This window comes from Coturnix japonica, chromosome 8, assembly GCF_054131305.1.
Source record: "Coturnix japonica strain WE chromosome 8, WE-NBRP24, whole genome shotgun sequence".
Taxonomy (NCBI): Eukaryota; Metazoa; Chordata; class Aves; order Galliformes; family Phasianidae; genus Coturnix; species Coturnix japonica.
In genome coordinates this window covers 20,099,332-20,370,377 of record NC_140670.1, presented here as the reverse complement: position 1 = coordinate 20,370,377, position 271,046 = coordinate 20,099,332, and the positions used below count along the sequence as shown (strand labels likewise).

At 35.9% G+C, this 271,046-nt stretch overlaps 3 protein-coding genes across 22 annotated transcripts; 1 reads left to right on the top strand and 2 right to left on the bottom strand.

The window, feature by feature from the left end:
- Positions 1 to 78,260: 78,260 nt before the first annotated feature.
- Positions 78,261 to 162,766, bottom strand: DNTT (DNA nucleotidylexotransferase). Of its 5 annotated transcripts, none has more exons than XM_085555199.1 (12): positions 160,889 to 162,766; positions 153,125 to 153,204; positions 150,312 to 150,486; positions 144,243 to 144,371; positions 134,778 to 134,948; positions 133,460 to 133,531; positions 130,902 to 131,025; positions 129,474 to 129,606; positions 108,768 to 108,870; positions 100,897 to 101,160; positions 99,384 to 99,467; positions 78,261 to 79,540 (listed from the first exon to the last, which is right to left on the bottom strand). In XM_085555199.1, exons 2-12 carry the CDS (start codon positions 153,196 to 153,198, stop codon positions 79,454 to 79,456), a joined length of 1,416 nt encoding a protein of 471 aa, XP_085411325.1. In that variant the 5' UTR covers positions 153,199 to 153,204; positions 160,889 to 162,766; the 3' UTR covers positions 78,261 to 79,453. The 5 variants fall into 5 exon arrangements, with proteins under 5 accessions (XP_085411325.1, XP_032301429.2, XP_085411326.1 ...); XM_032445538.2 differs by lacking the exon at positions 160,889 to 162,766 and adding an exon at positions 154,299 to 154,846; XM_085555200.1 differs by lacking the exons at positions 133,460 to 133,531; positions 160,889 to 162,766 and adding an exon at positions 154,299 to 154,847.
- A 6,212-nt stretch (positions 162,767 to 168,978) lies between these two features.
- BLNK (B cell linker) lies at positions 168,979 to 256,943 on the top strand. Of its 14 annotated transcripts, XM_085555198.1 has the most exons (26): positions 169,490 to 169,652; positions 172,277 to 172,368; positions 176,917 to 176,979; positions 199,287 to 199,333; positions 231,524 to 231,589; positions 235,630 to 235,686; positions 237,604 to 237,653; positions 238,174 to 238,214; positions 238,832 to 238,988; positions 240,197 to 240,360; positions 240,797 to 240,878; positions 241,553 to 241,636; positions 242,970 to 242,995; positions 243,545 to 243,573; positions 243,865 to 243,960; positions 244,742 to 244,784; positions 245,742 to 245,769; positions 246,074 to 246,146; positions 246,506 to 246,536; positions 247,902 to 247,944; positions 248,695 to 248,773; positions 249,156 to 249,187; positions 250,742 to 250,821; positions 253,877 to 253,960; positions 254,905 to 255,060; positions 256,229 to 256,943. In XM_085555198.1, exons 1-26 carry the CDS (start codon positions 169,505 to 169,507, stop codon positions 256,346 to 256,348), a joined length of 1,971 nt encoding a protein of 656 aa, XP_085411324.1. In that variant the 5' UTR covers positions 169,490 to 169,504; the 3' UTR covers positions 256,349 to 256,943. The 14 variants fall into 14 exon arrangements, 11 of the variants coding, with proteins under 11 accessions (XP_015722668.2, XP_085411324.1, XP_085411319.1 ...); XM_015867182.3 differs by lacking the exon at positions 172,277 to 172,368 and having other exon boundaries at positions 168,979 to 169,652; XR_014948897.1 differs by lacking the exons at positions 169,490 to 169,652; positions 172,277 to 172,368 and adding an exon at positions 172,935 to 173,089 and having other exon boundaries at positions 242,942 to 242,995; positions 256,229 to 256,849.
- Positions 256,944 to 260,742: 3,799 nt separating this feature from the next.
- ZNF518A (zinc finger protein 518A) lies at positions 260,743 to 269,604 on the bottom strand. Of its 3 annotated transcripts, none has more exons than XM_015867187.2 (3): positions 269,146 to 269,604; positions 268,127 to 268,241; positions 260,743 to 266,390 (listed from the first exon to the last, which is right to left on the bottom strand). In XM_015867187.2, the coding sequence occupies exon 3, from the start codon at positions 266,268 to 266,270 to the stop codon at positions 261,654 to 261,656; it is 4,617 nt and encodes a 1,538-aa protein (XP_015722673.2). In that variant the 5' UTR covers positions 266,271 to 266,390; positions 268,127 to 268,241; positions 269,146 to 269,604; the 3' UTR covers positions 260,743 to 261,653. The 3 variants fall into 3 exon arrangements, with proteins under 3 accessions (XP_015722673.2, XP_015722672.2, XP_032301225.2); XM_015867186.3 differs by having other exon boundaries at positions 269,549 to 269,604; XM_032445334.2 differs by lacking the exon at positions 268,127 to 268,241 and having other exon boundaries at positions 269,549 to 269,604.
- Positions 269,605 to 271,046: the final 1,442 nt, after the last annotated feature.

Genomic DNA, 271,046 nt, shown 5'->3' with positions numbered 1-271,046 from the left:
AATTCTCTTGAATTTCACTCACATCCTCTCATTTCCATACTCATAAGAACCATAATGGGTGCATATTAGTTGCTGAACAAATGGTGGTTGGTAATAAGACTTTGCAGCATCTCTGTGGTTTCCCTTGATTGTTGACAATATTGTTTTTTGGAGTAGCATTTTAATCTTCTCACAAGTCAGATAGTTACATTATGGTCTTTGACCCAGTACCTTGAACCTTTTGTACCTTTTGAGGCCATGTAAAGGCCTCTTACTGTTTTCTCATTTTTGGTATCTTTATGAATAGTCTGTCTTCTTCCTGGTATAGCAAGAAGAATGGGTTCACGTAATGGGCTGCAATCATGTTTCTATTTTTCCTGTTATTAGAGATTTCTCAGTTGCAGTTTACGTCTGGTATGACATTACTGAAGCAAAAGACTTCTAGTCTTGTTGCAAAAAAATAATTCCTTGATGTTTATTGATTTTAATGTTATCAGTCAGCTCATTTATTTTATTGACTTTGGCTTTATTATTTTATTTTTTTTACCTTTTTCTTGTTTCTTGTTGTTCTTTCAAATTCATACTTCCGTTCCCACCAAAAGTTTAGATCTTAATACTTTGGTAAAAAAATTTCTACACTTAAATGCTCTAAACTGGCGATGATAATTTTCAAAACAGTGAATCTAATTTTATGCAAATCTCAGAAACAGGTCGGTATTAAAAACAACAACAACAAAACAAAAGAGTAATCATCATCTTAATAGACATCTTCAAAGCACAGCAGTTGCCTTTCTCCAAGTACACATGAAAACCCAAACCTTACACCTTTAGAATCAAAAAGCTAAATATATGCATCTTTTGACTCAACCTAATACGGTTACATTAAACATCACTTGGTTTCTTCATGCCACTTTGAGAATGTGAAATGAATGAATAAACAATTGAAAAGGCCAAGCAGTGCCAGGACAAAATATTCTGCTGTGTATAGAATTCAAATGTTAGTTAAATGATAAGAGAGAGCCATTCTTCCAAAGAAAATCCGAATCAGGATACTTAAAGATATGATCAATCTATTTGTTGACTTTAAAAAACAAACAATCAACACTAGATATCTGTCTAATACTGCAGACAAATCTTCACTGATTTCACTGGTTTTAGTGGGACTAAAGAATTTCAATATTTAAAATTGCAAACTTGACATTGCTCCCTTTATACAGTACAACTTAAAACTCAAACATTGTCCCATTTATAGCTGTGTCCAGGGCCAAGCTAAAGGAACAGCACAAGAATGAGTATTTTTATAGAAGCAGTTATAGGCTTCTCCAAATAGATTTAATATTGTAGACTAGAGATGTTGAATTTCTGCTAGCTGTATATATTGCCCATATGTGTGTTTGATGGATTTTACAAAGAAAAAAAAAAGATAGCATATCAAGTGAAACATTATTTTTGAATCTAAAACCATGTATTAGTCAGTACTTCATTTCCCTTGTTCACTATTACCATACATAGCAAATTAGTGGAAAACAGTACTTCTCACACTTCATGCAAGTTTAGATTTGCTCAGAGGAGATGACGATCTTTTGCAAAGAAAATCTGATAAATGAAACAACCAAATAATAATATCATGTGCTTCACGTAGTCTTACTTGCAAGTTTCTCTTTGTAAGGATACTTGGGGAGAAAGAGAATGAGAGAACTGTGGTTTCTCTTAATTTCCTGTTGCTGCAAGGTCCAATAGATAGTTCTGTGACTGGCAGAGATTGCTGCAGGGTGCTCATTCTTTATATTTCTTATGTTTTTATGTAATTGCCAAGAATGCCTAGGGCTCAGCATAGGCACTTCTTAACCTAGTGTATGAATGTAAGTAAATATATGGAATGCAGAGTCTGTGACTCTGCATTCTCCTGAGAGCCTTTCTGAAATGCATAATTTATAATTATTCTGTGTGTGTTTTTTTGCATTTTGCGGTATGGTAACCTAACTTAGTTCTGAAAATCTCTACCTGTTAGAGAATATAGGATATTATAAAGAGTATTATTTATACAATGTCTCGATGTACTATGTTGGCCTAAATCTACTGAGGTAAGTGGGAAATCCATAAGAGACTTTAATGAGAATGGAGTAAGAAGATAGTGCCTCATGTTGATGAGCCTGTTGAAAATAGCTTCTCCCAAAGCTTCTTATGCCCCTCCAGACAAGCAGAAAACCCAAATATGTTGTATTTCTTCCTGAGCAAACTACATAATTTTTCTTTCAATGCATTTCAAATTAGATATACAGATGTTTTTAATCCTCAAATTAAGGAAGAGATCTAAACTCAAGTACAAATGGGATCATGAGAATTTGCTGTGCAGTGTTCAGAGGAGTAACATCCAGCTGCAAACATTTGCAACCACAGACAAGAAGATAATTCGATATTCTATGAATCTACCTAAGTTAACATAGTAAACATAACTCGGAAATGGATTTTGTAGAAGCAAGTTCAGACTAGCTGTTTACACTATCTCTAGGCTATCTCCGTCTTCACCAGGAAGCTATTATTTATTCAAATGTGCTGTAGAATTTGCCATGGGAGAAAATGGAAGATGTGCCAATCCTGTAATATGGTCAACACTGTGTAGCTGGATCAGCAACACAGACTGCTTTGTCTGTGTTAAATTAAACAAAACAAGGCATCTCACCCAGAAGTCTTAATGGTGACACAGTGTTGAAACTAGGAGTCAACAGGAATTATGCATACATTTCCTTCTTTTTCATTAGCATTTCATTCTTATTCAGCTGTCAGTCTCCTGCAAGTTGTACTGACACATTTTCTGGTTCCAAAATTTCAGGCTAACTCAGTGCAATGAATCTGTTGCACATAAAACAGAAGAGAAAATCACACTGAGCAAAGCTCTAACACAGTAAACACTGATGTCCAATCACTTTCCATAGTAATCATTTGCTGTACACAGCAAATACACAGCAATAAGCTTGAATATAAGTATAATAACAAATGGATATTAAATATCTATTATCAGCTGAGATACTAAAATTTTGTTTCTGGTTAGTTTAATATAGGTCAGAGAAACAAGCTAGAAAAGATAATTAAACGTTGTGGCAGTTTATTAAAAGGAAAAGAATAAAATTCAGGCAGCTTGTGGTTTTGAAGTTGGGTATTTCATAATGAGTGTCTTTCTTCTGGGGGCATATGCCCATGAGTATCACCTTAGTATTGCACAGTAAGGCCTAAAGCCATAAATGAAAGGAAAAATCAGCATAGGAAGAGACTGCAGCTAATAAATATTTGATCAGATACACAAATTCAGAGAGTTTGATAATGCCCCAAGGAATTTATCATCATTTATTAACTCTTGCAATGTAAATGTATGCTATTATGTTCCTTTTGAAACAGCAAGCCAATAAAGAGCTATTAATCTTTTCAATAAGACATATATGTCTGAAATAATATAGTAAATACAGAGAAGTGCTCTGCACTATAGAAGCTCTGGAGTTGTTTATGCTTTTTTGAAAATCTACAGTTTTAATATGGCAACAAAAGCACTTTTCAAAGTGAAATTATTTTACAAAAATATCTGTCCTATTGTAGAAAATATCAGCTGTCTGAATCCCCAGCACTTCTGGACACTTATCTTGATTAGTAACATATTAAATACTACTTTAGCAGAACACACATAGCAATAGCACTCATTGAACTAAAGAACAGTTAGAAGAGGAGCATCACTCAGAATTAGATTGTATATTAGCAAACAAATTTTTATAATGATACCCACAACACTCTGGAATACTGAATCCTGTGGTAACAAAACCTTTCAAGTATATTTTTGATATTGTAGTATCATTCATAGTGTTCTAGTATATCTTACCTCTGTGTAAGGTAGTGGTCACACTGAAATCTATGAGCCTGCTAAGAGATAAAATATCTCTTTGGTCATAAGAGGACAACCAAGTGTTTGTGATGTGAAACATGGCATTTAAGAAAGATAGAGAAAAAAACTCTGGGTGTTAGGCAGCAAGGTGAATTTAAAGGAACTTTCTACAACTGTTTTATTTGAAGCAGATGGAAAAGATCTTATTACTTTTAGCAACTAAGAGCAACTGAGAGAATCTAGGGATGATTAATATTTAAAAGCTGATGTTTCTTATTTTTTTTTCAAGGTATTTAGTAGTCACACATGGTGATACTTGTTAACAGATTATATCACATTTTTTTCTTGGTGTTATTCCTTTATGGTAACTTTATAAAGATTTTTCTTTTTAGTCAATGTAAAATCATGATCTTAAATGTATTCCAGTCAGAATAAATTCATCTTAAAATGAGTAGCACATTAAAACCTTCCTTTAAACACAATAGAGTATGTCTGCAGGCAGAAAAATAACAAATATCCAGCTTCTATGAAACTAAAATTGATTTACAAGTCTGGACTTCTTGCAAATCAGACAACACTGGGAAATCCTAAAGGGTATTTTAAGAAAAACTTACATATGAATTTGTGTGTGTTACCAAGTTCCCATACATTTCACATTACAATTGTTGCTATTCAAATCTAGTTAACCATGTGGCACTTTTCAGAGAAATAAATAATTTTAAAAAATGGTTAACATTTTCTTAACAATATCTAAGCTATTGCAGCACTCAGGCAGAGTATTTTAGTTATTTCATAATCTATGAAATTACACAAAAATGGATTTTTTATCTACAGATTGCACCCTATCAAAACAATTAGGCGGGTGAGGCACTGGAACAGGCTACCTATAGAGGTTGGAGACATCCAAGGACAGGGTGGATGAGACGCTGAGTAACTTGATTGAGCTGCAGGTGTCTCTGTTCATTGCAGGAAAGTTGGTCTAGACAGCATTTAAGGGTACCTTCAAACTCAAATTATTATATAACTGTAAGTATTAGCACAGGGGGCACTAAGGCTATTTTGTTTCATTGTAAGGATGGCAAATATTTTCTGGATTAATGTTAACAAAAGCAAATTGCAATTATTTTGAAACATTTCTATTAATATTAAACTTGCACTAAAAAAATGTGAGCACCAGTGATGGAATAAAAAGCAAACTATCTAGTTCTACTGATCACCATGCACAAAAATTAGGAAAAATTAATGCAGATAAAACATTCTTACTTGAGCTATGCAAGCTTAATAGATTCTAATTCTCGTAGAGTCCTGCAGATTTTCACTTTGGACTGGTTGGGGCATAGGTGATAAATGATACATTTAGAACTAATTGTTTTCCATTTAAAATACAATGTCTTCACATTGTTTTCTGGTATTGAATGTTTTGCAGTCAGATTCCATGCAATCTTTTCTTGGCTTCATGAACATGCTGGAGTCCATGATTATTGACATGCAGATATTAAATAATCTTTCCTGATCAGAAAATAAACACTGATCAGAAACCTCAAGTATGAAGAAGAATGATTCAAATTTTGAAATGATATTGTAAAGAGGATCAATTTAAGCTGGTTAATAAGATTAGAGTTTTATCAGCTTCTTATTAATATTACACAAATAGAATACCTACGCTGATTTCATTTTTCCCAAAAGTATAAATTACATAAATACATTGTCGTATATTGAAGATTAATTCCTGAATTTTTCAAAAGCACAGGAAAGATACTGATAGAAACTTTTATAGGCACTTTTGTGAGTAAAGAACTCATGTCCTACTGAATTTCAATATCCCCAATGTACTCCTTTTAATCTCAGTGAAGATTCCTTTAAAACTAAACGTATATTACAGCATTTTTTACACAGATTAAAAAAAATAAGGTATTAGTTTGAATACCCATGCAAAATCTGGTCCTACAAGTTACTATTTAGCAGTACAAGAATCCACTGAACTTGTACGAAACAAATCATTCTCTGTACTTATGTGGAAAGTAATCAGTCAAGCCTTTTTCTCCCCCCACTAACTTAACATACATACAAACAAGTGATAGGAGGATGCCCAAGAAATTGATTGAACACTTTTTAAAGGTTAGTAGCAGTCTCAAGGCCTAAAAATATTCTTTAAAAGTCACTGTGCATGATATGCAATTAGATGGATGAGATTTTGCATAATTTGGCATATGTCAGAGATAAGATTCCCTGCAGAGGGAATCTATCAGAGCTGCTTTGACTGCAGAATATAATAGATGTGAACTTTTAGGGCTGTAAAGACAGTAGTACAGTTAAAACGTGCAGTTCCAGGTATTCAAAGAAAGCCCTAAATACTTAGGGACAAAAAAAAAGCTGCCCTTAGTAGCCAAACAAATTTAGTCATGAAAAATACAGACCCAAACTCACCTTGGTCCATTGAATCATGCAAGGTACCTAGAGCCATGGATCTAGCCACCTAGCTTTAAACAGGACATGCCAAGACAATCCAATACTTCCTTGTTATTGAGCTTTATTTCAATATTGTTTTTCACCATGATTTTCTGGGACTCAGAAAAGCAATAGACAATGAATAGAATGAGCAATCACCAATGTACAAAATTCTTTACTTAGACTATGCACTGGAATAAAATGTACAGACAATGTGGTTTTAAATTAATATACAGTACAAATATTAAGCTAATTCATTACCTTCATTCTCTTATACAGAGGACCAGTAGGTCTTCAGAATGACAAGAATTGCTTTACTGAGAATACTTTGTATGAATCTTGCAAATAAGGCCCTGTAGAATTTGATCACAGATATTTCCTGTTTTGTTTCCAAGGAACGTCTTTGTATTTGTAGCATCATTGCTTACTTAGTGAAAACCTAATAGTGAGGGTAGAGGGTAGAGACAGGCTAGGGATGACAATAGCCACTGGAGGTGATTACAACCCCTTAGCCATATTAAATTAATTTGGAGCAGACTCCTAGGGAGGGAAAGACAGGATGGCATTGATTGCAAATACAGTACTGACCACAGACTGCCTTCAGACCAGGTACTGCAGACAATGCAAGAACAAATGCAGCTGAAACTCTCAGCTTTACCGGAAAAATAATCTAATCTGTAAGATTTAATGCATAGGCTTGACAGGAAGACACTGACTTTTTCAGAAATATACAACACTAAAAAAATAGTTACGTGACTGCAGAAAATCAAGTTCAGTTTGAAATTAGCTTCAGTGTGCTATCTTGTATGATCTTAATTGCATAAGTAAACAAAACATAAAAAATAGGATTTTTTTACAGGTTACTTTCAGACTATGAGAGTTCATTTTACACTGTTTCTTATTCTCAGCATCTGAGCAGGTTGGTAATTATTTGAGCTACACTAATAAGTAAAATTCACTGTCTTTCTCACAGACAGTGGAAAGTATTGGTGTGAGAGGGATACACTGATCTACCCAATGTGGAACTCAATAATGATAGCGAAAAGCAAAGATTAAACTACAGGATCTGAGGAGCTTTGGAAAATGTACTTACATCTTTGCTGCTGCAGCTTTTCCAGTCATTATTGTCTAAAAAGCACATTAAAATGGAAGAAGTATCAAGACATAGAATGTACGTTTGGTTCGAGAGCAAGTGCCATCTGACATTCATGTTTACAATGAGTGTGAAACAGTTAAACAGACTGTGCAAAAAAACAAAACAAAAAACAACAACAACAAAAAAACATCCCAACCCTAAATGTTACAAGAACAAAAGTGATGCATTTCAAGAGAAGGCCTAAGAATGAGAGACTAGATATTTCATTTTTAACCATGTGCACATTTTTAAAAAGGTTAGTGCATGATTTTCAAATATCAGTGCACATCTGTGCATCAGTGCATTGTCTCATAAACCCTGGTCTCTTTCACTCATTGACCTATCAGTCCTGGAGATCTTCAAAAGTTTCTGAACTGATCTGAACTACCAGTAATTGAAATGTCGTTGAAGAAGATGTCTTGATGGAAGAGGATGGATGTTTCACATTCTGAAAATTTTTTACCTGTCAGTGAAAATTCAGAGACTTTACTGATAATAGTACAATTGACATGAATCAGGAAGTTCAAGCTTATGGGTCAAGTTTTTTTGACTAATCACAGAAACAGAGAATTGGTCAAGCAGCTGAGAGGACACTAAATAATCGGTACTGTGAAGTAAGGAGGCAAGAAGAATGCAATCCCAGTTTCAGGAGAGCTCTTAATATGTGAGTATATTAGCCCACGCTGAATTTTACATTATTTCAACTTGACTGCTTCTGATACCTAAACTAGTTCACTTACGGAACTCGATTTAAATGTCTACCCTCGTGACTAACCTAAAATGATGTGACAAAAAAATGCAAATACGTTTTCCAGACACTTACATGCCAGTCCTATGAGACTCCATAACAACTAAAAGGAATTGGAAATTCTCACTGTGGAAAAGGAATTTGACATAACTGGCATTCCTGAGACTTGATATGATGATTCATGACTTGAATGTTAATATAACTGGCTATTATGTATTCTGAAAAGTAGATAGTGTAAAAGAGGAATAGGTAGGGAAAAGCATTCCACATATTCAACATTCTACATCTCTCTTTTAGCATTAGTAGTAAATCAGAAGCATAGGTTTTAGGTACATCTAAATGGACATGATAATGCTTAGGTAGAAATCTATTGAATAGTATCAGATTGGAAAATGGCATTATTTCCTTTTAAAAAGCTTGTCAATAATGTATGCAAATTTAAAAAAAAAAGGAAACTATTTTTACTTAAGTTGGGGAGATATACATTGAAAGTTTTATGAACACAGTAATAAAGAAACATTTAACTTTTTTTTTTAAAAAAAGAGAAATGTATCCAGATCTACTATTTTTGGCCCTCAAAATCATGGAGGTTGATGGTTGCCTGGGAAACAGCCATCATAAACTTGCTTTAGAAACATGACAGGATGCAGCTTCTCCCCCATCATCTGACAGAGAAAATACATTGTGTTGGGCAGTGTTAATAAGAGGAAGGAAGTCTCCTTGTTCCATCTTTTAGGGCACTTGGTTTTTACTAGTGACAACTTTCCTAAGCTGCTGTAAATTATGCATGAAATGACTACAAGGGAAAAAAAAAAAAAATCAATGAAAAATGATTCAGTTGGAAATTCCATGAATTGAGACAGTGGAAGACTTCAGCTTTGATAAGCACACACTTCTTAAAGTAATTCTTTTTTTATGTGTTGACATGTACTAAAAAAGTAGTAAAAGAAAACTATCAGTAACAATAGATACCAACTAAAAGTTTACTGATAAGACATTAGAAAAAACATATGGCTGACAATTTAAAAGGGAAAAAAGATAAAATTTAAAATCTATTTCAGGAGAAAAAAGATTTCTTCATACAAACTGGAATTTTTAGAGATGACATATAACACTAATGGGCATTTGTTAAATATATTTGTACTATAATTTTGAAGAAGTTTGGCATTATGATTATGTCAACTAAGTAAAATTTAGAAGGAGGTGTTAGAAAACATTTAGTTAGAAATGGTACTTAATAATCAAGAAGCCCAAAATACACCTGACCAGAGGACTTACAAGAATGTATTAAAGATCTCTGTTACTATTGCTACAAGGAAATTTCAGATGCCTAGATGCATGCTAATGTTGCATTAAAAAAAAAAAAAAAAAAACAACAAAACTAAAAAGTTAAAAAATTAAAATAATTAGAAGGGATGGAAGCAATCTTTCAGACTAACCTGAATACCATGGAAAATACGGAAACACTAACATGGGTGTCAGTGTTAAAAAACTGCAAGTATAAAAAAATATATATTTATAAAATCACAGAATCACCAACACTGGAAAAGACCTACAAGATCATCCAGTCCAGCCACCCACTGTCACCAATAATTCTATTGTATATATACATTTTATCAGCCATTTCTACAAAAATGGCATTCACTAACTTACACATTCTTTGTTGTTTAATTATATGTCTTTGTTAGCTGAAATTTCTGGTTTAGTTGACAAAACCAAACAGATACAATAGCATTTGTATAGCATTTGAGTTAGTACTGTAAGGTAATCTGATAGGAAATTAATACAATATAATACCTGTAAGGCTTACACAAAATAGAACAAGAAATGTCTGACTGAAAGACTTTAAAACAAACCAAACTATTTTTGGTGGAGTCTATCTGCAGATCTAAATACAAATCCTGAAGCCATTCAGTACTTTCACTAATGAAGTGAATATAAAAATGCTCCTGATAAAATCTGCAGATGAGGAAAAGGCTACAGAAGATAACTAATAAAAAAAGCATTGCAATTGTACATATCAATGCACAAAAACTCTGTTCATGATAAACTCTGAAAAATAAAATGAGAACTATCCATTTTCAACTGATTCTGAAAAAAAAAAAATTGATATGCATGGCATTTCAAATACTCAGTGCTTTGATGTTGTATGGTTTTTTGGACCTAAAAATTTAGAATATAAAATGCAAAAACATGGATATGAAATTTGAGCTATATTTGAGAAAATAACCCATTATTATAATTTTTGAAAGGTTACCTAAAGACCAACAATTTATTTTTCATAAAATGCTCTAAAATTTCCTAGTAACGTATACCCAAGACATTGGAAATCTCAGAGTTCAAGATTCATTCTTACAGCATTTCTGTTCCACTACTTAAGGATCATTAAATACTGCCTGTATTAAATACAAAACTGAAGTTTCTAGTGTAATTTCCAGTGGGGGCAGAAGCATAATTTGTCCCCACTTTTATGTACATAATATACATATCAGCTTTCTCATCTAATACATCCCTCAAAAACTATGTACGTTGCAAATTTTGATAGTGTCCATAACTATCTATACTGAACTTGTCCTAGCTGCAGCATCCACGTATACTCATCTTCCTCTTTTAAGAACTGAAAACCAAGAAGTCTTGTGCTTAGGAGGGAGAAGAAACCTGTCTGCTACTTGTTACCTGTCAGCTTCCTAATATAATGAGCGAATATCTGAGTAAACTATGGAAAATATGTACTTGTGAACCTATCTCTGGAGATATACCTATTGGTCCAACGGTGTGATAAAAAGGAACACCTGACAAGGAAATACTTTCTTTTGAGATACTTCACCTGAGTTTATATCATTTGCAACATTCAAGCTTGAGTTACAGAATTGGTAGGCTGATAAGGAACTTCCTCATTTTTTTCCCCTTAAATATAAGTTTACCTGCTACAACATATAAAGATACACAAATAAAATGCAGTCATTTTTAAACAAGAGTAGTTCTGTAAATCCTATCATTGAGATAAACATAGATCTTGCATTTGCACCTCATGTGAAGGTACAGAGTTAAGAAAGAGTAACTATTTAAAAATAATAAGTAAAAACCATACCAAATCCCAAAGTAGAGAAAATTATCTGTACACAAGTACTGACGTGAAAATAAATTAAACAGACATTTTTCTCCCTTGCCTAGAAGAACTATGAAAAGTATATTGCTAAAGACTCTGACAAAATCTAGCATGTTATTTGTAACCTGACAGCCTTATTATCCTATTTCAATTGTATTTTCCCAGACATCTGCCAGGAGAATCCCTCATCAACCATGCCTCTTCAAATCCTTGCTTCATCTCCCTTTAATGTCCTTACTTCTACTGAAGGATCACAAAACTGCAGTGAAAGTGATGTTTCATGCTATTCATTTACCTTACAGTCCCTACAGTTAAAAGTTGACCAACAACTTCGGAACAGAAAAACAAACTAAAATGACTAAGATGGTGACTGATCAGCAATTGATTATTTGTGGATGGCTTACGTATTTTTGTTCATCACAAAATAATTTACATTTAGTTACATGGAACAGATATTGTTTGCATGCTATAGATATGGGTACAAAATATACACAATCTGTCTTTGGTGCATATTTTGTTCATCTATGGCACTGTGCCTTCAAATCCTATTTCCTTGTGACATACAGTGCCTTTAAGGTTTTACTGATTCAAAAAACAGCAACCACCAGTTCATGAAAAAATAGTGAAGAAACACTCACTCTTCACAGGCTCTTTTCATGAATTTTGAAAATGGACAATTGGACAAAATCCCTCCTTCTGGGAAGAAAAAGTCCTAGACTGTTGGCTTTGTTTTCTCTCCCCATTCTCTGAAAATAATGAAGTAGGGAAAAAAAATGAGGTAAGAAGTGGGTTAGGATAAACAAATCAATGTTGCCTCAAGAAACAAAGAAAACCAACACGAAAACTCCAAGATCCTTCAAAGCAGAAAACCAGAGGGCTTGTTGCCAAAAGCAAGAGAAATTGTTCAGTAGTGCAGATTTAACACCCTGACGTACAGCACCAGCAAGAAAGAAAAGTTACAGTCCTTACTAAGGGGTGAGTGAGTGATGACATTTTGCAACAGGTAGCTGTATTTTTGAAAGTTCAAAAGTTAAAGAGAGAAATCAAATGCACCTTTCAAATATATTTTGCAGTGTACAGGTCTTCATATTATTTAAGTATTATTTAAGTAGAGTCTACGGTCTTCCTTGTTCCCCCCCCCGCCCCCCCCCCAGTTCACTGGATCATTTCCTATGTTAAAAACTGTAACTTCCTACAGACAACTTTGATAAAGGATAGTTTTATCAGCCTACACAGAGTTCTGACTTATGTCCAATTCTTCCTTGAACTTCTCACAGATTCCTGCTTTCCATCCTTCTTTTATCCAGCCAGGTAAAAAACACTAGAGATAAAAGAACTTACACAGATTTTTGAAACAGAATTCTTAATACTTACTGTGTACTTGTAGACAGCAGTCCATAGCTGAGCACACCAATTCTCATGCCAGATGTGCAAGCTTAAAAATAATTTCAGGTGGTTTGCAAGTTAGCAATAGGAAGACATATTGAACTAATTATATATTCCATACTGAGCTAATAATTGCTAATACTAACCTTTGTCAAAAATGTATGAGGGCCACATCAAAGATAATGTCTTTTAGTTGATGGTCAGCCCATGACCCCAGAGGCAGATATTGGCAGTATGACAGTAGAAGCTGAATCTTCCCGCCAATATTTCATTAGATTTTGTTGCCATGTGATGCATGGCAGCCCAGGGGCATTCTAGCAGAATGACGGCTAAAATGAAAGTGTATATAAAGCAAAGGTGTGTCATTGAATTTCGCCATACAGAAAAAAATGGTACCATTAACATCCATTGACCACTGCTGAATGTTTATATAGATCAAACAGCAGATATGAGCACAGTGAGGCACTGGATCGTATGTTTTAGCAGTGGTGACAGCAACATGAAAGAAAAGCCACATTCTGAACAGCCATGCAGATATCTGATTGCAGCATGCAGGCTCTTGTTCATTGCTGAAGAATATGTATAGCTAATGGTGGTGACTATATTGAAAAATACTGTTTTGTAGCTGAGATTTATTTTTTTTTTCTGTGAAATACTGTTGTGCTCTTTTATCTGTTGTAGTTTCCATAGAAATAAATAGGAAGTATTTCTTTTCAGATGACTTATGTAAGTTACACAGGACAAATGACAACAAACTTGAAGTCCACACAATGAGAATGCAATCTATATTCCAATTATAACCTCTTTAATTTTTGGTCGATCGATTTGATACAAAGTTGATGAAACTCATAATACAAGATCTCAGTGTGATCTGATGGTAGCTCAAATTTGCAGATGGGTTACTGATTTTTTAGTTCAGTGTACAACCAGATCTGTCTCAGCCTTTGAGAATCCACACAGGAAGAGACCTTCATCTTAGGTCTGACTTCTGGGCATCATATCAGCAAAGGTAACCTTTTACACAGATCTCCCAGGCTTCAGTAGCAAAGTTCCTAAAAGATAACTGGACAATGGGGCTAAAGCCAGTTACACCATCATTACTACATTATCTTCACACTGCACTACAGCAGTAAAATTTAGAACAGAGTTAACTACTGAAAACATACACTGGTTGCTGCTCCTCAAGGGACAGTTATGACAGGTTAGAAATTACGTTCACCTTCTCAGCACTTCCTTATTGGATAATTTACTCATCACATTGGGATTTCAACTGGAGGTTCATAGCCTTACTCTATACTTGAGATATATATACATGAGATATACTTGAGATATATATACATACATGAGAATGCTTGTAGACATCCACTTTTCCAGATTCTGTTCTGAAGTCCAAGCATCCAAATGCCTACATCTAAATTGCAATCATAGGACCGTACATCCCTTGTACAGTTTGCAATTTGTTGGAGCGTGTTTACAGTAGATGGAACTTCTTTCCCTCATTTTATTTCTTCTTTCTCTGCTTTATTCTTTGCCTAACGAAAAGAAGAAAAAAACACCCTCATTTTAGGGGTGTAACACTAGCTGTAATTTTACTACCCAAATCCCCTCAAAGTTACCTAAATTAAAAGGTTAAATAGCCAAAAACCGATAATAATTCATAGGGTAATGAGTTCCTTAATACCCAAAAGCCCAGGTGCTTTATGTTCCCTTATAAATATACACTATATTTTCTGTGACATTCAGTTCTCAAGGTTCTATATACTTTCTTGTGCCATTATTGTTGTCTAAGACTGTGGTTAGTAATGCCATTTCACTGTTGATGGGGGCAACAAAAATTAACAACCATACATTCGCTATTTCAGATGTAAAGTAGTGAATATTTTCACCTGTGAAAGTCAATTTTGTTGTCTCATTGCAATTAGTTGAAAACTAGGTCAGCAGCCATTCTAGACAGTGATTTGAAAAGGGAGAGGGAAGGGGATGTCATACAGAAATAATTAAGCACTTACTATATTAAATTGATTAAATTATAATACTATTCTTTCAACTGCACCTGCTGACATATTTGAAAGCAAATTCTTTTGCTTCATGTTATATCTAATTTCAGGACTGCAACACAATAAACACATCACTTCTCTTTGGAGCTTCTCTAATTGCTATGTGATAAACATGCAGGCATACTGAATGCTAATTAGTGGACTTATATATAGCAAGTTGTAATTAATGTAGTTTTTTTTTCTGTGTTTTTTTTTTTAAAAAACTACTTTAATTGGTAGATAATTTATGCACCTGATTTTTTTTTTTTCAGGTGCTTCTGTATATACTCATTAAAAATGACCTCCAAAAAAGCAAGAAAACTGAAAAAGAAGACAGAATGACAGGTTAGCTGCTACCAAGTGTACTACTACCCTATGTCTGTGCTGAGAAGGGCTTTCTGTTGGAACTAATTATAAATGATGGAAATCATAGAAGTTTAAGAAACTTTTCATATTCAATGAAATAACTGCACTTGTTACAGAGTTGTCAATATTTTTTTCCTAAGTTCTTTTTTTACTAATTTGTTACAGAACTCACCATAGCCTGAAACCTGCTTTGTACTGTTAGATCCTGGAAAAAGAACAGTTTTTTGTTTTTGTTTTTGTTTTTTTCCCTGAACATTAAGAAACTGCATCTAATATTCTAATTTCATGGAGCAAGCTAAAGATCCCCCATTATTATTCAATGCAAGTGGGCTAAAATTTGATTTTTGAAATAAAATGGTGAGGCTACATAAAACTAGTCGTAGCACATGAGCAATAACTTCAAATCAGGACTTTAACAACCTTAAAGCTGCACATAGCATAGTAAACTGTGAGGTACTAACTACCTTGCTAAACTAATGCATACTTTTCACATGAGAAGTGCATAAAAACAAGTCTTCATTTTACGCAATAAATGAATTTATAATTTTTAAGATTTAAATATATGAATTGGAAGGGACCTGTAAAGGTCATTTAGTCCATCTCCCCTGCAATGAAAAGGAACACCTACAGCTCCAACAGACTGCTGTTATATACAGCTGACACAGTGGCTTCACAAAATATCCAAAAGGTACAATGTTGTCTCTCAGCAACAAATATATTAACAGGCACATTAAAAATTCCCTGCGCATCTGATGTCACGGACAACCACTTTTCTCACCAATGATACTACTTAACAGCTACATAACTGTACAAACAGAGCTATCAGCTGCACATTCTGTCCAATCAGAAGTGCATACAGGAATTCCAAGATCTTAAATGATCTTCTCCAACCACTGATCCATCCTCACTTTGCCATGTACTTACTTCAAAATACTCTTTCCACACTGAAAGACATCTAGAGGGGCAATAGTGTGCTTGGTAAAAGGCAAACACATCTACTATTAGTGTTTTGGGTTTTATCTAACTGTGGCTTAGTTACTCACTGCTAAAGCAAGAAACTCAGTTCTGCAGAGAATTGTGATGACAATCTTTTTAAGCTGTATGAAATATTTCAATACTCTATCTCATCAAAAAGCCTTTGGAACAATTTCAAAAACGTTAATTCCAGTAGAACAATTTCTTAAGGTATTCTGCTATATGAGCTGACACAAGAATGCTAAGATTTTAGTCTTCAAATGTGCGATGGTAACGTAAGAACAGATAATAAAAAGGCCACTCTAATATGTTTCACCTATTTTTTTCCAAAGCTTAGTAAAGCATTATTATTCAAATAGATGGTGAACTTTAGATTAAGGGCCATGTTTTCCAGTGTACTTGTAAGGCAGCTAATACAATGGCCTATAATCAGGGCCACGTTGTAAACTAAATATGAAGTAGAAATAGCAATTCAATACCACCATCTCTCGAGTGCTGTATATTGATTGCCTTGTACTTTTCACAGGATAATTTTAAAAGCAAAATAAAAAGTACATGTAGAATCAAATATGTAATAACATTATGTATAGTACAAGCGTGGCAAAATGTTCTCTGAAGGAAAATGCATACTAATATCTAAAGCTTGCTCTGTTCTGCTCCTTTTTTTCATTATAGCTGATGTTTCACTTTAACATATGCGTTTGAAACTCACTTTGTGTTTTAATGGAATGCTGTGGGCCAAATTGATCCCTTGTGTAATGTTGTGTGTGCATGTGAGACAATTATTACGATTTTTAATGGCATGAGTTTGGGGTGATTGAATTATTCATGCTGGGCATATCGAAGAGAAGGTCATACAGGTCACTGCAAGAATTTAAAATACTTCTACAGTTCAGATGTACTTTTTACAAATATACCTTTAAAGGTGTGCACTTACTAGTTTTGTTTTTATTGATAAGTACTAATAGTATTTATTTCACCATCAGTCTATAAGGTCAATTTTCATTAGCTGCTACTTGCAGTCTCACAACAACTACAGTAATCCTAAAATTAGAAAATCCCAAAAGAAAATTCTGTTATTGTTGTAGATTGTCACTCTCTTAGAAGATTAATGGAACAGACTTGTACTACATTTTCTGTATCCCGTGGCTATTCATTTAACGTATTCATTATGCTGGACATCACATTACATTTGAACATTTGCAAGAACCCGATTTTCTTTCTTTTTTTCCCCTCCAAACAATAAAGCTCTGAACTTTCTTCGTTATAAAAGTATTGTTAGGTTGTTCAGAGCTGTCTGTAAGAAATACTTTAAACAGTTTGTTATATTCCAGACATAATTTATAACTATAGCCTGGAGATGTGTTTTATCTGTTGTAGAGACTCTGTGTCCTTTCTCCTCTCAAATCGTGCCATAGGGGGTGCAGCTAAGAAAAGAATTTCATCACATCAATATTGCTCATAAGCAATTTCTACTCTCCTTAAAGCTATGGTTTTCATCTGTGAACCAGAGGAACCCAAATAGTTCTTCTAATTTACATCATGGACTAGACCACCCACAGGCAGCTACCAGTATTTGGTATGCAGAAACCTGCTATAGAAACCACACCAAAATTTTAGAAACTACAACCTGAGCAGAATAAATCTTACTTTGGGTGGAGATACATAGGAAACATCTTTCATTATACACAGTAGCACCATATGGCTTTGCCTTGACTGAAGGCTGGTTAACTATATGAGCCACAGTCAACAGACATTGCAAACAATGCCTAAACATAATAAGTCGTATAACATAGCAAGGCAAGCAGACTGTGAATGTAATGGGCCTTGATGCAAGCCACAGACTGAGAAGAGACTGAGGAATTATACCTGAAACTGATGAAAGTGTTTTACTATTTGTTTGGCAGCCTGTGCTAATGTCCATCTATAAGGATACTCGTTAGCAGAAGCTGGGGTTAGGGGAAACATTATCACAGGGACATCCAACATTGTGTAGAAGCAGAGTGCCTGAGATGGAGCTTGCAGGTGCTGAGACCCTGACCAAGTGCTTGAGACTGAGCCTGCTCAGTGGATGTGTCACCAGCTTTAACTGTGATGCTTTGCTGGTAATTAGGGTGAGTTTCAGTTGTGTTTATATGTATTTGTTTGATAAGCTTTATCTGACACACTCAATTCACTACTCAGCCTGCTTAAGTTGACTTCAGCAACATCACAGTGTTCAGACTTCCTTTTCACTCAGTGATATCATTCCATTCCTGTTCACAGTATTTGGGAATGGAACATATAATTCAGGTTTCAATCACTTCTAAGAAGCAATCATCATCACCCCTAGCAATGAACACCTTAAATCACATTAAGAAAGAACACTGGCCTATAGAGATTGAGTACAAGTGCTCCAAGAACAGCTGGAGAAATTTGATGTTTGGGGGCATTTTGTGGCATTCAGATACAACAGTTTGAAAAACTTAACATCAAACAGAAAAGGAATTCTGAAAAATCTTAGTGAAAGATATGAGGTTATGGTTTATACACTTAAGGAAATGGAAGGACAAATAATAACACATTACTGCTGAAGAGCAAGCATTTAGATTCTACTTTGAAAACTTGCCTTGTTTTCTGAGTATCCAGAGATAGATAACCAAATTCTCTACCATCAGGAGAAAAAGTCCCTGCTGGTCTTGCTTTTCAAGAAATTATCCTGTGTAAATTATTGAAGAGATGAGACACTGTTTCCACAATTTTCTGAAAATGCAAATACACGAGAGAAGAATATTTTAGAACCATAAACTCATAGATAGATAGATAGAAAATTAACTTATATACTCTACAAATGTCTGACACACGGGTCAAAAAATCAATTGTGATCTAATTTCTCCTCCCCCCCCCCACCCCTCCCCCCCCAGAAAAAATAACAACTAGATGGTGGTTATTGTTGTTTTTTGTTGTTGCCTAATATTACATTTTGACCGTCCATCTTAACTATGTTTTTTTCATTATTTATGTATGTTTGCAAACACTATACTAGGGCATACCAAAACAAGTTTTTTAATGAAATTACTCATTACTTCTTTACTTTTCCCTTTTAATATCCCCTGCATGTTCTTAATATTAATCATGAAAATCCTAAAGAGCAGCTCTTGTAAAAGATACAACTCAAGAATTCAGAAGCGCCCTTTTACATCTGGACACTGATTTAAGAGCCAACGCAGCTAAGAGCATGATAGTATGCTGCTGTAGCATATTAAAAAGTCAAATATGAATGAGTTCAAGGTTGAGGTGCCTTTCTTTAGATCAGGAAGGAATCAATTTTAAACTCCAGTTAAACACATATGCAATTAGAGAAAAAAAAATAAAAATAAATCATGAGTCATACCGATCCATTTAAGCCATAATTATACTAGTATTAACAAACGACATCTAACTCCTAACCATTCATATCAGAAATATGAAAATTTAAGGTTCACAAAATAAAGTGTACTTACTAGTGCTTGGAGAGCTGCTGTCTTTTACAGCAAAGGTTTGATGTAAGTGCAATAGTAACTCCCAAACTATTTAGTCCAAAGGAGAATCCTGTTCCTAGTAAGCAGTGCAATTTTCCACTTGTGATGATTTTAGCAGTTAAGACACTATTAGATAGGAAGATATCAAAGGTAAGACTGGTAATTACTGTCACTGCTTCTGTTGTGGGCTACATCTGACTCTGAATATTGCATTTAGGAGCCTGGAGGGATAGGCAACAGCAGACATAGCTGCTTTAAACCACTTTTGGATCACCCAAGAAATGCAAAGGTTACAATCAGACAATAAAAAGGAATTGATTATCCCTTTCCAAGGATCAAGGCTTACCAAACTCTCCAAAGGAGGTGATCTCCAAGCACTGATGTTTCCCTTGTGTTTGACAGCCCTTAAGTGAGCTTAGGAAGGAGTGGAACCTGGCTCCACCCCTTCATGTTGAGCAGATGAATTGCTTCCACCTGTGCTCCCAGGGCTACCTACACCCCTTCACAAGGTGCTCAATCACTGGTTTAGCAGTGATGTAACAGTTCCTATGCAAAGCCCAGCCCTTTTTTTTTTAGTTTCCTCCTGAGAGATCTGTGTTAGATGTAAAATATCAGTTTAAGACGCCAGGTGGATCTTCTTTAAGAGATTTTCCCCCTGTTGCTGAGATTATTCATTTGTGGGGCAATCACAGAATCACTAAATTATAGGGATTGGATGGGACCTCTGGAGTTTGTGTAGTCCAAACACCCTGCTAAAGCAACTTCCCTGTAGCAGATTGCACAAGTTGGTGTTCAGGCAGGTCCTGATAATCTACAGACGATCAAACCAAATCTCTGTGACCCCTCTGGGCAGTCTTCCAGTGCTCAGTCATTCTGATGGTAAAGAAGTTCTTCCTTGCATTAGTGTAAATCTTCCCTTGTTCCAGTTTCTTCCTGTTGCTTCTTGTACTACTGCAGCATACCTCTGAAAAGATTCTGGCCCCATCAACTTGACTCCTGCACTTTAGATTTTCATAAAGAGTGATGGGTTTCCTTCTCAGCCTTCTCTTTTCCATATTGAAGAGACTCTTTTCTCTTGTGTTGGAAGTGCTCTGGGCCCTTAGTCATCTTTGTTGCCTTCCACTGGGCTTTTCCTTGCTCTTTCCAGGGGATTCCTGTCTTTTTTGAAACAGAGAGCACAAGAATAGACACAGCATTTCAGAATACCCTAATCAAATCTCATACTGGGGTCCATTGTGTCCATGGGTGTTCACAGCAAAGACAGCACATCTCTTTAGTAGTGATTCTCCATGAAAGAATGAGCTATGTATACATAAATCTACAACTTAAAGAAAAAAAAATAAATTAAAAAAAATCAACAACATATCTTACTTGTCTGCAAACTGCCATCTGTGTGTACACATAATTGTGTGTATGTCTTTATGTATATGTATGCATAGACATATAAATGCACACCAAGTAATACAAAATATAAATAAAGTGAATAGGGGCTCTAAGTATTTCTTCAACTTGTTTATTCTGAACAGCTGCATCTTGCTTCAGTGGAATATGTTGGACTTTTGCCATTGACTTCAAAGGAATCAGATTCAGGCCAGTAAGACCAGCAGTTTTTAAAAACCAATAATATTTTAAAATCTTGGCTTTGAAAGTCATGATGTGAAGCTCAGAGTTTACTCTCCCCTATGCAGAAATAACCCGTAGGGGGGAGAATGGGATCTTTAGATAATTAACAATTCAGTAATTCTTAAGCATCTCAATAGTGCTTTTAATCTTCAAAGTGCTTTATAAACATTAACTAAGTAATCCTTTCAATCCTCTGAAGTAAATAATTTAGTATTTATTATCCTGGTTAAGAACTTCTATTAAATAAAAGGAAATGCTGAAAACAGTTTTTTTCATTTACAGCTTTTTCTTATGTAGGGAAAGGAAAAAAGTAAAAAAAGAAAAAAAAAAAAAGCCAAACTCAGGCTCTGAGTCTACAGTCCCTTGGTACTTTATATTTCAACAGCTGTTGCTTGAAACCAAAAATATAACCTGTATGACTTCACCCATTGCTAGAGATAGAAAACCCACTGTGAGAAGCAGCTGCCTCTGAACTCTTCTTCTTTCCCAAATAATTGTATTTTCTAAATGAATTTTCCTGGCACATGCTTCGAATAGATTGTTGCTATATAATCGCTTAGGTTAGATATGACCTTCAGGATCATTCTGATTTGTGGAAAGATTGTTGACTGAAAACTGTCATTGTAGATGAAATTTCATATAGAAAAGTGGAGAGTGATACAGCTGGGAGGGAAAAAAAGATCAGCTGGAAAGAGAATATTATCACTCAGGAGTAAGATCCCATGGCTGTGATGCACATGTCCACGAAAACATCACCTTGATGCTCAAAAGAATCAAAAAATAACTAAGAGCTATTAGGAAGAGTTCACTGGGGCTTTCTTTTCAGCCTGTTTCAGTTGATAATCTGTTTTTTCCAATGTATTTACAACTACATACATAAGAGAAATGGAAAATAAATGTCTTATTTGCAATTTCAGGGTTTGGTGTTATTTCTTAGTGCTTTCCATGATGTTTTTTTCAAGCAAACAGTGTTTCTCTAACAACTGACAACCTACTACTCAAGCCTCCTAGATTTGTCACTCCTTTAGAAAGACTGAGAGAAAGTAAGCTTATCTAACATCATCAGTAGATATGTTTGCATTGGGAATATGAGCATCACATTAATTTACACTCCTACAAAATGCTGAATGCAAAATACCAAAATACTAGCTAATAGATTTCTAATTAGTATTACTGGCCATGTTAGTACTTCTATTCTGTTAATGCAGAAAGGAAATACAAGAATAGGTATCACAAAATGAATTTGTATAATATTTCTAGAAAAGCTCCTCATACTATATTAATATGGTAAGTCCAAATGTTATCTGAACACACATATGCATGGTAGGAAAAATGCAAACAACCTTTTTCTATTATAATATTTCAGTCTGGCAAAATCATACCTTTCCACATTTCTGCTGAATTGCATACATATAAAATAAAACTAAAAAACAGTTGTAAAAAATCTTCTGATGTTGAATTTGTATTTTTAATAGATATTCTCACAAGGAGAAAAATTGGGTATAATTATTTACACTGTAGCAATGAGAGCTGAGGCTTAGTACTAGTACACTGAATGATAATGATTAGAAAGAAACTGTTCAACAATTGGGCAATTGATTCACTATGAAACTCAGATATAGAAGACACTTAAAGGGGATCTTCCATGAGCAGTGTCATAAAATATTCACGGGGTGCCTCTACATCCAGTTGTAACTAGGATACTGTTTCTTGGAGATGTCATTACAGAAATACAATATTCAAAATATGAGCATCTGGTAATCAAAAGCATGTCAGTGTAGTACTTACATATGAAACATGATTTATTCCCAAGGAAAGATATTAATTCTAAACAGAGGGCTTCCGGACTTTCTGGAAGACTAAAATATGAAAACAGTGTGGACAAAGTAGAGCTGTGTATATCAGGAGAAAAATCAGAGCTGAAAAATTGTTATAGTGAGCCTCTGAGAAATATAAGGAATTAATCTGGGATTAAGCAACAAGGTAGAAAAGAGAATAAGGATGGCACTAGGGAGGTTGTACAGACCTCCAGGGCAAGAAGAAACATGAGAATAAAATGTTGTTTAAAGATGAGGTGAGAGAAAGATATATATATATAAAAAACTCCACAGTGCCATAAAAATTGGTAATTCTAATCCTCTAATTAAAAAATAAAATAAAATTACCTCAGAGACACAGTAGAGGAGAAATACGGGAATAAAGATGTCATGAATGACTACATCTGTATTAATTAAGGACACAAAGAACAACCTGAATGCAAAGACTATTGTTAAACACTTGTTTAGCATTAGCTAGTGACAAAGATGGCACTAAAAGTTAAAAAAGAAAAAAAAAAAAAAAAAAAAAAAAAGGAAGAAAAAGAAAGAGAAATAAAAGAAAACACAAAGAGAATTTGGGATAATTTTGCAAAACAATTTTAGGAGACAAGGTGACAGGCTTTCTTCATCTCAGTACAATAATATATGGAATAAAACCTTCAGCGATAAGCCAGTTCCACATGAATTCATACAGGCCAGCTGGAGAAAAAGAAAAAAAAAAAAGAAAAAAAAAAAAGAAAAGAAATAAAAAGGAAAAAAGAAAAAAGAAAGAAAAGAAAGAAAAATGCTAAGGAATGGACACAAAAGACAAATTCTTTGTCTCTGTAAAATAGTGCAGCTCCATTAACTTCTTCATACAGTTCAAGGCAGTAAGGATCCATTAGATCATCTATTCTGACCCTGTATATCATAGGTCATTAAATTTCATTTTCGATTGTGCTCGGCTCAGTAGTTTATTGTTAACGTATTACGGAAAAACATCTAGTCTTGATTTGAAGGCAGAGAGATGGAGAATCAAGCAGTGCCCTTGGCTTTTTGCTCTGAAGGTTAAATACCTTTGCTGCTGTGAAATTGTGCCTTATTTCTCATTTGAATTTGTTTGGCTTCAGCTTCCAGCCAGGAGTTCTTATTACAAGACTTTTTTTTTTTTTTTCCTGCTAGCTCAACTAATCTTTTAGTATGTTTCTTATTGTTATTTTTATATAGATCATAAGCAAGTCACCTTTCCTTTTGAAACCATATAGAAGATTTCTGTAAAGCTTTTTCTCCTGCTTTAGTAACATATCCTTTTCTTTCCCTTCCAGTTATTATTCAAAATGAATACAATTGTACTTGGTCAATTGTACAGTGTTGTACAATTGTACTTAATGGTCAACATTAAGTTACCTTTTTATCCACATTCCTTCACCCTTAGTATATTCTATGCAATAATAATTTTGACAGCATTATATTGAAGTCTGACTTAAACTGTGAATCTACTGTGTCTTTTGAGGGATTAAAGTTCAGTTTTCAATGGTCTACATTTCCTACATACTTAATACAGAAAGACCTTCCTTCAGAGGCCAAACAACGTTCTAAATGAGTTACCTCCATTGAGACGAGATGCTGACTGAGCTTCTTACATGGAAACTCTCTAGTACTAATAGAAAATTGTAGGATCAAGGATACGAATGTAATTCAGCCCTTTACAAATTATCTGAAATTTTATCTTTCCTGATGACTTCTACAGTCAGTAGGGTGAAAACAAATTCTAGTTTCTCCTCCTGATCAGTCTGCTCTCCATCATTTCCTCTGATACAGAAATGCCTATAAATTCTTGAAAGCAGGATGTCTGTAGTATCTGATGGAGAATTTAACAAAATATATGAACACTTTTTTAACCTCCTCCATCTCTTCTATCAGACACAGTTTCCTTTTTACTTGTATTAGTAATTAAAGTTTCAGGTATGTTAGTGAAAACTACAATACAACCCTTTTTCTATGCACACTTATTTCTTACATTCAAACTCCTTTCAGGATCTAGCATTCACACTTCAGCCAAAGTGCTAATTTGCCTTCAGGAATGACTGTAAAGCATTACAGTTCATCAGCACACAATCTACAGCAAAAAATTGTGTTCCATAAACAAAACATATAGAGCACAATTTATTTCTACTGATGTCTTTCAATAATTCACTTTCAGTTCTGTTTTGCTTGATCACTCATGAATTATAGCTATAACTCATAGAAATAAGTGTTGTATCACGACTCCTCTTTTTCTAAAATATTGTGATAATGTAATTAATTTTATCATTTAGATTAGTTTCCTTATAAGAGGGACACAAAGTTGTTGATTATGTATCAACATTTTAAATACTTGTAGACCATGTTAAAGTAAAAATGAGGCATCTCCGCTCCTATCCATTTCTATCACCAAGTATGACTATGTAAATAAATATTAAACTGTGTTTTTACAATGTTGAACCCCAAAACAGAGTGCATCAAGAAATCTCTTACTGAACTGGAAAAGAGTTGCTACCTTAACCATTTTCCCCACACAAACTTCCCTTTAGAACTATACAGTATAGCATGATATATTTAGAAGGGATCTTCAAATATCATCTAGTCCAACTGTCTGACCTTTTCAGAGGTAACAAAAATTTAAAGCATATCAGGGAAGGCGTTGTCCAAATACCTTTTCAATGGTTTTCTTAAATTCTTAGTCACTGAAGTAAATGATGCTGGGAAATGAATAAAGGAAAAGTCAGACTATTTTTCAATTCCTTCCATTAAACCTCTTACACCTCATCTTAAGTAATCAGATGTTATTTACTTACAGACGTAATTATATGAGCCAAACACTATTAGCTTTCCGTCTCATAAACTAAATAACAAAGCATTTACACAACCTGCAAACAATCTTTGATGTTACCAAGGAAAACTAGAGTTTTATATTAAATTAATGACCACAATGAGATCAGATGGCTAAGCTCCAGATGTTGAACTTGTTTATTCTTTCAGATTTAGGGTCACTTTCTATTTTCTCACAATTCAATTTAAACAACCTGTGGATGATCAGAATTCCAGAGTGCCAATATAACAGGAAGGGTGATGAGAGTATATGTAAGCACTGGGCATTCTGGTAGATGTTACCTTTTGTCAGTGCAGGACCCCAGCTCCACAATTCAGACAACCCACATTTCACAAATGCTGCAAATCCATGTAGGTAAGAGGGAACTAATTTGTCTCAGAGTTTTAAAAATGTATTTAGTGATAATGACTGATCTCTGAACCTGAAAATCTCTGTCAAACCCTACATAGTTCATCTCAGCTGATGTGATAGTAAAAGGAATATATAATGTTGTGAAGATGACTTCTGTTAAATCAGATCGTAGAAATACAGTTTCCTAATAGTCTCTGCAAACTTCTCCAGTGATAGTGAAAGAAAGAAGTTGCAACCTTCTTAGAAAAATCCCCTTAACTTGATAAAGCAGGATATTTTTCTTTAAGTGTTAAGGCAAACATCATGAACAAGAATAAAAACTAAAGTTGCAGATTACTGTAAAATGAACTTACTTATTCTCAAATCTATAAATTGAAAATCTTAAAATTTTCTTAAAATGTATGGCAGATTAAATTGAGTGGCTTTGTACACTTGATACCTCACCAGTTTATACAAGCTTGCTCATTTTAATGAAATGAAACATTTCATTTTTCAATGCTTAACAAATGTTAGGTATTTAAATATTGTTTTTTCAAAGTCATTAATAACCCAGAACAGCAGTATACAGTACAAAAGGCCTCACTCTCAATTATTATTATTATTTTTTTGTCCTTGATCACACAGTAGAATTTTGAAGATTGTTTAAATATTGTTGATTTATTTTCATTGGAGAAAAGCATCATTTTAAAATCAGCAAAAACAAAACAAAACAAAAAAACCCCTGCATACAGCTAGCTAAAACTATAAGATGTAAAACGTGAAAATTGGTCAATTTTCCCAGTTTTTTTCCGCATAAATGTTTTTATTAATTTTGCCTAGAGCACTTAGTGAGTTATCTGAAGAATTCTGAAGGCAAATTACTGTAAATACTAACTCAGCAAAATAAAAAGGTGTTATTTTCATAGTGACAGTCTTCTTTATCTTGAAGACATGAATTGGTACAATGGGCTACTATCTTTCAACAAATAATGCAGCACTGGACAACATAGAAATTTTCACTTATCAAACAAAAGCCTGCTTATGCTGTGTGTGTTTGCAACAACAGTTCTTTTGTTATGCTTGCAAGAACAACTGGAGGAAGAGGATTTTTCAGACATGTTTCTGCTGGAGGACTGAGGTTTCCACAAACTACCTTTTTTGCATGTAGGGGACATTTGTGAGTGACCTTGGTGTAGAGATGATATTATACTTCAATGATACCTCATTAGTTATTCAAAGTTGCATGGGCTGTTTCATACCCTGTACACTGCAGACAGAGGAATTCACCCTTTACAATTTCCTCCCCCTTCAAATTGTAAAGTGACTGAATCTGTCTTATCATGTATAACATAAAATATACAACAATCAGAAGAAAGCCACAAGTTTCTTTTTAAATACTGAAAAACAGCTATTTTGTTCTTATGATTTGGGTCAGTTGTCACCTACATCTTTCCAGGTAATTAGCAATGAGATATAGCTTTGAAAAAAAGTAGGTACGAAGAATTTCAGAACATGCCTCTAAGGAATAGCAATAATTTAATAAGGGATAACTAGCATAGTGCAGCATAGGGAAAATTCTACCCATCTAACTTTGTGGATATTATAGTGGAACTTACAGGTTTTCACAGCAGATGAAATTACTTATTTATATTTTTAGAAAGCCTTTGATGAAGTTCCTAACAACAGACTTCTATTAATTATAGAGCTCTAGAGTTGGATGGTGCAAATCAGAATTTAATTAAAACATATTTAAACACCCAGCATTCTAGCTCACTGGACACAGTATTTGTTCCTGTAAGGTCAATATTTAAGACCCTTTTTAAGCAAACATACATTGGCAGAGGAAGGCTTTTCTTCCTCACTTTCATTTAGCAATATTATAAACAAGCTAACAAGATCATTGCCTGGGATTCCAATATAGGTACTTAATGGGGAAGCAAGGAACATTCTGGTAGCTCCTGTTTCTCTCTGCTGATTATCTTGGTCTTGGTGACTAGCAAGGTTACAAATAAATCTTAGTTGATTAAATCAGATTAGATAATGAATCCAGGCTTGGAAACCCTTCCTCTGAAAAATAGTTCTCAGTTACTCAACAGTAACTGAGTCTAAAGAGCAACAATAATCAATAAAATCAGGATTCAATAGGAATGGTTGTATAACTATTTGTCACTTTCAAAGTGGGGGGTTAATTTGACATAATGGTACAAAGTAATCAGTGTACAGCAAAATGCAACTGAATTTAGGTGAATAAGTAGTATATTCTGTCGAAGTAGAACACGTTCTGCTAATACATGGATTCATTTAAATTTAAAGGAAGGAAATGAACTCTCCCTTGTTAAAAAAAGGTATATTTTGCTTTCAAGGAACTGGCGCTTCTAGGAAGAAAATATACAACTTGTAGACTAGAATAATCTAATTACAGAACATTCAAAACTGCAGTTTCCCTTCTGAAGAAACAAAGATTATTCTTGGAAAAATCAAATTAATTGTATGGCAGCACTAAGAAACATCACAATGTTTTCAGTAAGTATAAAGAAACAGAAGAAAAAATGAGCGACATTTTACAGATTATCCCAAGTACAGTTTAAATAAACAAATTCTGATTACAAAGCATTTCATTTTGAATATGTTAACAGCATTTTGATTATTCTAAAAAATTAATTTTAAAAAGTTAGACTGCAAAAAAAACCCCAAACATATACAACTGAGATAAACAAGAAAAAGTATACTCTTCAAAAATCTAAATTAATTATGGAAAGCACTGACACAGCTACTACCTATGAGTTGCACAAATCACTGGTTTTCATTGCAGGCAGATAAACTAAACAACAGGATTCTTCTTGTTCTATATTCATTTTATCTTTAACTTGATTCTGGAGGGAAAAAAAAAAAAAATAATAAAAAAACAAAAAAGGCAGGGAGGGCAAATTAGGATATACGTACCATTATACAGAGGACAGAGCATCCTGTCTGAAAGCAGTAAGTACTTTCTTCAATTATTTGTAGTCACTGATGAATGACATCTACATCATCTGAGGAAATTGGTTGGATTCTACTGTTAAATTTACTAATCATTGATGACAGTGGCAATTTCAAGTTAGTCAGAAGGGAAAATTAATAGTATCCTGAAAACTTTCTTCTTATATCCCAAACTATTTCACCTTTCTGAAAACCCAGAATTATTGAGAAGCTCAGGAGAGGTAATGTCAGCAAAAGCAAATTTCCAAATATGTAAATCAATTGAATGTCTGGGCAGTTATCTCATAAAGCTGTCTGAACATCAGCATTCTGATACTTTCTAACTAAATTATCCCTTCCATATATTTAAGCAAATAAAATCCACTTCCATCATTTGGTCCAGTTTCAAATTATATTAAAAACACCAAATGACAAGATGCTACAGAAAGGGACAGTTCTGCCTGCACTTTTCTCATCCTTTGCAAAAAAAGAAAACACAACCAAAACACTTCAATCCAGTCTATTCAACTTAAGATTAAACAGAATTTCACTCTGCAACAAATTTAATACCAAAAATGTAAAATGAAAGTCCCTCAGATACTTGATTTCCATCTGATCTCAAATTTGTAAGAATGGAGGGAAAGAACTGTCCACTTGGGGGAGAGATTGTTGATAGGTAGGCATTAAATACCTCCTATGATTCCTCAGATAGGATTAATCTTTCCCAGAGTTAATATTTAGATACACAAAGTAATCTGGGAATTTAAATTTTTGCTGATATCTGCCACCACCTACTGAGCACCTTTCAACTCTCACTGAAGTCAATGAGGAATGAAGGAAATCATTTCCATACAAAGCAAAACTCCCAGTGAGCCAAAATCTGAGATCTGAGACATCAGAAACAGCAGGCACTTGTGGACTTGCAGACTCTAGCTGCTCTAATGCCATCACAAGTTTTGCCTGATTTAGGGATAAGCAGACTGAATTGGCTGGGATACCCTTTGACATACTGAGTATCTTTATCTCCTTGTAAACCTGATCCAAGTTGAAACTACACCTATTATTTATGCATCCATACAAATTATTCACTTTAAAAAAGAAAAAAATATATAATTTGAACCCTGAACCTTTCCTGTTTTAACAGACAGACAATACTAAGGACTTGTTTGTATGAATATCGGAGTGAACACGTGTACATAGAGAGGGAGAAATGTAACAGGAAATAATGGAAAAGAAAAGTGACATTTCTACTAACCTTGTTAGCAAACTAAACACATGCTGTTACTTGCATCAAAACATATCTACAATCTAATGAGATCTAGAACATTATTTTACAGCGCCCAAGACTGCTGGCAGCTTGCAAAATAAATTAAGAGACAAAACTCACCCCAAAGGGATTTACACTGTAATTTTAGATACAGCACAGGGTAACACAATGACAAAGTAGAAAATTAGGGACAGAAATGATAAGTATTAGATGGTGTTGTGGTGTGCATGTTTTAATGATTACTTCAGATCTTTAAATACAATTATGTTCCTTCTCCTGTAGCTCTTTTAATGCTGCCTCTCTTCTGTGGTGACACTGTGTGAAACAGAAGTTTTCTGTCATCAATACTCAAAGAGGTGCACCTTCAGCCCCATCATTTTTGATGGGATGCTTAGTTTCCAAAATTATTTCACCTTATTTTCCAAAAGTATTATATCCGTCATCTAGACATAATAGAAAATCACATAAATACTATACCTGCACTTAGGTGTCTAATGGAAAACTATTCTAGCAAAACAGCTAACAAAATATCTGCAATACTATATCTACTTAGTCTGAGGCAATAGAAACTTTTTCTTTCATGCATCTCCCTTCTTGAAAAGGACTGTAATGTTTTCCCTCCAGTCAGCCTTTCCTTGCACATAGTAATGTTTTTTGCATTTTAAACATTTTTACAACACATCAATTCCAATTTTTTTTTAACCTTTTTTCCAAGCATATATCTCTACACAATTCCTGTCATAATATTTATTTCATGCAACTACTCTTTTTTCAGAATTTCTACCTTTTCCGAATCAGCTAGCTCTTTTTTTTTTTTTTTTTTTTTTCTCCCTTCATGATGGTAAGGAGTCTTCTCCCTTAAGTTCCTAGAACTTTAAACCTCACTAACATCTCCCACTCCTCAAATGAATACAGTGTGTAGAAGAGTAAAAGTGGTTATGTGCTCCCATTTCGAGACAAAACATGTTACAGAAATTGTGTTCAGAAAGGTACCTTTCCTCACTACTCAAGAACTATTATTTTATACAAAGTTTGATGGAACAAATGCAGACCATATTCTTAACACAAACATTAGCACTACATTCCCAACATTTTTTTTTCTTACATTATTTTCTAACTCTCAAATTAGTACAGAATAGAAATGTCCTTCCTTAAGTCAGTGAAATCACTTCAGACATGGAAAACAATAAGAAAAACTAGAAAAAAAAGTTTAACATATGTGTGCCCTAGATAGAGCTTTCAAACTTTGCAAAATATACAATTCATACTAAATCAATACAAAAATGTCAATTTCTTGCAGAGATCTGTCTTTGTACACTATTAATGACTATACAAATATGAAAGAAAAATTATACTTCTGGTAACAACACATCATAAGTAACTTGTAATGATACTAAACTTTTCGCTGACAATTCTAGACACAGTAGGTATCTTTCCCACAGATTTGTCCAGGCACTAAAATGCATTAACAGCATACGATGGCCAGTAGTATGGCTGTTGCATGGAGCAACATTAGGATATGTAATAACAATATGCAACAATGGAATCTTTTTTTGGTTCAGCAAGTTGTTTCAGGATTACAGGGGAATATTAAACACATTTTTTCAGTGATCATTTATTGCCTGCATTTTCTATATGTTTGTTCACCATACAGAAAAGAAGGCCCCATGGACACCTCATATCTACCTTCCAGTACTTAAAGGGGCCTACAAGAAAGATTGTGAAAGACCTTATCATAGAGCGTAGTGACAGAACAAGGGCTTTGGGCTACCTGATTTAATGGGTGGCAACTCTGGCAAAGGGGTTGGAACTACTGGTCTGTAATGTATTTTCCAACCCAACTCATTCTATGGCTGTGTGATTCCACTGTATAAGTTTACTACATTTTCACCCCTCCCCCCCACCCACCCACAAAAAAAAAAAAAAAGAAGCAGAGGAAATAACAAAGATTTGACCAAACCAAAACCATTGAAAATAAGTTACAAACTTTCTATTACCATCTATGTATTCTACATTATGTTCCTCCATGGCTTTGGTAAGAAAGGAGATTAAAAACAACACATGAAAAAAATCCACCAGAATTTAGAATAAAAACAGAAATTTGCATTCATCCTTACCTGATGGGTATTGATGGGACTATACATATTAACAGCAGTGATTCCAAGAATTGTTCATTTGTTTAAAACCAAACCTAAAAAGAAAAATAAAACCAACAGAAATATGAACTACTCATTTATTCTTTAATCTTTAAATAGGATTCACGTATGAGAATTAACCTTTAAGCACATGAATATTTTCACATATCAGTGTGTAATTACTCTCCATTTAGTAATGATGCTGTCATTTCATCCTTCAATATGGTATTACCATTGCTAATAGCCAGCAAACGCTTTGTACTAAATTAGACAAGGTGTCAGCACCAAGGCTTGCCAGTCTTATTCTGAACTTCTCTTCTGTGCTGTGTATCTTTCTTTTACTTTACTTTTTAGAAAGGAAATAAACAGAAAAGTAATCAAAGCTAAAAAAAAAAAAAAAAAAAAAAAAAAGGAAAAATGGAGGGAATTACATACATAATCTTTTCTAGTAAATTCAGTTTTTTTGATCATCAGATGTAACATATTTCAGCCACGATTATCATACTTTCTTTTTCTTAAGAAAATTACCAACCTTTACTCAGCTTTGATTAGTTTGAAATCCAAAGCAAGCAAGACAGGACAGTGACAGGACATCAGTTCTGTATTCTGTTCTCAACACAGGTTTTCCTTTGAACACATTAATTCTGTAAATAGAAATTTGGGAACTGAAACACTCTCAATATACTTGGACCAAATTATCTGATAGGTCATCTGTTTTTGTAAACATATCAACATAGTAAAAGTGATGCTTCAGTGATCCTTGAGACAGAAAAAGCAAGGTGATGAAGTGAAATAACATAGATTCACCACCTCTGATTTGGAAGAAATAGATATTAGTCACATAACACTAAGAAAGTAACCATGATCCTGTACCATTTCAAAAATGTTTTCAAAGACCATATTTCAACATTAAAACAGGTACATAATACTGCCATACCAATGGGTCTCATCTATCAACCATCCAAGGAAGCCCTTGCTCGGTGCGTACCAGAGCTGTCTTCTGGCCTTTTTATGCAAGTTAAGTTCCTAAAGAAAGGGCACATGAAAAGTGGAAGATACGCTTCAAGCTTATCTAAACAAATAGATAAACAAAAATGGATGCATGCACTTGCAGCCATGTGCCACTGAAAACAGCAGCTTTAGTATAAACCAAGTCACCTGAACACAGCAAATTTTATATGAATTTAAAATTACGCACATGACTAACTGTTCTCAGCAGGAGAAATCCCTGTGTATTTTGGAATTTATCCAAAGTTACTAAGTAAGAAAGCGATGGTAGAATAAAAATGCCTTCAGACATTTTGTTTTATTTTGATAGAAAGCCTTTATTTTTATGGCAAAATGATTCCTCCAAAATCTAGCATGAAACAGAAAGCCTTCTTAAACACTGCAGTATGTGTAGCAGGTATATAATTCATGGTACAATCCAGGCAATCTGCATGCCTTTGAAATGAGAATAAAGACAGCAGGTACAAGACACAAAAATTGGTGCTTGGGGTACCATTTAAAACATATTGGGAACATCATTTAAAATGCCTGATTTCATTTATAAATGAAATTAGGGATGAATACTTGGCAGAAAATTAACTTGTTTGTATCTGTATATTGATGAAACATTAAATACTAAATATGAGCTGCATCTTACAGGATTAATTCATAAATCTTGGAGACAAGTGTAACTTACACATAACAGAACAGTGGTGATTTCACACTCCTGTAACTTCTATTAAACTAAATATCATTTCTTTTGTGTGTGGTGGGAAAATCTTGGGTCATGTGCTATATCTAGTCAATTTATTGTGGTTCTCTGCAGCTTTATGCTAGTATTTTTATGTTCTGAATTATTTAAGTATTTCAATATAATCTAATATTATTAAGCTTGTATTTTTTTCCTGTATTTTTCTTATGTGATATCAATCTCATATGTTGAAAAAAGTAAGGTCTGTATCATTCTGGTGACAGACTGAAAAGTGTTCAAAAATTATTAGGTGGAATCTACTTATGGCTACAAAGGATTCCAGTCCCACCAGATCTCCTCTGGAATAGCAGTTTGACTGAATTCAAAAGAACTCTGTCAGCAGAAGAAAACTGCAGTTTTGATTATACATAGGGACAACAACATAAATTAATAAATGCATCATCGATATTCATTCCAATTAAACAGAATATTTTTCCCATCATAAAACTGAATATAATTCCATAAGCATTACATACATTATATGTTTACATTATGCAGTTATAGGAATTATTTACCTATTGACACAGCAGCCAGTGGAGCAGCAACAAGGCTATATGCTATAAAGCTCAATCAAAAAAAAAAAATAAAAAATTAAAAGCCAGAGGTGGGTAAGCTGGGAATATATTCCACCTACTGCTCATATAACACTTCCTGTCATTTCAAGTTGCAAATAACGAAATGAATTTTCACAGGCAATTAGTTGCTAGAAATACCTGTGAAAGCAAGTCTACTCCCAGTGTCTCTAAGTAATTTAGACCAGCAGGTGTTGAGGAAGCAGAACATCTTCAATAACAGAGAAAAAAGTTTCATGGTACCATTTGTAAGACAAAAAGAAATTAATTTCAGAGGTATAAGGCCTATTGTTTCTATTTTGCATTTAGCCAAAAACTAACCAACTGAAAAAGCTATTCTCACATAATCCGTAACACTCTTTGAAACTCTGTAAATCATTCTCCTCCATTGGAAGAATATTTCACTACGCAGTGCAATGAGTGTTAATTACACCATAAGAATAACCTGATGAATGAATAAACAGAGCTCTTTTTCCAAGAGTAAAATAAAAGAATAACACAGAGCCTTACTGCAAGAACCACTAAACATCAGAATATGGTTCTGACTAGTGTTATTAAGTATAAAAATCCCAGAATATTTATTTGAAAATAGGAAACTGAAGGAAAATAGGAAAGAAATACAGATTTCCTCTGTTTTAAAGACAGAGAGAAGGCTTTCTAAGCCTTGGCTTAATCGTATTTTGTTCTGTTTTGCTTTTGCCTATCACTAGCAAGTTTGTTTTAAATTTGAATAGAATAGGCAAACTTAACTGTTTCTGAAAAAATACTCAAGAATTTTAACATGTTCTAAAAGTCCTAATGGTGTGATATTACTCCTTAATTAGTAACAATTTTTGGCACCTTTATCAAGAAAAGTTTATCTGAGTATGTGACCTCAATATAGATAGTCAGGTTCTGGTCCAAGCAATACTGAAAGACCGATGAATATGTACTGTATTTCAATAGAGTATTTTAGTTACTAAGCTGAGATTAAGAACAGAATGCAGTAGAAAATCAGTTATGATTGTATACAGTGATTGATAGTAAAGCTCCACTGCAATTATCTGAAGAGATAGATCAATAGTCCAATACACTAAGTGAGTAAGTTAACGTCATTAACCACCATAAATTTTTTTTTTAAATATTGGCAATTATACGTCAGGATCTGAACATTCATCATGAAGAATTAAAATCGATCTGTAACATTACTGAAGTGGTTTAGTTTCTTTCCTTCAAGAAACACAGTACAAGATGATTACAATATGCTACATTTGAATATGAACAGTAATATCCATCTTACTTCATTTCTTTGTCATAGGAATCCTGTCCTGTTAATTTATTTTCTGAGGACTACAATTCATGCATTTGGTTTTGCTGTAATTTAGAAAATCAGCTAACTGTAAATATAGTCAAATTATTTCAGTTAATACTCAAAGTATTTATTCCATCGAATCATCTGGCACTTGATCAAACAAATTAGTAAAGGGATATTAAATGCAGATTAAAATAACCACAGAAGAGCAGACTTTGTTTGCTTAGCATTTGTCTGGTTGAGTCAAGAATGTCTCGAATGATTTCTCAACCTTGTTTTTGTCCACCTGGTGAGCCTGTTAACTCCCTAGCTGGCTGGAGCGATCCTTCAGGAGCAGGTGACTTTGATAAATTCAAGATAAATGTATCAGTGTCCCTCCCTCAACCACAAAGCCAGCTGACACATTGTAGAAGGCAACTGATTTAGTCAGGCAAGAACTGCCCTTGGAAAATCCACATCAGATATTTAGCATCCCTTTCCTGACCTTCAGATGCCTTGACATATCTTGCAGGGTGACCTGTTCCAGAATTTTCCTGTGATCTGAAGGCAGTACGTAATTCTTCACCTTCAGCTCTTTCACTTTGAAGGGTAGTGTGACACTTGTTTTTTCTCTAGTTCTGGGGAAACCTTCCTTGATTGCCACAGTCTTCCAAAGCTGATAATGAGTGGACTGCTGCCTCTGCAAACAGTCGGGGTTTGTTTGTTTGTTTAATTCCAATCGGAATGGTCCTATAAACTTGTATATATGTCTTTTTAAAATACTTTGTGCCTTCTGTACTACAAAATCTTTATCATGAGAGTAAGAGTAACCTTTACTGACTAAAAAGGATTTGAATATTTCCACTATGAAAGCATTCAGTAGTAATCCTAGACTGGCATACTATATGTTTGTGGATAACATGCATATATTGCCAAATTTCTAGTAGTTAGCACAATTGTCTACTGCTTAAGTATTCAAAGGTTCATTTTCAGGTGCTGGGGTTGGGTAAACAAATGTACAACTTTGCATGTACTAAACGATAAGAAGTTTCTAAAACTCCTTATCAGTCAATGTTGTATTACAGAATCTTGCCAGACTACATTCTATTACAGAAAATCAATTCAAAATATATGCAAAACTTTACTACTTCACACTCTATTGAACTTCAGATTTTCAGCTACAAAAATAAAGAAATCTATTGCAAATCAAAACAGCAAAGCGAAAGCTACAAAGTAAGTGTAAAAATACAGGTTTCCAATATGAGCATATATAAAAAAAAATTATACTAAGTATACAAACAGACATAAAAACAGTAGGCATTTATATTTTCCTACTGTCTCTTTGATCTTTCATATTTTATTGATGGTTTGTAGGTATCCAGCTTTATATATGAAAAAAATCATACCACACTGCATAATATAAATGCATCTTATATTACAGTTATTGTTATCACAAGTATTTATTTTATACAGATAGCCAAGTGGACTTTCAGAAAAAAAAGAGTGATCTGAAGTGAACAAGAAAGGTTTATAATCTACACCAAAAACCTGCAAAATTCTTGATCTAGACTCTGAACAAGTGCTACAAAAAGGTGTGTAGTCAAGATGAAAATTGCCTTCTTTCAGTCAACTCACTCAAAAGAAGGCAAACATAACAAATGCTTATGAGTCTGTGCCTAATTTAGCATGGAATTACACTTAGATTCTGAAGAGGAAATCTGAGCATAAAGAGATGCAAAGAGTTACAGAGTTTTCCTTTATTCCCTTTGCCTCCTTCTAGGGATTCATTAACACAGAGATCCAATGTCTCTAAGATTAATATTGTCAGAATTCTTTAAGGATTTTTAACCTGACAGGCAAACTCTCCCTAGTTATTACCTACAACACTGTTAAATTTCCTTAAAAAAAAAAAAAAAAAAGTATAGAAAAAGGTAAGGAAAAAAAAGAAAAAAGAAGTTATAAATCCCCAGGAATAATTCTGAAATAATTACATGGCACACATGCTTTTCCCTAATGAAAAAGAAAATATGCCTCATGTTGTAAATGGAAACCTCTTGCACTGATAGGAAAAAGGCAACCTAGTAGGTCATTTCCAGCTCTTCTTTACACAAGGATATAAAGAATCTGCTTTTACACAGTAATGAAAGCATCTTTGACCATATGAATTAAATTGAAATGCAAAATAACCTCTGTACTAGAGCAATAGCATTTCCAGTAATTGCAACTTCCATGCTTTATGAATGTAGGTTGTAGAAGGAAAAACAGAACAGGTGCAACACCTATAAAATGATCGGAGAACCAAAGTTTTCCAAATCTCTTTTAAAAAAATATAAAAAAATCAAATACCTTTTGTTTCTTTTTAAATCATGCACAAAAGACTGTGCCCTTTGTAAAACATGAAGTTCTAGTCAAGGAAATCCACTGAGGAGCACAAAGACCAGGAAACAGAACTGTTTCATTGGAAGAGTTTCATCGAAATTCTGATAAAATACTGTTTTTAACAGGAATACCTACAAATTTATTTCACTTAACTTAGTTTAAAGGGAGACAAGGGGGAGTGTTTCTGTGTCAGCACAGTATCAGTTTTGTCACTTTGTAGATTGGACATTCCTTTTTTATTATTATTTTTGAGCTTGTTCTTTATTTAAAAAAAAAAAAAAAGTCAAGAGCAAAGAACATTACTTAAAATTTAACAAAGCATAATGCTTTTATCCACATATGAATTTTCATAGGAAATTTGAACTGCTTTCATGCTATGCTCCACAAAGAAAAGTCTGAAGTAATAGAATTTGTATTTCCTTTATCCTCCAGCTAATGCCTTCCTCAGTAGTAACTTTGTATACAACATTGGGAAAACTTTTTAATCTCACTCAGTTCTGTCTGGGAGAGTAATAGTTCCTCAGATGAATGCAATGGATTGGAAATTAATTGGTTTTCTGAGACATTCTGGTAATATAGCGGTATCAGTACAGCATACCAGAAATCATTTGATAATTCTTCAAGAATTGGAGTCCCACAATTTTTTTTAAATAAAGCCATGTCATTTCTCCAGCAAAATTTAACTGGAACACTCTCCTTCCATTGGCTTTCTGGGAAGAATGAATTGGACCCCTGGTGAATTTTACTGCTTTCTTCATGCTACCACATCCTTAAGACAACATCACTATATTAAAGAAGAAAATAAAAAAATAAAAAAATAAAAAATTAATAGTATTTTCGTTTGCAAATTACTAAGATGGTACTTGAAGATCTGCAAAAGCAACATCTTAATTCACAAGAAAAAGCAGGAAGCAATTTAAGCAGGTTTATACTCTATGAAGTACCACCTAAGGACTCATTAGTGTGATTTATATGATTCATTGACCTATTTAAGTATGAACATTATGAAATCCATGCCTTTCTATTTGTTTTTAAATGTAAATAGTTTAAGGGTTCCTCATATCTAGAGTCATATATTCTAGAAATATTGAATTTTATTTTTACACTGCAGTAACTGAGAAAGCTCAGAGCTGGATAGTGAAGTTTAGCATACTTTCACTTCCTGATACTTATTTCAACTGAGCAACAAATCTTATGAATTCAGTGTATAGGTGCAGGTACTTGAGTATAATTTATAGCTGTTCATCCATAGCCTAGGATTTAAATAGCTGGAATACTCTACATCTTAACTTAAATATCATAAGATATCTGTATCTTTAGTAAGTGTCAAGCCATGATATTTTATCTGTCTTCCTCCTGTGGACAGACTTAGCAACTCTGAATAACATTTATGAATTTTAAAATCTTTTGGTGTTTAAGTAACTTAGAGTTAAATCAAGCAGACTACTCAGTGAGATTGCTCTCAAATGAACCCGAGCACAGAAAAAAACAGTTTGGTCACTGACTGCTGTGGTTTAATGAATGTATACTCTTTATCTACCCTAAAACCCTATTCTTTTCTGCCAGGACTGTTGATACAGATGAGCAAACTCAACCCTTCATTATCCACAGATAAGCATATTGATAACCTTTCAGATGTATATGAGTCATACCATATTTGTTAAATATTGAAACAGGAATTGATAAATTTTTAAAACAGGAGCAATAGGCTCAGCATGCACAGGTCTAAAAGGATAACACTCAAAATTAAAGTCTGTAATCTTTTGATGCTATCACAAGTTGCATTGTAAAAATATAAATATGTTATCATAAAGGTAAGAATGAAGCATCATTTTCTTTTGTTGTGACCTGCATCACTTAGCCTACAGTTTTGCACTAGTTGTATCAACCTTGTAACTTTCTGAATTTTCTGTAACTTGTTAAAATCAACCAAACAGAATAAAACCTCATAAAACCACCAAAACCACACACCCACATAAAAAAATACACCTTCCAGAATGAAATGCATAAAGAAGTGAAAAGCACATACACTGTATTGCTTTTCCAACTCCGATAAAGTATGCATTCGGTACCGAATCTAAATTATCCTAGTATCAGAATCCAGCCACCAGGTCTTTTTCATATCTTTATCAGATAGATCTTGATAGATGAAATAAGAGCACAGACCATTGTTATCAGAGTCCAGGTAATAAGAGTGGTCGATCTTTCTTAGATGAAATAAATATAAGTTGACTGAGTAGATATAAGCCTTAAATATCAGTCACCAGACTAGCAGCTCTCACCTCTCATATCTGGATTGAATGTTAGATAAAGGAATGACTGTGTACTAAGAAGAAAAACTGCAGAAATTATAGTCAAACAACCTTTCCTAGTAAGAATAACCTGCTTATTTCCTTTTTTTCTCCCCCTACTCCATTTTGGGAGGTGGGGGGGCGGGGGGGGAGTAATTGTTGTTGAATTTAGATGGACAGTGTTACAACCAATCCAGCAGTGAAGATAAGAAAAATTATATGAGAACAATAAAAATGCCTGAGGGATAGAAGGTGTTGCATGAAGATATAGCTGAGTATCAGCATCCATGTAGGGGTATGCAAATATTGCCAAAACTTTTGGCCTTTGAGGAACAGTACTGGGCCAAGATGGGAGTACTCTGAGGGATATCAGAGCTGAGCTTATGCTCTGTAAGAAATTAAAAATCCCAGAGCAGCCCAAGGTCAGAAACTGACCACCAGTGTGCAAATTGCAGCTAGACAAGACTAATATAGGCACTGTAGGAATAAGACAGTACTTTTTCTGCTCAGTAGAGTCCTACAGTGCAGTGATGACTGAAAGGACACAAATGCATAAAAAATTAGAAGCATTTAAAAATCTATTTATTTTGCCAGTTGCACAATTCTGAAATGATAGCAGATTTAAATAGGGACTTTTGATGCAAATATGATTAGTCAAAATCTTATGCAATACAGGAAAATTCTTAATTGAGAAATTCTGCTTATGGTAAACAAAACAGAATGGGAGTCAACAAAATGCAAAGAGAAAAAATAAAGGTGTTTTTAAAAAAAAACCATCAACCATAATGTTTCATAAGTTACTGCTGCTGTATTTCAGCTTGAGGAAACAAAATTGTTGGTATAACATACTTAATATAGATTACCTTGTGAATCTAACAGGAAACACTGAAGAATATGTACAGTAGAAGTCATTAGTGACAGCACTGAAGACTGCAAAACAGTATTCAATCGTTGTGAATTTGTCAGAAATCTTGTTTGACAGGCTATAAAATGAAGGGAAAAAAACGTGAGAGAACGGACAAAGAAGTGAAATTTAAGAAGCAAAGGGGATTTGGGGACTGAGGCAGTAATAGGATTTTCAGGAAGCTGCTCACCCCTGGGAGAGAGCGAAGGTGATGACATTGACAGACTGTGATGAAGGGTTGTCTTATATGCCTGACAACAGTGGGGAAAATGGGTGTGGAAAATCTGAAGCAATGTAAGTTTTAAAAATAAAGCTTTAGTAAATAAGGCCTGAAGACAGCAAGTTGCTATGAAGTTAAATAGAAATGGAAGTGCCATGTAAATGAAAGGCTCCTAAGGAATCAAATCTATGGCTGCGATTATCCAGGTCTCAGTATCACTAGCAAGCAGCCTGTCTGTTTTTGAAGGGCTGCAATAGACAAGACAGTGGGGAAATTCTCTTCCATTGTAGAACAGATTTAAATATGGTGTGGGCTGCTTTGTCTTATAGGTAAGCTCCTGTCATGTGATCACAGAAATCCTCTTTTCTGAATCTCTTTCAGACAAAAATGTGACATTGCAAAAATCAAAACAGATGTAGGAAGCTTCCATTGCAAATATGGGTTTTAGTGGTTAAAATAAGATCAGAGAAATTAATGAACATTATACAATTTACTTCAAGTTACGGAGGAGTATTTTTCCGTATCTTTCATGCTAGTTATATTCTGCAGTTGAAAATGGTGCATTATTTATGGTATGCATAAATCCCAATTCTCCAAGGTTTGGGAAGAGCTGCTTTTTATTAAAAAGATGTGCCAGCATGTTCTGTTTCTTGATATCACACCAAGAGCAAATACTGAAGTCATGAGTGCTGCTACCCATTTTGATTAGTATCAAGAGTATATTTTAAAATTTACACATTTTTGCTTTTTTTTTTGTTTTTTTTTTAAGATCATGATTTTAATAGACTTTTGGATGTTTAAACTGTGAAGGAGGGCAAGATGATTAGTTTTTGTTTGTAAAACTTTTAAAGCTAGGAATATAAATAATACAGTGTGTTATTTTCAACTGTTGGAGAAACAGAACAGCAGCAGTTAAAGCAGAACATAAGTTTCTATTCATTACCAGGTTTTTAGGAGAAACTATGCTGCTGCGATGAGAATATTACATACAAATTCAAACTGTACATTTAACATAGCCAGTAGTTAAATTTAAAATAATACGAGGTATTTAATGTTCTTACTGTAGGAAATATATGGTTCATGGTTTTAACCATTAGGTGGAATGCATTTCCAATAAGGAATGATCTTGTAGTACGGTAAATTACTGTTTTCAGTTGGTGCCCACAAGATGTAATTTTGACCCTTCTGAAACATACATACTTGTTTCCTCTCTGCGTATGTTCCTCTTTCTACTTGCTTATCAGTTATAAACAAGGTGATTCTCATTTCATTTTCTTAAACACTGCCATTTTCAAGGAAGCCATAAAATAAGAATTCTCAATGAACTTGTAATATGTAATATTAAATATCTTATTGGTTTGCTTCTTGAATTCTCCTTCCTTCTAGTCCCTCACCCTTCATACCCCAACTGTCTTGTCCTTCAAACTCCTCTTGTTTCATCAGCTACATGTATTTCCCAATAATGTGACCAAAATAAGCTTCTTGTTAACATCTGTCTTGAATATAAGTGCTGTGAACTCTGAAATATTTCATTTGTTGTAAAACGTGAAAATTTTAAATGACAGTCAGATTATCAAAACTTAACTGAATAAACAAGTAACCTTTTAAAATAATGGACAACATCTGAAATCATGCTAATACTTAAATGCTCTTTACGGTATAGGCTGGTATGATTACTTTCATTACATAGGTTAAGAAACTGAGGCATGGTACTTCAACAGATTGATCAAGATATGTGGCAGCAAAGCAGGAGGAAGGTCTCAAGCTAGTCCTATCTCTAACAAACTAGGCAACATCAAGAAAATATGAATTCTGACTGGGCTAATACTTTATTATTTAGAACACATTAGTAAGACTTTTCCTATGTAGAAACTATTTGCATATATATATATATATATATATATATAAAACTATATTGTCAATTATATTACTGTTCATTAATACATATAACTTTAAGTTAAAACTTAAAGAATGCAAAGTCATTTTCTCTGTTAAGTAAATTCAGTAGTTAAGTAAAGTCAGTAGTGGAGATTTTGGGTCCCAAGATCCACTTCTGTTGCATAGTTTTTGAGTACTTTAAATCCATTGTATTTGCTGTTTTAGAAGAATCTTCTGTAAGCGCTCCAGAACAAAAAGCCAGGAACAAAAACCCAGGGGTTGCCCTTGTGAGAAGTTACAAATTCTTTCATCCTTTTACTATAAGATTAAGGGATTTGTTCCCTAACATTGTCACTGAGTTGGAAAATCAAAGTTATGAGCAAGCACTGGCCTTTTTTTCTTTTTCTTTTTTGTCAATTGGAAAGAATACATTTTGTTCTTTTAGAACGGCAACCTGAGACCTCTGCTTATGGAAGGCAGGATGGTACTTGGGTTTAGTGTAATCATCAGACATGGAGAATATTAATTAATTCTAAAAGGATGAGTTGTCTCAGCAAAGCTTGTCTCAGATAACTGAACTATCACAAATTAAATCCCCCACTGCAGTTTTCTGTGAGACAAATATTCTAGTTTTCCCTCTCAGAAATACTTTTGACATCCAGATGAGAAAGTTATCCAAGCAATGAAGAGCAATCAACCTCACCGTGTGTGTGTTTTCAGCTCTAATCCAGCGGGGTGAGAATTTATACAGAAAGCTAAGAAGCTTCAAATAGCTGACATGATGTTGATCAGACGTTCCCTACAACATTCCTCCTTAACCTACAACTAGAGAAAATCATGCTTGTTCAATGACTGAGCAGTGAGTACTTAAACTTGAATCAGTTTCTAGGTATGTGACAACCTTGAAGGCTAAAAGCTGGTGGACTATTGAGATTAGAGCTACAAGGCTCCTGGGAATCTCATTCATTACAAGTGATAACCAGCTTTTGTTTCTCTCTGTGATCCATAGCAAGGTTTTTAATAAAACATGAAAATAGTTCCAGACAGACAAAGGATTTAGTGATCTTTAACTCACTGTTCAATTTGCTTTTCAGGAAGCCTCCATGTTCAGAATTACAGAGCAAATAAAACAATACTTTTGTAGGTGAAGGGACTGAAAACAATTGAATGATGCTTTGAAGGTTAGTCTTTTTAAAAAAAAAAAAGTTTTTTTAAAAAATAAATCTCTGTAACAATTCTAAGAATTGTTTATTCCAAGTAATTCGCCAAGAGAAGTTTGATTATGCCAGATTTATCAATTTCTTGCTACACAGTTCTAGAACTTTTTACACTAAAATCTGTTTGATAATATAGAATATGCTATAGTAAACAATAGCAAAAAGTAAATCACTGGTAGCTGCATAAATATGATACATCATTGTAAATATTTAAATGCACATTGAAATAAACTTTCTAGTTTTGTTCAATAAACAGTGCAATCTAGAAAGTATTATTGCTCCAAATGTGTGACTTTCTCAGTTCATTAGTTAACAGGAATATAATGAATTTTATTTTAAAAGAGGATTCATTTAAGTATACTGCAAGATATTGATTGGATGTTTCTAAAGCATTTGTATGTAAAGGTATCTCTGCCCCCCGACCTCCTCTCCCCTGACATGCCACAGGGAATTAAATAAGCATGCAATTATGTTGGTATACGTTTTGTCTTGGTTGCTAATAATTCTTGTAAATCAACATATTTCACATCTCCACCTTTCTACCAGCTTTCTCTCAGACCAACTTGTTGGTATTGCACTCAAGCACAAACTACAAATGCATGGAATCATGAGTTTGCTTTCTAGTGAAACCAGCTGGAATGTACTGATATTCTTTAAACTTGCACCAAAATTGCTGTACATATGCTTTCTGATATAAATAAATCCTAAATCTGAAGTGTTCAGAGAATCTGAATGTAGTAGAAGCTAGAACAGCTAAGAAGAAGAAATAAGGTGAAATTACTAAATCTGATACTGCTGTTTCATAAAAATAATAATAATAATAATAATAATAAAGCAGAAAAAAGGTCCACATAAACAATTGCCAGAACATTGATTTGCTTTAAAAATGTATTTATTATCTCTGAATTTCTATTTAACTCCAAACTTGGGATGAGCCATTCAGTGATGAGTAAAGTATCATCAGGCTTATAGAAGATCAACGAACAGTATATTCTACCCTTAATGATTTCATCCACTAATGGACTGGGTGCATTTCTCCTTTTTATAGTGCTCTCCTTTTGCTTTATTCTTCCAAACAAAACATGCCTGAGCCATTAATACTGGTTATTTATTTATATATTATTTTCTTTTCTTTAAGAACAGTGCTAACTTCTTTGAATCGGTACTCTCAGTTATTCAGTGATGATTCCTTTGAGTATGTTTAAATGAGAGATGACAATACTGTGGAGCTACCTCCCAGTCTTCCACTCCATGTTCAAATTCCATTACAATGAATTCTGGTAGACCAAGACCCTTGAACGTAACATTTTTACAACAGTTTATTTACTATCTAGCGTATTAGACCACGGCAAAACCACAGCTTAATGAAATGTATATCCTGTTACAGTGAATGATCACTTGGCAACACTGATTATTTTAAAACTTTATCTAAGCGCTGTAAACTAAGCTTTCACCATCTGTTCTACCTGCCAATTATAAATGCATAAAGAACATAAGTCACAAGTGTATCATAAAAGTGGATAATACAATTGATTAAATTGTATTGCTGCATGTATATGTGCTTGATAATTCAGTGCCTCTTTTTTATAAGCTTATAAATCACTCTAAACATATCATACATGGACATTTTCTTGGCAAACAGACAATAGATATTTTTTTACATTTGAAAGAAGGCAATGAATCGATGATGATGAATAAAAGAATACTAGAGAGGTACAAATACTGTCAAACATCAAGTAGGAGTGCTCCAGTTCTTGAACATGTTGGACCAACCTGCTCTCTTGCAGTACTTTAGAACATAAGTAGCTACTTGGAGACTATCTTACAGTAAATTACCTTACAGTAAATAGAGAGCTAGGGGAAGCATTTGTTTGCTTAAATTTCATTCAACTTCCTGTTTATAACCTTTTGTATGACATCTGTGCATTGTTATGAGTTGACATATTGAAGTTTTGTTTTGTTATGTGATCTAGCTGCTTTTTCAGCTTTCAAAGATAGTAGGAATAGAATTTATTTTAATATGTGCTAAAAGCAAGTCTAACTTGGGCTGTGGTTAGAAAGAAGCACACATACACACAGCACACCTGTATAGTAAAGAAAAAGAGTTAATAAGTGGTAAGAAAAAATAGTTGTAGCATGTTACCTCACAAGGCAAGTAACTGAGTTTACAGTTTTCAAATACTAGTAAAACCTGAAGAACAGCATAACCTTTAAACTGATTAACTTCCTTGAAACTAAGAGGTTTTAAGGAACGCACAGAAAATTCACTTTTCAGACTGATACCCCAACCCAAAGTCTGTCTTCATGAGAATTTGTTTAGGCAGGATGAAATAAAAATTTGAAAAGATCCTGTAAAACTCTAGGAAAGCTGTAAATTCTGCATCCCATGGCTGAAGGTGGCTCTGATACTAACTGCACTTTCATTTTCAAAGTCTCTGTAGAATCTTTTCTATAGTAATACACATAAATAAGCACATATTGCCACAAAAGCTGTGGTCTAAGTGTGTACATACTACAAAGGCATGCATTTGTAGGAATGGATGACAGAAAATACTCATAATCCTATCTGCTTTGAAAAATGCTTGAAATTTAAGAAAATTTCATATTTTTAAATAATAAATCTAGTTCATTGTATTTGTGCCCTAGTTCCTGTAGTTCTCAATATTTAGCTTAATTCCTCCCAAACAGCTCTTATGGATTGTAATTTTTGACCCTTGATTTAAGAAGATAGGAAGACAGATATTTATGTCATTAATGTATATTTAATCCATATCATTATTTCTGAAGTTTGGCCTCAATCTTTTTCCAAGGACTACAGTACACATCCCATCTTGTTGTCATGTCTTTTGTTCTTTTTGTAATGTCTCCTTTCCTCATTCTGACAGGTAATTTAGAAAGCCTGCTACATACTTTCCTTGCATCTAATTCCACTGAATCTGAAGGGATTGAATGATGGAATGCAGTGGAACAAAACTTTCTGTAGCATGCTTGAGTATTTTCATAAATATTTAAGAATATTTGTATTGACAGTGCAAGGATTTACTAAGGACTGGCAATGCAGACTACATACAGTAATAATGGGATTTTGCCAGAAAATAATATGGTTATTTCCTCGAGATTTTGTTAAATATCAATAATACTTTTTTTTTTTTTTCTTACATAAAATGAAATTTATGCTTACCATGTATTTGCTTCAAAGTAAAATAAATCTATAATTGAGCGGTAAAAAAAAACAAACAGGAAACATGGAGAAGCTTAAAAACCCCACTAAATCCCTTGGTGGATACATAACATGCTCAACCATAGTGCCAGTATTTTTGTTAGCTGTGAACTTATACTGAGCAGTACGTCATTGCAGATAACAGACCAAACAGTCAGGTTTCAAACTCAGTGTATATATAAAATATCAAAATGCATCAATTTGGCACCAATTCTCAATTTTAAATATATGGATGCATGAAAAGACTCATTTACTTTACTATGCAAAGCCAGGGCATATGCCAGAGGGTGGTAGGTCCAAGAACAGACTGTAAATGTTAGGATTAGAGCCTTAGGACTACAACCAAAGTCAATTGAATCTGTGGGACTTCTTAGTTTAACTTCCAGCAGACCATTAACTGGTCCTTGAATTATTTATTCTGAGATCTGAACAGAAACATCTAAAACCATCCAACATATTGTTTGTGAATATAATTTCTTGCACCCAACCAGTCTCTACCATTGGTGTGCTGGCACATTTCCTTAACAAAAGAACACAATGTCTGAATCCAGACAAATGGGCTTTTGAGCTGGTTGTTGCATTAGGTGTTCATTAAATTCAAGCTGGTGAACTGTTTACTTTTGTTGCAAAAATATCCATATTTCACCAGAGATCAGCAAGTGAGCAGTTTTCCAGCAAAAATAAAAAAATAAAAATAAAAATAAACCTTTCCAGAGGCAAATACCTCTAACTCATTCTAGGTTGTATGTGCATGTAAAACCTATTTTATCTGCTTTTTATACACTTTTTCAGAGCCTCAATTTTCTTTTCGTGCGCTCTTTTCTTTTCTTCTACCATGTTTTGCTATGCTTTATAAAAACTTATATATTGGATTTTCCTTCCTTTATATTATTGTTTTAGTTACTTTTAAACTGTAGAAGAGTTTTAGTCTTAAACTAGAATCAGAGTTTAAAAACATGTTTTCCTCTTAAGTTTGAAACTGGGTAAAGAAAAAAAACAAAAACATCTTTATTATACTCAAAAAAGCCTAGAGAGAGACCCAGAAAAGAAATCTCCAAAGGTTGAAATTTTTTAAAAAGAACCTAATTCTTTCTCTTAAGTGGTAATTTAACATGGCAAATCTTTTGAGTTTTTCTGTAACCATAGATCTCCCTTTTACTTTCAAGTAAGGAAGAACTACAGAGATACTGACTTAGCTTGACAACATTTATAGTAGACGTTATTTAAGCTGTAGTATAAGTGATTTTGAGACATAAAGGCAGTTGCAGAAATACTCTAAGAGGCTCATTGTTCAGTGCTGAGAAATTGTTCACTAGATAACAGTAATTCATATGGCTATCTGCAGAGATGTTTTGGCCAGCTGCCCACATTCACTTCATCACACATTTAATTAGAATTGTAGACTGATGGACTGAAGAGTCACTACTGGGATTGCCCAGGCTGACTTTTTTTCAAACAAGGACCAGAGAACTTTGTTGAATAAATCCCCATTCCAAGAACAAAAGTCTTTTCAGCCAGATATCCATTTCTATCGTAAAATCTATGGTGATGAGTTGCAGTGCATATTACTTTTGGCTGTTAGTGCATGCCAAGGCCTGTTGGGGCTTTGTGTTTTCCACTGTGGAGAAATGCCTGCCTGAGTCCTCTGGGCTTCCCTGCCACTCCTGTGTGGTAGGATGGGAGCAGCCTGCAATGGAGGTACTTCTCACTTTACTTTTATTTCACAGAATCACCAGGTTGGAAAGGACCTACCAGATCATCTAGTCCAACTGTCCTCCCATTACCATTTCACAGCCTCAGAAGTGAGGATTCAAAATATCTGCCTTCCTGAGGCATAGCTGGTGTCATCAAAGCATAAGGAAATGTGGGTGGAAATGCCACCGCCATGACTGAATCCCTGTATGGGCCTAGACTGGCCTGGCTCTTCCTGTGGAACCTGCTGCTCCTTCAGCCCTTCCAGACAAACTGCCCATGCATAGAAGCCAAGTGGTTCCCCATGATGCCAAGACAGGTTTGAAGGTATCCTGTGATGAGTTTCACCCTAAACAAGGTCCCCTTTTCAGGAATGCTGTGGTCTGTATGCAGCCGTATGTAGCAATAAGGCACTGGAGTTGAGTTTCACATTTCTAAGTCATTTCTAAGTAGTCAGCAAATTTCAAAGTATGTCCCTCATTTGAGAAATACAAGTACACTTATTATATCATTTTGCCAGTTAAATTTAAATGGGTATGTAAATCACACAAGCTTTGAAATATTTGACTGTTAGTACTCATACTCACCATAAGTACTGAAAAGACATTCTGAATAACTGTTAATAACTGGTAAACTCTCAATGGTAACCAGCCTAGATATTTGGACATCTAAAGATGTACACTTTGAGTGATTTAATAAGCACACTGAAAGCTCCCTTTCTGGTTTTCTGAGCATATAAGAGATTTTGCTCTCTGTGTACCAATTCTTCAATTGGAGTCATACATACTGATAATTAATTTTGACGGATACTTAATTTTAGACAGAAGGAATATGCAAAAACACAGTGAATGATCTTTAAAAATAGAAGAAGAAATGGAGTTGGCTAGGAAATTGAAAGTACAGTATTTCTTTCTTTCCCAGCTAAGAAATGAGTAGTAGAATAGTTTACTTCACCTGCTTCTCAACATGCATTTAAAACTATGTTTTGTTTGAACTTGAATGACCTTGGCTGCAAGACCTGCATTGATACTTGAGATTTCTTAACAATACTTCGCAGTTATGTCAACACAATTCATCTGTAGCTTCAAGTTCCATAAGGGTCATCCTGACCACTTTCTGAGTTTGATAATATACAAATAACCTTCTTAAAGTAATACTAATTAACTTTGTACAGTTTCTGCTGTAAATTATTTTCTGAGCCTCTTAGGATTGCTCTGAGCCAATTGCATACACGGCAAAAGGTTAATTGTTTGTGAAAGACAAAGTAAAGGGCACCTCTGTGACTCTCAGTAGAAATTAAGAGAATAATGAAGTATTTCTATGGGAATTCACCTGTTTTATGTGAGAAGTACCAACTGCAGAACTTCTCTGATATTGAAACATTCATGGAAAAGAGCAATTTTTAACAAAAAAATAGAATGCTTATTATATTAAAAAAATATCATGGATTACTGCTTTGTTTAGAAACTTACCTAGCACCGGATGTGATAATTTAGGCTGTTCCGTTTTGCAAAGAAAAATACTATGGATATATATAAATTGATATAAAAACCCCCATGTATTTCCTTTTCTGATCAATGCATGCTGGGTTATTAAAATTATCCTGGAGCGTGCAGGAAAAAAATACCTACGTATGTGGCAACCGTTATCAGACAAATAAGAATTACACAATTATTGTTACATTAAATATTTATGGAGCATATGTAATTTTCAGAAAAGAGATTAATTTCAGAAAAGAGATTAATTGCCAGTTGCACCCAATAAAAAGGAATAGCATGTGATGCTTCATAACAATGTAGAGTTTTTAGAACTTATTTTCAGCTCACTTCTGGTGAAGAATTTATGTAGATATCCTCACTTGTTTTAAAAATTTTTATGTACTTTTTTTCCTGACTTAATTTTTTTAAAACAAAAAAACTCAGCTACAGAGGTGTTTGTTGTATAATTCTGAAATCAGATAGAAAATATTAAAGAAAAAAAAAACAAGTGCTAGTTGAGAGGAGGTGGAGGTGGTGGTGTGGGGGGAATAAAAGAAAAAAATGTGACCTTGTCAGGAAATTATTTCTTTATTCTTTACCCAAACAGTCTTTCTTCTGTTCAAGGAATGGTTGTTTTCTTCTCTCTTGTGCTATTATTTGGGTTCATACTATCTACTCTGCTAGTACTTGTGGAATTAACTGCGTAAGGATAGCTGAGACATCTCAGCATTGATGTCTATGTAACCTTTGTGCTGTTCCAAATTCTCAGTTATCAGTTTGTGACCATGTCTTCCATGTAATATCAGCATCAGTACATTAAATATTCCTCTCTTTTCATTAAAATACCAAATTTTATTCTTGTATCTGTTTACTTCATTATTAACAAAGATTAAGAATAAGAAAGCAAACAACCTTGTAATGAAAAACTCCTCTTTCTCTCTTGGCAACTACCATTCCCAGCTGCTGCAAATTTTCTCTAAATCAGCAGACTTGGTGCTTCCTCAGCATATGCCAGCAAATCCCCCTCTCACCATCAGAGGTTTCCAGCAAAATAAGTGCCTATAGAATCAGCAACACCACTGTACAGAACTTCTGAAACAACTTAATATGTGAGTAAAATTTGAGTAAACATTAACGCTGGTGTATATTTAAAAATAATGAAGCATAGGAAATATTATCCATTCTTAAGAGTGTATTTTTTCACATGGAACTTTAAAACCAGTCTACCTTAGTTGGAAGGAAAAATTAATCATTCATAAGCTAGAGGCAGCAGAGAGAAACTGCAAAACCAATGACTTCTTCTAAAAATTTGATAAGGAGACATGCAGCATCAATCTGAATTGACATAGGCATGGGCTTCTGAACAAAGTTCCATTCGAAAAACTAATTGGACAGACAATAAGCGTACAGAAGTTAGACTTATACAGATGTTTGCTTGAGTAAGGTTATCACAATAGAACAATAAATATTAATAAATGAAAAAGGCTTACCAGTGTTGAAGCCTCACAGTAAAAGTCCACAAAGGAGCAATCTCCAGAGAGAAAAGTTTCCTTAGTGGCAGTCAGTCCTTATATGAGAGGTGCAGCTGGGCTCCACCACTTCCAGCAGCACAGCTGAACTGCCTTCACCTGTACTCCCAAGGCTGACTCATTGTTTGCCTCAGGTGATTAATCATAGATTCAGGCAGTGATCAACAGTTCCCATACACTAATTTAAGCAGATTCAGGAGAATCATATAGTGGGAACCTTCTATGGTCAAAAATGTGCTGCATGATTTTGCTGATGTAAACCACACAAATACTGTTTCTTCTTTTTCTCCATGGAGTGAACATTTGATTACTAGAGATTATGAAATTTGTATCTGGCCATATGGGAAAGTGCAATTTTCTGAGGGATGGGAAAATCACAATAGAATATTTAGAAATCTTACAGAAAAAGTTTAGAAATTTTTTCTTACTGAAATTATATCTACCAACTCACTAGAATTGGGGGATGGAATCCTTGGCAATTGCAATCTTTGGAGTTGTGCTGCAGAGAGTCAGAGGTCTACCTTTTGTCACTTAATTTTTACTTTTCACTACTTAATCCCAATGTTTGATTCAGAAAGAGTTGTGTTTTTTGTGGGTTTTTTTTTGTTTTTGTTTGTTTGTTTGTTTGTTTGTTTCCTGAAAATACCCCAAAACTTTTAGGCAAATGTAAAATATAGTTGCACTAATTTTCATGGAAGCTTATATCTGAAGCCTGGTTAAAAATAATCTATTTCAAAGTTAGATGCCTGATTAGAAATAGGTTAGCTTAGGATATGGTTGAAGATACTGTGCTTCTTAAGTTAGGTTAAGTTCTTGGTGAACAGTTCATATTACAAACTTGTATGTAATTCTACTGTTGGCTGAAACAGATGGGAGCATGGACTAATGTATCCTTAATTAGACAGATTTTATTCTTTGAAATCTGCAGATATTAAATCCACATTACTCAAAACTTCTAAGGATTAAGCCTTCTCTCTAAAAATGGTAAATGTAATAACAGAATTCACTTGCATTTGGACAGATGTCTGTGTTTACTTACTGTTAGTATTTTTAGTATTCCTTCTGTAATACCAAAGATAGCAAAGTGTTGCTGACTTTATTAGTTTCAAAACAGTGCAATTTGCTGCTGAACATACTGAGAAAATCACAGCTTTGATCATGAAAGATGGAAAGACAAATGCTGCAATTTTCAGTAACACATTTAGAGTTTGTATGTGGCAGAAATTTTAACGAGTTACATTCTGACATTTTGTTAGTGCTCTGTATATTAATATAAACATATAAATTCTAAGTAAGAGTTGTTATGTGTATTTACATATAAGAAAATTGGTTCTCACTTCACATTTCATATATTTTTTTTTTCTTTTTTACTACACTGTATTAAGTTATATGCAGAATATGAATCTCACCTTACTTCTTTATAAGCCTGTTCTTGTTTTGCAGAAGTTAAAACAGTGAGGTTGACAACCTGAGTAATCAAAGTCTCATATCATCTTTGTCCCTAGAAAAAGACAGACCTCTGTTTAGGACCAGATCTAAAAATAGTGACTGCTTGGATACATCTACTTCTTTTATGAGATTTTATTCCTAATGGTAGAAATCAGTTGTTATTTCATTTTAAGCTATGCTCAGAATAAAGCTGAATATTTGAATTTTAGTTCTGACTTGTGTATAACTGAACAATAAGATTAAGTTTTAATATGCAGGCTTGAATTCTTGCATGTCCCCAACTTTTATCATCCCTAATTCACAAACTACATGCATTTATCTGACCTACACTTCTTTCCTTGTCTTCCTCCTTGGAGAGAGATTTATGCCTACATACAGCTTAATTACATCTGCTAAATCCATTCTTTGCAGCCTCTGAAACAATCTCAAAATAGAGGTCTTGTTTTTTCAACAAATAGTACATTGACGGAGGAAAAAGTCAACTATGATTTGTAAACAAATTTGATCTTTCAAAATATTATTCTTACTGTCTTTTATCATTTTCCATGTCAAAACAATCACACAGAAGAAATGCTCTTCAGTTCACCCAAACTACAATCAGAAGCTACTGATGTGTGGCATCATTTAAAAACTTCTCAGAAACAAAAGCAATTGGGAGATTTTGCTTTCAGGTTCAAGATATTTGAAGCAAAGTTCTTTGTGCACTTTGACTGAATCACTTTATGCTGGAGACAAAATTTTCCCTGCATAAAAGTAGAAACTGCTTATCTCAGTGGTGAAGGAAGTCTGTGCCTCAAATACAAATGAATAAATAAACTGACTTCTGAAGAATGTTTCCTGGTGCTGTGAAGCTGAGTAAGTGGAAGCTGAGCTTCTGGAAGATTGTGAAAGGTGGTAATATTAAAACCCTGTTTTCCCCTTTCATTTTTAGTGCAGATGGTGCAAACATTTAATCTAAGTAGAATGTATTGTTGGAATAGTCTAGACAGGGTATGATCAAGAGGCTGCAAATGGGAACAATTTGATTTTCAAAACTTTTTATCTGATTACAGGGATAATGACTTGAAAATCAACCTGGCAATTTTGCGTGATTAGAAAAGTGATATTCATGTTGATTTCTCATCATGTTTCCAAATGGAAACAGATTTCTGCTACATATTACATATAATTCATCTCACAGATGACACAGTTCATATCAGCTGCAATCTCTCAAGTCTCAGTTGCTCCATGCTTGCAGCTATTCTGCTGTTCTGCCAGGCAAAGAAATTTCAAAACCGTACACTAGCTCCTTTTCCACACTAAGTTTATATGGAGAGTTTAAGAGATTGAAACCAGATAAAGATATTTTATATTTAAAATATTCAGATTAAATCAACTTTGATGTTTATGCAAAAACATACTTAGAGAGCTGGTTTATATTGACATAAATACCTGTATTTATTTTACCCAATTGAATAACCACTTAATTCAGAATCCTTTATTTCCACGTTGTGCAGTTGCATTTCTCTCATAAACATGTTTCTGGCCCTATGCACTATTTTATTGAAAAGAAATAGAGACAATGCTGCTCATCTTGTTTGCCGTTTTTGTTTGTTTGTTTGTTTCATTTTTATTTTTTTTCTTTTTCTTTTCCCCTGGATGACTTTCTTACAGACTACAGTTGTGACATCTATTAACTCATAAAGTTTAATGTGCTATATGCAGGAGGGAGAATCTGGTATTAGTGTAGTTCCATGAAAATGTCAGCTCGATATCCATACACACACACAAAAATTGCTAAAATGAAATAAGAGTACAAAACTTAGTACATAATGATGATAGAATATAAATCCATGCCTTAACTCCATAATGGTTGACTGTTCTGCTCCTATCATTTCAAAAACAATGTAGTCAGAAAGACAGGCAGAATGATCAGAATGGTGGAACAGTTTCTGCAGCAATAAGCTCACAGAATTTGGTAAAGGGGGATGTTTGAAATCCAGAACTGGTACATTCTCTGTCAAGGGCTCCAAATCCTTTATTCTTGGATTGTTCTCCATAGTATAAAGCTAACATATTTCTCATGGATTAATTAGTATTAAAATTTCCTCTGGAAATTTTCTGTTATTATTTCTATTACTATTACTCTTGTTATTTGATTTCATTTTCAGGAGCGTACAACCCTCAGGTGTTTGAGAAAGGTTATCATTCATGCTTCCTGTTTATTAAGTAAGAATGCATCCTAATTGCACTTTAAGTCTGTGTTTGTATGTATTTTGCCTTGTTGTATTACTTTGCTCTGTGGAAATGAAAGAAAAAACTCGTACAGAGAAGAGGGCCCAGAGCTGCTGGAGGTGGTGGCTTAAAAAGTGGTAATATTTTTGTGGAACTAAGTTGAAGCAGTATATAAAAAAATATAAAACTAGGAGACAGTTACAATTCTTGTACTACATTTGAGGGGTTTGGTTTTGGTTTTTTTTTGTGGGTTTCTTGTTTGTTTGTTTGTTTCCTTTTTTTTTTTTTTTCTGTTTTCTGGTTCAAAAAAGACTGTGGATTCACACTGGTCGTTGGGTTCTAAAGCTTAGGACAAGACCTACAAAATGAAATAACAGAGACAGTGTTTAGTTACAAATATTGTTCACAGAATAATCTAAGGACAAAAAGGAATCTACTGTTCACTCTATGTCAGACTTGGATCAAAGACAGAAAAAGCAGAATGTGAAAAATGAAGTGGAGTGAAAAATGAAGAAATCATTACTCAAAGTAGTTTCTTACTTTAACTGTGCTCATGGTGAAGAAGATTTTCAATTGCTAGAGTTTGTATCAAATTACTTTGTAAGTTCTCTACCACTGCAAACTGGAGCAAATAACCTGCAAGCCCAGTATCATATTTCTGTCATGGTGTATACTAGCTACTTCATTTTCATGATGCAACTGAAGTAGAATATTTCTTCTGTCATATCTTCATTGATCATTATACAAAGTCACATACAAACCACTTTCTTAGCTGTATTTCTTCTTTCTGTGGCTACTTGTTTTTGCTTAAAACTTGCATGAGAAGTAAGGCTTTTAAATCCAGTTGGGAAGGACTGTTGAGCTATTAAGTTTATTGGCTTTATTACTCTGTATTTTGGTCCACCTATAAAAAGGTCTGTGAATGATGACTAAGAAAATAAAAATAAAAAAAACCCAAACTTTTAGTACAGGAGTCTGCCTCTCTATTAGAGGGGGTACAATTTTGGGGATATAATTTGAAAATGGATGAAAATCATTATTAGATTTAAATTCACAAGATTATTTCAAATGAAATAAATAAACAACAAAACTTCTGTGTCCTTTTTTTTCCTCAACTTTTTTATGTCTAGAAAATAATTACATAGCTTTAGCCTGCCTGTGTTGAGCTGAGAATGTGATGAAAAGTCCATGTATTCTTTTTCTGTCTTTGAAAAATGATAATTTTACAGTTGTTAGAATCCATCTTCTTTCAGAGATACAATGACATGTTTTCCTCTTATCTCTCCTTAAAACATTAAATCTTTTATATGAATTGGTTGACAGTTTTTGAAGGATAACCTTTTCAACATCATAAAATAAATGAAAGTGGTGAAGGATTTAGATTCAAAATGCTTTTCCAGTGCACTAATAATTTGATGAGCACCGCTATCATTTTTCTAAAATGGCATCAGATTAAATCTTATTCATCCAGCAAATTCTTTGAAGAGACTCGCCTTTAAAAGTTGATGACACAAACCAGCTTGAAGATGTTATTGTGGTATTTGAAATGCCTTGTCTGTAGAGTCAATTATTTCTGATGCATCATAAATGTTTTCTGTTTTTCCTTACAAATTTTGTTACTGTAGTATTATTAATATGTAAACTAAACCTACAAGTACATGATATAGTTCTGTCCCAAAGTAAGATTTCATCTCTCATAACTTAGCACGTTTTTCTCCTGACATTCATGTAAGCAGCGCACAACCATGATGTGAAAGGAAATTGCTTCCAACGCCTCTAAAATTGCTTGCTTGGCTTGAATTAATCATAATCGAATTTCTGTCTGAGACGTTTAAAAACCTTACAGAATCTCATAGTTTGAGCCCAGCTTTGCTAATTTGATTCTACATTCCAAAGTGGCAACAAATTCCAGGGCCTTGCAGGACTGCGGTTGCTGATAATGTTTCCATGTGGGTGGCATGAACTTCACTGTTCATTAATGTGACATAGCTTTATAATGAATGTCCTTATGCAATAGTTAGAGATGCAGGTTCATAGTTTTCATATTTAACTGTGTTGCCTACTTGTCAAAAGGTCCAGATACAGTCTTGGAAATAGCAAGCAATATGCATGTGCTTACATTGAGAAGAAAGCCAAATTACTAGCTTATAAATGTCATTATCTTTTAGCCATGTTAATTAAAAAAAATAAAAATAAAAATAAAAAAAATTGATTTACCAGAAAAGAGAAAAAAACAGAAAGGACAGAAAGAGCCATATGGTATCACCAAATGACACAGAACTGAAATCAATTTCAGAGATCTGATACACTGAAACTCTTCTGAGTTTCTATGTACCAAATTCTGTGCAATTATCTTATATATTTCTAAATTTAAAAAAATTAATTGTACAGTTATTTAACTTAATGTTTAAGATGTTCCTGAAGATATATTTTTTTTAAAAGTTGACTTCTGTAATGAAAAATGTTTCTTTTTGTTCCTTATGTTCCTTAATGAAAAAACTTGGTCACTGAGCTGCAAACAGTGTACGTTCCTTTTTGCCATAAAAATAAAATGTGGTTAGAAATAATAATCTCTCTCATTAGAACTCAGGGAAAAAGTTCACCTGAAATAGGCTGCACTTATTTTAACAGACCACTAAGTGTTCTGTCTAGTAATAAAGTATATAGAATCATCCATAAAGAAACAGCCCAAATATACTGAGAAATGAAGTACCTGGTCTAAATTTCAATTTTCTGTTCTCTGCACTGATTATAAGAGCAGGGGAAAACCTGTAGTATTGTTTCTGTGGAAGAGATTCTACTTGCTGTAATATCTAATGCGCAATAAAGCTGACAGAAACATGCAGCACTATTCCTTGACTTCGCCTGTTTTTTTGTCACCTGTGGTATACTCTACCACTGATTAACATGATGTTGTATAAGCATCCTAATTTAGCTAGGAAAGTCAGGTGTGCAGTTGTAGCTTGAAAAACTTATCATTTTTTATTGTGATACTTACTTAGCTCTTAACTGTATGTAATACATGTAGTTCTCAGCTTCTTAGGTAATTAAACTTTGACATACATCTGAGGGACTAAAAACAAATATATTTTTCGAGATTTTTTTTGTAACTACCTTGAGCATGTGTCCATACACACATACACACACACATTTTTTAAATCACAGAGAAAAAGCCGTGCTGTTTAAAGGCAGACTTATACTTCAGTATTTGTTTTCCCATTATAATTGGTGAAAAGTGTCTCTGATTTTGACAGTGATAGAAGAGTAGTGGTTCCTGAAGTTGCTTTAACGGTTTTATAGCCCTATTTTTCTCTGTTATGCTTGGATTCTTTTACATGAAGCAACCAGATTTTCATCTACTGTGTTAGGCTGTATCATGCTCTTCACCACACATCATTGCAATGAGATATTGTTCTGTAAAGCAATATCCAGTCTCTTCTTTCTATGTACTCCACTGGGATTCCTCAGTTTTGATGAGCTCATTATTTTGCTGTTATCTTTTTTTTTCAGTATGTTACTAAGCTTGCAGTCCCTAAGTAAATATAAAAAAAAAAAAAAAAAAAAAAAAAAAGGAGCTGCTTAAATGTAATTTGTTCTAGACAATTTCTAATTTCTCTTTGAATTTTGTTCCTGTTGACCCTGCAAAGATAGAGTTGACACCATACAGCTTGACTGTAGTACTGTAGTTTTCCAGGAAGCCTGCCTTGACTTCAATAGCCTGCCTTGACCCTGCTATCTGCAGAGAGTGAATTGAGAAAACTGTAAATCTCCACTTGGCTTATCATACCGACTTCTTGGGCTTGAGAAAGTGGTTTTAAGTGCTTGGTAGTGATATCTGGAGAAGAAGTGACCTTTGAGTACTGGAAAGTAAAAAGCCCCAAAAGCACTCACCACATTGGTTTTCTTTTCCTCATTTCTTTATTCCACAGAAGGTGCAGATATGCAGCATAATAGTGTAAATTCCAGGATAAAAGTCCTGTGTTTTAAAACTCCACTAAAAGATCTGGCTGAAGGCCAGGGTGGCTTCCAGATGTGTACTTTTGCTCTTGCTATGAAGCATTACAAATTAAGAGGCATACCTAATTACAAATGGACATCTAGAGTGCTCCAGAACACAAGGAAAAGTCGGAGTAGTTAGATTTTTTTTTTAATTATTATTTATTTATTTTTGCCATACTTCTAAAAAAATCTTTGTGACTTACTCACATTCTACTAAACTTTTTAATGCAGATATTTAGGGAAGCCATGCTCAGGTTGATAGCACATTTTTAAACAACAATGCTGTGTTATTCCAGTAGCATTTGAAAATTGCCTTTATTGCTTGCTATGATGCATTAACTGGTTGGACCACGACAAATGGTATTGCTTCCTGCTGCTGTGAGTGAGTGCTTTGAAGATTCTTATGCCCTTTTAAAGCTGACAGACCTGATATTTTCTTTTCTTTCTTTTTTTTTTTTTTTTCCCCCTTGTATTTTGAGAGGATAGATGGATTTTACAATATTTCACATGTAGCTGCAAATGCTTTCAGCCTAGCTGTGTCTCAGCCATTTCAGAAATCTGCACATTCTTCAGAATCTCTAAAATTCCAAAGGGCTACTACCAGTTTAGAACTGTATGTAGCTATAACAAGATCAGTTGTCCATCTCACATCCCACATTCCTCAGTGGTGTAATTAGTCTAATTAGGTAGCAATAGCGATCCTGTGAGCAAGTACAGAAAGGGACTCACACATAATTTAGGATCTTCATAATCCCTTTTCAATTTGCATTTCTTCTTTTCCCCTCTTACCTGATACTGGTTCTTTTGCTCACTAAGCCTTTTTTATTTCTTCTGTCCATTCAGTTATGCCAAGTACAGTCAGAAAAAATCAAATCAAACTGGTCTGTATTTGCTTGATATAACAGATAGTTATAGAAGTCTGCTGTTTTCACATATGCACAAATCAGGGTTGATATTTGTTCCTATGTCTTGCCCTGGCAATTGTTACATATGCTGAAGATGAGGTTGCCTGTCCAGCTGTGCAAAATACTTGTGCAAGGTGCTTGGCCGCCCCTCTTAGCCTCTACATTTTTCACCTATGCTTCCCATTCAACACCGTCAGAATTACAGAAGGAAGAGACTAAATTTCCAATACCGCTAGGTCCAGATGTTGTATGTTTTACTTAAAATCTTTTAAGTTTTCTCAGTAGAGAAGTAATCAACTTGTTCACCTGCAACTGAACTTACCCCACCTTAGCAAATGGAGCATGTATGTCTTCATGTGGATCAGTGTGCATACAAAGAGACTGAACTGAAGTAGATTTTACCACAGATGTTAGTGAGGCCCTCTCTTTCTCTGATATGCATGGTGTTTTAGAAAAGGTTTGTCCTGTGTAGACTGTATTGATGTATTTTATGAATGCTTTGAAATTTTGTGGAAGATCTCAAGAGGGAACCCATGGAAGTTTTATCAAGCTTCAGAAACTCTCCCAAGATTTTGTATTAAAGATCCAGCAAGAAGCAAAAACTAAGAATTAAAGATTCTGTAGCATTTGAGCAGAACAGATTTCAGAAGAGATTCTGACAGTAGTTGTCAATACCTTTGACCATGTTTGGTGATTCTGCATCTCAGCCCCTTTCACTTTTAATTGTAAATAAAGATACAGCTTTTCAATTCCCTGCCTGTTGCTGTGAATGATTAATGTGTAGGAAATGAAAAGGAGGTATGGATTAATGCCACAGCTAAAGAATGCTTCACAGTCTGCATTAGGTTTTCTATCACCTCATGGCGCTTTTATATAATTAAAACAATCCTATGATTTTCAGAGACAACAAACTCTATCTTGTTAAATATATTCTACTACTCAGCTGGAATCTCTGCAAGTTCTCTCGAGCTGAAGCAAACAAATTTAGGTATATCTGTGCATATCTTTAAATTGCCTTCTTACCACTATGCACTTTGCTTAATATCATTTATTTTTCCTACTATGCTGATTAGCATTCATTTGGAATTTGCAAGAGAGAAATTATGTAATTAAATGGGAGTGGATTTAAACAACAACAAAATCTTTGTCCTAGAAGGTTTTTTGTTCTTCAGATTTCTCCTGAAGTATATTGAAAAAGTAGGTAAGTGTGAAGAACAGAAATTCCTGCTGTAATTTTGGGAGAATTTTATATGCAACTACTGAACTTAGGAAATCAAACCTATCATTTTCCCTACCATTGCCAAGAAGTCTAGATGACTCAGTGAAATTAAATGCAGTTCCACAGAACACAAATATAAGGGCTAAATAGCAGATAAATGATTAATAGAATAAAATGAAAATGAACATGTCTTGATGTATGCCTAATGAAAGGGGTTTTTTAAAATGATCTACATTTTAGTCTGCAGGAAATAAACCATTACTACCAGAAAAACCCATAGACTTTAATACTCTCTTCTAGTTTACATTCTGAGGGCAATTAGAAATAGTAGATTACTAAGTTTGAATAAAGCTACAAATTGATTAGGCAGAAACAATTATATCTAATAGTAAGTTGATTTTGACATGTTCTCTATCAATTCTATTAAAGCAATGTTTCTGTTAATTGGCTGAAATTCAATTTCAGTAAGAGAATGGAAGAAAAGTTAAGCTACCAGAAGGAATTCCCCAGTCATTATTTTCTTGTGATGTTTTATGTTACCAAGTCATTTACTTTGATTTATATAACATTTTGGGCTAGGACCCAGATACTTAAAAATAGGTGCCAGATCATAACTATCGCAAAGCATTTGGGACATAGTTGTTATTTGCAGGTCTACTACTGTATTCAAGATAGTTGCAGCATGATATTATCAGAAGCTAAAAGGCTGAAATAAAACTGTATTTCCAAAACCATAATGAAAATATAGTAAATAAAACAAATGTTTTCAGTAATTCAGACTGCTTATTTCTCATCTGGTATAAGTAAATATATTCTGAAGCTCTTCTTTCATGTAATCTAAAATAATGGACTGTTTATCTTCTGCTCCTTAGCATAAAATCTTGTATTATTTCTGATAGCTTGAGATATAGCTCCATCTAACAGTCTTGCTGTCTGGAAGGTAGAGAATATAATAGCTTCCACTTGTGATTTTCCACTTTGCATTGCTGCAAAGCCTGAGATGATTGGTTTCCAGTTCAGAGCCAAAACCTGCAGAGAAAGCCTGAATCTCTTTGAGGTTACCTCAGATCACAGGTGTCTTAAACCTTCTACTCTGAGAAAAAGAAATGGCACATGTAGGGCCAAAATCCACATTTACAGAAGTAGTGAATGAATTTATATCTAAATGCCAAACTCAGTGTACACATAGGTAACATTTTTTTTATTTTTTTCCCCACTACCTTTGTCAGTAACTTTATATATTGGAAAGCTTTGGCTTTTATCATTCTTCCTAATTAGGAGTTTTCACTGAGCTGAAATAAATATCACATGTGTAGTTACTGCAAGAGCAAGTTTGCTGCCTGCAGGTTCCATGGGGGCAGTGGGCTGCTTTTAAGGAATTCACACAGGTAAGTAAAGAAAGCAAACGTACACATGCAATATCAATTGATATGATACAAAAATTACATATAAATGGGAAAACCATGGAGGTGAAAGGGTAGAGGAATGAGGTAGCATACATCCAATAATAAAGAGATTTTAAATGGTCTGCATTCATCTGGTCTGTTATAAAATTTGTTCCTCTCAGTGCAGAGAATTCTGAAGTTCTAGAAGTGTGCCTGAGATTCCAAAGAATCTGAATAATTCCCCTGTACCATGCCAAACTTCCATGGAAATTTTTTTAACAGTAAGAATTCCTTTCTTTCACTTAGATATGTTAAGATAGTACTTAAAGGCTGACAGCAGTTCTTTAATGAATTTTACTGCTTTGTGTAAAAGCCATATAAAAGTAAGTGAGCTTTCCTCTACCAATTACTGGCTTATTTAATCATTTTGTTATTACGTGCTTAGTGAATGTAAAGAACATTCCCCCTTTCACATGGTAAGTGAGCTAGCCATATTTCACCTTAACACTACATTCTCAGAAATATCTTCTGGAAAAGATAGAGTTGGCACCACACAAAAATTAATGGAAAAGTATTCAGTTCCTACTGAACACCCTTATTTCATTTTTCTCTTTTCTGAGAAGAACCTATTCATCATCATAGATAAAGAATGACGTTTTGTCCAAACACTTTGTATAACCAGGAACAAATTTCTCTTTTCCTTTATCGAGTGTGTCATAGAAGATTTGTCCCTTATTGTAAAACGTTTTTAATACTATTTTTTCTTCCTCAGAATGCTGTTGCATGGTTTGCTGATGCCAGCAATATCTATGTGTAGACAGGTTTTCTTCAAACATATTGCCTGAATGTATTCCTAAGATTTCCTTCCTACTTTGACTTTGAATTCACTTGGTAAATTCTTATTAGCTTTTTATATTCTTTAATTTCAACATTCTCAATGAGTAGCAGATGTGCCTTGTATTCATTTTTCACTTCGTTTTTATTTGTATTCTATGTGTTACCCCACATTTTTAAGGATACTCTTTAGATGTGAAATATGCTATCATTTTATCTATGTATTTTTGCACTGCACAAGTACAATAATATAATTATTTTTCTGTGCCTTAAAAAATAGCTTATCTGAGGCTTATTTCATACTTCATGGTTTATTAGATGATGCACAATCCTTTTGCATAATCATTTTATTTCCTAGTTCAATTTGACTATCTTCAGATACTGATGGTTAAGTCAAAATAACTGAGACAAAATATATTTGTACAATCGTCCTTTTTCTGTATTACATGTAATTTTATCATTATTTATATGCTTGACTGTAGCCTGATCTGGTATCTACTCAGTAAATAGCAGCATTCCACAAATAATAAGCTTTCAGTCACTGATTGCTTGGATAATCACTTTGAATGACTATGATGCCTTACTGGTCACTCATCTATTATTTATTTGCTCCATGAAGAAAAGTTTTTGACCAGAAGGACAATGAAGAATGAACAACAAAAAACTATGCATTCATTTATTGCCCCCTTCAAATGTACTGCACAAAGAACAAATGCTAAATGAAGTTTTCACACTGGCTAACTTCAGACATTTAATTGCAATGCTTGTATTAGGAACTGCTCTTAGTAGTTTAAAATAGAATGGGAAGGCACAAGGGTTCATAATCATATTCTGGGCTTTTTATTGGAGCTATTAAACATTTATACTAAGACCAGAAAATGAAAAAATACAGAGCTTGTTCAATGACCTTGAAGAGATATGTTCAGTAAACTACCAAAACCTTTCATTGTTAGTGAGTTTAACAAGCTAGATCAAAGCTCTTTGTCTGCAGTGTATAAAGCACTCAAGAAATTTCAGGCTGCTTACAAGCTTAGAAAATAAATCTCATTTCCTCTGCGCTGAAATTTGGTAGCCTTTAAGCAAGATTTTTATCAATCTCAACAATCCTTTAAAAGATTCAGAGCAGAAGACAATTCACTAAATAATTACCTGAAACTAAGGTACAAAATGGAATTACTTTTATTGTATTTTGTAACACTCACATTGAAAAAAAAAAATGGCACAGAATTTTCGGTAAGCATAAAGCATTTTAAATTTATAGGTGTTTTATTAACGTAGCTGTAATCAATCCAGTAGTACACTCTCTTCCACTATTGCTCAGGTGAGAGACTGTTATTATTGCTATGTTTTGAGTCAAGACATCTGGACCAGGATGAAAGGAGATGTCACTTTGGCTTACAGAGTGAGATTGGAGGGAATGGTCATATTAAGTACAGAGGAGCTGTGGGAAGATGGGTGGTTTGCAGTGAAGCTGTAGAAAATTACAGCACTAAAGAGACTTGTAGCAGCTTTTCTCTGGGCTGTGGGAAGCTAGTAACAGGCATCATACATCTTGAAGCACAGAGCAGGAATTCTCTTGGTCCTAGCTCCATACCTGGGCTGTTTCAGAGCAAGAAAGCTCAGCTGGCTTCCTACACTCTCTGAGCACAGCTGTCTTGTTGAGCATGGTAAACAGGATAGGGAGAAGAATCTGAGGTAAAGGTAGGATCCCTGCTGCATTTCACTTCTGATCTGCTCTCACATCCCTAGTGAAGTGTTACTTTTCTGTTCAAGTTCCTGGTTTATAACAAGGAGTATAATTAATGCATTAACTCCTGAAATTCTCACTCAGCACTCATATTGGCGGAAAACTTGCTTAATCGGTGAGAATTAAGGCAAAGGCTGAATCTGATCTGTTTAATGAGTATGAGAGAACACAGAACAATAATGCCCAGTTTATTCTTACAGATACTGTTGCAGATTTTGGGGTGACAGTTTGTGAAACAGGCTTTCCCATGCTCATGTATCAGAGAGGCAAATGAGCAGGGAAGGGCCTCTGAGAATTATCTGTGTTGAGTATCTGTTTCTCACTGCGCTCCACGTCTGGGGGTATGACACCTTCAGGTCTTGAGATGGTAATAGTTCGGCATCCTAAGGGCATGGAAGGATGCCTATAAAGAATATACAGCTTTTCCATTTGGGTTAGATCCCTGCTGGATTTCAGTAAATCATTCTGTTTGTTCTTACTCCTTCATGTCTACCACTAAGTATTTTAATAAGCAAGAATTTTGAGGCATGAAACTCTCCATATTTCAAGTCTGCTTCCTTCTGGGCTTATTTTGAGATGTATAAACCCACATACAAGCTTTTCCAACTTTCTTTTTCATCAGTTTCATAAGGAATAGCTAATATACTTTGAAAGGATTAAACCCTTTAAAGGGTTTTCCCAAACTACAGTTAGAAAGGTGTATTTCTCCATTCTTAACAGCCCTTTTTCATATTTATGTTATTATTATTATTGCCTAGCAGTCAATGCATAACTTTTTCATGGCATTCCACTTTCCAAACTATATGAAGGGTTTCAATTAAAATCTCTGCCAAAGGCAATAGCCTGTTATTTCGCACCTCCATCACGCATGTTATACAGTGTGTATTATTTTAAAAGGAGGAGGGAGAAAAAGTTCAAACAAATCTCCTTTCTCCTGTAGCAAACAATTGTGTTACATACCCATAGCAATCACTGCTTTGGCCACATTTCAGTTCCCTGCTGTATTTTCTTTATTGAACTTTTTCATTAAGATATTTCTAATAAAGAAATTTCTGGTAATTCTGCAAATTGTGTCAAGAAATAATGTGAAAGTACTTTTTTTATATTATAGCTTACTAAGTATCCTCTTTAAATTATTCACCGCATGACTGTTAAAATTTTCTTTCAGATGCAGTTGATTGTGTTAAGTAATGACCTTAAAAAGTTCTCATCCTAGTACATTTTAGTCAGTGCTTCTAATTCTCTAGAAAAAAAATCTAAGCTAAAAATGGCTAGCTAAAAATACACCTAGTTATATTATAAATAACACGAAAGATAACGTTGGCCTTTTTCAAAGCTGTTAACCTGTGAATCCATAAGCTGCATGTGGTATTACTGTTTAGGAACTCCAGAGTCCTTGCCAGAGTCCTTCAGGAAAATGAAGGAGCTAAAGAGCTGATATTCACAATGCTCAAAACTTGGATAAACCTGGACAGAGTACATTACTTCTAACAGATCTCACCTCTTTATTGCTCTTCTCTAACAATGATAAACAATAAATTGTTCGCGTTTTTCCTGTTTATATTATCTACTGATAAAGTGTAATCTACAAGGGGTGCTCCAAAAGTAATGCCTCTAATTGTATTCTGTTGCCAGACTGGTTATTACACATGAAATTCTCCTGCTTAGGGGAAAAGTGTTTGTAGGTCATGGAGTGATATAAAGAAAGACAAAATGTTTTAATACTTTATCCAATGCTTACATATGCAGTTCATTTATTTTTTTAACATTTGTTCCCTCTTCCCTTTGACTTCCTTCTCTGAAAACTCTGACCATTCTTCTCCTTTCATCCTATGCATTGTTTTTCCAAATTCTTATGTACTAAACAGGATAGAAAGGATGATCTCTATCCTTTTTGTATTGTGCAGTCACAAAGCTGTCTGAGGTGGAGATTCTCCGTGAGAAGAGCACTGCTGATAATTTCACATTGTATAGCTCATACTCCTCAGTAGTACATGGACTAATTAGATCTTGTTACTCCTTCTTATCCTATTACTAGACAATAATGTGTATGAAGGGATACTGTACATGCTCCAAGTGGGAAAGTATAACTGCTCTCCACGTGGTCAAAATGATATTTCCTTTAAGTTAAAACATTATTAGTTTGGAAGCATAGAATTACATGATCTCAGTTCAAATCAAAGATGTGAATTACATCACGCAGTTTAAAATTCTTGTTTCTGACTACAGATTGAGCTTAAGTTAGAAATGGAGTTTGCATCTCAGGAACATGTGATCTTCCAGTTCCTGACTGGAACTGATTTTTGAACCAATAATGGGAAAATGATTTCTAATGATAAATCTCTCAAATTGTCCTTTACAAGGTTTTACTATAATTTCCTTTTTGGCCTTGGGCTTTCAGAACTATATATTAAACTGAGTGTAAATTACCTCCAGAGTAATGAACACAGTCTTACACTGAAATGTGATCCTGTAATAATTAACAAGTTGCCCCAGAGGGTTCCCTGTATTGTGATACACTTTCCTCCTCAGGCACATTAATGGTCCTTGTGATTCCTTGTAGACTACAGTGTTGTTTTTATGCAGATGACTTTGCAATCTGCCTTACTGGGCCATCTGTCACAGACCTTCCAGTTGAAGTACAAGGTAATTTGAGCCTTGTGCAATTGATTGCCTGAAAAAGTGGATTTAACAAGCTGTTCCCATTTCATCTTGATTGTATCATCTGAATTCTGGAATGATTTTTGTAAAATATGCCATTTGAACATTGTCCTTTTTGGAAAATACATTTTTCTTTTTCTACTAGATTATTATTTTCTTCTAGTTTTTTATGCATTTTGTCAGTTACTCTATCAATGACTGCTGAATAAAGCTAGATGATTTCTCTATATGAGCAAGATGAGGTTCTTGTGCAAGTCATTTAGGGCAGGTTTCCTAACTTTCAATTCAACAAACTCATCCCAGTGATCCTATACACAATGTAATATTTTTTGTCACATTTACCTAAAAATCAAACAAGTGTCGTATTTTGTTTATTCTCTCTTTGTTGTTCCCTGAAGGACCCACATGTAGACGGAAATGATTAAATTGAAATGAAGATATACTTTATGTTAGTTTCAGTTAACTCATAGATTCATTTAAAGAGACATACTAGATCATCAGTAAGATTCTAAAGCATTGCATTTCATAACTCAGTATGCTAAACACACTGATACAAAAGGAAAATTTTCAGAAGTACGATACCATTTATTTAAACACGAGAGGCTGATATTCCATGTTTATTCAGTTTTGACATTTAGTTTTTACTTTTATGTACCTAGATGTACCTAAATGAACATACAGTATTTGCATATTCAATATGCTTTTTTGCACTATTTATTTGCACTACTTATTTTAGGCCCTAACTTTTGGGATTGTCATTTAAATGCATGCACAAAGAAGGCCTCCTCAGAGTTTTCTTCTTATTTAAAAAAATTGAATTGGATTGATTTAGTGTTCGTATTACATTCTGTTAAACTTACTCAGGCTGCTAGGAGACATAATGTCATTGGGTTTTATTATGAATTACAAAGGGGAAAAAAAAAAAGCTATCTGCTCAGCAGGTTGTTTTGACATTTATCCATCATTATTCAACGCGCAGAAACTGCTCTTTTCACAGCAGAATTTTTGATCCTGTTTAATTATCTATTATATTATTGCAACAAACAAATCAAGTGAGAGATTTTCAAATTTGTTTTTACTTACATAGTTCTTAGTTTTAACTCAGGATAGCTCACAATATGTTGTGGAATTATGAAAGAAGCTACATCTCATTATTTTAATCAACGAGAGAAAATTTAAAGATTAAAAAAAATTAAAAAAGCAGCTATTTAAAAATCCCTACTGGTATTCCCATGGAGAGACTGTGTTAGCAAAGGGCTGGCTATACTTCCACATCAATTTGTTGACAGAACAGAGCTGGTTAAAAAAACCAACCAAACAAAACAATGCTGGTAGAACAACTGGTCAAACCATATATAGCAAGTGTTTAGACCATGCACAGATCCCTTTCATTATTGTGAATACCAATTTACTCAATATAACTCTTACAACATAGCAAACTCTGTATTACTTCCAAATATTCCAAATTAACAACTATTTGCTTCGCTTCTTTTTTAAAGTCTTTTATTTTTGCAAAGTTTTTTCATGATGTGCTTGGACACTCACTACAGCTGCAGGTGACTAAAGCTGCTGCCTGATGAGCACTGACACACACACACCTGTGAGACACTTCAATTGCCATCCTTAAGGATAGATGCATCCCTCACATAGAAAACACAATAAGGAGTATCAAAGACATCAACAGTACTACAAAGAACAGTGGGGTTATGAGCTTGCTCTGAACAAATAGTTTAAACATATATATTTTTCCCCCTGCAGCACTCCTCCACTGATATCTGTGCCCTGAAAATGAATGTGATCTTGTTGGAAAACTGAAGAAAAGAAACAGTGACATGCAAGGATGACACTGGAGTAAAAAGCCTAAGAGCTGCATAAAAGCAACGGGGAGATTGACTCTGAAAGCCTCAGAAGTGTTCTTGCAGGGAATAATTACAGAAGCCCTTATCTCCTTGAGTGAGGCTTTTCATTCTTTGATACTATTCAACAGAGTAACATCAACATTGCGCATAGCATAGAATGGCTTTTATCACCTGGGTGATCAACATTTGCAGATTAAGGTGTTTAAACAAGCAGAACAAGCAAATCATTGCTAGCACAAGCATTATAGTTTCAGCTCTTTAGCATCAAGTTATAAGTTTTTCCTCACAATGCAGAAAAGTTTAACCTGAAACAAAAAGCCAGACTTCTAACGAGTTTCCTGCCTTATAAAGTAGATGTTAAAGTACGCATCTCTGCATATTTAACAGTTATACCTCCCTGCACTTTCCACAAGATGACATGGAATAAACAGAAAGGTGTCACAGACACTCCTGAAATCCTGTAGTTGCCACTTGATTCTACAAGAAGAGTGCAGAACAGTGACTTTTCAAGACTTTATCTTCTGTCTCATCTGCCATTCAGTAACAAATGAATAAATTTCATCTAAGCACTTAAAAAAAATTACAAAAATAAAATCAGTTGAACAAATGAATCTGAATACTCCAAATGAAGAAAAAGTAAAAGATAAAAAGCTTTAGATTTTACAGACTGGCGTGTCGCATTTTATCCCTAAACTACTGTCATTTTCCATAAACGTTATGTATGTTTTTATATAAGACATAGTTATACACATCTGTTGATCATTATTAAAAATAACAAAAAATTAAAAATGTATTAAAAATAATACAGCTGTCATTTTATCATTGATAGAGAGGAAAATAGATGTCAAAGTCATGATTTTCATTCAATAAACCAGAAAAGGCTGCCAATTCCAACAGTATCACAAACTGCAGCATCATCACCACAACAAAAATTCAAGCAGAAAAACTCCTGCTGTAGAGACACACTTTCATCCATGCCCATACTATATCAAAGCAACCCATAACTGCAGATGATGATTACAGCAGTCTGTCTGTAGCTGATTTAGCAAAAGCCATCTGGATGGGAGATGGCACAGTAATTTCCTTCACCATTTCATAAATACTTTCAGCTGAGCTTTTCCACTTTTCAACATAAGAAAATAGTTGAATGTCTCTAACACAATATATTGTCAATGTCTAATTTATTTATTCCATACAGTATCTGAAAATATCACATAAGCTCCACAGTTTACATTTGCCAACAGATGTTTTTCTTTCTGGAGCAGATGGTATACTGAGTGTACTGTGACATAATTCACATTTAAATTATCAGTCATGAACGTTACTGTTTTCCATAAACTGAGTTTTCCTGTTTTGCTAAGATATTTTTAATAGCCATAACATCAATACCTGGAGAGATTCTAGTGGAAAAAAGGAGGCCTCATCACAGGAAGTAGTTTATACAACAATACTCTTATTCATTTTGTAAAGCTGCATCTACAGAAACTTACGTTATTTTTCTCATGGCAAATTCAAATGTATTTTTAACATAATTTACTTTGTAATATAGACACTCTTCAAGTAAGTTCATTCATTACAATAAGAATAAATAACAATATTATTTGCCTCTTTTGTAATGAATCTCTAAGTTTATAGAATCTGAATTATTTTGAAGAGAATATTCCCCTTCTCCATTTGTAGACCCTTAATAACAATTAATACAAATTTTTTCTTGAATTCTGTTAATATGGTTTTATTTACTCCATCTCACAAGAGAGCATATATTACAATTTCACAAATATTTCACACTTATCTTAAAATTTGTATATTGTAATAGTTCATCCCTACACAACTACTCTATTGCTGCTTTTATACATGTAAGAATGAGCAATGGCTATGATTACCTTTGACTAGATTTCAGGCTAGAAAGTTATTTACAATCCAGTAGCAAAGAAGGAATATCTTACCACTTTCTGAAGAGCAGGACCTACTAGAAATTCCACAAAAAAGCAACTTATTTTGTTGCCAGCTCTTAAATGAGGATAGGTACAGGTGGATCCTGTGATCATTTCTTCCAGTCACATACTGAATTGCTCACACCTGTGCTCCCAGGGCTGGCCAAGCCCCTTCACCAGGTGCTCAGTCACTGGTTCAGGCCATGACCTAGTGGTTCCCTTACAGTACATCAACATTTGATTTAGCAGGATTTAGTCTGTACCTATGCTATTGCACAAGAGAAATTATGGCTTATAATGGCATTTACCGCATCTCATTTAGTTTCTGTTGATTTTTCAGGGGATGGAACTACAGCAATATTATCACTGACAGCTCTAATTATTATTCTTACCTGTCCTCCCTTACATTCAAAGAATGCTTGTTCTGTGTTTCTTCTATTTGTGATTCTTGATTTGTTAATAATTTTGTATGTTCAGGAAAGCAGTTCAAATGTTTCTTGGTTACACCTTTTTTTACTTACTGGTGGATTTTAGGCATTAAAGTATAATTTATCATCTCGTTAGGATTGTCATAGCAGCCATCTGTCACACAAAACTCTTAGTGAAGCAGCTCACTCACCTACACTTTCATTTTCACTTGGTTACTTATGAAAGACTTTCAATGTGTACACTCATATACCAGAGTAGCTTATAGCATTATTTTTAAAACAATTGGTTAATTAAGCCCCAGTTATTTGGATATGACAGAAATTTGCTCAGCGATGTTCCATTTCCCAGTTTCTGATTTTATACGGAAAAGGAAACATCTGGATCCTGGTAAATAAAGGGATTGCTATTCCCTTTCAGTAAGGGATGGGAGAACACTACAGTAGTTGCAAGTGATGTTCTTCAGATATAAGTCCTGCTAGATCCTGAAGTTGGATCTAACTGAGTCTAAGACAGAATGAGAGAAAAGTGTCAGCATTCCCTCTGTAATACTGACATTTTGTCCAGTTAAAGTACTGGTACATGGATTCTTTTTTAGTATTGATACCATGAGAGATTCAAATAGTATCTTCCACCATTTATGAAGAGCCCTGAAACAGTTACAGCCATGCATCTAGACAGTTTCCAGAAAAACAAAAACAAAAACAACAACAACAAAAAACACTTCTCACTCACATACCAACATAAAAATAATATCCAGCAACCTGTAACCTACTTAGAATTGTAGAGCAAAGGGTCAAAAAACAATAAACTGTATCTCTTACAGTATAGTTGTGTTTAAACCATAGAAAATCATTTCAATTGCCCCCTCCATGGAAACATTCAAGGTCAGGCTGCACAGGGATGTGAGCAACCTGGTCTGGAGGGAGTTTTCCCTGCCTGTAATGGGGGTTAGAAAGAGATTATCTGTAAGGTCCCTTCCAACTCAAACCATTCTATCATTCTATGTCTGTTCAAATTAAGGATTCCTAGAACCTAAAAAACTATATTGCTCAATGTTGTTTCTGTGTCTCAAAATACAAAAACAGTATTTCCTAGCCATTGCATAGTGAAGGGTGGAGATCATAGAGTATATTTATGGAAGCCACAGGAACATATGGTCTTTCACACCATCCTTAAGCTACCAGAAAGTGATCACTTTTAGACATGTTTCTAACTGCAGAAACACTCCTACCTAGCCATACAACTGCTTAAACTTATCAAGCCTCATTTTGGAAGTTATATAAACTCCTCTGACTCTCTACCCTGCTGTGAAGGCAATTTCAAACCATCTCTTTATTGATAGCTAGAAATGGACAAAGCTTATAATTTTATCTTCAAAGTGCTGTGATAAGGTTTTTATTATTTGCCATTTTTCTCCAGATGTTGCAACCATCAATTTCTGGAATATAATCTACTCTTCTCCTGGCAGAGACATCTCCTATCCTATAAACGTGGATAGCTTCCTTGTTATTTTCTGTTACGTGGTAATGCATATTTTCCAGAACAGAAAAACACATTGAAGCTGAAAGAAAGCATATAGCAATTTGTATATAAATGTCTACATGTAGCTATAAATACATGTAATTATGCTACTTCTGCTCAAAAGGCTTTTTTTATTTAGTAGAAATGCTTACGAGTCTGCTTTTGCCATATAACTTCAAAAGTAATGAGAAAGGAACTGGAAAACTCAGTCATTTCCAAATATTCCTTTGAACTGATTTTGAAAAGGACAGAACACAGAAGATAACAGAACATGTAGCAGCACTCCTTCTGCACAGTAAAAAAGGGACTAGAATCTAATGCTCCCAACAATAAAAATTAAAAAAATAGCTTGCTTTTCAAACAAGTCTTAGCACTGACTTAACACGTAAGTTCCCAGAGTCAATCATCAGCTGCAAATTATCAACAACACTGATCAGCCAGGCTATGTAACATCAACCCACAGCACCTGGGATATGTACTTCAGTTATCTTCACAATTCAAATCATATATCTTGTGTGTACTATCAATAGCATTTGAGAATACTGGAGGCATTAGGTAAAAAAAAACAAAAAAAAGAAACAAGGTTAGATTTTATAGGTTACATATTAAACATGTATTAAGAAGCATTATTACCATTGATTCCAACAGCTCCACCACACTGGGGAGATTTCAGTACTCTCATGGCTCCAGATCTTTCCAGCTAAGGTTTTATTTCTTTAAGCTGTTCCTTCTCGGTTCTCCAATATGACTTCTATCTTTTCTAGCATAGCCCCAGGCAAGTATCACTATCAACCATTGAAATCACAATGGGCCTGAGACTGGCCAAAATCAGTTTAACTGTTGTAATAAACACCATGTTGTTATTTAGAATTCATTTACTAAAAAGACAGTAGTTCATACATTTTTAAATTTCTTATCACTATATTTTACTTCTGTAAGGAAATGTGCATGCATGTACACTGTATCTTTTCTTAAGTGTCAAGTAATAGGATTAGAAAAACAGTCTCTACTTGCACCTGGGGAACATTATATTGGAGATTTAACAAGTGCTACCTCATAGATAGGGTGGAGAACTGGAACAGGTTGTGTGGGGAAGTGATGGAATTTGCATCCCTGGAGGTATTTAAGAGATGTGTAAACATGGCACTCAGGGACATGACTCAGTGACAGGACAAAATCATCAGGTTGGTGGTTGGACATGATGTCCTTGAAACTATTTTCCAGCCTCAGTGATGCTTTGTTCCTACTGAGTCTTAAAATTTTCTTATTCCCATGTATAATTAATGCTAGCTATGTCTACTGTGTCTCTTGCTCTGCCATTGCTCAGTGAATCTGGCTAGTGCTATCAAGAGATTATAGTAACTGAGGTATCAGCTTCTTCAGTGGAGGTGCTCATAACAGCAGCAACATTCCTAATAGTCAGACCATCCTGGTCATCTAACCTGATCTTCAGTTTATTCCAGCATCTCAATAAAGAGTTAACAACCATATTTTTCCTAACCCTGGCAAATATAGTCTAAAGGAAGCTCATAAAAACTAAGGGAAAGAAAAGAATAACATGGTATGCTGTTTTCTTCCAGTCTTGAAGCAACTGTTAGAATTTATGTTTGGTATCTTCTCCCCTACAGGTGGTATAATTATGTGATGCATAGGCAGACAGGATGTGAATTATGAATTTCAAATGTTTCTTTACATGGAAATCAGAATGTTTCATATTTCCTCTGTGCGATGAAGTATGCAGAGACAGCACAACTGGAATGTATAATTTCTGATAAATGTTGGTCAAGTAAAACGTATATTTAGATAAGGCACTGTAGCATTTGTTCTCTTCCACGAGGACTGAAAAATCTCATTGCTACTCAAGTGTCAGCATCCTGTTGCAAAACGCGCAGAAGGTACCTCATACATCACCATGTTAATCTAGGAAGTTATGCCAGTGCTTTCTAGTTAGAGCAATTTAGAAAGTGACATTGTATTTTCAGCTCAGCTAGCAGAACTACACTTTAAAAGGATTATTTTATTGGCACAGGCAAAAATAAAATTCCATGCTGTTACTACAGTTTTTTACTTCTCTGATTTAGGTTTACAGTGCAGACTTTTAAAAAATTCATTCTCAGTTGAATGAAACCTGTAAACAGTCAGCATACTTTTTCTATATGTCATAACTATCTGGGAAAAACAAACAAACAAAAAAAAAACCTGTCTTCACTACTTTTCTACTAATGACATGGTATTTGTTTTGAATTACAAAATTTAATTTCATTGTACCATAAAATTAGGAATATCAAAAATTATGGAATAGATTCATAGCATATAATGAATTTCTGGCAGTAAGCCTGATAGTGCCATTCCCATTTAACTTTTGTTTCTTATTTGCTCAAGTTTAGGAATTCTCCTTACAACCCATGGGCCAGGTGGTTGTGTTCAGTGAATAGTACAAGATCCTTGTAGGGAAAAAAAATAAATCCTTTGTTAAGAAACAGTTTTTAATTTACTACAGTCACTTCTGGAGCAGATCTTACATTTTACCCTGATGAATACCTATATTAAATTAGAGTATTTTTCAATAGTACACTAGAGGAGATGGAAAGTGGGATATATAAACTGTATCCTAAACAATCTGAGCATCAACTCAGTGTTGGAATCTGCTCATCAAATAATGAATTATAGATAATTATAATGAATTGGAATTTTACAACCACTCATATAAGTGTTTTTTGAGTTGTGAATCCAGACAGTATAATGAATGAATTCATTTCACAAAAATACAACTACTAACCATTTTAAAAATCAGAAACATGTGTTTGCATTTAAAACTGTAAATAGGAACTTTTGTTAAGACTTGTACTATATTGACTACTATGTAAATAAAGCATCCTTTGGAGAAGCGGCTTCTTAGAAGTGCCTATTTAACCAGCAGTAGCCTTGGCACTTGCTCTTTAAGTCATTCATCCTGTGGTTAAGCAATATAATTCTAAGTCTTGGCATATTTTATGCATGTGTTGAACCTTGAAATCTATGTTGCCATGGAATATCGCCATCATTTGAATAGGAGACACATTACTGTCAGTAATGATAGTTGTGAATGGCCTCATCAATGCCATTCTGACCCTGGTGTGGAATCAGCCTTAGCAGCAGAAAAAAGTTCAGCCTGTTAAGAAGAAATTTATTTTGACCAGTCATGGTGTTCTCAGTGATCTTTATTCTACAGATGACAAACAGATGGTCAGTAAGTAGCTTCAAGAACTAAAGCACTAAATGCCCTCGTTGATTAAAAGATGAATGCATTACAAATTCTCCATTATCATTAAAGCCACAGGAGCCTTGGGGAAGTTTCTAAAACAAAAACATTTCAAAGCATTGCTTTCATCAGAAAAGAGCTCTCACACCAAAAATGAATTTCTGATTTAAAAAAAAAAAAAAGAATACCATTTTAGAAAAGCCAATTGCCAAATATCTCAGGTAAACTTCTCGTACCAGTGCATATGTAGGTACTAAGAAATAACTAAACTTTCAGCTACACAAACTGAGCATTAAATAATTTAAAGCTTTCACCCTACAGCATCCACCAGTCTGTTAAAACAGTTGTTTTCATGTAGGTTATGATTCAAATTCCTAACTAACGGCAATCACCTGAATCTTCCTAAGTCAAAATTAGTTCTACAAATTTATAGTATTTTTCCTCACAACTGAAGATTGCTACTGAGTAAACCTTGATTTCATAGTCCCTTCCAGAATGTTTTTAAATCTGAATTCTCAGCTTGATTACAATTTCTGTAGAGTTCTAACTCCATGAGATAAACATTATAGCTGAGGCTCACTTGGCTGAGACTGCCAGACTAAATCAGGTCTTTAAACTTTATAATCTTTATATAGGTCTATATGCTAGAGATTTTGTATATAGATGTAGCAAAGTACTTAAAAATTCAGCTAACACTAAACATCTACTTGGGTAATTTTTGGACTCAGCTGAAATGTTTTCTATTATTTAGGTACTGCCATAGCTGACAGTATTTTAACAATCATGTATTATTCACAGAAATTTTAAATTCCTATTACAAGCAAAAATCTCGTCAGATAGTTTTCCCCTGGAAGGGGAAAAAAAGCCACACACAGACCAAAAAAAACCAAAACAAACAACAACAACAAAAAAAACCCCACAACCAACACATCAAAGTTTAAAACAGAAAAGACTGGAAAAGATTCTGAAGAACTCAAACTTTTCTTTTATAGGAACATCAACATGTATAAGGGATTCTAACAAAATATTTTTCTTAAATTTTAATTGTCACAGAGATATATGTAATGTACCAGACTGCAAGACAGTTAGAAGGATCATTGCTGTCAACTGATGAATATACACTGGCAAATCATTTTAAGCATTCCTTTCCCATGGTTCGACATAATCCAAGCCAAGATGTGCAAAGATTTCTTCCTCACTTCCAGCTTTGAGAAAGACCCTCTGTGAAAGAATTTTTAAAAAGGAAGTCAATAAGGCTGTTAGAAAGAAATTTCAATTGATGTTTTTGCTGTTTAAAAGGAGATAATTTTTGACAGTTTGACCCATTGTATACTCTGCAGAATACATTCCCTTCATCAGCGTGCTCAAGGGTGACCTTGAAGCATGAAAGCAAGTTAGAAAATAATTCTAATGCTACTTGATGCTTTAAGTTCTAATGATTTGTTTACAACACTTCGTTTTGATTGCTTTTTCAAATCTCTGTGTGTCAGAACTCAAATAAAACCTATGTTTCCCTTCAACAAGGGTCAATAACTTGACTTTGTTGATATAGTCATCAGTGTTTTATACATTAACAATAGTAATATTCTCTATAAATTAATTTAAGATGATTCATAGGCTACACTTATTATGCATATCTAAACATTAAAAGTGTTAAAGCTTTCCAAATTTCTATTACTTATATCTGAAAACAAGAAAATAAATATAAAAATCACATCTATGAAAGCAGTGGAAAAATAAGAGTTCAACAACTGCATCTGAGGTTTGAGGTTTTAAATGCACTTTCTTAATGAATATTTTACAATAAAAATCATTTACAAACAAACAAACAAAACCTGCTAAGGTAGATGAATATTCAATCTGGAAACCTCAATGTTCAGAGGATATTGGAAGCAAGAAAAAGTTAATTATTATTGGGAAATCAAAACAAAACAGAAAAAAACCAACCACGTAATATTTCAGCAGTTCCTGGATCATCTTGAGTTAAGTCTTACTGTGTTCAGCTCTCTAACATCTCCAGCTCCTGTGCAATGAAAACTTCAGGGTTAAGATTTCATAATCTTCTAGATTTAATTTCTACTATGAAAGAGGTGAATCTGAATAGAAAACTACCTACTGCTGAATCCTCTTTACTTTGCAAAAGCTCTGATTACAGTAAAGTTTAGCAATATCTGTGCCAGCACATACAAGGCTCTGATTATTTTGTTCCAGAATTACCATCAAGCAAAGTAAGTAGTTTGAGAGCATTTGTGGCTGATATCCTCTTGAATCCATCCAAAGTTATGAATTCACTTCTTTCTCTTATCAAGTGATTTCTTCTCAGTAAAGTAATAAGGAATATCTTAATTATTTTATTTTGAGATAGTACATCTTCAGTTAGACAAAAAAGCTTAATAGGAAAATATTTGAAGTTAATGGTAATTATGGCAAATAAGTATTCTTTCAGTGCTATTAATGAGAAATATACAAAACTCACTGAAAAAAAAAATTCCTATTGAGATCAGTGGAAATTCTACTAAGTTCTACTACAAACACACTGATTTTGGTCAGTAAAATGTTCCATATGGATTAAATTTGCTTTAAGAATGCAATGAAAAAGTACTTAACAAGGAAAATAAAATCAATTTTCCATAATGAATGCTAACTACATAAAACCTCTTTCATATTCAGGTATAGCTTATCATAAATTTGAGGGAATATTTCAGCCCACAGCTTCAGGATGTTATACTTTTAAATCAAATTAGGACAAATCTTTTTGATTTTACACATGTAAAGTAAAAACAATCTTCTGCACTCTTACACTTCTAGTCAGATATTACAGATACTTTGTAATATAAGCTCTTTGTATTTCTGGAACCCCAAAATATATCCCATTTCCTCTGTTCTGCCACTTTATGCTTTTCTGCAAGCAAAAGTCATTTCATTTGCTTGACAAGGAAAATTTCTATTACAAATTATCTGATGCTGAATACCATTTTCAGTAGCTACAAGCCATGTTTTTAAAAGAATCTCTAGTTGATATCTGCCAACTGCTTTAGCAGTATTAGTGTTATTAAGGTTAATCATAACTTACTATTTTACCTCTTTGTCAATCCGTGCAGAACTTACACAGTGATGCAAATTTGATTAGTCCATTCATTATTGTTCTGTAATTCATTTTCCTTTTGCTCAAGAGAAGTAACTAATGAACTTCTTTCTCAGTTGTGATTTTTTTTTTTTTTTGCAGCTTCCTACTAGTATTCCACAGACCCAAGACATACCCAGTCAACATCAATCAGTCTTTCAAAAACAATGCTCTGGTGCAGCTGTTATCACTCGACTCTTATTCCACTTAATCAATTCTGTTCTTTCAAATGATGTAAATATTACATTTGTGTTTGCAAACATGACTATTTACTACATGTAATGTAGAACAGCTGCCATCCAAATGTTTTCTTATGTGAACTGCTACCTCTTATTTTTCATTTTAACACTAATGCTCAGTGCTACTTTTGATTAAAGAGAAAGAGACAGTGAAGGCACAAAGTGAGCACTATTTGGCAATTCCCTAACTAGCACTGCCAAAGTTCAAGTACATCTTATACTTCTTTTGTCCCTTGGTTTCATCTCACATACAATTGAGAGAACAAGCCAAAACTACTAGTCAATGAAGTAGAATTCTAGTTTTAGTTACATAGATTAAATTACATATATATTCCCTTTGTGCGCCAAATACTAATTTGATTAATTTTGTATATACATTATTTAAATAATAAAAAAAAATTGAAAGCACCCCAAGCCCCCTTCTCTCTTCCAAATACAGAGTACCTCCACCTGTCTAAATTCTCGTGTAGCTCAGCCAAGATGGGTTGATCTTAAACACCAAGGTGGGAAAATGTAACTTAAAATATCATTAGCGATTAGTGCAGTAAAGAAGAAAATTATTATAAGAAGAAACCAGAAATAAATGGAAATTACTGTGAAAAAATTCCAGATTTTTATGAGAAACATGGAGAATCTTGCTATTATTGGAGCGTTTTCACCACTGGATATGCACTGTTCTAGTTTATTAAGCAACCTGTGCTTTCAGCCTCGATAAATTAGGCTGTTAAAATGAAACTATATGGCTTAGACACCCAGTCCCTGCTCTACTGTGGCCATCCATCTTCCTTGGCACTGTTTGATTGGGAAGGAAAAACGCTACAATGATAGCAACACTACACAGAACACTGAGCAAAGCAATGCACTGCTGAGGTTGCTTTATAAGGAGACATGGAAGTTGCTGCTCTGCCAGCAACTGCTCTGCACACTCCTGAAACCAGACACTACTCATGCTCTGCATCAGTTTCAACTCACCTTTCTTGAAAAGCAAACATCTCGGCAGATTCTGCATAACCTTGTATCCCACTAAAAATTGCTAAAAATTTGCTAAAAATCTTGGTAATAATAGCATACTGCAAAATACCAAATTAAGTAAACTTTTGTAATTAATACTATGAACAACTCTCAGCCTGTTATTGTTGCATTTTCTTGCAATTTTCCCCATCTCAGGGTGAATATAGAAAGTTAGTTTGAACACAGGTACTTCAAAGTAGAAAGTCAGTAAAACAGTATATCTGATGAAATAATGATTAATGCTTCCAAACTAGCAGAATCTGCTGGAAAGTACTTCAGGTTGAAATATAGACAGCATGTAACATGTGCAAGCCTCAGTCCTGAAGATAAGACACATGGTGGAAATTTTATTTACACATTTCCTTAAGTCTTCATCTTTAGTATTAACTGATAAACTTGGCTATGAAGTTTCTTAGTTCTTTATTGATCTGACTCTACTTTCTACATTATTTGCACATTTGTTCTTGAATAAGTCATAGCAAAATCATGTATTTTCAAAGACCACAGAAATTTTTTTCCTATGCCCTATTTTCCCTGCTCTTTCATTGTGTAGAATTTTAGTTTCTGTACAGAAGCAGTTCAGAAAGAATGAAGTCATACTCCAGTGGATTTCATTATCCTTTGGAAAACCATGACATTGTGTAGGAGGCAAACCCCCTCCTTTTGCAAAAGACCCTTAGGGTCAATCAAAATTAAAGACTGTCTATTCTTCCGACATAATGTTTCATCAAAGAAAATGTGGGGATGAAGGAGTGAGGGGGCTGGAATACTGCCAACTATATATTGTTATCAAATTACAAAACTGATGCAATGCTGCTTCTAGGCAAGTATTTGGGATGTCATTCACATACACATTTTTTCTAACCTTTGCTTATTTCCTGGTAATATTGCATATTATAAAAGAACAAACTTAAATAGAGCAATTAGTGATTTTGTCATTTAAATGTGGTCTGGTCTCACTAACTTCATATGCTGTCCGTCATGTGACATCTGTCTACATCTGTTTAATTGCTTTGATATTTTCTTTCCTATTTAAAAAGTATTAAAATGGAGATATGAGGGCAGTATGATCATTTCTAACTCAGTAATGATTCCAGTATGCAGAATGATAAATACCAAGCAGACTAAACTCCCATTGTTTTATATGTCTGGAAATGTTACAGTGGCAGTAAGCATGACAATGATAAATGAACAGTAGAAAAGAAGAGGACAGGCTGTCATTTGCAGAGTTGGAACTTAACTGTTCACTGTGCTTGGACAGAGCCCACTCTAAAAATACATTTTGTGGGTAAAGTCTATTGTAGATGAATGACAGCAACAGCACTTGCTTAATCAACCATAGAAGAAAATATATCATGCAACTTATATATATTTTACATGTTTGTCACATCAGTGTTGGGTTTATCTTCACATGAAATAAGTTATATAAAGTCAGGTAAAGATTTTTTATTTATATATAAATAATTTTTTGAGACTAATGGAAAGATGATTTTAGCTGCACTGATTACATCATCTTAGATGGTATGAAACCAATTCTCTAGATATGAAAGTCCACTGAATTTAGTTGAACAGTACACTCAACATCAAAAACCTGCAACTTACAGAATGTGATAAGATAGCTTATTAGATAAAAAGCCCCAAGATAATAAAATTGGCTTAAACTTCCTTTTTTCCATGATTCTTCTTGCTCAAATGTCATTTGTACCTTGTAATAAATATTTAGATATCTGTAAATGAACATATGTGCATAAAGCAGGGCTGCTATTTGAATGATAATATGGTTCTTATGTGGAATAAATCCTTGTTCTAATTAAATAAAAAATAAAAAATATAGTTGAAATGTCAACACTGAAGAACATCTCTGCCAAACACTCAACTGACAGCAAGTGAGATGAAATAAAGGCTGGATTGTGAGAAGTTATTTAGATTAATAAAATGAGCCTACAGGAAAAAATAATGAAGGTAGAAACATAAGTAATCTATCAAATAGTTAATTGAAAGAGACCCATAATGATCATCTAGTTCAACTCCTGGCTCTACAAAGAACCATCCAAAAGACCCAGAAGACTAGTAAAACACAGGAAAAAAAACATAGCAAAGTGGAGGAGAATATTACTGAATTATTTGCTTGACACAGCCTCCTATTGTACCTCTTCTGCTAAAGCTAACACCAACATAATGATGAGTTTCTGCAATTTGGCACTTTTATAAGGAGGTGGAGTACCACACATGCAAGAAGTCAAGGAGGTAAAACTAAAGAAAAGAATGAAACAAAGTATTTCAGGGGAATTTTGATTCTCACCTTGGAATTTTAGTTCAGACATTTTGGAATTGCTTGTTTTCAGGCAGATGCAAACTGAGACTAAAATCTCTAATCTCACTGACTCAGTTTTTCCTTAAAAGAAATGCACAGATCGAAACAAATTTCCTCTACCAGCCAGCCAAGAAGCATGACAGAATGTGCACCTAGAACTGAATGTAATGGAAAGAGAAGATGGGGGAGAAGCAATAGTCTTGAGAAAGTTCTTTCTTTGGGTCTTATGAGAGCACTGTAGCTTTCATAAAATAATGAATCTGTTTTGGTTTGATCCTAATGGATTTCTGCGAGAGTGAGTTTCCAAGGGGAAGGTGCAGGTGGTGCCAGAGAAGTAATTTAGTAAATACAGCAGTTGCTGGAAGGTTGAGGAATAATGCTGCAGTCTTCCAGAATTTCCATATTTTCCATTCAAAACTTGTTTATTCATTCAGTTATTCCCTATGCACTCCCACTTTCCCTGCTGCCAAAAGCAATCACTTGCTGGAGTGATTTCTTCAACAGAGAGTTTGTGCATTAACTGGGTCAGCTTATAGCTCTGAATTGTATCATCCACATGGTTTAAAGAAACCTCAGAAAATACATGAAAACTCTCAAAAGCATAGATAGAGATGGAGATAGAATAGATTTCCATTTCTGGTAGAAAACATAAATCTCCTCTGAACTTCAATGCACCAAACAGCTTTACAGTTTTAAACCAAGATCCAGAATTATGAAAAGCAACTGTAGATAAAGTGTTACAGTAGATCTATAAATTATTGCAGTACACTGAGCAATGCAAGGTTGAGTGCCTTTAATCTACAATGAAAGCATGGGAATACAATGCAACATAAACCTGTAAAATGGCATCTACTTTTCCAAAGTCATTAGCTGACTCATTAGGGCAGATGAATTGGTGGCAAGAAACACTGTAATCAGTAACATTCCATGGATAGCTAATATCAATTATGGAAGAACAAGGGAAGGAAAGGAAGAGAAAAGCATCTGAACAAAGAAATTTCCAGAGGAAAATACACAAAATTTTGTCATTGCAGAAAAAGTTTCAAGTCATTGCATTCAACATCTATCTGATGTATTTCAGACTGTCATAAAGTAGCATGGAAAAATGAAACTTCTTCCTTGTCCTGATCCTTATACTCCTAACTGGCCTGAGCAGGACAATGTTTTACTCCATCAGTAGTTGATAAGGCAACATTCTCAAAATAAGGCTGCTTGATAATAAAAAAAATTGTAAGACTCAGGCTCTATGAAATACCCATTAATATTTTTAATTTTTCACGATGATCATTGCCATTATAAACAATACAGATCTTTACATTTTTTAAACTGGTGTAATATGAAACATCTGATTCATAAGCACTGCACTGCTAAGTGATGCAGTTAACAGCTGTGAGTATGTGAGTTGGTGGTGTTTTTTCTTCCTGTTTTTCACCAGAGATTTCTAATTATTTTATTTATTTATTTATTTATTTTTATAGTGGGTAGATAATGATAGGACAAAGAGGAAAGATTTTGGACCAAAAGAGAGAAGATTTATATTAGATGTTAGGGGGATGCTGCACCATCACTGGAGGCATTCAGTGCCAGGTTGGATGGCCTCCTGGGCCCTGATCTTGTGGTCAGCAGCCCTGTCCAAAACAGTCAGTTGGAACTAGATGATATTTGATGTCACTTCCAATCTAAGCCATTCTGTGATTTTGTGGGAGTTGCATCTAAGACAGGGTGTTTGTGATTTTTGCTTTGCTCATAATTAGGCTTCTTGCTAAATATTTATGCTATGCTTATGAATGAGACTCAACAGTACAAACAATTTCATGACAATTACAGAGGATAAATGTTGAAGTACTAATTGTGGTAGAAATGTGAAGTGTTTCATCAAGTTCTGTAATAATATTCCACAGCAGTGTGTGTTTTCCTTTGATGAAATCATAACAGAATTCAGTAGCAAATAACTTGAAGTCATTCTGACATTATCTCCAAATGTAATTTTCATGTCAAATGTTTTCTATAGTAATATTCATATCACAATGCCTGCTTTAAAATAAAAACTAATCTGTTCCTAATCTGGCTACAAATAGGATGATAAATAAATCAGAGAGAAAAAAAAAAAAAAAGAAAAAGAAAAAAGGAAAAAAAAAGGACTACTCTTTGAAATGACATTATAACAAACCATGATTGAAAAAAAACAGTATTACAAGCATTACACATTCTCTCAATACCCTCAGGCAAAACTATGTGTAATGGCGTTGATGCAAAATAGTGCAGTGCAATTTATTCTAATAATTCTAGAGATTAATAATTTTTGAAGGCAAAATAAACAAAATACATGACTTTCATGACTCATGAATAAATTTCTCATGTTAATATTAGTATATTCTAGGAAGCTATTCTATACACTATTTCATAACACGGAATAACAAAATCTCTTCAGTCTTTCTTCATGAAAAGTACTTTTAACAGCTTAGGTAAAGGAAAAAGAAAAGGAGAAACAAGGACTTGAGCTAAAGAGCTGACATTTTGCAAAATAACATTCTAAATAAAATTATCTGCTAAATTAACTGAATGAGCACTTTTTGTCAGAAGTCAGTTTGTAAACAGAACCGTGATGAGCATTAATTGCAACTATTCTCCATTTAAAATAACAGATGTGCTGTTATTTTGTTGCAAGACTGTAGTTAAGTGCTCAGACTTTCATTACAATTTTGATAATGAAATATATTCCACAATACATAAGAACATTATATACAACCACGCAGACTACATTTTTAGTTTTGGGCACACAAAAAGAATACAGACTTGAAGTTTTTTTTCTGACAACCCAGGATAAAATCACCAGTGCATTAAGTAGCATGTTACTGCAACTAAAAATGAAGCTTCCATACAGACAGGAACTCTGTATCTATTGCCCTCTGTGGTTCTCTGACAATTTGCATCCAATCAAAAACTCATTAAAATGATAGCTAGGATTATTTCCCAGCTTTAGCTAGAGTTCTTTTTGCTTTTAGACTATGACAATCGCAATAAATTTGCCTTGTACAATGCTTTCATTGCATTGTATTTGCCTTTATAAAACTTCATATGAATAAATGGAACAAGAAGATGCTCAGAATCCTGGAAACACTGTTGAGTCCAATTCATAAACGAGTATTATAAAGTACTTCAGAAGCATACTATTGAGACTGCAAAAATCAAAGACTTGAGGTTTGAGAAATCCTGGAATGTGGTTAATTGCACTTTAACCTTAGTTTAATTTTCTTCTGTATATACACTGAAAGTTCTTTTTCTCCAAAGAAATATAACTTCCTTCAATTACTGTAACAAACTTGGGTCTCTTTTACTAGAGGAGAAATATGTAGTGCCACAGAGCTTTTTGCTGACATTGACAACAATCATATGCTGCAGGCTAACGTATTACTAACCAGGCTTTTCTTTGCAAGTTGGTCTTCAATCTCTATCTGTTTTAGCTCCAACTCTTTCCTAGCTCCCTTTCTCTCTTTCTGATTTCTAATTTATCTTCAGGTTCCACTCATTTCGTATTCCAGATCACAGTGAGATAAACACTGTTTACTCAATTATTTGGGTGGTTGAAAGTTTACACATTTCTCATTGCCACTTTAGAGCATTAATGATGAATTTATTTATTGTTTTCTTTCATTCATCTCCATCCCCAGACATACATTTTCATGTCCCTTTCCATCTGTTTCTTCAAAAAACACATTCACCCACCCCCAAAACATAGCAGATAGCCTTATATCCCCTTTCCTGGGGATTCTCATTTCACATTGCTTTCTCCAGACACTCCTTATCAAATCTGTTTATCCACCACAGTTTTCCATTCTCGCTTCCATTCTATTTTCCGGTATCTCATTTTCCCCTCTGACACTCAAGTCTTCCCTCTTCCAGCTTTCTCTCTACCTTGCTTCTCAGTGATTTCTTTTTTTGTTTAAGAGGAAATCTGAGACTATGTCCTCTAATTTATAACTTATCCAAGCCTACTGGTTGAATAACTGAATCAAAACACGTGGAAAATGTTAGGTCTCTAAAAATTAAAATGAATAAGAAGATATGTTCAAAGTGTTTTGAATCTGCTCCTATCCATGCATTTAAGCATCTCCCATTTCTTCGGCAATCCAGGTTTCACTGTTGTGTTCAGAAAACACACCAAGCAAAGGAAGCAGCAATTAGAGACATTTATCTTTGTGCTGCATGTACAACTTGCTATTACAAAGGGATTGAATTTCGCTACAAAATCTACAAAGATTACATGCAGCCTTTGTAAAAATGAACTTTCATATGCTGTTTGTGAAATATTTAAACTGCAAAGAACACAGAGAAGAAGCACAGTGGATGAAAATGCATAAACATTTTTAATTTATTCAAAGGATAAAAAAAGTTGATTACTTTAATTCTTAATTTTTATAAATAGAGCAGGTGCAAAAAGAACAAATCCCCCAAATCACATCTGCAATTGCCACTGTCCTCAGAGAGGAAGAACTGAAACATAAATGAAAGTGTGTACATCTGTTTACAATGGCTTAGTGTTTAATTGTAGTAATGATTATGTGAACAACTGATCACCCTGGAAATCAATACTATAAACTTTGGATATCTATGTTTACTTTAGCTTTAATCCAGTCATTATTGCAGACATCTTAAGCAAACTCTGCAGCTGCAGCATGTTTAATTCATTGAGATGTTCTTCAGGGTGACTGTCTCACTGTTATAACTTCATAATTTTAGAAAAGCATCTGCTGAAATATTTCTATATCTCATTTTTTAGGAATCATAAAAAATGTCTCTTTAACTGTGCAAGTAAACTTAGGCAGGCTTCTTCTAGTGATAGAGAGGAGTAAACACTCTCACATGACACAAGAAAACTGATTTTGAGACTCTAACTGTGAGACTGTAGCTGTTGAATAGACAGTTCAACAGACACAACTATTATGTCTTTATGCAATAAAGTGAGGGTACAGAATCAGAGCCAGCTCTTCTTGCCAGAGTATTGGGTAGTGACAGAAAAGAATTGCTGCTGGGAAAGGAAAACCAGCTTTTTGTTAGAAGATCTGTTTATAAAGATGTGGGAAGTGCAGGCAACAATCCAGTCATCTGTAGTCTGTCTGGCTTCCTCAGTGCTGTCTCTACCCTCTGCTGTCCCAGCTTCTGTGCAGCAATAGCTTTCCTTGTAACCACTTACTCATCTTCAGTTTTACATCTGCATATATTAACAAGCCAACTCAGTGTACAGATGCAGCCTTTCCTACTTGTATGACCACTGCCAGGTAAGTCTTCTCTCAAAAGATGTTACTGGCTGAGTGGTGTACCAGCAGCACAGCCTTTGGCTTAGCCAGAGAAAAATGTGAATGTCATGGGAGAATCTAGAAGGCCAAGTATATTGCCAGGCAGAACGGGCTGGGCTGCTTGCTTGTACACCACAGCTGTCCGTGATGCAGCTACTTAGGCAAAAGATGGGCAGCAGCAGAAATCAGCATGCTTACAAACACTATGGAGCCTCATAATTACAGTTATATAAGGCATTTAGCCGGGCTGCAATCATCCCTTCATTTGGACCTACACATATATGCACAGAAAGCCAGGTCAAGCCCTCCTTGACGAGTTAAGGATTTCCATAAATAGGAATACTTTCTGCAGGTAAACAATAAAGAATTGTGCTGACTATTGCATGGAAGTGATCTTCACAGTATGGAAGCAAACAAATCCCCATGAATTACCCCCTTTATATGTTTACCATGTTTACCACTTTCATTAGGAAAAATAATATTCTCTTTAAAAAAACTGGGATCATAGAGCTTTACTGTTTTCACTGTAGCTCTATAGCATGTAGTGCTTTGCAAATCTGAGTCCTGCTATGAAGTTTTTAGGGCATCTTGTGACTTCATCACTCAAAGCAGTTATGTAAACCTCCTCTCTAGCTATTCAGCAACGAAGTGACATTTAATGTCATTCAAATGCACACAGTGGTTATTAAATGCAAAATATCATCAGTCATATTCAGTCTTCTGCATAGTCTCAAACTTTTTTCCAATGTTCCTTTAACAATAGAAAACATTAAGACAACAATTTCCTATCTTAAATTTTCATAGGGCACAAAACTAATAACCTCTTTTGGGTCCAGTGGCTCTTCAAAATAACCCTGAGCTTGTGACCTTCCTCTTACAAAAAAACCCAATAACTTGCAATGTTAGTACAATAATATTCATATGTTAATAATTTAATCAATTTATTACACACTGGAAATGCCAAGAAATCTTTTTCTATTACAAAAAATAAAAAATAATTAAAAAAAAATAAAAGCATTGCCAATCATTTACATCACTTCATTTTGCTGCTCTGAGCTGCTTAAAGTAATACTTAGACTCAAGTGTTTTTCTTAAACACTCTTGTTAATACATTTGGTTTTAGAAAAATCTAAATCTACAAGATCCAGTCCTCAGATTGCACAGTCAGTTTGAGGATATGAGCAGGGAAATGGTGTGATGAAAGAGACATTCCTACAAGGCTATAATCCAAACATGAAACTGTTGCATATGACATCTCTAGAAATTTCTCACCATGAAGCTGGTATACAGTAGAGTACCAGTGGCATCCTAATGCTTTGAGCTCATCCTCTCTTTTACCCCATCTCTCATTCAGCCCAGTTCCCCGATGCTCACTCACATTCTCAAAAATACACTGATTGGGAAAATATAAAACTCAGAACTTCTGAAATGAACCAGCTGAAAACAGTTCCTGTTTTATCCAAGATCTTCTCTTATGAAATGGAAAAAGATTATAGCTCAAATGTAGAGCACAGAAGACTTCTGCCAGGGTCACTGGCTTTTAAAAACTGTTGAAGGGCAAATGGCATCAAGAGCAACTAATATAGCTTGAATGAAAGCAAAGAGAAATAAGGAATCCCATCACAGTTGAAATTATGTGAAAGAAGTTTTAAACACTCCTATTTCCTGTAGCAAATACAAGGAAACAAGGAATTGTTTCCTCCAAAATGTAAAAACAACTCACAAGTACCTCATTTTCTAACAGTGGTTTCCAAGTATTTGTTAATGGTACAAGTTTTCAATTAGTTCAGACAAAAGGAATTCATTTAAAAGTAATAGTAAGGTAAAGGTTGAGAAATTTTGCATCTCCTAAAACTCAAATTTATCCACAGTAAAAGAGGTGGTGCTGGACTTTGCATAGTACAGTAGATCTTCCAGAAACATCTTCTGTACCTAAGAAGGCTTGGACTTCCTCACACTCATCTCCACAGGGAAACCATTCATATGATTTCAGCTGTTTAAGAAGCACTGGATTGCAGTTTCCTGTGTTTGCCAGGAAGACAGTTCTAGTGACCAAGATTTCTATTTAACAAGTATAGTTATAAAAATATAATACACCACTGTCACGTGAATGGACCTACTCAGTGAAATGCTAATAGATTTTATTTTGTTGGAACTTTTCTACTCACTTAAACCTGGTATTTCTATAAAACATTGCTCTGAAATAAATAAATAAACAAATAAATAATCCAAGTTACCAAGCATTTTAAAAACTGTAAGCCTATTTGAGCTCCTGTCAGTTTGCCCATCTTCTCAACAACCTGCCTGACAGGCTACTGGGATCCTGAGTTCAAATAAGTCATTCTAATTACATCAGAGCCAGTGTCCCCAGGGCTTATTGGCTCCAAGAGCCTAGAGAAGCCAGCCAAGCTGAGTGCTTCAGAGCTGGCAGCCCCGAGAACTGTCTGATCTTTTGAGATTTAGAACTGTCTCATCTGTGGATTGTTTCCAAATTCAAAGAGTATTTCCATTTGCAGAAAGTGTCAACTGATTAAGAGAATAAGCATTCTGAATGATCAAAAAACCTTCATTAAATATTTGCACTTTCTCCTAGTTTAGAGGAAAAGACAAAATGTTGAGTGATCAAAATCTTTCATTAAACCAAACTAGTTTTTGCTACAGTGGTTAACTACTTATCCTTACTGTACTTCTACATCATGGGAATTTGGCCTTGCTGTTTTGAAATGAGATTAAGGAGGGTTAAAGGATTTGCTTAAGAGTATTCAGAGAATTTGGCTACATGTGGGATCCAAGTTGCAGGTTAATAGCCAAACCTCTGGACTACCTCCTCAGGCCACATTACAGCAATTTTTGCTTTCTCCAGCTCATAAAGTTGTCACTTATTTCCAAGTGTCAATTTTTATTTTTTTTTCCTTTTCACAGCACTTCTCTGTGAGCCAAATCAGGTTTAAGATGTGGTTCAGAAAATTTTCAAACAACATGAAAATTTGAAAGTTGTTTGACTATGTTTTTCAGCATCACTCACTCATCTGAACAGGTACGTGATCCATTGGCTGTCTATAACCATATCAGTCTCTCAGCTCAGTGCAACACATTCCCTGTTACAAAGTGATACAATAGAAATGTGTACTGGGCAAGAACAAACATATTGCAGGGCAGAACAGACCTACTGTAGATGTAATTTTCAGCTTGAATATGACTGCCATCCCCCTGTACAGCTCTTCCTGATTGTTTTCTCTTTTGATTCAAAAAACTAGCAACATGTGCAAAATTTTTACGTATAAGTTTCACAGTGGTTTGAGTGCTCATTTATGGCATTTCCAAGTTCAAAGCAGCATACACAGCCTTGGAGATTCAAACTGATAAAACTCCACATCATATTCAGCTTGCTCATGCAACCTTTCCTTCAAATCTATGCTGTCTTTCCTCAAAAGAAATAGAAGTTAGTGGGACAGCTGTCTTCACTGTCATCACCATAGGCACATCAGATATCAGTGACAGGCACAGTATCAAAACAACCATGTGTGTCAAGTCTTTTGGAAGCTGAAGAAGGACCTTTTACACCCAGTGATTGCAAAGGGAACAGAAAGAGCATCATACAGATAGATTGCAACAAATCTAAGGATGTTTATAACAAAGATTGAGTATCTGAGTTTGACTTTCAAATGGAGAAGCTGTGATAAAGAACAGGATTGGGACAATATATGATTTATGAACTGCAAGATGCAGCTTCAGATAGCATTCAGGGACACATGGAGGGAAAAAAGAATCCAGCATATTCATGTTCCTGTGGATTATTAAAAGTAATAACTGACAAAAAGATTTTTCAGTAAGGTCGTGAAACAGCTAACAGGAAATTTCAGAATATTAGAATTTAAGAAAAATCAACAACAAAACAAGCAAAATACAACAAACAACAAACAAACTAAAAAGCCAATCATTGTAAAGAAAGAAAAACAGCTTTTCTTGATGATGAAATTTTGGGAACTTGAATTCCAGTTTGCTGCTTACAGTCTGGAACCTCAGCAATGTATGAACTTCTGATTTCATCAGGAAGATATCATGGGTTATATCTTGCAGAGTTACAGCAGCCTTCTTGGTCACACCCAAAAGTCTGTCAGATTCTTCTTATATGAAGACAAGTAAAGTCACTTCTCAAGCTGATCTCTTACACACATGGCAAATTGTTGCCATCTCTATTACAATCATTCCCATTACCGCTTAGTGATGTTAACAGCACATATGGGAAAGTAAACAGCATTGCAATCTACAAAACTAGCAAGTCAGTAGAATTTCATATTATGGAGGATGAGGAAGATTTTGTTTAGGAATATTCTTTCTGAAGTAGAGCATATAATCCTCTCAAGAGTGATTTCATGGGAGAATAGTAATTTCAGTAGAACTGTAAGCCTGATCCACATTAAAGAATGTAAAAATCCCAAATCATGAAGCCCAGCTTCAGACACCTCTCATGTACCCCTCCACATGTCAAGAGTACTCCAGCTAACATCTCTAGAGGTTGGTAGAGGGGCAACTAACAAAATCTGCTGTTCCTGAATCCTATTCTAAGTTGCTGAAACTATGTAAGTGGAAAAACACGCATACTTCAAGGATAGCTATTCCTTTAAGGACAAAAAGCCTGTGGCTTGCCAGCCACTCTAAAAATCACTTCAAAATCAGCAAACATTGTAGGTAAAAGTAAGTCATACATTTGTTCTCTCTCTCATGCAAGCAAATGATACTCCTCTTATGCGCTTAGAAATAAAGCAGGGATTAGAGCAGTAACTTCTTTAGTTTGATCCACTAGGATCTCCTAAAGAGCTGCCATGATGCTGTCAAAACTTGCCAATGACTGCCATAGTACATCACAAGTTTTAATCACTGCAAAGAAATGTCTTTCAAATCTCAGTATGTAGCAAACTGTGATATACATATGCATGCTAAAATCTGAAGTTCAGACAGTGATCTGATGACCGCATTACATAAATACATAAATATGTGTTTAAGCACCGGTTTCTATTGCTTCTGATTACATCTAGATGTAATGTGTGTTTTAACCAAAAATCCTCTGTAGTGAGTTACCAGTGTGCCTGAATCCAAGACACAGGGGTATAAAAACAATGAGTTATGCTATAATTTTCAGTTAAAAGACCTGAAGAGCTTTCAGATTTTCTCAGGAAAATCAGCGTCAGTTGATCTGACTTACAGTTTACTTAGGAAAACTAAATTCTCTTTGAAATTGGACCTGGTTCGGCAACAAAATCATATCTATTTTACCGATAGACCATATGATTGATTCATAAATCAGGAAAGCTTTACACTGAGAATTTTATTGGCCTTATTCATAAATGTGTCAAGCCATTTGTAATCAGTGTAACAGCAGTAATAATATTGTAAGACACTGAGTGCATACAAGTTCTCTTTCATCCTGATTGCTGATCAATGAATTCCTTAATTCCCTGAGCATGGAAATCATCATAACTTTTAACCACTAGCAGCTGTGAATCACAGACACTTCATACTTCAGGTTGGAATAAACAAATGCTGATTTGTAAAATTTATGGGTAGAATCCTACAGAAGCATAGATTTGGACATCTAGTCACCTTATTGTGAAATAAGCGGCTCTTTGATAATTAGTAGTGAATTTTCAATTTCTCGCATCACAATTTTCCTACCAAGTTTTATGCAATGCCATCTTATTTTAGAATACAAACAAATCATCAGTTTGATAGCTGCACACTGTCTTCTGAAATCTACAACAGTAAGAAAATGATTCACAGTAGAAGGGGAAGGAATATAATAATCAAGGCTGAAGAATAATTTCAGAGTGTAACTTTGTAACGAGTCCCTGGAGGAAATACCTGTTCCTTTTGTTCCCCTCTGCAAAGCTATGTAATTGATGTCTAACTGCTATGCTAATGTTTCCTGTTTCTGTCAGAATCCCTTTGGAAACACACCGAAGTAATCAGGGTTCAGTCCTGGTGCTACTCCATCAGCAAGAGAATATGGGATTCTCTGATACATCACATTTCAGGCAGTAGGACACAGTGGAAGCTCCAGTGCCAAAGGGCTAATAAGTATTAATATAAAAGAATGAAATATCCTACCTAATTTTCAGAATGTAGAGCAAACCAGGAAACTGTTTCCTTTTATAGTGAAAGACTCTTACTGGTACTGTTACATTCCATTAAAAATAATAATGATAATAAAAAAAAAATAAACAAAGCATATCTGCTATAGTGTGGTTTATTTACTTCTTATAGCAGACATCAAAATTTTAAAATGATGACAGTTAATTGCAACCGAAAAAAAAAAGGATTTGGTCCTCATCAGAAGGCACAGCTCATTTCACTCCCTGACCTTCCTATCCCTTTCACTTTACACACACACACATGCAGACACACATGCAGTCACCAGTGAAAAACAAAGCAGAAGTGATTTGTCCCAGCTCCTGAACCACACATGCCATGCCTGTTACTGGGCCATGCATAACAGTTGGTCTGGACAGAACAGTGACCCCAGCTAACTCTCCCAGTTTGCTGGAGAGTCATAATTAGGAAAATATGTGATTCAGTTTTTATTTATTCATTTATTTAATTATCATTTATTCATTTATTTAATGTTACTTTGTGGAACCCTAAGCAACCTTCAGAAGCTGCATGTTTGCTTTCTGATTGTTTTTAGCTTTGTGAAAGCTTTAATTTGAGAAAGGAAGATTTCCTCCTCAAAGGAAAGTGTCATTATGACACTGGATCAATTTTAGCAGCCACACATCGCAGACATACAATTACTGCAAATGTCTCCTCCTGTACCATGGGTGGTCATCTCAATTTTTACAGCTGCAAACACCATTGCTCAATTATGCGGACTCCTGGCTTTATTACACACTGGGTGGCACTGTGGAAGGCTTTTTGTTCAAAATGTATTTTATGCGAACAACTTCACACAGAATTGCAAAGTTAAAAATCAGAAAAAATTATCCTGTGAATTCAACACATTTGATTGTAATAGTGGAACACTTAGGCAAAAAGGGAGTATCTCTCTTTCTGCTTATTGTTAGAATGACACTACATGATAAATGGTCCTGTTTTAAAAAGGTTATGCGTTCAGTGCTTCCTAGTACAAATTTTTTTATATTATGTATCTGTCTCAAAGAAGGAAAACTTAGGGTACTTCTGAGAATGCAGGAGAGAAAAGAACAGTATTGTATTCTTTCAAGACTGTCATCACTCCTTGTTTCTGGAGTGTGCCTGTATCTTGCAGTAGAAAATAAAATTTGGAAGCAAACTGGCTATGTCTGGGATTAAACGAGAAAAGAAAGATGTAGGAACTATTTTGATGGAAAATAATAATAATAATAATAATAATAATAATAATAATAATAATAATAATAATAATAATCCAAATCAAGACGAGTCCAGCCAGAAAGGAACATTTGATCAATTTGTGCCATTCGCTTCATCCTAGATCAAGGATTTCACATTCAGGACATTGAAATTGCCCATCTAGGCTTGGATTTTCTTTTCCTTGCCCTTGTCAAATAATTACTGCATAATAGTGAGAAAAAAAACTGTAAATCTAGCTTGTAGGTCTAGCTTGAGCATCAGACAAAAAGAAACTCTGGAGATTCAGTTATATCTTATAGTCTTGAGAAACATGTCATGGAAATATACAGTTCTATGTTTTTTTCAAAGTCTGGAAGCAGATACCCCATAGGATAAAATCCAAGCCATATGCTGACAACACAGGACTCTTACAATCAATTCTTTTCTAGGGCCTTAAATCCCACAATGCCTCACCTGAAAATTTGGGAATTCAAAAGCAGCTTTCTTCCCAGATGCCATTGTGAAGATAATCTCATCATTTTCCTGGGCAATGTCCTCATTAGCCCACTAAAATTCCCATGGAAACATGTATCACATAATGATACATATACATACATCCTACATGAGCAATTTTTGCAGCACACAGAGAGTAACACTGGCATTTCTTTGTAATTCACAAGGTTAGTCATCTGTCACACTGAAAAAGTTATCTAAGAGAGCACATATGAACCTACAGACAAGAATATTTGCTACACTGTGTTGCTGCAATGAGTTTATATTTTGAAGGCATTTAAGATATAAAAGGAAGGCAAGTAGTGACATCACCCCTGAGTTAATAAAGTTCTCCCTTAGACATGTATTTGTATATTTATCTACTATGCAATTATGTATTTTCTTCTGAAACATCTAGTATTGACAACTGTTGGCGACAGAACATTTGACTAAATGGATCGTTAGTCTGATAATGTCCCTGGGTTTCAGTGTGAGCTGAGGATTCCCTTGCATCTGAGCCTTACTAGCACATATACATACAGCTGAAATCGACTGAGCGCTTAGATCACTGCTGCATCTCATAAACAATGAGAAAATGCTGTATTGTAAGTAGAGATGCTAAAAGCAACCTCCTTTGTATAAGCAACACAGAGGAAAAATTAATGTAAAAACTTGACATGGTACTTTTGCCTTCCTCTATAATGACATCAGTAAACATCTTCAACATTGATTTTGCTTCTTATTAAAATGGCCTATTAGAAATATAGACATTAAACCAGACAAATGCAGAGATCAGTATACCTGCAGCCAAAAGCATTTAGACTAGAATTATTACCGTTTCACCAACACTAACAAGCATTGTGAAACAACTACACATAGAGTTCTGAATACAGGTCTTTAGAAGTATGATGATCGCTGGTTTCCTCTTGGTGTCATTCTGTACCAGAATTTCCTGAGGCCATTACTTGAGCAAATACTAGTCAGTATCTCTTTTTTCCTCCAAAATGTTAGTACAATCCCCACTGAAATTGTGCCTGTGGCAGAAAAATGACCTTTCATTCTGAAACCAGACAATAAACTGAACAATAAATGTTTGAAGATGCGTTGTTCTCTATTTTGTAAAGTAAAACTACATCTTGTGAAGATGGGACTATTTTACAGATATAGATTCAAGCTAAAATATTTTATATATCTGAATATAAAAAATGATCTAAAAATACAAGATCAGAAATAAAAATCTATTTTTGAGGGCAAACAGTACCTTTCTCTTATCATATAAGGCATGGTTATCCAACATCATCTTCCTTTCATGAGTAGCATACCTCCGCAAATCACGTCCAAATTGCTGTAAAAAAAAAACAAACAAACAAAAAAACCCCACATATAACTAACTCTGACAAAATGAAACTATTACTTCTCTATAAGAATCCTAACATCATACCAATCTCTATAAGAATCCTAACAGTATACCAGTCTCTGTAAGAATCCTAACAGCATACCAAATAATAACACAGAAAAATTTCCTCTATTAAAAAATAGTATCCTGAACAAATGAATCATCTGAAAGGGCAACGATTGGCAATGAGCCATCACTTCAGTTGGCTGGTTTGAGAATAACTGAGTGCTACTCGAGAAAGTAAGGCTACGCACAGCATACGACAGACTCCCACAGTCACTAGGTGAATTAGCTCACCAGGTAGCTGGAGCTGAGCAAGGTAGAGAAAGATGGATTCCTTTCTTACAAAGAGCCTCTCAAACTGCATTTTCAGACCAGACATCCACCTGCAGAGTTGAGCGCTTTTGAGTAGGCAGACACCTACTGGATATAATGGACCCCAAATTTTGCAGCACTTAATCCAATATCCAAGTAAATACATTTTATCATCTCAAAATAGAAAAGTGGCTGAAGTAACTCATCAGCTCAGCAAGGGAACATATCAATAGCAGCAACTGGCCTCATATAAAACACTCTGCTTCCGATTAACTTAAGTAGAATAGAGTGGTAATGCTTCTAGCACGTAAAAAAGCTCATTCAGAGCAGGTTTAGGAGCTCTTAGTAACACCATGTAATATCAGAGGGAAAGAATGTAAATTATGTACTAATTTTGTCTGGAGAAAGATTAATTGTATGAATTAAGTGATACAAGCGAGTGAGTTTCTCACTACAACAACTACTCATTATAGTGTCTATTATGAAAGTACCTATCATTTGAACTTTGATTTCTATATTAGAATGATAATGAAAAAAATATATTTTCGTTCAAAACTAATGAGTAAATTTTAAAGTTTTATTCTTTTTAACAATACACAAATAAAATAAAACTGACACAAAACAATTTCATTAATCCAAAGAGAAAAGAGTCAAACTGTTTTCAATTTCCTATGAAACAAATTAAGTTCCAAATCAGAACATCTCCTCCAATAGTAAATGTCCCATAACATGCTTATAATAATCCTGTAACACTTTCCTGATCACCTCTTTACTTAGTAGCAATTTAAGCTGCTTGTTAACACTAGAGTGATGTAAAACTCAATCATATGGGAGACTGAAAACAAGCTCTTCATGCAATAAACCTAAACACTGTGCTTCAAGGAAAGTGCATGTTAGCATCACATCAGTGATGAGTTCAACAACTCCAACATAAGATCACTGATTTTGAGATGTGGAGAACTGGAATATTTTAAAAATTCCACGAATACAGAGTAGTCCTTCAAAAGCAAAACTAGGTTAACAGTGCTACAAAAAATAGACTTGTTATGTTATGGTTACTTACCCTGGAGCCTGTCCAGCCTAACAGAGCATATGCATATTGCTCAAAGGGGGTTATGACCAGATCCACACGGATTGCCTTCCAGTCTTTGACTTCTGCCATGTCACATTTTTTTGACGTATTGTAACTGCTGTTGTCTACTCTTGGCTGGTATAATTTTAAAATTGCAAAACACTTCTGAAAATGATCCATGGCATCAACATGCCTGCTTGGGATCTGTTCTTTAACAAATGTTGATTCAATTATATCGCAATACAGAAGTAAACCCTAAAAAGAAGACATTGCTTGCATTAAATTATTGCATTGAAATGACAGACTTCCTAGGTAACTATTAAAATTTTTTGTAAAAATCAATGTCAGTAAACACAGAACTATGAATTGCCAAGCCTGGACAAAGTTTAGACAATAAACCAAGTATAACTTCTGGAAAAATATTATCTGAATCTTGGAGGGAAATTTACAGTGGTACTCATCTGATAGAGACTATATCTTGTTTTATACTAAGAAGACAATATTTGCGATTCTTCCTCTCCTTGTCATCCCTCCCCTTAAGGCTTTTGTGGTTGATGTCAACAAAAATTTTGGAGTAGCAACTGATGCTTTCTCACAAGGCAGACATCTAGTAAAACACATTAGGGGAGAGAACAATCTTGGCGACAGCTTCCAAACAAAGAATTTGGACTATCTGTTGTGTGAGATTTCCGTGTGACACAGCCCTGATCATGACTTTTGTTTGAGGGGAGTGCACCATAAAAAGTGCCAAACCTAAAAAGTCAGAATTTATTAAAATATAAACACAATTTAATAGTAAAGACAGGTCAGAGTGAGAATTAAAACAGAAGTAATAGAGTGTTGTGAATGAATTCCTACTAATCCAGCACTGCAGGAAAGGCTGGGCAGAAGGGACAGTGCCAGCCTTGCTACCTTTCAACAGTTAGTGGGGTTGCAGTAAATTCTGCACTATTCTCTTTAAGATCTTTAGGAAAAGCATCTTTCTGACATATCTCAGCCCTGTTTCTGTGTCTTTTGTTTGCATTTCTAGGCAACTTCCAAGGCTACTGATTGCTCAGGCATTTCAGACTTACCCTGTACTCCCAAAGGTTCTTAAATCAATCCATGTTCAGTCACCCTCAACTGAAGAGCAATCTCCCCCACTCCCTGCAGCCAGAACACTTTTCCTCACAAAAAGCACAGTACCTGGGATGTGAAAAAGACCAGCCTCCCTTTCTCTGCTACCCAGCACATCATTATTAGCAAATACAAAACATCGAATACACAACAGCAAAGTAATAAAGTAGATATTGACCATAATTCTGCTTCCTTCAGTCATGGTTGGGATTTCAGAATAGAAATGGGGCTTGATATGCAGTAATATAGCAACATGCAGAATCACAGACTCTATGTCTATCAGAAGGGCTCAGCTGGCAAAGAGATTCCACTTTCTGAGCACGGTTCCAACATGATGAAAACACTCAGATGTAAGCTTGACTCCTGGTACTCAACCTTAATTTAGATTTTATAGATTCATAAAATACAGGAGACCACTCCAATTGCATCTCTCTGCAATGCTACACAGGAAGTAGAGATTTGTCTTTGCAAAAGAAATGTGGCCTTGTCATAAAGGTAAGCAACAATAGCGCAGAAACTGCTTCCTTCATAGATTAACACGTCTAACTATTATTAAGGAAAATTACTAAGCTGAATTTACTAACCATACTCAAGCTAAATGAGCCTGTTAGTTTTCCCTTCAAGATCAACAGGCCAAACAGTAATTGTGAGCTGTCTTATCATAGTTGTTTCTCAGTTAAATCTACGTATAGATCAAACACACTTCTTACACTTCTGTGGTAAGATGAACAGATTGATTTTTAAAATATCCATCCTCAGGATTGTTTTATGTCCTTGGATCAAATTTTTTCTCTCCTCTAAATTCCCATAAATGTGTATATATCCTCCTTCCTCTTCTCTAGGAATTTTTATATTAAAAACAAAACAAAACAAAACAAAAAACAAAACAAACAAAAAAAACCAAACAAAAAAACACAACCCTGACTTTTAGTTAACATATCCATTATTATATGGTAAAGAAGAAAAAATCACATCAGCTTTTGTTACAGGGTTATTTGTTGTTGTTTCCTTTTCTTTTAAAATCTGCAGCATTGAACTGAAGTCATTTAGAAGCGATTCTCTTAGATGGTTATACATGGTTATCTACAACATTCTCTACATCAGACCTCTTATAAACCCAGCTGATAATGAATAGATTTTTGGAAGGATACCTCTACTAATAGTAATGCTAATACTTAAAATATTTTAATTTTTTTTTTTTTTTTTTTAGCATAGCGCAAGTATGATAACTTTATGGTTTTGGTTTTTTTTTTGTTAAATATCTTATAAAATGCTTCACAGCAATAAAGTTACTTCCATTACTCTGAGCTAGTGCACGGGGAAAAAAAGCTTAACAGGAACACTTAGGAAGATGTGAATTCTAATTCCCTAAAGACACTGATAGGTATAATTAGATTTTCAGCCTTCATGTTTTTGTTGAAGATGGTTCCAAATTAACAATCCCATTATTTTATTAGAGATCAATCATAGGCTATTCTATGAGTCACTGGTCCAGCCCTTTAATGAAAACTATTTGCCTTGGATCAACAATCTTTTACTTCTTTGGAATTGTCATAAACCAATCTAAGAAAACTCTTTATGTAGCTTTCACTCTGGATTAATAGTTTCCAAGACTGCTGATTTTAAAATGTTTATTTTTAGCAGGTGCTCTCTCACATCCATCATTAAAAGTGATTATAATTTTCACTTGATTTTACCCCAATGTCAAATGCACTGATGCTCGCTACTTCAAAATTTAAAAATATAGTTGTAAATGTAAACAGAGTAAATTTGACATGTAAGAATTTGCTGTACTGTACACACTAAAAATAATTATGTTCCCTCTACCTAAAGTCACCCAGGCTACCACATCTACAGAAGATTTTGCCCTCTAAGTCCCAAAGCTGTTTTAAAGTGCAGCATTTAATGATACAACCCACCCATTTGTTTGCTGGTGAGTTGGCTGTTTTTCCTCCTCTCTAACTCTTCCTATTCTTCTGTTTAGGGTCTTCAAAGGAATGCTCCTTGTGCATCTGAGATCAAGCAATTATGTAGCAATTACAGACTCAGTACTGGAGTGAGTATTCATATGTTCATGTATTAAAGATACTTAGGAAAAAAATATTTTAGAACTAGATATCCCTGGGTTATTTTTTAGTGCTTTTTCATAGTTTTTGGTTGGGCAATTTCTAAAGCTGGTAGGAAATCACAACAATTTGCCCTTTTAAAAGCAATTATGCACACTTAAATAGTCTGAGTGCTGGCACACCAATAGTATTGAGAGTGGAGTCAATCCATGATCAGACTGGGGAAAAATGTGAATCAATAGCTGAAGAATCAATCTAAATACGTTCTTTACCATTCTTCATTACTCTTACTTAAATGAAATTCCCATTTTTAACAGTAAAGTTATTATTCCTAATATTGGTAGGTGAATTAATTCTGTTAAAGCTAAGTAATATAATATTTTATACCACCTGAAAATGTAATCCCACATGTTCTTCTGAAATACAGATATGTTATTGTTCTAAATTTCCTTTTCAGTTTACTGAAATAGAACAGAATTATTTTCAGTGAAATATCTACAACTAATCCAAAGTAGGTTGTAGGCATGTTAGTTCAAGGTTGTAACACAGAAAAACCCATGCTTAGGTGAGGCAAATGGAATTCTATAAATTCAAAGAGCTCAAGGAACTGATGCCTGAGAGCAATCAATGCAGCTAGAGTGAAGTATCATTAGGAAATGGCATCAAAGGCTCAATCAGCAATACAAAACTTTACAGCTGCTGCCTAACCATGCAGCTGCCTTTGTCCCTTTTATGCCAATTTTACCAACTTGAAGAACTTGAAATTCCCTATGCAGAAATATGGTCTGAAATTCTGTGCATGTCCCTGGTGGGAATGTCCAGCCCAGTACCAGAGCTCAGGAACAAAGATGTTTCCCTCTATTCCATAAACATTTCTACTGGTGGGCAAGAAAGACTGTTGGAATTGCCCACACTATATGGAGCACCTCTCAGCTGACAAAGCACTGAAGAAGGTAGTCCAGAAAGCTATGAAGTTACCCAGAATTGAGGAAGAAATTCAGTTCTATGCATCTGACAATTAACATCTACATTACTTTGTCCATACACAAGTTATATATACATGCATACATACTAAACCACATATAGATATATGGAGTACATACCAGAAATATCAGACTTAGTGAACATCAGAACTACCACTGCTGCTGGGACCTTTATGTAAAACATAACAATAAGAGGAACACTTCTGCCTATTTTATACAATAATTTCAGAGGCCGGACATTCACACTCAGCCCCATCCTGTGCCCAAGTAAATTTAAGCCAAATTCTCTTATGTCCCATTTCTGTGCTCCAGTCGCCATGCACTAGTCTATTTTAGTTAAGAATGCCCTCAACTTCTTCTCGATGATCTTTAGAGGTCCCTTCCAACCTCTACAATTCTGTGATTCTGTGTGATTCTGTGATTCTTCTGAAGCTGAGCGAAAATGCTCAGTGAAAAATTCAGAATGTAAAAGGCGAGGCAACATTTGTTTACATGGAGTGAATACAGTTCTGAACTGATGGAGCATTCATCTGAAAGAAATAAGCTCTTTGTTCTGGCTTCTGTATCTTGTATCTGTAACTGTTTCTGTATCTTGTCTCAGAAATGGTTTTTGTTGCTACCGAAATCCAGCTGTTACTCAATAATCCATGCACTGCTGTTCTGTGAACCCTGTTTACAAAAACCTTCAGTAATGAAAAAGCTAGATCACTCACTTTTTCCTCTCCACCCACCCCAATGGGACATCAGGCCTTTCTTTCCCCGACCCGTTCGCCACAGCAAAGGTGAATGATGTAGTCTAAACCAGACCACAAAGTGCTGGAATATGAATGCACAGGAAGGCATCCATATTCTCCATTGTCTAAAAAGCCATCAGAAAATGGAAATGGCAATGTGAGCTAATGCAATATTATACTTACATGAATAAAAAAAATAAATTTTTAAAAGTAGAGTATAGCAATGCCTGCAGTAATGCCATCTCCCTCTATTCATGGTACATACCTAACAACAGTATCAGTGCTAAATAGAGCTCCATAGGTTTTTAGCAAAAAATAAAATACTCTTTACACAGAATGCGAATGAAGCCGCATTGACACAGATGGCTCAGCCTGTTTGCCTACAAATTTCAGTGAAGCTCTATCCCACAGACAACTTAATTTCTTACTTCACTGAAGAAGTTTCCTGGAACCATTAAAACCATAACCTGTGTACTGCATTGCAGTTTTTTCCATTTAGCCTTTGAAGTTCATCAGATTCTGTGTTCTCTGTACTTCAGCCCATTCATCCCTGATGATGCTGCATCAAAAGCATAATGATGTTGACTTAACCACTCAGTTCCCAGCAGTTTCCAAAAGAAGAATGTCTAAACTTTTCAGCTAAGAAAAAGGTCCTTTTAAACTATTCAGATAAGGGTGGGGTTCATAGTTTAGAAGTTAAACATTGCAGAATCCTTCACTAAGAGCTGCTGAAGAGAAGGCAACATCATGACCTCCATGACATTCTTTGATGAATCTGGGCTTTGAAGCAGTAGCACAAAACTGGAAAGCTGTGAAACAACCGACAGGTGTACTGTCAAAAAGTATTACAGCGTTTTAGGTTTCTTCTTTTTATTTTTTTATTCTTTCCCTCTTCAAAATCAAAGCTAATAAAAAAGCAAGAAGAGTATAATTGCTTTCTTTCTTTTTGTATTCTGATTCTGCTGGCAGCTACTTTTTCTCAGTAGTGATGGTAAAAGCCTATATATTACAACTACCACAGTAGAGGGGATATAGAGTGTTGAGAAAAAAAAAAACAAAAAAAAACAAAAAAAAAAAAACCAAAAAACAGAGCATTGAAAATGTCTGTCCATAGGTTTAAACAATCTTATTTAGGTTTGATTTCTACAACCACTGTGCATTCCCCTTCTGATATTTTCTTCATGCTGGGATCTCTAGAAAAATCCTAATCTTTTACACCAAACCCTTGACCTCCTGCTCTCTCACTGCACTCATTTCTGACAAATTTCATTCTTCAAAAAATATATAAATAATTAAATAAAAAAGCAACGGGAACAATTTATTTTCTGTTTCTTTCCTCTCAATTCCATTTAATGTAAACACCTTGGGGTGACCTGAAAATATTCTACCATTGCCAGACTTCTCAGACAACCACTGCTCTCTTTAAGGTAAGTGGAATATGATCGAATGGGAGAAGGGATGAAAGCCTGCACTTGGGGACAGGCCCAAGAGTCACAGGAGTTTTTGAAGGACTGAGGCACATAGCTTCCCAGAAGCTCAAGTCTGCTTAAGGCAAAAGCACAACTTACAAGAAGAAATGCAGCTTTGCTTAAGGAAGTGGGATAACTGAAGAAGCTTTACATAAATAATAAAGAGATGAAAATAGAGTTGCTCCTCAGCAGTCATTAATTGCCACCGCTTCATTACTTTTCAGTGCAGCATAAAGTCTATCTGTAAGTAGTCTACTTCAATACATACACTTTCCATACACATTTATCACAAAATCAGTGACAAAACTAGTAATATCCTTTTAGCATTTTGAAGACCAGAAGTCAGCTAAAGGAAGCGAAATCCCACTGGACCTGTATTAGGACAGATCAAGTTTGATGTCCTGCCATTAAATCCAGTGGAAAGGCTTTAAAACATAACATTTATTCCACAAGATAAGTTTTGTTTGTTTGGGGAATGTTTTTTAAATCTCTTAAAATCTCTTAACCCGTTATACATTAATTAAAGTCCATGGGTCAAGAATCAGTTCAAAGGCATTCTGTCCAAGCTGTCTGCACTGAAAGCTGACTTTGCTTAGCAGTAGGGCATTTGATGATTCACTTCAGACAAAGTGCTGCTCTTTGACATGTTGAAATGCACTCAGTTCCTTTGAACAGTACAAGTAGAAAATGTCAAAAATATCTTAGCTGGCCAGAAAAGAAGAAAAAGAATCAAAAGTTATTATTTCCAACATGTTGTATTTCTGACCCAATAATATTTTGAGGTACCTCCACCTATTATAATTTAAAATCTTCCAAGTTTAAAGCTGCTTAGAAATGAAGAGAATTGAACAGAAAAAAATCTTAGATTAATAATCCATCTGTGAAACGTGTGCAGTCAAAAAAATACAGATATCATAAAAGGCTACAACAATTCTCACAGTGGAAGCCAGGAAAATTGCTAATATATGGGCTGAATTCCTGGAGCTGTATACCCAAACTTTCAGATTACCCGTACGGTAACAGAAGTCCACTATACTTAAAGTAGAGATCCCTGAAGTAAAAATAGTAACCTGGGAGAAACTACTTCCATTTCAAGGAGAATGTGTGTGTGTGTACATATATACACACACACACACACACATATATATATACACACGCATATATACATAACTATATAATAATTTCATTTAAAGTATAAGAACAGTTTTACTGTGCCACCCAAACCTCCATTTAACCTAACTTCTTACCTCTGATCAACTTCAGATTCTTATGGGAAGATATAACAATGCAGAGAGCACCCCTGATATAGCCTTCAACTGCAACATTCTAAGCTGAAGTTTATCTAGACAATCATGATTAATAACAACCGAGAATAACATCAGATTTCAAAACAGTGAAATAAGGGAGAAAGAGTCAACTTAAGTACTGCATAGGCTTAATTCAGTGCTTTTAGAACACACACACACACATAGCTAAATGTTATTATGTTCATACCTGCTTTTTCCATAAGTTAACAACCTTATGCAAGAGTTCATCATCTTCTCTTTGTCCTGGACTGGTGATCAAAAAATCAATATCATGCCCAATCTTCTTACCCCTGAAAGCAATAAATAACAAGAATAAAAGAGTTAAATTCTTGTTGAATTTCACACTACTTTCAAAGAGAATATATGTATACTTTTCCTGAAACAATCAAAACTGAACCTTCTCTTTTATCAGGCCTGTCAGTTTGCTTTGTTAAATAATAATTTAAAGTTTTGATGCATTTTCTCTGCTGTTCAATTAGATACTGCAGATCTATCTAATGATCTTAAATCTCTTTTTTCCCCTTAACTCTCAGAAGCAAAGGTTTCAGTCATTGCTGGAAAAAAAAATCATAATCAAAATATCAAAATATATCTTAGGAATCCAGCATAGTAACAGCAGAAAAAGCTTGCCAATCTAAACAATGCAGTCTTAAACAGTCTTCTTTTGCTTTTGATGCACATCTTAATGAAAAAAAATGCATGATTGTCATTTTATTTTTTTAATTTTTTTTTACTATTATGTAAATATTTAGGCATAATCCCTAAATATTTTAAATTTCTTATCTTTTAAGTATAATGTTGTGTTTTGCAGGGATTGATCATGGGTTGCTGTTGAATTTTTATTATTCAATTGTCCTTTTGTTTGGGTTTTTTTCTGAGAGCAATTCAGCCCTAATTTCACTAAGGCTTTTTATCACACTTACTAGGAATTTAGAATTATATCCATATGCACAGTTTAATCTTAAATGCTTTTAAAGAAAAATGATGTCATAACCTTTCTTTCCTATATTTAAATCTAGACATTCAATTTGCTTTTCATCTAGTTACAAATAATGTTATGTCTAAATTGTAATGAGATGTAGTTATCACTGGAAAACAGGAAATAGCAAACTATCTGGATTGTTTCCTTTCAGAATCATAACAAACTTGAGAAGGTCTTAAAATTTATCCTGAATTGCAGAATATCTGAGGACTGCAGAACCAATACAAAATATTCATTGTGTTTGAAATATTGCAATAAGGACAGTGAGCACGTTTATTTATTGACTGTAATCAGGCCAGCCTATGGAGAAAGCAGAGTCACTACTGTAGAGGAGATGTTTCTGAAAATAGGTGCAGTATGCAGGAGATAGAGTAGACAGATAGAATCTGAAGTAGTAGCACCTGAACTTAGCATAACTTCAAAATCTCCTATGTAACTTAGAAAGTCTGCTTGTGCAGCTATTCACAAGGGTATGTGATGTTGTAGCTCAGGTATGTTTCAGTTCAGTTCTGTTTCCATTATCAAAGAAGTTGTAAACTGTTACGCAAGGAGTGAAAATTGGAACTATCCAAAACAAATTATTTGCTCTTTTGTATTTACTGAAATGATTCCTTCTCTTGAAGTGGTGTATAAAATTGAACTTGATTTCTTAGACTTGGAAGTTTGTAGGAATAGATCTGATTGGCAGATGTCTACTACCATTTGTGTGACAGAAATCATCCAACTGATGGATAGTAGAACAGTGTTAGCAGAAAAATATAAGGAAATGAAAACCTAGGTTTCACATTTGACAATCAGTCTAACTCACTATAATGAAACTATTGTGCCATGTCTGCAGCAAAGTCAAAACTGCTTAAACAGGTGGAAATGATTTCAAAAGAAGTTTCAAACAAAGCATCAGTCTAGCCTTAGAATCTGAACAGCAAGTCAAACTCATGAAGTCAGTATTCCAAGTAACAATTTCTAAGGTGTTTCTGTAGGATGACATTCATTATCTCATAAATTACCATAATAATTCAAAATTCTTACATAGTAGTTTTTATTTTGAGATTCAATTTTTTTTTTTTTTCCAAATGGAAGGATCTTCATGTTCCTATCTGAGAGATGCAGAAAGTGGTATAAGAAAACTTGCCTAAATTATTATAAAGGAAAATACTCAAAAGAACTTGGAAACTGAGGGAACCAGGAGTTGATTCCTAATTCTTCCTCTGGTACTCAACACATATGCAATACATGCGTATTTTAATCTTGTCTACAGCTGCCTGCCTTAAGCTGGCTGTAATAAACCCAAGGTGTCAAACTTGCCATCTATTTTGTGTAACAGAGAGCTGAAGTTACAATATTTAGATCTCATACAAAACCATGCAATATAAGTTCACTGTTACTGTCAACCATATTTCATATTTCTCCCCTCAGGCAGTCCGACACTCCCTCCCAACTTGTTGTTGTCTGCAAACAATATATACTACTCATGATTTGAAAGTCATGTAGAAAATTGCATGTTGGTTTAGACCTTCATTCTGATAAATTTAAAGGGAACATGGTCATTGATTACAACGGAGTAGAGCTTTTCCTCACATATACTATTTTTGTATAAGTTTGTATATTTTTGTATTTGTGTATACATACGGTCATGGATACATGTAAAATCATGTAAAGAGCATGTAGGATCAGGTAGAGCCAAGCTCCTCTGTCCAAGCTCAAAAAGCATATGTATATGTTTATCAACAATTATCTGCATATGCATGCCAAGTTTTACTGAAGTTGAAGCAAACTGTATACCCTGATATGATATAATAAAGAACTTAAGTTAAACACTATGGTGCTGATATCTGATCCTCAAATCAAATTTTGGAGTACTATGTATGCAGGATATTTTGAAACCTCAAGGCATTCTACAGCAGCTAACCAATACAAGTAGAAAATCTGATAAACTGGTTTTAGCTGAAGAAAGACAGACAGACATTTCTCTACCACTAACAAAGCTTTCCTATTGGAAGAGCTTGAAGCACTTTTTATAGAGCAACAAGTTACGTGTCAAAACCCAGAAAATCAATTAGCAAGCTTTGAGCTTATAAAGTGTTCAAGAAGATGCCTTATTCTCATGTGTTATTGTATTACGTAAAAGTGCAATCTTTTCTTAACTTTCCTTGCAAGTTCTTAAAGCATGTGAAGTAGTAAATGAACATCAACAGCCTATGTTCATAAGAGTAACTGCATTTCATGCTCAGTATTTTCTTGGAAACATAAGCATCAAAAACAAATCACAAGAAGCACAATACCTCTGGATGGACCTGTTATAACAATGATTTATTATTGCCTTTACTATTGATGCTATGTTAAGCATAGAAAAATTACATCACAGTGTTGCAGCCTTGCCTGCAAACTAAGGAAATAAATGTCTTCTTCAAAATGTTGCAGTTTGTTCACCACCGCTTCCTATATCTGCCCCTTTCAGTTGTGAAGACCACCTGCAGTAGCAGCACATTCCTTCAACTGTGGTCAGATGGCATCTCCAATATTTGCTTACAGCTGTACTTACAGCACATAACACACAGGTGCATAATTTCATAATTTCCAGCTAAACTTGCTATACAGTAGTTACCGTTTACCAGTATATTCTGTCCCCAGTTCCCTGTCAGGTTCTTGTCATTTTGACCTACAATATGCTTTTTCTCCTGTTTTTTTGTTTTTTGTTTTTGGGGGTTTTTTTGTGTGTGTGTGGTGTTTGGTTTTTTTTTTTTTGGTTTGTTGTTGTTGATGTTTTGGTTTGTTTCTTTGGCCACACTGTTTTGTGCTCTGTTACTACAATCTTACTCTCATCTATTTGCTTGGAGCCCACGGAAATGCCAAGGAAGAACACAAGAATACTCACATACAGGTGCTTGTGTTCACCCTGGAACCTCCTAGCCTGATTTTATAGTCTCTGCATTGTGATGATCTGATGATCTTAGAGGTCTTTTTCAGCCTTAATGATTCTATGATGGAACTGGATTATATTTATTAAAACAGAAAATTCCTGATAATATTAACTATCAGATTTAGTAGATTGAAATAATATTAAAAATATTAATGGATGTTTTACCTGTCTGAATTGCAGCGTATACATTGAATGAGAAAAAAATTACTGCTACAAAATAGACGTGTGAAAAATGCTGGCTATTGGGAAAGAGAGAAACAATACAGGTCATTGGGGATTTCTATGCAACCAGTAAAAGTGGTAAAAATTTTAAACTCTTACTTCCTCTATCATTTTAGTATTTAAATACATTTTGTTACAGAAGAACAGGAAAATTAGTAAAAAGGAACTCAGATCAGTACTACATAGAGTAAATAGCGCATAAATTGTGTAAACAAAGTATCATGGGTTATAAATTTCCCTTTCTTCTAAAGAGCGGAGTTCAAAAGGAATCCATATGAAAGTCATCTGTATAACAAGCTGGACACAAGACAAGTGCTGAAAGCCAATTCTGAAAAAAAAAAAAGACAAATCCTTTGTTTATAGGAAGAAATACAGGAATTCAATGTATATTAAACTGAGTGCTGTCTTTGCATTCTTGTTTTGGAAAATGCAGGGAGGACAGCCTCTAAACAGACATCCCCAGGTGATTTGAAAATATGAGCCCATTTGAATACTTCCTTGAATTTAGATGAGTGACATGCATAAACATCTAGGAAGACCAAATGAAATTGCTGAAGCAACGATTGTGCAGCAATGAAAAAGGAATTAAATGTTGCAGAACATTATACATAGCTGCAAGACTGCAAACTACAGTACAGCACAATGAACTTTTGTTTATGCAGCAGAGAGATCTAGGATAAGAAGTACGATCACCTCTTTAAGACATAGCAAACATAGGTACCATAAAAATATATGATCCTCAGGTAGATCTACATTATTATTAGCATGCAAGCATAGTCAAACATTCAATTATAGCTATATTGAAACACCCACACATACATAGTTCAAATGATTCTGACTCTTCCAATATTTATGTCATATTTTTACACTAGGGAGGCATCCTCTGCATTGGATCTGATCAAACTCTCACTGTACAAGTAATGACAAATTTCTGTGTGGTATAAACTGAGATTTACCACAGAGAAGTAACATGGTAATTCCACCTCTAGTAACCACAGACCTGTCTAAGGTACCACTACCAGTCTTCCACCAGAATAAGCCTTCTCAGAAAAGGAGGGAAAGAAATTCTAAATCCTGGGTACTTTGCATGTTTGTGAGTTTGCTTATTAAGCCGACTTTGATGAGACTTGGAATCAGAGAACAATTTCTTACAGTCAGATATGAAAACAATTCTGAATTACTTTCATTCAAACTACAAAGAGCTATGCTTTTATGGTGAACCCCACCATAAGGGAAAAAAACAAACAAACTGTTAAAGTTTAGTTTGAAGTACTGGATTGTAACACTGCTAGAGATGGGACACTAAAGGTAACATCCTGGACAGCTTAAAATCAAAAAGAGAGAAAAAAATCAGTTAATTACAAAGTAATCAGAAATAACATTCGTGATTTTTTCTTGAACAAAACACTACAGATTTTAGTGCCATTTTGAACAACTATGCTAATGCTCCCAGTCAGGGGTAAGTTTCAAGCAGTTCAATTAAAAAAAAAAAAAAAAGCAAAGTAGATTAATAAATAAAACTGACAGCTTTTACATAAGTTAATTTACTGAATATTAATAATTAGGATAATTAGAAATTATTTCAACGTGCTGCCGTCTGAGATATTTTTCAGGACTGATATCTGGACCTAGAGTCGGCTTCATGGATACAAAGGGTCATTAATCTCTGTGAGATATATAGCTAACACAGTTTTAAGGAATAGAACAGATCTGTAAAAGGGCTTCTGCAATGGTGATTTCATGGTGAAAGAATTTGCTGAATAGAAGAAAAGACAATGTTTCTGAGCATTTGCAACAACAAAAACTGGGTACACAGCTAAAGAAAAGTTCTAAAACTGTTTTTTGTGTGTGACAGAAAGGTTCTTCCTGTTTACAAGAAAACGCTGTAACATTTGTTTAAGGTTTCTTCCTCATACACTTTCTTTTATGTATTCTGATCAATACTATACAGAGTATCAACAGCCTGAATAAATGATATTAGCCAGTTGCTATCATAAATGACCAGCTAACCAGTATACCCCACATAAACTGCTTTTAAAATCACAGTCAGTTTTATCTCAGCAGTTGTTCTTAAAATTCAGGTCAGCTTCACATTTTCAAAACAGCATTTAGATTCAAGTGTCAATGCAACACTGATTCACATACATATAGAACAGATAGCAAGAAAAGAAACACTCACTGAAGTGCAAAAGCAGCTCAACCAAAGTTAACAGTCCAAAAACACTGACACAGAGAAAACAGAATGCAGAGAGTAACTGTTCACAGGTCTGACTTGCAACGTGAACACATTACTTTGTCAGCAGAAGGAGGGTGGAAGAGAAGCATTCAGCCAGAACAAACTAAGGGCACTTGACCATGTCAAACTCTATGAACAACTTCTTTTGCTCTCTAGGCTCATGATCTTCATACTTCCATCTTACATGACAGAGATGCAGACTGGAGAAGACACTAGAGGCAATATTTCATTTTATAGTTCATCGAATTTGATGAGTCGGAAGTCGCAGTGTACATCTTCCACCAAAGTGGAGAGGTAGTAAGATTACCCACAGCTTGGGGTAGTTACACATACATTTTACAGCTGTATTCTGATTTGAGTGCCTGACATTTCAGACATCGTGGTGGACTGAAGTGAAAAATGATTTCAAAATTTTAGGAGATCTAAACCCAAGCTGATCCAAATGTTGTGTTCAGTATCAAAATAAAGTGTTGGAACCTCTGTCCTCAGGGATAATTTTTCCCTGGTTGTACATCACAGGGCTCCTTGGAGGCACAGTTAATAGCTGTAAGATGTTTTAATGGGAGGCTGATTAATGGCTGAAATGGCAATAATCAAATCAAATTAACTGAAATAAATTCTGCCACCAGCAAAGACAATTAAATGCAAATTTGACTTCACAATACATCTAACTAAAAAAATAACATTCAGTTATGAGGTGTACTCTGACTTCCTTGGAGGCAATTTTTGGGTAAAAACAGAACGCAGTAGCTTTTCTTACAAAATTAAGCTTTGTAGCTCATTCTGAAGAATTATTTTTACATCAATTTATGAATAAAGTAATTTTGGATTAGGCTGCCTCCAAAATGAAAACAACAGAAACTGAGCCAGCATTCTCCTGGACAGCTACAAATCAGGTTTTTGTTCTACAAAGGTTTAAATTGCCAGAGATAGTATTTAGAAACTTTTTCAGACAGACAAGTTGTCCAACACAGACTCAGCTGAGCTGTGAAAGTATTTGGCAAAGGTTAACAGGTGTCCTCTTTGGATTATGTGAGGATGGACACTTCATTAAAATGTTACTTTTCTTGCCCAGTGTAAAACTAATTCTAATTAACCGGAGGCAGAACTCTATTTTCTATAGCTGTAGAAGCCATTTATTTTATTTTTGAAGTCAATTCAACTCTGTGCTGAAGCAGCTGTGGAAAAATCCTTTTCCCTCTAGGAGCAAAAAGTTTATTTATAAAACATAAGGGAATATAGTTTTAATATAACATACACAAATCCAGCACTTTCACTTCTCTTTATTCAGCAGGATATTAATGCTATGGAGCATCAGTATCTGCTGTCCAAAGCAAAATTTAGGAAACACCTAACAATGCAGACAATGCATTAATTGTGATCATCTTTCTTGTCTCAGCTTGGGGTAACGCGTCACCCACTGTAGCAGAATGGATCACATATTTCTGTGAGTTGGGGTCTTACAGGTTAAAAATCACAGAGGCGTGGAGGCTTAGTGCAAAACCTGCACAGTACCAGTTAAATCTTACATAAAATCTAATTTCACCCTCAGTGACTACACTGCCTCAAAGAAGTATAGCAATGTGTGCCATTTGCCTGATCTCTCATTAAATACACTTTCAAAGACCAAGTGTACGCTCTGCCTGACTGTGTGTGCCTTTTAATTCTCTAACCCATAGACAATATTTCTCAGAACACAAGACACCTGGGTACTCCTCTTCATGTCATGCTGACGTCTTTTTTCAAGTTTACTTTAGGAGATATTTGATGTTACTTTCTCACAGTAAGGAGGAAAAAAAAAAAAAAAAAAAAAGAATACAAAGAATGGTTATTCACTGAAAGACTTAACTTAGCATATTACTAAAAGCAAATTATCCACTGATATCATAAAGCTGTATCACATCATCTGTATTAAAAATGACTTAATGGGTTAAAAATATTATAATGCAAAAATGCTGAAAAGATTCCTTCCCCCACCTCTTTAAAGGAAAGAGTGATGAACGGTGCCACTGATTATAAACCCAGTCCATACCAGCTTTGTTACTCCTGAGAGACTGCAAAATATGTGAATGGCCATGCAAGAATTTAAGGATCTGCTTCTTAATTAGAAAGTATGGCCATTTGTAAGTTTTTTAACTGTTGTGCTACTTAAATGACACAATTGTCTTCCAACGTTCAGCCACAGAAACATCTGAATGCGGCTGTCATCAATTATACCCTGATGATGAATATTTGTCTCTGGCTTGTGTACAACACTTCTTGCTACTAACAGCTCTAGACTGCCTGAATTCTGTATTTCACATAAATTCATCAACCAAAACAAAGCTTTGATTCACCAAGAGTGCTGTCTTAATTTATGTAAATATTGCAAATGTACCTGGAAGCTGTCCATGCAATTTCAAACTTCTAAAGCTTATGAAATGTACCATACTAATCTGTCACAATTTTATTTAAAGTAATAAAATACCTTGCTTATGTTTTGTTTTTGCTTTCTTGGCAATTCCTTTAAATTATACTCCATTCCAATCAAAAATTTTAAATGACATCATAGAAACTTCCGGCATGCATAAATCAATGCTGAAGCAAAACCCTTTCAACTATTTCAAAAACATATTCACTGATGTGGTTTAGAGAGCTCATATATTCTGCTCAAAGCTAAGGGCACAGTGATGATGCTTTAGACTTAAGCCATCAATCTAGTTTGCAAGTGCAAATTCTACTGTCACCATTTTCTATGGCAGCAAATCTCTATGGCAGAAATACAGTAACTTTGGTTACAAAGAACAGAAAATTTAAATTATTCTGGTACCTGAAGTAGGAAAATGAAATTCCAATATGTATTAAGTATTAAGGATAAGGTGCAGACTAGACTTGCTCAGATACCTTGAAATACCTACTGTCTTCTGGCTTAATTCAAAGGCTTAAAGAATGTGGAATTATGCAGACTGAGAACCAAGGAAATTCAACTACTTCTTATAGGGAATACAACAAAGAGATTAGTGCATCCAAAAACACTGCTTGTCTCTAAGAACATGCTGACTTTTTAAAATAAATAAATAAATAAATAATGTAAAGGAAATGACTTTTCCCTCTCTCTGCCAAGAAACAGGAGATAATTAAAAGACAGCATTGAGATTTATAGGACTTAATCTGGTCTTCCTCAAGAAGAACTCTGAATGAACATATGTGAACATTTATGTTCCCTGACTTCTTTGGAGTTAGATCCCTAGACAGAACTAGGGGTAATGGGACGAAACTACGAATGTGCGGAAGAACTTCTTTATGGTGAGGGTGATGGAGCACTGGAACAGGCTGCCTAGGGAGGTGGTGGAGTCTCCTTCTCTAGAGATATTCAAGACCCAACTGGACACCTACCTGTGCGATGTGGTATAGGGAACCTGCTTTGGCAGGGGGGTTGGACTCAATGATCTCTAGAGGTCCTTTCCAACCCCTACAATTCTGTGATTCTATTATTTGCACTTAACAGGACAAGGTCCCAAAAACTGGGAGAGATGGAATCTTCCAGATGTGGATCAACTATTGTATAGAGACACTGCTCTGATTCAAGACAAATTTGAGCACTGCATTCAATTTTGGTGGTGTTCTGCCACAAAGTTTAATTTACCATCATAATTTATTTAGATGTGGGAAATCAAGCTAGCTATAGATAGCACATGCACTCGAACTGCCTGCAGGTGGAACCAAACAGACAAAATGAACTGACATTCTGGAATTGTAAGTCCAAGTTTTGTTTGGTGTTTTGTTTTTTGTTGTTTCTATCTCAGCTGGTACACAGTCTACTGAGATGACACATTTTAAACAGCATTAGTTGCAAACTGCAAACTCAAACCTCAGCTAAACAATATATATATTGCTAAAACAATAATCCAGTGACATCCAGAATCATTAATAATTCAGGAAGGAAAACAGAAAGGTCAGCTGCATTCAAGTTATTTACTGAAATAAGTAGACAACAGTCTGTATTATTAATTACAAAAGCCGTATATTTTTAAAAATGTATTTATGAAGCTGTCATTTTTATTTTTTTTTTAAACAGGAAATAAATGATCTTGCAACTAAGGAAATTTCCATTCACCAGTTTAGATTTTATTGTCTAAAACAGAATTGGCTATTTACTTAGAATCTTATCATTAATACATATAATTTTTAAGACATTATATATTCTTTTGAACGAAGAAAGAAAAAGGATGTTATAATGTCACTATAAGAAAATTAACAAAGTTTTATAGAAATATTTTTGTTGTGTCAGACTTCTGGTTGTAGAATTAAAATTCTGCTTCCAAACTCACCTAGTTTGTTTCTTTCTAGCTAACTTCCTTGAGAGTTTCAAATTGATTATTTACCTTTGCTATATTCCTTTGTTACAGAAACTTTTGTTAAAATGTTCTTTACTATGCATGACTGCTTTGGCATTTCCAAAAATCAAAATGTTTACTTTGGATGATTTAGAAGACAAATATTAGTACTTATGCAAGGAAGGAAATGAGCTTATTTTCAGGATGTCTGAATTATAATAGATGTTAAGCCTGGATTTCACTTATTTGGAAGTGATGGAACAATCTGTAGGATCAACCTACCATAAAAAGAAAGGTTCCTATGTGCTTCCTGCTCAACTGTACTGGAAGTTATATAAACATGACAGATTTTCTATTAAAATTCCTTGAACTGAGAAATAAATTACTTGCATCCACCACATGGGAAGGAAAAAAAAAAAAACAAAAAAAAAAAACAGTAACATCTCACCCCATCTCAACTCCGAAAGTAAAATAAGATCGAGACTTCTGTTTGAGCTGGTAATACGATTGGTGTTGGGTTCGAATAATTGTTCATGTATGTGAATCAGTTATAAAAACAGGACAATCTATTTCATGAAGTCAAATTCCACTTAGTTGCGATTGTTTTAAGGTATTTTAATAATCCATTCCATATAATGGCACAAAATATCTGATGATTTAAAATTTAAATAGTATTATCGTAGTAAATACAGCCACAGGCTGATGAGGTTGAGTCTAGACTTCCTGTCTATAATGAAAATGATTACCAAAGTACTTCTGAAAAAATATTACACACAGTGTAAACGTGATGCTTATGTACCACACCTTTGGTTTTAATGACTCTGCTCTCTTCCTAGAAATTGTCAAGTGAACAGTTTGGTATTTTCAGGCTGACATTTTCTACACTTACATATTCATGTTGCAAGTACTGGGATTTTATAGAAGCAACAGTCTAGAGAAAATGAACTAGTTGTCTTTTGAGACATAATTTGGACTGTGTAATCTACTAATTTGGTCTGAGGAAAGCAGAGCTTATTCTTAACCTTTGGGATTAATTTAGAAAACTGAACTGTTACAGGGAAAAAACCCCACACAAAAAAACAATATTTACAATTAAAGGGAACATACTTTACACCAGAATCAAAAGATATAACAAATATGCTTATTTCCCCATAATTTTTTCAATTATAAACTGAAATAAACTTGTCAGCTGGTCTGCATCAGTGTTTTGCCAAGATAGCCACATTGTGTGATTTCACCGTATCAGACAGCAGTTTCCTGCAGCTGAAACGGTTATACTTTTTGGGCCAAAGGATGTTATTCCATTTTAGAAAACCATTTAAAGAGCAGAGGCAAAGAAATACTGCATCTCCGCAGAGAAAGGCTACTAATATACTCTTAAAGTATAAGTATACTGGAAAACTCTTTTAAAGTGCAAAGAAGGCTGTCATTAAATCTACCTCCTACCTTAAATAAATTGCGCAGCAGTGAAATCTTGTTACTCTCCTTTATAAAAGTCCCTTGCTCTGCTTCAAGGCTTAGTTGATTTAATACTAAACTGAAATCTTCTGTGATTATTCTTAACCAAGTTTTTTAACCCCTAAACTACATCAATGAAATATTCTGTATGAGAATAAACCTTTTGAGCATTCTCTCTGCGGCCTTTTTCCTGATCCAGACATCATAGAGTTCTACCCACATATTTTTAGAGACTCTCTGAAAGAGTCAGTCATGTCATATTTCTCTAAAAAACTTGATCTGATTTCTTTCTGAATATAATCTTTCTAAATCTGCACTGGGTTGCAATATGCCCAAAACAACAGGACACCCTGAGAGTGTCTTCATGTTCTGATTAACTATATTTGTCTACCTGAGAGTGTCTTCATGTTCTGTAACTATATTTGTTTATTTCTTTAGATGAAATATGAAGATATGTTTCCTGGGCCACCACTACTTTTCATGCAAATCAATAATCACATAAAAAAAAAACCAAAACTTTTTTTTCCTGTTATGATACAACTGAGATCAAGGTTAAGACACACACTGACATTTTAAATAGAAGGTATTTATGAATGCTACAAAATGTCTATCATAGCCAATGAGTATAATTGAGCCTATCTTATCAGGTTCTGCTGCTCTCTATTTAGTGCAGATTTTTTCATTCTTCTATAATATATCCTGATACATATCCATCCAACTCCCCCACAACATAGCAACAATTCATGATAAATTCCACCATCCTCAAATTAAAAGCAACAAAATAACTATTTCTGACTACCTCTTGTAGCAGGCATTTCCTATGTGATTTATTTTTAACCTTTTTAATCTTATCCTTGTTACATGACATGTAGAAAATGTCTTTTCTGACTCACATCCTAACCAAAAACATTTTGCCAGCAGTTACCTCCTCATTATCATATCCACACACCACTAGCATGATCATGTCACCCTTAATTACAATGTTAGGGCTGTTCTTGCTCTCAGGGATCTGTGAAACATACCCTCTGGTTGCTCTGAGCATAATACAAGGTCACTCATGCTTGCACCTTTCCTCACGGTTATCTGTCAGGAAAACGCCATTCTTTGTGCTGTCAACTGTCTTCACAGAAGCTAATCAGTCTACAATAAAGTTTGATTTCTACCAAGCAGTAAACGTGCAGTGAGTAGGCTGTGCTACAAATAGCCTGTTCTCAAGCCAGCTTTCTAGAAATAAAATCATAGTAAAAACAATGCAGCGTACTACATATTTTAATTAGAACAATGTTCTAATCTCTTTACTCCTAACAAAAGGCATTTGATCCTGGAAACACTGACCTGCCTGGCATCTAAGGCTGCCAAATCTCTTTGACAAACAGTGAATCATAGCATAATGTTAGTCAGTTTAGTAACTTCTCACTAACAAAGAGCAAAATATTCAGAACTTCATCTCTAGTATATGTGCTTTCAGACATTTATGAGAAAAACATACTAATAAATCGAAATATCTTACGATTTGAACAACAATATGCTTGGAGACATATGATGCATCAGAACGCTCTCTGTGTAAGGAATGCCCATTGAAGGAGAACCACAAAGACAAATTGTTTTCACATTCACATAAATTGTTTTCACTTCTGTCCTGAACTGCTTAGGGGCATACTCCAGCTTTTATAAGCAGAACAGATGCTTAAGTACTGTTGTCAAAGTAAGTGAATAAATAAATAAAGAGATAGACTCTTGCTTTCTGTTAAATCTATACATCTGATTGCAAACTAAGCATCATTAACACTGCTTCTTTTTTTTTTTTTTTTTTAACCCATTAAATCTCTTATTTAGCACTATAAATTAAAACTGCTATGTTTTTTTGCTGGGAACTTAGCCTGGAACAGCTGGCAGAGTTTTTGTCTGATTCCTGTTGAACAAAAGTATCAGTTTCTTCTGTAAGTCTCTCAATCTTACAAAGAACCATGCCGCAAGAACAGAGAAGAGACAAAACTCAGTGGAATCTTTATAGCTACTGTCACATTTGCACATTAGGGCACAACACATGCACCAAGCACTCATTCAATAAAGCCAAAAAAGGCAAAAAAAAATAATAAAAATAAAGCATTCAGCATTTGAACTTGATGTGCCAGACTTCCTCAGAGACTCTATGTTGGACTTGGTTACTAAGACATTTACTCTGTTGTGGCAGGTCTTCTTTTCCTGCTTTACTAAGCAGCATCCTATATCCTTCAGGTGCATATGGAGAAGAGTCTACTGACAGTCACAAAGGGGAAAAATGATCACAAAGGAATTGCTGAGCAGAGCTCAGAATAAACCAAAGGTGAATCAAAGTCCCAGAAACAGTGTATCTCAAAGAAATCTTGCAGATTCTTTGGACAAATGTTCACATACTAAAATAGGACTTTTAGCGTTTACTTGCACTTGGACCCTTTGTGATCTAAGTGAGAAGATAAAGCTCAGAAACAGTAACGAGGCCACACAGAGTGCTTTCCGCCATCTCCACCTGGTAAAAGGATGAGCTCATTAAGGATTTTAAGTGTGAACTGGATTTTCTCCAAGTTGTATGTGTAGTCTGCTGAAAGAGAAGGGATAATTTTCAATTGCTCTAAACAACTTTTTAATTACTATCTGTCCCCTTTCATTGCATTCCCACCTCAAGTTGCTGGGATTTTGGAAGGCATCTCTTCTAGCAAGCTATCCCAAGGAAATTATTTTATAGTGAAATAACTAGAATTATCCAGCAACCTGCACACCCCATCTCAAAGTCATACACATCTTGGCTTTGACCCCTGCTTTTTGTTATGGTTTTCTCTTATGTTGTCACTTTTTCTGAAATCTATTCTATTTTTCTTTTTAGCTTCCTATTTCATTTTTCCCTGAATACATTCCACTCTCCCCACTATCACAAGTCCTCCTTGAACTTAGAGACCTATAACTTTAAGATTTTTTTACTTATAGGTTTCATGTATCACCATGAATATATTTTATCCTATGGTTATTTGTGATTCAGCCTGTAAAAGCCTCAGTGCTCATCCATTTACAGCAAACATCTAACAAGTATTGTATTTCAAATATCCTACTTCAACATACTCCCTGGCCAGAAAGTTAAAATCCATCTTTTTAAATTCACAGGCTGAGCATTTCAAAAATCAGTGCAGGATACTATCTGTCTTCACATCAAACATTTACAGGAGACACTCTTATTATTGCAACTTCTCTGATTATTGTGACTATTCCTGCTTCATAGGAATGCCCATGGAAAATGCAAAAAAGAAAAAAAAAGTTAAAGAAAAAGAAAAAAAAAATGACTGATGACTGAGTAATATTTGCTAGAGCTTGATTTTGTTACAAATTCTGAATGATAACTATAGCTGATGATTTATTTTTTCTCTAATCACTAAGTCTGCTTATAATAAGGATTTAGCAGAACATGTCAGAAATATGTGATAAAACAGAAGGATTTGCGAGGACAGTTAAATATGAATGAGAAGGAAATGTTTTAGTCCAAGATACCATTTCAATTTCTTGGCCAAAACCCAAATCAAAATATTCCAGTGATCTTCAAATGCCATTGCTTCACAGAGGTTTCTGTACCTCTGACCACAGTTTGCAGTCTGCATATGAGCACAATTTTATGAACTTCAAATTAACTGCAACACAAATAACACAACTCTGCTACAGAGCAGTTCTAAGGTTATTGTCATTGATCTTGCCTGAGAAATTCTTATAAAGCGATACTTTTCTCACTACAGATTTTGAAAATTAAGTTTATTCAGTCTGTGAATACATCTCTGTTCATAGTCACGTCAGGTAACAATTATTTGTACAACTTCCTTTTAATCGGAAGAGCTTTTATGCCCCCATGGCATATTGTACTAATGCACTTCCAGATAACCAAAATATTAAAAGAGAAACAATTCACCTTTAGCATAGGAAAGAGATTTTTCAGATAATAAAATTAAACTAATAAATCAAGTTTAGCACAATCAGTATGCTCCGTAACATACAACACCTGCCTCTTCCTCACACCCCATCTTCAGACTGTATCTTATAACAGTGCCTGTGGCCACTGGTTTTGATTGGAGTTTTTTTGAAACAAAATGTATCCTATTCAAACTGTATCAGCACAGTGCTGTATCCCATGGAAGAGACAGTTTGTGAACTTATTTAATAAATGTGTGTCCTGAAAAAAAACACTATTTGGGAGAAACCCGTTCAGGAAAATGCAGAGCACATTCCCTTCCAAAATGTACCTTTTTGTATAAGTCATTCTGGAATTCTGTTATTTACATATTTTATTTTCCTAATAATAGCCGTAACTAGTACTCTATATGCCAATTATTCTAACATGCTGAATAATTTGAACATGAACCTAACCTAATAAATTTAATCTAATAAAAATACAATCATTTTTATTACTACTTGTATTAAAATGGGAATGGTCAGCAGAAAATAGGTTATTAAGTATACTTATTTTATAAGTACACTGGAACTATATGTAGGTATATAATGTCTTCTCACAACTTCAAACCATTCACTTTGGCAAACTTGCACAGAAAATTGTCTAAATAATGGAAAACTTGTTCTAACATTTTGGAATACTTTACAACATATTATCTTAAGGAGTGCCACAGCAATACACAGCTGGAGTTTGGAGTTCAGGCTGCTATTATTTGTACTGACAGCTGTCACCGCTTCTTTACACTTAGGTGATTCTAATGAGCCAGCCATCAGGATAGATTGGTATTTGTTTCAGAGCTAGGACTTCACATCAGGAGGAAGCAAGGTACTTGTGTGAATGCTTATAACTTGATATTCCTACAAGCAACTAAAGGGCAAAACTGAGGTCAGAACTGAAATCTTCTCTAGTGGATGACATTAACATTCTCTTACACTTTGACAACCGAAGCAAATGGAAATGATACATCTACAGTACAAATCTTCCTCATCCCAGCTCTTTTAAATAGCAGACAGCCCAGGCTGCTTTTGTTGTATCCCATGCTGAGCATTTAACCCAGAGGCCTCCTTCCCCATGCTTGCCCCCACACATAGTGAAGGTTTTATCACAGTAGGTAGCCTCTCTTACACAGTGAAGGTTTTGAGGAACCATCTTCCAAAAACAAGAACAATCACACAGCTACAGAAGCATAAAATGATGCTTTTCAATGAACTATAGTACATTTCTAAACATAGTACATCCATACGCATTTTAGAGATCATTTGCTAGGTGTCAGCATAAATTCACTAGGGAATTCAGCACTTTTAGCTAATTTTTTCCTGTGATACCTTCTGTCTCATCTCCACAAAATCTCCACCAGCACTGGACAAAGAAATTGTTGTTCTTTTGACTTTGCATCTCAGTAGATAGACTAAATGAGCTGTGAATATCAACATTTAACCAATAAAGAGAGATCTTTATTTATTTAAAAATCTATCAGATCTGCTTCAACTATAAGGCTAATTGAAAAGGCTATTCAGGTCAGCTGTGATATTAGAAGACAACTGAATCACATTCAATGCTATTTAAAGGACATGAATGGACTAAAAGAAAAATTAAACCACAGCCATTAAAATTTAATTTGACTTAGTAAAGACATTAACATTTTGATTTTATGCAGCAGTAAGCATTCTGAACATATTTGCATATAATTCAGAAACCAAGAATTGTCAGATCCTTGACCCTTATGTAACAAAAATTATTGAAAATAACCTTAAAGGGCAAATAAGAAAAGCAAAAAGGAGAAAAATTCTTTGAACACTGTGGTCATGTCATTCTGCTTTTTCTTTACACATAAGAAGTCATAGTATGTATGTTTAAAACTATGTATGCAAACTTACATCCAGAAATCTGCTTATAGTGAGTCTCAGTTATTCTGGCTCACTCTTCTTTTTTTATAGCTACTTTCAAACTTATATTTTACCTGATCTATCAGCAAGATTTTCTGTAACTGAGCCATTCTGCCATGGATAATGGCCAAATTGATCTATGTAGTTACTTTAACAACCTCATCTCACCTGGAATTTTTCTTTCGTACACTAGTTTATGTAACTTCTTATAGGATAGAGTAAAGCAATCTACTTGCTATTTCTATCAAGCTAGTTAAAGTCCTATAAAAATTAACTTTGTATTAATTGCATATGTGGATTGATATGTGGATTGAGCAGTGCAGCTGACACCAGAGGGAAAGAATGCTATCCAGAAGGATTGGGACAGGCAGAAGTGGGTCCATGTGAACCTCATGAAGATCAACAAGGCTAAATGTAAGGTCCTGTATCTGGGTCAGGGCAATCTCAAACACAGAGACAGGCTGGGCAGAGAATGACTTGACAGCGGCCCTGAGAAGGATTTAGGAGTGTTGATTGATGAGAGATTCAGCATGAGCCAGTAATGTGTGCTTGCAGTCCAGAAAGCCAACTGGATCCTGGGTCAAGGATACAGCCAAGGGAGTCTCTGACAGTGAAGTAAAAACTCTACTGTCACAGAAGCACTGCCATCTCTACTCTGGACCCAGCCCTTGAAAAAGCTTTGGAGAGAAGAGCTGCAACTAAATAGCATCCTTCTTATGACCTGATAAACCTTTGCAAATGGCAATTGTTTGAATAGAGAAGGGCATGTGAAATGCTTAGATCAACAAAAGAGCTTCCTGAGATAGGTTTTGAGAGAAATAACTGTATTGAGTAATCAACCGTCTCATGGATCCATATAACTTATAACATATAACTCCTAGATAACTTATTCACTGATTTCTACTTCATGGTTCATCATTGCTAATAATAAATGAAATGAGTGGGAAAAATAATCAAAGTTCTAATGACAAAATGAAGTTACTAAATTATTCCAATAGATTGCTTCTAAATTGGCTTGGTTAGCCATTAATTTGGAAAGCATTCTCAACTTCTGTCTCAGAATATTTTTATTCAGGACATCCCAGTGCCTGAAGGACAAACATTTCTAAACTTCTGGAGCGCAGTATAGTAAAACTGTTCTACTAAGCTTTTGGACAGACCAGATGAGATTACAGCAACTCTGGGTTAAAAGCCTCATCCAGTGTGGACTATATTTTACTACAGACACGTGAATGACTTCACCCATGAATTATATCCAATCTCTATTTGTTACTGGAAAAACAGCTAGATTCTTCCAGGATGTGCTTAAATTAGAGAGTGTTCCAACAACTATCTCAGTTCAAATGTTCAGTGATCAACCTGTCTTAAAGCTCTTTTATGGCAGATTTATCTCAGACAAAATGTTACTTCTTATAACAGCAACAAAAAAGCAAACAGAAACTACAGTATTTGTACAGCCATTATTCCAGTTTGTGCTTTGGTGTAAAAAGCATGGAAATACATCTAAATATTGAGTAAATTCAGGTGCTAAGTGCATGCATGTAAAGAGATACTACTGTGCCAGGCAGTGAGTGGAACAAGGGAACTGCTATTGGGTTAGTCTAAAATGTCAACAAAAGAAATATTTGCAAGATTAATTAAAGTAAGTTGAAGTCTGGTACTATTTTAATCCTAAATTCGAGCAGAATGAAAAAAAAAAAAAAAAAGTGTCATAAGCTTTGAAATATATTTATTTCTCAGAATCTTATAAAGATTTGGAGTCACATCAAGGGCTTTGGCTTCTTCCTCTGCTGCCTGCTGTAGCTACTGAACAGTTTTATTAGAACGATCCCAATATGACAAGGTCAAATGAAGCCTTTTATCAAGACTTATCAAGGAATTCATGCAGAGGCCACATGCCTATCTCAGATAAAACAAACTCTGGAGTGTAGTACCAAGAGCTTAGTAAATACAATACACTTCACATATTCCATCTGATATTTTCTGATATATGAGCATCTGTACAGTCAAAGATATACCACCAAAATACAATTTTTAAAAAGTGGCAGATTTAATATACTGAGTAAGGTATTTTTTTATGAACATGTCATGCTCTAAGTAGTGACATAAGGGATCGGGTCCAGAACAAGAAACTTAATAATAAAGGCAATTCCTAGTCACACCACTTTGCAGTGTAGCTTTAGGAAAACTCTCCAGGAAGTACTGGAACAATGAGTCATTTACGTGCTGAGCAACAGTCCCAGAGGTTTGGTTTTACAGAGCAAGACAAACAGCTTTAAAAGAAGTAATCAGAAAGAAAAAAAAGAAAAAAAAAAAAGGAAAAAAAAATCCTCCAAGACCTTCCTATCTATTCAAAGATTGGTGGCCCTGCTAGGCAGGGGGGTTGGAACTACATGATCCTTGAGGTCCCTTCTAACCCGGGTAATTCTGTGATTCTGTGATTCTGTAATACATTCATCTTAGTCAGTACTTACTGCTGCATATACTTCAAACACTACCAGCTTTGTTTTACTGCATTTCAATCTCACATGACCAAGTTCCCCCCAAAAAAGTCCTAAAGCTATTGCATCATTGTTTAAAGGATGGCTTTACAATAGACTCAGCACTGGGAATTCAGATGTACTGAAAAATTAAAAAACAGGCTGAAGCACAGTAAGTAATCTAAATATCATTTTTCCAGCACGCTGGTCATAGATGGATTTTGTTCTGACAAACCAAGCAGTAATAATAAAGAAGAACCTAGGAAAACAAAAGATTGCTTTCCTATTAAAATTTTAAAACACATACAAAACAACAAACAACCAAATTCTGATATTTTTCCACTGAGTTTCTTTGATTTACAAGACAAAGATATTATTTTCTGCATATCCAAATGAAACAAGTGAGCTCATTTTTTTTTCACTCACCTTCTGAAACCACCAGTTATGGTAACTAAAGCATCTGGTAGAAACATACACACAGTATTCTTGACAATCAAGCTTACTGCATCCGCTTCTGCCTTAGATACACAGCTAACAAGGTCCTCATAGTAGAGAAACCCTGGAAATCAAAGATTAAAAAGTGCTGATCACTCTGAAATCATCAAAATCTATGTAGTGTTAAGTAAGCCCAGTGTGAAATATATAGTCACCTCTCACCAGGAAGTCAAGCCACTTAATTTGCACTAAGGGCAAGGAAATCCTAGTTAATTAGAAAAATAAAGAAATGTGTGGCTGTGAATCTGAATCTATAGGTTTGTTTTAGAACATGTTATGTAAAGGAACAAATTTCTATCTTCACACCATTCCTACAGTCAGCCTCCTACCTTGGATTTGATGGAATCACATGCGGACGTTTCTTCCTCAGTTCATCTTCTTTGTTGTAATTTTCATATATTACATTGTTCTTACAAACAGCAGTTATAATAACATAGCAATCAGAGTAATAGTAATAGTATGTGTTCCCACTTGATGAGATCCTGAATTAGGAACCTGAATTATTCTTGCTTACCTACTAGTTCCCACCAGTGGCATTTCTGTATGTACCACTTTAAAGAGAACTCTTCCTGAAACAATGGGCTCCTACGCAAAAATGGCACCAGAGGATTGTATGGTATGTAAAATATTGCAGCTTTCTTCATGCCTGATCAAAGTCCTTGTATGAAAAGAGCCCAATTCTGCAGCTTGCTTCAACAATCTGAGATAATATATGTGTAAAAGAAGAAAGAAATGAAAGAGCATGCCAATCCAAAGGATTCTAAGCTGCAAAAATGAAGTTACATGATGATAATGTAATACTTTGTTTTATTAATTCAACAGATTTTTTTTCTTTAAAGGAGTTCCTTTACTTAGAGAAATAGCACAAAAAAAATATATTGTTTTTTGGACCAGCAACACTTTTCATCTATGTTAAAACTCTGAAGATAAGATGTACCAGGATTATAAGGCAATTTTGCAAGTATTTATCACAGATCTTTATTTCTGACTAGTGTAGAGCTGCACTGAACAACACAGGCCACCTCTTGAAAAGCAGTTCTGTTCTTTTCTATTGTTGAAGTTTTTTTCACAGCCTGTGCAATAATGGTCCATTAATGGTTTTGTGTATATAAACATTTCATTGGGTACCTGTTCAGGTTATTTAAAAAAAAAACCAAAACCACCCACATTCACAGCTCTTGAATGCCATCATTTTTAGAGGGCCCTAATATACTAAATATTGTTTTAACCTAATAAGTTAATATTCAAAGGATTCTGTGTCAAGAAATTGAACTCACAAATAAACTGTGCTACCACCACCTCCTTCTCTCATGTTGTCACAGTACAGATACGGAGTTTTTAATGGCACTTGCACCTTACCTGCTCTCTGCATTTTTGACAGCTTCAGAGTCTTGTCAGCTTTTACCTCTTCCACAGTTCGCAAACCCATTCTGAACCATTTCTCTGATGTCTTCACTCCCACTCCAAAGACTGAAGTAAATTGCTAAAGTCAGTGAAAGAAAACACATTTCAGTTATGTCTGAAAGAGAAGTAAATTAACAATGAGTTGCTAACAAGATGGTTTCACAGTGAAAAGAGTGGGCAGATTGTATCCTACACTGAAGATTAAAAAAAAAAAGAAAAAAGAAAAAAGAGAGAGTGTACTGCAAATACACAGATACAGCTTCCTTTCTTTGCATAGTCGTATTCAGCAGACAATTGTTTTTAAGTGTAGGTAGTTCTCATTAAAGTGAAATCTACACAACAATAAGGTAGCACACCCAGCATCTTTATGTAATTTAGCTAAAGTTATGCATTCAGAGGTTTGAAAAAAAGACCTTGTTTCCCTGGAAAATTGAGACATACAAAGAGAATCATAAGGAAGCTGAATAACCTCAAACCAACTTCATATGTTAGCAGGTGTCTCCTCCAGAGGAGGTTCACCCAATTTGACTGAAATTACAATTTATCTTTTTGTATTTTATGCACTACAAGCTATCACTTGTACACATGAAAGTGGCATCACTGCACTCCCGAGAAATAGGGTAAGTTATCACTGATGTAAACCATTGATGTATGCAGTAGATCAATATCACAGATAAACAGCAGTATGAAAAACCCTCATGCCTGCTGAATGCATGCTCTTTTTCTTCACTTTGTCTGTATAGAAACTCTCAGTAGTTTCTTTTATGTAATTTAAAGAATAGCTATGCAAGATGTGAATAGCTGCCATTTTCCACTGAATCTACAATCTCTGAATTCCAACCTTGCTATTTTGTATTTTTCTAATTATACTAATTCTTTGGAAATAATTAAAGAAAAGAGTGAAAATCTAGGGTAATATTAAGAATACATTTTGAACATAGCGGATGAAATTACCTATTCTTTGTCTGAAACATGGTCATTTATGAAAGAATGATTCTAAATACTTTGATCGCTATCTTTTAATTTGTCTGCCTATACTTCATCCTCAAAAGGGCCTACTACTGGATTCAGAACTATTCCAAGAAACTTAATTAACATGGAGAGAGAGAACTTAAAGTGGACTTCAATGCTGTTGCTTAAATTTTTAGGAAAAAAATAATATATATCTTCCATATATATATATATATATGTATATCTCTTCCATAATAAAATCCATTAATATTCATTATCAATTTGAAGGCACTGCTGAGTGCAGTGTATAACAGACAACACGTTTCTTCAGTGGCATACTTGAATACCAATTTTCATCTGGTAAATGTGAATTCTGTCAAGTTGTTCTCTGCAACACTTCCATAAGGAGGAGAACTGACCATGTCATTCATGTACCCTATATCTGAAACACAGATTGCATAATTTATTTCAGTGGATTAATAACAGCAACATTGTGACCAGCCGTGATCATTAAAGTCATAATGAGTAATTAGCAATAGTTACTAGAATCATGTTAAAAACTGAAAATTAGGAATTTGCTAATAATATGAGATTCACCTTCACTTACCTAGATACACATTAAAAAATAGTTGAGATAAACTAGCTACAGCCAGTTTAGACAAATGGTCAAGGCTGAACTCGGCTAAAAAAAGATCCATATTGTTTTTTCATTATTCGGTGTATGAAAAAAGGCATAAAACATATTGGAGATAACATATCCTCTTGCAGGATTTATTCTACACTCCAAAGACATTTTCCTAAACTCTGACATACAATATAAAATTGTTGATCTTCAATTTTTACTACCATTAATAAGTAGTTCTAGTTCCTGAATCCTGCTATATTTGAGAATCCACACCTCTTTTCTGATCATTATTACTGTATATGAATGTCCTGTCACTGTTATGATTCAGAAAGAATGGAAGTGCCTTTAAATAGCTGAAGCAAATAATACAGGGGGGAATTAACCAGTCCCACTCATTTTATTCCCCTCATGATTGGAGAATATTTTTAAAAAATGGGAATTGGGAAATGCAGTACTTATTTTCTAGATTTCCTGTAACTATGCAGCAATGTGGCCATGACTGAATCAACAAGATACCTGACAAAGAAATATCGCCAAGGCTTTGTTCTTTTGCTACACACGAAAGAGAATTAAAATAGATATGAATAACCTACTTAATTCAGTATTCTCTTAATACCAGAATGAAATGGTATAGTACTATCACAATAAAATAATGAGGGAGGAAGTAATGCTAAAACAAACATTGTATTACAGAGAAATCAAGAGAATGCATTACATTTGTTTTAAGGAAAAGATCAAGCTTAAGAGCAGCTATGCATGCATCATATTGACTATAAAGTTTGTTGATTTCAGAGTTATTCCATGTTCTCTTTATTCAGTATCTATTCTTTATTTATATTTGATGTTCTTTAATTATACAACAGAAAGTTGTAAGGAATTTACTAATCAGAAGGAAATATACTGTTTTCAACAACAGTAACAAATCTCAAAGATTTACCTTAAATGATTTGTATCGTTCATCATTTAATACATCTTTAGCTCTAGAACTCTCTCCTTCTTCAATAATCTCCTAAACAGATAAAAGTATTACTTTTAAAATCAAGATGTAATAAAATAATCTAATGAAAAGTCTTATTGACCTGTAAAAACATTTAGAGCAAATTTAGCAAGTACATTGCTTTATTCCATCAGAATGAAAATCTGTAGTCCTTTCTGAGACAAAATTACCGAAGGATGAAGGAGAAACTTAGACCACAGAATGAATTTCACAGTACTTATTTACTCGTACATTTACTCGAAGATGAAGTAGAAACTGAGACCATGGAATATATTTCACACTGCTTATTTACTCATAAATTCACAGCCAGATATTAGATATTTATCATAAGCTACCAATGTGTTTCTATGACAATTAAATTTCATTATTTGCTTGAGTTTACTTCTCTTAACAGTAAAAGTATTTTAAAACCAGATTTTTGTTCTTGTTCAGTTTCTTCAATCTCTCTGATAAAAGAGGAAGAAATAAAACAAAGAAAATGAAAGAAAAAAAGACATTTTTATAATAACAAAAAGTCATTCTACTTTCTGTAGGGTCATAATTGAATTCCCAGCCCTCAGGTAGTAGGTACAAAAAGCTCTTCAGAGGCTACGTTCTTAACTGGTGGAGTGAGGCAGAACAGAAAACAGAGTGAATCACAGTACCCAGCAATGATCTCTGCAGGCACTGGAGACACTCTGATCAGCGCCTGTTGCAATAACAGTACCTGAGATTTGGTGTCCTGAAAAGGCCAAGAATTAAAGAAAAAAGCAGGGAATTCTCGCAGTTCCTATAAGAATGTAAAGTTCATCCTTCATCTAGATAAAAGGCTCTAACGTGATTCAGAGCAAGTTAGGATTTAACATTAAAGTACTGAAATATTTACCAGTTTGTCAAAAAATTTTATTTCCAATAAAGCATTCAGGTGAGAAAAGTGATGCTCCCAAGGGTAGATGTAATATAAGCAACAATATTACTATTAAACTGTCACGTTCAAATCAGAGTGGGTCCTTAAAAACTGCATACAACTCTCACTCTCCACTATTTGTATTTATTCATAATTTAACTTTTATTCATAAGAGAACACATTCTGTTTCAGAACTTTTTGTTACTATAAAAGGATTCAAGGAATCACTGAATTCCTTGTATCAAGGGTAACATATGGCTACTAAAGGAAACATACAGTTGAGTAAATGCATACAAATATCAATTCTGCATTCTTTGACCTCTAAAATTAGATCTGAAAAGATTATTGGCTGCAAATGCAGAGCTACGTTACCTCAATAACATCTCTGACTCTGTCCCCCATACAGGGCAACCCCTGTATATCTTTCATTCTGGTTACTGGAAATGGAAGAGATTTCAGCACAGAAGCTGCTCTCAGAAATTCCAGGCAGAATATTTCATTTTCTTTGAATTCATAATTTTCTGCTATTATCTCAAAGGCATCCTGGGAGAAGGGAGAGAGTGGAGTAGAAACAAAGTTAGTGAAAGCTATTCAATACACTACTTAGAAGGGTTACTTTGTATGCTAATTCAAGAAAGACTTATTTATGATAGCGTGAAAAGATGGAGTTCATCACTAAAATTCAGCATCATTATATAATCACTCTAAGATAAAAACTTCTAAAGGCTTCCAGCTGACTAGAATCTGGAAGACTGAGTTCTTAATGAAGCCTTCCAAAAAAAAAAAAAAAAGCCTCATTTTTTTCCAAAGCTGCAAAATTAAGTGCTCTCTTCTGAGATTTTCAGCGTACCATCACCAGAAGAGATCTGGCTGTTCATAATACATATCTAAAATCCCACACCTGGTGCTTAGGGATGATCATGTGCACCATTCAGATGGCATTGGACAGGCTAATTGCAGACCACAAACAAACACTATTAGGAAGCCTTCTGAAGCTCCTGCATGGCAGTCTTGCATCCCAGGAGGAGATCCCATTCTTTCGCTTCAGATTATAGAGAGTAGCAAGCTGATCCAAATCTTGAAAGCACCGTATATCCTGCTATATTTACGAGCTGCTGAGTATCCTTCCTGCCTTGCAGCTTACTCCTGCTCATTCTTTAACCAATAAGACATTACAAAATAATAAAGAAGTGGCTGTCAGTGTGCATCTACCTGCAATTACATTTCACTGAGACGTATTTAAAGTAGCTCATCAGAAAAGTTTTAAGAATAACCATGAGTAATCATCCTATGATACAGATACCAGGAGAGAGCAGATGAATACTAAAACAATGACCGAAATGAATAGTAGGAATGGAAAAGATTAAACAGATTTTTCCCACCCTCAGGTAAGAAATTAATCAGTAATTAAATTCACCTTTGTACTGTTTTAAAAGTCTTACATTTTACTTTGATTTTTCTTGTTGCAATAACATGCTTTGTATCTGAAGATAAAGTCACAGGCCCTGGGCATCCCAAAATACTACGTGCATAATACTGCCAGGTGAACTGGAGTCAGTTCCAACCCCACTCACTGCCATGATGGCAAACCCAGTGAAGTGATTCCTTCGTTACATCCAGAGTTGAGAATAGGATTTCACATCATCAAAAGAATGCAGCCTGATCTATATGCCACCACCACACTTGGGCTACTATCTCTTAGATAATAAAAACAGAAAACTTATAAAAATTAAATATGCCTTTCACAGTGAGCGTAGATTGTTTACTTGTTATTTTTAATTCAGTTTGGTGAGTTCTAGAAAAACAGATCATCTGACACAATGTTTTTCAGACTATTAATAGTATGGTCTCAAAGTAAAAGAAAGGCTTCGCTTTGAAGAAAATGCATCTACTTGACCCTAGAATCCACAATGCTTTCCTCTTTTATTTTTTTCAGTGCTACCATGATAAAGCACTCTGCATCTTCACATCTGTAGAAAATGCTATGAAAATACTAAAGCAGGTATTTTACTGAAAGTTTGCATTCCCTTTACTGGTAATTTATTTTTATTGTTCACTGGATCTTTCTGTATTCCCAGTTAGTACACAGTCAACCAACGGTACTTTTGCATCCAATTTATCAACTAATTTGTGTGATAGCTATTAATAAGACATTAATGAATAAGCAGATCTGTTCTCAGGCTCCCCTGTTGAAATAGACCTTTTTTTCTTTTCTCCTATAGAAGAATATTCCAGACAAATCTATTTATTTTCTAGAAAGAGCTCATACATGCAATTCTCCTCAGCTGGTTGGTTCTAATGAAGACTTTCCTGAAACAAATAGGGTTCTGCTTTCTGAGTGAATTCTCAATAATAAAGATTGTTAAAGAAACAAGACTTTGTGATTAAAGAATTAAGTAGTCAAGAATCTCTAAAGATTGGTCATCAGTTGTCCATCTCACCTAAGGAATCCTCCATTTATCTGCACACTTATTTGGCAGCTTAATAAGTGTAGAACAATTCAATTTTCTTAACAATTCATGATAGACATCATGGGAAAGAGAGCTGTTTAGTAAGATACACAATGTGGGAGTTTCTTTGGCTATCCCTCTGCAGTGCAGAATCAAAAGGCATGCAGTGTTTCTTATGATGTTGTGTTTATTTTGTTTGTGTCTTCTTTCAAGATCTTAATCTTTTTAATCTTTACCAGTTTCAAAGAATCTTTCCTACTATTTCGGAAAATATATTTGTAGACACTAGTACTTCTAAAGTCACTACTTTTCCTCAAGTGAGGTTTACATTTCCACTCACAAAATTGGTTGGTTTTTTTCTGTTCTCTTTACAATGCATGCTCAAGAGCACACGAACACTGAAGAAAGGAGTGACTTGCAACAAATATCTCAGTATAGGTTGACACTCATTAACCAGGGATAGATCCAAAAAGTCACAGTAGCCACCTCCTTCTAAAATAATCTATATAAACACACAAACAGAAAACAACTCTTGTAAGCACTTGTTCAGCAGGATGCAGTAATGACAGACTAGGAAAGTCATCTTCTAGATTAGGAGACTTGAAAAGTCTATGTAAGTGTCTTCGCACTCCCAACAATAGTACTAAAAGAGTGGGCATTTAAACAAACATATTCTACGCTAGAGAATCAACAACGGTGATAAATTTGTCTGTATATACCAGTAACTTTGTTTTATAGAGGTACAAGGCCTTTTCTACTGGTGTGTGGACAGTTTTTCTGAAAATAAACCATACCATTTTACTCAGAGACTGTTAACAGTCAGTGAGAAAACATAATCAAAGCATTTTTATTATTCTAGTTTTCATTATTGAATGTTTTCATGCCTTCGCAAAGCTCATTAAGCTATTTTAAATAAGCAATTAAATACTACTGAATATGCATTATTCCCTGTACAAAACACTGAAAGTACTGCGATTAATTACAAATCTGCCTTTTAACATAAAACTGCTTTTGAGATTCTTTTTGATAAAATCTTTTGGCTTTAAAAATAATATATATATAAAATGCAAGTAACTGATCTCCAAGTGGAGTTACAGCCTATTCAATGCTTTAGTACACACTGCATAATATTCCAGGTGGGGAAACCACATGCAATTCCTACATTAGCTGAGACAAAGCTTGCAATATCACAGAATCACAGAATGGCACAGGTTGGAAGGAATCTCAAGGACATATAATTTAACTATTATATAAGATATATTTTATATATATAATTCAATATATAATATATAACTCATTAAATGGTGATATAAAAAAGAATGCCATTATACCTTAATGTTATTCTAAGCTTCAGTACTTTAAACAGAAAGCACCTTGCCAGCTTCTTGATCAGTTAGTTACGTACTCAGATTAACAAATACTAGTTTAAAAAGGAAACTAAATTTCCAGGACTTCTAATGTGGAGAATTTTCATAAGCTCTGCAGTTTTCTGTAGAGATTGCTTTAATTAAATGTGAAAGATAGCTGAGCTACATTTCAGTTTTTTATTATTTTGAAAGCTATTCATCAAAAATCCATCTGTGCCTGAAGCTGAAGTATGTGTGAATGAGACTTTGGCTATGGAAATATTTTGGGACAGAATGAGCTTCCACATAAATACTGGTCAGATGCAAAAGTACAAGAAGATTTTGATTAATTACGTTAAAAGAGACTGGATGTGTTTTGACATAAATTTTGAAGCTTATTTAACATTTATTACTTAATTCTTAAATATTTAAAATGCCATAACATGAGTAAGAAACTTGCACAAGTAAAAGGGCACAAAAAAATTAGATTATAAAAGCTAGAAATTCCAGTGGAATCAAAATACAGAACAATGTTGTCAACTAATAGATTGGAATGATTCTAAAAAAACCCAAAAAAACCAAAAAAAACCCAAAACTTTTAGTGTTGCTGTTTTCTGTCTCCAGAAGCATTTTCAACATGAATATCAGAGTGCATGAGACCACTCACATTTCAGGAAAGCAAACATGTTTAATAGTTCCAGGTTATGCTTCATAATATCCTTCTTCTAATGTTAAGGCTTCCAGATCAGTTCCATTGCTACCCGCAAAATTTTTTAAGAATGTGTCTAAAATTTATGTAAAGAGACATTTCCATTATTAAATTGAAAAATACCAGAGGGAAGATATATTGAAAAAGTATTTTAAATCTAATCTATTTTGTAAGTAAAGCATTACAGCCTCATGGGCACATCACTTGTCGTATTTCCACATCTTTATCTACTGCTCTTCTGCCTTGTGAATTTGTAAAGTTCAGACCTCCCTGCCAGTGTTTCCCTTGCTATGTTTCATTTACTGTTTTCTGGGGCTGTCTCCAGAGCATGAATTGTCTTCTACATTGTGCAGCATCCCTTATAAAAAAAAGGCCCCTGTCTTACTTGAGCCTGCAAGTGCTACTGCAGCACTAATGAAAAAATATATATCATACTACTGTAGAGGTGAGCTTAATCTGCTGAATATTTAAGTACACTAATCAAAAAATAAAAGAAAGAAAATAAGAAATCTCACATTATACCTTAACACGTATACTATTATACTAAGAGCAGCAAGTTGACTGGAATTACTTTTTCTCTCAGTCACTGTTTAACTCTTCAAGTTTATTAAATAATTAGCAAACTGTAGGATGAGTTCTAGTTCTCAAAGTTGCTGTTGCCCATATTTATTCAAAGGTGACCAAAATGATTTAAAGGAGATTTTAAATGAACAAGACATTCAAATAATTTTTTTTTAGCTTTCTCCAGTGTTAATTTTAATTTCAAGAGCCAAATGGAAAAGACATGGAGTGTTTTTGTATACCTTTCATACTAAAATAAATCATTTCAAGTACTTATTTCAAGAATTTAAAAATCTGAGTCAACCTGAAGAATTAACAAAAGCAATTTCCATATAAATTAAACAGTCCATTTTGTTTCAATCTGAATTCTTCTGATTTTTCTGAATTGAACAGAAAAGCCCAATACTTGCTCAAGTTCAAAGATTTTACCATGTCACTCTATATACCAACTGGATAAACAAAAGGAAATGAGAAACACAGAGTAACAGAAAAAGCATTATGTGCATTATAATGATATTACTTTATTGAAGTAAGCTATGTCAGTAAGTCAGTATGTGTTACTTAGAGTGTATTCAGTTGGTTTTCTACCTACAGAACTCTCAAGTTCATTAGACTTTCCTGAGGTTTGGCTTAAAATGGAATAATAGCAAGTGCTTGATTTACTGATATAACTGATATGTACTTCTTTAGGTACAAAAAGAAGAGAAAATAAAATACAGATTACTTTTTTCTCTAGCAAAATGGAAAGAAAACCAAGCAACTTTCCCATGCTAAATATTTACATTCTCATTACCATGAGTAACAGCCTATGCAGAGTAACACTCAGAAGCATTAGCAATAAGCCTCAGAATCACAGAACCATTTGCCTTTGACTTAATTAGTTTCTTCTGTAAGAATTTGATTGCATTTTCTTCACAGAAGAATTTCTTTATGAATTTTGTCGCTGCCTGGTATTAATATTCAAATCCAACAACCCCCCTTGGGCGAACCAGAATGACTCCATTTGTTTTACCACAAGAAAATACAGCACAGCCACTGAGTGTATATTTTCAGCAGGACAGGAGAAGAATGGCTAGCTATTTACAAAAGAAGCAGAGAAGAATGTTATAATAATATTACCAGAGAATAGCATTAATGTTTAAGGCAAGCCTAAAATAAAAAAGTTATGGTACAAACTCTGGGTGAAATGATTTGCACTTTTGTTTTACACGTTTATTCATCTGAACAGCTACAGTCCAAGCTACATACTCAGGTGCACCTCTAAATCATGCAGATCAGTAATGCCATGGCAATATGTACCAAGTTGTGGATCATGAGGCCACAGTACGTGTGGCACAGTGACACAAAAATGCATGAGACTAACAAATTAGAGGGAGTTTGCTTTCAATGAACTGCCACACAATGCCACATTCTTGTCCTTCACACGTTAATTTGACACATTTGATCTGCTTTTTATACAGACAATGGGATTTGCAGCACTATTCAAGGCTTGAAAAAATAGTTTGGGTTGGGACTTGCTCCATGCAGAACATAGTCATGAAAACCTACACCATTTTTTGCCAACCACTCTGTAGCTCCTTCCATGACATAAAATTGATTTGCTGCAACCTTCTGTAAGTTCTTCCTTGGATCTTACACTATAATGAAACATGAAACAGCTGAACTTAGAAAATATACGTGTACTGAATCGTGTCATTGTCCTTGTTTCTCATCAAATCTCACTGCCATTTGATTTTCATAAGTGTTATTTTATTCTGAAATATACAGTGAATTTACTTCCAATATAAACTTATCACTAATTGCAGTTTTATCTCCAGAATTAAAGTCTCCAGCATGTTTCTCCCAAGAAATTCAGTGCCCCACTGTATGCATGTCACTGCCATATTAGCAACTGTTCTCTTGCCCTTAAAAAGATGTCAAAAGTAAATACTAGTCTTTCTCAAACTTAACTGCTACTCATTGAAAAGAACTTGATACAGAGCACCAGGACAAAGTCCAGAAAAAGAAAAATCAGTGAGTTCACCCAAGAATGCATAAGCAAATAATACCTTTGTGCCCCTCTACTAGGCAATATCAAAACCCAGAGTTTTCCAGCTAACAGAAGAAAACAGAAAATCTCTATGAAAATTGAACTCGCTCTCTCAATTCTGTCTCACAATATGAAGTTGTTATAACAAAATACTATCATCAAAACATAATTCAAGACTGATTGGATCTAATTTTCAGGATGTACAGCACTGAGCCAGGAAAAATCTGTCATTTAATGGTTGGCTGCCCACAGCATATACAAGTGAATTATACCAACACTTCAGTGCATTTGCTATGAGCTTCCACTGAAAAATCTTTTGGAACAATTTTACTCAAGAATATGAATCACAGGTTTAATACAAAAGCCACAAAAAATGGGGGGAAAAAATGGAAGCCAAAATCCTGTGACATTATGCAGGCAAACTGACAGGTCTCCAGGGAATGGGCAAACTGCTGCAGTTTGCTGCCATTGCAAGCTTTGGTGAAGAAAAAGAGCAACAGTCCTAATGAGTTACACTATGACTCTCTAGACACAGATGCTAAACAGGTATTTAGACACTATCAACTTGTCCAGTGACACTTCCAGAAAAGAAATACTGCATGAACTCAGAACAGTTCATCTCAAAGTAGAAGGATGAAAAACTGCCATCTTTGTCACTGCAAAACCTAATTTCCACTCAGATTCAGAACTGTTTGATATCAAAGATATCTGAAGAAAGTCTCAGCTTATTAGTTATTGAACTGCACTCCTTCTAATGTGTTCAGCTAAATTTATTCATCAAATGCAAGTTATAATCTGACATTAAAGTTGCTGAAATTATAAACCTGAAAGTAATGTTGGGACTGCCTCTCTGCTGAAACACAAGCGTATTCAATTAATCTGTTGCTGTTATCACAGTTTTCCACTGAAGTTTGAACTGAATCTTGGACTATATTCAGGAATTCAACAATGTAAAGACAAGCCCTATAACTCACCAGACTTATAGTACTCAATATCTGAAAACTGAAAAAAGTAATGTAAAAACTTGGAAGTAAATTTTCTTTTAGTACCCAATCTCTTAATTTTTAAATGTATCCTCATAAAATGAATGTAATTTTCCAGATCCCTGTGTGACCAATATCTTAAAGAAGTAAATATCACTACACCTTCATATCCTATAGGAGTGGCTATTGTACATAGTTATTATTCATCACAATTATATTTTTCATCTTCTGAATGAACTGACAATGTTCTAAACTTCAACAAAAAGCCATTCACTTTCAAAAGGACTACTACATTCCATCATTTTAAGCAAGAGTAGAAATAAAGCACTCTTCATTGCCATGTTTTACAGAACCTTTAGGCCATATTACATCTTCCACTACAGCAGCATGAACCTGATTTTTGTAAACAGCAAAAAGGAATGACTACTTTCAGAAGGTTAAACAATAACAATAATACACAACTTTGTCTTTTTAAGCAGGAGGCAAAACACACTAACCAAGAGCAGCAGTTTTGGTAATGCTGGAATCACAGAAGTTGAAAGGGACCTCAATAGGGTTTCTAGTCCAAGATAATAATAAGTACGATCAAATTCTGATCAAGTTGCTAAAAAAGGAAAATTTTTGATGAAATAGCTTAGTCCACTTCTGCGCTATAAGTGCTATTATATAACTGGTATACTTGATTATTACTTCAAAGAAACACTAGAATATAAAACTCAGGTCAATTTTGAACTACGCATTACAGATGAAGACATTTTGGAATCATTCCTAGATTTAGTGTTAGTTCCGAATTCCCAGGGCTCTTTAGTATTTACATCGTAAATGTTATTTATTCTCAAATCACTGTTACCTTGTGCTACTCTTTTTATCCAAATCTTATAAATATTACTAATTTGTATGATTTGTATGTACATATAGTCACAAAAAAAATATAAATTCTAGCATGACAGTTATAAACAATAATTAAATAAATAATAAAACTAAGGGAGATTAAGAGGAGTTTTGTATTATTGTTGAAGTATATGCCAGATCTATTCAAACTAAATTACACCGGAGACTGTGAAAAATGTTTCCTATTGACTAGTGACTGTCTCCAAACAGTTGGTGACAGTCAACAGGAGCCATTACGCACAATAACTTAAGAGTTTAGACCACACGACCCAGATTCTTTGTGCGTACTGAAGAGTGTAATGGTAAGAGCATTAAATAAGATATATAGAAAGTTTTAAATATCCATTTAAATGAACAAGGTATTTTTTTTCTTTTCATGTAAAAGTAATTATACTAGTCTGTTTTCATAACTAAGAAACTGAGGAAATCTGAAGCATACACTTAAAATTACTGAATATTTAGGTAAAAGAGAAGGGAACAAAGAAGTTATGAAGTATTATGAATTGACCAAAAGCAATATTTGCTTATCATCACTTCCATCTTATCAAATAAGATGATAAAGATATTTTCAGAATATCATTCTATCATTTGTTTTAAAATATATATATATATATATATATGCACTTACGAGCTAATTGTATATTTAAAGATTCACAGTATTTTCAAAAACACCCAATGAATGAAATCAAGCTAGCACTCAATTTTAACCTAAATATGGCAGAATTATAACTTTCTTTTTTTTTCTTTTTTTTTTTTTTTGCTACAATTGTGTTTTATAACTCATGAATTTGATGAGGATATCATAGATAGCAGGGATGTATTAATTATTTCACTTTTTTTTTTCTGTCATGGAAGAAACATTACTTACTGTGAATTTCTTGTTGCAGTTATTTAATGTTGTCTTCCTTTGACACGAGTACTGGGATACTTTGCTTGCAGTAAATGATGACACTTCAGATTCAGGTGTTTTCAGACTAGGATACTGCCCTGCTTGTTCCTATTAAGAAAACAATCAAATAGCTTAAAATGCAAAAAAACAACAACAAAACAAAACAAACAAAACAAACAAAACACCACACACACACGCAAAAAAAGAAACAAACACCACATTAACTGAGACTGAAATATATAGCTTTTAATTCAGCTAGAGAATAATAATGCTTACCATCTTCCTAGGAAAAATATTTAGTGTCATGTCTGCTCCACTGACATTAAAATTTTGTCTGTTGATTACCTGAATTTTTCATTCATTTTTCAACTGTGGTCAGTTCTTGCAAAGAGTTTTCAATGGCACTACCATTCAACTGCAGTAAAACTGAAAAACTACAAATGTTTAGAAGTAGATAAGTTTGTAAGAAAAGAGGTATTTTTTGAGAAAACAGTAGATTATTTGATAGAAAATCAGGGATGTTACTCAGAGAAGGAAAAAAACGTAGACAATTGACTTTTTGATCTATATATTCAGTGGTTGGAAAAAGACATACTGACACAACTCAGACATTATTTTCAGGTGTTTACCTGAACAAAGAAAAGGTGCCAGGTGTGAAATCTTACATGGGAGGGTTTTAACTACCAGGCCACTGTGTTCATTCTCTTTTCCCCTAATTTTGTGTCATGCAAAATGCACCAGGGTCAACATAAAGTCTGTGGGCGATTCACCTCAGGAGACACTGTAGCAAGGTGCAAAGGGAATTCTGCTGAAAGTTAGGATATGCAGAGTCACATCCCCACTGGCAAAAGAGAGTCCTCAGTGTGCAAGTGTCCTGATCCGTGAGCAACTGGAAAAAGACAACCTGGCAGCAGCTTTTCTGATACTTTATGTGACCAGTATTTTAATTCCTTTGCTTTCATAAGAAGTACTGAAATCTCAAATATTTTGAAAACTCCCAAAGTGTTCTTAGGACTTCTGTAGGTTTCTTGCTATTTGTCATTTTGTCTAAAAAGATTTGGCAGATCTGTCAGAAATATATTCTATTGTATTATCCAAAAACCACAGGGAAATGGTTCAATGAAAAAAAAAAAAATTCACACAGATACACCGAGAAAATTTTCACCCTAACAATTCAATGATGGCCCCTTTCTTCCCTTTATCAAAAGCAACGCAGGCATAAAGATAACATCTATGCTAGGCAAATCTTTAAATATGTGCATGCGCCCTCTACACACACAACATATAATTTCACGCTAAATTGCCTTTGTATTTGATTCAGAGCACTTAAATAATAGTATTCACACACACAAAAGGCACATGCTTGCACAGTTGAAGGAGTGCTGAATTATACGGCAGTTTTCATAGTAAACACTGAAAGGAAGTTATTTTGTGTGTAAGACCAAGATGTGTTTCAGTCAGAATAAACAAGACTACTCATCTACTCCAGCACACCTTCATGAATTATACTTCACAACTGATTTTAAGTCATAAAGATACAACTGATTACCGCTTGAAATGACAGCATCAGATGAAAAGACTGAACAGCATTTTACTAAATTGAATATATAATAAGCTATTATTTTCATTAATACCTAGACACACTAGCTAAGAACAATAGGCCTATGTATAACATTACCTGGCTAATATTAATTGAGAGTTGACAAATGAATGCAGTAACCATGTAGTTAAGAGGGTGATAGACTAGCACAATCATCCTGCACCTGCCCTAGCAAAGATAACTAAGCATTTTTCTTACTTAGCAGTAGTTATGCTTCTTGATTATATAAGATAGTCAGGCAAGAAACTGACATAAAAAAGGTCTAGCAAACTGGAATTACTATAGTTTGATTTGTAAGAAATATTGTGATGCCTGATTGAGGACCACAGAGATGATCTCCTATCATCAGCAAACTAGGAGGTATATTGCTTATTGGTGGGAACAACAGATGGGAGAATTTGTACACATTATAGGACATCCCTAAAATTTAGCCCAGGGGAAACTATAGCATAGTACAAGCAATCTTGGAAACTCACAATACCTCAAAATAATTGGTAGTATGGATGAGGAAAAATACAAGCTTTCAAAAATCATTTTTATTTTTTTTCAAATAACTCCAGTATGTTAAAGAGATATTTATGGTAAATTACAAAGGGACACACACTGAAAAACATCCAAACAGGTAGGCAGATTTCTTGCTAGATGCAGTCATTGTTTACACCCCATGTCTGTGCTGCTATAACTGTGAACACAACTGGCATTCCTGCACAGTGACATTTCCCGCATGGCAGAGGCAAGAAAGTCAGCATTAATTTTTTATAGCAGACAGGCTTAGGTGCAAAATTAATCTTGTAGGGGATTACTTTGCTTTGTCAACACAATTTAAAAACAAACAAACCAACCAAAAACCAATTGAAATATAACAGAAATAACAATGAGGGAAAATGCTGCAGCAGTGAATAAGTTGTGCAGATACTACAAGCTGCATCAGGGCCCATTATTCAAGAGCCAGCAGCTTTGTGAAGTCCACACAGCATTGATCAAATAATAAAGTCTGCTGATATCCAACATTTTATGAAGATAAGGCAGCTAGTTGATAAGTTTCTTTTTATTTTCTGGAAATCCAAACTTGTCAGTATGAAGGATTTCTTCCATTAGTTACAGCCTCTTCTCTTTCACGGGGCAATAGAGTGAGACACACAGGAAAATGTTAAATGTGAGTTGCCTGACACATGATGCAGCAGGGGATCAAAATACGTGGTACCTTTTCCTAATAGGTAGGGAGATCCTTTGTTAAAGGAAATAAATCTGTTTGCCTTCCAAATAAAATGAAAGGGAGGTGGGGGGGAAGCTGAAGAGATAAGAACAAATTTTTGGGTTCTGAGTGAGGAAAAGTCAAGGAGATTTTAAGCACAGAACAGCCCCCAGGGCTGGTGTGGGTGCCCATCACTGGGTTTGTTTTTGTTCTTTTTTTTAAATCAATCTGAAAGCTTCCTCTCTAACTCTTCCTTTTCTATAACCTAGGAAGCAGCACTACCTTACAATACTGGAACGACCTCACAAATCCTTTGTTTCCTTTCAGGTTATTGACCAGAATACCCACCTGCTTGCAGTGGATTTTACACTGCAAAACATAAATAAATAAATAAATAAATAATGCAGCTCTTTTTGCTCAGTGGGGCAAAGACATTTCTCAAGTAGAGAAATATTTTTATTTCCCTTTGAAGAAGATGGTCAGATACCACACCGTGGGGCCTGAAAAATTAAGTGGTGGCTATTGACTATAAAAGTCAACTGTTACTGAATGAACCACCAAAGATTCAGAACAGCCTACATTTGGTCACCTAGCCTTTTATACTATATAAACCATTTGAACACCTGAGCATCACTCCAATCATTCACAATCAGAGAAAGGTGTACTATAATGACAATTATAATTAATATATTAGTTAATGGTCTGTAACACTGACTTCATTCCCCTTGTTTTGCATGGAGAAGGACATGTCTTCTCCACAGTGCATTAAAATAAGTGTCCTGAAGAAAAAAAAAAATACCTTCCAAATAGTCTACTACAAGATCTGATAAAATCTCATTACTATTGATATTAATGGAAATTTTTTACCTCCAATTTACCCGTAATGAAACTTCATCCAACTCATTCACTTACTGTAATTCATTTCTTTTACTTCAAAACCTTCACAACAGCCTGAATTAAAGGTTTGTTAATTTACTTTCATTTCACATTGTACTAAACTGACACAATGGACCAGATTTGTCTTCAGTGAAAATCCAGTTAAGTTAAATTATGTATAAGCTTAGTCTGGTACTTAAAAAGAAAATTAAACTTTACTTCAGTCCTTCCATCTTGAAGCAGAAAAATAAAATCACAGTATTAAAAATAATTTTAAGTTTGCTGGAATTCTAGAATCTTTTCTATTCCTTCCTTGATTGCTTTACAAAATTGTTTATTACTTAACAGTCACTGTATAATTAAGACTGGTTTAAGAGTTCACATTATAGTTGTCATTAACTTGCTTATTGCACCACATATTTATTAATATTTAATCTTAATATTTTAATAAAAATAAAAGCTTACACTTGCAGAGCCAGAGTTAAAGTACTACAATGGTCTGCTCTAGCAGTATTCCAAAAGGACATTTTTCTATTAAAGAAAACTTATCTCAGTTATTTAAAAAAAAAAAAAAAAAAAAAAAAAAAAAGCAGCTTTGGGATAATTTGAGACATTCTGGAGAGAGACAAAGGGAAAATGATATTTGAAATGGGACAAATATTTCCTGAGAAATCTGAATCCATAGGTATTTAAGAAGGTGTTTTAGATTACTTTTAAATCCTGATGTAAAACTTTCAACAAAAATCACAACATTCCAGTCAGTCATGTTTAGGATTTGTTTCTTGTTTAGAGACTTCTTTTCATCCCCAGTTTTTGTATTTTTAAGAATTTTTTGTGTGAGATTACATAGATTTGTTTTTGTGTGTTTTTTCTTGCTCTGTGGTAATTACCTGAGTATATTCTCCCTTCAGCAGATTCACAGGAAATACTGCAAATATACTGCAAGAATCCTTAATTGTAAGGATTGCAAAAATAAACATGTACTCTGTCTTATGGAATTACGTTGCATTGGAGAGCGACAGCTCCATCTGATGTATTATTTATTTTTAAAGTGTTATTAAACAGTAACTCTTAATTGCAAGATGCTGGGGAATAGTTCCTGGCAATTAAAAATGATTGAAGAATTATTCAGAAATGACATTTTATGTTGGTGAAGGGTGATGCTTATAAATCATATTTCATATTTTAAACATTAGGATGAAGAAGAAAACAGGGGGATAGTGTTGCTTAATATTCAAGCATTCTATGCTTAACAATAAGATACACTGTACACGCTTCTCTGGTTCCAGCATTCACAAGTGTTCCCACTATTATTTTGCAACAGGGTCATCATTCACATAGAGCCTAATCTAGATCCTCTAAAATCAGCAAGAATCCTTCACTTCAGAGAGAGTTAGATCATACTTGCAACTCTTCTGATGCATAAGGTACTCTTCTTTGCCAGTACATCTCCATTGGTGTGAGGCTCAAGTGGTTGTAGAACAGCGGAAGGCATCCATCCTGGCACAGCACAGGGCCTATTTCTCAGCCCAGCAGCACCTGATATTGTCATGCTGTGCACAGTATTCATGGGCATCACTGGACACAGTTATTTACAGTCTGTACTGGGGATATTGTATATCACCATTTCACACTATCCTCCAGTTTGAGAAATTAGAACACAATTTTGTCAGATATAGATCAGAGTAAAATGTATTGTCATTCAATGCTTCAAGGTCAAACGCTACCAAATAAGCAGCCTCAGATTTACAATAATCTCCAAATTGCAGCTCAAATTCACAGATAACGCAATATAATGATACCTTTATTTCTTATCACAGTTTTATGCTATGGTGCCAAAATTTTAATACAAGTCTGCGAACTGCTGCAGCCCTCACAGGTCCCTAAACAACCACAGTTACCTGATCATTTCAAACAGCAAAGGTTTTCTTCTTTTCCTACCATTTTGAAGAAGCAAAGTATTCTACCAGGAGGCCATTAGAATTAGAATACATTCCTCTCAAAGGGACATTTACTGTGATGTTAAAGTGTTTGTGGAAATACCACAAGCACCACAACAAAGCACACACTTTATTGATGGATGCTCCCCCTTTAATAGCACCCCTGTTACAGGAATGATGGATATAATTTCAGCTTGTAACATGTGAGAGCAAGTAACTCCGCGCTGCCAGACAGAGGTTTGGATGTTAGAAAAGGCATGGCAGGTCTTTCTCTTAATTTGCTAAAGCAGTGCCATTTAAATAACTCTGTGAAAAATGTATTAAGATTCTAAAATTGCATTGCAATTCAATTGTTTATGTATATATGTTAAATAAATAAATCACAGTCATTCACTTTGAACAACACTGCATTCACGCTACATTTACACCCATCTTACCACAAGGCGATACTTCATTTCTGAATCAACTGGTCTTCCCATTTCCATGCAGGCTGTGAGCCAGGAAATATCCAATATTTCAAATCTGGAGCTGTCACCCACAGCTTGTCTTTTCAGCCAGTCCAGCACCTCTGGGTAAGAGTTGTTCTCAGCCACAATATGAGTGACAGGATCACTGTCAAGAAATACAGAAAAAGTAGTTTTCTTCCTGAATCCAGCAAAACACTGCTACAGAAATGCTATTTCCATGTTTACCTACCATGCATTTCCTGAAAATTGCTGTATACATTTTATGTTAGGCTGTGGGAAGCAGATGCATTTTCATATCACAATATGTCTATTGCAGTTACTGAATCTGCTTTGAGGAAAGACTTTATCCTGACAACTCCTATAAGTGCAGCATTTTCTTTCTTTAGGCACTACGGTAAGATACCATCTTATTACTCATTTTTGCAACTCTGAAAATATTTTGCTTGCACAAGCATCATTATAATGAAAAGGCTTCTTTTACAGTACCTGACAACCTTCCTCTCAAGATTTCCAAACAATGAAGGAAAGCTTCACACACTATTAAAAAGGCTGTTAACAATCATTCTTTAAAGCTTTGCACCTGGTAATATTTCTTTGAAATTTATCTTTTATGTACTTGCATTAAGCTCTTTACACATAACAGAGTTAAATCTTACAAATTATGTGCTCGCTCTTCTTTGCTACTAAGATGTCAACCTCTTACAAATTTGATATCCTAGATTTGTATAACATTTTCAGTTTGAGTTACTGTTCAATAAATTACAAAGCAGTTATGTGGACACTGACTACAGTAACACAAAGGTTTTTACACTATGTTCAGAGTATCTTTGGAAAAAATGCCATCATAGTTTATTATGAAAATGACATTGCTCTGCGCTTTCTACCAAGAAAGAATGAGAGCATAATACATTCTGGGAACCAACAAAATGTCTTAGTCTGTCCCCATGATAATTACTAACTTTATTAAACCTCTGGACACAGCTGTAGAGCCATACCACAGAAAAGTGTTACCATATAACTCTCTCTGATGAAAAGATAAATAATTTGTTGACTACGCTATGCTTTAGAAATAAGAAAAATGTCATGGCATAGCAAAATCTCTCTCTTCTGCCCAGTGTATTTTGATGTGAAAGACAGCAGATCTAGGTTCTATTACTTTCTATTAAATACATTTTTTTATTATTTAACCCTACTAGATCCTACATTAAACTGTAATATCCTTACTTGAGTGAAAAAAGAAAAAAAAAATTAAAAAAAAAATCAGAGATATAAAACTTCTGCTTCCTGTGGTTTATTTCATTTTATATAAAACATCCATATGTAATGTGTTTGTACCAAGCTACAGATCTGGGAACTTTGCCATCACTATACTTGCAGCAGCTGTTTAGCTGAGATGCACCAGTTTCCTCTGGTACCTGTACAGCTGTGCTTTCCTCTTGGCACAGAATGCAATAAATTTAGCATTTTCTCTTGCATTTCTTAAAAAATAAATAAATAAATAAATCAAGAGTTAAATAGTTCTGTTTTACCTATTAGCTAAGTTGAAATTAAACACAGCACTTGAGTTGCATACAACTTGCAGAAAGTCTTAGGCACTAGCAATAAATAACTGTGCCAAAGCAGCCCAGATAAAGCCTCTGCTCTGTCCTCAGATTGTTAATAAAGGATATAGAATAAATCAGTTCATTTTATTTCCTGAAAATTTAATTAATTTTGTATCAGATGCTAATTGCCTATTTCTGTTTAATACCAACTTGGAATGTACTATACAAATCATTTCTTCCTTCCTCAGTCTTTCTAAGTCGATGATACTAAAAAATCTGTGGAAACAACTTTTTATAGGAAAAGCCTAGATGCATACTATGTACAAACAGATGCAGAGATATGATCAATACTTTGTTTTCTTTCAGCTTTTCAGAAAGCCTATATAACTATGCAGGTTTCAGAAAGCTGCATAATGATATAACTAGTGCTCATGAAAAGCACTATACGGAGGAAGGATTCCTTCAAAATGAGTAGGAATATCTAAGCACCACCATATAAACCTACCACTGGATTATATCTTCCATCTGGAATGCAGCACCTACAGTGTTTCATTCCTAGGCCTTTCCTCAGTAGTCTCCCAAACTGTACTAAAGCCTGAGCCAGTAACCAGAAACCTCACAGAAAGGTATTACTCAGAGGAAGATCGAATAATAGAATTCTAGAGATGTTGTAGGGAAATACCTCTACAACAACTGCATTTTTCATCCCATATATTTATTTTTCATTTCAGGAACTGGACGTTGAATTTATAATAAAAATTACCTGAATTTGAGGGTAAACAAATAATGTCTGATTTAGGCCAGGTAGAGAGATTTCATTGTTTGCTTGAAATTACACAAATGCACAGAAACAAATCCCATAAGAAACATTCTCATGCTCAAAATTTACTTTTTTTTTATTTTCATCATGAGAAACAGCAGAGTGAGAGGGGCAAATGTGTTAGAACTGTCAGCCCTGAGACAAATTGGAACCATGAATTTTTGAGGTATAAACAAGAATTTTTGCTAGTGTTTGTGTTCTTCTAAATCTCTATCCAGAAGATAGCAAAAAATGAATCACGCTTTTGTAATATAGACTGAAAACTGAAACATCATTATAGTGGAAAGAGCAAAGTATATCCACAGAATATATAGGCAAATGCTTCAACAGCAGTCATTTGAATTAATGCATTTACTGCATTCAAACATTTCAAGCAGCATCACTACATGTTATTTCTAAGAATATAAACATTTTCCTACCTTAGCTCACTTTCTACTCTGAAGCCTTTCCTTCTTGCCAATTCCATCAAAAATGTCCTTCTGGTCATCCCCATCTTCCTCTGCATAATAAAAATGACAGGCTTATTGAATTTTATTTCATAACCATAGGAAAGTTTTGGGGAATACGTTCCCTTCTGCCTTTTCCTCTGGGAGACTACAGTTGGAGGTCTGATCCTCTCCATGGTGCAAAGCAGAACTGTTTTCACTTTGGTAAAAGGAAAGCTTTCAGCCAGGCAGCACCTGTATCTAAGGTTGCCACCCACTGAAGTTATTTTACATTGTTTCCCCTCTGAAACCAAAAACAAATGATACATAAGCAGTAACATTGCCAACTATCACCTAAGACTACTGGGACAGAACTACTCCAGAGAGATGAAAACTATGGCTTAATTCCTTAAAACAGACATTAATCTGTGAAGGCTTCATCTAAATAATAATAATCATGGAAAAAGACTGTTCAAAATAACAGGCGAGATCTTCTGCTCATTTAATTGCACAATTCCATTAGTTCTGCTTTCAATATTATTCCAAGGCTTACTTTTAACAAACTGCAGGGAACACTGATTTTCAACATATTAATAAAATCTTCCTATCATTTCTTATGAGCCATTTCTTAGAATACATCTTAATAACAGTATACAAAAATATGTTTTAGAACGTTAAATCCGTATAGTTGTTACATCTATGTAATTAAATCTTTTATTTAAAAATAAATAAATAAATAGAATCATAGAATGGCCTAGGTTGAAAAGGACCACAGTGATCATCTAGCTTCAATCAGACCAGACTGCCCAGAGCTACATCCAGCCTGGCCTTGAATATCCCCTGGGATGGAGCAAAATGGAAATAGAGAGGGGGGAAAAAAAAAAAAAAAGAAAAGAAAAAAAAAAAAAAAGTCTCTTAGGAGAGCAAACAACTTTTGAAGTGAAATTTACAATAAAATAAATTACTGATTTAAAAATACAGTATATGAAGACAAAAAGAACACATTAGAGATGAGTTTAAATATAGCTTTGGCACACACTGCTGTCAGTGCTATCACCTGATCTGGAATGCATTGCTATCTGCATCAGGATCAGCAGAGAAAATTATTTCCTGCTTTTAAGCACCCAGTGACCCCCTAAGTACAGAGGAGATTATGAAGGCTACATACCTGCGCACCCTGTTCTAGAGCAAGCAGTATTGGTCATCAGAAAACTTCACTAAAATTTATTGCAGACATGCTTCTTCAAGTTGGATCCATTTAGATATGACCCTGAATTTCGAACAGCACAAAGTGAGTGCAAACAACCAAGTTTAGAGTATGCGCATCTATTTCAGCACAAATACTACTTCAGTGGTAAATAGCCCCATTTCTATGTCAAGTTGGATTTTTATTTTTACTGTAGCAGAGAATTTAGATTTTGCCAGTCCTTCAGAATGTGTCAGAAATGTTATATCTTGCAACTCTCATTGCTCATGTTCAGCGGAGAAGCAAGGTGAAAAATCCTGCCTAAGTCAAGTCTATCAACTTTATTTTCACTCATTTTACCATGGATGGATATAAAACCTGAGTTGTGGAAAAATGACTCAAAACCTGTTTCCTGCAATTATGGCCACAAGTTTAAAATTAAGTTATAAAAAGTACTACTGACATTCTCCCAGCCCTATAGCTGATGCTGTTACAACTGTTATACTGCTGATATAAAGAAACAGTTTTCATCAGAGTAGAAATTAACCACCAAAAATTAATACAGAGCTTTTACCTCTGAGGTCTTCCTGAGGCCATGAAAAAAAACATTATGTAGTTCTGTACATAGCCTAGATTCCATTCATTTCTCTCATCGCCTAAGGATAACCCAGAAGCCAAAATATCTGTTCCTCTTTCTGGTTCATAACATTAAAATAGTCAAAATAAATCATCTCAAGGTTATTTTTTAAATTATGTGAGATATTTTCATAGAACTAGAAAATGAACAAGCAGACTTTAAGAGGCTTAAGCAAAAGAAGCAGAACAAAAAAATAAATTAGTATTGATGGGTTTGGCATTAAGGTTGAACAATCTGTTGTGGCTGTTCCATGTCTGTTTTCTAGACAACTGATCAACCATTGAACACTGGCCATTTCCTATCTACATCCTCCCCATGCTTAGAAAAATAGTTTATCTTGAACCCTACAAGGAATAATGTATTTGAGAACAGATTCTTTACATATGTTAAACAAAGTCTTATTTTATGTTATAATTAATTCAGTGCTCTCAAACATGCAAATCTAATTTCCCCCAGTGTAACATCAAGATGCTCATTGCCAGTAAAACCCTTCTGGCATGAAAAACATAAGTTACTATTCCTTTGTGTTATCCTTATAACTCTTGAGCTGGATTTTCAAGGATATTTAGGTGCAAAAAAGATGCAAATGGAGGCCTACTGAGATTTTCAAAACCAAAGCCAGGTAGGTATCCGGCTTCTTTGGAAATCGATTTCTGGCTTTGAACCTAATGCAAAAAGGTCTTCTTTGTCTAATAAGTACAGCATAATATCATGGAAATGTCTCTGCCAGTGATGCAATTTTATTAAGCATACCTTCTAAAATTAACAGCATTTCCATATCCCAGCTGAGTGAAAAATCTGCTCTCCAACAACCTTGCATTATAATATTTTTTCAGTAACACAGAAAATAGAACAGGCTTTAGGGAAAGAGCAAATACAGCAGAGAAAAAAATTGTGTCTGTTGTTTATGATGCAGCATTCTGTTGCCTGAGTCACAGCACCACATATTACACTTCACATTCTCTATGTGGGATCAACAGCCTAAAGCCACAAGCAACACCCCATTCCCACTACGCATGATAAGTGGCCTAAAACTAAAACCTTTCCCTAGCTCAGTGCAACTTTTCCAGACTCCTGACCTTTAGGGTGGCTCAAGTCCCTACAGGGAAATCTAGAGCATGTTTCTCCTTTCAGATGTTGTTGCTGCAGATCAGTGTCATGAACTATCAAAGGCACAGATTAAGAAAGAGATGTTTCAGTGTGAAGCAGCAGCCAGCCAAGCAGCCTGCAGGCATTGCCTGTTGCAGGGCTCAGCCTTAGCCCTCAGTGCTGATCCAACTCCAAAGGAAGTTGCTCAGGGGAATAGAGCAGTTTCTGGGAAGTGCAGTACAGCTGCTCTCAATGTCCTTACTCACATGCTTTCACTGCACTTTCCGGATTTCTATCAGATAATCTTTTAGTGCCCTGCTTTCATATGAACTGTACTGTAAATATTTTATAAAATGTTACTTGCCTATTTTATATAGCTTTCCTGTGAGGAGTCAGAAGTGGTGGCAGGTGCTTTTAATGCAGCACAACAGGATACCAACCTTCAGGAAAGCACCTCTTAAGCACTATCAATAAAAACTAGAGAAGTGATTGCATACATCTTTGGGTTTTAATTTAACATTGGTTTAATACTGCCTCACACGATCATTTCACAGATTTACATTTCTTTAACTTTTTTTGTTTTAGAATCATTGTCTGACACAACAGTGCCTGACATGGAAGTGCACTGAACTCCTCCATGTGGAAAGAATTGCACCTATTGACATATTTTGAAGCATATATGCTTGATTAAATACTGTAATACATCCAGGTGACCAAGTATTTTGAGAAAGTGATGATGGTATGCTTTGAGTGTGATTACTTGGCTGCATCATAGTATTTGGAAAGAAAAACAGAGCAGGCTTAGGTAGGACATGAATCCTAGAAGACATTGCCATCAAATGTATAAAATTTCTGATGCGCATGGTTAAAATAGATACTTATCTCTCCTTTTTCTCCCCATACTGGGAATGAAAATTTGAATAAGAATGAATTCAGGGACATATCTCAGAAATTGTCCATGTAGAAATAATATTAGGAGCTGACAGCTTTTTAAAACTGATTCTATGCATAGCTGTGCATAGGGAAGGGTTTGTTCCTGTAAGCCCTTTCTGAAGAAAACAAGGAAGAGTGATATTACAGCGATAAACAAGGCAAGGGAATAGGGTACCCCTTGCAACATGGAAAAAGTAATTGGTGACAATCCTTGGCAGGAGTTACTTTCTATTCATGCCTGTAATTCCTGGACGCATTTCCACTTTGTCTTCAGTAACAAACGATTGAAATCTTTGATTGCTCTGCTAATGGTAGCTGCTGCTCCTTGTTGAGATTGTTATTGGACTACCCTTCGATTTTTGTACCGATGCATCAGTAATTTTGTTTATGCTGTACTCTCATGAGAGCCTTGCGAACCTCTCAGTAATAAAAAGGCATATTTGTGTAACCCCATTCACATGCATGTTCAGGTAGGCCCTTAAACAGTTATGCACCTCTTCCAAACACAGCTTACAAGGGTACGGGTATTCTGGCTTGTTCTGTTTTAGACTCAGTGTCTTTTCTGAGAATTAACAGATATACAGCAAATATTTGCAGATTAGGTGTTACATGAATGGCATTGTGTGGCCTGTACTTGAACTGAAAAGGTTATTTCTCTTTCTTAGTGATGACTAAATAATGCTTCTGGATATTTCATAAACTTTTTATATAAAAGTAATACTACAAATGCAAAAATTCTTATCCTATGAACTTATTTCTTTCTCAGCTCCTATAGTATCATACTGCTAAGAAAGCAGCTGTTTTGGCCATGCATCTTCCTTAATTCATTGCTACAATAGACATCTTGCAGTAACACTGCAAATAATGCAATAGTGTTTACACTGCAAAAATATATAAACAGCAGTGAGTGGGATTTATATATAAGTACATATTTACTTTCTAACCTCAGTTGGCTCATTCCAAGGTATTTCAGGCTGCTCTTCTACAAACTTGATTCAAGCACTACATCTGAAATGCCACCCAGCTTTCACCACCTAAAGCAAATGATTCAATAGAATGATTTAGAGAAATCCGTAGAATTCAGTGGTTAGGCCAGACTACTGATTTACTTACATGAGGCATTGAGAAAAATGCTCTAATAAATACAGATAGTGTTCTTGTAATCTTACCCATCTGACTGTGCAGTGCAGCCTTACCGCATAGAGCCCCTGAATATCCCCATGTAACATGCCCAGCAACGGCACAGTGAGCTTCAGAGAATGCATGCTCATATATCCTGGCTTCTTCACAGACTGTAGCTTTGACAGCTGAAAGTGAGTGCCTATCAAAATTGTGTCACAAAGAATAAGTCTGCAGAGGAAGATAATTCAACAGCATTGAACTACTAACATGAAAATAATGGTGTAGTCATGTTTTTAGACATGTGGGAATGCAGTCCAAGATACCTTCCAGGTAATTACTAAGAAAAATCTTACATAAGCAAAATGGGACTCAGTATAAAAAACAAATATGCAGATTTGACTAAAAAAAGTTACACATTGCATATAAGTGTCATAATTCATACAGTAAGCACCAATACAATTATAAAATCAAAAGGTTTTAGCGAATTATATCTATAGACGTTTGTCAGCCTCTCCATTATCTTGCATAAGCATCAAAAAGGTGCACAACCTGCAGAGCATGTACATTGTCATCAATAATAAATTCAGAAAATTCTCTGTCAAAAGTAATTCTATCTTCCCCTTTGTGCAGATTCATTGGCTTCCTGGTTACTTTTTCAAGTGTTATATAGGTTACATGAGGTAAAATATCTTCATCTTTTCCTCCCTGTTGTGCAGGTGTTGAAAAATCAAGTTGGAGGTAGAAAATGGTGAACAATGGAGCTCAGCTCAGCAGACCAGAAGAAAATATAAATACCAGCTATGCAGTAGCCTTTACTTTGCTGGTTGCATCTGACTGCCTGAAAGGGAACAGAATCTAAGTATTTATTGATTAATTCTAATAGAGGAAAGATAAAGGAACTACCCAAACCAGACCATAAAAGCATGTGTTTCTGAGATGGAATTAAAAGCTTCAAATTTGAGGGAAGGAATGTTAGAGGAAACAATATTCCTCACCAACTTACAGTCAGTGAAAAAAGATGGCTCTATTTAGGAAAAAAAGGGTTTTGAGTAGGAAGGGTTTGATAAAGACAAGAATAAAGGGGCACTGCAAGGACAGCATGATACAGGCCGTTAACAATTGTCCTAAATAAATATTCTCTAGTAGACACAGCTGAATGAAGTTGTAATGTGTCAAAAATATAATGTGCAGTTAACTGCAGAAGTTCTAAAGATATGTGTATGTATATATAATATATATATATATATATATACACATGCAGAATTTACTAGGAGAAACACTAGCAACCATTTATACATATTTTCCTTGCTACTCACCAACCAAATCCAAAAGACAGCAAAAAACAGAACCCACAAGCCTTCGTGGTGAGATACAAGGTTGTGGGGCACTCTCCCTGCTGCTCCACAGCAAACCACTACTACATCACCTCATGCTGCCTCTGCAGCTGTGCTGCCCACAGACATGCTATACAGCACCAACACCAGCATAAACATAAGGTGGTACTATGTAGAAGGGTGAAAGTGAGAACTAGAAATTGAGGATAAGTGTTTGTTTTAAAGGATTAACAAGGGAAGGAAAAGTAACTGACAACTTCAACCATATTCAGATCTATTCAAAGAGAAAGTTGCTCTCAAGGTTGTGTTATACTGCTTAGCACAACTACTTAGAAGTCTGAATAATAGTAATTAGAATAAATGGTAGCACGTTACAGTCTAAAAATTAAACTACTGTGAATATGTAGTAGGCATATCAGATGAAGTTACAAACACCTTGTCTCTCACAATCCCATGCTGTACAGTGAAGAGTTTAAATGTACAGCTCAACCTCTCCATAGCATACCTGAGCCAAAAGAAGTCAGCCACTGCACCTGACTTTGAACCAGAGTAGAACTTGGAAAACTTGAAAAAAGCAGACATGGGCACGCAGGTAAAAAGAGATCAGGGGTGTCAGATTATCTACCTACACTGCCAAACGGACTTATGGTTTTTTGTGCCAATTAAGAGTCTTTAAGACTGTTAGATGTGGGGAGGTTACAGCTGTGTCTGGGCTAACAGTGTTTGCCAGGCTACAGTCAGACCTAACTCCAAAGAAGCCACCTGGTCTCGTTTTGCAGTCAAATGATAAAAGTTTCACAGAACTCTAAGCTGAGTTTTGCATATTTCCTCTTTAATTTAAACACCCTTTCTTCATCCTGTAAAATGACCCCATTAGGCTGCAGTGTAAACTTCTCAAGCAAATTTATGTGTTCATGTTAGCAAGTAGCTTACATTAAATCCGAAAGAATACATATAGTATAGGAGCACAAGCAGCTAAACAGGATGCTAACAGTTCATTTGCTGAGCAATTGCTGAAAGAAGTATGTTTGTATATTGATTGGAAAAGGCAGAACTAAATGAAAACAAAATGCTTCTCTGTAACTGAAAGTGACTGTTCAACAAGAAACGAAACTCCTTTCATCAGTTATGTGAAAATACTAACTTTCACTTTAAATTAAACAAAGGGTTCAGCATGAAGCAAAGCCAGGCAACCTGAAAATGTCTATGTATGTTTTGTTTCTCCTAATTCCTTATTTTACTGTAAAATTTAGAGTTACGCTAAAGGCTGATGTTATTTGTAAATACATCTTTTTTAAAAAAAGCAAAAAAAAAAATCACTAAACAAAGTTTTTAACACTGTAACATGATAGGAAAAGCAGTAATACTAGCACAGTAACAAAGATTATGGTTGCAGCAAATGAGGTTATGCCCAAATGCAGCAGCCATGAATGAAGAAACAAACAAAATTTGCTTACCTTTGAAAGGCCTCATATAAAAGCAGGGATCTCCAGCAAGACATCCTCACCTCCACTGTGAACCCTTAAATGAGGTCTGGGAAGGGGTGGACCCTGGCTCCACTCCTTCTGGTCATTCAGGGACACTGCTTCAACCTGAGCTCCCCTGGCTTGGCCTTCTCTTCCCCCCAGGTGCTCAATCACTTCTTCGAGCCATGACTCAGCATTTACTCTAAAACACGTTTTCATTTTTCTTCTTCCAGAGCTATTTTTCAGATTTTTCCATAGTATAGCACAGGTTTCAGACCCTCTACAAAAGCTGGTGCTGTTGTGTAGCTGGAATTTACTAAAAAGAAATGCCTCTATTCTCCAAAGGATCATTAAAAGACTTAAGCAGAGACATCCCTGCCTTAGCTAAACATCTCAGAGGAAATTCTGCTGAATTTAGCAAAATAGTGGCACTGTTATTGGGTGCAATGCCTATAAGGACGTGGTCTTGCTACTGTATTTCATTCTGCTGATGATATTAAGTTTCTGTAAAATCTGAGTCCTAAATGAGAGTAAGTAACATGAACCTCAGAACAAGTAGCGAGACAGAACACTGATAAGCTGGGAAATCAACCTGAAACTATCCACGTGTAATAAATTTTGGTTCTCTGGCTTTTGCTAGGTTTTCACAACAGCACTGAAGAAAGCATTTGGAGTGGCAGCAGCGAGAGTTGCTGTCTTTTCTTCTCTCTAACATAAGTTAAGGAAGGTGCAACAATTTCTTTAGATGTGATCTTAATTTTTTCAGATCAATCATACTTAGTATATCAAGATAACTCATAATGGAATTTACTTGTATTCAAATTGATAGGGAATAACATATACCTGTACTGACAAATTTAAGCTACCACCAGAAGCACATGGCAGATATGACCCCTTACCTCCATCAGTTTCTGTACAGCTGGACTGTGGCAGCCTTGCAAACACTGGCAAACATTTATAAAGGCTGGATCACTTTATGAACTCTATTATATTTATATACTCTAGTTCAATCGTAGTCATAGGGTATAAATCAGAAATTTATTTACAGAAATCATAATTTCTGTGATGTGGAAGGTCACTCTCTACAACAACTGTAAGTCACTTATAACCTTAACATCTGTGAATCTATAAATCTCTATTTCATAGCTTTGGGAAAAAGGCAAATAAGGTGAATATTCTGGTCTCCACAGTGAGTTGTTTCCACTTTCATTCCTGCTTTAAGTCTAGCTTCTGGATTATTTCTGCTTCAGAAAGTTTAACTAACTCAAATGGAAAAGGAAAAAAAAAAAAAAAAAAAAAAAAAAAAAAAAAAAACAACAACCAAAACTTTTTGCATTAATGTGGGATTCATTTAAGGTTTTTGTAAGTCTAAAGAAGTAAGCAAGAACTCACTAAGAGAGCTTGTTCATAAACTGGTTGCAATAAAAAGGAGCTGTTGGAAATATCTTTTGGAGTTACCACAATATTTTTCTTATAAAATACAGCAAGAGGTCATTACACCACAGAGCAGAGTAACCTCTGTAGCATTGAATTTGGTGCATTCACTTACAAACTAGGCAACATAAGAATTCTAAGTTCAGCAACTATGACTTGCTTGATTAGATGTTGTTAAGAACAACAAGATCTTCAAATAAACACAAAGTATAAAATTTTCTTTAGAATGTGTGGTATTACTCCAGCACTGTGTTCCTCTGCCATTGTCTTCCACATATGATTTCCTAGGATAAATTAGCAGACAGCTGTCACATTAAGCCCTCTTGATGCCAAATGTCAGTTAGCAAAAAACAAAAACGCAAAAAACAGTACTAAGGTACTCTCTTATATCTTGCTTTTAATCTGCACTGTTTTTTTCCTCCACAGATCTCAAAACAAGTCAATGAACTGCCAACTACCCTACAGCTGTGAGTGTCTTCTGCATAAATGTGTAATGTGGGTTAGATTCTTATCTCAGTTACAGTGGTAAGAACAAAGCTCTTTTTTTGTAAACAACAATAATATAAAAGAGTCTCTGTTGATACTTGATGTTAGTGATAGATGATAGTTACAAGCAGACTATATATGTTTTTTGCATCTATATGGGAAAGAAAATGAATTTGTAAATTTCTATATGTAGATATCCCCAAATTTACCCTTAATAAATTGACCATCCAGTCAAAGAATATATATTCAGACATCTTTCCAAGCAACCAAAAACCATTTCATTTATGTAAACACCATTCTATTTATGTAGTTATATCTGTTCTGGTTCAGAAGGGCATTTACTGGTTGATTTTATATATACACAGAGTGACTTGATTGTTCTGAGTCTAAAGGTATGAAGCCTTCTCTTAGGAACTATATTGTCATGGCCTATAAGAATTGTAGGGATTACCTACATTCAGCTCCTGCTTTCAGGTTTTCTATTCCCAACACCTTAACATAGTTGCTAAGTACTCCCCCTTATGGTCTTTTATAGGATGGCATTTTAATGCTTTACATTTCTCTTGGTTGATCTCTAACCGCACTTACCTCATCAGAATTTAGTTAGGCCTATAGCGTTACAATTTATCCTAGAAACAGTTTCAATGAGTCATTCTGTGACAGCAGATATTTGCACCTGCAAACTGTTTGCAATTGCAGAGTATGATGTATTGTTCTGCTTTGAAATTTTTTTCTTGAATGCCATGTTAAGTTTCAGAAAGAAATATAATAAATAGGCTCATTAAATCAGAGTTGCTGACCAATGTCTTTCTCTTCTTGGGATTTATTCTGGACTATAATCTGCTCTGTTGATAGGAACTTTGCTACTGACATGAAGTATTTCAAACTGCATTTGTTAGTTTTCTGAGAAACAAATGCAGCACAGTTAAATACCTTTAATGCAATAAATGTTCCTGAAGAAGCATGAAGAGCTTACACACATATGCAGCCTCAGCCACCTATACCCTTTACCTGAAGGAGTATTTTAGTGACAAGAAAAATTTTAGTCTGAGTTCACTACTCTCCCTTCAAATCAATCATTCTATTTAAAAGACTACTTTCATATCATATAGAATTGATTTTCAACATCACTGTACTACTTTTTTAGAATAAAGCTTTAGTATGATCAGCTGAACCAGGTTAAAAAGCCTTTCAACATAAAATGATTTTCACTATGCAGAAAATCTTCTGATGTTCCTATCTTTATCACAGCACTGACTTAAAACACAGGGTATCTCACCTACTGTAACCAAATATAATATCTTATTCCTTGGTGTATTCTGTGTTACATCATAGAACAATGAATGTATTGGAATATACTTTCAAAATTAGTTCAGGGAACACTTTCCATGTTCTACAGCATTCCCATCATGTTTCAGAAGTTGTAAAAAGTCTATGTGGATATCCTTATCTGAAACGTTATTCAACAAGTGAAAACCATAGTTACCATCAATTCATTTTTCCTGTTTGCTGCAATTCTTAATTTCAAACTGTACTGAAAAGCATTCATTAACAGCGATGTGATATCGCCTTTGTGCTCCTGGCCCAGCAAATCACTCAGCTCTCTTGCAAAGCCTTCAGAATTCAGCTGACAGCTTTAAAGAAAGGCAATCACTAACTCTTCCCAGAAGACCCTGTAATGTTAAGTAAAGCACATACATATCAATTCATTTGATTTAAGTTCTGCTCCCTGATGTTTAACTTGGTAGTTTTGGGGTTATTTTGATAAAACAGCTTGCTAAAGGCATCCTTTCTGATAAGGCTTTTATCTTTGCTTATCTAGTATATAAGAAGCAAATTTGTCCACAGTAGATTTGCAATTTAGATTTCTAAACAAAATAATCAGATTAATTGTCTGAAGTATATTTTATGAGAGATCATGTAATATATACAAATATATATATTTAGAACATTTATCAGAACACTGCCAGAGTGCAAACAATCCCATAGCTACTATCCACTGGGGAATTAGGCAAAAACCTCCAAAGATCCCTTCACAAAAGTTAAGCCTCAATAGCAATATTCCCATAGGTCATTCAATAAATCGTTTCTAATACAATTTTTTTTCCTAATGCATTTTTAATCTCCTTTGAGATCTTAAGAGAGAACCTAGAAAACTGTTGTCTACATGTGCATTTAAGGATGCAAAAGAATCTAACAAGGCTTCAGAGGGTAAACTCAATTCAAGGAGTTAACTTGATTTTGCTTTCCAAGTTTTCAAACAATAAAATAATTTGTTTTTCAAAACAAATGGGTCTTAAAGAATCTGGCTACTTTCTGAAGCAGGGAGGCTTATTCCTGCCAAGTTTCCTCCTGCTGTTATGCTCTAAACACCTACAAAATACACTCTTCACCTTTAAATTATTCTATTGCTATGAAACTATCTAATAACAGCAAGAAATTTTATATAAAATGCTATCTTTCCACCTTGTTCTTTTTAATATTGCATTTGAACAGTCTACTGTTTTAGGATGAGTGCTCTCAAACTACACACAGTTGCATGGAAAGATATTAAGAATATTCTAGAATTGGAGTTAATAGTAGGAGTTAACTGGAGAGTTTGATCTTACCCTTAACAGGAATGGTGCAGTTTGCCCTACTTTCATTTCAAAAAAGGCTCTTGACAAGAACCTATGTGCACTCTCTGGAATACAGATAGGGAACCTGAAGGTGATTAATCTGAGAGAAACTCCCTTAGGAAGTACTGCATCCCTTCTGGCCCAGCTCTCCTGCTGTTCTGCTCTTGCAGAGTGCTGACTCAGGCTTTCACAAACCATGAAAGAGTCAGTGAGAGGAAAGAGCTCATTGCAATATATCTGTGGTGAGAATAGGAAACATTATCTTGAGCTTGGTCAATCCAGAGTGGAATCTCCACTGACTCCTTTTCCATGCAAAGCAGTTCTCAGCACTTTAGTTTTCCAGCATTCCAATTTAAGCACTGCTTGGGCCTGCATTTCTATATTAAGATTTGCTCAGTGGAAAAAAAAAAAAAAAAAAAAAAAGAGGAAAAAAACAAAGGTTTTAATCAAAAATTTTTTGTACAAGATCTCAAAACTATTTGGTTGTTATCTCTAAAAAGTTACTGAGATTCCTTTAAAAACAGAAACAAAAACATGGCTCTAGAAACTAGATGTAAGCCCTTTGCAAATTGCCAGGAGAAATACAAAAGCTGACAAGTCATGTAACACTGATGGCATCATCTCACTGCTGTGATAAGGAGCACTAGCACATGAAGGGATTCGGTACTCACTTTATATGATAAAATTACTCCTTTGCCTTTAAGTCAAACTAAACTAAGGTCAGTTATCCATATCAAAAGATAGGAGGAGTGATGAACTACAGTTAATAGTGACTGTTTTACAAACACATTAAATGATCTGCCATCACTGATAAACAATGGGCCACTCTGTTTCATGTTGCTGGTACAGGTATAAAGGGCTGGTGTATTCCCCAAGATCTGCTCTTACATTTATGCCAGTCACACCTTCAGCACATTAAATGATTTAATAATGAATTAAGGCACAGCTAACTAAAAGGTAGGAATTGCCAGAGAATTCAATTGTTTGCTGTAGTCTGCCAATAATGGAAAGGTACAAAAATCACAAACAGAAATAACACTGGAAACAACATGGCAAATGAGGTGTAGGATGTTGTTCAGAACGCAAAAACTGCAGAAGATTAAATGCGTTTGTTTCATCTGATTTGTAACTTCTTCTGACCTCAGAAGATAATCACATTATTGTCAAATCTCACTGCTCTGAAGGTCAGTGTTGAAGTTTTAATCAGCCTGACATTTATTGGGGGAAGGGGGGGGAGAGTTAATGTTTAAGTTCTCATTTCATTTATTTTTAATAACAAAGGAATGAGCTCATGAAGGTTACGCATAAACAACTCCCACTGACTTTTCATAAACTGCTTGAATCAAAATAGAGTTCAATTTATCAGGAATGCAGGTAACATTATCAAAATCCTATTCACATCATGCATCCAATCAAGCTTTGAAAACAGGCACAGATTTCTGAGGTAGTGCTGCTTCTGAGGCACTTTCAAAAACATAACACTAGTATATAAAAAATAGCACTAGTTGGCAAAACCTATATTCACTTCTCCTCACATCATATGGCTTAGAACATAGAGAACTGAGTCACTCACCACTTAAAAAAAAAAAAAAAAAGCTTCTATTCCCATTGGGATGCAGTTTCATGTCTTGTAAAGCTCAGTCTCCCTATCACCTCCAGTCTCATTTTGCAGTCCTTCCCCTCTGAAGTTGTATGCTGAATGGAAGATATATCCCATTCACAAGAGAAGCAATTCTATTTTCCTTGAGGTAACTTAAATTTCTTCTTACTATAGTGTCCTAAAAATAACTGACAGTTACAACTCCAGAGCCTATTGTCAGTGAAGTTTTTCTGGTTTGTGCTTCTAACAGCTCAGTGACCTCAATCCTAATTCACTGTGGAAAGCAACATAACTGCTATTTGTTACCCGGGTGTATGAAAATATCAAAAGCTGTTCCAAATACTACCATGCATAGAAGGTGTAAAATGGAAGCTTGTGCAAGTGTCTGCATCTGGGAAGCAGATGCAACATAAAATAAAACACTGGCTCTTATACTAACTTCGTGGCAAGTCATCAATGCATACAGGGTCAACCGTTTGTTGAGATCTTCCATTGTAAAGCACCATGCAATGATACATTAGTATGCTCACTGGGAGTTCAAGTATTAATTTAACATTCTTTTTCCATTTATCTGCTATCAAGCAGTGAAAGATCTACATATATCAAGGTACAAACCTCAAATAAATCAACAGTATTCAAGAATTCTGTATACTAACAAAATGCATTAAAAAACAGTTTAAAATAAGCATCAGCTTCAGCTTTATAAATATAAGCTGCCTGGGTATATTATTTAAATAATAAGACACTAACATGATTTTGTATTTTTGTTTTGAAAGTTACTCACTAGATTTTAATGCTTATAAATGCTGCTAGATGGAAATATGTTCACACATAATTTCCTATATTTTATCAGAATAGTCAACACACAGACAAATTTCCAAGTAGGACGTGTTCTATAATGAAATCTTATAAAATGTAAAGGCAAACAATACAAGCCAGACTGTGATCCTAGATGAGTCGACAGCGAAGCTGCCAAGGTGTTCAAACAAATACAATTATAAAAAGTGTTGCAGTTGAACTGAGAAGAACACTGCATACTTGGGAAGAGTTTCACAACCAATCACTATGGCATCAATAGCAGCCTTCAGAAAAAAAAAAAAAAAATCAAAGGGAATTTCTAGTGAACAGTGTCACTTTTGTAGCAGGCTGGGTTTTTACTACTGCTATATTTTATTGTACTAGTTAAAAACATGAATTTCCAAAAAGATGAAGAAACCTAGCTGTAATATTCTGGTTACAAATACACAGACATGGGAATAGGTGCAGTCTGTTTAGAATAACAGTTAAATCTGATGCTAAATTCAAAGAGAAGGTCAAACCAACAATCATAGTTTTAGAAGTATACACAATAACACAAAGCACAGCTGTCCATTAGACAATGACCTTCATGTCATACATCCACCCTGAGCTACAAAGGAACCAAAAGAAAAATAAGCATTTGTTAATAATTATTATTCAGATGAAATAGCAGGGAATTCATACCAGGAACAGGTTAAAAATCAAGTGAAATTTAAAAAAAAAAATTAAAAAATTTAAGATTTTTTTTTTAAGAATAACAGAAGTATTTTAAAAGTGGCAGGTTTCAAATCATTGTACAAAAACAGCCTCCTTGATACTGCAGTGGTATTAACCATTCTTAGAAAAGTCTGCGGGGTTTGCTTTTCTTGGTTGTCATCAAGCTCCAAGATAGGCTGCACCACTGCATCTGGGAACCCCTTTCAAGCAGGATCCCATAGGAATTTGTTCCGTCTTTAGCTGTATTCAGTCTTTTGTCAATTACATGGATGTTTTAGTAATGAGGACACTTCTAAAGTACACTGAGACAGAAGCAGTTGCAGCATGATTAAGAACAGTATCCTGGGAGCAGTAAATCCACCCTAACTTTCAATTGAGATGGAGCCAAACTGAAAAGAATGCTGAGAATGAAAAGGCTAAGCAAGTTTATAAATTAAAGTACTGCTTAGGAAGGAACGTTGAAGAAACTGTGTTTGTTTCCTCAGGAAAGAGAGGAGAACCAAGTCCAGTCCCATCTGATACTTGGACAGAAAATATTATTACTATTGATGGGCGCTTGTCTTGCAGCCTCTTGTCTAGCATAGAATATGAGTATGTCCTCCTTCTCTGCCACCTAAAAATGTGATGGAGCTGCTCTTACCCTACAACCTCACAAACAGAAAAAGGAGATCACCCAAATGATTTCTAGGACTGAATCCTAATTATACTAGTCCTAATTATATTTGATCCTGCCTCTCAACTGAAGCCCTAACTGGATCTCCTGAGGTTTTTTCCAGACCCTATGATTTCTGTCAATTCTGTTATTTTATCAGACAAAACTGATCAGCAACATTTTATCACACTTCTAGGCAGATAGCTGTAAATAGACCTTTATCTGCCAGCTGTGAACTTGCTCAGTCTATGATAATATTCTAGCTTTTCACTTTAAGAATATGTTCCTCCCACCCACCACAAATGTCAAGCCTGTCCATCACATTAATAAAAACAAAAAACATATGGGAGCATTTAAGGGAGAAGAGCAGGCATGAGAAACTGCTTCTTCAACTTATTTGGAATCAACTCCAACATGTATTCCTGACAGAAGAAGAATGCAGATTGTATGGTAAGTCATATTCCTCTCATTATTCTTGTATAAATATATCAGTGATAGTGGTTTCTATTTTATACAAATTACTATACCACTGAGCTAAGATTTTTCTCAAGTATATTTTCCTGAGAGCAGCTTTCCAGTAAAATAAGTTGCATGCAACTGCTACAAGCTTTTTCCAAAGCAGATCTTCACTTTGAAAGTTCTGAACTAAGCTTAACACATTTAGTGCTTATGTTCTTGAAAAAGCATAGCTGTATTTAGCAAGAAACACCAGTGGTATGATCTAAGAAACAGTTTCTATACTGCTTATTAGCAATTTCTATAAAACTGCAAGTTGAGAACTCATTTTATGAAACTCCAAGGAGCTGCAGAACTATAAAAACATTCCTCTTTTGTGGCTAACACATTCCAGACTAAAGGAAAAAGAAAGTCTTCAGCTTACAAAAAAATGTATACTGTAACACTGCATTAACTCTGCTTTTTGTAGGAGTTATGTACGAGAATGACTTTACGTTGAATGGTCAAATTATGAGGTGTTTAAAATGTGTTAATTAACTAAGATTCCCCTAGAATGTTATGCTTCCCAAGAGATAGCAAGACAGAGATCTGTATTAGATGTCATTTCCACTGAGGGCTTCAGAAAAAGATAAAAATTTCTTAATGTAGAAAAATCAAAGTATTGACATAAAATGTTAATGTCTCCAATTAGACACAAGCTTAAAATAGCAAACTACACTCTGCACACATAACCAAAACCTTTTTTTATGTCAGCTAGTGTCCATGCCAGATTGAGTACTCAGCACTGAGTGAACTTGATCTGCCCAGAGTTGGTCTTGCTTTTCAGTCAGGTTTCTACAGTTTGCATGAAAGCTACATACAGACAGGGTCCTGGCCACTTCAAAAGAAACTGCATGGCTATCCTTTAGCTGGTGAAATCTGAAAGCCAAGGTATCCCCATCACAGCCTTCACAGACAGTATGTGTTCATGTGCACATATTTACTTAGATGGCTGTGAAATTTGGTATGCTGCATAAGGTAATGTGAGAGCACTAAAGAGAATTAGTAAAAAGATACAGAGTTCTCCATATTCTTGAAGTAATCCCCATGGAGGTAGTGGAAAGCAAGTGGAAGCTAATGATAACATTCTCCATTTCCATTGTATGCACTTGAGGAAAGAAAACTACAGCACTGATCAAACTAATGCTAAGTGTCATCATCAGAGAATAGCTACAGATTCTCAGATGAGCATCTCCATATCCCTGCTTCTTTTAAGTTTTTATTGCTGACATTGTTTTTAATTGGATTGAAACACAAATGGCAAAATATTTCTGGCAAGCTGTAGTCTTAGCGTTTCAGCCATCTCTGCTACAGCTCCTGTGGGACCCCAAAGCTGTGCACAACTCTCCCAAATAGATGTCCCTCTCACCCAGAGAGAGGAGAACTGCAGAATTACTAGCCTCAGGAGAGTACTAACCTGAAAGCCCAGAATATATAGTCCTGGCAGTATCAATAAAAGCAATGGCAGGAGAATTAGCCAAATATCACAATTTCAGGGTTCAGAGCAATAAGAAAGAAGTAGGGTTGGGAAGAGAGTTGGATGTGGCAGGGTGTGTGAGCTGACAGGACAGGGCTTCAGCTCACACTGCAGACTGGGATATAGCATATGCGCAAAGCAGTGGTTGATCACAGGAGATAATTAACATCTACCCATGTGCCAAGATTTCTGAAAATGCTACTGGAATACTGAGCCATAGTACAGATGAGAGCAGGTACTGCTAGCAGCATGCACTGAATTGCAGCATCCTCTTTACTCTTAAAATCCATATTTAGCCTGCCTCTAAGATATTCTGAACTAGAACTACATACTCAGAAACCAAACTGTTCTGTGGACATAACATGGCTGCACTTCACTTTACTCATGTTTTGCACCTGATACCATCTTATCTTGTTTCCCCCAAACAACCATTAAACCTTTAATTCACAAGTCTCCCACGCAGCTGCTCCCTACCTCCTCTGGACATGAAGGCCCTGCTACTGATACAGCCACTTCTGCACTGAAATTCAGCAGGCAAAATCTCTGAAGGGGATGGCCCTGCACACCATGGAAGAAAGCATTGCTACCTCCCATCAGCCAGGGCAACATCAACACCCTGGAACCACTCACAAGCAAAACACTATAAAATGCAATTTAACTTCTCTTACACAGTGTACACAGTAAGGCACTTGTACTTTCTATTCTCTGGAGACAAAGTTTAAGATGCAATGGTGATCTATCTTAATTCCGCATTTCTGAAATTCCAGCTGCTGGGTTTTTACCAAATTCAACGTTCTATAAAGACACAGGGCAGGAAAGAGTTAAGAGCATTCAGTGGCAACTAATGACCCACTGAAATCCATCTTAACCTTTGAATATGTACCCAAAATCCATTTTGCAAAGGGAAATAAAACACAAATAATAATTGGAAAGCAGAAAATAATATTCCTTGCTCTCCAGTCTTTTATTTGTCCTCTTCAGGTGACTCATATCTGCTGAGGAAAATAACCTGAGTTTGTTTCAGCAGCTGCACCTTTGCAATTGTATTGCCTAATCTATAAAGTAATGTCTGTCAAAATTTTTCACTTTGCTCCCATTTTAGATTATGAACTCTGCCCCTCCTCTTTAAGAGCTGCTTGTGCTGCTGCTCCACAACTGGAAGTGCAGCTGGTGCAGAGAGAAGGAGGCAGAGAAGTGCTGCCAGTTGGGCAGGAATTCAGCTCCTGGAGGTGGCAGGGCTGGGCTAGTTTCAGACCATTCATTGCATATTGATACAAATTTATAGTGCCCAGGCTTGAGACAAATAATTGAGTTATATAACGTGGCAATATAGATGCAAACTTTGAGTAACTAAGCTCTGTTTTTCCCATGTAAACAACACAGAACAGTGTGCCAAAATACACAAGCCAAATGCAGTCTGAAAGCACATTTGAGCTATTGTACTAAGAAATCCAAGGTAGGTGAGGCATAGCTATCATTAATAATACTTTCTGCAACAGACATGAAAAACCGTTTCAATATTTAAATCCATAAACGTGCTGACGACTCAAATATTTTACATGTTTAAACTCAGCAGAATTTGCTTACCCAATTTCAGAAATAACTGATATTTGCATATGCTGATAATATGCAACATAGCTTTCTCATACTGAGAAGTTATTCATTTTTTAGGAAGTTGATACTTCCTAAAATGCTCTTTAAAGGCGTTCACTTTAAGTGAGCAAACAGGAAAAAAAGTTGCAGAAAGGACTTCCTCTTAGGATTTCTACAGCAGCTCAAAGACCAGTGAAGCAGCTCAGTGTTATTCGCACAGATCAAGCCTCCCTCTCTGGATAGCAACATGGCCACAAAACTGCCATCTCAAGAGGAATGTGAGGGCTGGACAGCTTTTCAAGTTGCAGACCTCCTAAGACAGGTACAGAATGTCAATGTAACACTTACAGTTCAGTCTATATTCAGCTAGCAGAAAGTCTTACCAGATACTGTATACAGAATCTTATCCTAAACATAAACTAGTCAGCAATTGCAATCCATGAGAACTTACCACGATTTTCTTGGTGCTCTCCTATTTTTTTTAATAGAAACCTAATCTGTGGCAGAAGCTTTTAAATATGATCTCCTGTGTGGCCAGCCATACTAATATGCTTGCTCACAGCAATATCTCTTAGGGTACAAGAGGTATTTCATACCCGTGTTTATATATAGAGAATAAAAAGCCAGTTAAGTGAAGATGAGCATGGGTCTTAGATTTCAATTTTACTTTAAAAACTGCAGCTTGTGAGTAAGAATTCGACTCGTCTTTTCTTCTCAGTGCATATATAGCTACTGTAGCTGTTAGATGTTTCCTTAAGGTAGTTTGGCCTTTTTCTTCAGTCTTTCCTTTGTCTACTTGTAGCTTTTCTACCTATACAATGTCTATTCCAATGTACACAAAACAACCTGAGTTGCAGTAAATATTTCAAGATTGTCTCTATTTAATACTATGACTCAGCTTTGAGATTTCTACATATAATTGTACAATCTGCCCATTGACAACATCTTGATAAATTCCATCTCCTTTTATTTTTATTTATTTATTTTTAAGGAAATTTCTCTATGTAGCTGGAGTTCATCCTACTCCTAACTGCAGAAGTACCAATCTTTGCAATGCTTGCTTCACTCAGAATGCTTACTAGGCTCTCATCCTTCTCATCTGAAGGAGCACGCAACATCTATTGAGGGTTCAAAAAATTGGTTCCACTTCTAACCACAAAAGAAAATAGGACGAAGTTTAAAATGTTCATGTATTTATCTTTACACATTTTCCTTGTGCATAAATGCATATTCTTATGCATGTACAACTTTTAAAAATAAAAAAGTTGCCTGATGCAGATGGACCACAAGTGGGTCACAGTCCCCACACTGAGAAAGCAGACTTGTTACATGGAATTGATTCATAACATACAATAACGTGACAACTCTTGAACTTATTACTGTGAACGGTTAGTTGGAGAATTAGCTCAAGGCTTTGCAGCTTAAAGGAAATCAGACTAATTAAAAGATGATACAGTAATTCTAATTACCAAGACAGAAAATTAATAACAATTGTTTAACAGATCATAGCCTCACAAGGAAATGCCAGCATGCACAGCGTAGTTGCTGATTTGTTAGGTGGAAGACTTAAAACCCTCCTCTTCTACCTTTATGAAAATCTATTAATTCACACCACAAATTAATGCAGACAAGTGATCCTGTCATCCTGCAGCATAGCCAACAGTGGGTGCTTGGCTGCTCTGCATACCAAGGACCAGTGCTGGGAGCTCATACAGTGCCTCCAGCACCCATCCCCAGGAGATGCAGTGCCACTGCCCCCACAGCCACTGCCACAGGGCTGCTAGAGACTTCCCCAGAGATCAGCTATACACATACATAAGCCCTAAAATCATGCTGCTCAGGTTGTAGGACCAAGCACTTGGAATTGAAGAATGCCATAAATGGGACTACCTCTACAATCTGAGCTTGCTCCATTTTACATATTCATGATAACCTGCAACCACTTCTGCGTGCACTATCTTATCCATTCAGGAAAAAATCTGCCTCTATCAGTGCAGAGAAACCTGTATGTTTTGTGCACTACCCTGGGCCGTTACTGATACTGTAAAGAAAGCAGGGCAAGGGCTTGCTGAAAAAGAGGGAACAAATTAATGGTGACAAGTTAATTTTGCCTTGAAACGTAAGATTCTGTCAGTGCTCTACACAGTATTTTTACCTGAATCCATGCAAGTCACACAGCAGGGTGCAGGGATGGTAGGAGAACAAAACACATATCCTGAGTGTTTGAGTTGAAACTCCAGACTCCAATTTGCAGCAGTAGTGAGACCTGAACTGCATCAACAGTGGGAGCTCTGCACAGAAGCTAAAAATTAAATACATACACATATACCTTAGATCTTGACTAGCTTTAATTAGATGTCCTAAACCACTGAATTCTGTGAGGGCTGTTCCAAAAGTAATGCTTCTTATTTCATTAAGTTAGCTCATAACAGATGCTCGCAGATGTTGGTGGTATAACAGTACATTTTGACCTTTCCTACCAACATTCCATTACATTTTATTGCTGTGTGACAGAAGGCAGCAGAGAGGCAGTCTGTCAAAATGGCATCAGACATGGTAGCACACATGAAATAAAGGTGTGCCATTGAATTCCTCCAGGCAAAAAAAAAATACATATATATATCACCCATTGACCATTACTAAAAGTTTATGGAGACCAAACAGTGAATATGAGCACAGCGAGGCTGTGGGCTGTGCATTTCATCAGTGGTGATAGCAACAGTGGATCACCTTTTTTGTGTAGATTTTTTTCGAACATGTCACTCAGGCTCTTGCTCATCACTGGTGAAAATGCAAAGTATATGGTGATGGGCATGGTAAAAAAAAAAAAATTCATCTCAGGAGGTGATCAAAGAAAACACAGCGGGTTAATATTTCTGAAGCATTTGGACAATTAAGTGATTTCTGTATAACAGCTCAAAACAAAACTACTCCAGGTTCAGAGAAAGTTTTGAATACTCATCTGTATATGTATATAAAATGAGCAGTGAGCACTGGACAGAACATAATGCACTGAACATCAGTTTCATTACTGTCACATCCTATGTCTGATGCTGAGGTTATAGATTAAATGAATGAAAATGATAGTGAAAACTTGCTAGACAAATGCACATACTTTTTCCCTTTGTCTTGCATCTATGCTATAACGGCAACTACAGATATTCAATGTTACGCATAGACTGTATCTATTTTGTGTCCATTTGCTATGTGGCCTAGTCCTTCTCCTCAGTACAGGAGGAATTACTTTAGAAAATATACATGAATATTTATATGAGTATAACCTATTTTCACTACTGTTCTCTGTTAGTGTCTGAGTTAGTCATTACTGTCACAAAATTTGCAGTTATAGTATAGGAAACAGACACCAAGAACTGATACATATGTGACAATTATGACAATTTTTACCCATTATTTATACTCCATGATGAACAGATTTCCAGCTTAAATACTGTTTACCCAATTACAACAAATGATAGTTTAAACCATTACAGGCCCAATTCTCCAAAAACCTGAATACTGTCTCTAAGCTTAAAAAAAATTAAAAAGAGACCATGTTACAGAAGAAAGATTCTGTTTCTGAACCAATTTTTTTTCCAGGCAGCGCTCATCTTGCCCAGTCTTCTTCTCCTGGTACATGTACAGTTGTTGGTTGCAGGCATATAACAGGAGAGGTCACTCTCTCTAACAGCCTGTTTCCAGCAGTCAGAGTATAACCATTTCCTCAGATTACAGTTACTTATAGGATATGTCATAGAATCATAGAATCCTCTTGTCATAACCAATCTTTTTCACCTGTGTGTAATTTTGTCCTTTTCCTATCCTACTGCAATTAAATTTCCATCTTGTATTTTTGTTGGGCTCTTCATTCTATTTGTTACATTTTCTGCTCCTTAATTTCATCTCCTCTACTGCATTCATTATTTCATCAGACCTTACCCCTTTCTTCCAAAGAAAGAGATAATACTATGCCTTATCTTTTCTAATATGGAAGTCACTACCTATTCCTAAGCATTGCTATTATACTTCCCAGTATTCTTAATTATCCATACCAAATATTTCTGCAGCTGCAAGTATTTGAGTGTGGAAATATTAATCAACATCTTCATAAATGTCAGGTTTAACAATCAACTCTACTTTTTCTTACCTCAGTTTGGAATGCCTGAATCTGCTGTGCTTGTAGAAAAACTGGGTATGGATGGATCTCATTTCTTGGTAAGCATATATTTTATAAGAGGTACCAGTCAAACGTGTTTCAAGTAAGGCTTGTATTCCTTGCAGTGCCAAGCATTACTCTGACATTTTCATTCTACATATGCACTTCTTCATGAATTGGTCTAACTTCCCATTTTGATATGTTGATTTATTTCCCTGATTGGAGCACTGTAAATTCCAGCCACCGTTTCCTTCCCTCCAGAGCACATGTATCCTCTCTGTATTCACACCCATGTTCTACTGTAGCCAGGAATATCATGTATGAAATAGGACTTCCAGGATTGGTGGATTTTGTTGTTTGGTTGTTTCTTAGTGTTTTTAAGAAAAATATATTTTAAAGCCATTGCTTATCTTCAGAATTTCCCTAAAACTTGTATGATTACTAGTACACAATCCCACAAATTTTCCATGAGAAGTGTAGAAAATTCTGGGAATCTCTGAAAAATTCTGACAGCCTCTTTTGTCGAGTTCTGTTATTGTGGGGTTTTTTGTTTGCTTTTTGTTGTTGTTGGTTTTGGTTTTTTTGCATGACTGTGGTTCTATTGATTTCAACTAATATGTAGATAGAGGAATAGAATAACTCTTGACCTTGGGCAATTCCTCTGCACTAACTGCATTTGAGTAGCTTCTGAAGTAAAATAATCTTAAGACCTATTTTAATGAAAAAAATAATTGTTACAATAAGAGATATAATCTTTACTTGGCACTTTAGTTCTTAACAAAGCTGTTTGCTGGAAGCACCTGAAAGTGTTTGTGTTAACAGAGGATCCCTTCCTGTAAAGTGATTAATTAGACCACAATTACTTAGCAGCATGCAGGTTTACTTTAATACTTCATGGCCACAGAATAAAATAGAGTTTTCTAACAGTTTATGCTAGGCTGACAAAGCTGCCCAATATAGGCTGGATTCTGTCCCTTTCATGTTTTATAAATCAAACTACAAAAGATGCCACAGTCACAGAAATTCTACTGCTGGAGAAAGAAAGAGGTTGAAGCTGAATGGATTGGCTCTTCGTGCCTGCTTCAAGTAGCAATGTGCAGCAGAGTGAAAAAGGATGTGAGAAATATTTTCAGACATTAGTGGTAAACTAATAAAGTACAAGTGAAAAAAGCAAGAGGAACCATGGCAGGTCTGTGGTGATGATGTGTGAAAAAATTTTTTTTAAAAAGCAATATGATTAAAATGAAAGCATTTTCTAGTATGCTTTTCTAACTGCATTCTCAAACACATCTTTAAGGGCTATTTTGCATCACAGAAACCATATCAATGTGCATGATACAATGAGAACATTGATTTCTGAAGGCATTGTGCAAAAAATGAAGTAGGGCACACACCTGTAGTAACACTCCTACAGATTTCATATCTTTTTTCATTGAATTATTCAGAAGCTTTGTCAACATGATGAATCTGTAATAAGTTTGAAATAATTAAATACAGCAATACTAAAAAAAAAATAAAATCAACCTGTTTTGGTATCAATTATAGCATTATCTGAGTAATTGCAAGATGCAGTTCACCTATGCACAAGCTACTATGTAAACTAACTTATAAATAATTAAACAAATGGCCCACTTATTTCAAGCTCCTATTTTACAAGAAAATTAAAACACTCCAGGAATGAGAAGTTCTTCCTCTATTACACAGTGTCTAATTTAGAATGTACCCCCTTAGCAAATCACCCTTGATAACTTCTCCTGTGATGGAAAAAACTATTAATGTTAAGGATTTGAGAGATCCGGTGGAGGAGCTTTTCCTAAGAAAAGGAACATTCCTTTTGACTGAAAACAACAATCTAATATCCAGCCCCCGATTTAGATAATGCTGACCGTGCCACCCCTACAGGCAGAACACCAATTGCAGCAGTTAGCAAGATACTTGAGCCCACTCCCTCCCGGGCATGGGCACTAGGCCCCACTAACATATAAATGAGTGTCTGGAGTACCTGCTTCACAAGAATGCATACTCTGCTTTGTTAACACTAGAATGATGTTCCTTACATTTTCAGATAAATGAAAGATGTAGGTAAGTAGGGGCTCTGCAGCCTCCAGACAGAGGAGGTTGCCTACGCCTTCTCACATTAATGATCACAGTTCAGTTTCTTTCTCACCTGGCTTAAACAGTGCCTGTATAATAATACAAGTACACACAATCCTGGTATTCTGTGACACAACATATAATAGCATAACAAGTTTGATATGGTACATACTATAACCACATATACTAAAAAGCTGCATTTCTATTCTATCCACTTAAAATGTGATTTCTTTATCTACTGGTTTGTCAGCAGAGGCTAGAAATCCAAAATACTGAAGTCCTCAATATTTTATTTTATTTGTTTTAACCTTTGGCGGGTGCCTTAGGTTTTGCATCTCACTTTACCATTCAGTTTCAAGTGCCATATGATTTACTTCACTACACTCCACAACATCTTAATAGATGTCCAGTACTACCTTTGAACACTGAGCTAAAGTCACTGGAAAATAGCTGGTCATCAGTGGAGACTAGACAGAAAAGTACACAGAAAAGTAGAAAGTACTTCAACAAGCCTGATACCATCTTCTAGTTAGGAGTTACAGGTTTACCTACATAAATTCATTACTTTTAATAAGCAAATACAAGCTTGCCTCTGTACGTGTACATAGAAACTCTATGAAGACAGATGGATCTCTTATGATGTACATACAACACTGCTGTGCATCTACATAACATTAGATGGATGTTAAGATGAGGCCTGATTTTAGTATAAGCATTACTGAAAACTCTGTCTAGATTAGCAGATGAATAAAGAAACTCAGTGGTGCTTCCCATGTGAGTTGAGTGAACTTCGCCCTCTACATTTAGAGAAGGACAATTTTCTACTTTACCTATGCACAGTCTGAAAAAGACCTTCTGCCTTATGTATTGCTACAGAAAGCAAATCAGAGAGCCGGCACAGGCTGGAGACAGTCTGACACCAGAAGCTCTTCACAAGCCTTGTACAAGCCCTTGTTCCCTCAGCCTCCCCCAGACCACCTGTTTTTCCCTGCCATGATATCAATACCTGAAGCCCATGCAGAGAAAACTTTTTGCACCCGTGAGGGATGCTCAAATCAAAGCTGCAATTCCCCTCCAGTGAAGACCCCTTGGTAGGCCTTGTTGGAACCACCAGCACACCAGACATGCTTGTTTCCTGTGTGGCTTCAGCACAAACAACTATCATTTCAATTTTTATCCAAAGAAAAGATACTACCAGAAGTTTAAGAAATGCTGCAGGAGATAATCATCATAGAATCAGAACAGCTTGGGTTGGAAAGGACTTTAAAGATCATCTCATTCCAAGCACCCTCCCTGCTGTAGGCATGGACACCTCCCTCTAGACCAGGTTGCTCTAAGCCCTATCCAGCCTGGCCTTGAATGCTTCTGAGGAGGGAGCATCCACAGGCCACACTGGGCAGCCTGTTTGTGTTTCGCCATCCTCTGATGCTTACCATACAACTAACACAAAATGTCTGAGGGGGATATCTCACACAACATGTACTTCATGCCAAATGCAAAATAGCAGTTTATTCAACAGTGAATCAAAAGAGTTCATTAATACTAATGTCTTTTTGAAGTTTAAGACATTCAAACCGAAAACATGCAGGTACCATAGCCACACAGTATTTAGTAAGTTGGTCACAACATCTTAAATCCATTATTCCTGGTTTCAGAACAGAAATAACCAATACCCATATGATCAAGGTTGCAGGGAGGGAATGTTTTGGAGTCTTTCTCTGAGTGGTTAAAACAGAATTGCTTCATAGCAATATTACATTCTGTTTTATAAACATACTGGGTACCAGGCAGATCTTCTATATGGAACAGAATTGCATGCATTTTATAAAAGTTTAGAAGTAATAACTCTTCCTTTGCTCATCTGTAGAATCTAAAAACACAGAAGGGTGGTATATTAGCTCTGAAATGTACTGTGCAGTTTCATTTTCTTTTTTTATCTATAGTACTCTGCATGTGATGGCTATTCAGTATGCAGGTCACATCTGAATGATGCTAATCTCGTCCCAGTGTGCAAATCAGCATTTAGCCACAGCTGCATTGCACAGAGCATATTATATTCTCTCTTGCTTTTTTAATGTCTGAATTTGCTACACTGTACTCTGCTTTTCTGTTCTAAGAGTAGATTGCTTGTTTGAAGTTGTCTTTTAATTCAGGTTTTAATTTCCATTGACAGACCAAAAAGGATATAAAAAACAGTGAATTCTGAGTTGAACTTCAGAACACAAATAGGTCAATTGTATTACACAGATTGCTTATAGAAATCTGCTAAGTCTCAAACATAAAATCAGTATTTGACCATTTTTCTAAACAACTTTTATGTATTTCTCCTCTATTTTGCTGTTTCAAAATACGTATCAGATCACATGGAACACAAGCACCTTGGAGAAAACCAGTCCTATTTCCATCGCTAGTGGTTTTCTTGAGTAATACCTAAAGAAGGGAACTTGCATTTTCCTGCGGTAGATTTCTGCCTCTCTGCCAGTGCAAAAAACTGCCAGAGCAAAAAACTGCCAGGGCTTTCCACATTTGGCTCACTGAGGCTGTACTTTCACATTCATTTGTGTCAGATGTTACTGAGAAAAGGCAAGAATTGTCTCACTCGGATGCTCTCCCATCCCCACAGTACAGAAACAGCAGACAGAAAAGCGCATGCATGCAGGTCCTCTGCTGGTACACAAACCCTGTAAGGTCCCTGAGGACCTGAACTACTTCCCAAATTCAGCTAAGAGGGTGTTTCCCAGTACTGGGAGTGGCATTTTAGCAGCATGAGGTAGGGGCAGATGAAAGCTGAGGTCTGGTTTTGTTAGCTGTCAGGAAAGCTCTAAGCTGCATCAGGCTCTGTTCAGTCGGATCTGACACACAGCCCTACATACTCTGTTTCAGAAATAAAGTTTGGACCACAAATATCCTGAGGAAAACAACACCTTATAGAGTCCTACATAAACAAGAAACTGGCTAATTTATTATTAAATCAGCTGCAATAGGCCAAGAAACTCTTTACCATGTTTTCCCCACACATCAGTCAAGAATAGAAATTCTCCTATGAGTGAGGTCCAGAGAAACATGATGACAGAAGTTACAGCTACCAGTAAGTAATGCTCTCGTGACAGCTAAATGCTGCAATTCTATTACCAGTGGGATATATTGGTAAACCACTCATCTCAGAAAACCAGAAAAAGCTTTCACACAATCACACAAAACTTCAGTACTGATATTTTGAGGGGCCCATTTTTTTTTCCTGTACAAGTAGAAGTGGTCTTCACAATCTTATCCTGCCTTCAGCAAGCACACAAGTTTCCCCGACCAAAATCAGCAATTGCTCTCCATAGGAAAGTGACAGTACAAAAATAAGTATTTCCAGCCAAAAAACACACATATACATCATACAATTGCATTAAATTACTTATCATTGTGCATTATTTCTACTCCACTAACATTAATTTCTCCTATTCACATTTACCTACATCTGACATATTTTCCCTCTCCTTTCCCCAACACACTTTGTTAGGGTGAGTTCCTGTATCCTCCCATTATCACAGCCTTCTTTTGGGTACTTTCTACCCCCCCCCCCCCCCCCCCCCAGTGCTTTCCTTCTTGTCAGCTTCAAGCCAGCCTCTTCCTTTCATTTTCTCCACACTTAGTTCCTTGTCTATGAAAAGACATTACTCCTGGCTGATTAATTTGCAGTCCTCGAGGCCTTCCTCATTGCCATTCCCTCCCTAGCTGTAGAGGTTCCCCAGATGCAGTGAGCCAGCTTGGATATGAAAAGTATACTTTCAGAAATGACTTCATTTCAGGTACTCTTGCAGGCGCTGGGCTCACAGAGTCAGTGAGGAGCCTAGAAGCTGGTAGGAGCCAGGCTCATTCAGACCTTGAACTCTTCTGCACTAAGATGAGCAATCTTGGCATCTCTCCCCATAGCAAGTCCCTTATGGACTCAAAACACTTAAAACAAAGCTGTTCGAAATTAAAGTTTCTCAGGGTAGATGGAAACTGAAAATAGTTTCTCCTCCAGGGAGATGGATGGAAAGCATTAAAACAGAGGGCAAAGGGTATAACAGAGAGCAAATGAGCACAGTCTTTGCCCCTCAGCCATTCTTGCAGACAGCAACAGTGGAGCTACCTATGAGTGCAGGGAGGGCAGCAACAGCTTTCTGGGTCACTCTGAGCATCCTCCATCCTAAGTAAGAGGGGGGTATTGGGTCAGCTTTTAGCTGCTTCTACCCAAATAGGGAACAGTGCCTAAAATGATAGAAGCAGAGCATAGACAGGAGCTGAATGTAAAAACAGATAACTAAATAGAAACTTAGAGTGACCTTAAAGCAATCTTAAGATTAGGGCTAAAAGGGAGACATTTTACAGCCTGTCACTTCCGCTGCCTGTCAGTCATCTTTTTAGGTAATAATGTACAAGAACAATATCTATTCATATTTCTTCAACAAAGCAGAAGGCATCTGTAAAGTAAAAATATCCATATTCTTCAAAAAATGGAAAAAACAAAAGGTATGTAGATTTTCTCAGACATATCTACAGTCAGTAAACCATGACACCAAAAGTTGTGCAACTTTATCTGGTTAGAGAACACAAGTTAATTTAGCAATCAATTCATTAATTCATTACACTAAGGTAACGTTAGTAAATAGGCGAATAAAACTGTCCAATGCCATAACCTATCAGTGCAATCCTGTAGTAAAAATCCTGAGTCAGTGCAAATGTATTCAGTTTAGGGCTGGCTCCCTACCTTTTTCTGTGACAGAATCATATTTCTATTAATAATCCAAATGCTGCTGCCAAAAGTGATTTGAGCATAAATTTGTTTGTTTTATTCAGTGGCTGCAAATGATGGGAAGTGCTTCTCTGCTTTCTAGTTTTTAATTCTCTGGCATACAACAACCCAATCAAATTCTATATGTCAAATTATTCATAATTATATTAAAATATAGATTAAAGGAATACCTTTTGATCCAGAATTCTTTGTTCTTAAAGTTTACTGATAATTTTAATCAGTTTTTAATAATATCCTTCAAGTCTTGTGGACCTCTCAAATTCAAGGAGCATAAAAAAAGAAGTGGAAATTTAAGCTATTGTGTCACAATGTTTCCGACACTGACTTTCTAAGCTCTGAACTAAACAACAGAAAAACTCCACACAGTCTCAATATTTCCGGTTTTGAACTTCCCATTTCTAGTTTATTCAAATATTCCAGTTATATAAATGCACCCCTTTTAAGAAGAGAACATCTAAGGAAATTGTCTTTAGAGATCTCTTGTGATTTGAAGAATCTTCATTTTGGCTGCTTTTGTACTGCTCCCTTCCTGCAAATTGGGAGATTTTTTTTTTTTTTTTTTATTTTTTACAGTTCTTGCAAGTTGGAACTTAATAACACTAATGCAGATTTTTTAAAAATCTGCCCAGAAACTATAATCACTCTCCCACTGTCAAATACCAGCTGCTAAGCATTTCAGAAGACTTCAGTAGAAGTCTTTAGTACTTCTACTTTCCAATTAACAGTTTCCTGTACAGGGCTATAAATTCCTATTTCTCTTCTCTCTATTTTATGCTTTAAGAAGCAGATGAATGTGGAAAAGAGACACTAAAATTAGAAGTTCCATTTTTCTTTGTCTTCTGTTCAAGGCTCTGATCTTACAAAAACAAAAAAAAACAAACAAAAAAACAAAAAAACAAAACAAAACAAAAAAACATCAGGTGGCAGAAGCACATTGTAAGTTACAGAATGATTATTAAATGAATTAATTATAGGTTTCAGTGAGTCCTACAGGAGGTCAGCAAAGTCACCCAAGCCAAGAAGACAGCAGGTCTCAATACTTTTCTCATTGATAGTATTTATACCAATGAGTCTTTTGAACCACACAACTACTGAACAGTTATGTCTAGTGTTATGCCTGTTTGCCTGGATGTCATTCAGGCCACACAGCATTGCCTGATTGCAGCTTGCAGAAACACTAGAAGCAGCAGCATTTTATGTTTCTCTACTAACCAGGAACTAAAGTGAAACAGCTGGTAATAATTTCCTAATGATACAGACTTAGATAAAGCCAAGGTTATAAAATGGGTACTCCATCTTTCTTGCCAAGAGTGGAAGAAAAAGCTCAGGAATTGAAATTCTGCAGGAGAACTTGGTATTTAAAAGGAAAAAAGATGAGTTTTAAAGAAGAGTGAGAGACCTCAACTAATTGAAGGGAAGAGTATCAACCAACTTGCAGTAGTGTTTCCTATGGCAAATAGAGCTTCCTATCCCAAATGACCAAAAGATTACAGACTTTTTAAAAGTCTCTTTTGCTCATATAGTATATCTACAGCAACTTCAATGCCGCATATGCCAGCTCTATGAAAGGGTGTTGCATCAAAACCTGCAGGAGCAAGAGCACTGAAGGAAAAGCTGAAAATAAGTCTGTAGGTCACTGAGGTATCAAGACAAGAAGGGAAAGCTTAAGACCAGATGATTTTACTGCCCTTACTTCTATATGAAAGTTAAAGGAACTGCAAGGAACTTGTGTTCATTTTTGGTCCAATTTCTTTTGAGGATTTTTTATTATTAGAAATTCTAATATTTGGAAAATTTAATAATTGGAAAATTTAAACTCTCAACTGGACAGTTTCCCTGGGAAGAACTTCTTAAAAGAATAAAAACAAATGCTGAGTATTTTGTAATCCTGTAATGGAAAAGCAGCAGAAAGAACATTAAAATAAAAACACAGATCTCACAAAGGAGGCTGAACTCAACTCTGGTTCCCTGACACCATGAAAATGAAAAGAAATTGAGCAGTAGTCAAAGTAGAAGCAACATCAACCCAGCTGAACCAGGCGTTCATTAGGCACTGTACTGACTTAAGCATCTTCTTGGGGTTTGGGGGACCATGGTACTCTTAGCCTGGAAGATATTTCTGGAGGTTTCTGGGAAAATGCCTCTTCCTGCAGCAAGACTAAGGCCAATTGATTTTCTATAATTTTTATTTTTTTTTTTAAATTCCTTTGAGGAAAGATGAACAAGATTAAAAATCAGTTTCATGATGGAGCTTTTCTAAGACTGGGCCAGTCGTATGGCTCTATTCTGGTTTGAAAAGAGCAATACATGATTCAACCTAAAACAAGGATATCCTAAGAGAAGCAGAGAGAATGGGAATCATTGGGGCCAGAGTAGGAATACTCTAAATAGGGTTTATTTTCTGTAGGTACTATCAAATTCAGTATTTAACTTTGCATCCAAAGAAATTTTTAAAATAGGCACAGAATTCTCACCATTTAGCAAGATACTGTTAGTATCCATGAGGCATGCTGTAGAACACTTTCATTTCTGTGCTTTGCTTTCTATTTCCTTCCCAGTTCCTGTGTGACTGGGCTTTTTGGCTCAACATATTGCCCCTTGCTACTTGGATATAATCTACATTTTTAAAACATGCCATTGCCTACTTCCTTTTTGACACTGTCCTTGAAAAGCATAAGATTAATCACTATTAAAAGTACTAATGGCTTCGCACATACCCTGAGTTTGTCTGCTCTGACAATAGCAGAAACACTTGATTTTGCATTAAACTTACTTAAAAGTCCTGATGTACTAAAAACATCCACTGTGTTTAACCACTTGAATGTGACTGTATTTTTTGAAACAAACAAACAACCAAACAGATAGCAAATTACAAATGTGTATTTGATATTCTTAGCTGACAAACTATTACCCTTTCATTGCAGTGCAAGGAATATGTTAGTACTTGCCCCAAGCCCCTAGTTTTCTATGAAGAGGGGAGAAAGCAATACTTCATTTTCACATTAAATTGTCTGGCTAGTATATAAAAAGCAGATCAGAGAACTTCTGTACGTACCAACACTATGTTGTGAGAGAGGGAGGCTCTTCACAGCTTTCCAAAAAATAAAAATTACATAAAAATAAATTAAAAAAACCTAACCACTTCAGCCTGATAATACACAGATAATCTGAAAAATACCTGTGGAAACATTAACACTGAATTTCAAAGAGACATCAGGAAGAAAAGTAAATAAAAATCTGTTAGCATAAAGGCATTCCCAGTTATAACAGAGGGCTTTTAGGGTTATAGCCTGTACACTTCCCTAAATGAAAGTCCTCTGCTAACAACCCTTCAATCTTTGTTAAACCTCTGCTATGCATTATTTATGGCATTATCACTTCTTTTTCCCTGTCCAACTAGATGCTCTTAAACTTTATAGCTACATTTTCTGTTTTGTCTTCAAGTATATTTATGATTATACCCACAAAGATGTTCAGGAATGTGAGAAACTGGAAGCCTTGTCAAACAGGTCATTGAAGACCCTTGATAATTTCCTGTGATAACCCAAAGCATCACACTGGCTCCAAACAGGAGAAATATTCTTTCGGCAGCACAGGTAAAATGGACATAAACTGGTATTTACATACAATAGCTGTATTTTCACAAATTAGCATAGAAAATGGTTCTGAGGAAAAGAAATTCTTAAACATGGTTTTGTATTTGCCAAGCTTCAGTTTGATATTCATAAAATGTTGGGTATGAATTTGAATCAGCTAAAGCCACTTTTGTTAAGCTCAGTGGTACCCAAATCTACAAACTCTCATTAAAAGTGGGGCCAATCCAGAGGTCAACCACCATCCCACCACTCACCTCTGAACACATACCTGCCCACATAAATATACAGATTCACCCTCACACACACAGCAGTGGGAAGCAGTGTTCGCTTTCCAAATACATAGCAACATGTAATGCCTCTTTTACTTGACAGGTGATGCAATATAAGAAAACAAAATAGAAATAAAAACTACTAGTTACCTTCATCTGTTTATACTGTATAAATACATCACATAGATGAGTGATTAGTCTCACATGAAAAGGAGTTTGAGAGTACTAAGGGACAAGATAGTTGACTTCTTTACATAATGCTTTATTTTCTTTTAAAGTAGAAACATGATACTGCTGTTCACCTTTATGAAGGAGGTGCACACCATTGTTGATTATTTTAATAATTTATAAGGAGTCACCTTAACTGAATTTTGGTTAAGCCTACCTGCCTGAAATTTAAAATGAATTTGTTCCCCATCAACAGTACTGAGGAAAAGTAAGCTAATATAAAATACAAATATAACAGTTGTTCTGTGGCCATTTTGATTCATTAAAAAATTAAAATAAAGCACAATTAAAAAATTTTAATAAAGCACAACTTTTCAAAAGCATTTTAACATTTTAATTGTACCAGAAGTAGAGACAAGTGTTTTTGTCCTATAATTAATTGAGAAAAATCATTGCTAGTATTTATAGTTGCTAAATTCAATGTGAAAAGCCAGACTGATTGTTGGTATTTATAATATTTACTGAAGCATGAAGAAAACTCATGTAATCAAAATTGACTGTTTTTATCCAATTTGGTGGTTTAATGTTTGTTGTTTTTTTGTTTTTCTGTTTGTTTTAAATGTACCTTGGATTCACATTGCTACAATACTTAATAGCAAAGTTTATAACACTATGTTGTATTATTTTACAATATCTAATAACTAATACATAATACATAATCATTGTCTATTAGTGTCTCTGGAGATTCATGATCATTCAGAGCATAGCACATGATTTTGTGTTAGAGCTCAATGCTTATCCAAATTCTAGTTTGCTTTTGTGTTGACAATAGCATATGACAGTTACTCTGCACTACAAGTTGTCCTAAAATCCGGATTGAAGTTTTTAAATGGCAAAAGCAAAAAAATATTTACTCTAAGTTATATTTCTATATTAGTCAACAGTAGAGGGGTGAGAAAGGGAGAGCAAAGTCAACAAGTCAACTAGTGATAACTTTTACTTACAAAGCAATCACTTCCATATATAATACCCCTGGGAGACTATTTTAAGACGTGCTTGTAACCAGTCTATTTTGTCCCAGCATAAACGCCACCACTCATTTTAAGGAACTATCATAATGACAGAATTATAGAACGGATTGCAAATATGTGCATCATATTCCTGGAATTAATTTATTCTTGAAGCTGTGTGAATCTTAGATGCTCAGATGTGAAAGCATACTTCCATGCACAGCTTTGACCTCTACTCTTGCTCTTTGCCCATTAATGTGTCTCAGCTGGTTTGTCTTTCAACATTCAAAAAAACTTGCAGTAGTTTTCAAATCTCAACTTTTCACAAAGAAAAAATGTTTCTTTTCCTTTCTACTCGCACATTAAATTTTGCACAAGATTGATACAAAGGTATACTGCTTCAAATGGTCAGATGGTAATCTGACTAAAATTTAAATGTCAGGTCATTGCCTTGTAAAGAATATTTTTTACATATTTTACATAAGTATTCCACTTCTTTCACTGCAAAAACCACAGTTCCTAACCACTTTAACTTGGCCAGTTAGTCAATAGAATTAAATAGGTAGAAATAGATTGTTGGATTACATTTTGCTCTAAAGGAGATATGTGTGTGATTACACATATTGGAACAGTAATTTCAGTACTTTTAAAAAACTTTTAAAATCACCATCAACAAATAAGTTGCTTCAAGAAAGAAACAAAAATATTTTCCTATTAATTCCAAAACATCATCTAATGTCACTCAAGCAGTGCAGAACATACTAAGAGTAGAGTCATATACTTCCAATACTAACACACTTCAAGAACTTCAGGTGTAGAGATGGCCATCACTGTCTGACGTAAAGTGTCAAAGAGAAAAGACTGATATTCACATTTCTAAAGATTCACAGTGTTGAAAGGGAAGAGGAAGAAGCAAATACTGGGGGCCCCAGGACCTCGATAAGTAAATAAAGCCTGTGTATTAAGATCAAGCAGCAATATGGAAGTAGAGAAGACACAGATACCATGTTTATTCTACCAAGAAAATCTGTACACAAACTTATATGGAACCTAATGTGTGTCTGAATCCAAAAGTAGATCTCAATTTTTTCTTCTGAAATGCAACTAATAGTTTAGCACGTACCAAATAAGTATACCAATTCATTTGCCAGTGACATAGACTGTTAAATTTCCACAGAACAGAAGAAATAAGAAACTTTAAAGTACTTTTTCCCTTGCTTCTAACTGGCATTATCTATCTAGTTCATAATATCCAATGAAAAAGGAAGTCAAAATTCAGTTACTCTTCACCTTTGTAGCTGTCCCCACAACAATCCATCATCCAGAAGCATCATTAGCATCAGACGTGGTGCACTGATATGAAACATTGTTTACTGCATTGGAGTAGAGAAGGTTTTAATTAAACCACTGAAGTACACTAACATATCTAATGACATTACAGAAAGTCATCAGGGATACAACATGTACAAGAGCATTATATTTACAAGCTGTCTTTCAGATTTCCACACTAAGAAAAAAAAATAAAGGTGTTGCTTACATCAAAGTCCTTAACCCCTTTGTAGCCAAGTACTTCAAGAAAGTTTCCATAGCTCTGCGGTAAGCATGGGTTAATACTGCAGTATTTGTCTTCAGTTTTGCCCCTTCAAGAGGTGGCTGTCATCTGTTGGAGCTGCTATTGCCATAACACACTCAACAGCACTCACCACATCATCACAGAGAAGGAAAGGGGGTTGCCACTCCACAACAGACGTCTTCCAACAAACACTCACTCCTTAGAAGTCTATACCTAAACTCCCCATGCTGTCACCCAGTTCAGTCAAAGTGTGAAGCTTCTCTGTAGACACCTACGAGCATTTTTTTTCTCCAGTGGCAGAAATAGTTTTTTCAGATTGAACCAGTGCCACAGGATTTAAGAAGTATTGTCGGAGGGTCTGTTCAAAATTGTCATGAATGTAGAGTTATTTTAGCAGTCTAGGTCTGGTATGTAAGCCTTACATACCAGCAGTGGATTTCATTCTAAAAATGACAGTGTAATACTGCTGTTTATCTACATTACCACAATTGTGTTTGGTGCTCCTTCTCAAACTTGCAATGAATTGCAGTGACATTAAAGTCTGTCTTTGTGCAAAGTTATTATATCTACTGTTGAAACACAGCAGTCATGGTGTTGCTAATGGACACAGTAATTATTCATTATTATAACGCTCCTTACTGTGACTGAGTCGGCAAGGCTGAAGAAAGTTAGCTGTTATTTTTCAAGATACCTATGCATACACAACATTTTTGTTACTGTATGAACTGAAGATATATCTATAACCACTGTGATTATTAAAATGAAGCTACGCAAAGGAACTAAAACACTGCACTCAGAGTGTAAGATACTACCAAAGGAATTATAGCAAATCTATCCTGCTACCTAGGGATGCATGCTCAAAGCTAAAATGCTTCCTAGATTTGTGAATGAACATATGAAATTGTTAGCTCAGTGTGAAAGAACAGGCAGCTTATGATGTGGCTTATTTCCAAAGAAAGTGGCCAGCCATGGGAATATTTACAGCTGCCAAAGTCACTGTTCAGTTTCCAATTGAGCAAGGACATTCATTTCTTATATTAATATTAGCTACTTCTGGTTCTCTTCATCAAACTTTCTGTGCTTACAACTACACATATGGTCGGTCTTGATCTTTCAAGGCTATTCTCACACAAATGTTTTGTTTCCATGCTGGCTGTTGCAGTTTTAAGATTGCTGACTGCCTCTACTGCATTTGCACTGAGTGGTGACATGAGTCCCACAGTTTCTGTAGAGTCTTCTCAAGCTCAGCTGCTTCCCAGCACTTCTTTAATAATCATTACTTGTGTCCAGATGCAGGAAAGCAGAAGGCAGCTGCTCTTGCAGGCAGTGTCAGCTGGGAGCACTTCTGTTCAGTTCCCAGGCCCTTAGCCAGCAGGGGCAAGTTGAAGGCTCAAAGCTCCAACACTTTGTGGGATTCTCCAGGATTGATCCCATTGCCTCCAACTGGCCAAGAGACCTGTGCAGTCTCCACAGTCAATTATTTGTCCTGTACAGCAGCCTTTAAGTAGGATTATGACTTAACTTTCCCTAGTAACAAGGGTCCTTGCCGGTCTCACCTATCAGTGACCTGAGAATTGATTTCTGCTGTACTATTTCCTGTTTTCATTTTCATCCTCCCTTGTGAAAGCGTGATGGAAACTCTTAATCCCAGAGAAGAGAGAGGTCTTGTTCTGTTCACTACACTATGAAATATTTTCCACTGAGCCTCTGCCATCTTCACAGGATAGCACACTTTTTTTAGATCAATATTCAGATACTGAAAAGCGTCACCACCACACCCAGTTCAGCTCATCTTCCTTCATTTACTCAGTAAGCAAATTAGATTAATTAAAGCAATAGTCTCATAACTGGTTACAGGGCAGTGCTTCCCATTCCACCTTTCCTATGCTTCCCCACACCCAAGAGGACAACTTCTCCTCTAGGGTTACTTTTCAGCCACACTACTTCCCTAATTCAGTTTATCACAACTGCTGGTGACAGCATAGGGGAAATAGAGGAAGCAGCATGCAGAGAACTTCTCTAAGAGGTTCTAATGACTGAGAACACAGCTTCAGTGCCTGATTTCACAGAAACCAAGATAGCTGAAGGTACTGTGCCAGGGCTGGGTCTTCCCAATGACAGTTTTCTTATTTACCCTCTCACCTCCCTCCCCAACCAGAAGCTGTGTGCCCTGCTTCTTGAAACATCCCAGCTCACTAGCATTTTGACTAAGACAAAAAGCATTCCTCAGGACAATAATTCCTAGAGCTGGCCAAAAATGAAACTTCTCAATTTCAATATTTCCCCCTTTTGCTCATTTAGAATGAGTGCTTGAAGGTTTCCCATAGAAGTAAAAATAAAATTAATCAGAACCACTAAGCAGTGGCATTGATGTGCTTTATTTGAGACTTTCACCTTCTATTAAAAATATTAAAACAGAGCAATTCAACTTTTTTTTTTCTACATTCTTAACTGATAAACCTGAGTCCATCAAAACTGTTTATTTAATTGGTATAGTATCTTTAGATACAAATGATTCTGATATAAGTCTGGCTTTTCTGAATTCTGAGTACATGTATTAAAAAAAAAAACAAAAAAAACATATTTCCTAATCTTGCAGTCCACATTCGCACCAGACTCTGCCAACTTTTTCTGAGGCTGAAATTCAAAGTCATGGTATTTTTCCATATGTGGGGTTTGTTTCCCTTTTCAAACACTGAAACCTCACTTAACTTGCTAAAGCACTTAGCAGTGCATGACTGTAAAAATACGGGAACTGGAAACTGGTTTTATTTTCTGTGTTCCAGTAAGCATCCTTATAATGCATAAAAAAAACTTATAAATAGAGAACTCAGTCTACAGAACATCACTGTTAGTAAAAAAAAAAAAAAAAAAAAAGGCAGTATACTTTTTGTTGCAGAACTTCAGAAAATCATCTCTTCATCCAGAAAACCTAAGACTACTCAGAACTACTATATTCTAGGAAAAAAATAACATGAACTTTCCCATCTCACATGCTAGAAAGATTTATATTGCAGATCAGGTCTTACTGCCTCAGACCACAGCAGTTCTCAGGAAGGACACCATTCAGCATACAAGATTTGATATGACAGGTTCAAAAAGTCTTGGATGCAAAATGCAATTAGTTCTGGGTGTAGAATGGGTTGGAAATGCTAGGTCATACCAGATAAATCACAGAAAGATCCACCCTTAGTGTGTAGAAGAATAAAGGATCAACTAGTTTAATCTTTGCTGGGACTCCTTCAGCACCAAATACATAAATAAATGTGTACACTTTAAGTACTCTTGCTGAGCATATTTCCCTCAAAATAATATAAACCATGGGGATTCACTGAAGTACTACCACAGGAAGATCTCTCTTGAAGGAAAAACAAATCTAAGATACCACAGCAGTAAAATAAATGTGGCAAGGTATGCAAAATGCAGACTCCTCAGCCTTGGAGTTCTGGCAAAACAATACATATACATAATACATATAATATGCATTACATACTAAATGTATAATTTTAATATGCATTAAACATAATCAGACCATCCATGGGGGAAATAACTTGTTTTCACTTAAAATGGTAAAGCAGCGTTGCTACAAAACAGATCCCCAGAGGTGCTAAATATTGTCAGTTTATCCTAAAAACATCAAGTACTCTGTTTCTTCTGGCATGATAGAAAACCAGACCTCAAGCTCCCACAATACTTTAAGCACAGCCCTTAAACAGTGGTAGAACAATAGCAGCAGCAGTTCCCAATGGCTGTCAAATACACATAGTCTGTCCCCATTGGTTCGATTTACACCAAGTTTTCCTGAGTATACAACTTCATTTGTACTCTGGGAATACTTTTCTTCAAGCCAAATACAGAGATGGCTACTGTGAAATCATAGAAATAGTACATGTATCAACCCTGGCATCATTTACATGACTTATCCTTATGATTTCACTGCTGGAGGACCACCAGCAGTGAGGAAACTCCCTGGCTCCAAGTGCAGACTAAACCTCCACACTGCAGCCAGTCTCGTGTTATTGTGGCCTCTTCCACATGCAGACCTGAAAGGTCAGAAGTGTATCACCACAGTTAAATGCCTGTACCAGGATTAGCTGCTGGGATAGATAAGCACATCACCCAGCTCTGGCTGGCATGACTTAACTAATCTTGTCCTTACTGAGCAGCTCTGTGACTAACAGGACTGCTGATCATCTCTGCTTTATGTTCAAGCAGTAGGCTCACCTCTCCTAAATCACAGCAGCTGTTTCTTATACCACATCTATAACTGACTTCAGTTTCATTGTTTCATCACAGCCTATCAATATTAGTTGTCAACTAACATCATTCATTGTGTTTTGAATGTGACAGTAGCAAAATGATAGAGGCAGTCTGTCATGATTCACTTGAAACCACACAGATCTGTCTCAATGGAATTATGCTATGTTATCTACACTTATACATACACCTCAAATATTTACAAAACTTGTTATGGACTGAAAATAGCATAAAATACAGATTTAAAGCAGAACTGAACAGTTCTTGCCATAAATTCTCAGCCCTGGAAAAATAAACCACAATTTTTAACTTATTTTTGCTCTCTTCTAAATATGCTTCCACTGAAGCACATTTCCTTCAGATTTGTGCTCATCTTCACCAAGCCTTCTCCTGATAACTTTTGTTTTAGACAGACTTGAATGGTAAATGTTCAATTTCAATTGCATCCCTTAACCACAACAGTGGCATCTGGAGCACAGTTTTAAGGTATTTAATACCTTATTTTTGCATCATTTTGTACTTTTTCCTGTTTATTAGTCCTGTATCTATTGTACATACAATAGCAGGGGAGGTAAAAGTGAATAAAAGCTTTATTGGGGTTGGTGTCATGCATAGTTTTAGCAAGAGATGTATAAAAATACAAATGTTTTTTGAGTAATATTATGAATGACAAATGAGATTATCAGCTATAATTCAGGAAAAAAAAAACAATACTTGAACACAGACTTTAGCACATGAACATATTCTTATCTTCAGTGGGAACAACAGAAAGCATGTACCCACATGCTTTCTTGATTCAGACCACTTACATCTTGCCTGAACTTGTGTGAGGCTTGGCACTTCACCATGACATCCTGATTCTCCTCCCAGAAAATATCTCAGTAACACCACAGCTCTGAAGACTGACTTCACAGTTCATAAGTAATTTAAAATTTGGAGCTACCAAACAATAACCTTTGGTGACCCTGCTGAGATTGTTTAACTCTCCTCAACTTTTTGGATGGGAATGTATTAATCCTAACATCCCTTCCAGCCCTCTCCTCTTTTAATGAAGCCATTCATCAGGATGACAACTTTTTTTTTTAAGTAATATTTCACTTAAAACAAGACACCAAATATCACAAGCAGACCAAAGAAGTGCCTACTGAAACTGCAGTTCCTTACAAGATTCTCAACCTTTTAGTATGCTACTCAAACTCATAAAGCCTCTTCACACACAAAGTGCTGCTGCTACCACTAGATGTCAGCTTTACACACTTTAAAATGGACATATACATTTGGAATAGTAATTCTACTATTGTCACAATAGGAACATATGTCATTATTTCTGGATGGAGGTTTAATTTTCAGGATTCCACCTCTGGTGTACTACTTTCCCTTCTGCTCTTTTCCCTGTGTTTCACAGTTTTCCTTAATCTAATGAGGATATTTACATCATACATTTGTCCTGTGAGTTACTCAGTTTGAGGAGCCCTGACAGACTCAGCCAGATCTCTCTGGTAGAATTCTATAGCTTAGACTATGTTTCCAGAGGACAGGACTGAGATCTTATTTTTTAAAAGATTTTTTACTAAGGAACATTGCATCTCCTCTAGCCACTTACAGATCATCTTCTATGCTTGCTAGTTAATAGGGGATATCCTTAGCACTCCCTATTACAGCTCTATGGCTGTTCAGACTTCCACTTTCATTGACTGCCTGAATGTGGTTCATATATTTATACTCCAAATTTGTCTTTCAGAATTGAAGTGTAGCTGTTCAATGACCAGATCCCTCCTAAGCCTGGCTTAAGGCAGGTCTCCATCATACCAAATGATGCTATAAACAAATCTTGACATAAAGAAGTTCTTCATATTTAATATAGAGCCTTTATAAAATATTGTGCTTTTACTTTGTAACAGCATGAGATTGCATTGAGCAAATAAATCTGGACCAAAAAAAAAAAAAGAAAAGAAAAAGAAAATTAGAAGGAATTTGCATTTGTTATAGTGTATCATCTTCAAATGCTAAAGGTATACTCACAATGAAACAACCTCATTTTATAGCAATGTTCTCTGGAAAGACCAATGCCCAGAGCTAGCAGAACATAATTCAGACCTATTGGAATTTAATGACAAGTCTGGCATCTTACAGCTTTATTGCACAGATATTGACAGCTTATCTAGTCACACGAATGGGAATTTTTTTGTTCATTTGTTTCACAAAGATCAAGGGAATCCCCTCATCCTAATTCGCACAAGAAATGGTCTTTTCAGAATCCTACTGATCCTATAGGGTTCTCCTGGATTGCTTAAGACATTATTTGCAAATGCAGCTGTATTTATCTTATACAGTAACATATCTACAAGGAGGGGCTGAGAAGAAATAGAAATACACATCAGTGAAGTTCAAAATACAGTGGAAAAGACTGTATCCCACAGACAACTCTATCAACAACCTCCTCCAAAAGCCTTTTTAAAGTAAAGCCTCTATTTAAAATACCCTTTGCAAGATCTCACTTAAGAGCTGTGAAAGCATGACAAAAATCCCACCAAGAAAATAGTAATGACAATGTGGCTGTCGGGCCATATACACCTCATGAAAGCCTTCCTCAGAGAACAGAAGGTTCTTCTACTTCCAACTACTAGAGGGAGCACGTGCTCCTCAGGTTGTGCGCTACTTGGGTAGGTAAGGATCCCAAATGCTATTAGTTTTTACTATGCACAAGGCCACTTAAAATTTCCACCCCCAAAAAAAAAAAAAAGCATTGAACCTACTCACAGCTCTGCAGCTCAGGTTTGCGGTTTGTGCAGAAGTTTTAATTCTCTGCTTTTATGCAGAACTTCTGCTTCTTCAGTATCCATGCTAGCAAACAACTGCAGCAGCACATGAGCAGGCTCACATCCAAGGCATGCCTCTGCAAGTAAAGGAGTGGCACACCTGGAACATTTGTACCACAGCAGCATTTCTCCTCTAGCACAATATTATCCAGTGAACAAAGCTGGTTGGCTTGATTTGCAAGCTATCTACTGAGATAACTAAGTGACCTGCTATACAAGTTGATGTCAGACCAATGAAAGAGCCAACAAAAAAAATGGCAAATCAGTACATCATTTGAAAAGAATATAACATATATGCTTTCTAAATTGCTCTCTAACATGATTTATAGTAGACAACACAATGAGGATCTAGAGGGACAACCTGGAGGGTTTCCCTCTGGAAAAGAAAATACTTCAACTCCTTCTGTACCATATATATATCAATTCGCATCATATTTAGCCGTATTAATATGAATCATTGGCAAAGTATATTATAAGCAACTACAACGGGAGTAATTGACAGTTTAAACCTGGAAGTATTAGTCACCTCCCACAAGCTACTATGTAGTTTCATGAAAGTTTATTATTATTATTATTATATTTTTGCACTCGTCCCTAAGATCAGAATTTTGTTGGGAAAAAAATAATAAATTGGGGGTAATAAATAAATAGACATATGATCTTCCTAAATAAGACAAGACAGCTTTCAGCTAGGCCCACAGATGCTGATTTCCTCAGACTCAAGAGGAATTAGTAGTTTAATCCTCTTACTATAGCATGTCTTTAGGGGGGAGAAGAGGAAAGAACCAAGCTAAAACCTTCTGTAGAAACTATTTACCACTATAAGAAAGTTTGGGTCTATAGTTTCATCAAATAACACACTCAAATGATATTTAAACGTGCTTCATCTGACCACAGAGATAAACTGTGCCTGTGCAGGAAGCAATACTTACAGGAGAACACTACCTAAAAATTATCTGGATTTTAGAGAATAGCTGCTGGAAGAACAGCAAACAATGGGGCTGAAATCACCAAGCACTAAAGTTTTAAATATACTTTTTTTTTTTTTTTTGGCAAAGAAAAGAAAATACAGACCTTATCATTAAAAGGATAGTTTCGATAGTTTCTTCCTCTTATTTACAAGATTAAATAATAGGAGTGGAAATGGCCTTTCCATTGTTGGTCATTGATCTGCAGAGGCAATTTGGTGACTCATTATCAGCTGATGAAAACTGAATGAGCCCAGATGGGCCTGTATGACAATCAGTCCGCTGGATATAGCTTGAAATTTCCACAGGAATTTGGTGATTTTTAGACCTGCTAGATCATCTACTAATTATCATATATTCTTCATGTAGATATGCAGCTGCTTTTTGTTATAATCACAGGCTAAGTACTAAAAGCAAGAAGTTCTCTAGAGTCTGAAATGCTGTATGTTCACAACAAATATACAACAAATCCACTCAACCACTGCTACATGGGTCTACTGGTCTTAGGTAACCTCCCAGAGAAACTCTGTGGCAGAATTGGAAGGAGGCCACAGCAGCCTGCTTATCACTTTCTGCATGATACATTAACCAGCATTATTTGGCCTGCCACATGCCTGGTTAAATTCCAGTTTAACAATACTCTGTGCTACCTGCTTCCCAGAAAACTTAGAGCAGGTAACTAATAAATCGTTAAGCATTAACCATTATTAGACAAACATGTAGCTACGGAACAGAAAACTTTTTTCTGATCTTTGCTTATTTCTCTTTTTTAAAACATTATGAAGTTTAACTTTAAAATACAAAAAACTGTTTTCTCTTTTTTCAGAATTTATCAGACTATGAGCTGAGCCGATTCAAAATAATGCATCAGCCGTAAGTTCTCCATTCTTTTCTGCTTTTCCATGAACTTACTAATGTTCTGTTGCCTTTTGATGGTTTCTCTGCCAATAAATAGGGAAAAACGAGAATAGAAACTTTCTCTTCATGTGAAGGCCTTTAATTGATTGGAGGGGAACCTGCTTGGAATTAAGTTCCTGGAAAGTTTACATGACTGTGGTTCAGATCAGTTGACGAAAAAAGCCTTTTTTGCAGCAGCTGCAGGATGATAGCCATCCTCAAAATAGGCTGTGACAACCACAGGATTAGGAAAAAAGTACATGTTCAACCTTTCCTGGAATACATAAGCTCTTCTCCGGCAGTGTGTGGAGTAAGTTTTTCAGAAATGGTTAATCTGCTGCTTGGATACCAATTTCAGTGATCAGACTGTCAATTCAGAGCACAAAAACCTGAAGCTTTTGAGAGGTAATAATCTGCCCAGCAAAATGAGTTGGGTATAACAGGAGGGCATTGTATATTGCCACATACGACAAAACAGAAACAAAGCAATAACTGCTTGCCCAAATACCTTTGTGTTCCATTATTAAAGTTAAGAAAAATATCGGGGTCTAACTCCAGAACACTTAAGTTTCTGCTGTTGATTCAGGATAACTTTCCTAATATTAGCTGACTCAAACATTGCTGTAACATTATTCTGAAAGTTAGAGTAACCCGATAATACTGGTTGCAGATGCCAATAACAACAAGCTATTGTTACTCATTGATTACATCAATTGAGTAAAAGATCTGTATATACGGGGGTGATGTATTCCATCTACTGCTATAATTACAGGCAGTTTCATATCTGTAATTTTACCTGTCACTTTAATAAAATATTGACTAAGTGAACACAGATGCAACAGCTAAGAAATCATTCCAATAGCATGTGACAAATCAGGTTATTCAGAAGATATCCTTAAGGTTCAGGTATATTATTTCTCTTGTATTTCTGCATAGAAAATAAATACAATGGTGTTTTCTGAACTCAGGAAGAGTTCAGTCTAATACAAAGTGAACTGCTCTCTTTCACCTAATGATTGCTATATTCTCCACATAGCAACATTTTCCTTGCTGGGAAAATGCTAAATCTATTTACAAAATAAGATTTTTATTTTTTTTTTTCAAGTTCCACTCTATTAGTAAGAAGCAAGAGGAACCTGGAGGCTTCTTTAGTCATTAAAATCATATTCCTATTGATAAGAATTTGATGAGAGTATAAGTTAATATTCTTCTGGGTTTGTTTTAATAATTAAAATAGATGAATAAAGAAAATGTCAGAGGAGCTTCTGGTGAGGTAATTAAGTCTAGTGGGATATCATTTTGACAGGAAATATAGAGAATATGAATATAAAGTTAACCAAGAACATGACCTCTGTTTCAGTGAGATACATGACTACTACAATATTGGAGCCCACAGAAATCTACTGAACTGAGTCCAAGAGCTGTGCTTGTACTAATTTTTGCATTCAAGCTTTGAATTACAAAATTGTAAACAGGAATCACAAAGATATTTCATAATAGGAATTCAACTATCATATATAAAACAAAAGGCTAGCAGATCAGTCCACCATAACAAAGCAAAATGTATAAAGTGGGTGTCAAGTCCCCAGCACCAACTGTTTCACACTAAATTCAGTTGCTATTACATCTTACATACTGCTAAGACAAAATTCACCAGTTTTCAGCAAGCAAACAGTTTACGTGATTTAGCTTAAGCTCCACATTGATCCATCTGATCCAGATCAATAGATTTGTTCATATAGCAGGTTCTCCACAACCAACCAAAATACTACAGACAGATTAACAGGAAAAATATAATTGCTAGATAAGGTAAGACTATAATACTGTATTTTCTTCTGTCAATGACCTGGTTTCTACCTGTTATGAAAGATTCTTTATGGGGGTTTCAATAGAGAGAAGCTGGTTTTGCTGAAGTGCTCCCATTTCCCAGTCTTATTCTCACTAATGAAACATCTGATGTTCTTCAGGTGATCTTGATATTATTAAGAACTTTATGTTTTTCTAAAATATATATATGAACATATAGAGAGAGAAGGAGGGAGAGAGAGAGTCTACAGGGCTGTAAATACTTTGTGAACTAAGGCATTCAGATGTTCTGTATAAAAATTTATCTCATGAACAATGATCTCTTGAATATTACTCTACATTCAGGAACACTCTAAGAGGAAGCAGATATCAAAATCAACTTTTTATCACTGATACCTTAAAATACTGGAACTTCAGTACCTTAAAAACGTCTTGCCATCTTTATTTCCCATTTTAATAAGCAGCATACATAAGGCCAGGGCTTATAACTGTATACAGCAAAACTGACACAGAAGATGCAACTTAAATACATCCATAAATTGGAAGTGCATCTTGAGAAAGCAACATAATTACAGCTCAGTCACCTCACTGTAGATAGCTCAAGTGCATCATCAGATACTTCAGCAGAAGTTATTTCACAGTGCCCTCAGGTTACTCAAGTTTCACCTTCCCAGGAAAACAAAAGGCCTCCTTTACAGCTAGTGTGATGAGAAGTACATCCAAACCAAGCTTAAAAATCAATTTTATTCTAAGCATGAGCCCTAGGAACAGTTTTCCAAAGTCAGGATGAATTCTTTTACCACAAAATCAGCTCTCTCTATCACATGTGCAAATACAGAAGCCTGTTCTGGCTGTGTCAGGGTGTGAGGCAAATGAGAAATCTTCACCATCAAATCTGACACAGGACATCAAGACGTGAGTTTATCATCTTTATATGTGTGTGTGTGTGTGTGTGTGTGTGTGTGTGTGTGTGTGTGTGTGTGTATTTCAACATGCAATTCTAGAAGATCTTGGGTCAACTGTGATTAAGCTTTGCTTAATTGTTGTGTAGGAAGCATTTGAATCCTTTTTCTTCAAATAAATATCTACCAATTTTCATGGTTGACAAGAAATGTTGCTTAATTTATCAGGAATTTATAGTATATGCTGAAAAAATTGCTATTCATGAATCAAGTAAATGTCATGTAGCTAAGATAGATTTCCTGATTACTTTCTAACATCTATTTTTCATTTGTTTTTAATTTTTTAATGAGATAATGCCACACTGAAATTTTTCATCCTTGCCTTCCAAGCCAACGAAATCTTTTTCTGACACATATGAATAAATTCTGAAGTGTAAGAGACGTTACAAACCAAAAAAGTGCTTTCATAATGCTGATATATTCCACTTGAACTGGATGCACTTGCATAATTCAAACTGTAAGAGCTAGAATTGAAACTGCAAGAGCTAGAAACATTCTACATTAACTTCACCTTCTCTCCTCCACCTGCATTCTTCTACTAAGGCAGACAAATAAGCTGATGCTGAAAACTCGCTTCTCAAACATTTTTTATTACAGCTGTCAATGTTTAAGCCCCAGAAACAAGTTACACTACCCATGCTCCAAGCCAATGCATTAGATAAAAAAGCCTGGATCCCCTTTGGAACTAGCTTAGGAGAGTGCATATGGCAAAGTCACTAGGAGCAAGGGAGTCCGATAATAATGATTAAATCTGAATTTTTAGAAAGGAGGATTTGAAAGCTTGCTTTTCCACAGGCTTCCTAAGCAAAGCCAGGTGAACTGTTGCAGCATTCCTTGCTTCCTTTGCCACCTGCAGAGTGTAAATAACAGCATTTCCCTACCTCACAGTGGTGTTACAAAGGAGAAGCATCCATTGTTGTGATGACATTACTTAATATGATAGGGAGAACTATAAAGCTGCACTGCAGGTGAAAACTGTAAATTGCTTTCTAAAGGCCCTATTTCCAAGCAGTGTTGCCACAGAGGCACAAGAGATGCACACACTGAAGACATCAGTGTGTGTTATGCATATAACAAGATGAGTGGTCAGTAACTGCCAACAGATCTCTGTACTGCCAGGACCACTGCAGGCTGGCAGCACAGAGAGGTGCAAGCAGTCAAAAGGGGCTCTGCTGGCAGCACTGATTCAAGTTCGTAATAGAGAGCTTCCCATCTCTTCATTCCACTGCCTAGTCAGACACCCAAGTGCGTGCTTCCCTAGAATCATTACTTCAAATGCTTGTACTCATAATGCATTTTCTTCTGTTACATTTTTGCTTCTCTTCAAAAACACAAGAAAATGGAAGGCAAACATTAAGGCAATAGTTAAGCTTAAGAACAAAACAAAAGAAAATTCTGGATATAAAAGAATAGACTTTGGACAGAGTGCAAGGTAAAACAATTTCCTAGGTTTTTGTGGTGGTACTTGTATTACTGTTTAATGCATTCTTTGTTAATAAATGTAGGGTATACAATATTTCAATTTGAAATATTTTGATTTCTTGCTTTTATTTCTATGAATTAGTTTGACTAACCAAAGTATTTCACACTGAGGGACTAGTACCAATAAAACCAATGAGATTTCTATGAGAACTGGGCTGTTTCCTTAGCAAATAAAGAGACAGTAACAGTGATTTGTTTTAATTAAGTGAGATGCTGCAGTACAAAAAAAAAAAAAAATCTCCAGATCTTGTACATTCAGACTTCTCCCATCCCAGAGAGAGCTTCAAGCTGAAAAACCATTGGTGGTAGATGACTTCCATCCCAATATTTAACAAGAAGGACAAGTTTGTCCCTCTCCTTGGGATATGTAATGGATTTTTAATTGCTCTGTTGTCCTTAAATACCAGTGCTGACTCAGGCTGAATGTTTTATGTCTAAATACACAGGTTTATCTCCTTGCTTTCAGTAGTTCTTGGTATAGCTTAAATGTCAGTTTAAAAATCTCAAATTATTCTCAAACTGGAAGAGCCAGGGCTGCAAGGTCAGAAAATATGCATTCATAAAATAATCTCTTAATAAAAATGATATCTAAAGGAGACCCAAAGAGGCTCCCAGTATCTACTCATTCTATAATTATATTCATTGTAGCCATACATACTCCAAGAAGAGAAAAATACTATATACTTATCTATACTATACAGATGTGAATTTGACTTTAAACCACATTTTTGTCTATTATTTACAGAAAAGCTAAACACTGAATGCATGACAAAGATCTGTTCAGGTATCATATCTTTAGAGACAGAGTATCACACCCCCATAGCAGAAAGGGGGCAATAGATACTTGCACTACATCAATTCCTCTTCTATCCTGCCATGCAGTTTCTGCATAACAGTTACCTGAGAAGGAAGATGCCCTCACAGCTCAGTAGCATGTTTTGTTCCCAGGTCTGCAAAAAAAAGATCACTTTCACTCTTGTAAGAAGACTGTTCAACAACATGCTGTCTTGAATCCAAAGCCAGGCAAAACTCTTAAATGATTTTTGAAGTGTTTTGCCAGAATTTAACAGTGGAAGAATTGAAAGATTAAGATCACAGTATTAAAAACCTTTCAGCACAGTTTTGAGCCTGAGATCACAGCCTTCTCCAACTCAAGTGCCTCATTCATATCAGTAAAAGTACATAATCGGAACACAGGCAGTCCTGTGAATATATAACTGGGTGTTTTTCCTCATTCCAAGGAAATCCAACCCAGTCTTCTAGCCAAACCTGACCATATTCCTGAGGTTTGCTAGAAGTTCATACTAGTTCCACTTGCAAAATACACTGCTGAGCATTTAAGTACAAAAACATTTGATATTTTTAGATGAATAGTGAAATTGTTTCATGCAACTGTTCTGTGTTACAAACAATGTATCAAGAAAATGACACATGGGAGAAAATATATGTCTATATCCCATTCTCCTAAGTCTGCAACTGCAACCACACAAAACTCTTATACAAATCTTCTTTCTAAGAAAGACAGAAAGATGTGAGTTGAAATATATTAATGGTGTTCTAGGCTGGACAACAACTAAACCCAGTAAAGAAGCCATTTTGTCTAGTAACGAGTCCAGCTGTAGAGCAGTACTATCACTTTACATTCAGCCTTGTTCTGTATGGCTTTTAGTTATCAACCAACTTCCCTCCTGCTGCCCAGAATTTGCTTGTAGTTTACAAACAGAACAGACTCAGAGCAGCAGTATTTAGGCAGCAGCCTCACCCAGCCTGCAGCATCCCTTTAAGTTTTAAATGAAGAATATTTTAAGCAGATGTGATGTCTAAAAGCCTGCAGTGGCCTTCCTCACAACATAATTTCATCATCTGTATTTGTATTAGGGATAGTAAACAAAGCTCACAGGAAGTAAGCATCATTACAAATTAGTCTCTGTTACCAAAGACAAAGATGTAGCTTGAAACTACTTATAGAGGGGGAAAAAAGTGACACCTGTATACAAGAACTGGCAATTTAGAGCCTGCAAATGAAATGCAATTCAGTCTTCCAAAAACAGGCACACACAGTAGCAATACTGTTCTCTCACAAGTTGAAAATATAGATCATATTTGTTTGAGTTCCAGTATGCAGGTATTTGCTGGACTATTACAGTTTTCCAAATAGCAATGGAAGTAATTACTTCCATTAAGTATGGTACAGTGTCACAGCTGTGGTTAGAGTGGAAATAACCTGGGAATGTTTTTTCTGGTTTTGTGGCTCATTCCTGCCCCTGGACACTGTAACTATAGAAGATACAATGAAAGGCTTTCCTTATGTACACACTGCCATTAGATAGAAATATTTATGTTACATTGTGTATCTCAAGGTTACAGATCTGTTGCGCCACAGGGGAGAAAACATTAATTTAAAATCAGTGTTGGAGTTCTTCCTATGTGATGAAAAGTGCATCCAGAAAGTTCAATGAAATAAATTAAATTGAGAAAGGATAGGAGAACAACAATGAGAACCACATTTCTAATCAAATAATAAATGTAGACTAATTGATATCAGTTGGTATCACCTGCAGCTCAGAGACCTACCTAACAGGATAAGAATGTCAGAGGAAACTTTTTTTTCTCCTGACACCCCCAATGACTGCCATAGAAATCAGTATGAAGTTGCGTGCATATTTTGTGTGGCACATTTTTCCCCTCCCAGTGCCAGTTAAGAAAATCCAGGGGGGTTCACATGTTATAGACACAGCTGGCACTATGCAGAAAATATATAAAGCAGCATAATCCTAGAATGGTCTCCAGATTCTTCTCCCCCCACCCCACCCCCAATGATTAGCCACTACTTTATTTTCAAGAACCTGTTCAGGACAACTTTCGATTTAAAAATAGAAATAAAAATTAGTAAACCTTGGACAATTTCCCTGCATGATGTGCAGCCATCTATGAGATGCTGTTTCTGATGGAGTTGCAGTAACATGATAGCAGTTCCTTTGGTATTGGAAATGGTCACATTTAGGGAAGTTAAGCAAGCCAAATCATAGTTTTTTGTTTTGCTTCTTTAATATAAAAATGTGTGACATGTTGGTGCTAAATAATACTATGCTCAAGGAGAGTTAATCAGCCTATTAGAAAAGAAGGGAGAGTCTGGCATCTCATTCTCTGCAGGCTGTGGTGTTAGTAGAGATCTTTTCGTACTCTCAGCCAGAAACAAAGTATCAGTTGCAGAGCAACTAAAGTTGGATATTAGAAAAAAAAATAAGAAAGCAAAACAAAACCAAAAGAACAGTGCCAAGTCACCTTCTGAATGCAGAGAACGAGTTTTCCTTGTTTGTATACAAAGGCAAAAGCTGAACCAACTGTGGGAGCTGCTGACTCACAAACCAGTTCTACATTGTCACTGTGTGCCTGGACAAGATTTTCTGCCTCCACCCTGGCCGTTAATTTGCTTTGCTTCTCTATTACAAGGCTGTACTCAGACCACACAGAACAGGCTGTTGTAGTTTTGATTCACTGCCTTCTTTCCTTTCAGAAAATCATATTTGGTAGTCAGAAGGCAGAGCACCTGGGACTCTAAACTCAGAAGAAAATAACTCCTGGCTCATTCAAGCAATGAAGTGTGAAAAACCACTTATATATAATCTCATTTTAGTAGGATTCCACATGTGCCCAAGCTCAAATGCTGCACAGAAATCAGAGCAGATGCCTTGTCTCACTCCTCCCTAAGTCTCCAGAAACAGGAGTCTGCTTTTTTTTTTTTTTTAACTGTATATATTTCTTTTTTTCCATCTATAATGTGCTACCAACATATACCAGTGCTGACTATAGGAGAAACATTCTGTTCTTATTTTAGACTAACCTCTATGAAAACAAGGGAAAATATTTTCTTCTGTGCAAGCATGCAGAGCTTCATTCTCAGTTTTCCTGCTTGTGCTGTATTGCAGGTGGTCTATGCAGTACTTCTAAGGTGATGAAGACATGTATTAAACCCAGTCATTCAGACTTTAATACATTCTGAAATGAGAATATATCTAAAAAGTTGATATAAGGTACTAGGCCATGAAAACTGCACTATATCAAAACAGAGCAAGCTAGACAAGCAGGGTAGAGAAGTAACATGATAAGCAGCAAGGAGAAGTCACAGACAAGAGGGCCTGTTGCAGCTGCAAGCCAGACAGTTCATGCCTGCAGCAACCAGTCACTTGGAACAGTCTCAGGAAGGTCAGTGCAACACAGCTGGGCTGGCAAAAAATGAAGTGCAAGTGGTAGGAATCACACCACAGTCCTTTATACAATATAAATGCAAGACCTGAAGCCCAATAGGCAGCACAGCAACTTATGGAGGCTCAATAGAATTACTAAATTTGGCCAAAACATACATCTCAATTTGCTCCAGTCAAACTTACAAATCACAAACAAACACCTCTACCAGCACCTTCCTCAAACTCTTTCCAACAGTGAAGCTGATGTGAAGAATAAAGAAACAAAGAAAAGGCATTCCCCTGAGCTGAGAGGGGCTCCAGTCTCCTGTCCAAAGCTATTTTGGTCTGGGCTGAGCCTGCTGTTGAAAACGATCATGGAACAGAACTGTTCTCCTACACCTGATATCACTGTACATTTTAGATGACCTTCCTTAATGTAGCATTAAGTCTTGGTTTCCTCTTCATAATTCTGGTACTTAGCTTCTCCAGGCACCTGCTACCACAGCTCTGTCATTTCTCCTATTTAGTTCCTTACTGATTAGTTTCACAGCTTTTTATTATTTTACAAAGCGCACAGAGTACTGAGAGTAATCTAAAAATATCTCATCGTTTCAGTTAATTTGCCCGACCAGACGCTCCATAAAAGTCATCAAATCCTCTTCTAAATCCCTGCTCTAGCTGATATAATTAAGTAAATTTAGCAGTAAATACCTCATCATATTCCTTTGCCTTCAAGCAACATTCTGAAGAAATGCGAGGAAATACAAGGCACATCCTTGCTTTTGCAAGGATTTATCAGTAGATAAGATTACAGAAGTAACAGAACTGTTCATATTGCTTGAAATACTGTTACATTACTTTTACGTTACAGGTATAAACAACATTTAAGAAATAATGCATAGCTAAATGCTTACCTAGCAGATCTCTTTTTTTTTTTAAACCAACCTACAGCTCATAGATATGTAGTCTTAAATATAGTCTGAAAAAAAAAAATCTCTACCTATACATGTAACTACAGTATACCTAGCCAAGCATACAGAACAGAACACTGGTGTCTGGGAAAGCAGCACTTTACATACATACAGACTTGAAGCACTGCTCATTCACAACAAACATGCCAAAACCATCTTGAAGTAGATCTGCACAGCATAGCTCCAATAGATACCTGGGCAGGTTTAGAATCTTTTCTACAACATTAAAATTCTGATATTCCAGCATGGCATCCTTTTCCAGTCTAGGATTCTTGAGTACTGGTTACTTACATTTAAAGTAAAGCAACCTTAAGTCAGATAGAAGGTCTAACTTGCATGACTTTTGTGGCATTAGACAACACCAATGGCCTAAGGAAGAAGAAAATAACGGAGCAAACTAGTTTGGGCAACTCGGTCTGCATACATATACACATAACTGGTACATCAATAACTGTTGCTGAAACATCCCAAAAGAAAACACTGAAAAAAATTGACACTTTGACCTTTGATTCAGGAAAGCATTGATAGAATCAGTTCTACTAGTAAATAATGATAGTTACATACGTATATCCTGTAGTTCCTTCCTTTAGTAGGTCACAATACCTTGAGGAATTGGTTTTTTTCTTCCCACTAAAAGGGAAATCCTCAGGTGAGTAAATCAGGCTTAAACTCAAAAGGAATCAAAATTCTTAAGAAAGTGATACCTTAAGAATGCATATTTACCCCCCAGAATACTCTACTAAAATGGTATTTGTTCTTATAGCTAGAAGAAAAAGTCTTCAGCATAAATGATACAAATAATATATTCTTTGACAATAACTTATAGTTACAAACAGTATATTGGAATCTAGTTTTTACTCATCAGCTTACTCCTAAATGCTAATTTGTTGATAAATATGTAGTGCTCTCAAAATTACTGCAGCAGCAGCAAACAAGACAATTTCAATTATGTAAAACTCTTAGACACCAGTGTAATGCTACAGCATAATAGGAAATACAGTGATAATGGCAGGGTAGCCATAAAGGCCCAAGCTGCAGCAAATGAGAACAAACCCAAAGGCAACAATCATATGCACAAAAAAAAACAAAACAAAGTCTGCTTACCTTTGGAAGTAGTTCAATAGGTAGAGATCTCTAACAAGACCTCTTCACCTCCACTGCCAACCCTAAAATGAAGTCTGGGAAGGGGTGGATCCTGGATCCACTCCTTCCGGTCACTCAGATACATTGCTTGCACCTGAGCTCTCCTCGGTTGGTCCTGCCTTTCCACCAGGTGCTTCATCACTGCTTCAGGCCATGACTCAGCATTTCTGCTACACCTGGACAGAGCTCTACAACATAGAGAAGGTCTAGCTACCCAAGTCTATACTGCAGGTGCTGGTAAAATCTACTAGTGTTCAGAAATGGAAAACCTCATAAAATTATCACCTGTATGTATTATTTCTAAAACAGCTAGAAATTATCTTTAATCCCCCCGAAGTGTTTATACTGTCATTTCCTAATGTATGTCCTTACCTAACCTTTATTAAAACAAGATGGGCTGATATTTGGATTGGATGACCTTAGTGGTTCTGTTCCAGCTTTAATGATTCCACAAAACTATTCTATGAATGTCAGATAATGAAAAATAATAAATGTATGTGAATAAGACTATTATGTGCAGTATAACAAATATGTATATAAATAGATGTATTTATATGCATGCCTCTTCAGATGTAGATTTCTATCATGTTTTCATTCCACTGTAGCATCTCCTTGTGTTCCGTCTCCAGGTTTCAAATCCAAGGGGATAACCAAAAACTGTAGGAAAAGTTATTCTGTTTCTGAAACTTCTGAGTAATCTAGAGATACTCCAAATATTTTCCCTTGCTGTATGCACTACAGACCAATGCAGGAGAGAAGTAGCTGAAAAAAAGGCTATTCTTTTTTCAGCACCTTCCAGGTGCCAAAGACAACATGATATATATTAGCAGTATCAGCACTATACAAAAGTAACCTCATTTACAGGCACTCCTTCAGGGCGAGCTTTTGTCTGTGCAATTATATGGAGTGATTTTTTGTCAGCAGAGATGCAAGCATATTTAGGCCAATAACAGCATATATGTAAACTCTGGTGCTTCAGGAGACCTGAAGGAAGGACTGCTGGGCTGCCAAAGAGCCTGTACCACTGTGGCTTCATGTTCCACAGTGACACTTAGAGCCAAGGAAAAGCTGGCCAGCTCTGAGCATCTCCACTGCAGTCACAGCTCCAGCACAGGTCACTCTTATGAGGTATTCTGGCCTGCAGCACTTTCAGTTTAACATGAAACAATTTGTCTGAAGGAGCAAGTTTTGTCTCTGTGCATGTGGAACAGATGATTGTAAAACAGAAAAGCAGAAGTGCAGCTTTTCGCACAGTGAGTTTGTCCCCAGGGAAATAATACACGTTCCCCACAGGTGCTAAAATAAATTTGCTCAGAAGACCCTTCATGAGAAAATCCTACTGAATTAACTGATTTCACAACTTTGCCTACTCCATAGTATGTCTGTTTCCTCCACTGAGCTAAAAGGCAAATCCAAATCCATTCAATTAAACTTACAGTTGCATTTTCAAATGCATCCTCTACTATTATAATATTTTGAAAAACTTCAGTATTAGCATCATTATTCAGTATCTAAAAAGTGATAACAAACTGTTAGGAATCTTTCAAAATCAACACTGTGGTATTGAGCTATTTGACCCACAGCAAAGGAATTGAAATTTATGAAAATGAATGTTATCTAAAAATTCTTGGAACAGAAGTGTTCCTCCCTCTCATCCGCTAAGACACAACTAACTGTTAGTATCCTTCCTGCATAAGAAGTAGCATTCTCTAGCTTAAAAGTTTATCAGTGATCTGGAAGTAGGAAAAAGATCATTTGAATTGTCTAGGTAGCAGGAGTCTGAGAGCAATGCTTGGAAAAAACAGAGATGTATTATTTTAAGCATGAAGCAGTAGAGTGTTCAACTGATTATAGCCATCAGAAAGTAATAAATACATTGAAAGTCATGAGAAATCATGTTCCATAAACTCATGGTTTCCAAACACCAGCCAGAGGACACTAAACGGTAAGTTAAGTAGGCAGTGCAACAGCTGAAATAGAAATCAAGGGGAAACAAAACTATGTCTAAAATGGCACCATTTTAGACAATAGGGTTTGAGTAGTCTTTTGGCACAGCATCAAGTACCACAAATTTGCATTCAGACCCAGATGATCAAGCACAAAACCTACCAGGGCAGCATGTGACAGTCCAGTGCTAAAGGATTATTTCCCCTTCTTTCTCCATCCCCACTGCGTGTTGCTGGCACAGCTTCCTAAGGATATTCTGAAAGCAGAAGAGACCAAATATGTATAGAATTCTTTAAAATAACAAGCCTGCAACATTGATACAGATTCCAGCTCAGAATCTGGTTTTATGAATTTGGATTATTTTTCAGTTCAGACAGAGACATAAGAATAAACACTCTTTCTGAAGCAATTATCAGAGTCTGAGGGAGATATAGGAAGTGAGAATTGCCTCTAAGACATAAAGACAGTAACATCAGGCAGAGATTTTGAAGTGGATTCTCCTTCATTTTACATATTATTTACATATTATTCAGGAAAGCTTACATTGTTGCTCTTTTGTCAAGAATTTGTAAAGGAAAAGCCAAGCAACAACGCAATAGGTTGTCCTTTAAAGAGTCAAATCATAGAATCATGCAATCATAAATGTGCAGTATTTTCTGTGTCCCCATAAGTGGTGAAGTCAATATGAGGAAGAGCACTACTGAAGAATTTAATCTGAAGAATTCTTTTCTACAAACAGCAGTTGACTTCTTGACTTCTGAGTATCTCTGAGAATACTGTTTGGCACAATCTTCTTTATTAATGCTGGATACAAGATTTTACTAATTTAGAAGGGGTTAAGAAACGGGTTTTCAAACAAGACAGAAAGAAAAAGTGAGTCATATGTGATCATGTTACAAATAAAATTGAAACCCAATTATTAAACTGATTGCTTACTTCAAATTGGGTTTCTTGGCTATTTAGTATACATCAAAGGCACTAGACTGTATCTGTGAGCATTAATATCATCTGTAAAAAATATTTTCCTCTTGAAATAGTCATGCATAGCTCGTTGAGATTCTTTGAGGCAGCACTGTCTTCTTAAAGCACTAAAAATAAATATTAAGAAGATTTTCTGCAAATTGATGTCTAAAATCAATCTATTTGCAGTTATTTTTATTCACCTTCCAATTGCTGTTTTTTAAGCTACATGATACAGTTTACAGTACTCTGCTTGTCCTTTTAACTATGTGAAATCATAGATGAACAGAAATGGCAGCTTATAACTAAGGCTTTTATCCATATACTGGCTTGGACTTCTCATGCTATCTCTGTGGCCTGATTGCCCACCTGTCCTGTATGCCACAGCTCCTGCGGGGAACACACTCCTAGGGTTTCTCACCACAGAGACAAAGCTATGGGTAGATGCTGCTGCGTCACTGAGCTTCATCCCATTATGCAGTCAGGATGTGGCTTCAGATGCAGACCAAGATTAGGAACTCAAACAGGCTCCTGGGTTCCCTAGGATAAACATAGTCATAATCGGTAATCCACACAAAGACAATGACTTGAATGGTCTCCCTAAAAAAATGTTACCATCAAAGTTTGAGAATTTAAAAGGATGAAATGTAGAGCTAATATATTATGTACTGTTTATTAATATATCAGCAGTTTCAGCAGGAATCCTGTCACTTCGCAGAGATCAGAGCTCAGCATTGCCCTGCCACTCCCTGTGAGGAGTTGTGGGCCACTGTGGGACCTCCCCTCCACCTCCCCTGCTCTGGCCTGAACAAACCCAGGGCCCTCAGCAGCTCCTTGCCCTCCAGACCCTTCACCATCTTCACAGCCCTCCTTTGGATGCTATCTAACAGTGTTATATCTGTTTTAGTGTGGTGCCTAAAACTGTACACACCACTGGAGGTATTCAAGTACAATAGGGTATATAAAGTTGGAGCCCAGTGTAAACAGGAAATATCAGTCCATTTACAAATTTTGACCAAACGAAGATACAATACTCATAGTTCCAAAGTCCATTGTACCAACTATGGATGTGACTATGCTTTCATTGTCTCATGGGTCCTAAATAGAAAGCAGAACATTCCGCCAGTGAGGCAGCATGTACAAGGAATTAGCAGAAGAAAACAAGCAGCAGAAAATAGCACAAAAATATAAAAGATAAAAAAGCTGGTCTTTGAAATCTTTTCATTTTAGAGCATAAGAGGAGAAGTACACAGTCATACTGTAAGAGGATGAAAGAGACAAACTCAGACTAAGCCACAACACTTGCAGTGATGAGGAAATGATGTTGCAATAGTCAGTAGCACTTAAATAATCTGCCGCAGCATTAAGAAGGTTTTCCCTGAAGTTTTAATTGTATTTTGAGCATCAGAAGTAAAAAAATGATGCATGTTCTCTGAGCCATCTTGCCATGGGAATTTACTAGTGAATCTTACATTATCTGTGTTGAGAAATGGAGCTAAGAATTTACCCTGTACATTTACAGCCGTACACAGGAAAATGAAGATACTTCTAACTACCTAACTACAAAAAATGGCCAATCCATGTGAATGCAGGTTCTTAAAATATTAAAATACCATTGAGTTGAAGAGCTTGAGGTGGCTGTGACACCCTACTGTCCCCACTGGCCCCATATATGCCAGGAAGCATGGAGGTGGCATATGCATCCCTCAAAACAAATTCCCCTCTGCCACGACTACAGTAATGGCTGACGAAGAGGGTTTCATGTTAACCACCATTATGGCCAAGATGCAATTCACGTGGTAAAAGAAATTCCAGTTCCTCTTTGGCATTCTCTAAATGAACATTTTGGCTCAAAGAAGTACAGTTGCTGGGGTTACAGCTACAAAAATAGCATGACTTCAGGCCTTGCAGGTTCCTGGAGCCAAGGCAAGAGTGGTCCTGCCTCCCTGTTTCAAGGTGACATGCAATCTTGAAAGGAGAGAAGAGCTGCCCTGTCCCAGTGGTCTGGGAGGTTGGATCTGTGAGGACTATATAGAAAACCTCACAACCACAAATACTGTCAGTCCCAATCTGGACTTTGAAACCATCAGCTGGGCAAAAATGGAAGCTTACGGCTGTTTGGAGGAGCCTGGGTGTGTTCTGTACTTAGGATTTTTCTCCAGTGCTCGTCATATCTTGTTCCACCCTGAGAATCCTTCCAGCACTGGGGTAGATGGCCAGGTAGGCTAATCAGGAGGCAGACCAAAAATAGCTAAGTAGGCTATAGCCATTTCCTAGTGAGGTTACAGGTTTTAAATCCAAAGGTTTTTGACACATACATACATATACATATACATATAAATTGGGGAAGATGAGGAATTTCACTGTAGCTAGAAAGGCTTCCCTTGACATTTAGGGGTGGGTGACTTACTTCCTTCTCTTAGTTTCTGAACTTAACTTGCACTTGGCTCTCCCTTAGTTTCCCTGGAAAAGCATATTCCAAGATTGCCAGGAGAAAATGCATTTTCCCAGTTGCCATGGGTTTGAGATAACTATGTGCTAACATGAGTGCTCTCTCAGGAGGAATAGGGTAATTTTTGCCTATGTTCTGCATGAGCAAAGGGGCAGCCTAGACCACACTGCCCAGAACTAGAGGCTTCTGCTAAATCTAGGGCAGGACTTTTCTCCCCAAGAATGCGTCAGTACATCTTGGTGAGAGCGAATGTAAAAGGAAATAAGATGTGCCCTGAGTGAGTTATTCAGAGGGACATGCCTTGGGAGACAAGTAGGAAATAATAACTAGTAGGTTGTTTTGTTTTTTATTGCTGTTAGGCTTTTCTGTGAGATCTCTGCAGACATTAAAGTGAAGCAGGACTGTGTGTTGGGCCAGGTAGGGTCAGAATAAACAAGACAGCTGAGGTACTGATCCACAGATAGGCCACAAAAATGATGCAACAAAATCTCATGAATAAAAATTGTGTAATAGGGACTTCCTTGGGAGTAACATCTTGGCAGAAGTACCATTTTAAACAGTCACGCACCCTCCTTCTCCTGCCCTGTGCTGCAGCTTGATAAACATCTGTGCACTGAACCATATCAAGGCACAGAACCAAGCTAAAACCACCCTTTTTGTTACATTTTGCTAGATCATTTGCAGAGGACATCTTCCTGTTCCATTTCACTGTGCAGCTACACAGACATTTGTGCCAACAGAAGGTAGGAATGGGAGATAAGGGATGAGGGTCAGACCTGAGAGTTGCCCTGGGATGAGACTTTAGCAGTAGCACCTTCCCAGGATCAGTGCTGCCAAGACAGGAGGGAAAGAACTGAGCACTGTTGAGCATTAAAACTAAACCCATTAACTGATGAGTCATAGAAGACTCATAGAAGACACAGTCAGGGAGAGATGAGGTGAAAGCAGTGCACTGAGTGGCTGAATGGCAGGGATCCATAAGGAGAAGGACTCCAGTTTGGGATCTCTATGATAGTCATTTGCCTCCTGAGCATGCTTGTATTTCCATACATGTTTAGATATAACAGAAAAATTATATAAGCAAAAAGTAAAGTGACACTGCAGCTGATTTACATCTATTTTTTTCACATTGCCCAAGTGCAACCTTGATTTCCAAAAACAACTTATACAGAGTAAAAAGGTATCCAGTAAAGGTATCCAGTTTGTAAACAGACGTAATGTGGGGTGGAATTCCACAGACACATGTAGTAAACAATTTCAATATTATTGTTATTACTTAAAGCCCAACAAGTTTGCAAGATACTCCAAAGAGTAATTTGTTCATTAAGGGCCCTCCCTAGAGAAGTACCATATGCAAATGTCCAGAGACACCACGCTGAGGGCTCAGACACCGAAGACATCAGCAGTGTCAGGAGCAGAACAATGTTGCTAGCAAAGACACAGCTCATGGCAGGCTGTTTCGCTACAGTCACCTGCAACAACCAGGAAAGAACATTTTGCCACTACATCATTCACAAGAAAAAAAAAAAAAAAAAAATTAGTTCAGTCCAGTCCAGACAGGAAACACATCGAAGTGAACATTTGGCTCAAGTGTTAGGAGAATCTCCCCAAGAAATACCTCCCAGTGTCATCAAAACATATTGTGCTAACCAAAACATATTAATGTAATTCAATGTACATTTAAGAAATAACAAGAATCATAGATAAAAGATAAATAAATCAGTTGGTTTCCTAAGGCCTAGACTAGCCTAAGCTTTTCAACTGAGCCACGGAGAGACCAAAGATACAGAAAGAAATGAGTGGCGACAGTACAGAATTCAAGAAGTCCATTCATCATGGTTTCAGGACAGAGCTTGAGCACAACTACCTGCTTATGTTGACTCTCAAAAATAAATCAGCTGCCTATAACATCACTTTTAAAGAGGAAAAAATAGCTGAACCAAATTCAGATTAAATCCAGGCTGAGCTATATCAGGCCATCTGCTTACATTTTGGGTGGGAACTGGCTTCACCCTGAGCTGCTAGAAGGATCAGGGTTTAGTTTAGAAGGAGAGAGAAGAAAAGTCTCTATTTTCCTGCCAGTGATATCCAAAAGGATGGAAGGCACACGGCGATCTCTAGTTTTGTTGCAACACCTTCGGGAAGGGACAAATCCCCACAGCAGCACCTGGGGTGCATCTCCGCTGGAATGAGTGGTGAGGAGCAGAGGGGACCCAGGTCCCCGCAACTCCAGTTTCCACGCTGGGCCGGCCAGGCTCGAGGGAGGAGCGGCGGAGCGGTGCCCGTCTCCGGAGGAATTCCCACCTGTGCGCGCCGCGGGCCGGGCGGGGGCGGGCCGGGAGGGGCCGGGCCAGGCGCCCCGGTACCGGGTCTGTCCTCTGCGTGCGCCTGCGGCTGGGACAGGGAGAGGCTTCAATACCCGAGCACGGCCGCGATTCGGCCTTGCGTGTGTTCTGCGGGTAGGGAAGTTCCCGCTGTGCTTACTACGGGGCACCGGGAAAAGCGTGGCCGCGCCCTGCGGGAGCAGCGCAAAACATGGACAAGCTGAACAAGCTCGCAGTGCCGGCTGGGGAAAAGTTCAGGTAGGGGTCGGTCCCGACTCGCTCCCCTCCGAGCGCTGGGGGGCGGTGCGGGGGCTCCTGCGGGCACGGGGAGCGGATCGACGCGACCGTCGGGGCACTGGCGGAGGTCCCGGAGCGGACCCGGGTGCTGACGGCTGCTGGGTGGTACGGGGAAGTGGGGTGGGGGGGTAAATACGTTTCTGTGGCCGTTGGTCGGCCGTAGGTTTCAGAGCAACAACGAGTCTGCTCTGCTCCGTCTGCAAGGAACAAGGAAACGTTTTAAAAGTTTCTGTTTTCAGCGCTTTGAGAAAATAGTTTGTGACTCATGAAGGTGTTCGAACCCGATGGGAATTAGGAAAGTTGGATTCTTTGCTTAATAGTTTAATCAGCGTTGAGTGAATTTGATTCTGACTGCTGAGTTCTTTGATGTTTCCTGGTCTTCGAAAGATTAGGTAGAACAGGGGGAACTGAAAAGAGGGGAAAGCTCCCAAGTAAAGAAGGATAACTTTAAGTACAGGATTTGGGAGGGAAAAAAATGCAGAAGCCAATCATTACTGGAGTATTTTTAGTGTGCCTGCTTTGATGCACTGGTGGAGCTGGTACCTCAAGGCTCTTTCATCATGACTGTTTTCCTGAGTAATTAAAGAAGTCCTGTTTCAGTTTAAGGTCACGGGAGCTTTTTTCTTTTTCTTTTTTTCCAAGAAAAAAATACTAAAAATGTGTTTGTTTGTTTTCTGAAACAACTCCTAATTAATTACAGAATATTATTTCATTTACTATTTGTAATTGTGTCTCCCTAGAATATTCTGTGCAAGTTCAAATATTACCTTGTAAAGCTACTCTTGATACATTTCTTGTTATGTGCCCTCTCCATACTATTGGAATATTGGGGAGAGTACCTGTAGACCTATAGCTGTCCTATGTTCCTCAGCCTGGCAGACTGCACCCTACAGCCTCAGCAAGGTCTCCTGGTGACCCAAGGGATGGAGGAAATAAGATAGTTACCTTTCTCAGTGTTCATGATTTATCACTGATCTGAAATGGTTTAAATGGTGCCAGGGCCCAGTATTGGTCTCATTTAGCTATCTCAAAACAGTGAGCCATTTGATGGAAAGTCTGATACCATCAAGACAGTTACCAGTATTTGAAGAAATTGAACACCCACTTTCCTCTGTGATAAAACTGTAGCTAAGCTGTATCTTCTGCACATGCTTAAAATAAGATTAACAGGGTTACTTCCAAGTATATGGAGAAGGCTCTATGTATGAAGATTACAACAGTTCCATTGTAATCCAGTGTGCTAATCCAAAAGCCTTGAGCCAGAAAGGTGCCACTGTGTCCCTTTGTTATTATCTCTGAAGTCAACATTTTTGTCTTGACTGAACTTTAAAGCTGTAAATTAAGCAAGACAAGGAGGTAGCTCTGCTTTCCTGTGTTTTAAGTATTTAAAGCTATTTTTCTATGCTCCTTATGGCCAATCCACTGTACATGTCCAAGGAACACTAAGTTTCTCCAACCTGTCAATGTTCTCACTGCACACAGCAGAAATACACATGCACTTTAGTTTGGGCATGTTTAAGAGCATGTTTTTCATGAGGCAAAGACCTGGATATATGGTTACTTGACTTTACTACATGAGGATTTTAATAACTAACGGCAGAAATTTCCCTGAGCACATATTCACAGTACAAATGTAGAAGAGATGTGTGAAAATAGAAAGAGATCAGTGTAACACACCTTTGCTTTCTACTGCAAAACAGCCATATGCCCCTGCTCTACGTGACTTGTAGTTGGCTTCCTAATACAGCCTCCTACCTACGCAGGAGAGACATAGGTGGCTGAGAGTTTGTGGTAGATGTTACATGAATGAAAGAGTTACATTAAAAGTCAGCCTTCCTCTACGTGCCAAGAAGTAATCATGGAGAACTATTCCTATGAAATGTAGTTTCAATGGATATAATTATAGTCCCCATCTTTTTCTAAAGACAGCTTTCTTAAAATTTCCACTTTGTAGAAGCAAAATCTGAAGCAGTTCTGCTGATGAGTCAGTGCCTGAGCTTTTGATGTATTTTAAGTGTAGACCTGAAAACCTAGATGTTCTGCTTCTTTGATAATCTCATCTGTTCTCCATGGGCATATCTGATCCTAACAGACAAGGCCTTTTGTTGAATTAGCAAGTATTGTATCAGATCTGAATTCTTAACATACTCAACTTGTGTATCGCAACACCAGAAGTTCTTATGTGTCTCTAACTATCATGTTGTGGTATGAGTGTTGTTTGCATTTGCAGCTAAGTCACTCAATTAACTTAAATATCAGTTGGACAGGAATGCTGGAACTTCATGGAATTCCAATATTATTTTAATATAGTGTTTGTTGTAAGATATGCATGGTACTATACAACTATTCCCCCAGAGTACACTGTATTCTAATGTTTCCAAATAGTCAGACTTGAAGCCTAGGGCTTGGTTGTTTATCATGAGACGAATTTATGTGGTGCATACAAAGACTTTGTAACTTTGAATAGCCTTCTAGTGCATGGAGTGAAATGTAACAGTGCTGACATGGCAGGCTTTAGTGTGTCTTGATTTCAGAAGAAAATTTTATGCTTCAGACAAAGCTATACATAAGATATGCTCATAATTGAGGATGGTAGCTGGCAAAAGTAACATGAAGTTAGCAGTTAAAGCAATGAAGCACTGAACTTGTACTCTTTTGTGGTCTGGCTTCCTTAGACAATGTACCTCAAATTTCTCCTGTTTTAATGATTCCTAGCTGCTACATATGACTACTCTTCATCTCTTCAGACATGCTGCATTTTTTTATTATGACCACAAACCTTAATAGTGCCCCTTTGCTCTCAAATGCTTTCATTTTCAAAGTTATTTTCAAAGGCATCGTTACCACTCCCACTGCAGTGACAGACAAACCATGGCATGAACTGGAAGTGTACCACATGTTTTCACTTGCCCAAGGTCGTACAGCCAGCATCTTCCAGATTGCAAACAGAAGATTAATGTTCTAAGAACAGAATTTCATGATGACTTCAGATATCTTCATTCGTCTGCAGTGGATTTCTCCCTCTACAAAGCCCCTCAAAATCACTATCTCAAACCATAACTGACAAATGACTCCCCCTGCCCCACTCCCTCCTCAGGTTGGACATGCATCAATTTATATGTAGTACAAACACAATCCTTCTGTGTCAACATCTCCTACTAAATAGAGAGTTTAAATACTAATTCTATCAAAATCAAGAGGGGGTTTCCTTAAGGACCAAATGCCTTTTCCAGTTTCCAGACTGATGACTCCTACTCATAGCTATTCTCAAGTCACAACCTCTCACATCTGTCTGCTCTCTTACCTGTTCCGTTCTCTTTTAGCACAAGCCCCAGCTGCATTTAGCCTCAGGCGCTCAGCCAGAGATGACCTTGAAGTCCTCCAGCAGCCCTCTGTCTCAGCTTCCATTTTCTCCTAATAAATTTCTACTGTGTGGTAACTGTCACAGCAGTAATTGTTTGGTGCACCCATATTTTGGTTAAACTGGATGTGAAGTCACAGTGATGGCTGCATGCAGCATCTGAAGTTGAAATTGACAGGAATGGGAAGAAAGGAGGACACCAGCTATGTTTACAGTGCTAATGAGTACCAATAAGAGTTTTTTCTATGGGTTTATTAGGACCGGTTTCCCACTGAAAGTATAGAGCTGTAATTAAACAAGGAAGCTACGTAATCTCTATTTCCTCCCGCTTCCAGTTAAACAGTTCCTGAATCTGACTCACCTCTGGACTTTGGAATGGAACTAGAAATGAAATGCACACTTCCCCAGATACCTCTGTAAAACTCCCTTCTTTCAGCCCCAATGTGACTTCCCCAGCCAAATGCTTTTGCTGTTTCTTTCTCTCTGCCCTTGCTTCAGCCCCCACCCCATATATATTGTCCTTACTTCTTAATTTCTCTCTGCACAAGCATTTCATAAGAACAGTTCCTTGAAAGCTTTGGTCTTTTTTTCTTTGTCATCTTCCTTTCTGACTGTGCCATTTTGCTTGGACCAGTCTTTGTCAGTCTGCCAAGCTACTTTACTGGTTTTTAAACCCAAACCACTGTGTAGTGCATTATCCTTATTCAGAATAATTCTGCCTATGAAGCTGTTTATAGAAAACTGAGCGTTAAGTGTGATTGTGGTCTACCTGTGTTTTAAGATAATATAGTATTACAGACAAGAGGGTGTCGTGTAATACTGAAACTGTACCAAAGACTCCTTGTTTAAGGAGTAGTGCAGCAGTACAATCTAGGAAACCAAGCCTGTTTACAAGATCAGCTGTGCTGATTACCTTTAGTATCATTCTACTATGCTGGCAAAATTGCTGGCATAGCTTATCCTAACTCTGCCTCACATGCATACTCTTCCAAATAAAATTAGGTCTTCTAGGGACGCTTTAGTTCTGTCAAAATAACTGTCAACAATAGTGGAATTTGCCAAAACAACAGTAAGACTCATAGATCACACAGTCTGTGGCCTCTTACTAAGAGTTATTTGGTAAAAGCTAGTAATGAAGATTAGATCTAAATATTTGCTGTTCTTTATTTCAGAAAATGCATGGCAAATTGCCAGCAAAGTAATCCAATAAATTTCTAAACATTGTAAGAACTCCAGTACTTTTGCATTCTGCTTAAAGGTTGAGTAAGTTCTGGAGTTCCAATGCTGCAGGCAGTTCTAACCTTTGGACCAAACCTAGAGGGGGAAAAAGTAAGGTTTCAATTTCTTGTGGAACAGAAACTGAAAAAAATGATGATACTTGGAGTTCAAATTCTCTTACGTCAATGCAGTGTAATATTAACTGCAATGATATTTTTGACATTTAAAGAATTTGAATGTTTCCTTTCAATCTGTTGTATCAGCATGGTTAAGGATTATAGTGTAGCAGGTTACTGTGTGAGGAAAATGTGTGAACCGCTCTATTAGATGTATTTAATGGAAAAGCTTTAAAACTATTTCATAGCTAATGTTAAAGGCACTCAGTTTAAAAATTTATGATAATCTAAAGATGAGGGCACAAAAAAAATCTGATTTTTCCTATAAGTCCAAAAAATTGTTATGCTTTAGAGAAGAACAATGGAATTTCAGTCTCTTTCCAGCTCAAGCAGTTCTGCAGAGGAAGCTTGAGAGGGGACAGATTTTCTTAGGGAACAGTAAAAACTACAGGTCCATAAAGAACAATTCGAAAACCATGCTGAAAGTCCAGCTACAGGCTTATTCTTCATGCTGAGCATGTACGAATACAGTCAGTATCAATATATATCTACCCAGCTTAACTAGCACTTTTTTACATAAAAGCCACTCTTGGAACAAGTCTCAGTGATGTACAAATACTGGGGAGCATTAAGATATCTGGGCATGCTCTGTCATTAGTAGTAAACTAATTGGACACTGTTTAATGCCATATGTAGGAGATCTGCTCTGTTTTGTTTGGTTGTCAGAGCACTATTTGGTAGAGCAAATACAGACCATTATACTTACAAATGCACTCTGCTTTAAGAAGAGTCGAGAGGCTGTTTAGAAAAGGCTCCCTTTCCTCAAGTGCACACCAAGTACCTTGCCTTCAAACTATAGAGACCATAAAGTTTTCAGTGTGTAGGGAAAGCACAACATGTTTTATTATTTTGCAATCTCCAAACTTTCTGGATTAAAATAGTAAATTAGAAAATGTATTTCATTACAATGCTGATGAAGACTGCACGCAAGTTATGAAGTCAGCAAGACCTCTAAACAAAATTAAAGTACATAACTAACATTATGGAGGTGGAATTAATCTACAATCCATGCATACTCCGAACAAGATTCAGCCTTGATCTGAAAGGAGGAAGCAGTTCTTCCAAAGTCAGTACCATTGAGAGGGCTTCCATTGTCTTAGCGCTGTAGATAAATCTGTATATGCCTGTAGAGAACCAGCGCTCCTTGACTATGTCCCAGTAAGTACCTTTTCATTGTGCAGAATTCCCAGTCACCTCAAATTACTTACATTATTTAAGTTCGTGTTAGGACTAATTGTGTCAGAGATGTATTGTCATAGAATCAACAAGGTTGGAAAAGATCTTCAGGATCATCCAGTCCAGCCATCCACCTTCCACCAATATCTCCTCATTAAACTATGTCTCTTCATACAGTATCTAAGCATTTCTAGTACGCCTCCAGGGTCAGTGACCCCATCACCTCTCTGGGCAGCCTGTTCAGTCATTTGGAGAAGGAATTTTTCCTAATATCCAACTTGAACCTCCCCTGGTGCAACTTGAAACTATTCCCTCTAGTCCTGTTGTTGGATACACAGGAGATGAAATTGACACCCACTTTACAACTACCTGAAGGTAGGTTGTGGTGGAAAGCAATAAAGTCTCCTCTGAGCCTCCTCTTCTGCAGACTGAACAATGCCTCAGCCACTCCTCATAAGACTTGTGCTCCAGACCCCCTTAATATGCCTTTACACACTTTGAATTTGCATTTATCTTGTGCTGGTACTTACTACTGGAAGAGAGATAGACAGCTTCTTTGTGAAGATTACCTAGAGGGCATGTGAAGATGAAAAGTATAATCAATATTTAGCCTTTCTGTGCCTCTGTGTGTACTGTGTAAACATACACCTGCTCTAATTACTGTTTTTGCCTTTAGACAAAATAGTGGATGATTGAAAAGTGAGCAGAATAGGATGTTCAGATGTTTTGTCAAGTGGCTTTTTTTTTTAAACTAAAATTAGCCATTTTCTCATGTGCAACTTACAAACACAGCAGTAGACAACTGTAATTTGTGCTTCCTTTCAGAAGTCTGTAATTGACCTCTCATGGTAAGCAAGCAAGCCTCTCAAATTTTCCTTATAGCTCTAAGATAGCATTAGAGATAAAGATCAAAGTGCCTTCTCTTGATAGCTTGTTGTTGCAGGTTGCCTTCTCTGCCATCATGAAAGGCGTTGCAGGGGGTGGGCAGTGACAAGTGTGGATGTGGGGCAATAACACACTATCCCAGACCAGCAGCAACTCGAGCAGCCTTATGGTGCCTCATACAGCTATATCTGTTTGCACTGTACACACACCACAGCCATAGAAAACACCAGCTGCTGCCTATCCAGCTGCAGCCAGTCTGCATGTCTATGCAAGGAAATTGCACTCTCACTTTTCTAGGTGGCATGTGACATTGTGGCATGTGCATGAAGTACCTGGAGGAGGCCTAAAGAGCAGAATTAGATGATTTCTGTTGTTGGGAATTTTCTTTTGCTTTCTACTGAATAACTAGAAGGAAGATTCTGTATTTAGTTTGGAATGACAAGAGAAGACCTTCAAGCTTTCCAAGATCTCAAGTGATCCATTTACAAATTCCCTACTATGTGAGCAAGTTTTCCCCCAGCAAGCAGGCTTCTTTCCTTCTTTTCAGCAACACTGTCTTTCTCAATTTTGTCAGCTTCACACCTGACAAAAGGTAATAGAAACATAAAATAATTATCAGCCGGGGAGATCACAATGGAAAAAATGAGCAATGGGGAGCAGTGAAGGTGTGGGCTGAGCATGCTGTTCTTTATCTAGCTTCACACTTTTTTTTCTCTAAATAATGAGAGTAACTGTAGTTGTTTTGAATTTTTTTGTTCTTTAGGTTTTGGTTTTTTTTTGCTTGTCTTGTAGTAACTTAGCTTTTATTCTCCAGCTTTTATTCCATTATACTTTTCCAGGCTTTGCTGTTGCATTTTTATTTAATGGATCTTTGCTGTAAAGTTCTGTAGCTAAAGCAGGTAGGAGTTTGTTGGGAGTGTTGTTTTGTTGTGTCAGGGTTTTGTTTTGTTTTGTTTTCCTTGTTTTTTGATTTAGGTCTAAGACTGCACTTGCTAAATCCCGTTCATTCGAGTTCCCAATTATAAGCATTTGAATTTGTCTGGGAAAGTAGAAATAACTGCTTTGTTTTGCTTGATCTGTTATGTTGTTTTTCTCAAGACAATGAGGCAGATAAGTGCTACACCCAAAGTGTACTTTTCTTACATGAAATGACTGGAGGTAGTAACTATTTTCAGAAAATTAGACTTTCTAGACACAGAACAGAGTGCCCTGGCAGTGAGAAACAGCAGTACCCAAAGAATCACAAGAACTTAACCCACAGAGCAAGCTGACTGATTTACAGCGTGACTTCTCGATCAGTTAATATTCAGAAGCCAGTTCAACTCTATCAGTTAAAAATCTAACTGAAGTTAGGAGAATAAAGAATATGCAGGTCAGTTAATATCAGAGTGCATTAATATTGCTTAAAGTTTTTCCTAACACAGCCTCTGTCTGAACACATCCATTCACAGTGCTGCACTTTCTTTAACTAAAGTAATTTCTCCCACAGTACAGGATTTTTCAAGAGGCACAACAGATAAGTCAGACAGTCATGTAAGTGCTAGGAATCTAAGAAGGTGTAATTCTTGCCCTCCAAATAACAGAAGTGTGCACACTTGTAATATTGAAGACTTCCTGTGAGCCATTTAAAACTTGTTTTTGTTTTTTTTCATGCTCCCTACTGATGCTGCAATCAGTGCTGTTTGCAAAATCATCAGTACCACACCCAACAGCAAATTCACACATCTGCACAAAAGCAATGTGTGTCCATTCCCCCCACCCAGGACACCACATAGTGTGTTCTTGCAGTAGAGTGCTTCCATTGCCATTGGACCGAGACAGAGCCAGCAGTGCAGATAAAATGCTAACACCCGGAGTGTGTGCTGGAGATCTGGTGTAATGGATTCACAAAGAAGGGGAGCTTACTGCTTCACAAGCAGAGCAGGGCCTTCTCTGCTCCCAGCAGCACATGGTGGCCATGGCCACTACCAAGACCACACTCTTTTCTCAGGTTTCTGAAATCTTCATGGCTTTAATTTTTCCTGGCAGTATGATATGGCAAGGTCTTCCCTGAGAGCTACTTGCAGCCCAACTTGTACCTCTGTGCCACAGGGCAACACAAGTCTTGCTTAGAATTACCAACTCCTAGTGCACAGACAAATTGTATCTATACAAATAGATACAATTTCTCAAAAATTGCTCATTGCAGAGAACTGTCAAAAACAAGATACTCCTCAGGTCCATGGGCTCTGTAATTTGTTGCCCATCTGAGTCAAAAGTTCATTGCACACTTTATTCTTCAGATCACCTTTATTTTCTTTCAGATTATTTTGAATTTAGAAAGCTTTTGTGGAATAGCTAACATGCAATAACATCAAAAGCTTCCATCTGATTTCCAAGAAGGTGGATGTGTCACAAGCTGGGCCTATCCACTGCCTTTCACTTCATATACATTCCTCATATTCTGAGCTGTGACCAGATCAAAGAGAGGGTGGGTTTTCTCCAGTTTGCTTTTATCTCAAGGCAGCTCTGCCAGTCCTTGAGTGCAGCTAGGTAATTTGTGACAAGGCAAGCCCTCTTTTCAGGCTACATTGTATTGGCAAAGATTCTGGCTTCCTTTATATGTGTATCACAGGTAGTGACCTTTTCTAAATACATTAGATAACCCTTAATTGTTGGGGGTCAAAACTGATAATAAAGCAACACAGGGCTACTAAAGCATCCCTTTTTGGAAAGATTTACTCCTAAACTTAAAAAGGAAATGCCCTTTCTCCTCCTCTTTCAGGCATACTTTCTAGTAAACTATGTTCTTAATCTTATCTCCATGATGGACTAACATACAGTAAAATAATCTCTTTTTTCTCAGTACTTTTGTTGCTTTAGGTAGGTAAAATAAAGCCTCATGTTTGATAGTTTGATATGTTTTAATATGTAAGGATCTCAGAAATAAGAAACCTGGGCTTGATCTCCCATGTGCTTTCATTTAAATCTTATACTAATCAGTGACTATACTAATCCTTACTAAAATATGGGAATTTCTCCATGTCAAAAGGGTAGAGCAAGAATAAAGTAGTATGTTGGTGGACTTATCTGAACCCAGAAAGCCAGAGGAGAGCATGAAGACATCATGAACAGGCCCAGATTAGGGTAACTTCTCTTCAGCAAGTAATACTTCAGTTATGTTCACAAAGTTCCAAACAAAAACAGGAAAACATGCCAGGTTTATTTGAATGCTATTTTTTTTTTTTTCCTCCTCTTCCTTGTTAGTAGAAAATTCCCTTTTCAGAGCAGAGAGCTAGCCATTTGTTGGGAAATGATGTTTGCTGACTACTTCATAAATACCTGTTGTTACACTTAACACCTTGCTATCAATTACTAGCACTTCCTGTTAGGCTCCAACAATGAAGATAAAAGATCTCTACCTTCAGCATCCTAACAGATGAAGTCATTCCAGAACTATTTAAAGAGAAACTAAAATCTGAGAGACTCCATCCAGTAACTAGAATAGCAGGAATTGTAGTCGTCCGGGAGTTATTATCTGGAACAGGCCCAATCTGTCCACTGAACTAACTGCTTGACTGCCCACTGTTGTGCAACTGTGAAATAGAAATGTAAGTGAAGGGAAAAAAAGTAGAGCTGAAGGATTTATTGAATAGTCTTATTTGTCGTTCCCTCCAACACACCTAATATATTTTCCAGAAACAAAGATTTTAGACACACTTAGAGCCAAGACTCTTTAACTCCTCATTTACATGCCAACAATAATCAGCAGAAGTTTGAAAATGTGTTTTATGTGCACTGAGTCCCTGATCAAAGGGTCCCATCTAACCATAATTGAATTGGATCTCAGAATAGCTATTGCTGAAAAGTGTTTTCAGAGATGAACAGTCACAGAATACACCTTTACCTACAAGCCTAGCTTTACATAAGGTCTCAGCTGTAGTTGAATAAAGAGTTAGTGATTACAGCTAAGAAATAACTCTTAAGTTTGGCCTCTTAATTATCTTTACTTAAGTGCAGTTCAGTTAACGGCTTCTCTGTTCAGTTTCTCCCTCAAGGAACTACTTGAACTATTTTCCTAAGTATTTGAGAGACAGACAAGAAGTGTAAGAGAGCCAATCAGATGCAGAAATCCATGCAAAATATTCAGTGTTTAAATGACCTTCCATGCTTTTTTTTTCTTCATTTTTCTGGAATGACTTTCAGACTCCTGAGATCAGGAGACTCAACTTTGCAACCTGGTCCTCATCTTTTCTATTGTCCCTCTAAAATCACCAGTCAGACAGATCGTTGTAAAAACTACAATTTGTAAGTTTGTATCAGCTTTCATGTCAATAAAACTCAGCTTTTGCTCACTAACTGAACAGATTAGTTTTTGCAATTTGCTCAACTTAATGATTCAAGTGGGCTCCCACTTGAACTGTAGATCATCCACATCTGATGACTTACTACACTCACTACTGTAATACTGCATTGATTATCTGCTTCTGCTCACAGGTTCAATTTAAGTCAAGCTGTCCAGGGGCAACAAATTAAGTGTTTCAGCAATACATGTCAGCTATGCAACTATAAGAAATGAAGAAATCACAAATATGTTTTAGACATTCCCTAAATTATCACAATTTTTTACTTACAAAATTAAATGGCTTCAGGAATTTGAATAAGCAAATCTAGACAAGCTTTTGTTTCAGTTCAGCTGCATGGGAAAACACCTTTTCTCTCTCTCTCTCTCTCTCTCTCTCTCTCTCTCTCTCTCTTTCAGAATAATGACATAACTTATTTTTTCTTAGAGTCATGAATGTCAGAGATGACCAGTAAGCAACTTTCAGACTTAAATCTAGAGAATGGGCCAAACCAAAAATCTATCTCTATCAAGCTATATATACTGTAAGAAAAATAACAGAAAAATAACAGATATGCATTTCTCCTGAAAGACTGCCAAGACTTTTCAAAAAGGACACAAACACCTGCAAGCAACTATTCTCTCCAAACTAGAACTAACCCATTTAAATCCCCTCTCGTTCTTTTCATTCCTCATTACTTTTCATTTATAGGCACTGCCAGGTGCCAGCTGGGGCACAAAACAGAAACAGTCAACTGTAGAAGATGGTTATTTGTGATATTTCAAGCATGACCAGAAACTGAATTTATTAGGGAGGGAAGGAAAAAACAAACGACACACAGAGAAAAGCAGAAGATCTGAGATCTTCAGTTGAGAATTGCGGATTTAATGAGTTTTGTTATATCACCCAGGTTTTCTCATAGATGTGTAGTGCCTTATTGCATTAAATTACTCTAAGTATTTTTGCTGGGCACTGTTTTTCAACATCTAAAAGTAATTTAATATTATTATTTTTAATATCAGCACTTAACATTGTATCTTTTTGCTGCAAGTTAATAGTGTGAGCTTTGAACTAAAGTTACAAATGTGTTAGTAAATTACTTTTCAGTTGTTCTCTATTTAATAGTTGAGAATCTAAAATTAATAGGTTGAATAGTTCTTCAAGGAAAGTCATGCAAATATTTTGGCTCTAGGAATACTCTTTATGTATCAAAGCCTTGACATTATATTTTAAATCCCATTTCCCCTGAAAAAAAAAAAAAAAATATTTTAGAGGTCCAATTGCCAAAGACAAAGATGGAAGGGAGCTTTTCTTTTTTTAACCAAAGCTTGACGTGTTACTCAACCTTCTGCATATTTTGGTTTCAAGTTTAAAGAAAGCTTTAAATAAAGGTGAGAGAACTTTAATTTTTACTCGTCTTTGTAAGGAATATTTCCAACATTCACCTGGTAGCCTGATTTTGTATCAAAGATGAGAAAGGCAAGAGAGTAATATTGGCACAATTCATAATGGAAAGAGTAGAAAGCAGAATTTTTAAATGTCCTTTTTGCTTCTCTTTGTTGGCTGTGATAAAACTTTCATCTTGGGTCTAATGCAGGATACCTTAGTTTAGGTGATAGAACAAACAAACTGTATGAAGAAACTAAAAACAAAAAATAATAGATTTTCTAAGGTGTTCAGCCTTCTAATAGGTTTTACTATAAAAATCAGTCTTTGCAATAAATTGTATCAGTGCTCCTTTAAATTGCCTTGATTTCAGTGTCTTTCATCCCTAAATGAAAAGGGTAATAGGCATTAAAAACTGATACCTGTGTACTAAAAAACAAAAATGAGATATTAACTTTAAATTGACCTCATTACACATTTTCAATGAGGTCATTGCAGCTGATGAGTAAAAGCTATATTTGATTCCAGATATCAGTTCATGTAATTGGAGTCCTGAAATCATGAGTTTCCACAGCTGAGAATTGGAGGTACTCCAATGGCTTTTCAGATTCCGAAGCTGGGGAATGTGTCATGTTCCATCCCCTGTCCCCCTCCCCACCTTAGATATTCAAGCATTATGGGAATTAAGTAAATGCCCATTGATTTTAAAAATAATAATAATAAATGACTCATTAATTGGAAAATGTTCCCATTATTGCTGTGGAATGCTGTAAATTCAGTTCTGAACAATGTGCTAATATTGAAATATTCTAACCTATTAGCTTAAGCAATTGTGTCCTTTCTTGATGCATTTGCTTAGATTAATGATTTAAACCATTATGAACTGTATAAAGGAGAAGGATAACAGAAATCATGCCAAAAAGCTCAGTTAAGAAAGGAAGAAAACTTCATACACAAACAATTTTAGCAACTGAACTACTTACTATGTATACATAAAACAGTTTTGATGCACAAAAAATTATTGCTTATGTTTCCTGTATTTTTCTTACTGTATCTTAGAGTATTCAACTACATGGTAATCTTAATGCTGGTTTTGTTTAATATTTTACAGGAAGCTTCAAAAGATGGTGCATGATATCAAGAAAAATGAAAGTGGGATAATAAACAAGTTCAAAAAGTAAGTTTGAAACATTACTCCTAGTTTTCTCTATTTGCCAAAGTCAGATTAAAGTGCTGTAAGGTAATACTAGCGGTGATGGGACCATATTATCCTAGAAGAATGTATTTCAGTGTATGTGAAGAAATTCAGTCCAGGCTGTGGCATGCAGTATTGTCATCATTATTAGGAGTCTCCCACAGTAGCTGCAGAACTGGCCTTCAAAGGGAGGCTGTGTTGTAGCATTGAAAAACAGTATTTAGGTAAAGTGCATTTTTGTTGTCTGTGTTTTGAGAATTCTTGTAGTTTTTCCCTTAGGCCACTGTTTAATTTACCTGCTGCAATTAAGCTTTAATTGGTGCTCCACCTTGAACCAACTGATCAGACATCATAGAATTCCCATTAAGATGTTATGTTCTCCAATATGTCGGTTATCTAAAATAAAAACCACCTAAATTACCTAACATTCTTATCTCAGTAAGAAGTGCTAAACAGCATAAATATTGATGTCATGTACATTGAGGTGTCGTAAAATATTCATGTGTCTCATACATAGAAATTCCATCAATTCAAATGAATAGCCCATTCACTGTTTCCAGTCAAACATCTATTTAAGCTGTTTAGCCCACTTAATGCAAAACTAACTTGCAAACTTCCACTTCAACGCGATTTTCCCATTCAGATGTCTTTCTTCACATAAGCCATTGAGTATGAAGGACTTCTAAGTTAATTAGAGCATAGTATCTACAGTGCTTCAAGATGACCACATTAAATTCTAGAAATGCAGTTCTTGTACATAAAATGCATGCATGAACATTTCTTAAAACTGTTCTTAGCATGACTGTGATAGTTCAGTTTGAGGAGAAGGGGGAAAAAAAAAAAAAAAAAAAGATTTTAACAATTCTAGGTATATATGAAGCAGCTGAGAGTAGCCTAGTTTGGCTGCGCAAGAGTTCTGGAAAGCTATTGCTGTCTGTGGGGTGTCTCCTGAGCAGAGGAGGTGAGATGTGCTCCCAGAAGCAGCACTCGGCCCCCAACAGAAACCTTAGGTTGCAATCCTCCTTGTGGCCTCTTTACGTTAGCTCTGCCTCTGCCCACAGGCATCCTCTGATTTCAACACCAGATACATCAGAAAGATTCTTGAGACATCTTTCCCTCTCATTAGCCATCCTCTTTTGTTCATTTCAATCACTGTCATGCAGTGTGAATACTTGATTGTCTTTAGTTGCTTGGACGTTAATTGTGCTGTTCATCAGTACTTCTCTGACTAAACGTCCTTCCCCTCTTACACTCTGGGAAGGACAAGGGAAAAATAACAAGAACTAAATGTAGCTGAAGCTGGGAAGGTCAGAGGTGCCATTGTTGAATGCCAGATATGAGGTAGTTGGTGTAACACTACAATTCTTTGATTCTCAAAAGATTAAAAAAGAAGAAGAAGAAGGAAAAAAAGTCCACAAAAAGAACAGACTTAAAAACTGTTAATATATGACTGCAGCACAAAGTCCACGTTCCACATCTTCCAGCTGTGAGAATACAAATTGAGACTTTAAAAAAGAAAAATATAAAATAATCTTATTGAATCCTCTGCAGTGCATCTGAGTCCTATTAATCCCATCTGCAATTATGAAATTCTAAACTTACTGAGGGGAAAAAAAATTAAAAAAAACCCTCACATTTGTACATGACTTAAGAACTCAAAAACTCAACTCTTCAACCCAGTACATAATGAGACAGAATAAAGCCATTATTTGGTAACACTGATAAGGGTATGTGTAAAGAGACACCAGGCTTTACAGAACAAGAGTTGGCTGCATTCCTCTGTATCCTTTGGGGGTTTTTTATTTAGTGTAGATTACATTTCTATTTAAAAATAAATAATTAAATAAAAACTGTGGTTATCCAGTTTATCACTTTCTCTCTTGTCAGTTATTTGATTTTTTTTCATTACATGTCAAAGACACGAACATGACTGAAGTAGGAGAAATTGTATTAAGAACTGCTTTATAAATGCAGATTTGGTCTTTGTCTATGAACTGGAAAAACATAAATTGCTTTGGCTCAAATTCAAACCTTAGTAGTGGAGAAAAATTGGAAGAAGTCAAGCAGTGTACTTGGTTATTGCAAGCCCAAAGCTGCCATGGGCAACATATACACCATAAGTCTTTTCTTTTGAATTGGTAAGAACAAGTAGTCTTGAAAGCTGATTAATTTATTAACATTTGTTAAGATGCTTCTGAAATCCTAGTTGACCCTTGATTATCAAGAGAGGTAATAGAAGTTCCTGAATCAAAAGTCTTACACTGCAATCTAGTTCAGCTGTAAGGTACAGGAGAGCAACAGTCTACCAGTCTACCATGGATGTCTACCACTGATGCTGCTTAAAGTTTTGTGGGAAGCTACCTGAACAGATGTGGTAACAAGAAAGAAAACTGCAGATAATTCCTTAATTGCTTAAAAGGTCCTGTTGTTCCAGTCAAACTCAAAATGTTCCAACAGCAGCAATACAAATATTGCTCACAAGCTGCCATTCACCTGCTTGCCCTGTTTACAGTACTGGAACCCCAGCTGCTGTGCAAATCATGATGTCAATGAGAATTATTATGTTCAAGCTGAAAAAGAAGCAATAGGTTTTAGCCAAAGTTGGATAAAGAATGGGGCACACAGCAGTACAATTTTTTTATAAGTCCTATCTGGATAAAAATATTCCCTTTGGGAGTGGGTAGGCTTTGTGCTAACAGCAGGAGAAGTGAAGGGCTCTTGTAAATGAGCAGGCTGTAGTCACTTCTTATAAACAGGGGGAGTAAGCAAATGCTCCAATGAGTAATTACCCCTGAAGGAGAATTTAGTCCTTTACATAAATTGCTACTGCTATGTATTTTTTGGCTGCTTTTCTGGTTATACTCGGTAAGAAAGCATTGCTAGAGCAGAAAACCCAAACTTTTACTACAGACAGCTTTAAAAATCTCCATATAATACAGGAAAACATAAAAATGTGTGATTAACTTGAAAGCATGTAAATAAGACTTGCCATTCCCATAGTATTCCTTACATGAGTAAAATTAAGCATGTGCCTATATGCTTTGCTGGATCAATCTTGGCATGCTGCAAAGGGGAAATCTCAGAATATATTTTGCTTTCAAAATAATTCATTTGCTAAAAATCAGTGTGCAGTGTTATCTGCTTTTGTGTGAGTAGCATTCAGACCTAATTACATGAAATGCCTCAAATCCTACTGTTATTTGTTGAAACTAATATATTAATATAGTAAGATGTTACATTGTTTTTAAAACATCTGATAATATATTGTCAAAAATGCACTTGGATTTTGTGTAGAAATTCTTTATGAAATTTTTCATTATATATATATATACATACATACATATATATATATAATGTATACATAAAAAATTCTGTAGATAACTTATTTTCTATTGAATTTTAGGGAAATACTGGCCATATTAAGGTCAATGGAAACTTGAATTAATTGTGTTCTATTAGAGCCCACGCAGAGATGGTCCACCATCTGTAACTGAAGTGCAGATCTGGGTACCACAAGAATATTTCACTTGGAAACTGCATTTGCTACAACTTGTTATATAACCTTTACAAGATTTGTTAGGAAATCATCCTTTTCCACTTAAAAGTGCATTCTCAGGTGGATGGCATTTGGTTCTCTCAGTCCTTTGTTAAATTCAGGGGAACAGGACAGAGTGAGTCAGTTGCTGCTCTGCAAGTGTTTGTGTATAAATGCATCAGTATCTGAAATAGCAATGTATCTGTTCTTTGGCATAGGGATTTTCTCTTCTCAGCTTGCACTGTGGTTTGCTCAGTAGGTGCAATGCTGGCTCCCACAAAGTGAAGCTCCAGTCGACTTCAAAGGAAATCTAGATTTCAGTTCTGGCATTTAATAATCCATTCTGGTTTGGTGGGAATAATCAAAATGGATTTGAATTTGAGAATAAATAATGAGTTTGAAATGATTCTAAAACATATAGATGTGGCTATAAACTATCTCAGCACTGTGACAGAAACATGATTTCTTTTCTTCTATTGACATTCAGGTTCCAAAATGAACAAGTGGCCTTAATTTGCAAAACTGGGAAAGATACTTGGGATCGGTATGCTAATTCAGACCTGCACAATGGCATGTTAGGTTGCTGAGACACACAGCTCCGTTCTGTGCTTTGTATGCTTTCATTGTAACATATTTACATTTTCCATCAGGGTCATTGCCAGGATTTTCAGGGCCTGCGACACAGTGCTGAAGTTTTCTGCTTAGCAGTTTGGAAATGCATATGATGTGGCTTAGGCCACATGCTTCATGCTGTGAACCAGGGAACCTCTTTCTTGTCATTGCCTTAGTTCCATTATTTTCCAAGCGTCCACTGTCTCTGAACAACTTAGAATAGACACATCACAAGGTACTTAATTAGATTTTGATCTGCCCTCTTGAAGACCCGAGATCTACCCTGGCAGTGGCCCTGGATTTTTTCTTCTAACATGCCTGTGCTAACATGGACAAACACAGCAGCAGTGCTGTTCAGAATGCTTTCTCATAGACTGTTTATACACTAAGTTAATTCATGCGGTGGGAAGCTAAAGACTAGGAGGAGGAAGAGATCTTTCATCACAGATGGACAAACACTTTGAAATAATGTGCTGGGATCTTATATGTATGTTTATATAATATATAAATAATTTTTTTTAGCTTTAGCCATGCCTGTACCATTCATTCATTGATTCATGCATGAGCATTTTTTGTGACCATCTGAGCATCCAAGTCCCATGCATTCAAGTCAACAGCCAAAGCTCTTCTGATAAAAGATGGTAAGAGTTTTGTAAGCAGATGCATTAGTGCTGGTGTGCCACCACTCCAAGTTAACGTGGTCATCTTGGACAAGCTAGGCACCATGCTTGAGACTTGAATATTGACTGTTAAATTCTCTCAGTAAAATATATAGACATCACTATTGCACAGAGGTCACAAGAAAACATTAAGTTCTTTGTGGAGGTTGGTCTTTTTGTAAATTTGTCTGATTTTGCATATGAAACATCAAAGAAATTCCTTGTTGGGATCTGATTAAAGAATAATTAAAGCCACTGAGGAAGATGCAGTAATATGGTGAGATCTCATCAGGGAAGCTGTCAGTGTTTAGAAGTCACTTTGAAGTGTCCTTATAATGCAAATTGTATTATTGTTTTATATTGCTACAAAAAGCAGAGTTGTTTTGCCTCAGATGCATCAGTCTGGCCTGTAACATCATACATGCATCATCTGTTTTGATTGTGAATAAGAATTTGTATTTTTATTTTAGAGTAATACTAGACCACTAATGAAATAATTGATATACTGACTGACTACGTAATCTGGTTTCTTCTCTGGGCAGCTGCAATTGGGCAAACACAAATAGACATGTACATATATGTATAGCCACAAAAATACTTCCTTAATTTCTACAAACTATCTTTGGGATCCCTCAGTACTGCAAATATCACTGTAATAGTATTTACCTAAATAGGAACATAGCACCATAATGTAATAGCAAGTGGAACCAAAAGCTGGACCTGAGAGACCTGGAATACATTTTAACATGAGTCAGAAAATAAAGTTAACGCACAGTGGTATTTATAAAATATAGCTGGAGAGTAATCACCACTTTCTTATGCTTTAGTTTTATCAAAGTATGTGAGCTTAAATAGATTTTGATCTCGAGATAGGTGTCGGATGTCGGATGCATGCACTTCTGCATTATCAGTTTCTGCCTGAAATGGAGAGGAGAGTGTGTGGTCAAGGAAGCTGTTCTTTTAAAACATGTTTTTAGGAAAAGAATCTCAGATTAGATTCTAATTTCTTATCTGTTTCTAGCTTCTCAAAGCATTCTCCTGTAGCTGTTTGCTAAGCATCTCTGACAATTATCTGTATTTCTGCAGGTATCTTTTGTTACTGGCTTTCTTTATGTGCCTGGCTAATATTTTTTTCTAGTGAGTATTGCTTATAAGATCATAACTTAAATTTATTTAAATTTAATTTACAGTCTAAAAAAAAAAACTCCTCCAAGTCTACCACAACGGGATTATGCTTCAGGTAAGTCTGGATTACTAGGAATTTAAATTGCATGTCTATGTACTCTTGGTACCTATATACCTAGCAGCATCTCAGTTATACATTTCCTTTTTTTCTTTAAGAAAAGAGCAGTGTACTGTTACCAACAGCTCTGAAAGTAGCTCACACATATAAAATGAGAGACAAGAAAGGCATGAGAAGTTTTCCCAATATGAGTTAAAAGTAACAAGCATCTGCTCTTTCAAAATTGGCATTTATCAGGGTTCTACATGTAGGCTGCTCTATAGATAAGAGAATTTTGAACCAGTGTGTCTCTAACAGTAACATAAAAGTAAGTAGGGGATAAAATGAACAAACAGCAGAATCTCTTGATGCTATTAATGTGATACGTGAACCACTTAAGAAAATGTCAGCTCTCGTTTTTTTTAATTGAATATGTAGATTCTGGGGGTTTTTTGTTTTTGTTTTTTCCTATCTGTGCTTAAGATAAGCATTTATGTTCATTATTCCACCTCCTTACGTAACTCTATGTTTGGTTTAGAACATGCAGACAATGAAGAGGAACAATGGTCAGATGACTTTGTAAGTACGTCTCTTGGGGTAGTGTAGGAGGTTACTGTAGCTACAAGTTCAGCACAAGCAATAATAATAAATATTTAGTTTTGAGTCATCTAATTCTGATTTAACTTAAGATAACATTTCAGTAGTATTGTTACATCTGCGTTATTTACACTCTTGGCTACCTTAGTTTTTTCAGATTCAATTTAGGTACATATGAGAAATGCTGTCAGTGATAGCCATGAGCAAATAAATGAATATTATCAATGTGAGAGACTTCTTGAACTGAACTATTCTGAAACTGGGATCTTGTATTTTAAAGAGGTAGAAAAATGCACTTCTTTCTAAAAATGAGATTTTTATGATAAAGATTTAGAGTATGTTAGAATGAAGCAGGTCATGGTCAAGTGCCACATAAAGTAATTGCCATACCATATAAGTGTCACCCTGAGGTGACCTGTTTCCTTCTTGGGAGGGGGAACAGGCTGAGGTGCCTACTTGTTCAGAGGATAACTTGACCTTTCAAGGATGTGTTCTCATAATTTAGTTAATTGCGAACCTGCAAGGATATTTGTGTCATATTCTGCTATGAAGCAGTTAGTATGTTATGAAGTGAGAAAAAGGAAGTTCTGTCTTTCTAGGACAGTGATTATGAAAATCCAGATGGCCACTCTGACTCTGAGATGTATGTGGTCCCCAGTGAGGAGAATCCTGATGACAGCTATGAACCACCTCCAAGTGAACAGGAAAATAAGAAGATTCCCTCTGCATTCCCTATTTCTAGAGGTGAATATGCAGGTAGGTATGGAAAAGTTGGCTACACCAGCTTGATAACTGCTTATTTACTTGTACTAAGAAAGAAGTAGCTTCAAGTGGACTAACCTATCCTTTCATCAAAAGTTTGCTTTTAATTCTGATGATCAGATCTTTGGCTTTCAGACAATATGATTTGTTATTACAGCATGAAACAGGTTAGTATTGCTTCTAGAAATTCTTAGAGTTGTAATATAATGTTGTAGAGAATTTGATAAGCGTCTAATAACCACAGAATTCAAGCAAAAGTATGAGAAATGTCACTAACTGTACTCCATGCTCCTCTGCATTTTTAGTATGAGAGTTCATTTTGAAGGTTAAGAACATAAGACTTAACACGAGACCATTCTTTATCCTTAGTGTAGTCATTCCAAAATCAGTTAAAAATTAAAAATTAAAAATAAAAATTAAACAAATGGAACCAGCTCAAATATTTGTTCCCTGTTGTCCTTCAATATTATTACTTAGGATAAATATCTTGGAAAAAAAAAAAAACAGGATGAAGCAAGGTTTTATTTAAATCCATCTATCAGAAAAGCTTTCTTGCTTTCTACTTGGAATTTTTTTTGCAGGCATGTGGCACTGACATGAATAGAAGTTGACCTTTTGTTAGTTGAAGATTTGGGCCACTAGGAGAAGAAGTGTCAGCATGATGGCTGCTTTCAGTTCTGAGACTGTCATTGGAGAAAGTCACTGAAGTTCTGTAGTGACATACATAGGCTTCCAGAAGCTCATAAACAGTATGCTTTCATGTTCCTTGAGTAGGAAAGAGATTTCTAAAATGACACCTTAGAGGACTTGGCATAAGTTTTTTCAGTCCCACCCTTTGTGCTCTTATTTCCTGTACGTCAGATAAGTTCTTTTGCACTCCTTTTCAACATCTGGTACAGGATATACTAACTAACAAGCCATAACACCTGGCTACCACTTTCTCACCAAGCGTTAAGTAGGCGTTTGTACAACAGTCAGTGTCTAGGCACACTGCAACCTGTTCTAGAGCACTGGGTCACTACCCAGAGCAACAAACGGGACCAGTTGGTACACAAATCTTGCTGTCAGGACCTGCAGATGCTTAGTTTTGCTTTTTTCCTAAAGTTTCAACAACAGTACAGACCTATTTGCATAGGTAGCAGAATACTGTCCAGAGGCCAATGAGCAATTTCAACTAAATTTTTTTTTCCCACATTTAAAAGACAATCGCACCAGTCACCATCAGCTTCCTCCCATCAACAAACCTCTTCCAAGCACACCCAGCTCAGCCTTGCCCAGACCAAAGAAACCATCCAAACCATCTCTGCCATCTCCTGCTACAAAACCAAAATTACCACCAAAGCCGAGGGAGTGCAGTGATGATGAGGTAATGTTTGTATGTGTATGTCTGCATTTACATATTCAGATAGTTTAAATGACTGACCCTAGTAGATGACTTTGCAATGCCAAAGACTGGTGTCTTTATTAGCCTGTATGGTACAAAATATTTGATACATCACAAGCAGTGATCTGCAAGTACCACGCAGGTTACTAATAGATAATTATCCAAAAGCTGCAGGCAATAAGGAGAGAAGACAACCTCAAACATTACCCTGGGACCAAAGGGAAATGAGGGCTTTATCAACCAGTCCAGAACTGGGGTTGTTTGCCAAAGGGTTTTCAGTCTTGGGGATTCCCATCCATAAACAAGGATAAATGTCTGTAGCAACAGCCACTGTGAAATAGCAACTACTGTGGGCAATAGATCATTGGTGGGATGGAGGTTTAACTGGTAGATGTTTTTTGTCCTGTGTTTCTTATAGGATAATTACATTGTGCCAGTCGACAATGATGATGATAACTATATTGAACCCACAGAAGGCAGTGCACCACTACCTGTAAAACGTGAGTTCTAGATGTTTAAGCTAGTTGTTTATTACTTTGTTAGAAATAACAGTGGAGAAAAAAATGAATCAAATTTATGTGTTTTTAGCATTCAGGGAGTAGAGGTGCAGCTGTTAAAGAACTTGGAAAGAGGCAGTTGGCTCCTTTGGCCCGTGACAAGGCCACAGAAGTTATATACAATTCTTGCCTCTCTCACTCAGTGAGTTCAAAGTCCATCCCTGGTACTATCAGGAAGCTTTTTGTGGTGTGTGATCTCTCCCCTCAACAAAGGGAGCCACAGCATTAAAATTCTGTCAGCTGAATTGCCATGGGAAACAAGAAGAAGCCTTTTAGATCTCCAGTAAATACACTTTGATTAATTTTTTACTTCTGTATTTTAAGTATATTTAGCTGGATAGTTAAATTATCACAGTCCAAAGGTGAAGGTAAACAGAAGTGTTTAATTCTGCTCTCTGACATAACTGGCAGTATTAAACAGTATCAAGGCATGAATACTGAGCGATGTTTCCTTTTTAAAATAAGAACTGCATTCTGACTCAGTTAATTTGTTCAGGGCCATCACTTGCACCTGCTTAATGTCTGTTCTTATTGTAATAGTAACTTATTTTTAAATTATATATGTAATATGTATATACACAACATATAGGTATATATAATGTAAATTATGTTGTCAGCTCCTGTGAATAGATTCACGAAGCCACCCACAAAATCAGCCCTCCCTACTCCTGCAAAGCCCTCTCTTGCCTCTGACATGCAAGGTATGTGGAGTTTGTGTTGATGCTGAAACAAAATAACTTAAGACTGAGCAATATTAAGTTATGATTGATGTATTCCCAACAGAAACCATGTAATACATAAAATGTTTCCCTTTCAGTTTTTCAGTGTTATAGCATTTGTTTTGCCTAGGTTGGTTGGTAAGTCTGCTTTAAGCACAAATAAAACTAGAACAAGTCATTTGCCCCAACCTAATTTATTCTTAGTCATCTTGTCTATAGAGGAACACAAATTGATCAATACGGCAAAAACAATTATAGGACTTGGAATGCTATTAATCTCACTTCACCAGAGGAAACAACATTCAATATTGAATCTTGATGTGATTTTAAAATATGTGAGAAATTCTATGTAGGCTGATGTGCTGCATGCCCTGGGATAACAATGTTCCTAAGTTCTGTAAAAAGCAATTTATTTGGAAAAAGGGGGGGAAAAAAAGAAGCAAATGTGAGAATCATGTTTGCTTTTCTAAGTATGTGCATATTTGCTTAATCTTCCTTAGCTGTGCTAACTCCAAGTTGTTTTGTATCCTTGAATGTGTCAGTAATTGCTTGGCATCAAACAGAATGAATTCAAGGCATAAACTATAAAAGTTTCTTACGAATGACCTGAGGACTTGTGACATGCTTCTTGGATATTTTAAATGCTATTTTCTATCTTAGACTTTCTATAAATCAGTGTTAAGCAACAGCCAACTCTAGACAGTTGTTTCTAAAAAAAAATAAAACATCTCCCCCTGGTGGGAATGTGGATACTTTTCAGAGTAATAAAAGCAATGAAAACTGACATAAAATTGAATTTCCATTGAATAAAGTGGGCATGAGTAAGGACGATGGTGTTCTTGTCTTTTAGTATCTGTGAATTAAAATACTTCTGTGCCCAGGGATGGACATGAAACAGAAAGGGATCTATCTGAGTGTATGGTTCACCTGATCTTTTCTTCCCTGAGAGTCAGGGAAAGGCTGACTGCTACCACAGGTGTGATAATGCACCTTTCCAAAGAGTCCCAGGTTTGCAAGACACAGGATTTGTCTTGCTTTTTGAGAGGCTGGGGTGGGGGGAGTTAGTAAGGGTGGAGAAAACTCTCCTTCATACAGTGACTGTTTATCACACTTCCTTGAGTTCTCTGTTGTTTCAAAAGCAACAGGGCTGTGGCTGCTTGAGGATTTAGGAGGCAGAACCAGGAGCAGGGACAACTTTCCGAGTTACTTTTCCAGAGGCAAAATACAGTTGATACAAATTCTGTTCAGTTTTTCTGGTAACATGTAGTGCACTTTTGCTATCTAAAGGATTTGCTTTCTCTACCCTGTCCTACAGAAGTGTACGAGGTTCCTGAAGAAGAGGTAAGACTTTCCTGTAGTTTGATTCTTGTACCCTGTCTGTGAGTAACATAAGTGATTATAGAGTGTATATGCATATAAAAATCAGTCTTTGAAAGGGGAAAAATGGAACAAATCTGTTTTCGCTTAGTGCTTTGACACTTCCTTCACAGAAAAGTTGGCAAAGCAATTCAAGATATCTGCCAAATAGAATAACTGGGAAGGGGTTGAAATTTCTAGTCCTATGTGATAGCAGTTGGGTCTGGGAAGCAGGAGCTTAGGAGAATGATCTATATAGAAGCACAGTCACAGGCAAAGGAGTAATGACAGTTCTGACACAGTAATTTTCTCCCTGCTTGCTGGTTCTGACATGACAGATGACCACACCAGTGTGTTCGGGGCTTCCAAATCTACTGGTGGTGGTTTCCTACCATCCTCAAGCACATCACCAGGCAGAATTCTACCACAAGCAATACAAAAATAAGATATTGCTATGATAATATAAATATGATCACATAAATGTTTTTATGAAATCAAAATGGCCAAAAAATTCTGTGTCTTTTCTCTTAAAAGGAAGAACTTTCACCACCACCCATATCCAGGTAATCTCTTGCTATGAGTGTTTGTATACTATTTCAAGTTTGTAGGAAAGTGTATTTTCTCGTCTGAATGTAATATGCTTAATAATTATCTTTAAAATACCTACGCAAAGATTGTTATCCATTTCTATGTTAATTTCAATTACCCTAACATAATGTACTAAAAGATCTACTACTTACATAAGGGTAATTTTTAGGACTTTTAAGGGGCAGAGCAGGAGTAGGGTGGGTCATCTTTTCTATTCATCACTGTTAAATGTGATTTTCTTTCCTCAATTCACATTTGACTATAAGGTTCACTAAGCCACTTCCTGCTACACGTGCTCAGAATGCAGAGCACTCGCACATGCACAGCATGGCTAGAGAGTCACCTAAGCTGGACACTTCCAGGTAAGTTGGCAGCAGTTTATATTAATAACAAATAAAAGTGGAGAGAAAATTTTCTAATCTCTACTTATTGTGTAGCCTTTGGACAATTCGTAGGAGTCAGGATTTGCAAATAGCTAGAGATGCTGGGGTACACTGAGAATAAAAGTTCATCCTCAACTCCTGTACTGAAGCCAGTTTGCCAGATAGGCGCTATTATCTTGAATATTCCCTCAAGAATTAATACAGGGGTAAAACATCCCTGCAAATCACATTGAAGTCCTATTATTGGCTTCTGTGCCCTCGGAAACAAGACATTTTTGTAGTGGATGGGGTGTAGGATTGCTTGTATAAACAGAGTTGGTAAATCTGTTATTAAATTCCAAGTCCCTAAAGGAAAATTAATGTTAAAAAAAAAAAAAAAAAAGCATGTAGTCTCTTTCATTCCTGTGTATCCACAAATATAGGAAGCTGCTTGGAAACCAAGACATTGTCTCATTCCTAGGTCATCACTCTACCAAGTAGGTCATATGCCCCAGGAAGAGCAGGTGGAATTCAAAACACTGTTACAGTGTTTAGGTCCCCTGTGCACAGCTGCAGGGAAACCAAAGTTCAGAACTAGAAGCTCTTCTAAATGGGTTCCTCTATATGGTAGAGCATCACAACCACTGTGGTGGAGTATACTTGTAACTAAAACCATTTTCTTCAGGGCTCTCTAGATCTTGCAATGGATATCTAAGTCAAACATTCAAACAAAATAAGTAAAAATCCTACTTATCTTGACTGACTTTCTGTTTTTTTCCAGAAATATTTTGCCTCTCCCCAGAAATCGCCTTCATCCAAAAACAGTGAGTAATGTGCCCATTTAAAGGGTGTGCAAAACTCTCTTTTGTTTTTTGTTTTTTTGTATTCTTTATATTTTATTATCTGAATTAAATAACAGAAACTGATAACTTCGGATGCTAGATTGACCTAATATTGTAATTTTGGCTACTAATCTTTGGGACAGAAGAAGTATATTGGACACCTGTATTGGTCTAAGAAAAAATTTCAAATGGTTTCAAGTACACAAAAATACCATCCTGTACTTAAAGAAAAGGAGGGGGGGGAGGGGAAGAAAAATTGCTTAAACTACAGAAACTTGACTTTCAGTAGCAATGAGTTATTTTGCCCAGTTTGGAGTACCTTCATTGAAAATGCTGTCCCCAGAGGAATTGCGTTTAAGAGGACTGGGAGGATCACACCACTCCAACCAGGGAATGGATGTGTTTGTAACCAACATTAGTGAAAAGCCATTAACCTGGTGGGTGAAAATGGAAAAAAGAGTAGCTGGTGCCTCTAAATTGTACTTTTCAGAGCAAAGTCTCCCCTAAAGGACAGTATCTGGGTGCCAAAAGAAAGCATCTACAGAAGAAACTACAAAACAAATTGGATTGCTTCTGTTCTAGGAAGGTGGAAAGTCAGTCTGCTCACTACTGTTAGTTCAGTGCAAAATGTCTGCTGCAGAATTTGAGCTTTCAATTTCAGAAATGAAATATGAACTAATAAATCTCACTACAAAATTCAGGGTCAATTTTATCCATACTCTATGAAAGCCTAAGTTTATTATAATGTTCAAAATTAATTGGCTGGCTAATTTTTTTCAAATCCCCTAACAGAAGCTATGAAAAATATCCTGGATACTGTATGCTCTCTATACAAATATATAATTAAAAACTAGTACAGACTGCAACCACAGATAACTTATGCACTTCCCACTTAATTAAATTGCTTCTTGTCAAATCTAACATACTTTTCCATTACAGGACCATGAAGCAAACAATAATGATGAAAGTAAGTATTCTGTACTGTAAACATGGTGGTATGAGCAGAATTTGTTGTCAGTATGTCACTGGTGACCTTAACGTACCATGCAGTGGAATGTGTCAGTGTAAATGTTATCTGTATTAGCCAGCAACAAGCAAGAAATGCTCCTGAACTGTTTCTAATACAATCAGAGTGAAAACATGTCAAGAAAATTAAACCACTGGCTTTTTTTTTTTAACCTCTGATATGTTGACATTGAAATACAGTGAGGAAAACCCACTAATCAGGCGAAGCTAATATTGCATGCTAAATATTTCATATCTGTTTCTAGATCATAGCTTCAATAATACACAAGAATCTAAATTTCCTACTGGAGCAGCTCCATCTCCATTACCAAGGGCCCTGTGAGTAAAAATAATAAGCAAGCTACTTCTTTGAGGGTGGGGCAAATTAATATTGGCTGTACTGGGAGGCAACTCCTAACCTGGTCTGTGGCAATCAATTCAGGAATAATGTTTTTTTCTGCAGTTAATGAACAATACTGTGACTTTAGGGGAAGACAAGCTATTCTTCCATTATTTCTGGAGGCATGTTGTTTGTAATCCAGTGACATTGCCTTTCACTGTGTGCTGCTGACGGCAAATGCTGGCTGGATTGCTTAATCTACCCAAGTACAGCAGCAATAGCATGCACGTGCTTGGTTGCTAAATGAATTCCACGTATCAGCTAAGTAACCATGTTCCTTTCTTCCTACAATTTACAGAAAGAAAACTTCTAATGCAGTAAATCCAGCAGTAAGTTGATCTATAATTGTATAATTAAGCAATAACTTTGTGTGATCAAACTTGATCATGAATTTGGCTACAACGTAAAGGCACAGAAAAAGCAGAAGAGAGACTAGAAGAATAAGCGTGGATGCATTTACATGAAATAAGTAGCAGGGAGAAAGCTCAAGTAGAAAAATGTTTAGATTAAATGAATGTTTGGATCTGATACCCTACAATCATAGAATCATTAAGGTTGGAAAAAAGAAATAAGGTCATCCAGCCCAACCACAAGTCCATGTGTGTGACCGGTCTACACCAGGTCACTCAGAGTGATGCCTATATCCTTTCCTTGAACACCTCCAGAGACGGTAACTCCACCACCTCCCTGGGCAGCCTGTGCCAGTGCATTACTACTCTCCTTCTGAGAAGAAACACTTCCTTATATCCAGCCTGAACCTCCACTGATGAAGCTCAAGTCCATTACCTCTCATCCTAACCACTGTTATCCGGGAGCAGAGGCCAACCCCCAGTTTGCTACAGCATTTTAGGAAGCTGTAGAAAGTGATAAGTCTCCCCTGAATGTAACAATATGCACATACTGCAAGGACTGAATTAAAATGAGAAATAAGAAGGAAATCCCTGAAATAAATAGGGCTTACATACAAAGAACATACATTTATTTTCAGAATGATAGTTCAAGAAAGATGTGAGATTTTACCAGGATTAGTCAGGTTTTTTTTCAATAAGCATTTCATCTTTATAAGAAATCCCAAAACTTCCAGTAGGAAAAAGAGATAAATTGTTGAAAATTCCTATTAAATTAAATAGGAAACATATTTTGAAACTGACTGCTTATTAACATCAATTTAAAATAGGAAGGAGGAAAAAAAAAAAAAAAACTTAAGTAGAAGGCTGAGAGGGATTTTACTGGTGGCTAAACTGGCAGTCTGAGCTTCAGTACAGAAAGAAAAATGGGTTCAGACATCTGTATGTACAGATCAACAAAGATGAAAATATTCAAATTTTGATTCAAAAGTATTTGGGATGAACTCTTCATTTCTGGACTTGAGGTCAGAAGGAACTGTAAATTACTCATGGGGATGAAAACTAAAAGAAAAAGTCTTAAAGTACTAATTTCTGAATTTTTCTTCTGTCCATCCATTCATTCCCACAAACTAGGATTCTTTCCAAATCTACTTCACAAAACCCCAAGCTGCATTGCCATACAGCCAGAGGCTCTTCTCAGAATAGCTGTGCCCCTGCCTCCTGATACCCACAGGACTCCATCAGTTCTGAATGTAAACTAGTTAACAACAACTGTAAAAAGATATTTGCTGTGTAAATAATGTAATGACATGTTATTTAGTATTGTAATTCTGTGTTTAATTACAGAAACCATGCTTGCCTTCCAGAGACAACTTCACTGTAAATGAAGGTAAATTTTCTCCACTAGTTTGGAAAAGTTGACATTATCAAAGTTATTTATTTTTCTTATTAGAAACAAACAATATCACATCCAATTTATCCTTGTTATTTTAGGAGAGGCTGGTCTTAGCAGTTTAGAACTGGATCTGGCCAGCCTTAGTTGCACTGAGTATCATTGTTCTCTAAAAGCAGTCGCAATAAAACTTCTGAGGTTACTGGCAGCATAAGGCATGACATAATGCAGCAGCAGTGTGCCATATAGTCCTCAAAGCAGAGACAGGGGAAGGGAGGGGAAGCATGAGCGCATCATTTTGAGCTCAGCAAGGAGCATCTCACATAGAGATGGCTCCTGGCAAGAGCCAGTCCATCACACAGGCAGGAAATCAGTGCCAGGCAGCAGCACCTTGAGGCAAAAGCTCAGCTGGGGCTGCTGCCTGACACAGGGTAACTGCAGCCCCACTGCTGCTCCTCTGGCTGAGCAGCCAGCATTGTCCTCTGTGTCACACAGTGCGCCCCCCAGAAGGCAGGGCTCCCACAGAGTTCTGTGGGCACTCAGAGTGCAGCTATTTGCTTATAAACTTTGGTAGAGTGCCACTAGTCAGTAATGACGGTAGCAGGATGGCAAGCCTCCACGTGAGAAAATCCTCCAAAAAGATGATAACAAGTAAAGAAGCCCTCCTTCATCTACTGAGACAGTCTTACCAGGGACAACGTATTTCTAAAGAAACGCTGACTCTTATTTGTCTTTCCCAAACTACAGACAAACCTACAGCAGCAGAACGACGACAAGGTTCCAGCCACGAGTTTCCACTTCCACCTCTTCCAAGTGGTACCCCAAAGTAAAAGTCTTTTTTGTCATCTTTTGAATATTTCAGTGCACCAACTCCTATTGCTCAGTCTGAACACAGATGGGGAAAGTTCAAAGGAAAACATTTCTTTTCTTTGTAGCCTTTTGTTTTTTGAATCGGATTTCTTGAAAACCCCCAGCAGCAATAAATAAATAAATAAATAAATAATCAAATGTGCCAAATGCATCAAAACACTGTAACTGCCACCAAAATCAGGGAGGGCTATAAACCCAATTAAGCAATAGAGGTTTAAACCAGATGTTTAAATTACTGATCGTCACTACTAGCAGGACCTGTATCTGGGTCTTATCTCTCAATGGGCAAAGAAAAAGGTTTCCCACAGACCTTTTTGTAATCTCTCTGTTTATTTCAGGTCTTCGCTCCAAAAGCCCTTAATTCTGCCAAGTAAGTATTGTTCAGATTATGATTTAAGATGTGATTGATATATAACTTACAATTCATCTTTAAATTACTTTGAGATGCCACGTATATTAACTGGTTCAGAATTAAGTCTGCATAATACAAACGAAGATGAGAACAGGTGTAGTTCAGCTAGTAAAATTAAGGGATTCTTTCAGTTATTATGCAAATTACTGGAGATTGGGTGCCTTGCTCCCATTTGTTAGCACTGAAAAAAGGCAGACGGGTCAGTCCCCAACATAAGATTCTATCTGTCTTTCTTGCCATAATGGTTCATATTTGTGCAATAGTCTGCCCTCAAGGTTTGTCTGTTTCTGTTACACAACTGATATCCTTGAATGTGTAGCATGAGTTCTTTCTGAAGAGTAACTTTTTTTTTTTTTTTTTTTTTTAAGTCATTTGGTACTAAAAGCTGCTCTAATTAGCAACATTTCTTTAACATGTTCTTGCTTGGTGCTTATTTGGTCCCTAACAGCTTTATCACAGACACAACTGGGCCCAACAGCCAATACCTCTTCAGCACACCCTGCCATCTCTTCCTCATCATCATACCAGCCTTGTGCTAATTTTTATTCTCTTCATCAAAAGTACTGATTCCCATATAGCACATCATCAAATGTTCTACTTAAGTCCAGAATGAATAGAGCGAGATAAATCCTTTCTGTAGAAATCCATTATTTTATGAAAGAGCTTTAACATTTATCTACTTGAGTACATACCTAACTGTGATCACAAGTGCCAAGTTGGACTCAGTGATCCTTATGAGTTCTGACTCAGGATATCCTATGAGAACAATTACCGTCTTTGGCCAAGATTCTATTTAATCAGAACAGTTATCTCTACTTACTTTCCATGGCTCTATCATGTCATTAATTTGCAACAGTACTCAACCAGTTTCCTTGTAATTTCTGTATTTCTTTAATTCTTCAACACTTGTATTTCAGCCATAGTAACTATTTTATACTCTGCTTTTCCATCACAAATTTAAGTAAGCTTCATAATCTTTCCTACCAGTTCTGCCTCTCTGTTTTGCCACTTGGATTTCTTGCACACATGTACAAACATGCAAGTTGGATTAAATCAGTGAAAAAATATCTGAGCTATATTACTTTTGCTGACTCCCTCACCACATGACTGCCTCTTACCCTGGGCTGGATGCTTTTTGCACTTTCTGCCTTTTCATTGTCCTTTGCTACAGAATCACAGGGTAAAAACTATACTGGTTTACTTAATTGTTTTCTTCTCTTTTCTATTTAATGTTGGGGTTTTTTTAGGCATTTTTCTTACAAGATTAATAACCAGAGCCAGATTTAACAAGTCATTTCAACTGTTCTCTTTAGGAGGAAGGACTCCTCTTGTAAGCAGGCTGGTGTCCCATACACCAGTACTGAGCCCATGTATTTACAGTATGTGGCTTTCCTGAATAATAGCAAAGGTCAAACTTGTCCAGATCTCTGACAGTCACTGTGACATACCAATTTCTTACAGGAAAACAAAACTTACTTTGAAAAATTCCCCATGTTGTTCTCTCTTTTGCAGAGGTGCCAGAAGCCCCAAGCCGTGCTCTGGGTACTTCCCCTCATAGCAGCATTTCATCCATTTCAAGTACTGCAGACCATGTAGGTACAACATTAACTAAGTTCATTATCCTTCACTTTCAAATAGTATTTTCACCCCTCTCTAAAAATAACACTCCTTTGCTGGGGATACCCATGTTCCTGTTTGCAATGAAAACTTTTCTATGATACAGGTAATCTAAATGTTTGTCAGAATTGTTTAGAACATGTAGCATAGGACAGTTTCAACAAACCATGGAAAAATGCATAAATGGCATTATACTAAACCTATGCTTTGTGCCACTTAGCCACTCATTTTAAAGTCTTCCTGGCTTCCCAGTCCATAATAATCTGACATCATTTGAAACAAGAAAATTTTTAACTATGCACATAGATCTAGATGGCTCTGATGAGCTTCTATTTTCCTGTTTTCTAATGTTTAGCAGTATATACTGAGTTCTGAAGTGATTATGCAACCAAGACATCTGCTGCTATTAGCTGCTTTTTGTTGCAATGTTAAGCTTTGAGTGACCTGAGCAAATGCAAAGTTATTTTCATGTCAGCGCTATTCCCTTTACTCACATTTTGGAGGAATGGAAACTACAGAATGCACAAAACCATTCTCGTTAGCCCAGTAGTCACAAGCAAGGTAAAGATAGTTCAGCTTATTGCAAAACAAAGGCTCTATTGTGCAAAGCCAATAACATTAAGTGTTCTAAAGTCTGACATGACAATGATAATACAACAGTGAGGAACACAAAGGACTTGAATCTCTGGAACAATTTTAACAATGCCATACTGGAAATTTATTACAAGAATCACTTTCAAAAAAACAATCCAATGGACACTAAAACAGCTTGTAGCAATTATGCTTTCATATAACAGCCTTGGGCAAAACCACAGTTTAACGAAACATTCATTTTATTATTATTCTTTTAAAATTAACTGTTGAAGTCAGTGGTGTTTTCCCACCAATTAGCTATAATGGAGCTGTAGAATACCTCACAATGCAGGTGCTTATGGCCTTGATTTTTGCCCTAAATGTTCATTGCTCGTTCCCATCCAAAGTTTGGTGGTGGGTCTCTGTGAACAGATTATAGCCCATAGAGAGGGCTAGGAAAGAAGGCTTTGGAGCAGCTGACTTTCTTGTTCTGCTGAACAAAGATTGGTTTGCTGGAGTCATTACTTAAGCGGCTGAGTACTTTACATACTTGCGATTCTTATCTTTTTACAATTAATAGTGTGACTGGAAAAATACATGGAAGAATCTTGGAGATAGAGTTGCATGCTATGGCTCGAGCCAACATACAAATTAAGTGCAGTGCCCACAGCCAGTCCCTCCCAGCCACGTGCTTCCCTGATGTTCTGAACCTGCATCAAGCTGAGCCAAGTTAAACTCACAGAAAAACAACCTGTCAAACTCATACACACACACACAAAGGCAAAAACACAGAAAGGTGATTTTTTTTTCTCCTTATGATATTACTAAAGCAAACTATCTCATTGTGAAGCAAGAAAATGAGCACGAGGGAGGGGCCAAGGCATTCCACTATCAGCAGCAAGGAAATAGTCATTACATGCAACTTCATCTTTTTTTTTTCTTTCCTACTGAGATAACAGATTACTTTCATAAATCTTCCATGAAAAATGAGTTTTATTATTAACTTTGTTACTGTAAAGTTGGAGCAAAACCATTCAAATGACCCTGAAGGTTAATACCCAGAAGCAGTGATTATGAAATACTCTCAGCATTATTTTTATAGCCTTCTACACTCTTGAGTCAGTTTTGGCATCAAACTTCTCAGCAAGAGCCTGATTTTTGTGATTGCTGGTTTGATAACCTGTTAGTTCATCTTCTAGCCATTGGAACCTGATAATGTGTAGTTCTTCTGCTGCTTCTAATCCCTCATTCCCATCCTTCCCCTTCCACACCTGTCTAAAATCTCCATACATTTTCTAAAACAGTGCTTCTGTTCACAAACTTGCATTCAATCCTGCATCTTTGTATTACCACTGCTTCTCTTATGCAAATCATTATCTCCTTTCACACTCCCAGCTGCCCTCCCCTCCTCACATCTCTTCATCTGGACACTTCCTCTGAAATGAGTTTTTATCTTCTAAACCAGAATCCACTATCTTTAGGGGTGCCAATAATCCTACCTTGTATCTGTACCCATGTCCCCATCCATGAAGTCCTTTGGCCCATGTCTTTCCCTAGAAGAAAAGGTTCTGGTTAGGTTGTGTTACTGTTCAGAGCACTGCCAAGCATTGAAAAGACTGGAAAGAAGAGCGATGTTAGTGAGGTGTTCACAGGGAACACTACACATAAATGGGACTCCCAATAATTTATATTAAATACAAGCCACTCTTGTATTCCATCCCAAATGCAATCCTTCCCTACAGGAAACATATGGTGTTTTATGCCTTTTAGTCAAGAGCTTTATTTTAAATGCAAAGATATGTTCATACTCAGTCCAACAGGGAACCTGAACTGGGCCCGTGTCTCAGGTGTTGAACTGCAGCATAAGTAGAGGAGAGAGATTAATTCTGTGTTTTGTAGTACAGCATACATTTCCGTGCTCATTTAATAACATCAGGAAGCCAAAAGGTGCACTTTTCCTACTTCCATGTTATCCAGATGCAGGTAATGCTGACCATGTTCACAGACATATATGGGAAGCTTCATTCCTAAAGTTAGATACCTACCTCCACTGGATATTGTATGGGCTAGGCCACAGCCAAGCAACATCAGAATTGTTCAGGGTCAAGCTATTCCACAAGTCCTGAATACTATCTTTATATTCTACTAGAATATCTTTATGCTTTAAAAATGCCAGATCATGCTTTAGTCAAACCTGTAGAATACTATCAGGGTTTATTCTGGTGCACGTGAGCCTTCTATCAGATGTTAGCACTGTTTAAACACAAGAGTTTTCCTTTGTTCTTCCTCTGGTCAATAAAAATGGTCAGCTCCTGGCAAAGAATTTTCTGAATTCAATGTTTCTTGAGCAATTCTGCATCAGAGTTCTTCTCAGCCATTACTATTGAATAGTAACACTCCCACAGTCCAAATTCTTTATTATTTTTCAGGTGAAACTCACTCTCTTATTCTTTTTAGGATGCTGGTGTTCATAGTAAAGCATGGTATGCTGCAACCTGTGATCGGAAAACAGCAGAAGATGCACTGTATCGATCTAACAAGGTAGGTCACTTTCAAGGAATGTCTGTTCTAGGAATAGCATCAGGTGTTTAAAAAAAATAAGACAAACAGAAATATTCTAAGAACTTCAGTTGTATGACTAACAGATCAGAATACTCTGCTGTGCAAGTAGTGCCAACCATAAAATTCTTGTGGTGAAACACTTTCCCTCACTATAGGAGCGTAACTGAAGTTGCCCCAGTTTAGTTCAAAGATTACTGCGCTGCAAAGAATGCTGTTATAGATTAGAGACTTTCCTTGTTGCATGTGCTAAAAGAGAAGGCAAAGCCCTGTTACTTCTAAATCATCTTTATGACAATCCAATGGATCATGTGAAAAAGTATTTGGAAAGACAGATGCTGCAATGTATTTTGACGTGACAACACTAAGCATTTTAGTTATTTGGAGAATGAGTCCTCACCTAGTCTGTCTACAAGGAATTAGTGTCACTGAAGAGCACAGTAACATGCAGAGGTGCATCCCCAGCAACAGGTACACTTCCATTGTTGAGCTTTCTTCTCCCACTCTTCACAAAACAGGTTAGAGCAAGGGGCTGTCACCAGCATAGGCTGCTGCCAGGCAGTGAGCAATGGGCTACACTGCCAGTAGCTATAGGTCTGGAGAAACACCTCTGCTGTCCCCTTTTTTACAGCAACTTCATTTCCTAATAATGTATGAAATCCAACAGGCTGCTGTCACTTATTATATGCATGTTTATTTTTAATCCCTTTCTCTGAACAGGCAGAGAAAGGATGCAAAGAGCACCATTAAACCTTTCAAAACTATCATTAGACAGCAGAAATACATGCTGCTTCCTACTGTGTGGATTTTCCTAATGATAGAAAAGGATTTAATGCTATTGCAATTAAAAAAGACAAAACCACAACCTATTAAACTTAAAAAAAAAAAAAAAAGTTTATAAAAAGTTACATATTTTCTTTCTTTAGGATGGATCATTTCTAATAAGAAAGAGTTCTGGACAGGATTCAAGGCAACCATACACACTGGTTGTGTTTTATAACAGAAGAGTATACAACATTCCTATACGTTTTATTGAATCAACAGGACAGTATGCATTAGGAAGAGAAAAATGTGGTGAAGAGGTGAGATTTTCTTCCTCCCCTACCCCCCCCCTCCAAACACTGTTCATTTATCTACCTTTAATAAGCAAGGACTGAAGTATGTTGCAGTATGACTGACAGGATTCTTCATGCGTTGTGATTGAAGTATACCAAACTAGAGAAAACAAGTGTTAACATCAGCTCCTGCATGATAAAACTAATTAAAGCCACAGATCAAGTTGGAAGCATGCTCATAACTATTCTGAAAAGCTACCAGGATCAGAACTGCAGCTACTAGATAAATCCCCCAGCTATTTCTAGTCACCTTCTACCTAAGACTCTAATTCTAAAGTTTCTTGGAAAATTGTAAAGGACCTCTATCAAAAAGAAAAATAACTGTACTTTTAATTCTGTTTTCAAATAAAGAATGTTTAGAGCGCAAAAATCACAGAAAATTATTCTAACAGCAGCATAGAGAAGTGGAACTCATACACCAATAAATCTGTGTGTCATCAGCACACAAGAGGGGGCTTTTCAGGCATGTGAGAGTAGGCTTGCCTCAGCCTAATTATCTGCCTCACAGGCAACAGTTCTTGGGTTACAGAATAACTCAGAAGCCTGAAGTTTATCTGGCCTTCCACAAAGAGTCATAAATGACCTGAAGGCAAAAAGAAAGATAATCCCATTTGGATGGAAACCAAAAGGAATATCAACGGGTCTAGTAGATTCAGAGTGTTAATTTACAGAGGCTGACATTAAAATGGCATAGCTAAAACAGGGCTCATTGACAGCCATCTTCACCATGTTTTCTTAAGAGTCCTCTGCTCTTACTGAGGTGGCTGAACTGCAAATAAAGCAGATTCCAAACTGCCCCACAGTGTGTAGCTTGACAGATTAAGGTTAGCTGTAAGTGGTGTGTGTTTAATATGCTGGGTAATAAACTCTGTGGTTCAGCTTGTGCAAGCAGCAGTCACCAATGAAAAGGATATTACCACTATCTCTATCTTACATTGTCCAAATTTAATATGTCTGCTATTGGAATTGGGACTGAGAGCAGGATTGGTGCTCTTACCAAGAGGCAGAACATCTCGGTAAGAGTCATAGTTCTAATCTCCTCCATGCTGGGAGAGGACAAAAATGATGCTACAATTACTATAAATGTTACAACATTAAGGGATACCACTAATTATTTCTTGTTTTCTCTATACAGCGTTTTGACAGTGTTGCTGAAATAGTAGAAAATCACCAGCATACCTCCTTGGTTCTAATTGACAGCCAAAACAACACAAAAGACTCAACAAAACTGAAATATATTGTAAGAGTTTCTTAACTGTACTGAAATGCTGAGCAGAAGACTGTTTTTAATCATTTGCTTCAACACCCCAAAACGTGTGGATCAGGTGTTTACAAGAAGAACATCCACAATGATGAAAAATACTCTTTGACATCTACTGAGCAGTAAGAGATGCAGTTCAAGCCCAACTCTTTCTTTACCAGACACAAAGTGGATACACTGTCATCTGTGACAACATGGGTATTGAAAGTCAAGTGAACAGCTGCGTACCACAGCCTTGTCCTCTGACTGCTGTTTAAAGATGTATTTCCTATAGGACATTCACACTTGAAAAGTGAGAAAAGCCACAGTGGTCTATTTGTTCCATTTGTTAAGTTTACCACATATCACTGCTCTCACTAATTTCTTTGTAAAGCGCACAGCCCTAGAAACAAGAGCAGCTGAATTTAATGTACTGCTGTGTACAAGCTGGAAATAGGGCTGTACTTTACATGAATAAAGCTTCACAGCAATAAAGCTGTCAGTGTTTTAGAATAATGGACATGTTGTCCTTTTCTTCAGCTTTACTCTCATTAATATTTCTGTTTGTTTTTTCAGATGTGCAAATTAAAGTTAAATATTGTAAAGTCAACTGAGTACAGAGGCGGTGCTAAATGACTTTTGTTAGCATCCTTCTAGTGAGAAAGCAGCAACTCACTGTCATGGATGTCTCTTATATACATTTTTTGAGCTCCTTTACAAGCCTCCTGTTGTTACAAAAACTGTTTTCACAGCTTTAACACAGATATCTGACTTAATAGCTCTCAATCTTTTGTCTTTATTTAATCTATTGTTGGAGGCCCAAAAAACACACTGCCAAACTAAATACCAACTCCATTCTTGCAGAATTTGATTTAGAGACAAAAAAAAAAAGCCTGTTCTATCACAGCATTTTACTCCTTGCATTAGTGACAGCACTGTCATTTTCACAAAATATCAAGTAGTTAAAATGAAATTTAACAATACATAATTGCTCCAATTAAAAAAAAATAAAAAAAAAAATAATTCTACCAATAGTGGTTAATTAGTTCCAAAGGTGTTTGATTTCTTTGGACCTGAAAATTAATCTACCATGAAGATATTTTCCAAAATTGACACACTAAACATGTTTTCTTCCCCCCGCCCCCCCAAAAAGGCAGTGTTCTCTAACATCACCCACAAGGCATTTGAGGCAAAATTCAGCCTGGACTTGCAAGGTCTCAAAAAGTCACCTGTGGGGAGGCTATTACACAGCTGGTTCTCTGAAGCTTTGAGCAACAGCTTTGTGTAATGCACCAATCTTCTGGAAATAACTGCTTCCTAACACAATGATGTTCAGCACATGGTTATGTTCTTCTTTTGCAACACAGAAAATACTTATTCTGTCTGTGATGCAAATGAAAGCCCAGCAGGTAAGAAATTATGCATACAGACTTTTCACAAGTCTGTTTAGTATAGAATGCTTGTTTTACAGTGTCACATATATACCATGTTCAGTATACTGCTCAGGTGATAGTAATTAAACTAGTATAACTAATACAATGTTTAAAACATTTAAGACTGTAAAGTCTAGACCTCAGAATTAACCAAAGACAAACATATTGGTCTCCGCAAGCTTAATTTACTCCTTGTAGGTGTTTACTCTGAAAGTGTTTAATGATATGGAGCATTACTTTAGAAGGTTGCTATACTAAGCAATACTACAGTGCAAAATATTCTGTGAAAAAGCACCCCTTCACTGATTAGCTTTGTGTTCAGAGAAAGTCCTTGCCTTACTCATTCATCTACTGCACAACATTTACACATTACTTAGTAACGTTGTAGGTGATCTAAACATTTTAAGTATGCTATGGATAAATACTCAATTCTACATTCATCTCCAAACCCTTATTTATTCTTAACCATTTTCTACACCATTACAGAGGTAACTTACATTTTCAGCAGGAAGATGAGGTAGGCAGTCAGTAGGCAATATCTTCTTCCACAAAATAACTGATGATAAAGTTTGCTATGCTAAAAATTCTGGTGAAATGGATCCAGCAACCACTACTGAATCTTTAAAGTGGCAACTCAAATGAAATCCTGCCCCAGAAAACTTCCCCTACAGCTGGTGAAGTGCCCACAGCTGATGCTAGTTAGTGTTGGCAGGTGTTTCATCAGGCAGCAGGTGTGTTAGCCTGACTTCTGGCAGACACAGCAACATAGTTCTCTCCATCTTTGATTAAACCATATAATTTTTCTTCCAAAAAACTAACATTATCTGACCAGCAAAGAAAACAAAAAGGAAGAGCTAAAAGTGCTGTCTGCCAATCTGATACAAAAAGGAGAGTGAACCAAGTACTGCAAATTATTCCTATCAATGTTATTCCATGAAAGAACTTGCATCCTCCAAAATCCAAATGTTCAGACATGCAACTTTGAAAACTACATTCTTCCTTCTATCTAAACCACCACCAGCACAGATTCTTAGAAAGTGTTAAAATAATAAAACATCTCACATGACAACACCCCAGAACAAACACTGAACTCAAGTTTTTTGTTAAAACATTAAAATTCCTGAAGGAGAGAAGCCATGATCTGCTAATGAGCACACATCTTGCAAAGAATACACAAGGGACTAGACTTGAGGCCAAGAATATATTTACAAAGCATTTCCTCAAAGGGAAAAACACTGACCTTGGACTTGCATTCATTTATGTTTCAAAATTCTGTATCCAAGTTAAGGCTTTCCTATGTTGATATATGTTGCAATCAAAACATTTTAAGATAGCTTGTAAAGTCCAGCAGCAAAAAGCAGCACTCTTCAAATCAGGTTACCTGCAACCTTAATTTGCCACAACTGGCATACACATTACGAGCATTAAATATGCAGTGCTTTACTATTTTACCATATGGATTTGTGTATTTCATTTGGTTCCCGTATGGTACTTCAGAATAAACCACAGTTGTATAAGGAAGTAACACTGCTTATAGGACAATTGTAGGATACCTTTCCCATTTAATGAATATAATGTGGAAAGAAACTCCGCAGGATTCAGCCAGCTGAAAGGTAGCCTTGTATTATTAAGGCAGTTAAACATGTTTTTGGAAAACCTACTGCTGCATCACCCAGTGCAATTCTCAGATTGCTTAAGCCAACTTTCTGCTGATGATCTTTGTGATCATAATTTCATGGAAGCCTGACTTGAGATTCCTTGAAATCAGATCTGCAGAAGTGCCAAACTCTTAGGACCTCAAATGAAGAATTATAGAAAAAATAATAAGAGAGCTCTATATTCAGAATACTTGAGCAACATGCATTAAGTAATACAAAGACATAACTAAGAGTGGGGAAACAAAATATTAATCACAGTTCTCTGCAATGAATGAGATGGGTGGCCATGGATAAAGTGACACATGACAATGAATTAAGATTGTATAAACCAAGCTTATTTCAGCATTTTTATCGCAGTATTAAAGTTCTCCAGAAAAACAAAATCCAACCACAGTTGTCACTCTCATGATTAATCAGTATAAACAGCCATCTAATTCTAGAGCAGAATTTCTACCTTGATGTTATGCAACTATTAACAAGAAATTGTTTACCCTTGGTGAAATTGCAGTGAATACGTCTTAGAAACAAACTTCTCAGATATTTATTCCAGAAAGGCAACGTCAAAGCTCAGAGGTTTAGTATGAAGGCTCTCCTACAGGAGAGCAAGCTGAGGCAGCCAGTAGGTCCTTCCTAGCTTCTTTTTTCTGTTATCCTGCTGCTGTTTATTTCTAACACACTTCCATAACAGTAAAACAGACTTCTAAAAGCTCTTTGCCAAATTCACATCAGAACTCAAGCCCACCGTGCAGCACAAGACAAGCCCACTTTGATAAAGGAAACACACCAACTGCACCCAACCTGTGCTGTCTCATGTACTTCAGCTGACTCCCATATAAATCTCACATGCTACAAAGCTATAGTAGATCTTGCTGCCAACACACAGCAAAAATATCTACTTATTAGGTAATACCTTCAAAATAATTTTCATTATAACTTTTTAAAATGCAGAGAAACTTTAATTCTGCTGCCATTGACATCCCTAGGAGACTTGTCATTGTTTCACTGGCAATACAATCCATCTTGACTTTTACCTTAAGGAACAGCTGCAGAAAACTGCAGTTGCACTTGCATACAATCTAAAGCCTCTGTGATTTCAATGACCCAGCCTTCTCCAAGACCCATAGTCAATTTTGACAGTTTTTCCATCAATACTTTGGATAGCTGACTTACATATACAACATGTAACCTTGCAGTCCTTGGGCAGAATTTTGTGACAGTGCTTTTGCTGCTGTTCACTTTGCACTAGGAGCCTTCCTACAAGGTCTGTGACAGACACAGAATAAAATAAAAGTATTTTCTATAAATGCTCACAGTCACATTCTCTGTAAACACAAATTATAGCAAATTTAATAGTGACAGAGTCAATACAGATTAGGAATGTTCATCATTCTGAAACACCATATACATTAAGAATACCATATGTTTTCAACTGATTTCATTGTCAGGCTCACTGTATTAACACAATTGCAAAGTTTTATTAATTTATATGAAAAATACTTCACTAAGAAAGTAGACAAACTGCACAGAAATAGTACAAGTGTCATGTGCATAGCAATATAGCTTAAAGCATTCACATATGGCTTTGTTTAAATGAAACTATTGGGGAAGTGGCCCTGTTTGGACCTATGATTACACAGTTCACATAATGTTAACTGCTTCACATCTTCCAGGCACTTGCTAAAAATAGTGTTCAATCCCTGAAAAACAAAATCGGGAGTTAACAAGTGAAAATAACAACAAAAAGTCCCAGGATAACAGCTGTGTGTAGCTGATTTTTTTTTTTTCAAATTCTTTTTAGTAGTGCATGCACAGATCTGGAAAAAAAAAGGGGGGGAGGGGAAAGAAGGAATAATTTCTGTGCAAGAATTATACCAAATACCTGAAAAGTATAAAAATATTTACAAGTTTACATCTTTTAAAATATGTACAGAACAAAAGCCCTGAAAACTCATTCCATAGAATAAAAATATAGGACAGGATAGTAGTAACAAAAAATAATATATATTTGTATGGAATTGTATTTGCAGTGAGTTACAAGTTATCTAAACCACAAAGTTCCTCCATCTTTCTAAAATCCTGATGGCAACTGCTTTTCCTTTTAAAACACAAGCACTCTGCATTATTTCTGAACTTGTTACAATACTGAAATACAAAACAACCTGTGTATCACAATTTGATTCTCTTTCAAAAAAGGCGTAATGCGTGATATTTTATTTGTATGGGTCATCATCACACTAACAAATTCCAGTCTCGAGTAGCCTCCATCAGATGCCTCTGTCCATGTCCTACCCAATTATCCTGATTGTCAAATATTCTACCACAAAACCAGCAGCTAAACTTAGCTTTCAAGGTATTTTCAGAGGTAGTTTTCACAATCTGATAATTGTTTTTGCTAGTCTTTTTCAGCGTCAATTTTAACACAAACCTTTCTTTTACAGGACTAATAGGTTTTACTATCCTGTGCCTCTTTTGAAAAAGATTATCAGTAGTTAAGTCCAAATGATTGCAGAAGGCTGACTCCAGAGCTTCAATAGTTCTTTTTGACAATGAAACCTTAAGAACATGTCCCTTAAATTTAGCAATGGTTTTCATTACATTTACAACTTCTGGAACATCTGCATCAGGATGGTTAAGCACAACAACTGGCTGATTTCTACGAGGGCATTTTACAAGCTGTTTAGAATTAAAAGGAAGTAGTTTCAAAGTCCTCACAGTATCTTTTGATGCCCTCTGTTTGTAAAGGACACCTGATTCACTAACAACTTCACTTCGATTCTTTTCCTTACACTTTCTGTGTAACACTACTTTCTTTCTTGGAGGTTCTTTGTGGTTATCCTTATTTTTCCGTTTGAAATTCTTGTTTCTTTGCGAAACTACATTTTCTGAACTTTTAGGCCCACTTAAATGAGGTTTTACTTTGGCAGTTCTGCTTCGGGTGCTCCATGAGGACTTCTTGCTACCAAAGTTATTCCTGTTGTTAGCAGTTATTAATTGCGTACTCTCAGCAAAACCTTTTCGCAACCATGACCCTGCAGTTCTGGTAGAATACACAGGTTCTACAGAAGGAATACAACACGCTGGATTAGAACTTGCTAAAGAGGCATTTGCTGGCATTAACCTACCCGGTAAGATTAAGGCATCATTAGAATTAAGATCAGTCTGTTTCTGTGCTAGTGCAGGAGTAAGGGACTGTAAGCTGTCCAACTGCAGTGAGGGCACTGAGTTGTTTACTGACCGGTTAGTTTCAGCCAGCATATCTGAAGTCTTAAGTTTCAGCAAAAGCTTTTGTTGCATGACTCCAGTTTTCTTTGGTTGACAATTTTGATAATGAGCATTATCCTGAAAAACACTACGTTTATGTACTACAGGCTTGTTTGGTGTCATGTATTTCAGAAAAACTGCCTGCTGTCCATCAGGCAAAAATGCATAAACTTGCTGTTTCTGTTTCATTTCCTGTTGTTCTGTTGACTCTTCAGAACCAAAGACAACATCCTGATGCTCTGATAATGCTTTCACAGAAGAAATTCCTTTTGCAGATGACTCTGATGATAAGTTTGTAATTACACGTGGTCCTTTGGACAACATCCTATTTAATGAGTCACTTGCTGCACTACATATTCTCCTATTACAGCAACTTCTTACACTTCTGCAACTGTCATTTTTCCCCTCCACTACTGAAGATGGTATGGTTACTTTACCATGTTCTCTGGATGCAACTCCACCTAGAACCTGAGGATTATCACTAGGGACATTTGCAACCGCTCCAATTGACTCACTAAAAGGCAGAATCATCCCAGATTCGTTATTTAAAGCAAAAGACGAAGGCACGCCTTTCGTTGTGTGACCATCTGATGAACTAGTTGACAACAGAGATTTTCTTGAAACAACCTGTAGTCCAGGCTGGTTAGCAAGGTGCAAAGGAACAAAAAATCTTGATGGAGGAGGCTGAACTAAAGGAGTTTTTTCCTGTTCCCGAAGGACTGGTGAAAAGCTGGTATGATTTGAGGTTGTAGACTGCATTTTATCTTTTATCAGTCTCTGTGTTATAATTGCATCTGTATCATCTTTAAGCAATGCACCATCTGCAGTTCTGCATAAAAAGTCCATTCCCTGGGAATCAAGGTGTGTTCTGGGTGTCTTTCTCTCTTCTCCACAATGCATACCCTCATGTATGCTACATCTTGTATTCCACTTTCTCTTACATAAATGAAAGTCAACATTAGTAGAAGGCCTCTGAAAACTACATGTGGTTGCTGAGTTTTTTAAATGTGTAAAGACTCTATTCCCTTTCTCTTGACTGGAAAGCAGCTTGTGAGAAGGCAGTTCTGCACAGTTATTCAACTTGCTGTAGGACTCTTGCTGAGGAGTTGGTTTAGCTTTTAAAACATCTTGCAGTAATTGGTTTATTTCAGGTGATAAATAATTAGCTGCCTGTTCACTCTGCAGTGAGAAAACTGATGTGATTTTAGGCATTAGAAATGAATTAACACAATCAGATCCATTTTCTTGGAATTCCTCAGCTGTGCTTGTTAAGTCTTGATGCAAATTAGTATCAAAATACTGCTGATCATTATTCTGGTCTTCCACAAAATATTCCCTGTCAGTAACACATTTAGATTGATTGTGAGGAGACATACCATTATTCTTAGTGTTTATGTGTTCATAAGTTTTAATGTTTGATTGGGCTGATACAGTGTTCTCCAGTTTTAAGTCTTTGATTGAATATGAAGATGCAGATTCGTCACTGTTTTGAAAATTAACTGTTTGGCTGGATACGAATTCTTTAGATTTGTCATCTGTTGACATCCAAATGCTACACTGATTATCCAAAGCATCCATTTTAGAATAATTATGAAAAGACAGCAATCCTTCATTAAAAGAATCAACTGAAGGTGAATAATACAGATTATTAGTTCTATGATTATTGTTCAGGCCACCATTTTGGATTTTCAGCTCAGGAAAGAAGGGCATTTTCCAAGGGTCACAGCACAGTGTATTTGTAACAGGAGGTGATAATACCTGAGGATGACTTGTAGGACCATAATTTCTCCATGAGATATTACTTCGACTTCCAATTTTTGTCACCTCATCACATGGAGATACAGGTGAGCCCAACTTCACTGGCAAATTACATGATTTTTTTCCTACAGCTACATTAGAAGGTGCTACAGTTCGAGAAACACTGCTACCATACATTAAGGAGTTATTTTGTTTTTCCACTTTTACTCTTCCTGAACGAGGAGCAGAAGAAAACGCGGAAGTTAACGGGTGAATGGAATTGTTCTTAAAGGTTGACTGATCAGTTACATGGGGTATAGCACCTGAAGACAAACTACAAGGATCTGCAGTCTGTGGCAAAGGGGCCGTAGAGCCATCTTTAATAGGATCAGCTTTCTGACCCAACAAATGCAATTTTTGCTTATTTGTAGGTAATAGTTTTATAACAATATGTTGTTTCCCATCTACAATTTTAAATCCCATAAATTTAGCACTGTAATTTGCTGGAACAGATATTTTATTGTTCTTGATCATCAGTACTGCAGGCCCATGAACAGTATTTTTCAATGATCCAAGGCTGAAACATGTTCCATCATCTGCTCTATTATACTGTGCGGTAGTAGCAGCATGCACTCCATATGTTAAATTCTTTTCATTATATATAATTTGATCCTTTTCTTCATTTACATTCACAACTTTCACATACTGGCTCAACTCATCCAATTTTGGTTGAATTTTGTTCATAATTCTTAGCACTTGTGAATTCTTTTCTCCAGTTTTCTCACTCCCACCAATTATTTTTTTTCGTCTCCAGAGAGGCTTTTTCGATGTTCCCGTTTTATACCTCCTTAACACAAGCTTTAGTGATGCTGGAGCCTTCAGCATTCTTTTTTCACATTTATCCCTTTCCGGTTTTTCTTTTGCACATAAGTGGTCACTATGCTTAGCTGTAAGGTGTCTAAAAATATATGCTTTCCGTGGTGTGCTGTAACTGCAAAACTGACATCTAAAAAGAATCATATTGCTATGGATAAGATGATGTCTCTGGAATTCCTCTTCTGTATAGCTTATGTGATGACATTTTCCACATTCGTATGGAATCCCATTATGTCTGTGAATGTGCTGAACAAATGTGCCCACATCTTGGGTGGAAAACCCACACTTTTCACATTGGAAGTGACCATTCACACAGTGCTTTGATGTAAAATGTTTTGTCAAATCCAACAAAGAGTACGTCTGGTCATCAAGACAGAGCTCACACTTTACTAAAGGGCTGCGATGGGTGAATCTATGCTGATTAAAAGCCTGAAAGTCATTAGCTGAGAAGTTACACATTTCACAAGGATACACGGGCAACTCTCCAGAGTGCAACAGCTGAAAATGTTTTTGTAGATCATTTGGGCTGTATCTGACGTTGTCCTCACACTTTGTACAAGCAAAACGCAGTATCTTAGCCGTAGTTTTCAGCGCTTTTCCAAATTGCACTTCTATTTTATTCTGCACATGGCTTCCCCCTGAATAATCAGGATTGCTTACGTTTACTTTCTCCAGAGTTACGGACTTCCTCGCAGTCTGCTGTTTACATTGAAATAGTTTTCTAAACTTATCAATTTCATGTTTCATTAATACTTCATTTGGAATGTTCACCTTGGGTAATTCAATCTTCACATTTTTTAGTTCACAGGAGAAACTGACATCCAAAACCGCTGGTCGAGTTGTCATATTTAAAGGGTCATTCACTAGTGCATTCTCCAAACTAGTATCCATATAAAGATTATTTGCAGCACCATGTTTCAACAACTTAATTTGCTTTTTATCGTGAAAAAACTGGTCCTGTTCGGATGGCATGATTTCATATGTATTCTTCTTCTTCAAGTGAGTTCTTGAGATTAGGCTTATTTCCTGTAGTAAACAAGTTTATTGTGCTGAGTTATCCTCAATGTTCTACAGCTTTCCCATTTTATTCTCCTGAAATTAGAAAACAAACACAGAGAATGTTACTTTTAAAAGCAATGTACTAATGGAGTTGTGACCTCTATCAACATACACACAAATAAATTAATAAATCTCAATCATCCACAATTAACATTTCACATGGCTACTTTTGGCATCACAAAGTCTGTAGCAATCAATGGATAGAGTCAGCTTTTGTTTCTCACCATATGTTTTGGAACAGGAGTGTAACTGACAACAGCACCTTCCCATAGATTAAGAGGCTCAAATCAGTATGGTGAGCATCATTCTCTCTTTATAAGCTACACTCACAGTTAATAACAGCACAAGTTTCCACACAAACAACACTCCCACATGGCGACATAAAATTGGGAGAAACAGATTAGCATCAAAAAAAATCAGCTGGACTTTGTAAAGGAAAAAGAACTGTTTTTTCCCTACTGATACAGTATTTTCTTACTAAATGGTTTTCCATAATAAAGAACTAATAGTGACTCTTTTCTCTACTAGCAAGTTAGTAAAGTGTTGGCTGAGATCTGATCAACAGCTTTCTCTCTGCTATTCCCTTGCCCACCCTTAAGCAACACAAACTTGGAACTCTCTAGATCATCCTGTTTATTCACATTCAAACTGAAAGAATGATCACATCATCTCCCTCATTGTGATGGAGTGCAAGAGCTGTCTCTAGAGCTCCAGGCCATCATCAGCACTGAGGTCTTCCAAATATTTTCCCATATCCCTGTGAGAAGGAAGAATCTAGCATTCAGCATGTAAGTACCCAACTGAAACAAAGTGGAGACTGAAAAATTTTCCAGGTCATGCTCACATATCGTGGCAGCAATAAAAGTAAAACACGTTTGGTGTTTTTGTTTTAGCATATGCTTTATCACATGCCTTCAAAAAGCATATTGGCATTTCTACATAATTCTTGAATACGACAGGCAAAACATATCTACATTTTATGCAGACTTCAATATCAATATATTTATATCTGTGTATGTGTATATAAATATATACATATATACATATGTATGTGTGTGTGTGTATGTATATAAATAAATAAATGACATTTCCAGTCTTCCACATGGGAGATTAAAACATGGAATATGCCTGAACCATAACAACAGAACAACTCACCCACATTATACTCAATTTTCACAGAAAAAGTACTACATTATAATACCTTCTTCCTGCCTGTTGTAAATTTGTTATTTGAACAGGAGCAAGCCAAACTCCCACATAAAGAGTAAGTGACAAAAACACAGCCTGGACTTCCAGGCTGAAGAACTTCTCAAATACAGATGCAATATATGAAGATTACAGGCCGCATCATACAATGTACCATCCTGATGGTAGCCATCTATCATTCTGTTATACTGTCATAAAAACATTTCAAATTTCAGTTTACAATTGACACTATAAAAAAATCACAAGTAAATGCAGTTGTTGCAGGAATACACTCCAGGCTTTTAACACAGAGACAATGAGGTCTCTCCAAAGTGGGTAAAACATTTATGTTCAGTGAAGAGGCTCAAGTGAACAGATTCAAACCTGACTCAAGATCATATTTAGCTAACCAACCACAGAAATTAAAATCAAAGTTTGTTATTATTGGCAAGGACGCAGTTACTGACAAACACCTGGAATACAGAAAATAAATTAATACACCAGGGATATCTAATTAGTGAATATCAATCAGCGATTCACAGGGATCTTTAAATTTATGTTATGAAAGTAGAAGTCAGACTTACTCGTTTAGAAAAAAAAGACTTCAATTCCTCTACAGCCTTTTAGACATTTTTTCACACACATAGCAGAGGTGAGATTCAGAGAAGGCCACAGTCAGGAGGAATACTGAAAAGAGGTCTGGAAACAAAAGGACAGATATTTTAGAGGGCAGAAACATAAGCACGGCTGAAAGAATATGCTGAAAAGCTCGAATCCTTCCCAATGGCACAAAAAGTGCATTTTTTAATACACTGAAGAAAAACTGTAAATTTGTACTATGTTGTCTGCCAGGAAAGAATACCATCAAATACAGAACAAATGCTAAAGCTGTAGCTAGAAATCCATGGCTAGCAAACTACTGATCAGGTGCGTTATAACATTAGCTTTAAAAAGACTTCTCAAATGTTCCTAACTGTGTTAAGTATAAAGTCGGCTTAAAAAGGCAAAAAGCAGCAACTGTTATTTCGTTACTTCAAACTAAAAAAAAAAAAAGAAATTATCTTTTTCTTAAGCCAAAAGCCTTGTAAAATACACACCAAATTCCTACAGAATTTATTACAATTTTCTAGACAGTACTGCAAAAGACAAAAAGATAAAATAACTATTACCTACATAATATATGGAACATGTAGATAATTAAGCATATATCATAAACAAAAAACTTTAAAATACGTAAACATGAACCAAAAGTAACTGATACGGAAAGAAACCACCAGGCAGTGTCAGAAGTAACCACGTCAGACCCAAGCCTCAACTTTCTTCCCCAAAACAGCTCGAATACATCAATATTTCATTAGTTTGCTTTTAGAAGGAGGCAAGGCTTTAGCTGCACACTTTAACAAAAAATGACAGCGAGAGCACTCTCGCGCTGGGAACTTTTCACCTCTAGTTTTACTATCTAGAAATAAAAACCCATTAGTCCCAAACACCGCCGTGCAGCGCGCACTGCCCGGAGCTCTGTATGTCCGCACACATCAGTGTGTTACAGCGAGGTATCCCCCTGCCCAACTCCCGGTCCCACCCGTCCCCGCCGCGCACCCACCTGCGGGCAGCCGCCCCGCCCCGCCGCGGGTCGCAGCTCAGTGCAGCCGCTCCACCCGCTCCCACTCACATAACACTGAACCCCGGGGCAGCCCCGCCCCCGGCCGCCAAGGGGCGCACGCACGACCCCGGGGGCACGGCGCCGCCGCTCGGCGGAGGGACACGGCGCCACCGGCTGCGCTGCCATGCGGTTATTACGGTACCGGAGCCGCACGCAGCTCACCCGGCCAAAGCGCCTTGCACCGCCAACCTCTCACGGCTGCGGGGGGCGCGGGACTATTTAACAAGTGAACAGCAGCGCAGGGCAGCGCTCTGCTGCTTTCTGCTCTACGAGGACTCCCGTCGCCCGCTCCTCCCCGCCCTTCGGCTGACCCTCCTCCGCCCGGCGCCCCCTGCGGAGTTACCTCGCCCGTCCCATAGCCCGGCGGGTCGCAGTCGGCGGCCATAACAGTTTTCATCCGGGAACTGCGGCGCTCAGAGCACAGCGCTGGGGGCGGCCGCCGCGGAGGGATACGCGTTCACCTGGTGCGGGCGGACGGCGGCCGACGAGGCCCACGGGAGAGAGCGCTGGGGGAGGAGGCACCGCCCGGGGGCGGGAGCCCGGCCGGCCTGTCCTACTCTTGGGCCGAAGCTTCCTGGATCCCGGCGTTGGGCCGCGTGGCTGTGGGGCCGGGCCGAGGTGTGCGGGCCAGGAGGGCTGGGATCCTGCCAAAAAACAAAGGGCCCTGCCTGGAGTGCAGTGCGGGTAAAGGCTTGCTGACCTGTACCTGGAAACAGACAGCAATGAGAGTGTTCTGAGCATTATATCAATGGTTTGTATTGATTGATTTGTTGTCACGTGCCCAAAATGGTGGAGGGACAAAAAAACAGAGCTGAAAGTCACCACAAAAGGAATGTTTCTTTATTAGACCCAATGGCACTGATGCTCAGAAGAGCTGTTGGTAGCAGAGCACTCTGAGCACTTGGGCTAAGGCTTAACGCCTGTAGAAAGGTAATAACCACCACCAAAGGTAATAACCACCACCAAAGGTAATAACCACCACCTAATAACCACCACCAAAGTACCGTGACCAAAAAGGGGCCAACAGCTCTGGCAGAAATGAGCTGTTAAGGCAAACGTTCAGTTAAATGTATCTGTGTGCGTGCATATAATAAGGATCCACTTAAAAATGAACATACTTCTAATTCTTCATTCAATGTGACATCATTTATTTCCCTCGTGTCCTTTGACTAAAATAAATTGAATTGAATCCATTTTGGGGTGGGGTTTTTTGGCCCTAAAGAATAGCTTCAGGAGCAGAACTGTATCACTGATGATTCTACTACACCCAAATGAAACAGTCTGTGCTAAAAGCACAAAACGTACTCATGATTTTTGTGCAAACCTGCAAATTGTTCTTCTCAATTTTAATTACTTTTTTTTTTTTTTTTTCTAAATAGAAGTGATTAGTCAAATTGCAAATATGGGCTTATAGCGTTTTGGAGGAACAGTCTAATTCTGTCTATAGCCCTGAAGTTGCAAAAGATCCCAACAAAATATATGAAGGCTAATATTTAATCTGTGGTGTATCACTTCGTGGTATAAATTCAGACCACATATGGATGTTGAACACAGGAGAGAAAAAAGACACTACCCATGAGGTGACACAAACAAGAGAAAGAAAGCCTTCTGTCCAATTTGTCGTTTATATTAGGGATAAAGGAGGAGTCAGATAAACTGAAGTCAAAACACGTGGTTGTAACAAAAATTTGTATAGTAACATCTGGAATAATGAAAGATAACAATCTGATGAGAAACAAAAAATGGCAGAACACACCAAAAAGATCGACAGTATTCAAATGTTTCTCCCAAAATCAATGAAAGGGCTTTTTAGTCCTATGAGTTAGTATCCAAAAAACTGC

Bases quoted from the DNA above. Each gene is read 5' to 3' on its own strand.
- DNTT (XM_015867283.3), bottom strand. From the start codon at position 153,327: ATGGAGAGGATCAGACCTCCAACTGTAGTCTCCCAGAGGAAAAGGCAG. The intron at 99,468-100,896 runs GTAAGTAACCAT...TTTTTTTTACAG, and splicing joins TAGGCTGGACAGGCTCCAGG to CAATTTGGACGTGATTTGCG. The intron at 79,541-99,383 runs GTACTGTTTGCC...ATTCTTTCACAG, and splicing joins CCTTATATGATAAGAGAAAG to AGGGTCTTTCTCAAAGCTGG.
- BLNK (XM_085555198.1), top strand. From the start codon at position 169,505: ATGTCAAGCCTGTCCATCACATTAATAAAAACAAAAAACATATGGGAG. The intron at 244,785-245,741 runs GTGAGTAATGTG...TTTCCATTACAG, and splicing joins ATCGCCTTCATCCAAAAACA to GACCATGAAGCAAACAATAA. The intron at 249,188-250,741 runs GTAAGTATTGTT...TCTCTTTTGCAG, and splicing joins AAAGCCCTTAATTCTGCCAA to AGGTGCCAGAAGCCCCAAGC.
- ZNF518A (XM_015867187.2), bottom strand. From the start codon at position 266,270: ATGCCATCCGAACAGGACCAGTTTTTTCACGATAAAAAGCAAATTAAG.